This window comes from Dipteris shenzhenensis, chromosome 3 (assembly GCF_047967505.1).
Source record: "Dipteris shenzhenensis isolate YYH24624 ecotype China chromosome 3, Dip_SZ_1.0, whole genome shotgun sequence".
In the NCBI taxonomy this organism is placed as follows: Eukaryota; Viridiplantae; Streptophyta; class Polypodiopsida; order Gleicheniales; family Dipteridaceae; genus Dipteris; species Dipteris shenzhenensis.
In genome coordinates, this window is record NC_141598.1 from 3,529,397 (window position 1) to 3,798,778 (window position 269,382).

A 269,382-nucleotide genomic window follows, 5' to 3' on the forward strand; every position below is an offset into this window, starting at 1 on the left:
ACTGTGGTGTTGCCTACTGCCTACAAGCTCCTCGACTCTTGGGAACTTGGGGCTACGCACCTCTATGGCTACCGCCTTTGCTAAGGATTGACCTTGTGGGGGTTAAAGGTCACTGTGCCTTTACCTCGGTTATGTACAATACTCAAACATATATATAAATGAATGAAAAAAAAGATAAGGGTGTTTTGCACCCACCAAAACTTGTGTGGCTCTCTATTTCTCTCTCTCCCTCTTCCGTTCTTGCTTTCGTTGAGAGCACTCTCAACTAGTATCAGAGCCTAGGTGATCTAGCTGAGCGTGCGTGAATGCTTGGAAGCTCAACAGCTCTATGGGAGGAAGGAGAAGCTCTGTGGGAAGCTTTGTGGGTGATTTTACTTGCATCCGAGTGCGCAAAGACCTTGAAGGAACCTTTGGAAAGTCACTTTGGTTTTGCAAAGTGGTTTTGAGAGCCTGTTAAGTGTTTTCAAAGAAAAGCCGTTTTTATAGCTTTTCTCGGTTCCGTTCGACAACAGAGACTCCGTAATGACTTGTAGAGGCAACTATTTCTTGCTTTTGGTGCCCATTTCACTTTAGGACTTGGAAACACCTTCATTCTTGAATTTGGGATCATTTTATTGGATTTCTGACTCAATGTGTCAGTTTTTACGTTTTTCTGCCCGGGTGTTGGAACTCAAGTTTGGAGCAACCATTTGCAGATCTGTCAGTTCTGATAAACTCAAAAGGTCCTAAAACTTTTACGTTGCTCATCATTTGCACTCTGGTAGAGTTTACAAACAGTACTGTTTCCAAAAACGTTTTTCAATCCGTGTGTTGGACCCAGTGATTGAGACCACGGTTTCTAAAACCATCTGTCCCATTGCATTTCGAATGCCTAAAAACCCCTACCTGTCAGTTCTTGCATGATTAAGTGGAGTATTTTCAGAGTTATAGATCTCTGTGTATTAGATTTCATCTCTCTGTCATGCATTTTTCATTCTAAGATTTTGAAACCTTAGATTTATGCCACATGGTAGTGGATAGGTGTTAACTCCCATTTCTCACTCATCGGTTGGGATTTTGGAGTTCCAGCAGAAGAGAGATATTTGCAGATTGTCTTGCTGAGTCCGATTATGCAATGGTGCACATATTTTGAGGCATCTCAGGTTCTATTTTCAATAGCAGTCATTGCTGTGAGACCATGATTTCTTGAGCATACCTTATGCAGATCACTCTGGTTGCAGTTTGAGCCATGTGCACTCATTCATGGTGTGCATTGGGTTGCAGTGGATGATTTATAGGCCATTTGGATGCATTGTGATCCTTATTGGATGCACTGATAGGCCTAGATTGCCTTGTGGGATGCTATTTTTTATGGACGCTTTGCACATGAATGCTATTTTATGCTAAGGGATAGCTTTGACACATTGCAGGTGATGCACTGATAGTGTTATGCTCTCTTGGATCATATATTGGTAATGCATATGCCCATGAACGGTGTTTATGCTTGAGCCATTTGGCACTTATTGGCATTTTGGATTGCCATTGCAGTTGGCATTTTCTTTTGGGCCAGATTTGCTCATATGGATGCATAGTACATGCACATGAGTCAATTGCATCTTTTGATGCTTTGAGCTTTGAGTTTTGGTGATATTTCACTCTATTGTGGCATACACATTTGTGTGCACCTAGTATTTAGTGTGATTTCTCTTTTGCAGGTACTAGCATTTGGGATTTTGTTTCATTTGCATCATGGCATCCTCTTCCATTTCTAAAAAGGAGTTTTTCAGCATTAAAAAGTTTGATGGGACAAACCTTTCTTTGTGGAAAGAAGAAATAAGGGATGCGCTTATTCAAAAGAAGCAGATTAGACCCTTGGCAGGGATTGAAGCTAAGCCTGCAGATATGTTTGAGGATGATTGGAATGAGTTGGATGCATTAGCAAAGTCTACTATTAGACTTCATCTTGCAGAGTCAGTTTATTTCACAGTAGTAAATGAGCAGAGTATGGAAGATTTATGGAAGAAATTGTGTGCCACTTATGAGAAGGAAACTACCTCTAATAAAGTTTACCTCATGAAGAGGATGTTTGAGGTGCAGATGAAAAAAGGATCTCCATTGCTTCTCACTTGAATGAATATTATTTTCAGCCAGCTTTAGGCTCAGAATATGAATTTTGATGCGAAGACTAAGGCAATATTTCTCTTATGTTCATTGCCATCCTCATGGGATACCTTCCGAACAGCTGTCAGTAACTCTGCACCTGGTGGAGTACTGAAATTTGAGCTAAATACTATGTGACGTTCATTGATGATGCAACTAGGAAAGTGTGGGCTTATGCTATAGCTCGAAAGAGTGATGTGTTCTAGGTATTTCAAAAATGGTTAGATTTGCTTGAGAATCATTCAAGTAGAACACTGAAATGCCTACGAACTGAAAATGGTGGAGAGTATCTCTCTCATGACTTTTAGCATTTTTGTGATACACGTGGGATTAAGAGGGAGCTCACATCCCCTCATACTCTAGAGCAAAATCCAATTGCAAAAAAGATAAACCGTACCATTCAAGAAAGGTTGCAATGCATGCTTTCCAATGCAAGTCTTTCTGGTGGTTTTTGGGCTGAGGCAATGAAGAATGCAGTGCATGTGATCAATAGATCACCTAGTAAGAGTTTGGATGGTGGTATTCGTGAAGAGGCATGGAGTGGCAAGAAGCCCTCTTACTCTCATCTATGTATATTTGCGTGTGAGGCATATGCACATGTGCCAAAAGAGCTTCGAAAGAAGCGAGATCCTAAGTCTAGGAAATGCATCTTTCTAGGTTGTGGTGAAAGCGGAGAGATGGGCTATCGTCTCTGGGATCCAGAAGTAAAGAAGATCATACACAGCCATGATGTAGTCTTCAATGAGAAGAAGATGCATAAGGCACCCATGAAGGATGTGGAAATGAGGAGAATCACTTTCCAAGATGTGAATCCACCAGCATAGGTTGATAGATAGCAAGCTCTCCATGCACCAAATGTGTAAGAAATGGTACCACCAAGTACAAGCTGAAATGCCCTTGAGAATATCATCTAGGGTGTCTAGACCGCCTGATAGGTTTGTTCCAGGGGTAGACTATGTGATGCTTATTGGTTGCAGGGAGCCTTCTTACTACAGAGAGGCTATGATGCATGAGGATCGAGACTTGGGACTTGGTTTCTTTGCCACATGGAAAGAAAGCATTGCCATGTAAATGGGTCTACAAGATGAAGGTCACAGGTGATGGTGTGCCTAGGTATAAGGCCGTTTGGTCACTAAAGGGTTCAAGCAAGAGAAGGGTATGGACTTTGATGAGATATTCTCTCTGTGGGAAGCCCTTGGTATGGTATATAGCATGCAAAATTTTAGAAATTATTTCCTAGGAAATTAGTTCATATTTTATGTGGATCATCAAGCTTGATTGTATCTCATCAACAAACCAGTTATTCAAGGTAGGTTGGTGAGATGGATGTTATTGCTTCAAGAATTCAATTTTTGCATAGTCCATGAACCTAGTAAGTCAAATGCAAGAGCTAACAATTTTGGTTGCCATCCAAACACGTGTAACCACCAAGTTACTAAATGCCAATCTCTTTGCACGTCGATCTTACTGAGATAGAGTATGATGATATCTCCACTATTTATCGTAGGGAACTTTTCTTGAACATATGTCCAAAGAAAATCATAGGCAACTAGCCATCAAGTCTTGGAAATATATCTTAATAGGTGGGCAATTGTATCACCAGGGTGCCAATTGTGTCCTACGTAGGTGGATATTGCCACATGAGCGAGTTTTAGTACAGATTAAAGCTCATAAAAGGCTTGGTAGAGGTCACTTTACAGAGGACCTCATCACCAAAAAATCATTACAAGCTAGATTGTGGTGCATTAATCTATTCATGAAGCACATGCCCAAGATGTAATGGACAAGTCGAGTCCACCAACAAGACTCTCAAATTCATTCTTACCAAAACTGTGAATTCTAATCATACATATTAGGACACAAAATTGTGTGTCACATTATGGGCTTGTAGAATTGCTTATAAGGTCACCACCAGCCTCACTTTGTTTTGTAAGGCATTTGATTGGACACTATGATGCCAATGAAATTTTTGTCCTAGTTTTACATATTGCTACATAGCATCACCTTAGCAAATCAAAAGCTATTCAGCACCATTTACGACATCTTAGTAAGTTGGATGAATTACAACTACAAGCTATGTGAACATAGTAGTAGGTAATCTAGAGGAGGCTTGGCATGATGGGTATATTGTGCGGGAAAATTTGAAGAAGTGTATACATGTATTGTTGTATAATGCAAAAGGAAGCAAGATGAAGACTCATTTAAATTTGGTTGGAATGGTCCATACAAGCTGATTGAGGTACATGATATCGACTTGGGAGAAAGGATGATTCCCCAATTAATTAATGGAAGCCGACTCAATCCATATAGAAGTACAACAACAAGTTTAATCATCGCAAGTTCATAGGGACTTGATGGGATGCCGTGTGGCAACGAGCCTCTTAAACTCACCATTATTAGGACTAATCATGAGAGCTACATTTGGTAGCCGAGTTGTCACATGGGATGCTGGATTTGGCATTGCATCATCTTCAATGGACTATTGCTTCATGCAACCAACTCACACTGCTTCTACTCTCTATTGCTCATCCCTTGTGTTTGCCTTTACATCCTTAGCCACCCTTGCATCTTTGTTCTTATAGTTCGTCCCATTCTCACTGCATCCATGGTTCTTTAACTTTGAAAAAAGGGCAGAGACCTACAAAGATGTAGAGGTTGTCCCTACAACTTCAAGGACCTTATCCTATTGATTGACCAGCTATAATTGTTTAGATGCTGAAGAGAAACAAGTTTTTGGACATCGCAAACCTACCATGGTTTGATATGTGGAGCTCGAAAGTTGCGAAGGATATGTTGAGCTCATACAATGGAGACACACACAACATTAGCATCCACCAAACAATGATGAGTTCATCTCAACTACTTGTTGTATGCTAAGGTTTTCATGCTAGCACCAATGCCACTAAGACACCCCAAATGAGATCAGTAGGCAACCATAGCTAATTGTGACCAATAGTTCAAAACTAATGTCTTCCACCAATCACATGGTTATCTAATCAGCAACAAGGTGTGAGATGAGGAGAAACATCATTTCTTTCAATTGCTTACCAAATATATTGGCTTAAAAAGGAGTCTCGTACATTCCATGGAAATTCATGGTCAAGGCCCTTATAGCATATGAGGGAAAATTTTAGATTGACTAGCTCTAGATATTTACAAAGACATTTGACAAATAGCTAAAGAGTGTGTGTGGGTTGGGGGGGGGGGGGGAGGGCACACCAAGCTCATTGCAAGCTTGGGCCACACCTCTACATCATTGAGCATAGGTTGGAATCAGATGATGTGGGTTGGCTGGAAGTGCCTGACCTTGAAGGACAAACTCCAATATTGCTACCAACTAAGTAGTTAAGAGGCCCATCAACAAGGCAGCTACATAAGAAGGGGTAGGTGGCTTGGGAATGGCAATTTGAATGAGCTCAACCATAAAAGAGCTAGAGGTAACAAAGTTAGAGTCCCATACATGACCACCACTTCCCCCTCTACCAAGCTTTTTGTGCAAAACTCGGTCTAACATAGCTCACCTTCATAGGCAAACACTGATCCGATCCTCCCTAAGAATCCAAGGTCTCCTCCCAACCACTCATGAAGTAGCCTCCTCATTGGAGTCTCATTTTGAACAAGCTCTTCGTACTCTCTACCATCCTCCTAAGATACCACTCCCATCATCCCTAAGCCTCATTCATCTCCATCATGTGTCAAACCTCACCAATACACTAGGAAGTGACTCAGATTGGTGAAGCAGAAGCCACATCCGACATCAACATGGTTGAAGGGACCACCACCAACACTATTGGTGTGGAGAAGAAAAAATTGGAGTTAAAAGACACAGAGACTCTAGATGAATCTACTAAGCGGGATGGAGAAGGGCAAGTCACCCCAAAACCAGATACAGTAAGAATGGAGGGACAAGACAAGTACAATACACAAGATAAAGGAGAGGCCACTCAAATGACTCAAATTTTGGCTCAGACAGTGGGAGCACATAGCAAGAGAGACTTATTGCAAATCCAAAGATAGAGAAGGATGTCCCTAAGGGCCCTACAAGTCCAACAAAGCTTGGAGGAGGCTGCAACAAAGGTTAGAAAATTGTAGTAGCAAAAGCACAAAAAGAGGCTCAAACCACAATTGCCACATCTGAAGCATTAAGCTTGGGCAATACCTTTGTGCCTCTATTAGGTATAGAAACCTTTGTAGCTAGTCTACACAAGGGATGACCATGCAAGAGACACCATTGGTCCCAATGGCCTTAGATGCCCAAACCAATATGAGGTGTTATGAGATGGGGGTGCTTCTGCAATTCTAGGATCCTCTTCCATCTCAGATGGGAAAGAAGGAAGCTCCAAGAAAGTTTAATTGCTCATCCTTAGAAGCTGCTAGGGAGGTACCTTACTTTCCCCCTCTATGATATGTAGTGCCAGGAGAGGGAATTAACCCTCTCTTCTACTGGGAAGATCTAGCCAATCAAGAGGTTGTTGCTACAAGAGTCATCCTTGAAAGAAGCTTACAGAACCCAATATCTTGCCAATACATTGATCCATCCGTAGGCTTTAGTTTACCAGCACCATAAGCATGCTAAATACACAAGGGATCTAAAGGACTAGTACAATTAAATAGTCAAGCTTATTGAAGACGTGGAGAAGGAGACTAGTAACAAGATTGCTCAGTTACAAATAGAACACAATGAGCTCTAGCTTAACCATGACAGCTCGCACAACCCAACATCTTGCCAATACATTGATCCCTCCACATGCTATAGTTTAGGAGCACCACAAGCATGCTAGATACACAATGGAGCTAAAGGACTAGTACAATTAGATAGTCGATCTTATTGAAGACATGCACAGAAGGAGACTAATAACAAGCTCGCTCGCTTACAAACAGAGCACAACGAGCTCTAACTTGACCATGACCTCTTGTTACATCAATACAATGAGGCCATGGGTTCCCTCAATTTGGCTCAAGAAACAATAGTTTCCCAATAGAAGTTAATGGTGGATCCAAAAGAACAACTAAAGACGTTGACTGGAGTGCACACTGAGTTGTAGCAAATTAAGATGGAGAACAAAGTGCTACACCAAAGTGTGGCCATGCTCAAACAAATTCAAGCCCTATTTTAGGACTTGGAGCACCCCATTCTTCCCCTTAGGGGATCATGATGATGAAGGAGACACTGCAAGACAAGGGAAATGCCACTTTGTTCATGTTACCTTTGTGACTAGCTTAGTCAAAGCCACCACATACTCAGGCAAGGTAGATGTAGGAATTGAAGATCAAGCCACTGCCCAAATAGTTTCGTTGTTCGATCTCGAGTCTTAGATACATGCAAGGGTTAGTCATTTTGATGTCAATTTATCGACTTCTCTGATAAGGAAACAGAAATTGGCATTCTACATTAGAAAGCTTACAAGTAAACTCTAGAAACCTACTAGGTGCAAATGGATTAATAACATAAAAATTAGCTTAATTAGAAGAATGAATTGAAAGAGATAAAGGTAGAGTATTTGCCAGCTGATGATTATGCAAAACAATATAGAATAGGCTTATAAAAAATGGAAAACCTTTGTGGACCATGTGCAAAACTCAACAATTGTCAATATAGTTATTGCATTGAAAATGTATCAAATGGATGTTCATCATTTTATAAAAATTTCTTAATAAATACACATACATAACACATGCAAAGGTTGCTAGGTTTAAGGACAAGAAAAGCTAGTCTAAAGATTGTAAAATTGACTTTATTGTTTGAATGAGCACCAATTTCATCGAACGTTAGAGAATACATATTCAATTTATCAATATGAATTTTCAACCACTATAATTGGATCCATTAATTTACATTAAAAATACACAAGAATACATTGTTCTTAAATATGTATGCATGAGGAAAATTCAATAATTATATGTTCAAATAGCCAATTTATCTTAGAAGTCATGATCAAGCTCACAATACAATTTAACATGAAAGATATGGGTTAAGTATATGATTTTCTTAGAAGAGAGAGAGAGAAATAGGTGCCAATTGTCAATGTATTGGGAGCTCAAAGTTTTATCATTGAAAAAACATCAAACATAGATTCTCATCAATATGTATAGATACTTCTGAAGTCTCAGTTATTGAAGATTACTAGGACATATATATCATGTGTAGTTCGTGTCTCCCAACAAATTCTTGCAAGACCCTAAGACATCTCTTATAAAAGTTCCCTCAAATACATTAATGGATTGAGATATGATAGATCATTAAATCACCATTCCTTCAAGTGCATCCATGTAAACTACGTAAGAGATGCACAAGTGAATATTCATTCACAATTGGATTAGTATTGAGGGGTTTTTTCTCAATGCACTCTTAAAATAAGATGGGAAAGATTGAGTGGCTTGAGAATGTAGAAATAATGCTTTATTTCATAGATTCATATGAGTAGAAACTGAAATGTACAACGTTGCTTGAGAAAAATAAACATAGGATTAAGAGGCCAAGATGCCCGCCCCTTCCCAAACCCACTCCCTTTATCTAGGATCATTCATTCCAAAGGGATGCAGACCAAGGTATTAAAATACATCTTATCAATACCTTCCAAACATGAGACCAAACTGTAAGCATAAAACTATGTACAAGGCATGAGATGAACCCTATGGATAAGTAATGTACATAAAAAATGTCTCAACAGATTGCCTAGCTATGGGTACTCAAGAGCACTCCAACCCTGAGGGAAGGTGCCTTCACAATTATCATTGTTTTCCAACATTGGCAACACTTAGCTAGTGCTTCAAACAATAAGAATGCTAGTTCAACAAAACTGTAAGAAACTCTTTCCCTACTGGTAAGTGTTGTAGAAGGAAAACTCAATGGTTACCAAAATCTTCAACAAATCACTTACTCTTAAAAAGTATTCATGGTTTTAAGGACATGGATTTTCTAGTATTCATTTCCAACTGACAACAATGTACGAGGGGTAGTAAAGGTTAAGTTGTACATCACTTACACAATTTGTTACTTCAAACTTTAGAGCCTTACTATGCTTTAATACTACAAAATTTTGTTTTCAAATGTAATATTTTTCAAAAGTGAAAAAAAAATTCTAATAAGCCTCTTGCTATCAAGTGTATTTTAAGAGGATGAATTGTAATTCTTATTGATATGTGGTCTAAAGACACAAAATGTCTCAAATAGACCTTATCCCTAATGAGAATTTATTTGAATCCTTTTAAGCCTAATGCAATCAATGTACCATCATTGTATAATTCATTGTGAGATAGAAAATCTACTTTCCTTTTTGAAAATTAAAGGGATAATAGTAATAATTATTTTTTAAAATGAAAGTGATAATAGTGATAGAAGAGTCAACATATGACATTGAAATAATCCTTTCACACCGCAAAGGATTCATTTAAATGAGCCTTAGGTCCAAGTATATTATTCTCAAGGGGAATTGATGGAGCCTTAACTCCAAATATACTAATTCTTAAATGGAACAAATGTGAAATGTTTGGATAACTTATAATGGAGACATTATCAGCTTCATTAATTATGTGACCCTAACAAGAATTAGAGTGGTGTGTAAAATTAAACCATGAATCATGAGCGGGAAGTGGCTAGTGGGGATTTCACTATTGGTTTTGCAAAGATACACACATTAAGTTTCATGAAGGATACACCTTTCAAGGAGATTTGTATGTCAAATTCATGTGATGTTTAAGTGTGCTTGGTGAAGCACATTGGGGTTTTTTCCTATTAGTCTACAAATTTTGAGATTCAACAATACATAGATATATTTGTGGTAATAAGCTTGTGCTTATGACTACAAGGAATCTTAAGTATTTGTTAAAGAAGTAGTTTGGTGTGTATGTGCTCAACATGGAACCTTGAAATGCAAGGAGGGATATGTAGAAGTTGTTGCAATAATTTGGAAACATAGGGAATTTGACAATGGAATTGAGTTTGATAAAGGTTGTGAAGGAACTTCCCCTATGCTTTCGTTAAAAGGGGATGTAGGATGTGTACTTATTATACGGATCCAAATGTTTTATAAAACATCTTTGGATAGAATTAAGGGTGCCAAAGACTTCGTAGACATAAACTTGAGATCAAGCATCATTATGAAGATTAAACAAGGACATGAGCAAAAACCATTTTTCAAGATAGGGAGGAGAAATTATAAGGTTGAAAGTCATGCCATGTGGGCTGACCAATGTGCCAATAATAGTAGAACATCTAATGGATGAGATCCTTACACCCTATTTTTATTCAAATTTGCAAGTCCTCTTTGATGATATCCTAATATATAGTTTGGAAAAAGGATCGGTTTTACTTTTTGTACAGAAAGAATGCAAGCTAGTATCTATTAAAGCAAGTACATGTGTTTTTGATAGCTCAAAGGATCAAATATTTAGGCCATACCATAATGCTAAAGATGTTATGATTCGATCCCAATAAATTGTAAAATTATTGGTGGGTACATAAAATCAATAATATTTCTTGAACTAACTTGTCCTCAAAAAGATTAATTGTGACAATTATGCAAGAATGGCTACTAAAGTTGTTGATGTACTAACAAAAGTTCCATTTATATTAAATAATAAGGAACAACCAACTAGTATTGAGTTAAAGATAGGCCTCCCATTGAGACAATTGTGCAAGTGGTTTGCCTAAAATTCTCACAACAATTTGTATTGATGCTTATGTAGCTAGAAGAGTATTGGGTATGAGCTTTAACTTATCAATGGAGTTGTAATAAATGGTAGCAAAAAATTTCATGAGAAAGAACAATTTCATTCCATGCCTCTATAAAAGATGATAGCCAAAACTTTCATGAGAAAATAAATAAATCAAGCTACTCATGGTAAGTAGATGTTAAAAATTGTCACCATCACAAATTAGAATAAGGAAAAATAATAAAACACTTAGATACTCCTATTCAAATCCTACTCTTCCCCTTAGCAAAAGTGAAGTTAAAAATTGTGCATGTGTATGACTTTGATATTGGCTGTACAAAAGAGGGAAGCGAATGGGCTTTTGTAGGATGTGGCCTCAATTAGGTTGTAGCAAGGACACACAAAAATTGGTGCATGAGATTCAAGGATTACAAACTCCTTACAGATTTTCCAAGCCTTATAGAATTTTGACGATTTGTGGTATTCATGATTCACTTGGGGGGGTTGTTCAACTTATAAAAATGTAACATTGTACCTTCATTAACAGAGGGGGTTTTTAACTAGGGGATCTACATAGCAAATATATACATGAGCACATTTTAAAAATTACTTATTAAATTGGTTATAGAAGGGAGATTTGAATTCCAACCGCAATACATATAAACATGGAAGGAGATAAACAGTTATGTAAGTTTTGTGAATTTCTAAATACATGCTTGCTTGAATATGCGACATTAATTTTAAAAGAGTGACCCCTTGGGATGGTTTTGTTTTATGTCTAGGAAGGATATATCACATCCTTTTCTGTCTCAAATTATAGCATTTCCAAGGACATGCACAAATAGTTGTGGTCACATCAATTTGAATAATACTTTGATAGAATCAAGAAAGTGCTTATTGGATAGGTTTTCTTGAAGGATGTGATAAGCTTTATGATGGAATGTGGGCTTTATGATGGAATGTGGACTTTGCTTACAAATGGGATTAGTAGTTTGTTACCTATGTGTTTGCTACAACCTCTACTCAAAGTACTGTCTTTCATTCTGTTTAGCAATATCTCATATATATGTAAGTCATGGGACAATGATTGCATTATATAGAATCTTGTTAGGGTTTGACCAAGCATATAGGTTCAAAGTTTCACTTTTTGAGTCTCTTTATTGATGGATGTATAAGCTACTAGCCACTGTAATTGATAGCCCAATTAAAAATCAAAGTGTTATGGATGGATTGGAAAACATCAGTTCTATGTTACAATTGGCACAATATAATCTACATCAGGCTCAAGCTATAGGATGGGCTATATAACACACACTTTTTCAACTTTTTCACCCTTTACACCTTCACGTTTTGTACTTGGAGAAGTACTTTATTGGAGCAACATAATGGACACATTCCTCAAGTAAATGTTTTTGCTTTAGCTAAGTTTGAGCAATAAGCTGGCTCTAGGTTGTGTTGCATGCAACCTACTGCTCAAACCAAAAATTGAAGTGAACACAACTAGAAACACCATATTATCAAGCTTCCATTTCTATTAGATTTTAATCTTATTTTAATATTTATATTATTATTGATTGATGGTTTAATTGATTATATGTGTTAAATATTACTAATGTAAATACTTGAATGTTTATACTTTGAATTCTAATTTATAAATATATACTTTTTTTGTTTATTAGTTTATTGACATACATATCCTTATGCATTCCTATTTACCAAAAAATTTGTAAAACATCGTCTTATATTTTTCTTTCATTTCTTAATTTAATTTCTTGAGGTGAGAAAGTTGTTGTAATGCACCCAACCTCTTGTACACTGAACATCTTACTCAAATCAATAAAAATTCTTAATTTGAGCAAACGGTTGGCTCTAGGATGTATTCCACGCACCTTGTTGCTCAAACAAGACATTGAAGTTTCAAGGGGGAGGGGAAACGAGACATTGAAGTGAATACAACTAAAAACATAATACTCTCAAATTTTCATTTCTATTGCGCATTATCCGATTTTATTATTTATATTATTATTAGTTGATAGTTTGAATGATAATATGTATCAAATATTACTAATCTAAATACTACAATGTTTTGTACTTTATAACTTTTGGGCTTATAAGTTTATTGTAATTCTTAACCTTAGGCATTCATGTTTAAACACACAAAAGTTGTAAAACATCAAATTATTATTTCTTATGTTTTCCTTTCATTCCTTACAAAATCACATGAGAAGATTTCGAATTCAATTTCAATTACCTTAAAATATTACATGGACAAGAGTTGATCCACGACATAATGATGCAATATCCAATTGCATTAATTCAAAACAAGAAGCCTCATTAAAATAAAAATTCTTGAACATTACACCACAAAAAACCCTTCAATATTGCCACCCTTTCATTTGTAATTTCGGCAAAAGGGCAAGCCATACTTGCTTTGGAAGAGGGACCTTTTCATAGTTCTTTAAGGCCTTGCTACCACTAAAATATTCACTCACTCTTATTACTTGCTACCATTGCACTCAAGCATTTGCTATTTCGAGGACCAAGGGTGGCCCCTCCTCTATCCTCCCTCTCCCTCTCCTCTCCCTCCGCTCTCCCCTCCGATGTCCTTCCTTTCCCTCTCTCCTCACCTATTCTCCCTCTACCTCTCCTCTCCCCTTCCTCCCTCTTCTCTCCCGCTCCCTCTCCACTCCCTCTCTCTCCCCTTCCTTCCTCTCATCTCTCCCTTCCTCCCCTTCCTCCTTACCTCCATCACTACAACAACCATTACTAATGTAGATCATGCCATTGGCGAGGAGGAAATTCTCTTGAAAATATCCAAACATGCAATGCACATGCCAAAATTCAGATCACCGCAACAAGAGCTCATTTGGTTGCGTGTTTGGCGATCTAGATTCTAGAACGTCACACTGGCAATGTGGGCTTGATGGCAGAGGTCGGCTTTATATTTATAGATCCGTCGGTTGGTAGACAGTTCTGCCTCCAATAGCTTCTGGAGACTACTCCAAGACCGTCGCCCCTACTCATCCCTTGAGCTTACCTACTTTGTACTAATAATTATCTCTACTTTATACTAATAATTATCTCTGTATGAATTTCCAAGATTATCCTAGGTATCCATCAAAGCTCTGAACATTATCCATCAAAATCTCAAAGGTAGTCCATACTATTCAAGGCACTTCGACGCATCGCTGAATGAACACTTGGTGCAAGTTTCAAGATTGTGAAGCTTAGTTGTGACAAGCATTTATATACCACTTAGTTGTAGCCATACCATCAAGGAATGGTGATAGCCTTGTCGCCATTTGTGCCAAATCAACATGTCCCATAAGAGTCTTATCCTAAAGGTATGTCAAGATGATAATTCACTAAATAATGCTCAAGCCAAGGACATGTTTCGGAAGTCATCTTGCAAACTAGGACAAAGCGTAGAGGGACCAAGGTATAGCAATTGATTACAAAGGAATGAGAGGAAATTGAAAGTTCCAAAGGTTGTCAAGGTGCATGGATTCATAATAGCAAGATTTATAACTTGCTAGAATGCAGGGATTTCTAAACTGGTTGAAAAATTATTTTTGTTGTTTGTTAGTTTGTAACACTTTGTGATCTCGGAAAATGATTCTAAGATGCATACAACCCGAGAGACTACAATGCTTTGAGAATGTGTATCCATTCCAATGATTGGAAACTAAAATTAAGCATCCATTCATTGCTACAATGACCATGTGCTTGCATTGTAGTGTTTTAAACTAAGACTGCAACATTGTATGTGTATCCTTTGAAAGGATGGGATATGTACGTTCTTTTGCGATGATAGGAACTCAAGTACATAGTTATAGGTAGAGCCCACACCATTGAATTGATAGGTATACTACTTCCATATGCAAAATGAGCTTACAGACATGTACATCCAATGCAATAAAAATGGTTGCAATAGTTTAAGGGATAGCATATTGATGCAGAACAACAGGTGAGCAATGGTAGATATAGTCCATCATAAATTCAATATTGAACGCCTCTACTGCAAGGATGAGAAACGGATTGCTTAAAGAAATAGGAATGCATAAGCATTTCACAAATTAAAAACTAAAGTCCTCCATTACATACATCAAAATATCCTCACGAGGTACAGCATTTCACATGACCATTTTTGCATATCTTGGCTTAAAAATTTCAGAGGGGAGGGGGGTGCAAGGGGGCACAATTTAACGTAGGTTGTGAGGAAAAAAGGCATTCGATGGTTCAACATCTGTGATTAGTAACACCTGGGGGGGAAGAGGGAGGGGGGGAGGGGGGACGGGAGGGGGGGGGGGGTTCTCCATGCCATAGGCAGAAATGCAAAATCATACGAGGCAGGCCAGAGACAAATGAAACGTCACCAACTTGGCTGCCTGTTGAGTAAACAGAGAGATGTATCCTCTCTATGACAAATACAAGTTTTGTATAGAACAAAAAATGCAATTTTCAGCACAAAAACTGAACAGCTTTAAAGAGCACCTGTAACCAACCTTGCTATCACACAATGCTGGGCGCCTCACCATACCAATTGCAAGTGGCCCGTTGCCATCGCGTTCGTATGCAGTCCACCAATGGAGCGTGTTGTGCAGGTTCGTCCTTGGACACACCCTCCGACTTATTTAAATCCATAGTAGTTTCCCTCCCACTTCCCCTGTCGGCGGGTGTTGCCTTGTAATCCATCATAAATTCCTGGGGGGTCCACTTAGGAGGCACCGTCACCCTTAACTTGGTCAAACGGGGACATTGTTGAGCAGACTCCCAAGCCGATAAGAAGCTGTTACCTACAGTTTTTGCAATGCCATTAAAATGATATATCTCAAACTGTTTCTTCCCCAACACTGCATCTGGATCTTTCAATCCTCCACTGCTTTTTTCAATCTGGTGCAATGCTTGCCAAAGCTCATTCCACACCACAATCTCACTGCTGCAAAGAGTTTCAAGCATGTCTTGGGCCATGTTGATATTCATGTCATGAAGCACTTGCTGCAGTGCTTCAGCACTAATGAAGCCACCTCCACCACTCTGGTCATGAGAATCAAAAGCTTGGCGTATGTGAGTCTCTCTATCTTCCAACTCATTCTCTTCTTGGACATTACGCTGTAAAGCAAACAAGACGGTGTAATGTGTTTCACTGCCTATAACCCAAATAGGCCACTTGGGGCATTTCAAAAACTGCCCAACTTTGCAAAGATTCGATGCCTCCAAAAGTGTGAGGAATCCAACTTCCACATTTGCAGGGATCCCTTTCAAACACATTCCCCCACCTAAATCCATGTTCCCATCAAAAACATTGGAAACAGCTTTTCCAGATATCAAAAGATTCACTATCTCCTGCAAAATATGGATATTAAAGTCACAGGGAGGAGCGAAAAATGAGCTCATCTTAAAAAATGCTTGCACTTAAATCAGTCATCCAACCACAGGACAAGATTGTGTATCTCGTACAACTACATCAAAAAGCTACAGATCCACAAAACCAAACTCTCAAGCGTGCTTGAAAAACGATTGCTCCAATCCTAGCCAAACTAACAAGGCCTTCTATAAAGCTTTCCACATCTTGGACTATCAACACTACTATTCCAACTCACCAAGCAAAAGAGCCCACGATGTTTGTAGCTCCTAGACTATCATGGTAAGACACTTGATGGCAAAAGGTGTATGGATCTACAATAGAGATGCACAACAATAAGCACATAAGGTGGGTAGTTAGTTATGAAAGCAGCTGGCCAAGTAGGCATCAAACAAGATCACTTGTAGATGGTGTCATGACTCATTTGGGCGGTCACGGCCCTATATGAAAGAGTCATAGGTAGAGTACACACTACGAAAGACATGTATGATGAGGTGAATAGCACCGTTGGTGTGAAGCATAGAAGTCCTCTATCCCTACCCCTTCAAACACTACATTATGAGCTGGCTTCTTTTGTTAACAATCTGGGAGGCCAAGGATCATAGTACCTCAAACACAGCAGAGGGTTTGTTGAAACATCATGCAGATTTACATGCATTTTGTGACATCAAAATCATGAAGGTCAACCTTCTAAAGTCAAATTCATGATCTTCAACACTAGCAAGCCCACCTATGACCTCACCCATTCACCTTGGCAAAAGAGATTGACCAGAGGATATGTGAGGTTCAAAGAGAGTGTAGCTTCCTTTTTCCTAGATTGCACACCCTACATTACCTAATCACAAAGCTAGGGACATGATGGAAGCAATCAGCTACCGGACGACCATGTTTGGCACATGATAGTCGAGCATATGGGATACTGATTGAGATGCATATAAATGGCATCACAGTCAAAGGGCCAAAAATTGGGCACGGTTCCGAGGATCAGCTTCACAATAGATCACGTTTTCAAAACAAACCAAACGTAAAGAAGGGAAGAGTAGGATCTCAGTGAGTCTACTATTACTTTATGGATTTTAGTAAGGCATTTCACAAAGTACCATGTACTTGATTGATCACGAGACAGGTCCTCGCCAGCAAATGTTAATAACGATTTTCTTCTTCCTTTCTTTTTCCTTTTTTCTCAGGTCAAATTCACAAAAACATTTAGACGCCTAAACCAATTCTGCAAACATTCCAGCATGGAAGTAAATAAGCATAATACACCAATCAGAATTGGCACAAGAAAGAAGTGATATAAATGTTTATTGAAGCGATACTGAGCCCCAGATTCCGAGTTCAAATTGGTGTATAAGATAGGATACTAGGGGATTCAAAAACAATATTGAGACGATTCAAAGCCCATTATGGCAGCCAGGGCTTTACATAAAAGAATATCCATATCCGGAACTGGAAGATAGAATCCTTGCTACAGCCCCTGGTTCACCAACAAAGAAAACACTTAAGATGCCCTAAACAATTCTGCAAACATACCAGCATGGAAGTAAATATGCACAATACCAACGGAAACTGGCACAGGAAAGAAGTGAAGTAAATGTGTATTGAACAACACCAAGCCCTAGATTGCGACTTTGAATTTGGGTACAAAAAGGATACAAACACACAAAAACTAGGATACTAGGGGTCTTTGTATTTAAAAAAAGAGGCATTACCAAAGCCCATTATGCCTCGGGTGACCAAAAAACATGTCTTGCCAGGTCGAAATGCAATGAAATGTTTCTTGCAAAAAAGTTTTGCCGAAACACATCACTTCCAAACAAAATGTCTAGAGATCCCGCCACTGAGAAAATGCCGCCTACAACTCTTTTCCTTTGCCATTTCAGCTCCATCTTGCCTCTCTTTCCTCTTTCAACTCACCTCTCCTTCCTTGCCTCTCAGCCACTATTGGGCCTGACCTTCGTGTGGACACTGCGGGTCCTTCTGACCTGTTGAAGAGTTTGAGGCTTTTGGAAGCCCAAGCTGCCTGTTTTGGACAGCCACCTAGTTCACCCCTCATATCTTCCCTATTTTGGGCAAAGTTTACATATAAGAAGGTCCACGTGAAATTGGAAAATAAAGACCAACAAGAATGAAGGAAGAAAGTCACACCAGCCCAACATTTTCATAATCGACACTTGAAATTTTAAAAAATAGCCCCATGCAATTCTTTTGGCTGGATGGTCCAAAACTTATATACACAAGATCAAAAGGATGAATATGAATCAAAAGTTTATTTATGCCAGCAATGAGAGAAAAGGCAATGACACACTGGATTATGACCAAGAAACCAACTGCCATCCCCAACTAGTGAAGATGCATTCCCCACTCTTGCAAACCTTTGGCATTCACCAAGGAAGGGGACAATTTCCTCCCTATTTTGTCTGTCCATCCCTTTACAGCCCCGTATTTACAGTTGCGCTCTGTCATTGTAAATTACCAGCACGCCAGTGGCGTTGGAATGCAGATAAAGAACCTTGTAGAAACTGTTAATGTAGGTGAATCAAGCTAAGTAGCTTTACCTAGATTTTCCTTTTGTCAGACATCGAGTCTCCCATGGAATTCGATAAATCCTTCACAAATAATCTGATTTAATGTTGACAACTGGATGCTGTGAACAGGATTTGGAGACAGAGATGATAGTGGCATATAGCACTAGAGAAGACGCGTAGAAATAAAACTGTTACCCTTCATTTGACAGCTTTCGCTAGAGCTACTATGATCTCAAATCAGTAACAGCAAATCACGGACATTCACCAGATGCTAAAACGGACCACACCTCCAAGCAGCCTACTTCTATGATCCTTGACATACAAAGCGATGCAGAATCAGTTAGAATCATCAATCACAAACAAATGGAATCCGGCCAGAAGGCATTATCGCTCTCAATAGAAGGAATAACAAGATAAGTAGCTGAGTGACAGAACAAAACTCAGCCTTAGTTGAAGATGGAGTACAACAAAGCTTAGACATATAGAGATGAAAACCCACAAATGCTTCACAAAGGCAAAGGAAGAAGTAAGGGAATGCCGTGCAACAGCTGGTTCAATCTAAATTGCAAAGAAGCCAGAGAGGCCTATGAATTAGCAACAAAAGAGGAAAATCCACAAAGCGAAAAGGACTACATAATCTATACTATATTAACGAGGCTATTCAGTTATGACCATGGAATGAATGTGAGCCGTTAGATCTAAGTTGATGAATGGAAACCCTTAGATTAAAATCAGTTATGAAAGCTGCATCTCGAATTTTGAGCCACTGCCAAGGTGCACCCTTGATCAAAGGGATCCATCTGGTAAGAGGCGCATCGGTACTCAGGTTATCATATTGGGATTGCCCTTTGACAAATCTGCTTTGTAATAAGTCTGTATGCACTTAAATCCATGATATCCTCATTTCATTGAGGTTACAACCGACTTATATCGGGATGAACAGATGCAGAGAATGAAGAAATGCTGCTGCGAGCAAAAGTAATTGAGAAAGTCGTTGAAGATGAGAGTATTTCTGGTTGCTCATTATATTATTTGGCCTTTACAATGGGTTTTCACTTATCGTGACGGCCTGGAGAGAGATACTAACTGTGTAATTCAGTAGTCCTGTGCAGGTATACAGAATGGATAGTCCTAAACACACAATTGATTGTGATTTTTGCTGATGGAGGAGAAGAAAAGGTAGCATATCGGCCAGAAAACAAGAGTACTATAGGCAAAACAGAGAGTGGTGATTCATTCAAAAACTGGTTGCGGTCTGATGCAAGTCTTGCGACATGGGCCACACCCACTTCTCCATGCTTGATTCTACTTTTCCCTGCTACACCTTGCTTTTCTGTAATTTGCCCGGATGATGACATTGAACGACCCCTGTTGCCCATTTATTGTTGTGGCCGAATTGGATTCACAAAACCCACTTTGAAAAGGTCCGTATTGTTTGAACATAGTCCAAATACCAATTTGTTCTTACCGCAACCTGTAAATCAAATTCCATAAAATTTGCACCTCCTCACAAGAAACGATATTCTTCTCTATAATACAAGGTTTCGGCTCAATTTCTCAGGACCGTGCATAGTTGTCGCGAAGGTCTTGCCATGGAACGCAGAGAGAAGACCTGACAGGAAGTTTTGTTCGTTCAGTTGGGATGAGAATTCACTCCTATTACAATTGAAGGACGCCCTGCCTGATTTCTATGGAGGTGATATACTTTGTCAACACAATCATCAACCCTTCGGAGTAGGAAGTTGTTGCTACGAATTTGCAGGAGATGTTCAATTGCGTTGTTGTTGCACAAAATGTTATTGAATTGTTGTGCTTGGAAAGCATATAATTTTGCATGTTTTGATTCCGCGGTGAGGAAATGATCTAGGAGGGATAGGAACGGGTAGGTTGTAGCAAAAGCAAATAGCCAATAAAGGTTGTTCCTTGGAATCAGATATCACAAAGTAGAACGAATTAAGGGTAGCTAAGCACGCTAGGGGGTCAGAATTTCGTGCCCTGGCTAACACCTCAGTTTTCGCAATTGCAGAGGGTCAATTGGCCTGTTTGTCTGCTCATGAAGTTGCTTTCAGCTCTCCAATCCAGTAAGAATAGTATAGTTGTGGAAAAAATCCATAGGAAAAAATCCAAGTCTTCAACCAAACAAGAGTGAAACAATTCAGGCTTAACATAATGTTTTGGGGAAAGGGGCTTGTCAGGGATGAAGAACCACTTTGATAATTGACTCCCTTCCTCTAGAAAACTATGTATTGGAATAGAACAATTGTAGATCGAGTAACAATTCAGAGAGGAGAAGATAAGCTGTGCCAAATTTTATTAGGATGAAAGGCGTTGCTATTTGTAGTGAAGGAAAGTCTCATGCTCCCTAGTGGCCGAGAAGGCAATGATAGATTTACAAGTCAATCACGTCTAATTGGATCTAGAAGGCTTACAATCTAGGCAGATTGCAAACCACTCCAACAGCTGATATGGTGAGGCATCTAGAAAATCAAGGTGGAGCAAGTGGCACGTATAAAGAAGTCGAAAAGACTCTCAAACAAATGACTAGCCAACAAAAGATACCAACAGCCTGAGATGTCATTGCTTATGAATGCAACTCACAATCAAGTAGGCAATTGATCCACGTCCCAAATGAAGAACACCTGTCACCAATAATAACCCATCTCATGATCTTCAACAGATGATTTGGATATGTGAGAGATAGGGAGAGTTCGGATCTCATAAGCTCTGGTTATGATATTCTACGTATAAGAAATTACAATCTGTTTTGTAATGATGTAGGCTCTCATAATTCATTATGAGAGCCTACAATTAGTTTTGTAATCATGTAGTCTCTCATAATTCGTTATGTGCATCTCATAAGCAAATAGGAATAAGGGACAATGCATATTGGATTATTTGAAAAGTCAATATGTTAATGAATCTCTGGTCTTAAGTTAGCCGGAGGATCAAATGTACAATTGCACGATCCCAATATGCAAAACAATCCATAACTTTACAGGTTTAAATATCACTTACAAACTGTTGCAAAAACATAAGACATGTCGTACAACTACAATATAAGATTCAAATAGTAGAGCATGAAGAAATTTGGAATTGGATGTCTTCAATGAGACCAATGCACTGCGTTGGTCAGTGAAATCTTGCCAGAAAACATTTCAAAACGTTTGTTTGCCACTCCATCCATCTTCTCCTATCAGCGCTGGCACTCAAGGATGTAGCTATTATAGATTTTTTAGGTAAGAAAATGAAAAGGCTAGGTGGATAGAGTGCCATCAAGCATTAGGAGAAGCTTGCAGGCAAGCTAGAACCAAAATCAATTTTCCCCACTTGCCAAAATGGTCGCTCCAATTCTAAGGCTGTCATGCTCTTGATTACTGGCTTGGAACCAAGTGGAGGATTGACTCACTAGCCCAGAAGGAATTTGCAGAGGCTCTAATATTCATAGCATCGGATAATGTAAGGAAGGGAAACAACAGGAAATAAAAACAGCTTCCACAGATGGGCTTCTATTGAAAGGAAGAAAAGGACATTAGACAGAACTGAAAGTCTGGTACAAAAAAGGGGACAAATGGATGGATAATTAAGGAATAGATGCCTCAAATTTTTCAAACAAAAACAATACCATTAGAGAGCTAGTGACCAAAATTCCAGACAAGATATGGTCAAAGGAGAAGATGGATTTCCATAAAAGACACCGCAACCCATTCTGATCCATGGGAGAGACTAAAATGCCTTGAAGATGAAGTTTTCCTCGGATAATGGATTGATCATCAAGCCCCGGTATCTAGAGGACACGCTAGTTACCCATGCACTAAGGATTGCCATAGGACAGATGCGAGTTTGGTCGCACCAATTGAGGATAAAGGCAGGGAGGCTGCAAGCACACCTAGAGAGCAGCAGATTTGCAGATTATGCACGCTGGCAGTAGTGGAGACAGAGAGCACTTTCTATGCATGTGCCCAACATATTATGAGATCCTAGGACTCTACCACTGCTTCTACCAGGAAGAAAGTGGATTCAAACCACCCTCCCGATTGATCCACTTCCATGATCAGGTATGCGTTGGCCTCTTTGGCCTCTTTCTAATGGAGATGTGGTGGTTCAGTGAGACTCCGTTACACCAGATCAGACAACATGAGGAGACAGCATCACGGGACACTGATCGTCGAGCCTTTGATAGCTCCAGGACACATCAGAGTAGATGATGAGGAGATAGCCGACATGAGGGCACAGCAGAGGACAGGGAGCCACAAAAGAGGACCAACGCACGCACGATAGAGGTTCAGCAAATCGCCGCTTTACTCAGAGGAGACTGATCGACCCGAGGTGTCACCATTGATACTGCCCATCGGATACAGACATCCTCAAGACCACGACCCCCACCACGACAGGAGACAGCTCGATCACTAAACATACGTGAGATCTTTGCTTACTATCAAGGAAATACCACGACTCCTAGATATGTCCTCGGAGCTTCCACACTACCTATTGTATTCTCCTAAGAGCTCTAAGAGTGTGCTTCTGAGGTTTTGAGATTATTAGCTTAGCTTAACACTCAGCAAAGGCCTTAGTCAGCCCTATCATGACAACAGAAATGATTGTTTAGTTAATTAATAATCATTAGAACCTTATTATTGTTAGGCACTAATTTGATGGTGCATTTATATGTTTGTATTTATGATCGATTAAGCGTTGTAAATAGTACTGCTAAACTATGTAACATTGGCCAATAACTAGTAATAAAGAAGTGCACACAAGTGTCTAGGTCCTCGGGGCAATAGGAAAGCGAAGGGTGCATTAGAGTGCATTGAAAGGTAGGTGCAAGAGTCATAGGCTAAGGGTAGATCTAAATGGGAAGCTGGAACATGAGTGATCTGAAGGGACATTAATGAAGGGTACACCCCTTCATTGTGATCATTCGTAGCGTTCTCTCTATCACATTGCATTCATCCACCTTCTCTCTCCTACCTTGCATGTAGGTCAAAAGAGAAACAAGTACTCTCACGAGGGCGCTCTTCCCCATTGGAGGGTGAATCGACATTCAAATTTTGTGTGCATTGCACACATAAGCATTCTTAAAAAGCTTAGAACTTCACAACCCTTTGCTTCATCCCATGGCAACTAGTATGAGCTATTATGTGGATTTACTGTCTCATAGGCCCGTGAGGCCTCCCAAAGATATTACTATAACCCTCTCTCTCTCTCTCTCTCTCTCTCTCTCTCTCTCAACTTCAAAAGAACTACAAAAGTACAAAGCTTCAAAAGAACTACAAAAGTAAGATCATCTGCACAGGATGGGCAACCAACATAAGAAAATGTCTCAGCAGATGAAAAGTGGAAGCATATTTGACCATGCAAAGGTCAACATGCAAGATTTTCAACTGTCTTTACTGAGCACTTTGCAAAATCACTGGCTGACAAGTGAAAAGAGGGTAAAGCTGGAATATTATCAAGACAACATAAATCCCACATGTTGGTCTATATACATGTCCATAGAGACACATGCTCAGCCTTATATTAGCACGCCTATCCCCCTTCTATATAGCAAGAACATAGCCAGGTTCCGTACCAGATCTCATACATTTGCTAGAGTCTGTACCCTTTGTGACATGCAGACAATTGAGACGGAGGCACATGTAGCTCTACAGTGCCCCCGTTATGCACATATTAGGAAGGACTACCAGAGATACTGGAGGACTCCGCTCAGTTGACATCAGTTCTCTCCACTGCCTCTCCGGCAGCTTTGGGATCTTTTGTCACTCATCTTTTTACTTGTCAAGAAGTCATAGACTCCTCACCCCTCTCCTTGAGGAGACTCTTTTTACATTGTATTGAGACGGGTCCCATGGGTCATTTTTGACCCCCCGAGGACACTAATAAATTCTACTTCTAGTTCTCTCTCTCTCTCTCTCTCTCTCTCTCTCTCTCTCTCTCTCTCTCAACTTTAATAGAAACTCTTAAATTCTCAGAGAGCACCAAAAACCAGTCAAATATGAGCCAAACTAGGAGTCACTGCTATATAATTAACGCAGCGCGACAGGAGTGCAACTTACTCAGTTTGCTGCTTTATAACACAGTGATGTGACTAACACATGGACTACCAATTGGACACCCACCCGCCCCCACCCACCTCAGCTAACTCCATGCGGTAGTTAATAAACTCACAAAAATTGTCACTTCAAAGGTCAAGCCCACTTTAAGGCTAACGCAATTACTTGTGACCCATTACTTTATCAGCTAAGAGGCATATCCACACATGGTGCATGAGACACAGGCATCTTTTGAATATCTGATTTTTTGAACCTGTGTCTGTTTACCTAGTAATATGAAATCATGTGAATTCCTTCCTAGATTCTCTGCTCTTGTTGGTTATCTCTCTATGGGATATTAATGCTACAATAATAAATGAGAGAGAGAGAGAGAGAGAGAGAGAGAGAGAGATTGATTTTCTGCCAATTCACATTCGGAGTGGAGTGAGAAGATCATCACGCAATGACAATCTCTCTCTCTCTATGAGTGTGTGTGTGTGGAGGGGCATAGCTTTGGTCCACTTACACTGCTGATCCATTTTCATGATCAGGTTTCTGTTGGGCTCTACCTAATTGAGATGCATCGACGGAGAGACACATTGATGCGACATATCAAAGCAGCAGAGACTGATGCCACAGGTCACCGATATCGACATGGCACATACTTTTGTTACAGACTTTTTTGCATCTGAGTCAGCTCTACCGGTGAGGCTAAGGGAGAGGAGCTTAAGGAGATGAGAGCATCATGGATTAGCAGAGGCAGTGTCCACCACGATGCTGCCAGACGAGGGACACACACTCCACGTGTGACACGGATAGAGACCAGAGCACGCACGATCAAGGTTCGGTCTATCTCATCCCTTCTTAGAGGCGACCACCAAAGGCGAGGCACCACCCTTGACGTAGCCCACCGGATCTAGAGATCGAGGAGACCATGACCTCCCCCATACCGCGAGACAACAAGACAGACAGATATACGTGACCTCCTCACATCTCATCAGAGAGCCACTAGGTTACTTGGATATACGAAACCTGAGCATGTACTAGGAGCGCTAGCTCTAGGCACCTGACACTACTCTGTTATTTGGCTTTCACTCCTTGATTCATTACTTTAGCTTTTAAGCCTCAGCAATGATCTTAGTGAACACTTTGCTTCAGTCCTGAATGGCTTGTATGAGTTACCATTTGGACGTGTACTTGGTCTCAAAGGCCGGCTCGCGAGGCCTCTCGCAGATGTTAATACATCTCTCTCTCTCTCTCTCTCTCTCTCTCTCTCTCTCTCTCTCTCTCTCTCTCTCTCTCTGTGGCTCTCAGAGGAGGTATGCAGCACGATTGGGGTGAAGCAGGGTTGCCCGCTCTCTCCTACTCTCTTTGGATTATATATTGATGAGCTAGAGATGTTTGTACAGATGACAGGCGGTGTGGGCTCTACTCTCTCAGGATCCTCCATTCCTATCCTCCTGTATGCGGACGATGTGGTTCTCATTTCCTCTACTGCTCAGGGCCTCCAGGCACATATTGAGGCACTCCACAGGTTTTGCCAGGACAAAGGGTTGACCGTAAACCTTGGCAAGACCAAGGTTATGGTTTTCAACACCTCTGATCATATTTACAGCACAGATGAGTTTTGCTTCACTTATGACGGACAACCCATTGAGATTGTTAGAGAGTACACTTATTTGGGGGCAGTTTTCAGGGGACCGGTCTTCACCATGACATATGCAGCACGAGATAGGATTAGTAAAGGGTATGCTTTGTTGGCTCATCTTGAGCGTCAATGTTTTCAGTCCCACTTTCAGCATCCCGATACGAAATCCTTGCTTTTTGATACATTGGTGAGACCAGCTGCGATGTATGCAGCTCCTTTCTGGGCAGGAGACCTCGGCGCTGCAGATTGGAGACGAGTAGAGAGGTTACAGATCATCATGTTCTCTCGGCTCATTAGGGCCAAGGCTACAGTTCCGCACGAGATCATGCTAGCAGAGTTTGGAGCTACTCCCCTTGCATTGGATGCAGCGTTTCAGTCGGTCATGTATTTGCACAGGGTTAGGGAGTTTGGAGACTCAGCAGCAGGCAGAGCTCGGTTGCCATGGTTAGCACTTGCATCATCTATGGAGTTGGCACGATCTGGGGCCCGATACTGCTGGTACTTTAAACTCACTAGGTGGCTCACATCTCTTGGACTAGACATGGATAGACTGCCTCCCTTCCGATACAGCATAGATGCCCCTCATCTCGAGTTGACTCGCCACGAGCTTAGCCAGGTCACGAGAGCAGACTTGCTGCAGCTTCATACGTATCGCACTTGGATTTATCACACGCAGCTTCCGACGAAGATGGCCACATATCGTGACCACTTCCTTCGGATCTCAGAGGATGGATTTGTCATTCCACCAGGCTATACAGGTATCCACATGTCCCACTCACTGAGGATTGCCCTTGGCCAGCTTAGAGTCTCTTCGCATCAGCTCGAGATAGAGGCTGGTAGGATGCGACGCATGGAGGATGGACGGCGACCAAGCCGAGAGACCAGGATCTGCCCTTGTTGCACCATGGGAGAGGTGGAGTCAGAGGAGCACTTCATTTGCAGATGTCCGCTATATTATGAGCTCAAAGGTAGATTCCACTGTCTCTTCACGGATGGCTTTGGACCTCTCTCACGAGTGATGGACTACGAGGATCAGCATTGCCTAGCTCTTTATGTCAGGGAGGCCACTATGCTTCGACGAGACTACCTCAGAGACCATCAGCACAGACCGGAGCGTGATAGAGCCTAGCCTGATAGAGCTCAGGCACACGCTATACCAGAGGACAGAGACCAGGAGGAGCACGAGGAGGTCAGAGCTCACACAGGACACATGCCTCCACCCTGTGGATGTACATATGAGATGGTTTGTAGACGCCGCAGGATCTTGTTACATAGGGGACGTACTCGCCGCTTCATCTCCAGACGATCCAGGATGATGGCAGCTTTTCGGAGGAGACTTACTCATGGAGATCTCGCCCCACCAGCCGCTCACCTCACCTTTGCTCACATTTGTACTCTCATAGCACGAGGTAGAGTCGATGGACAGGATTTCCAATATTATTTTGGTTCTCAGACTCCGCGACACCTGGACTCGTATCTTTGCATTGGCATATTGTACTCACCCCCCCATTTTGCACCCAGGGGCGGTTTCCTTGCATCTAGTTTACTTTGTATTTAGGCTCAGATTTGACATTATGTACTTTCACTTGCATTGTATTGCGTAGCACTTAGATGATATTCGACGATGCCTCTTCTTTGTGGCACATTGATTTTGTGCTATCTTGTATGCAGAGTTCTTGATGTCCCATGGGCCCATTTTGGCCTTTAGTGGACAATAATACACTTTCTTTCTTTCTTTCTTTCTCTCTCTCTCTCTCTCTACCCTTTGCTTCAGCACACTGTGGCTTGTATCAGTTACATATATCTTGTATCTTGTCTCATAGACCCGCGAGGTCTCCTGAAGACGTTAATACAACTTTCTTTCTTTTCACCTCCTTGAGGGACATAACAAACTGGCTGATTTGCTGCATAAAGGGTCACCTTCAGCTTTAGGAACATTTGTGTATAAGCTCTTCAAGCATAGGAATCCACCTGAATCCTAGAAGGTGGTTTCTCTTTCCACCCTCCCATCTTCGGGAGGAGCTTTCATGTACTTGTGATATTGTATTGCTCAGGTCCCATAGGCCGGTTTTGGTCTTCAGAGGACGATAATATATTCTTCTTCTTCTTCTTCTTCTCTCTCTCTCTCTCTCCATGCATGTGCTTGTGTCGGGATTCACACGCGTGTGTTCTCTCTCTCTCTCTCTCTCTCTCTCTCTCTTCCCCCCCCCCAATGTGGCCCTGTGTGGGGATTCACGTGTGTGCATGTATTTGTGTGTGTGTGTGTGTGTGTGTGTGTGTGTCTGTGTGTGTGTGTGTGTGTCTGTGCGCGAGCGTTGGGGGGAGGGGGGTTTGCAAAAAAAAAAACGCAAGGTAGAACTGCAGAAAATGGCAATCACCTGTGAAGCATGTCCAAACGGAGCTGTCACTAATGGTTGACCAGGATCATCCCTGTCCGACTGGACTGCATCCTATTGTTCAAATAGCCAACATAATTAGAAGCCACATATCACATTGACCAAGTCACAAAAATTTCAGGATTTAACCCGTAAAAGTGACAACAATAGAGCGCGCGCGCGCACACACACACAGAGGAGTCCCTTCACACATTGGATTACTTTCGATCATAGCTTTCACCGCCTATCTATTAGTATTTACATAGCTTCATCTACACATAATAACATTATACAAGCATATATATACCCATGTAAAAAGCTCATGGCTTGAGCTATCATCCCAAAGTCCATTCTCATTACCACATGGGAAAACACACTTGCTCATATGATCTAGACCATGCAATCATTATATATCTCCCATCATGAAACCCATCTCCTCTTTGAAGGTACCCAAACTTGTCTTCACACCCACACCCATCTCAGCTCAGAAGTACTCGAACTTATCTTTACATGCAAATTTTGTACAAATATCTGCAATTGATTGATCATTTGTATAACAATGGACGTACACTACCATGGCTAGCATTATCCTCTTCTATGCCCTTCACTCTACTTCTCTCTTAGAGCTTGGCCACTTCACTTCTCTCTCTCAAAGCGCTCTGTTTTTGTGCAGTACCAACATCGAAACTCTCCTCTCCACTCCCCTACTCATAGCTATTCTCCTTCCCTCTCTTCTAACCTCAAGATATACTTGGATCCAATACTTCTTTCTACCTTCACTTCACTTCTATGGCCACATACGTGGATCCAACTACCTTGTGTGGATTTTTTATAAACAGCTTGGCGAAGGAGCATTAACTCACAGCTAATCTCTTCTATGGCCACATACATGGATCCAACTGATCTCTTCTACGGCCACATACGTGGATCCAAGTACCTTGTGTGGATTTTTTATTAACAGCTTGGCGAACGAGCATAAACTCCACTTGAGAATAATCATCGAGGATGCTATTAGATACGCAAAAATCTATAAGACACTATGGCTATTAACTTCTTCACAGAAATCTCAGCCTACCACAAGTACTAAACAAACGAACTTTAGGCAGAAGAGAGAATTCCCTCCTACTAGAACTACGCAAACTCAAGCCCTGAGTCCTTCATAGACTCTGGGTGAGGTGACTACAACGTGAATCAAGTTGGAGCAAAACTTTCACTTTGTACAGAAGGGTCACTACATCATTTTGTGGACACAAGGCAGATTTTGTGGATGCATTGTTCAAAGTTAAAGCCCAAGTCAAAGGATGCAACTTTCACTTAGGCCAAAGGCAAACTATTTCTTCCATACACAAGTCTTTGCAGCAAGGATTGTAACTTTAACATAAAAGTGTTCATGCCCAATGCAGGCCAGTGTCAACAGAAAACGTGTTTCAAGCAGGCAAAACGCTTAGAAACATTTCTACGCAAAACGTTTCGCCAAAACGGCCGAAACGCCAGTGCATTGGGCAAAACACCCTAGTACAGGTTGTCACCTGCGTCGTGACTCTTTTGAGAGTGCTCAGTGTGTATATGTGAATTTGAGAGCTCTTTTCAAATATATATATATATATATATATATATATATATATATATATATATATATATATATAGAGAGAGAGAGAGAGAGAGAGAGAGAGAATCTAGAGATCGACCTTTGTACTAGTTATCACCAAATATGCATAGGTGAGGAGGCCGTCTACAAGAAGCGATTTCAAACTAGATATGGCCATTATTGGTTCCTAGTACTCTCTTTTAGAGTCACAAATGCTCCTACAACATTTCAACATATGATGAACAATACCTTTCATGCTAGGAAAGAATGTGTTTGTATTCTCAGACAATATTATGGAATGTAGTCGTTCTCTCGATGAGCATGTCAAAGATCTCCACATTCTATTAGAAATTGAAAGGCATGAGAAACTGTATGCGAAGGAGTCTAAGAGAGTTCTTTCGTGAAGAAGCTCTGTATCTTGGACATGTGATTTCCTAAGAGGGCATGATCATTGACCATGAGAAACCCAGAAGGTTTTGAATTGGCTTGTTTCTCAAACAAAAAAGCAACTTCAGATCTTTATAGGATCCAATGTCTTTCTTAAAAAGTCGATAAGGGATCATTCGAAGCTAACCGTTCCCTTGATAAAACCTCCTCAAAAGTCGAAGACTTTGGTACAACGATCCTATTTCCTTGAACGAAAAGCCTGATGAGACTTTCCAGACTCTCAAGCTTAAGGTGAAAGAATCACATGTATTGGCTGGGACCATTTGTGCTCAAGGATGATCCTAGTAATTTCCTGGTAGTATGAATAGCTTTATCCAAGAGGAGCAACATGTAGCTTTTGAAAGTAAAAGGTTGGATGATACTGAGGTTTAGTGGCACTCTCAAGCAAAGACGTTATATGTGATTATTCACATATTTAAAACTTAGGGAGATTATCTTTATGGATCCAAGTGTATTATATAGACAAACCACCAGTCTATCCACTACATCTGTGATCGGCTTCAGTTGAGGGGGAGGAAGCAAGGTGGGCTGAAATGATGCAAGATTTTGACATGGAGATTAGGTGTCATAGGGGTAGCTTGAACACGATTACCAATGCTTTGAGTTGCAACTCTTTTGAGTTTATCGACATTGGAGCTAACCTTTATGATTCCTTGAGAGGGCTATGTAGGACCGACAATCATTTGGTCAATATTGGCAACAAGTCCAAACACGGAACTCCCCACGATAGACCAAGGCTCATGGATTGTACCACATATTCAAGTGGCGGTCTGCTAGTTCCACATTCAGACTAGTTTGCTGTTCCGAAATCAAAAGGTTTGCATTCCCGATGACGCAAAAGTTAGGAAAACAATCTTATATGAATATTAAGACATTCCAACTACCGGTCATCCGGGAATTCAGTGAACCTATAATTTAGTGAAATGAACGTTTTATTGCCCTAACATAAAGGCAGAGCTTTCTGACTATGTGGTAAAATGCCAACCGAGTCTAAAGGCTAGAGGGTTGTTACATCATTTTCAAATCATAAAACTTGAGCTATAGAAAGACTTTAGAGTTGGTTATTTCATTACCAAACAATGTCTCGAGCCGATCCCAAATCTTCTTAGCTATTGACTTCAAGTCCACATGATGAATAAGAGTGTTGTCCAAGCAAAGACCAATGAGGACAATGGCCTCAGCATTCTGCTGCTTCCAAATGCTTTCGTTGATCAAGTAACTCACTCTTGTCATACTCAACAACATCCCAAACACTTTCACCGCATAAAAAGCAGCTGCATCTTGGTTTGCCATGTCGGAAACCCTTGCCCTTTGAATTTCTCCCCGAGCAAAGAGCTGGAGGACAATGAAGTCATGATGGCAAGGAGCCTGATGAAAGAGGACAGCAAGCCTGAGATGCAAGGAGGAGGCTAAAGAGAGCCAAAGAAGTCCTCCAAAATGCAAAGCAGTGATCTAGAGCAACCCCAAGATGAATGAGAGGCAAAAAGCAGCCCCGAAAATGAGTGTGAAGGAGGCGGCTCTGCAACAGCAACCCTGAAACAGCTCACCAATGCAAGCAGCTGCTCCAAAATAGGTCAGGGAGGCCTCCAAATCACCCAAGAATTTGCAACCAACATGCATGTGAACAGCTCTGCTGCAGCGGCTTGGAAAACGGAACTGAAGATCTCTGAAATAGCTCAAAATTTCACATGTAAAAGCCTAGTATGCTCCGAAATGCACACCGCCCTTGGAAAATGTTCCAAAATGCAGAGGATGGCCTCCATGCAGCACTGGCAAGGCTGGAACTGCTCGGAAACACCTCTAAAAGTTGGAAAAGATGGCCAGAAGTGTGCTGCCACAGGATGGCTATGCAGCAGCAGCAAGGTGGCAGGAGGTGGTGCTCAAAACAGGTGCAGACAGTAGGGAAAGGAGGCGAATTGAGCACAAAAGGAGACGGCTATGGAGAAGCAGGCTATGGTGGAGCTGCATGGGGGCACATGGCTATGGGATAGAGGCAAATATGAGCAGGGCTGAGGCAGCTGCAGATATAAAAGCTAGAACAGAATTAGGCTTTCAGATTAGAGTTAGGGTTTTGGATTACGGTTAGGTCTAGGATGACCTGGCAGCTATGGCAGGGTGAACCTGCTCTAATACCATATTAGAAACGTGGTGGGGAGAGAGAGAGAGAGAGAGAGATTAACGTCCACAGGAGGCCTCGCGGGCCTATGGGAAATCAAGTAACTCATACATACCACTGTGGGCCAGGGCAAAGGGCTCACTAAGGCCCTTGCTGAGTACTAAAATGCTATGCTAGTACAAAATAGCAAAAAAGTAGCAAAATAGCATGAGGGTGGCATGAAAATATCAAGTGCTCAGAGCTGGAGTCCCAAGTGCATGAACCGGCTCCGCGTATCCAGGCTCCATGGTGGCTCTTTGATGAGATGCAAAGAGCTCACGTATCTGCATCCGTCGGGATGTCTCCCGTGGTGGTGGAGGGCGTGGTCTCCTCGATCTCTGGAGTGGATGGGCTATGTCAAGGGTGATGCCTCGCCTCGATCGATCTCCACTAAGGAGAGCTGAAACAAGTCGAGCCTCGATCATGTGTGCTCTGGTTGCCTGTCGCGCCGCGTACCGTCTCTGTGTCCCTCGCCTAGTAGTGCTGTGTCGGCTCTTTCTACTGATCCATATATCTCTAGCTCCTCCTCCTCTATCCTAGAGTGCCCTGGGGCTGAGTCAAATGCATAGAAATCCGTGACCTGTCTCTGCGCTCCGTCTACCTCGGTACCTTGTGGTGCGATGGCCCCATCCCCCTGCTCTCTGATATGTCATAGTAGTGTCTTCTTGTCGTCCCATCTCCATCAGGTAGAGCCCAATACAAACATGGTCCTGGAAGTGGATTAGTAGTCATGAGGGTGGACCAAAGCCGTATCCCTCCTGAAAAAGACAGTGGTAGCACCCTTGGATCTCATAGTAGGCTGGGCAGACACATGGAAAGTGCTCCTCTGTCTCGACCACCCCGCACAACCTATAAGTCTGCTGCTCTCTGGGTATGCGTGCAGCTCTCCCTGTCTTGATCCTCACCTGATGGGACGAGACCCGCATCTATCCGATGGCAATCCTCAATGCATGTGAGACTCCTCTGTGCTCGAGATACTGAGGTCTGATGATGAGCCCATCTTCCGATACTCTCAAAAAGTGGTCATAGTAGAGTTGGGTCTTGGTGGGGAACTCCAACTCCCCCCCCCCCAAAGTGTGAGATGTGTGAAGCTGGAGGAGATCTAACCGTATGATGCGGTTAATCTCATCCGTGGGATCGGACTCCGGCGGTGCATCCATGCTATACTGAAACGGGGGGAGCCGATCCATCTAAATGCCATGACTAGCAAACCATGCGGTGACGCGTGCAAACCATGCTGTACCACTCTCTGCTAGTCGTATGGAGGACTCTAGTGCCAGCCTCGGAAGTCTCTCACGAGGTAGGTCCCAAACTCTGTGGAGGAAAGTCATTGTCTGAAAAATGGCATCTACCTGGGCAGGAGACATGGCAAACTCTGCCTATACTATCTGATGGGGGACCGAGGGCTTACTCCAAATCATTTTACATTTTGAACAGATGTCCCACCAAGGCATTGAAGTCCATCACACCATATGAGGCTTGGACAAGTCATAAGACTAGGATTTCCCACATTGAGGAAAGATACAGACATTGCGCACAGATAGAGGTGGGGAATACTTGTCTGCAGATTTTGATGTTTTTCTGAAAGGCAAGGGTATTGTGCATCAGCTCACAGTGAGGCTGACCCCTCAGCAAAATGGCAAAGCTGAGAGGAAAAATAGAACTCTTATGGAGATGGACAGATGTATGCTGAAAAGCAAACACATGCCTCACAAATTCTGGCTTGAAGGTCTAATGTGTGCCAACTACATCTTAAATCGGTCTCCCACTAAGGCTTTGAAAACAAAAACTCCATATGAAGTCTGGAATGGGAGAAAGCCTTCAGTGGATCATTTCCATCTCTTTGAATGCCTTGCATATGCTCATGTGCCAGTTGAATTTCGGCATAAGTTGTCAGATAAGGCAATTAAGTGCATATTTGTTGGGTACAGTGCAGAAAGCAAGGGGTACCGTCTCTACAATCTTGCTACACTCAAGATCATTGTCAGTAGAGATGTGATATTTGCAGAAAATTAAGCTCACAGTCAGGCTGAATTTCATATGCCTTCTTCTTCAGAGGATGTTTTTGAGGGGTTACTACCCATTGCCTTGGGTTCCCTTGCTGACATTTCTGATGCAAATCAGAATTTACAGCCACCTCCCAATGCTCCAGTTCAGCCACAGGATGTCTTGCCACCTCCACAGGCAGTGGAACAAGTGGTTCAGCAAGAAATTGCAGACATACATGCAGCAAAAACAATCCCAAATTGGCTGTTACAGACTCTCAGGGACAGTAAGATTGATACTCCATTACCTGGCAAAACTCGCAGTGCAGTAAGGCGCATGGAAGGTGCTGATTCAGCGATGAATTGCAGTCCATTCAGAAAAATCAGACTTGGGATGTCGTAGACTTGCCACCAAGTAAACATGCCATTGGTACACGATGGGTTTTCAAGGTGAAACGGAAGCCAGATGGCTCCATTGACAGATACAAGGCAAGGCTGGTTGCCAAAGGCTATGCTCAGAAAAAGGGCATAGATTATGAGGAGACTTTTGCTCCTACATCCCGGATGACCACCATCCGATCTGTTATTGCAATGGCTGCACATTTTGAGTGGAATGTTCATCAGTTGGACATTAAAACAGCCTTCCTAAATGGAGACTTGTTGGAAGAGGTTTATGTCAAACAACCTCCACGCTTTGAAATTTCAGAAAATGCACTTCAGGTATGCAAGCTAAATAAAGCTTTGTATGGGCTGAAACAGGCCCCTCGTGCATGGTATGCCAAGATTCATGCCTTTTTGACCAACAAGGGGCTGCACAATAGTCCTACTGAGAGCACCCTCTACATCAAGAAGGAATGGGGGGAAATTTTAGTCATCATTCTTTATGTCGATGACTTACTGCTCACAGGGTCCAATGAAGACAATATTGCAAATTTCAAAGCTGATTTGCAGACCAACTTTGACATGTCAGATTTAGGGCTGCTTCACTTTTATTTGGGGATCCAGTTCTTTCAAGAGAGACGTGGCACTGTTATGTCTCAGTCCAAGTATGTGCAGAAACTCTTTGACAGATTTAACATGCATGATTGTAAGCCCATAGCCACTCCCATGGAGCCGGGGCTGAAACTCACAATGCATGATGCAGGAGAATCAGTTGATGCCACATTTTACAGTCAGGCTGTTGGATGCCTCATTTATCTTTGGAACACTAGACCTGATATTCAGTTTGCAGTATCTCAGGTGAGCAGGTATATGCACAGCCCAAAAACTATGCATTGGCAGGCTGTTAAGCGCATCTTCCGTTATTTGCAGGGCACGAAGTCTTTTGGCTTGTTATTTCCCAGGGGGGGTGACTTGCAGAGGCATGCCTACAGTGATTCAGATTGGGCTGGTGATTATGACACTAGGCAGTCCACTAGTGGCAATTGTTTCTTTTTGGGTAAAGCTTGCATTTCCTGGCTGAGCAAGAAACATCTACAGTGGCTACCTCATCATGTGAAGCTGAGTACAGGGCAGCTTTCACAGCAACAGTTGAATGTGTCTGGCTGCGTCGTCTATTTACTGATCTTCATCTGTCATTGGAGGTTCCTTCTCCAATTCTCACTGATAGTCAGAGTGCCATTGCAATGGCAAAGAATCCAGTGTTTCATGCTCGCACAAAGCACATTGAGGTTCACTATCACTATGTCAGAGAGAAGTTGCATGCAGGAGAGCTCAGTGTGATCTTTGTGTCCACATATGATAATATTGCATATATTTCCACCAAAGCACTTCCACGTGAAAAGTTTGAGGCATTTTGCAGTGCCCTGAACTTATATCCGTTTGGTGATTAATCATCCTTGTACATGACATTGGCACTGCAGGGGGGTGTTAGAATTATAGATATAATTCAGCAGTGACCAATGTAATTTAATAAGCTAGTTAGGGGCACTTTTCCCTCTTTAAGAGGTTTTTCCCCTAACCGCAGTTAGTCCACTAACTATGGTTAGTGACTACTAAGGTTTTGTCACTAGGACAAAACCTTATCTCACTCCTTCAGTTGTATCACTCTCACTCTCATCTATTTGCAACTAAGCCTTCAGCTCCCTCTCTCTCCCGTTTCTTGCTCTCACTGTTGCTCTCTCACTTTCTCACACCATGGCAGATACCCATTTGTGGCATGAGAGGTTTGGGCACCTTAATTTTGGAGCTTTTGTGAAGTTAAAAAAGAATGGTATGGTTGTTGATCTTCTCAAAATGCAAATGCCTTCAAAGCATGTTTGTCAAACACGCTTGCTTGGTAAGATGCACCGTGCTGCGTTTCCCAAGGATGGGGGAGTTGGTGCTTCATGCAAGCTTTATTTGGATCATAGTGATGTTTGTGGACCCATGAGGGTTGCAGCTCTTGGGGGCTTCTTTATTTTGTCACTTTTATTGATGACTTCACCATGTATATTTGGATTTTTCAAGGGCATTTGGATTTTCGCCTTGAAAAGTTTCTTCATGCTTTAAGCACTTTATTGCCTTGGCTGAGAATGAGAGTGGGCTGCACATTGCTCACCTTAATGCAAAAAGGGAGGGTGAATACAGCAAAGGAATTTGCTGTTTTTTTGGCTTCCTTGGCATACATCATCGATGCACGGTGCCTTATACTCCTCAACAGAATCCCGTGGCTGAGCAAAAAAACAGGTCAGTGATGGAGATGGCCAAGTGTAGGTTGGAAGGCAAACATTTGCCTAACAAGTTGTGGTTGCATGCGCTCATGTGTGCAAATTACATCTTGAAAATATGTCCCAGAAAGGCATTGATGAATCTACCACTATGCCTTTCTTGGACTGTCAAAAACAACCCGTTGTTGATGCCCCAGATGCTTGATGCCTTTGTTTGCATCCGATGCTTAGGATGATGTTCCATCTTGTTAGAATTATTATTATATTCTAGCAGTGACCAATGTAATGTAATAAGTAGGTTAGGGACACTTTTACCTCTTTAGAGGTTTTTTTCCCTAACCACAGTTAGTTCACTAACTACGGTTAGTGAAGGATAAAGTTTTCTCACTTAGACAAAACCTTTCCCTCTTGTTGTATTTCCTCACTTCATCTATTGCAAACTTACGTTCAGCTCTCTTGCTCTCTCACTCTCCTCTTTCCTACATTTGGTATCAAAGCAGCAAGACCTTGCTCCTTGCTCAACAGCTCCCTTCTCCTTGCTCAACACTCGGACCATCTCATTCAGGGTCACGCAACCCGAAGCCCAAGCCCACGTACTTGCTTGTCCCTACAGTCCATACGACCTACACGTACCATCGCTGCTCGTCCATATAGTCCGTACCTTCTACTTGCAGTTCCTCCGTATTGTCGTACGGACCTACCACCGCTGCTCGTCCGTACATTTTGCTTGCAGTTCGTCCGTACTGCCATACGCCCATCCCCTGAAGCACGTTGGGTAGCAGTTGTTCCGTACAATCCTTGTGCTGCAGGCACCCGTACAAGTCTATTGCACGTTCGTATCCTGCTCGCTACCTGCCCCGTACAATGGGTGTCTATATATGCATTTCTTATTCCTTTTTTAGTGCATCTTCTTGTGCTTGTGTGTCTGGATGTCAAAATTATAGGAACCGTTGCAAGTCTTGTAAACAATGTAGCAATACCAATGCTTTTTAGCAGTGGAGAAGGTAATAAAAAAGGTGGGTGAGCCCAATTATCCCACCATGGCAAATAGATAATGTATTAGTTTTTGCAGAAATAGAGCCACTGGCCGCACAAGTTGGAAGCACCCAAACATGAGCTATAGGGGGAGAAGCTCAATGTGGAGATCAAGGTATAGAGGAGCTTCGTGTGGCATAATTCATAGACGTAGCAAGGTATGCGTTTAACAAATTACCAACACAAAGTAGTCAAGTGGGACTGCTATTAGTTGGTCCTCAATGCATCAGTGCAAGTGGGGGCACAACTCCGCTGTTAGATTGCCTTTATGCTTCTTGTGTAAGCCAGTTTAAAGAAGGGAGCTCTCAAGAATTTAACAAGCCATCTGTTTCTCCATACCGCACCCATCTCACCCAGTCATCACCCAACCTCCAGTCTCATCCTCACACTTCCAGGCCACAGTCCTTTCAGTTTCCGTTGGAGCACGGACGAGCTAACCCATCAGAGGCTTGGGAGTACTTATTGATGGAGGACCGGAGCATCCAAGAGTGCGAGAGGGAGCTGTCACGCTTCACATAGGAGCAAACACGCTTCACCCAGGAGCAGGCACGTCTCATACAGGAGCAGTCTCAGGCTATCCGAGACCAAGCTGACCTTATTCAAGGGCTCAGATAGGAGATCTCACAGCTCCGACAAGAGGTCACTGCTATACATACAGTCCCAAGGAGCACCCCAGTTGTGGAGGCACTGATTGCGAGCATGCAATCTGCCATCGAGGAGACATCCAGATGGGTCGACGTAGCCAAACGGGAACCTACAATGGTAACCATTTCGGCTACCCTCCTAGAGCAACAGCAGAGAGCCAGCAAGGCTCTCAACATCAGAGTACGTGGGATTTCCCGCACTGAGGCTACACCAATGGCAGATGCGCAGGCCTTCGTGACCACTACCCTAGGCGCGACTGAGCACAGGATTGAGAGAACATGGCGGGTTGGGAGGCGTCCTACAGTACTCCTGCGCCAATCCGTACCTGCTTTGCCGTGTGTTTCGTATCGGCTCCGCCAAGTGTTTGTACCAGGTTGTACTGCTGTATGTGAGCTCCATACTAGGCCGTACCGTACAGCTGTACGACTAGATCAGCAACTCGGTGCAGCAATTCTGTTCAACCTTCATGTGCATTGAGGCTCTTTTGCAAGTGATTCTTTGAAGGTACATCTTGCAGGGAGCCATTGTTTGGCTAGGCAGTTTTTTGGACAGATTTAAGCACATTCTGTGAATTTAGGCATTTGGTGAAATTTGGGGGCTTCTGTTGAATTTGCCTTCTTCTGGTCGCAATTTCTAGCAAGAAATTCAGGCTTTTGCAATTCGATTGCCATTTTGCAAAAGAAGAGCAATTTTGGAGCTTTGCAGGCTTTTTCGACTCAATTTGAGTCACATTTGAGCACTTGGGAATTTTCATTGGCAGTAGAATTTACTCCTTTTGCATATAAAATGCGAATTGGGGCTTTCAGTCAATTTGCCCTTTTTTGAGTTGCAATTTCTTGCAAAAATTTGGGGCTTTTTGCTTTACACAGCAATTTCTTAAATTTTTGGGGCTTTCAAGCAATTTCCCCTCCTTTGGATGCAATTTCCCTGAAGAAATTCGGGCTTTTGGCATTCTAATGCAATCTCGCAGTCTACAAGCATTTTGGGACTGTTGCAGGCAATTTTTGACTCATTTTTAGCGACATTGCAAACATTGGCAAATTTTGCAGTGTTTTTTGGCAGTTTTTGTCACTGTGGGCAGATTTTTCTTTGCAGATTTTACTTGTGCATTTTATATCCCAAGAAGAGATTTCAATTGGTCAATCTGCTGTATTTTTTTATATTTTCTGGTATAAATGGCTCAGAACAACTCCAATGAGGTGTTCGGGGCTCTCACACCAGAGGAGAAGTTGAATGGCACCAACTACTCCTTGTGGAGTTTCATGGTTCATGATATGGTTGATGCATTGCCTCCTTTGGAGTCGCCTCCTCCTCATGCATGTGAAGGCTGCATTCTTGGCAAAATGCATAGACTTCCCTTCAAAAGGGATGGTGCAGTGAAAGCTACACGAAAATTACAGCTTTGTCTGCGGTCCCATGAGGACACCTGCTTTTGGGGGTTATCTCTATTTTGTTACATTCATAGATCACTTTACCAACTACACTTGGGTCTAAGGTCTCAAGGCAAAATCAGAAGTGTTTATGCATTTCAAACACTTTGTGGCTATCGTTGAAAAATGAGACAGGACTCAAGGTGCAGACACTTCGAACAGATCGAGGGGGGGAGTATATGTCTCATGAATTTGAGACATTTTTGAAAGAAAAAGGCTTCATGCATCAGCTTACAGAGAGGCTTACACCTCAACAGAATGGCAAAGCTGAGCGGAAGAATCGCACCGCCATGGAAATGAATAGATGCATGCTCACAAGTAAGAAGTTGCCTCATAGGTTTTGGCTAGAAGGCCTCATGTGTGCCAACTATATTTTAAATCGGGCTTCTACAAAGGCTTTGAAGACAATCACTCGCTATAAGGCATGGTATGGGAGAAAGCCTTCAACGGACCATTTCAGAGTTTTTGGTTGTGTTGCATAGGCCCATGTGCCTATGGAGTTCAGACACAAGTTGTCAGATAAGGCACTCAAATGCATTTCTAAATATAAGCTCGAGTTCCATTGCATGGCCACGTATAACACATTTGAGAATAGGACACTCCAAAATAGTATACTTCAAGGAGTTATCTTCGCTGAGCCCAACATGCTGAGCTTGTCTTCAGTCACGATCTTTCCTTTTGAGTCCCAATTTATGGCGAGCAACACACTAAGAAACCCTCCCCATTAGCTAGATTGGTGATGGACTGCATCTTGTATGTTTATGCCTTGACCTTATCCTTTGAACTCTGCAATGCTTTATCTTTCACCTTCTCATAGTCCTCTAGCGGAAGGGATTGGGTGTCCACTTTGTCCATCTCCTCTTTGAACTTATGTTGGCACTCCTCCTGCACATGAGCCACCTGCAAGGTGTAGGATATAGTTCACAAAGCAAAGGCTATCGTCTCTACAATCCTGCTGCACGCAAGATTTTTGTTAGTAGAGATGTTATATTCTCTGAAAATTCTGCACATACACATGCTGAATTTCAGATTCCAGCCTCTTCAGATAATCTATATGAGGGGATCCTTCCTTTAGCATTTGGTTCCCCCGCTGAAAGTTAGAATTTACAGCAGCCTCCGCCAGATCCACATGTACACATTCAGCCCCTAGCTGATTTAGTACAACCTCGGGGTGTGGATGAAGTTGTCAGCCAAGAAATTCAAGAGATACACGCAGCCGAAACAGTCCCGAATCGGTTGCTTCAGACTCTCAAGGAGAGTAAGCTTGAGGCTCCATTGCCTGGTAGGACTCGTAGTGCAATAAGGCACACAGGGGGGCCTCTTTCAATTGAATCAACTTATGCAGGTACTCTTCTTGATGAGGAGGAGCCTGAGAGATTTGAAGAAGCAAAGGATCATGTGCATTGGATGAATGCCATGCACAATGAATTGCAGTCCATTCATAAAAATCAAACTTGGGATGTCGTGGATTTCCCACCAAGAAAGAATGCCATAGGTACACGTTGGGTTTTCAAAGTCAAAAGAAAGCCAAATGGGTCCGTTGATTGGTACAAGGCAAGGCTGGTTGCAAAAGGATATGCTCAGTAAAAGGGCGTAGATTATGAGGAGACATTTGCTCCTACATCCAAGATGACTACCATCAGGTCAGTTATAGCAATGGCTGTAAATTTTGGCTGGAATGTTCATCAATTTTCATCAATTGGACATTAAAACAGCTTTCCTTAATGGAGACTTGTTGGAAGAGGTTTATGTCAAACAACCTCCACGCTTTGAAATTCCAGGAAATGCACATCAGGTATGCAAGCTGAATAAAGCTTTGTATGGGATGAAACAAGCCCCACGTGCATGGTATGTAAAAATTGATGCCTTTCTAACCAGCAAGGGGCTGCACAATAGTCCAACTGAAAGCACCCTCTACATCAAGAAGGATGCGAAAGATATTTTGGTCATCATTCTTTATGTAGATGACATGCTGCTCACCAGATCAAATGAGGAAGTAATTGCAGATTTCAAAATCCAATTGAAAGCTATATTTGATATGTCAGACTTGGGCTTGCTACATTTCTTTTTGAATTTATTCAAGAAAAACGTGGCATTGTTATGTGTCACGGAGGAGTGAAATTCTAAGTACTTTAATGTACTACAAGACCGTGACAACTTTGGTTTTAAACGTCCAAGCGCGGGCTTATTAATGTGTAATTAAACGCGACATGGTGCCTTGCACATAAGCGTAATTACTCCCTAGGGCCAAAGGCATTTCAAGGAATTAAAAGAGTGGCTGTTGGGAAATGATGATGTGGCATTTTTAATGGGCTCCCTAGAGAGCCATGTTCAAGGTGGCTCTTGTGCTGGTTGTTGGGAAATGATGATATGGCCCCTAGAGGACCATGTACCTTCAGTGACCCCCCTAGAGTTCAAGGTGCCTCTAGTGACTTCTATATGCTCCTTTGTCATTCCTAGACCTTCCTGAGCCTTCTAAACTTCACATGTGTGGTTTTCTCTCTCATCTTCTCCCTTTGTTGAGATTTTGGATTGGTTTTTCAACCTCCTTCAGCTGAATTCCGTTTTTCTTTATAACTCCTCACCCGTTTGGATTCCTCAACTTCCATTTGGCCCGATGGCTTCCTCTCTGCCTCCCCTTCGCAGTGATATGCTTTTCCCTCCGTGCGTTTGGTAGAACGGGCAGAGTTGAGCACTTCTTTTGCTGGTCGAATTTGCAAAAGTTGCTTTTTCTGGACCTCTTTGCTTCTACAGCCTCCTGGGCCTCTCCTCTTACAAAGCTACAGCTTTTTGTTAAATTTCGAGTGGTCCCACATGCTGGTTGACTGGTTTTTCTCAATTTTGGAGGATTTTCCGGTGATGAAACTTCTCCAAAACCTTCTCAATGCATTCCTCTTTGAAGCACGCTTCTTTTGAGCCCAAGAACTCCCACTTCTTCGCGACAGAAGTGCTTCTTTTCACATTTTTCAGTGGAATTCTTGCTGGTCGGCTCTTGTAAATGCTCTTTCTTCATGCCTTTGCACTCCTCTTTGGCTGAGAATGCAATTGGGCATTCGCTACTATGTCCTCTTGGCGATTGAGGACTTGGTTCAAGTTTTTAGGGCTTGATGAGTTGTGATTTTGCTGCTGCAATTTATTTTTGCCATAAGCTATTGGTTGGCCTCGTGTGCCGCCTCTTTCTTGGTTCACAGGTGCCTAAGCAGTGCTACATGAGTCATTCTTTGGTTTAATACTTTGCTGATTTTATTTTGAAGCTTTGAAAAGCCTTATGAATGCCATCTGGAAACCACTCAAAGAGAGTGCAGCTGGGGTGCAGTGTGATTGCATCTGGACAGCCAATGGAATTGCACTCGAAAAAGAGAATGCCTTTGGGTTGAGCCTATGGGTTAAGTGCACTTATGTGATGGTGTTCTATGCTTGAAAGCCTTGCGAAGGCTCACTGAATTGGGACTGTGTGCTCAGTTGTAGGGAAGGTCTCCCAAATGCAACTTGTAATCATTTCACTGTGATAAAGAAATACCGAAAGGGACGCCACGGTGTTTGGGGCCAATCGGGTGCACTTGTCTATGTCTGTCGAGCAGGGGCATTCTAGCCTCCATCCCTTTTTCAGTGGTTTTGTTTGTGAACAAATGGGTAAATGCCAAATGGTGATCATGCAATGGTTAATGGTTGTGATATATGCTTTTTGAGCTGTAAGTAAGTGCTGAAGGTTTAGTTCCACTACCCTCTGAGTGATTAGACGCCGGTTTCATTGGTTCCATTGCTGGGATTTGAACCCGGGTCGCCTAGGTGAAAGAATATCTATGTTGCACCTTTTGACAGCTGAATATTACAACCATAAACATGGTGAGTACCCATGAGCAAAAGAGCTCCACAACTCCTCAAAGGAGAAGGCAGGAAAGCCTTAATGATCCAACTAGTGTACAGCTGCAGGGAGCACAACAAATGCCTTTTCAACAAACTACACATGAAGCTACAATTGAGCTCAACAGTGATACTAGTTCTAGCAATGAGTCACATGATGCTACTATGTTGAATGCACAGCTTGCAAGTGCAATGACTCCTTTGACTCAGTTGATTCAAAATTTGGCTCAGATTGTGCAAACAAATGCCAAGAAGAAGAAGAAATCAAGAAAGCACCAGCACATGAGATGGGCTAACTTCCTCTCAATGTTTCATTTTCAAATTGTACATGTGCCGGGTAACAAAAATGTTGTGGCCGCAACATGAATGTGTATTAGCTCCTGCGAACGCCCTCCCCTCCCTCGCTCCTATCTACCCCCCCCTCGCGCTGCGCAGCCCTCCCCTCCCCCTCCTCCCTCACCGTCGCCTCCCGCCGCGGCCCTCCGTCCCCCTCTCCTCCCCCTCCGCCCGTCGTCCCCCCCCACTCCGCTGCTCCCCTCTCCACTCTCCGCTCCCTCCCTGCTTCTCCGCCCCCCCCCTCCCGCTCCGCTCCTCCCCTCTCCGCTCTCAGTCCCCCCCCGCCTCCCCCCCCTCGCGTTGCGCTACCACCCCCCCGCCTCCTCCTGCCCCCCGCTGCGGCGCAACGCTGCCCCCCCCATTCTCCCCCTCCTTCCCCGTCTCTCCTCCCCACCTCCTCTCGTGCGGCGCTGCCACACCTCCCCCTTTCCCCCTTCCTCTCCCCCTCCCTGCGCTGCGCTGCCCCCCCTATTCTCCTCCTCCTCCCCTCCACCACCCGCCCCCTCGTCATCACCTCTCCCCCCCCCCGCTTCCCCGTACCTCTCCATCCCCCGCCTTTCCATCTACAGTAAGAGCCCCCCCATGTGGTCACTAATCATCAGCAGCCTGGTAAGGGGAAGGAGAAAGGGAAGGAAAAGATCAGCCAGCCTCCCCCTCATCCTTCACCCCGCCCTCCTTCCCCTCCCCCCTCCTCCTCGGTCCCCCGACCCCCACCCCCTCCAAGATCCCCCCCAGCACCGGCGGTTTCCACTCCACTCTCTTCCTCAAGCATGATCCAGAGGGAACCCCCCTCTCCGCCTGAGCCACCTGCAGCCCCGAAGCCAGCACAGACCTCCCCCGCGCCTATCCCTCCTGGCTCGGCGGAGGGAAGAGGCCCTTCCCCGTAGAAGGCCAGCACCCCTCTCTCTGGTTCAGACTCCTCATCCTCGTCCCCACACCCAAGGGCTGCTCCTAGAGCTCTATCTTTGGAGTTTTACCGAGTAGGACCTTGGGATTATCTGGATGCAACGGATATTGGCTCCTTCCCTGCATGCCTAGACATCAGCATCTTCTTCCTCCGCAAGGGGGCGGAGGGTAAGGTGTCAGTCCTTGCCCCACACGATGGTCCTAGCTATTCCTTCACTATCACCAGTGACGGGAATGAGCAATGGACAAATGAAAATGTTTGGGAGACGATACGAGATGAGTCCCAGGAGCAGGTGCAGGACTGGATCGGTAGCAGAGCAGCGGAGCTTCTTCAACAGCAATGGAAGAAGGGTGACGTTCGTCTGAGATGGCGCAACAGCGCCAAACGATTCCGCCTCTTGGTCATTATTCGGCCGCCTCTGGAGTTGGTCTACGCGGAAGGGCTCTGCCCGTGGAGGACTCAGAGGTAGCGAGCTTCTACAGTATTTCCCTGGCAACGGCGTCGAGCTGGTTAGAGAGAGCCTACCACCATGGGACGAAGGGCCTCTCCCCTCTGTTGAAGGTTTTAGAGGATGGGTCCGATGATCCGGCCTCTCCTTCGAAACCCTCACAGAAGCGCCTTCGTCTGCACACTGGACATCCTCCGACCATCTCGACATCGACAGTTGTTTGTGGCCCACCTTCCCTCCTCATGAGTATACGCGTTATCTCTTGGAATGTCAATGGGTTCCACTCATCAGGAACCCGCGGCCCCAGGAAGATGGTGCTCAGACAGGAGCTCAAGCCTGCCTTGGTGGGAAGGGTAGATGTGCTCCTATTGCAGGAACACAAGCTTTCGGCTTCTCAGACCAGTATGTGGGAAGGTCCTCACAGGACGCTCCCACACCTACTGAGCGGGGGTGTCTGTACCTCCATCGACGCTTCTCTAGTTCAGCATGTGTGTGGTTTTGGCACTCTGATCCCAGGACGTGCGCTTTGGGTGGGCTTGAATATTGAGGGATCCCGTATCGGCATCCTCAATATCTATGCCCCGACCGATCTCAGACGGAGAGCCGCTTTTTGGAGATCTTTGACAGACTTGTTGCCAGAGATGGATTCTTGGATTGTAGGAGGGGACTTCAACAACCTTGAGACCCTAGAGGATCACCAGGGACGGGACCCAGAGTTCCTCGGTATAGCTTAGGCAAAGCAAGCAGATTGGGACTCCTTCCTATTCGCAGCTGCAAGGAGCCTTCCTTTCGCAGATGGACAGGGAGTCTAGACTTCTCTTGGGGTTACAGGAGGGAGGGAAGCAGACTTCTGGAGCAGCTGGACCGTTTCTATGTCGGCGATTCGGCACTTGGCAGAGGTGGAGAGTCAAGAGTGGTTCCAGGGACGACACTCTCAGACCATACCCCAGTCATCCTAGTCCTGGACTCAGCCTCTCACTCCTCACCTTCACGCTCATGCCGGATCCCAGACTCCATCTACTCCAGAGCAGCGGTTCGCAGCAGGATAGTGGACCTGTGGGAGCAGGATTGGGACCCCATGGGGATATGGCAGCACAGGTAGCTCAGGCGCTTGCTGAGTCTAGCCTCATCTGTCAGCAGGAGGCAATTCAGGTCAGGCAGCAGTGTTGGGCGAAGGAGAGGGGTGTCAGACGAGATCTCGCCTCGATTCAACGGATGCAGCAGTCTTCGCCAGGCTCTGAGGAGCTCAGACAGCAGGAGGTTCGGGCCCGAGCCATGCTAGAGGAGATCACCCAGCGATGCTCAGAGTTCTCGTTTCATGCTTCCAAGTCCTTCTGGGCTAGGAAAGGCGACAGGATGTGCAGAGAGTTCTTTAGGACTCATGGTCAAAGGTCAGCAGGGGAACAGCTCCGATCTCTTAGAGCGCAGGATGGTCGTGTCAGGACAGATCCAAACGAGGTCCGAGACTTGGCGACACATTTCTACAGATCACTGTTCCAGCAGGAGCCCCCAGACCCTCGTGGCCGCCTATGCAGAGAGGAGGTGTGGAGGTCTACACCGCTGCTCGTGCAGCCTAGCATGAGTGATTCCCTTCTCGCTCCTTTCACCGTGGCAAAGATGCAGGATGCGGTGAGCGCTATTGATGGGCAGAAATGTAGACCCCCTGATTATGCAGGACCAGGACTGGAGACTCTAGATATGGGAGGGCCGTTCCTTGACAGAGGTGGAGTGGGACCCAGGGGAGTGGCGCTGGCCACCATTGGACACCTCAGAGAACCCTACCCCCTTCTTCTCTTACAGTGCGCATACTAGTAGGCGTGCTCTTGGGGCTCTCCAGTGCGGGCTACCCACACAGGCACATAGTTGGTATGCCAAAGGGATATCTCTCATCTTTCTTCGCACTTTCTGGAAGACTCTTTGGGTAAGCTGGCGGCCGAGGAAGATCTCTTACTTTCTTTAAATGGTGGCACACAAGGGGCTACCAGTTGGCAGCTGGCTGAGGCAGATGGGCCGGGAACTGCCAGATGTGTTTTCAAGAGGAGTCGTCCCTGAAGCACTGCCTTTGGAGCTGCTCGCATGCACAGACAGTTTGGAAGGGAGTCATGGGGATCTTAGCGAGGGCTGCACCCGAGCTAGGACCGATCACTTGGGGAGCTGTTTGCTGGTGCAGCACCAAGATGGGACATCACTTGGCTTATGAGTTCTCTAGGCAGGATCCAGTCTTCTTCATCACGCAGGCCACCTGGGCATACATGGACAGCTTCCCTTGGCATCTGACAGAGACAGATGCAGGAGCGATGACTCGGCACCCAGTTTGGGAGATCATAGCGAGCATAACAGGCTGGCATATCTGGACTTCCAGATGCGCGCAGACCGTAGGAGATTTGGCTTCTTCAACTACCCATACCCTAGTAGACATTTGGAGCACAATCATTCACACGCTCAAGGGTCCGTGGGATCAGATTCAGGGGGAGTCCCGGGCAGGGAAGGAAAAGAGACCGCGCTTCCTTCGCGACTGGGACCACCGGTCTTCCAGCACTCTGCTCAGAGTCTTCACTGGCATTACGCCCCCCCTACCGTGGTTGTTTGTCCACTCTCCGATGATTATGCCCTGAGAGGCTTGTAATTAGCATTTTGGCTCCTCCGGCTGTATCCATTTTGTGATTACAGCCCGCTGGCCTTTAGGCCCTCTTGTACTCTCGCTTTCAAGTAATATAACTAGCACTACTTTTTGCACCAAAAAAAACAAAAACAAAACAAAACAAAACAAAAATGTTGTGGCCGATGCACTTTCCAAGAAGCCACAGCCTGAAGCAGTCTCCAAGAAACCCAGTGTTTCAGCAGTGAGCATTGCTTACAACAATGTGATAGATGTGATGAGGATCAGCAGGTTAATGATGCTGATTTTTCAACTATTTATGATCAGCTTTCTGATGGTCGAAGGCATGATCACTATATGTTGAAAGAGAGTTTCATTTTGATGCATGGACGACTCTGTGTCACTGATCAGATGCAACAGAAAGTCATAATGGAAAGTCATGCTCCTCCATATGCAAGACATAGGGGAATTACAGCAACAATTACAACAGTGGAGCGATACTTTTATTGGCCATCTTTGGGGAAAGATGTGGAAGAATATGTGAGAACATGCATGGTTTGTCAGAAAGTAAAGTTTGACAGGCAGAAGGCACCTCCCTTTGCCAATTCCGGATAGACCATGGCAAAGCATAGCTATGGATTTTGTGTTTGATCTTCCACATACTCCTACTGGACATGATGGATTGTGGACAATAATTTGCACATTTAGCAAACAAGCCCACTTTGTGCCAGTAAGAAAGAAAATTACAGTAGATCAAATGGCCGAATTGTTTCTGCAGCATGTCTTCAAGTATCATGGGATGCCTGAATCCATAATCAATGATAGAGATCCGAGGATGACCAGCCTCTTTTGCAGAGGGCTGTTTGAAAATATGGGCACTACGCTGAATTTTTTGTCATCTTTTCACCCCCAGTCGGATGGACAATCGGAGCAAGAAAACACTACCATCTTGGATATGTTTAAATGCTATGTCTCAGACCACAAAAGCAAATGCAAGCATTATTTGCCTTTGCTGGAATATGCTTACAATAATACGGTGCACACATCCACAGGTAAAGCACCTTTTGAAATAGTGGAAGGTGCCAAGAAGATACCTCCCATTTTGCATACAAAAGAGAAAATCTTCGAAGCTGATCGTTTTGTGGACAGCCTTGAAGAGCCTTACAAGAAGATCAAATATGCCTTGCAAAGAAGTCAGGACAAACAGAAAAGAGCAACAGATAAGCACCGCAAAGAAATTGGTATTCACAGAAGGTGATTGGGTTTTGCTGCATTTTCAGAAGGCGAGACTGAAAAATACGAAAGGCAAGAAAAGGTTGTGCACAAACATGAACATGCGTTACTATCTTTCCAGGTTTCTAAAAAGATAAACGAGGTAGCTTACACGCTAAAGTTGCCTCCGCATTGGAAGATACATAATGCCTTTCATGTGAGCTTATTAAAGCAATATCATGGAGATGTTCTCGAGAATTTACCTGATGAGGTACAGCCTGAAGTGGAAGAACAGGATGAACTTCTGATTTTGGCACACAGAGATAGAAATGTCAAGGGTAAAGTTATCCATCGCTACTTGGTAAAATTTTAAAATTACCCATCACTTTATGCGAAATGGATGGAGGAAGGTGAACTGGCAAATTCACATGGGATATTGCAGCTTTACCTTGATGCTTTCCAGTTAGAGCCGACTGCGGTCCGGGCTCCTACAGGTAGTTCAACAGAGCGAGTGTCTAGAGCATTACCTGGTGTTCGAGAGGGGGGTAGCAGTACAAACGGACTCACTGTGATTTCATGAGGTCGCTTGATGTAAGTTTCATCCGAGATACTGAGCTGACAGTATTTCTAATGTGAGACTTCATGATATTGATGCATCTTGACTATTCATCGCCGAGGATCACATAGATTTTGAGCAGTGTATATGGATGGATGCATGCCTTTCCTAGCCATATTTTCACAGTCTCTATATACTATAGCTGCGACCTTCTTGTATACTCTTTCATGCTATATTTCATGCTCGCTCCTGTGTTTTGCGGCAACTAACTGCGGTTTGCTGTTTCAAGAGAGGGGTATGTCACGGAGGCGTGAAATTCTAAGTGCTTTAATGTACTACAAGACCGTGACAACTTTGGTTTTAAAAGTCCAAGCACGGGCTTAATGATATGTAATTAAACGCGGCATGGTGCCTTCCACATAAGCGTAATTAATCCCTAGGCCCAAAGGCATTCCAAGGAATTAAAAGAGTGCTTCTTGGAAAATGATGATGTGGCATTTTTAATGGGCCCCCTAGAGGGCCATGTACCTTCAGCGGCCCCGCTAGAGTTCCAGGTGGCTCTAGTGCCTTCTACCTGCTCCTTTGCCATTCCTGGACCTTCGTGGGCCTTCTAAATTTCACAAGTGTGGTTTTGTCTCTCATCTTCTCCCTTTGTTGAGATTTTGGACTGGTTTTTCAGCCTCCTTCAGCTGAATTCCGTTTTTCTTCATAACTCCTCACCCGTTTGGATACTTGGACTTCCGTTTGGCCCAATGGCTTCCCCTCTGCCTCCCCTTCGCAGTGATATGCTTTTCCCTCCGTGCATTTGGTAGAACGGGCAGAGTTGAGCACTTCTTTTGCTGGTCGAATTTGCAAAAGTTGCTTTTTATGGACCTTTTTGCTTCTACAGCCTGCTGGGCCTCTCCTCTTGCAAAGCTACAGCTTTCTATTAAATTTCGAGTGGTCCCACGCTGTGGTTGACTGGTTTTTCTCAATTTTGGAGGACTTTCCGACAATGAAACTTCTCCCAAACCTTCTCAATGCATTCCTCTTTGAAGCACGCCTCTTTTGAGCCCAAGAACTCCCACTTCTTCGCGACAGAAGTGCTTCTTTTCGCATTTTTCAGTGGAATTCTTGCTGGTCGGCTCTTGTAAATGCTCTTTCTTCATGCCTTTGCACTCCTCTTTGGCTGAGAATGCAATTTGGAATTGGCTACTATGTCCTCTTGACGATTGAGGACTTGGTTCGAGTTTTCAGGGCTTGGTGAGTTGTGATTTTGCTGCAACAATTTCTTTTTGCCATAAGCTATTGGTTGGCCTCGTGTGCCATCTCTTTCTTCGTTTACAGGTGCCCAGGCAGTGCTACATGAGTCATTGTTTGGTTGGGTACTTTGCTGATTTTATTTTTGAGCTTTGAAAAGCTTTGTGAATGCCATCTGGAAACCACTCAAAGAGAGTGCAGCTGGGGTGCAGTGTGATTGCATTTGGACAGCCAATGGAATCGCACTCGAAAAAGAGAATGCCTTTGGGTTGAGCCTATGGGTTAAGTTCACTTATGTGATGGTGTTCTATGCTCGAAAGCCTTGCGAAGGCTCAAGGAATCGGGGCTGCGTGCTCAGTTGCAGGGAAGGTCTCCCCGATGCAACTTGTACGATGCAACTTGTAATCATTTCACTGTGAAGTACAAAGAAATACCGAAAGGGGCACCACGATGTTTGGGGCCAATCGGGTGCACTTGTCTATGTTTGTTGAGCAGGGGCATTCTAGCCTCCATCCCTTTTTCAGTGGTTTTGTTTGTGAACAAATGGGTACATGCCAAATGGTGATCATGCAATGGTTAATGGTTGTGATATATGCTCTGTAAATAAGTGCTGAAGTGATTAAAGGTTTAGTTCCACTGCCCTCTGAGAGATTAGAGGCCGGTTTCATTATGTCTCAGTCCAAGTACGTTCACAAGCTCTTGGACAGATTCAACATGCATGATTGCAAGCCTATGTCCACTCCTATGGAGCCGGGGCTGAAGCTTACAATGCATGATGCAGGTGAATCAATTGATGTCACACTCTATAGCCAAGCTGTTGGATGCCTCATTTATCTCTGCAATACACGACCTGATATTCAATTTTCAGTTTCTCAGGTGAGCAGGTATATGCACAGCCCAAAGATTAGATGTTGGCAGGCTGTAAGCCGCATCTTCCATTACTTGCAAGGTACTAAGTCTTTTCGCTTGATGTTTCCTAGGGGAGTAACTTGCAGATGCATGCTTACAGTGACTCAGATTGGGTTGGAGACTATGATACTAGGCAGTCCACCAGTGGGAATTGTTTCTTTCTAGGACATGCTTGCATTTCTTGATTGGGCAAGAAACAATCTACAGTGGCTACCTCATGTGAAGTTGAGTACAGGGCAGCTGTCACAGCGACAGTTGAATGTGTTTGGCTGCGTCGTTTGTTTGCTCATCTTCATCTTTCATTGGAGGGTCCTTCTCCAATTCTCACTGATAGTCAGAGTGCTATAGCAGTGGCAAAGAATCCTATGTTTCATGCTCACACAAAGCACATTGAGGTTCACTATCACTATGTCGGAGAGAAGTTGCATGCAGGAGAGATCAGTATGATCTATGTGTCAACACATGACAATGTTGCAGACATCTTCACCAAAGCACTTCCACGGGAAAAGTTTGAGGCATTTCGCAGTGCCCTGAACTTATCTTCTTCTAGTGATTGATCATTTCCTTGTACATGACATTGGCACTGCAGGGGGGTGTTAAAATTATTATTATATTCTAGCAGTTACCAATGTAATGTAATAAGTAGGTTAGAGACACTTTTCCCTCTTTAAAAGTTTTTCCCCCTAACCACAATTAGTTCACTAACTACGGTTAGTGAAGGATAAGGTTTTGTCACTGAGACAAAGCCTTTCCCTCTTGTTATATTTCCTCACTTCATCTATTGCAAACTTAAGTTCAGCTCTCTTGCTCTCTCACTCTCCTCTTTCCTACACATCTAAGGTTGTCCCTCTTCCATCTGTTGGTCATTTGCAGCCACATGTGCAGCCAAATATTCAGCCTGATATGCATCAGGACCATTTGCACAGGGCTCTTGAGCAAGAAAGAGCTGAAAACCAAAGCCCAAAAAGGTACCCGTTGGCTCCTTGACACAATTAAAGACAGCAAACAAGAAACTCGTCTTTCAGCCCGTACTAGAGCAGCTGTCCTAAAAGAGCATGCTAGTTTTGATGCCTTTCAGAATGATTGTGGTTGAAGGTTACGCAAGCTGAATTGGATTCTATCCATCAGAAGAACACTTGGGAGTTGTGTGATTTGCGTCTCGGCAAGAATGCCATTGGAACTAAGAGGGTTTATAGAATCAAACGGAAATCTAATGGTTTAGTGGACCGTTACAAATCCTATGTTGTTGCTAAGGGCTATGCTCTGCAGCATGGCATTGACTTCAAGAGACTTTTGCTCCCTCTTCCAGAATCACTACTATTCACATTGTTATTGCCTTTGCTGCCAACTTTCATTGGGAGATACATCAACTTGATATCAAGACAACTTTCCTTCATGTGCATTTGCAGGAAGAGGTCTATGTTTCTAACCTCCTGGCTTTGAGGTTGACGTTTCTGAAAGCAAGGTATGCTGCTTTAAAAAAACCCTCTATGGCTTTAAGCATGCACCTCAAGCTTTGTATTCCAAGATTCATACTCATTTTCTCACACTTGGCTTTCAGAACAGCTCTACCAAGGCTACCCTTTACATCTGCAAGCGTGGGACAGATTTGCTGATTTTAGTCCTTTATGTGGATGACATGCTTGTGACTAACACACATGCTCAGCAAATTGCAGATTTTAAGCTTGATTTGCATAAGAGATTTGCTATGTCTTGTCTTGGTCTTTTGCACTACTATCTAGGCATCCAATTTGCGAGGAGTAAGGGGGGTATTTTGATGTCACAATCCAAGTACATTGAACAGCTTTTGCAGCGTTTGCAGTTTGAGGATTGCAAGTAGGTATCCACACCATTAGAGCCTGGTTTTCACTTCTCTTCTAAGGATGGCAGCGGTACATGTGATGTCACTCTCTATCAATAGGCAGTTGGTTGTTTGATTTACCTATGCCATACGAGACCTGATCTACAATATGATGTCTCACAGTTAAGCAGATAATGCACAGCCCATCTATGCACCATTGGCATGCCGTGAAGCGTGTTTTCAAATATCTCAAAGGCACTCAGCATTTGGGGCTTCTTTATGGGGCTGATACTTCACTTGTCATGCATGGATTCACTAATAGTGATTGGGCTGGTTGTTCGAACACTTGCGCGTCACACAGTGGCAATTTTTTATGCTTGGTACTTCATGTGTTTTATGCTTGGTACTTCAGGTTTTATGCTTGGTACTTCTTGGTTCAACAAGAAGCAGAGTACAGTTGCTACTTCTAGCTGTGAACCTGAGTACAGAGGAGGTTTTATAGCTACAGTGGAGTGTGTGTGGCTTCAGAAGCTACATGCAGATCTTTATGCATGTCAGATTGCTCCTACGTCATCTTCACTGATAGTTTGAGTGCTTTGGCACTTCGACGAAATCCTAATTTCCATGCTCGGACAAAGCATATTGAGGTTCACTATCACTAAGTCAGAGAGCGATTATCAGCAGGTGATATTCAATTGTCTTACGTTCCCACTCAAGACAACATTGGCAAATCGTTTTACGAAGGTTCTACCTCGAGCTAAGTTTGAGGCTTTTTGGCAAGCTTTAAACTTAGTTCCTTTTGTAACTTGATCTGTTGTACTCTGTACAATAATAGGTTGCTATATCCATACAGGACGAACATGTGCAACCATGACATTAGATATTTAGGTATCCTGAGCTAGGTCCAAGATACTTCAGCCCTTACCATGGAGGGGGGATTGTAGGCCATTCTATGGGCTATGCAAAGGTGCCACTTATTCCTTGGTATGTACCTTTTAGATCTAGTTATAGCCAGTAAAGGAGTATTGGTACTGTTAGTAGATGTACCACCTAGGTCAATTAGGACACTTAGTCCAGTTAGGACAATTAGCCCTAGGATTTTGTTATGTTGGCTTTCCCTTGAGCCTCCACTTTTCAGTTTTGAAGCAATCTATAACAGCATCTCGTTTTTCTCCTTCTCTACTCCATTTTTGAGCTTCCATTACTTGCCATAGCCAACATGCTCACGATGATGTCGCATCTGAGGTTGCTCCTCTTACATCTATTGGTCATTTGCAGCCACATGTGCAGCATGATATTCAGCCCCATTTACAGCCTCATATGCCCATGGTTGTTAAGACACTCGTGTCTTATGATAAGACACTTAAGACACGTGTCTTAACTTAAGACACCTTTAGACACTCTCGATTTTTTTTTTGTGGGTGTGTGTGCGCGCGCGCGTGCGTGGTGGGTAGGATGTAACAACACACATTGAGTTTGACTTAACCATCATTGATGGGGCCTTTGGATCCAACCCTGGGAGCGACCTCATTAGGATGAACCTTGTGAGCTTTGACTCTTAAGAGTCGAAAGTTTCCTTTCAATTATATTTATTGAGATGCAGATTTCATTCATGTTACATGTGACTGACGTCAGTGGGGATGTCATAGTAGCTAGTCCCGAACATAATGATAGTGAACTTCAATATGCTTGGTACGCGCATGAAAGATTGGGTTACGCGCAATTATACCTAGATGAATCCAAGAAGATTCCCAAACTCATCCTCTAAAAACACAACATAGTGCAGTTTCAATCTCATGATAGTCACTCACAAGGTTGAAAACCATAAACTCCATCATGCATAGCAGGGACTAGCTACTATGACATCCCCACTGACGTCATCAGCGCCCAACAGTGGGTGTAGACCATAGTATAAAAATATGCTCTCACACATACAAATCCACACACCCACACATACTTGAGCATCCATTTATACAAAGTCTTCGTACTGAGTTTCTGTCGGCACTCCAGAGGTGAAGGGCAGACTCAGCCATGATGAAGGCTAGCACTAAAGGAGAAGGCTAATCAAAAGGTAGTCCAAAATCTCTTCATTCAAGCTACAACTGCTTGTGAAGTCTAAACATTTTCATTTTAGTCTCTCCCCAATGAGCATCTAAATCTAAATCTAGCTGATAGGGCACCATTTAAGATAGAAAGAATTATCACAATACCAGCAGGCCGCAACTTGGACGAAAACTTCACAAGGTGAAATTTGCATGTCCGCTAATACAGCAGAAGCATATACCTAGATGAATCCAGGAACATTCCCAAACTCATCCTCTAAAAACACAACATAGTGCAGTTTCAATCTCATGATAGTCACTCACAAGGTTGAAAACCATGAACATGCATAGCAGGGACTAGCTACTATGACATCCCCACTGACATCATCAGCGCCCAACAGTGGGTGTAGACCATAGTATAAAAATATGCTCTCACACATACAAATCCACACACCCACACATACTTGAGCATCCATTTATACAAAGTCTTCGTACTGAGTTTCTATCGGCACTTCGAAGGTGAAGGGCAGACTCAGCCATGATGAAGGTTAGCACTAAAGGAGAAGGCTAATCAAAAGGTCGTCCAAAATCTCTTCATTCAAGCTACAACTGCTGTGAAGTCTAAACATTTTCATTTTAGTTTCTCCCCAACGAGCATCTAAATCTAAATCTAGCTGATAGAGCAACGCACCATTTAAGATAGAAAGAATTATCACAATACCAGCAGGCCGCAACTTGGACGAAAGAATTATCACAATACCAGCCATTATGCCAAAAGAATGCCTTTCAAAATGAATGTTGGTTGAAGGCTATGCAAGCTGAATTGGATTCTATCTATCAGAATAACACTTGGGAGCTATGTGACTTGCCTCCAGGCAAGAATGCCATCAAAACTAATTAGGTTTCTAAGATTAAACGGAAAGCTGATGGTTCAATGGACCGTTACAAAGCCCGTCTTATTGCTAAGGACTATACTCCGCAATAAGGCATTGACTTTGAGCAGAGCTTTGCCCCCACTTCCAGGATCACTACTATTTGCATTGTTATTGCCTTTGATGCCCATTTTCATTGGGAGGTACATCAGTTTGATATTAATATATACCTTTGTAAGACTAGAATAAGTCCAATCATACAAATTTAGATTTATTTTTTTATTTTTTTATTTTGGGGTTCTAAAGACCAAAAATCTACACAGAAAATAAAAGAGAAAATGAAAGAGAAGAAAAAAGAGGTAAATAAAAACTTTTAAGAAAAACAAAAGAAAGACATACTTGGCAAGCAAAGCAAGAAATAAAGAAGAAAGGAAGAAGGTGACTAAGCAAAAATAAACAAGCAAGTCAAGAAACTAAATCTTCCAAAGAACTAGAATACTCTCTCTGGCCGATATGAGAGAGGAAGAGGAGCTAGCCGATATGAGAGCAGTCTGGATGAGCAGCCAGCACAATACCACCGAGAGAGGGACACAGAGGCCACATGTGCGACAAAGAGCCCCCAGAGTACACTCTATTGAGGTCCGACCTATCACAGCTTTCCTCAAAGGAGACCGATAGAGACGAGGGATCATTCTAGTCATCTATAAAACAGCTAACTTGGCTAAGCTTATGAGAAATGATAGGGCAGCTATTGATAGATATTAAGACAGCTTTTCTCCACTCACAGTTGAGCGCATTGTTATTGCCTTGGTTGCCCATTTTCATGGGGAGGTACATCAGCCTGATATCAAGACAGCTTTTATTCATTTCACAGTTGAGCAGATATATGCACAACCCCTCTACGCATGCTTGGGCAGCACGCACACTCATTGGTTGGGCACAGCGGGACAGTAGCCCTGCGAGGTCCTTCAAGGCCTGGAGACAGCTCGAGAGCAACAGAGGACATGACGCATGCATTGGCTCCCTTGATAGGGATAGCCACTAGGACAATAGAGATTCATACAACAATCTCGAACTCATGGTAGGAGGGGCTATGTAGTCCTTGGACCCCCCACTATTGGTACGGCCAATTCTCGAGGACAGGGATTCCCCTCACAATGCGCATCTTTCGGAAGTCCCTTGGGTCCCACCGCCGCAGGTTCTATCGAATAGGCCAGGCGGCCATCTGTAGGTCGAGACAGATACTCAGATCCTTACATCTTCCTTTCAAGTGAAGAGCTTGACAGGCCCACTCCACGAATAAAAAAGACGAGCTGCTTCCAAGTTGTATCTGACTGCCCAACAACAGCAAGATTGCTGCAGTAACCTTTCCCTTCTTCGCAGTGGAAGACTGCACTCAGTTTTACCCCTTTTTCATCTTCTATAGAGGTTGCCCCGAAATTCAGCAACCTATAGGACGATTTGCACTGCAATGCAGTAGCTACAAACATCTACTCCCCGAGGAATATTGTTACTGTTATCAGATTTGCTTCTATAGGTTGTTCTACAGGTTTCCAATTCGTCTCTAACTTATCAGATTTGCTGCCCTGATTGCTAGAGTAGCAGTCCAATGTTGCGGATATTTCAAAGTGTACGGGAGAAATTGGACCAGGGAGCTTTCTTATTCCCTTTTGAATTCCCTTTTGAATTCAGTTTGTTAGAACTTTGGGATTCCTCAGGTTCTCAAGTTGCAGTCTTACTCTTTTACAGTATTTGGTTTGCAGTTATGTCCCTAGTATAGGGAACTGGAAATATTTCTTAGACTCTTGTAAATTGTGGCAGTTTACGATACTGAGAGTTTGCAATGATTTTCCTATTACAGGGAAAATGAGATCAGTTTTGGTATTAGCAGATTCCACGAGAGCTTGAACAACAAAGTCCCATTCCAATCTATCATATGCCTTATCAAAATCAACCTTGAGGAAACTCAGATTGGATATGGAAAAAAACAACCGCATAGAAATGGAGGTAGAAGTGTTGAGCCAATAATTCTAACAAGAAGATGATACCTCTCTTGTGAACCCTATGTCAGGCCGCTTGATTTTATCCCTCTGGATTATATCGATGCTAGACCCTTTCCCTTGTCCTTTTCTAGAGAGTCGACCAATCAGGGAGTGAATTCCTTTACCTCAAAGCTCATACTCCTTGCCCCTCATTAGCGTGCAATTGTTGTGCCATTAATTGCTGTAAGACATCTTCTAAATTTCCAATTCTTGCATTTAATGAACTGAGTTCACGTGGCATGGGGCATGATACTTGTTGTTAGGCGAACACCCCCCACCCGATGTTATTGGCCTGAAAAACACATGGGTAGAATGGTTGACAGAAACTTGGACAGCGTTAAAGCATGGCTTCACAAATGGGACAAGGTATTCGCCATTTGTGAAGTTCATAACGATATAATGATGATCCGAAAGGTCATGCATATGTTTAACGAAGCTGTAGATAGGTGGTGGATGAAGCATAGAAAGACAATGTGGCTCCAATCACTTGAGAAAGTTTTAACTAGAGTTCAGAAAACAGTTTCTACCGCCTCAAGAAGCTTCTAGAGCATGGGATAATAACCTACTTCAAGCAGAGAAATGTATCAATAGCAAAACACCGGTTTGTTCAAGTCAAGGATTATATATATAGCTTGAGCGACACAATAAAATGGAAATCAGATGAAAATATTCTAAGATGTTGGATGGCACAATAGCAATTGCATTAAACTATGAGGATGCTAGGAACGAACGACAAGTTTTGCATGCCCTAGAACTCGGTATGAGCTCCCGAAGAAACTGACTTCCATAGGAAATTTGTGAGAAAAGGGACAATACAGCAAGCCAATGATCAAGTCAAGCAAGCTAGAGTATTGGTAGTATATCACAACCAAGTACCACCATAGGAGTGAAAAGGAAAGTATCCCCTATGGCAGCCTCGGCTTGATCAGAGTCCTCCTTAACCCCTAAGCAGAAGGAAGAAGCAAGGAAAGAAGAACTGTGTTTCAGATGCCTTCAGTCGCATATTTGGAAGGATTGTCCGAAAAATAAGAGCCGTCGCATGGCTGAGATGATGCTCTCAAAAAATGCAATAAGGAGATGGAGGAGAATACTGAGGCTGCCGACTAGCAAATTCAGCTAGCAGGACCTTCACTCAGTTCAGATGGTAGATGGGAGTCCAACTAAGGTGTGGGACCAAAAGGTCACATAGTTGGGGCTACGCATCCAAGACTACGCGCAGAAGCTGGGTTTTAAAATTACCATACTTGCTCATGCAAAGATGTAACACTTGGAAGAAGAAAATCCTAAAGGGATTGGGGTGGCCTTTTATATTCTTCAAGGTGAGAAGGATCTTCCTTAGGGTTCGTGATTTCAATTATGGAGGTTTGCAAAACTCAACGTGAGCTTCTATTTCTTTGTTGTGCCTCTGTTGAGCCGAGTGTGGATACCCCAACACATTCCTCACCTACCCAAGATGGGACTCGGGAGATGATCTTATTAGCTGATAGACTGATCACACACTCAGTGAGTTTTATCATTGTTTTATCGATGAGTTACCCTACAGGTCACGTCGAAAAGGAATGTTCAATAGAAGATTCAACTCATTCCAAGGGCAGAACCTTGTGAATAGACCACCTTATAGGCTGAGCTTTGCAGAACAAGCTGAGTTGCAAAAGCAACTTGAAGAATAGCTCAAGCTCGGACATATTCAGCCCAGTTTCTCACCTTCTGCTCCACAAGTAATATTCTAGAAAAATGAAGATGACACCTTTTGGTTGTGTATCGACTACCGAGGGTTGAACAATATTGCTATTGAGCATAGATATCTAATGGCAAGATAGATGATATGTTGGATGCTGCATGGTGCTGTAATTTTTAGTACAATTAGATGTGAAATGCGACTACCACATCAGACCAAAATTCGAGCTTAGGACATGCGCAAGGCTACTTTTAAGAGCAGGTTTGGTCATTACGCGTTCCTAGTAATGCCATTTGGGCTTAACAATGCTCTAGCTACATTCATCATGTTGATAAATGACTTACTACACCCGTATATTGAAAATCTTGTAGTGCGCTTTATTGATTTTATGATGGTTTACAGCAGAAGTCTGGATGAAGATAAAGAACATTTGAGAAAAGTGCTCAGTACCTTGAGACAAGCTAGTCTCTATGTCAATAAAAGGAAAACTATGTTGTGTTGTGCAAGTTAAACTACAATATTTGGGCTTCATCATAGCTCATGATGGGCTTGAAATGGATCCAAAGAAGGTAGCTGCAATTTTAGTGTGGCCAATACCTGAGAATGTGACAGCTTTCCGATCCTTCTTAGGATTTGTACAATTCTATAGAAAACATATAAGAGTGTATTCCGATATTGTCTCTCCATGGACTAAGTTGACCTCAAACAAAGAACGTTATATTTGGGAAAGAACAACAAGAGAGCTTTGAAGCAATAAAATTAGTAGCTTAAGGACCTATGTTAAACATTGTTGACCCCCACAATCCGTTTTTCATAGAAACCAATGCGAGCACCATTAAGGTAGGAGCGGTTTTATTACAAGAAGGGAGGCCAATTGCTTTCTAAAGCAAGAAGTTGTCACCTTCTCAGAAAAGTTAGCCAAATCATGAGCAAGAGTTGTATGCTGTGATCCATTCTTTTAAAGCATGTAGACATTGTTTATAAAGTCCATTGTTTTATGTCGATGTCGACCATAATTCTTTGAAATATTTTTGTAAGCAACCCTCATTTGAGTGGCGGCCAAGCAAGGTGGGTGGAACTCATGCAGGCACTGCACATGGAGAAACGGTGGCAAAGAGGGAAGGATATTAAAGTTGATGATGCCTTGTCATATGAGTTTTGCAGTATTAGAGAGCAATCTAATGAGACTAAAGTCAAGGAAACTCAAAAATATCCAAAGCCTTTGGCCTAAGGCGATTCATTGATTCAAACTGGGTACGTGAGACAACATCACCTTCTTAGAAAAGTTGGCCAAATCATCAGCAAGAGTTGTATGCCGTGATCCATGCTTTTAAAGCATGGAGACATTGTTTGTACAGTGCAGAGTTTTATGTCGATGTTGACCATAATTCTTCTCATATGAGTTTTCGAGTATAAGAAAGCATTCTAATGAGACTCAAGTCAACGAAACTCAAAAAGTGAGAGTATGTCAATGAAACTCAAAAAGTGAGAGTATGTCAAAAGCCTTTGGCCTAAGATGATTCAATAATTCAAACTGGGTAGATGATTAAAATACCCAATAGTCCACCCTTTCTTGGCAAGTCATTCATATTTTAGTTAAGAGACAAGCCACTATTATGTCAGAGAGAGGGGAGATCACATTGACCTACTGCTCTACACAAGACAAATACACAAGACAATGTTGTTGATTTATTCACCAAGGCACTACCTTGAGAAAAGTTTGAAGCTTTACACAAAGTTGCAAGATGTGAACACTACCACTAAAGGGGAAATTTGTTGGATTATGAGGAGTGTGGTATGAACACACCCTTGGGACACATGAGGTTTTTCCCCCTCGGATTAGTATTAGGGTTACTTCCTTTGTAGAGGATATACTCATCAATTTGACTATTTGTAACGAAGGGGGCAAAAGGGCTAGCCCTTTAGCTAGAGTTAGTGGGAATGTGGAGGGACTATATAAGTCCCCATCCACCACTCATTGTACACTTTTTGATATGACATCTAATCATATCTACTCTCCCTCCTTCCTCCTACTTGCACCCTTAAACTCGCAACCAAACAACAACTTTGAAAGCAAAAAGGAAGAAACGAGCAGAAAAGTAGAAGGAGAAAAGCGGAGAGAGAGAGAGAGAGAGAGGTAAACCCAGTGCTTACAAAGCTTTGAAATCGCAACCAAACAACAAAAACTTTGAAAGCAAAAAATTAGAAGAAGAAAAGAAAAGGGGGGGGAGAGAGAGAGAGAGAGAGAGAGAGAGAGAGAGAGAGATTTGGTTAAATCTCCAACACAACCCAACCTAACCTTGAAAATTTTAAATTACAAGAAGCACAAAGAAACAACACCTAATGTGCTAACACAAGGAAACAATGTACATTAAGACAACAGATTAAACACCAAGGAAACAATTATCGAAGGGACTTCCTTGAAGTATTTCTCAATGATCTATGCATAAACTCAAAGTGGGACGAGCACCTTAAGTACATTAGATTAGTATTGAAAGAATGTTGTTGTATCGAATATCTCTCAATCCCCTCAAATGCCAATTCTGAGTAACTGCCTCTTCAATCAAGAGACCCTTTAATTGTTGTCACTGCTTCAACCTTTGGAGTGGGTAGAGATGAATTGCATCGGCCATGCCAATCCTCAGTCCATAGAGTCCATATATATATGGTATGTCTGAGGCTTCATTACCTATGAGTTCATCCGTTTCTAATGCTAGAAGCACATCACTTATTGAAAGCATCTCATCAAAAGCCAATATTTTGTTCATGAAGTAACCTTCACATTCCAGATTATGATCCTAACGGTCTCAAATTCCTATGCGTTAATTACTATTATTATGCTATTTTCCCTCCTCCTTTGCATCTCTAAAATTTCAAGTTCAGCCAACCTCTAGACTCTTCTTGCCTCTTCGAGTTTTAGAAAAGAAGGCAAAAAGTCCGGGAGGGAGACAAAGTGAGAGAGGGTCTTTAAAAGCGAATATGAAACAAAACTAAAAATTAGGAAAGAAAACTCCTAGTAAATAAACAATGCTTACATTCTCATCCTTCTAACTTCTAAGTACCAAACAACAAAGTCTCATCGTGTAGATGTGTGCAGCTACAAGAGAGAATTGGTAAAGCTCACATAAGTGTGAAAGGCAAGCGCCCTAGGCCAAATGCATGTAGAGTAATCAAGTCGCGGCCAATGTTTTACAAGGTAAAAACTTAATGGTACATACATATCATGTAGTAGAAAAATGAACACTGAACCTGAACAAATATAAGCAACGAAAAAAGATATAAAAATTTCCTCAAAGACACATACCAATTCTCTTGAAAGCAGCGCTGACAAAAGGAACAACAAGGCACCCATGCGACTCCTAAACCCTGGCAGCAAGTTCTGAAGTTGATGTAGAAGAGTTGGCATTGATGTAAATGTACATGTTCTTACAAATCTTTGCACTTCATCAACTGAATCCAAAGATACGCCCTCTAGTTCTTTGGCAATCGCCTGGATGCAATAACAAAATATCTGAATTAAACTCAGAAAAAGAATCTACAGAATCATCAATCCATACCTCACTTTTAGCTTCCTAAAACTACATACCATTAAATGATTGACTTCAAGGCGTACATTATGAGTTTTAGTCTAGAATTATGTTTTTAATACTATTTTTTCCCGAAGACTGTATGTTATACCTTTAGTTGTATTACTGAAAATTGATCAGTCTTTTACGCTTAATCCACACATTTTGACATTGATATCAAAGTTGATCTGATGAGAAAGGAAGTGAATTTCATATGGTCTAATAAATAAAAATCACATTCAATAAGTTGAAGCAAGCTCTTTTAGGGAAACCGGTGCTTATTATGCTTGACCTCTTGAAGCCGTTTTAGGTTATGGCCAATGCAAGTGGTGGTTGTATAGGTCACAATTTGATGCACAGCACGCAGCTGGTTATGAAAGTAGGAGGTTGAAAGAAGCTAAATGAATTATGATGTTTATCAAAAGGATTTATTGTCATTCACCTTCTTGGTGTTGAATTTGCTACTAGTACAAATTAAGAGGTCCGGTATTTGCCACAAATACGTGAAGATGTCTATGACTATGTTACTAAGTGATTTATATGTCAGAAACATACGACCCTACAAAAAGGCAAGGTTTACATCAGTCATTGCCAATACCTCAAGCTATGAGAAAGCATAGCAATTGCATAGATCTATACTGAGTTCTAGAACTTTCGCGTAAGAACATTCTGAAGAATATACCTTTGTAAAACTAGAATATATCCAATCGTACAAATTTAGAATTTTTATGTGCTGAAGTCCAAATTTCTACAAAGAATAAAGAGAAAACGAAAAAGAAGAAAAAAGACGTAACGATTTTTTTTATACAACAAAAGGTAGACATACTTAGCAAGCAAAGCAACGCTTATGTCATCATCAGTGCCCAAGCATAAGCAGCTATACTGGGTTTCTAAAGCCCCACGGAGTGTCTTGGGCAAACCCAGTGCTTACTAAAATACATCAAATAAACAAAAGAGAAAGATAACAAGAACTAAAGAAGAAAGGAAGAAGGTGACTAAGCAATTATAAACAAGCAAATCAAGAAACAAAATCGACCAAAAAACAGGAATAAAAGAAGTGTAAGAACATTTCTAACTCCAGATTTCGCAAAAATTACAATAGTTGATGCTATCACCCTCTTGTACAATCGCCCTTCCCATTGCCACTTGCAAGCAACAATCCAACAAAATTAACACTTTGAATCCCTCACTACAAGATTTGTCTTTCTCGAGCTGGGTTCTACCTTAGGAAACTTTTGGAGGGTTGTGGGTTCGCGAAATGTGGCAGCTATTGGAAGTTTATTCTTCACTATAGGACGTTTTGGTGTAGACTAATACTTTTATACAATTTGTTTGGCTCAAAAGCCACAGTATGCTTTACTCGCTTTTCAAAAATAAAATAGGGAAAAGCTTACTTTTCTTGATTTTCACTTAAAATGGTGTGAATCCCTAAGCTTTGCAATTGTCTCACACCCCCTTGGATGCACTAAAATATTGCAAAATTTGGCCAAATTATGCACACTTTTCTTGTAAGCTGCTCATTGACAACTCATAGCATTAGATTTTGTTACTATATTTTCACGGAGGCATCATGACATGATTTAGACTACAACTCAAATTCGACAAGAAGGCCCATTTTATTTCACACAAGAAGAATATTAAGACTAACAAATGCAACCAGGCATACATTAAGCAAGTTTTTGTACACCACAATATATCCCTTAATCCAACATATTTAACCAAGACAAGAAATTCACAAGCAACTTTTGGAGAGCCCTATTTGATAAATTGGGTACGAACTAGAATTTTCTTCTTCATATATTAAAGCTATCGTCAAGACCTTGTTCGAACTCTTCATACAACAATGTTCATGACCAACAAGATCCATGCGAGAAGTATCTTACTATGCTGGAATTCGCTTATAATCATGCTATGATTTTTCCCAATGCATCATAGAAGGATCCAACAAGGGCTCATCCAAACCACGGCTAGCCCTAGGTAGGACATGAAGGATGCAACCCGTTAGCCCTTCACCCTTGCGCATGGTATAGCAAGGTCTAACAAGGGCTTAGTCATGTTTAGCCAAGCCATTGTTGCAGCATGTTTAGGGTAGGTGATCCCAAGGTGGCTCCATAATTAGAGTTACTTGACCTAGGCCTATCCAAGATTTTAAAACACAATCAACAACAAGTACATGGTTTGCAACAAGCGAAACCAAGAAAGGCCCACAATCTACAAAAGCCATTTTGCATGCAATCTACAACAAACCATTTTGAACATGCCACATTAACACATGCCTGCAACCATTTCTAACACCACCAAGCTTATGAATTACATGAGTGCCTCCTACTCCAACCATTAAGCACCCACTTCACAATTTCAGGTCCCCTTGTCAGTAGGTAAATTGAGAAACTAGTAAGCTGATGTAGATGTCAAGGTGTGCATCTATTTCCATTTCATCAACTTGAGAATACTTTAAGGGCACTCGTGCTGCGCATTGAAGACTTTGTCTTGAACGTTTAATTATTTCAATCACCAGTAGTCTTTCCCTCATGGGGGCAGCATGACACCTCAACTCATATCAAAATATTGTAGAATCATATGCATGCCACCAATGATGAAATAGGCCTGCAAAGAAAGAGCTAATGGCTAGCACTATAGGAGCTCCTGCTAGTTTAGCAAAGCACACTCTTAAGGGCACAAGTGCACCTAGTGAAATGTGGGTGGGTAGGATTCTAGCCTTTTTTTGAAATTACAGCAAGTCATTTTCTCTCTTGTATCACTAAAAGGAAAGAATGGAAGGGGAAGGGATATTTAATAATGACTTGTCCTTAAGTAATATTGTTTTCAAGAGCCCAACAGATGGATACTTTATTGGCAATTCTTTGCAACATGAATGAGGATCAAACTGAGGAATTGAAGTGAATGGACAACAAGTATTCAAGCCAACATCAAAGGGTTGCTACTCAATACGCACATTCTGTTGATAATGTTGATATTGACTATGGTGACCAAGATAAAAACCGTCGTAAGGACACATCTCACTAGAAACATCCAAGTAATGTGTCCTAGAGGAATCTAGGACAACTTGACCCAAATAGATGATCATGTATGTAATATGAGTAGACTCTATATCCTCAATGCATGCTTAGAGGCATAAGTGCAACCTTCCAATCGTTTAGAGTTCCAAACGTTTGGAGTTTCAAATGCTTGAGACCTTTAAAAAATCTACTGGTTTCTATTTTGCCAACAATTTAAACATGTGACCTCTGTACAAATGTCAAATGTTTCCAAATGTTTGGCATACCATTCAAATATGTTTGATAATAACTATGCTCACAGCCATTGTGTGTTCATCTAAGAGGATGCTTATGCATTTGAATGCCATCATCGTTTTGCGAGAACTACGGATGGCGAGCGACAAGGCCAAACCTGTGCATTCAACTAGCATAAATATGACAGCACAGCCTTATTACTACCAACTAGAGATAGACCCATGTTTATATAGCCAATACGTAATGACATGCCTACACAATGCAAAACTAGAAGCAACCCAATCGTATGTAGAGCAGCCAGCAAGTGTGCAATTCAGTAAATCTGATGAAGGTATGCCATATAGGTGCAACAATATGTTATGTATCTAATGTGGATGTGAGCGTTGAAGGCACTATATAATAACTAGGATACACTCAAAGGTTAATTGGTTTCAGAGATCACATCCACCTCCTAGTCATCGAACACTAAGTGACTATACTCATTAGGCTAAGCATTATTGCCTTACACACCAAGGCTTATTCGAAGATCACACCCACCTCATAGTCGAACATTAAGTGATCTCAATCTGTCCACTTTCAGCTAATCTCAACTTTCCACTTTAAGCTGATCTCAATTTGTCCTCATTAGGCTATTACTTTACAAACCCAAGGCTCATTCCCAAGGCCAATGGAAGTTGTAAGGAAGGACATAAGTTGGGAGGGTATGTGCAACGTGTCTCAATCACATACAAAATCATGATGTCTGTGATTAGGTGAAGGGTAATTTGGTAGTTGCCAATAGTCAAATGACTTGTAACTTCATTTAATACCTCATCATTGAGCTACGATTGGTCGAACACTATCTTGGGTATCAAATAGATGACAAAAAGGTCTATAAGGCTAGGGAAAGGCCATCACAATGAAGATGGTGGAATCATACCATAAGCTAAGGCCACAAAAAGACCCTCACCTTACGAACAATGGTGCAATCATACTATAAATTGCTGAAAAATGGCATGACAAGTGTCAAATTCAACTCATGATGACATACGTAGTGGATTTTTTGAAGAAGAGAACTTGCCAATGTTTGAAGTCCTCTAAGAGAAATTTACATTGAGGGCCACATGTGGTCAATAAATATGTATGTAAAAATAATAAATGAGATACTTAGTGTTCCATGGAAGATGCTAGAGGCCTTCTAGACTAAAGCACAAACATAGTAAGGATGGCTAAGCGTGCACACACGCACACATATGATGAATTAATGCAATGAAAATATCAGCACTAGCTAGACTAAAGCATACAATTCAAAGTGCAGCAGTTGATACAAAATGCCCATTGAATCCACTACAGGGCAAACCCTAGCATGAGGAGTTGAGGACTCAAGAGGCGTGAGGATGAAGCCTCCTGATGGGTTCTCATAGAAGCTAGAGCTTCAACCCCCTCTTAAGTGGCACACTCACACAGTGTGCCTGATCAAAATGCATCAACACATGCAGAAATGTGATACAACATCTGATGCCATGCCCTACAGTGATCGACATGGTGAGTGCTTTCCATGTGACTTGTAGCAAAGCCACATGAATTAAACCAATAGAATGGTGCCAAGTGACACCCATCCCTTCCGTGCATGATGAATCTATGTGAGGGTCCCCACATCATGTGGATGAATCTCTAATGCGCTCAATTAGAATAGTGACGGAGGATTCTGAAAATCAAGGTGATTTAAAGTTCTATGCTACACATCAACATCGGCGATATTTACCTAGTATTTGCGTTTGCGCAATATAATAGTAACAAGTGAATCGACATGGTTAAATTACTAATTGAAGGGGGTTTAAAAAAAGGTTTTTGCATTGAGCTTAACAAGCAGGTTACAATTAAGTATAGTAGGTTGTCGTTAGCAGATGATCGTTGATGATACTATTGGTTATGAGAGCATAATTATCAAGCACTCTTTTAAATTCATAGATCATGAAGAGCTCCAATTATCCTGTCACATGTCTATGAATTGGGGATTTACAATAAGCGTATATTGGCAATATTAGAAAAGAAAACAACATGCGGACTGAATCATAAAGTGAATGGGTCAACTAAGTGATTCTTGTTGAAGAACTGAAAGGAAAGCATAAAGCTTATGAAATGAAGAAAGGTAAGGTCCATATGTAGGCACCTCTTACATGAGCCACCAAGCTCTACAATCATCTCCTCAATCAGCTCCTAGATTCTCTCAATCATCCTATGTGGCATCTACCACCACCTAACAGTGCTTATGGGCACCTAACTGTGCCTCTAGCACACACACATAGAAACCAAGGTGTGCCTAGGGCATACACCTTGAGATATCCCATCATACCCCCCCTCAAGGGAATGCCTCAAGCTATGTCAACGATACATCTAGTCTCATAGTTTCTCATGCCATCTCATGGTGGTCAAGGATAAATCTATGGCTAGGATCTCATGCTAGCAAGGGATTCCCAAGGGTGTGAAGTAAACAAAAGGGATACATAAGACCTTCCAATGGTTATCTCCCCTGCAGGTACATGCACATAATGTCTACAGGAGGTACCATGGAAAACACATACACATGGCCTACATCATATGGTGACCAGAGGTGTTTACAAAGCACACAATAGTTTATTCCATTCATTTTGGAGGACTATCCAGGCAGAGTACCTCAACATAAAAAAAGAGAGATCTGGAGCATATATGGAGATGGTTCAAAAAGCATAATCTTCATAGGATGCCTCATCTTGTGGAGGCACATCAACTGAAAGTAGATTCGCAGTCTCTGGTTTTGTAGTTGCTTCCTTTTTGGCCTTACAATACTTTTCATGGTGATTGTTTTTGCCACAATGTTTGAAAGGATTGATCTTGAAGCAATCTTTTGAGAGGTGATTAGTATTCCCACAATGTTTGCAAGGTGAAAACTTGCCCTTTTAAGTTTTTATGGCATAAGCTGTGTCATTGCCTCTTCGGAGTTGCATGTGCCTCTCTTCTTCTTGAAGAGCAGTGATAAGACCTTCAAGAGTAGGATTAGGAAGATTTTTCAAAGTGGTAACAACATGATCATAATCTTCATGCATACTTTTGAGCAACACTGCCATTGCATCATCTATAGTGCTTGGAGAGTTCATAGAAGCAAGTTGAGTCATGAGACTCCACATATGATTGACATGGGCAGCCAAAGAAGTGCCACTAGCCCTATGTGACACCTAGGACACTTAGTCCTAGGTCTAGGTACTTGTACCTTATACTCCTTTGTTTTTTATTATCCAACTTTGACGTGACGGCTAAGGCATTTATCATCGACTCTTTTGCTACCTGCACTCTCTCTCTCCTAAGCGATCCTACATTGCTTGCCCAGAGGCGAACAGATGCAGATTTAGCTAGCGAGATCTTCTCACAGATCAGTACATGTTTTGTTGTGTGTGTTTGTTGTTAAGTAGTACACAGTGCACCTGATAATATCCTATCTAAGCCCGCAACAACATGGTATACAACTTATAGTGATACGGAGTTAATTAAGATGAAAGGGCAAGTGGCCAATCATGACGTCATTGTGTTGTTTAACTTAGTATCAACACACAATGTAATTAACTCCAAGCTCGTAAAGAGGCTGACAATAAAGATTAGTCCAAAAGAAAGCAATCTTAAGTGACAATTTTGAGATGTGAGAGCTAGCACCAAAAATAATATCAAGCTTCTGCCAAGCTTCAGAAGGAGACTCAAAATCAGAAATGTGATGAATATAGTCATCTCCTAAGCCAAGAGCAATAATGCCATAGGCTTTCTCCTCTCTAGCAGGATCTCGTGCCGGTCGTGTAGGAGCTGAGGATTCTCCAGCATTAGAGGCTGTTGAAAAGGAAGTTAAAGCAGGTTTGACAAGCCCCCAGAGGTTTTCCCTCATCAATGCAAACTTAACTTTCATCTACCATGTGTGAAAGCCTTTACCATTAAACTTATCCATATTCAAGAAGGTAGCCATGAGAGAGTCTAACCCAAAATGGGCAGTGTCTACTCTCTTACAAGGCTAGAAAGAGTTGAAGAGCTTCAAAGTACAAGCATTTAGAGTAGCAAAGGCTTGTAACCAAATTCCATACTACAAATCATAATGGAAATGATGCATAAACTTGCATGCTTCATAGAGGTGACTAAATGAAAGTATTCCAAGCAAATCCAGGTATAGCAACTTAAAGGAAAGTTGTAGCCCTGATGCTATTCAATACTTTAAAACATCAGAAATGCTAAAGTAGCATCTAATGTAGCATCAAACTCACAACATTGTCAAAACTGTCCAAAACAGAGGCCTGAACTTGGAGGGCTTGTATCTCACTCTTCAAAGCAAAGAAAAGAGGGCTTTCTAGGTAGAAACAAAGCTGGTATACCAGAGAAGAGCCACCGAGGAGGAGAGGCGAAATGCCGCGTCACGTCGCCATAGCCAGCAGCTTGAAAGTCGACTGGTTTTTTTGCTGTTTCTCCCTCCTTGGTGAACCATTTTCCTTCAAATCTGGATAGGAGGTAGCTCATACTGTTGTGCAAGCTTGGCTCAAAGGAATTTTCGAATGGCTACTCCACAAGTCGCATTGCAAGAAAAGGCGTCAGGAGAAAGATGACTGTTGCACGGTTTCGTAGGCAGCATTCTCTAATTCCTTTGACGTGGAAGTTCGCCCATACACGAGGAGTCTACAGCTCAAAGGATTTGGAGAATGGCAAAAAGACGAGGGAGAACAAGCTCTCACAAGTTTGGGGAAGAAATGGTGAAGATGAAGAAGAAGATGATGATGATGACATGGCACAAATGGGCTCAAGGAGGATCATAGTGCTCTGATACCATGTTCAAGAACTGAAAGGAAAGCATGAAGCTGAACACGAAATGAGAATGCTTGCTTGCTTATGGAATGAAGAAAGGTGAGGTCCATATGTAGGCACCTCTTACATGAGCCACCAAGCTCCACAATCATCTCCTCAATCAACTCCTAGATTCTCTCAATCATCCTATGTGGCATCTACCACCACCTAACAGTGCTTATGGGCACCTAGCTGTGCCTCTAGCACACACACATAGAAACCAAGGTGTGCCCGGGGCATACACCTTGAGATATCCCATTAATTCCAACATTGTTCTTTTAAAGGAATTGGTCAGTAAACAAAAGGGGTTGAAGAAGACCATATGTCAAACTAACACAGTCTTTAAGTAGAGCGTGGACAGTCTGTCCCTATGAGGTTTGTTGGAAGAGGTTGACGCATGACGGGTGTTTTTTTCCACTATGCTCCCGAATTTTTGGAGATACTTAGGTTTGGGAAGTGCTTGAGGATGCAGTTTCAGATCAAGACGGGGAGAATATTAGAAACGAGAGAGTGTGAGAGCAGGAAGCAAGAGAGCTGAACGTAGTGCTTGCAATAGAAGAAGTGACTAATACAAGAAGTGGCATGGTTCTGTCTAAGTGACAAAACCTTATCCTTCACTAACCGTACTTAGTGAACTAACTGTGGTTAGAGGGAAAAACCTCTAAATGAGGGAAAAGTGCCCCTAACCTACTTATTACATTACATTGGTCACTGCTGAATTATAATAATAATTCTAACACCACCCTGCCGTGCCAATCTCATGTACAAGGAAATGATCAATCACCAAAAGGAGATAAGTTCAGGGCCTGCGAAATGCCTCAAACTTTTCACGTCGAAGTGCTTTGGTGAAGATGTCTGCAACATTGTCATGTGTTTACACATAGATCATACTGATCTCACCTGCATGCAACTTCTCTCTGACATAGCGTTAGTGAACCTCAATGTGCTTCGTACGAGCATGAAACATAGGATTCTTTGCCACTGCTATAGCACTTTAACTATCAGCGAGAATCGGAGAAGGACCCTCCAATGAAAGATGAAGATCAGCAAATAAACGACGCAGCCAAACACATTCAACTATCGCTGTGAAAGCTGCCCTCTACTCAGCTTCACATGAGGAGCTACCCACAATAGACTATTTCTTGCTCAACCAAGAAATGCAAGCATGTCCTAGAAAGAAACAATTCCCACTGGTGGACTGCCTAGTATCATAGTCTCCAGCCCAATCTGAGTCACTGTAAGCATGCATCTGCAAGTCACCCCCCGAGAAACATCAAGCCAAAAGACTTTGTACCTTGCAAGTAATGGAAGATGCGTTTTACAGCCTGCCAATGCATAATCTTTGGGCTGTGCATATACCTGCTCACCTGAGAAACTGAAAACTGAATATTAGGTCGTGTATTATAGAGATAAATGAGGCATCCAACAGCCTGGCTATAGAGTGTGACATCAATTGATTCACCTGCATCATACATTGTAAGCTTCAGCCCCGGCTCCATGGGAGTGGACATAGGCTTGCAATCATGCATGTTGAATCTGTCCAAGACCTTTTGAACATACTTGGACTAAGACATAACAATGCCACGTTTCTCTTGAATAAACTGGATCCCCAAAAAGAAATGTAACAAGCCCAAGTCTGACATATCAAATGTAGCTTTCAATTGGGCCTTGAAATCTGCAATTACTTCCTCATTTGATCCGATGAGCAGCATGTCATCTACATAAAGAATGATGACCAGAATATCCTCCCCATCCTTCTTGATGTAGAGGGTGCTCTCAGTTGGACTATTGTGCAACCCTCTTTCTGGTCAAAAAGGCATCAATTTTGGCATACCATGCACGTGGGGCTTATTTCAGCCCATACAATTTATGAATGGATTGCAACTCATCGTGCATGGCATTCATCCAATGCACATTATCTTTTGCTTCTTCAAATGTCTCAGGCTCCTCCTCATCAAGAAGAGTACTTGCATAGGCTGATTCAACTGAATGAGCTCCCTCCATGTGCCTTACTACACTACGAGTTCTGCCAGGCAATGAAGCTTCAAGCCTACTCTCCCTGAGACTCTGAAGCAACCAATGCGGGACTGTTTCGACTGCGTGTATCTCTTGAATTTCTTGCCTGACAACTTCATCCACATGCTGAGGTTGTACCAATTCAGCTGGGGGCTGAATCTGTACTTGTGGAGCTGGCAGAGGTTGCTGTAAATTCTGATTTTCAGCGGGGGAACCAAATGCTTTAGGAAGCATCCCCACGTCATTTGAAGAGGCCGGAATCTGAAATTCAGCATTTGTATGTGCAGAATTTTCAGAGAATATGACATCTCTACAGACAAAAATCTTGCGTGTAGCAGGATTGTAGAGACGATAGCCTTTCCTTTGTGAACTATATCCCACAAAAATGCATTTTAGTGCCTTATCTGACAACTTGTGTATGAACTCCACGGGCACATGGGCATATGCAACACAACCAAAAACTCTGAAGTGGTCCATTAAAGGCTTTCTCCCATGCCATGCCTCATAGGGAGTGATTGTCTTCAAAATCTTTGTAGGAGCCAGATTTAAAATATAGTTGGCACAAAAGGCCTTCCAGCCAAAACTTGTGAGGCAACTTCTTACTTGTGAGCATGCATCTATCCATTTCCATGGTGGTGCGATTCTTCCGCTCAGCTCTGCCATTATGTTGAGGTGTAAGCCTCTGTGAGACATGTACTCCCCTCCTCTATCTGTGCGAAGTGTCTGCACCTTGAGTCCTGTCTCATTTTCAACCATAGCCACAAAGTGTTTGAAATGCATAAACACTTCTGATTTTTCCTTGAGACCATAAACCCAAGTGTACTTGGTAAAGTCATCTATGAATGTAACAAAATAGAGATAACCCCCAAAAGCAGGTGTCCTCATGGGACCGCAAACATCACTGTGAATAAGCTGCAATTTTCTAGTAGCTTTCACTGCACCATCCTTCTTGAAGGGAAGCCTATGCATTTTACCAAGAATGCAACCTTCACATGCATGAGGAGGAGGCGACTCCAAAGGAGGTAATGCATCAACCAAAGCTGCCATAGCTCATGTGCCCATACCTGGCATGCCATAACTCCGCATTGTGCATTGCAGCAGTGGGAGGGCTAACTGATAATGCAAGATGGGATCTTTTTTCATATAACTCAAGCTGAAAAAGCCCCCGATACAAAGTGCCAGACAACCTCAAAGCATATTCATTTTCTTTGTCTCTGACTGCACACTTGTCATCATCAAAAACAACCTGAAATCCTCCTCTATTAAGTGAGGACAATGAAAGCAAATTCTTCTTTATACCTGGCACATAGAGTACATCTGATATTCTGAAATCTGTGCCATCAGTGGATGTGAGAATAATGTCTCCCACTCCACACACTGAATGAGATGAATTATTTGCACAAGTTACCTTCTTCTTGATGGATGAAGAATGCAAAGTTACAAACAGATTTTTCTTGAAAGTGATGTGCTTTGAAGCACCAATATCAAAACACCAAGTATGTAGTGTCTCATCAACATTGAAAGAGCATTCATCCTTTGAAGGATCGTAACTGCAAGACAAAAAAGCATATGGGTCATCATCATTAGTGGCTGTAGTATTTGAACTACCCACTAAGAAATCTGAAGTGCAAGTTAAAAAGGCATAGTGCTCTTCAACCAAGTTGACTGCGACATCTCCTCCATCATGGCGATGTGGACCTGATGCATCTGATACAGCCATACCGGAATCCCTTTTCTTTTCTTTGGCTATGCGCTTCTTGCACTCTCCAATATAATGACCTGGCTTCTTGCAGTAATGACAGATGCCCTTCTTTTTCTGCTTGTTTGTATCACCCTGTGCCTTATAAGAAGGCTGTCCAGAATCAGCTTTATGCTGATGTGTGGGCTGATGGGCATGTGGCTTATGCTGCCTTTACCCTTGGGCTTGAACTTAGAGAGCATAGCATGCTCGCCAGCCCGAGTTGCCATATTTTTGCGTGTTTGTTTCTCTTGCAACAGAAGTCCTACCAACTCGTGAAAGGAGAGAGGATTGCTGCCCCCCCTCAATGACAAATTCAGCGAGGTGTGGAAACCGAGATAGGACTCAGGAAGAGAGTTCATAGTGGTGGAGATCATCTCTGAATCCGGAATGACTTCATGAATGTTAAGCAATTGTTCCTTGAGATCCTGAAGCTTCGTGAGGTGAGAATTCATGGAATCTCCCTCCTCCATATGTGTATGGGAAAGTTCTCGCTTCAGAAAGGAAACTCTGGCATCGTTTCTTGCTACAAACATACTCTCTAGTATTACCCAAGCTGCCATAGATGTCTTGCATGACCGAATATGAGGTATAATGAACCTCTTGACAGAAAGAGAAATTACTGAAAGAGCTTGTGCATCTCTAGAGTCCCATCTTTTCTGCTCTGATGTGGGAGCTCCTGGAACAGCTGCTCCTGGAGTGACAGGTATAGGCATTGTATCTGGTCTTTCTTCATCTCCATTGACATAATCCCAAAGATTTCTGCCAACTAAGATATTTCGAACCATGAAACTCCACAAGGAGTAGTTGGTGCCATCCATCTTATCCTCCTGTGTGAGAACCCGGAACACCTCATTTGAATTGTTCTGTGCAATTTTTGCTAGATAAACTCAGAAATACAGCAAACTGAACAAGTAAAATCCCTTCCTGCGATGCAAAAATGCAGAAGTAATATCTGCAAAGAAAAATATGCCCACAGTGACAAATACTGTCAGAGCCTGTCAAAGGCTCAAAATGCACCACAATGCTCTGCTCAATGCCCAAAAATCTGCAAATAGAATCTGCAAAAGGTGGCAAAAGTCTGCAATTTGACTCGTACTGAGTCCAAAACTGTCTGCAAACTTCCAAAATGCTCTTTTACCTGCAAAATTGCAACCCAGATGCAAAAGCCCCAAATTTGCTCGCAAAATGCAGGCCAAACAATGGCTCTCTGCGCCAATACCTGATAAAAAACTCCTTCCAATGTTCACCTGCAATGAAAGCTCTGCAAACAACCACCTTTCTAAAGTACCCTATAAAGGCACCCTGACCTGAAGAACAGCAACAATCCGTACAGTACAGACTGTACAGCTGTACGGACAACTGACGTCATTTGTACGGCAGATGTACGGACTGAGCACGAAAAGGCGCTGTGCAACATGGTGTGCTGAACCCGATACGGGCTGTACGGTGCTGATACAACAGGAATAGAGTTCGCACGTGTGGCGCAACTGTACGATCGAGAGCTACGGAACACGAGCAGGTACGTACGGTTTGTACGGTGCTGACAGCGTACAGATGTACTGACAAAATAATACCTGCAGTACGGAAGCCCGTACATCGTACAGCGAATGTATGGCTATTGTATGACGGGACTTCAGTACGGCTGTACGACGCGGGACATTACAGATGTGCGACGGTACAGACTCGTACAGACGAGTGTACGGACGACAGGTACTTGTACAAAATGTCAACGTAGGCTGTACGGGAGCAGTACGGACGAAGTGACACAGGAGCTGTACGGACGTATTTACCTGACGCGCAGGTACGAAATCCGTAATGATGTACGAACAGGCAGGAGCGGGACTTGAAGATGGAGCTTGTGGGCTAGAGGCAGGAGGTCAGGCAGGAAGGCTCTGCTCTGATACCAAATGTTAGAAACAAGAGAGAGTGTGAGAGCAGGAAGCAAGAGAGCTGAACGTACTGCTTGCAATAGAAGAAGTAACTAATGCAAGAAGTGGCATGGGTTTTGTCTAAGTGACAAAACCTTATCCTTCACTAACCGTAGTTAGTCAACTAACTGTGGTTAGGGGAAAAAACCTCTAAATGAGGAAAAAGTGCCCCTAACCTACTTATTACATTACATTGGTCACTACTGAATAATAATAATAATTCTACCAACGAAGGCTCTTGAAGCTACGCATGAGTCCTGACCACGAGCTTTCTATCGCCTTTTTAAAATTAGCTTTGTTTGATTTTGGGATTTCTTTGTTATTCGTGTTGAGTGGGATGCAATGGAGGAAAAAAAGTGTACTTGCAAGAATGATGGTGAATGAAAGTACTACTCTACCCATATAGACCCAACTTAAGACTGTCTTAAGTATACTAACCCTAGATAGGACTAGTACTAATTGTGCCAACTATCCTAATCTAGCCTACAAGGCTCATACCAAGGAAAGTGTGTAAACAATATAGGCCATTCTATGGGCTATCCATAGGTGCCACTTATTTCTTGGTATGTGCCTTGTAGGCCTAGTTATGGTCAATCAAGACTATTGGTACAGTTAGTACATGTACCACCTAGGTCCGTTAGGACACTTAGTCCACTTAGGGCATTTGGCGTTAGTGTTTTGTTATTTTTATGCTCTAGCCGAGATAGCATGACCTCGAAAAGATCAGTGGGAATTTTCTCTTAGATGACCAACTTTTGTAATATTTTATGTGCATAAATAAAATGGTCAAGGGAAGTAACTGCCAAGGTCCTAAGTGAGGGTGTATTGGCATCGACTAGGTGGTTCTGAGTGCTCAGGCCTAGGTGCACCTAAATGTGTAAGAATGCCAAGGGGCAAATGTTTTAATTGTGCCCCAAGAGAGGGGTAAATGGTGTACCAAGCTAAAGGTCTAAAATGATGACATGTGGCAGAGGGAACCATCTAGGGAGTTGTGGGCTTGTGGATATGCATAAGGAATGAAAAATTACGTATCTATGGAAGCATGCAATCCACAAGATAGGCTGGGAGGAAAAAATACGATGCCAGCGCCTGTTATTGCCCGTGAGTCGACGAAGAGAACAAGAGATTAGAAATTGATCGTATCATTTGGTATCAGAGCCTCAAGCTGGACGAAGGGATCGCGTCGGAATGTGAGCGCAGAGAGCTGCTTCCGTTGATGGAGCAGTTGAGCAGTTGATGGATTCGCTACATGAGCGGGTATAGCTGTCATAGGGCAAGGTTCCCGTGGGCAGGTGATAGAAGAGCAGGTTGATTCCGTTGCGAGGGATTACGTCTTAGAGACCTGGGAAATCAGCGGGGTAGGCTGACGATGGGCGGCGATGAGCATTGACGGGCTCTTGGCGACGACAGCCTCTCACGCTTGTTTACTTATTCCATCTCAGCAAATCATCCATCTACCATTCCCACCCACTGCGAAGCTTTCACCACCTCATCTGTCTTCTATCCAAGTTTTCTCCCAAGGATTCCTTGGTAGCAGGAACGTGGGTAAAGCTTATCTACGGAGCAAGTTTTGAGGAGGTGGCCGACGTTTGCAACCTATCCTTGGTTTACACACTCGTGGGCGTTGATTGCATCGACTGTGCTGCGGATCCGTCGGTAGTGCGCGCAGTAAGGGAAGGTATAAATGCAGCTATCCACGTAATTGAAGCACTCGATAACAATACAGGAGTAAAACGACCTTGGGTCATGGTCAGCATCAATAATGATGAAGATCTTCACTTTCGTAAAGCTGAATTTGATAGCGAATAGCTTGGATTTTTGAGACTTGCAAAGACTTTGGCAGCAGAAGGAAGTTCGGACACCTGCGATTCGTGGAACTTCCACGGAGCATCATTTTTTTCTTTTGTATAAAATTTTATTTTCCAGTTTGCAGTCGATTTATTCATGTACAACAGAGGGAAATTAGCAGTTTTTTTAAAAAAAGAGAGAAAATAAAACTATTTTCCTTTTGAAACAATGGAGGCAGAGGGACAAGATTCCATGGTGAATCCTGGTCAATCTAGAGCGCAGTCTACACAACAAGTGTCCCATCACATAACACCTACCCTGTTGGGTAGGATTTTTGTATTAGAAGACGCCTTACAACAGATCATGAACCAGCAGCTTCAAGTGAACGCTAGTCAAAATGAAATTAGAGAGATGGTGCAAGCCTTATCGGCTAAACCATCTAGAAATAAAAAGGGCAAAGCTCCAACAGAGCCAGAGCCCAGTATACACTCATCAGAGCGTGCAAAGGTCAAGGTACCTAATATTGCCAACTATAGACCAGAGAAGTACATTGGTCGGATGACCGAGCGCAGTTTTGATGTGATCGAGGTTTGGTTACACAAGTGGGAAGAAGCCTTCGCCATTTGTGAAATCAGATCTGATCTGAAGAAAATCCACGAGACCACTCACCTGTTTTTTAAGGCAACGGATAGGTGGTGGATAAAGCAACAAAAAGATCAGGTTGCCCCTACCACCTGGGAAGGGTTTAAGGCTGAATTTAAGAAACACTTTCTTCCACCTGACGAAGAGTCCCGAGCTTGGGATGCTTATAGAAACCTTCGCCAGAGGAATTTCTCGGTGGCAGAGTACACTGACAAGTTTAGGGAATGTGTTATGAAAATAACAGACCCTCTCCCTATGTCGGTTCAGTTCAAAGACTATATCTATGGACTGAACGACAAGATTAAAATGGAAGTTCGGGCTAAATATGTGACTACATTAGATGAATCTATTGCAATAGCCCTAAACTATGAGGATGCCAGAGGCAGATCTAGTGGATTTGTGCAGGCAGGGACTCAGCATGAGTACCCGAGAAAAGGGGAATTTCAGAGAAAATGGACTTCAAAGACAAGTGTCTCGCAGCCAAGTTGCCAAACCAAGTAGGTGAAGCCGGTTGAGGAACAAGCAAAGACAAGTACCACCATTGGGGTGAAAAGAAAAGTAACTCCAATGGCAGCCCCGGCTTGGTCAAAGTCCTCATTGACCCCTGAGCAAAAAGAGAAAGCTAGAAAAGAAGGATTGTGCTTCGGCTACCTTCAGCAACATCAATGGAAAGATTGTCTACTAAACAAAGACCGTCGCACGGCCAATATGATAATACATGAATGCGACGCAGAAATGCAGGAGAGTCCCAATGCAGAACATATGCCGATGAAATTGGCGGGACCTTCTCAGAGGTTAGTACATGTGTTGTTAAGTGTGTCTGTTACTAAGTTAGTAAGCGGTGCACCTGATAACATCCTTTCAAAGCCCGCAGCAACGGGATATACGGTTTTCGATGAGCCCGAGTTAATTAAAATAAAAGGACAAGTAGCCAATCATGATGTAATTGAGTTGTTTGACTCAGCATCAACGCACAATGTAATTAACTCGAAGCTTATTAAGAGGCTCAAGTTAAAAACTAGTCCGTCTGACTATGCTTATACAGTCAAGATGGCGGACGAAGTTCAACTAAAGTATGGGACCAGAGGGTTACCCAGTTGGAACTTCGAATACAGGACTATGTTGAGAAGCTGGACTTTGAGTTGACTAGGCTTGCTCGCGCAGATATAGCCCTAGGCATGTATTAGCATTTTTGAAAAATCCAGCCATTGATTGGAAAAAGCATATTTACCAGTTCAAGATGAACGGGGTAGAATATGTTTTGCGAGGTGAAAAGGATTTCCCTCGAGGACCATTGATTTCAGCCATGGAAATTCGGAAGACTCCGAAAGAGTTTCTGTGTTTGTGTATAGCATTGGTAGAGTCGATTGATGATGCATCGGCTAGCACCGAGGTTACCCAAGATGGAAAAATGGCCGAGTTCGCTAAAGAGATATCGGAGAAGTTCTCTGATTGTTTTAGGGATGAGTTACCTTATGGGTTACCTACAGAGCGGAATGTCCAACATAAAATTGAGCTTATCCCAGAGGCAGAACCTGTAAATAGACCTCCCTATAGATTAAGCTTTATAGAGGAAGCTAAGGTGCGAAGACAACTGAAAGAATACCTCAAGCTGGGACAGATTCAACCCAGTTTTTCACCTTTTGCTTCGCCAGTGATATTAAAGAGGAAGAAAGATGATACTTTTCGCCTCTGTATAGATTACAGAGCATTGAATAATATCACTATTAAGCACAGGTATCCGATGGCTCGGATCGATGATTTGCTACATGCATTACATGGGGCCGTAATTTTCAGTAAGATAGATCTTAAGTGTGGCTACCATTAGATCCGTATTAGAGCCGAGGATGTGCATAAAACCGCTTTCAGAAGCAAGTTTAAACATTATGAGTTTTTGGTAATTCCCTTTGGACTTACCAATGCTCTAGCTACATTTGTCATGCTTATGAACGATTTACTACGTCAGTATAACGGAAAGTTTGTAGTACATTTTATTGACGATATTCTAGTATTCAGTAAAAGTATTACTGAGCATCATGAACACTTAAGAATAGTGTTTACTACTTTGAGGAAAGCCACTCTTTATGCAAATAAGAAGAAAACTATACTGTGTATGGTTAGACTTGAATATTTAGGATTCATAATCACTCCGGAGGGGGTAGAAATAGATCCAAAGAAAGTAGCTGCGATACTGACTTCGCCAATCCCTCAGAGTTTAACCGCTTTGCGATCTTTCTTTAGACTTGTCCAATTTTGTCGAAGACATATCAAAGTATATTCCGAAATAGTATCGCCATTCACTGATCTGACCTCAAATAAAGTACCTTTTATATGGAGACAGAATCAACAAGAAAGTTTTAACACCATAAAACAAGCTGTGGTCACAGGACCGGTGTTAAAAATAGTTGATCCCCAGAACCATTGTTCCTGGAAACCGATGCAAGTGGCATTGCGGTAGGAGCAGTTCTCCTTCAAGAGGGAAGGCCAGTAGCCTTTGAAAGCAAGAAGCTTTCTCCCTCTCAAAGAAATTGGCCAACTCATGAATTAGAGTTGTATGCTGTTGTCCATGCTTTGAAAACATGGCGACATTATTTGTATCGATCAGAGCTTTATGTGGATGTTGATCACGATACTCTGAAACATTTTTGTAAACAACCTGGCTTGAGAGGCCGCCAAGCTACGTGGGCAGAACTCATGCAGGAGTTTAATTTGACGATTCGGTACCGAAGAGGGAAGGATAATAAAAGTTGCTGATGCGATGTTACGCATTATGCATAACATGAGTTTCACGGTGTTAGAGAGTGCTCTAATGGCCGAGATTAGAGAAACTCAAAGGGTGGACGAGTTCGTCCAGAGCCTTTGCCTAAGGCTCATGTATTGAAGCTCGGGAAAAAGGATGACCTGGCATCCAGAAAAGACCAAACTTATGCAAGATATGCCATAAGGGATGGTATGTTGAAAAGAAATGGCAAGGTAGTAGTACCTAATCAGAATGATATCAGACAGAGAGTCATTTAATAGTGCCATGATAGTCCATGTGCGGGACATCCGGGAGTCAAGAAGACATATGATCTCGTAAAGCGAGATTTCTTTTGGCCAAACATGAAAAAGCATATTCATGAGTATGTGACACATTTTTTATGTCATGTAAGTAAGACAGAGCGGGTGAAGCCACCCGGACTTTTATAGCCCTTGGAGATACCACTAGGTAAGCGGGAGAGCATTTCCATGGACTTTATTGTAGGACTACCTACGACACAAGGTTGATATGATTCTATCCTTGTGGTGGTTGATCGTCTTACCAAGATGGCTCGCTTCATTCCAACTAGAGAGTCTGTTAGTATCCCGCAAGTGGCGGATTTGTTTATTAGACATATATTTCATCTGCATGGATTACCCAAATCCATAGTATCAGACAGAAATGTCAAATTTACCGGTCATTTTTGGACTGCCGTATTTGAGACATTAAGGACTGAGTTGGGAATGAAAGTGGGGATCATCCAGAAACGGATGGTCAGACAGAAAGAATCAACCAAATTTTAGAGAATATGCTTAGAGCATATGTGTCATTGAGGCAACATACATGGGACAAGTGGTTGCCATTGTTAGAGTTTGCCTACAATGATAGAAAGTTCCTCTACAGGGTTTAGTCCGTTTGAGCTGAACTATGGTTATAGACCACTATAGTTGGAATACCTCAGAAAGTGCCTAGTGCCGCAAACTTTGTGGTTCAGATGCCGGAGATGCTAGCACTTGCGAGAGCTAACATCCGCCAAGCTATGGATAGAGCTAAGGCATATGCGGATGAAAACCGACCCAATAGAGAATTTAAGGAAGGAGAAAGAGTTTTTCTCAGAGTTCCTTCGCACTCTAAGTCTTTGACTGCTCTAAGTTATCACCTCGATATTGTAGGCCATGGTTAATTCTAAAAAGAATAGGCAAGGTAGCCTATAAATTAGAATTACCACCGGGGTGTAAGGTGCACCCAGTGTTTCATGTTTCTCGTTTAAAGAAATTTTTGCATACAGGTGACTCACTAATCAAAGGTGTTGTTTTGTTTCAGGAGGTAGAGGATAATGCAAGACGCAAACCAACAAGAATCCTGGACCGAGAAGCAATGCAAGTGCGCAATCGAAAGATACCCACGGTGTTGGTTGCATGGCATGGTCTACCTCTATCGGAAGCTACCTAGGAATCCGTATACCAGTTACAGAGAGTATTTCCAGATTTCATCATCGAGGACGATGATGCTTGAAGAGAGAAGGAATGTTATGCTCTAGCCGAGATAACACGACCTCGGAAAGATCGGTGGGCATTTTGTAATATTTTATGTGCGTAAATAAAATGGTCAAGGGAAGTAACTACCAAGGTCCTAGGTGAGGATGTATTGGCATCGACTAGGTGGTTCTGAGTGCTCAGGCCTAGGTGCACCTAAATGTGTAAGAAGCCAAGGGGCAAATGTTTTAATTGTGCCCCAAGAGAGGGGTAAATGGTGTACCAAGCTAAAGGTCTAAAATGATGACATGTGGTAGAAGGAGCCATCTAGGGAGTTGTGAGCTTGTGGATATGCATAAGGAATGAAAAATTACGTATCTATGAAAGCATGCAATCCACAAAATAGGCTGGGAGGAAAAAATACAATGCCAGCGCCTCTGATTGCACGTGAATTGACGGAGAGAACAAGAGATTAGGAATTGATTGTATCAGTTATGTGGCAGCATTTTCAATACAACATCTTGTTTTTGCTCTTCCATCACTCATTCTAAGCTCCCCTTGAAACCGGCCTTCGATAAACAAAAGAGCAGTGATCTTCTTCTACTCAATCATAAACTTCATAAATAGCCACAATGCAAGCTTCAATCACTTAAATCACTTAGCACAACTTAGAAACAAGCTTCAACAACAACAAAGGTGAGGCTGGAATGCTCCTGCTCAATAAAAATAGTACACAGTGCACCCACTGGCCCCAAATGCCTTGTCACCCCTTGCGGTAATTATTTAATGCTTCTGAATGGAAATGCTTTACAATAAGGGTTCAACCCTGCACTGTTCGTCTCTGCAAATCCTCTACTTGTCTTCAAGGCATCTAATCCCAGTGCACCACTAGAATTCCCACTGGCAAGGCATACTTAGGCATTCACTTCTGACCTGACACAACTTAGAGGCATTCAAGCATCCAAACCACTGGCACGCTGAGCTCAAGGCTATCACATGCATCCTAGGAGAGTGAGGGGAGAGAGGTGGAAGGTGGGGGAAGGGTATGCATACACCTGCACGACAAACACGTGTGCTCATCTAGAGTCTCTCCAAGCTTTTTGTCGCAAGAAGATTGTGCCTCGGAGCATCTGCTGCTGTTTTTGGTGATTCCTCAGCATTTTCGAGCTGCTCCAGCCTGCTACAACACTGTATCGCGCATTTAACAGTCTTCTCCACACGTGTGAGCTGTACAAACAGCTGTACGACTCATTTACTGCATACCTGAGCTTGTATGGAACTGTTCAGGGATTTCGGAGCTGTTCCAGACCTGCAGCACCCGCCATTTCACACGAGTGAAATGGGGTGGCCTCTGGAGCTCTTGTAGCATCCGACCTTGGATTTTGGAGCCTGCAGCTGCATTTCAGGCACGTGTGAGCCATACTAGACTGCACTTGCTGCACGGACTGCTGTCAGCAGCATTAATTGCAGTACGGATTGTTGTCAGGCTGTACGGACGTTTGTCAGGCTCATTGATTGCAATACGGACTGGGGACATGTGCATTGAATGCTGTAAGGACCTGTACGGCACCTGAAGTGGGTCTATGAGACAGTACGGTTTGCCTCAAACTGCGTGTCACTCATTACAAGCTGTTTTTCTGCATTCTTCCTTAAGTTCGGAACAGTTTGCTGCTCCCTCGTGAAGCATGCCAACTTCTGGAGCATCTTGGCGGCTGCTATAGCATTTTGGGACAACTCTCTCCACCTACCTTCGTAGTTTTTGCAGAGAGTTGAATCTCTCCTTTGCCTTTCTCCATTGTGGTATTGCTTCTCTATTTGCATTGATGGCTAGCAACAAAGATGACCTTTTTGGCATGCTTGGAGCTGATGACAAGCTTCATGACACCAATTATCCCATGTGGTCATACATGATGGGACATGTTTTGGTTGGCAAGAATTTATGGCATATTGTTTCAGGTTCTGAGGCCATGCCTAACGTAATGCCGCTTCTAGTCTTCATATGATGGGTCTTCAGGGCATTTGCAGGAAGAGGTCTATGTTTCCCAACCACCTGTGGTTGAAGGTTCTAAAAGCAAGGTATGCCGCTTTAAAAATCCCCTCTATGAATGGAAGCGGCACCTCCAGCTTGGTATCCCAGGATTCATACTCATTTGCTCTCACTTGGATTTCAGAACAGCCTTACAGAGGCTACTCTTCACATCCGAAAGCGTGGGGCAGATTTGCTGATTATAGTCCTTTATGTGGATGGCATGCTTGTGATTGGGACACGCGCTAAGAAAATTGCAGATTTTAAGCTTGATTTGCAAAAGACATTTGCTATGTCTGATCTTGGTCTTTTGCACTACAGTCTGAGCATCCAATTTGCTAGCAATGAGGCGGGCATTTTGATAGTACATTGGACAGCTTTTGCAGCGTTTTCAGTTTAAGGATTGCAAGCCAATATCCACACCATTAGAGCCTAGTTTTCACTTCTCTTCTGAGGATGGCAGCAGTACATGTGATGTCACTCTCTATCAACAAGCAATTGGTTGTTTGACTTACCTATGCCATACGAGACCTGATCTATAGTACGATGTCTCACAGTTGAGCAGATATATGCACAGCCCATCTATGCACCATTGGCATGCCGTAGAACGTGTCTTCAGATATCTCAAAGGCACTCAGCATTTAGGCCTTCTTTATGGGGGTGATACTTCACTTGTCATGCACGGATTCACTGATAGTGATTGGGCTGGTTATTCGGACACTCATGTGTCATAGTGGCAATTGTTTTATGCTTGGTACTTCACGTGTTTTATGCTTGGTACTTCATGCATTATGCTTGGTACTTCATGTTTTATAGCTACAGTGGAGTGTGTTTGGCTTCCGAAGCTACTTGCAGATCTTTGTACATGTGAGACTGCTCCTGCCGTCGTCTTCACTGATAGTCAGAGTACTTTGGCTATTGCATGGAATCATGTTTTCCATGCTCGCACAAAGCATATTGAGGTTTACTGTCACTATGTCAGAGAGCGATCATCACAGCAGGTGATATTCAGTTGTCTTATGTTCCCACTGAAGACAACTTGGCAGATCTTTTTACAAAGGCTCTACCTCGACCTAAGTTTGAGGCTTTTCGACAAGCTTTAAACTTAGTTCCTTTTGTGACTTGATCTGTTGTACTCTGTACACTCATAGGTAGCTATATCCCTAGAGGATGACCATGTGCAACCATGACATTAGATATCCAAGTATCCTGAGCCATGTCCAGGGTACGTGAGCCCATACCATGGAGGGGGGTTTGTAGGCCATTCTATGGGCTATCCATAGGTGCCACTTATTCCTTGGTATGTGCCTTGTAGGCCTAGTTATAGTCAGTTAGGACTATTGGAGCCTTATACCACCAAGGTTAGTTAGGACACTTAGTTCAGATAGGGCGTTTAGCCCTAGGGTTTTGTTATGTTGGTTCTCTATTGAGCCTCCACTCTCAGTGTTGCAGCATTTTCAATACAGCATCTCGTTTTTGCTCTTCCATCACTCATTCTAGGCTCCCTTTGTCCAACAAACCCACCCAAATCCATGGTATGGCTCATGTATCTTGGAAACATCACGAGAATATCCAGGCATTCATCCAAACGGATATTGCATATAAAACTAGAATATATTCATTCAGATTTTTGTTGTTCTATGATAGAATAGGGATAGCAGAATCAAGTAACAAAAGGTACCAATCATAAAGCATGCTGAAAAGCTTCAACCTTAGCTTGCTGTAGAGCCTTCATGAAGAGATCAACCAAGTTGTCCTCCATCGAAACATGGAACAACTATATTTCTCTAACTAACAGCCGCTCTCTGACATAATGATAGTGAATCTCTCTATGCTTGATACGCACATGAAACAAGAGATTGCACACAATGGCCACGGCACTCTGGCTGTCAGTGTAGATGGTAGTACAAGATGTCTGGCTGACATCAAGATATGCAAGCAACGTACGAAGCCAGACACACTCCACAATAGCTGTAAAGGTTGCCCTGTACTCAGCCTCACAGCTATAAGGAGCAACTGTGGGACGTTTCTCGCTGAACCAATAAATGCATGAAGCATAAAATAGTCACCAATGTGCGACACCCTGATGTCGTAACAAGCATCCTGTAAAAGCATGCATGATCAGTGAAGACTTATCATCATAGAGAAGCGCCAGTGTTGTGTGCCTTTCAATAACAGAAGACTGTCCGATCCATATAGCTGCTCCCCATGTCATAATGAAAGACTCAAAAGTGATATAAGACAATTTGAAAACACTGATCCCAACCACCACGGCAATGTGACAGCTCCACAAGCAATGCTTGCAAGATCCCTCTGCAAGCTGACACCTTAAAGCAAAAAGAAGGTCTCCCATCTACTGTAACCATAAGCCCACTGAAATGCCACTGTGAATGGTAAGCCAAAGAAATTATGAAACTTTTTTAGCTTTATTGATCCCCCCAAAAGTGGGTCCAAAACCTCGCCAAGAGCTGTAATCCCATGTGCCTGCCAATGCTGACTGTTTATGCGTGTATTGTGAATATCTTTCTGCTGAATCATGTATTCGATCCTCGTCGAATACTAGCAAAAGGGCAAAGGATCTACAATAGTGGGCGCTGGCCAAGACCAATCCACCTCTGCTAAAGGTCTCCCAGGAAACATCCAAAGTCTCCATCTAGGCTGGCTCCCTTACAATCATCGGGAGGGATCTAGCCAGACTATAACTGTAATCCCCTGCCAATAAAGATCTTGCTAATCCATCAATTGTGTACATGTAAGTTCAGAGGAAGTATTTGCAAGATGATATAAGGTAGGTGTGATGGTCCACTCTCACACCTACACATATGCCAAGCTCAATGAAGCATCCAAACCAACTGACAATAGGCTGAGGATCCTCCTGAGACTCAGTGAGAAGATTTCTCCACGGCTGAGGAATGACTCATAATCCAGAGTCTAGTGGTAGAGACCTGTGGGAGAGGTCCACAAGTATTGAGACTCAGTGAGAAGATTTCTCCACGGCTGAGGAATGACTCTCATAATCCAGAGTCTAGTGGTAGAGACCTGTGGGAGAGGTCCACAAGTATGCATAATAGTCTCCCCTGTGATCTCCTGACCTGCCTACTCCAAGGCTGATCCCCTAGAGGCAAGCCTCTCACTAGAAGCTTGACTGGGCACACTCTCCTCTGAAGCTCAAGACCTAGAATCCCCAGACCTCCCTGTCATGTGGGAAGGGTGGTAGTGTCCCAAAATAATCTGCCTCTAGTGTCCACCGAACCAAGCCCTACACTTCACAAGAAATTCTTGAACAATCTCCTCACTTGTCTGATACTAGTAGCATGAAAACCCCAACAGGAAGCTAAATACCACATGGTCAGCAGCAACACCTGATTGAGCACCAGTGCTTTACCAACCAAAGAAAGTCTAGCTGTACTCCAACAGGTCGTATACTCTCTAACACAAAATCTAACTGCTGAGCAAGAGACATATCAATACCAACTTGAAGCCCAAATATCTAGTGGAGGTGCCTTTGGGCACCCAAATGAAGCCATTGTCAATTTCCCAAATTGGAGCATCCTACTCAATACCAATCCAAATACCTTATGATTTGTTCCAATTGACAAGTCCTCCTAGTCCTAGGCAGAACTCATCAATGGAAGAAGCAGTGATAGTCTTACTGTGCAGATCTCCCTTAACTGTCACTGATGGGTGCAAACATTGTATCCAATAATTAATGCTCCTGCCTAATACACTTAGACTGGCTCATCATAATGCCCCCCTCAAAATGAGCAAATTGGAGGCCAAGATGACAGTGCAATTGACCCATATCTATCATGGCAAAAGATTTCTGCAAAACAGCCTTAAGGGCTGCAATTTGCTGAAGTAGATGGCCCACTGATAAGCATGTCATCCACATAAAGAATCAGAATGAGCACATCTCATCCACACTTCAAGACATAAAGTGTTGTTTCTGTTGGGCTGTTCTGAAAACCAAGGCGTATCAAATGCACATGAATCTTTGCATATCATGCCCGGGGTTCTTGCTTCAATCCATGTAAGGCCTCGCGCAGCCTGCATACCTTTTTTTTTTGTGAATGGAATTTAACTCTGCTTTCATAGCATCCATCCACTCTTTGCTGTCAAAAGCATCCTGATGGCATACCTTAAGTGTATCCAACAGCCATCTCGAGACAGTTTTTGTGCTGTCTAATGACAGCCCTTTCCTCTGTACCTGCTTGCTCAATAGCATTGTCATCTTGCAGAGGCAAATCAGGCTAAGCATGTGCATCAGGCTGAGGCTGAGAACTGCTAGCAGCAGGGGAATGTAGACTCTCCAATGGCTGATCTGAGTCTGTACCGGACTTAAAGAAGGGTAGAAGTGAGTCGAAGACATCTGAGGCATTATCAGAACGCTTTTTGGACAGTCCAGCCAAGGCAAGGCTACTTGCTCAGAAAAGACTGACGTCTCTGCTGGCAATGAATTTTCCAGTGCTAGGCTGATACAATCTGTAGCCTTTACTTTGTGAGCTGTAGCCAATAAAAATTAACATTCACTACCATATCCTCTAACTTATGCCTTGAGTGAGAGGGTACATGTGCATATGCCAAACAACCAAAGACACTCGTGCAAATGGTTGCATCCAATCAACATTTGTGGGAAAAGATTTTACCCCTTTAGCATACACCTGGCCATTTCCATTAAAGTCTGGGTCTTCCGCTTTGCAACCCCATTTTGGGGCGGTGTATATGGCACTGTGCACTGGTGTATGATGCCCCAGGCTGCTAAAATATCCGAAAAAATCACAGAACATGTACTTCACCCGCTGTCAATGCGGAGTGTCAAGAGTTTGTGGCCACTCTCCTTTTCAGCCATGGCAAGAAAATGTTTAAATCAAGCAGAAACATCTGACTTGGATTTCAAAGGGTAAATCCAAGTGTGCCTGGTCAAGTCATCCAAAAAGGTTGAACAAAGTAAGAGTAGCCTCCAAGAGATGCTATGTACATCAGTCCACACACATGCCTATGAGCCAAGTAAAACTTACAGGATGCAGCAACAGTCCGGTCCTTGGGAAAGAAGAACCTGTGCATCTTCCCCAACAAGCATCCCTGACAAATGTACTTTGAAAGTACATGCATTTTTGGAAGATCTACTACCATGTCCTGTGAATGCATCTTCACCAAACTACCATAGTTCAGATGCCCAAGTCTCTCATGCCATAGGTGAGTATCAGCAATTTCTGAATCAGATGCTGCATTTGCCTAAATAAGAGCCCCTCTCTCATAAGAGTCAAGATTATACAGCCCTCTGGTAAGTGTTCCAATGATTACAACGTCGTTATCATGCCGGAAGTCGTACACAGCACAACGATAACAATCAAAGATCACTACATAGCCATTTGTAGCAATGGCTGAACTAGAAATCAGATTTATTTTAAAGGCTGAAACATATAAAACACTCCAAAAGAGTGACTTCATCACTTGAGACCGATGTGACTTCCACTTGACCAATGCCTATCATCAAATAAGATAAATTAAACTATGCCCCCCTTAGGTCCATCATCCAGAGATGTAAATAATTTTTTGCGGAAGGTAATGTGCTTGGAAGCATCACGATCAAAGTACGACATCTTGGAAGGATCGTAATGGCATGTGACAATGAATGCCCAATCATCAAGAGCAATATTTGCTGCTGTCTTCAACTGCAGTAGGAGCATCTGAAACTGCAAGTCCTTGCTTCTTCTTCTTCTCTTAAGCAATGCCCTCTGCATTCCATCAGGCTTCTTGCAATAATTGCACTCTTTTTCTTATTGCCATCGTCATGGCTAGAAGGACATGAGGTACCAGCATTTTTCTTAGGCTTCCCGAAATCGTTGCCCCTCTTGCCTTTGCCTTTATGGCCAGTGGCAAAGGCTTGATCTGCATTCATGGATGCAACCCGGTTTGCACAACTCTGCTCCCCCTACAAAAGCAATGTGACAAGCTGATCAAAGGTATGTTAATGAAGTTACCCATGGCCACCAACCTCAATGTAGTAGCAAAACCCTGATAAGAGTCAGGAAGTGTCATAAAGACAACTTGAGGATCTGGCACAATCTCATCAATATTGATAAGCTGCTCTCTATAGTCCTTTATCTAGGTCAAGTAGGCATCCATGCTGGCCCCTTCTTCCATCTTAACATCCTAACTTCTTGCACAAAAAAACAACTATCGCCTCATTCTTGATTTTATTAAGAGCAGCCAATTGATCCCATGCAACCTTTGCTGTCCTACAAGACCGAATATGGGGGACAACAAACCTCTTCATGGACAAGGCAATCAAAGCATATGCATGTGCATCTCTCCCATCCCATTGGATCTAGGAGGCACTGCAGCAGCAATGGTAGATGATCCTAAAGTAGTGCTGGTTACCACAACCTGTGATGGCAAGCGAAGTGGCAGTAGGTGCCTCAGACACACATCTCACATTTGTTCTGCAACAATGCCCCAAAGAGTTTTGGCAACAACCAAGTGGCGCACCATGTGGCATGTACAACCACATAGGATAGTTGGTGCCATCGAGCTTAACCTCTCCTGAAATCATCCCAAGCAAATCAGTGCTTTTCATTGCCAAATCCCCAAATAAATAAATGTGACAAAAACATGTTTCTCATCAATCCAATCAGCAAATTCAGCACTGAGCTCACATTCCGTACACAGCTGATACATCCAGCTCAAAAGACTCCATGAGCTTTGATGGAGAAATCTGTGAAAACCCGAACCTTGGAGCATCCATGGCTCCTAACTCCGTTCGACCTCGGGCCCCAACTCTGTCCACCACAGCATCTCAGATACGAGAGACTTTTTCTAATATGATGGGAAGGTTTCGGCTGTCAGACCCAACAAATATGGCAAACCCATTTGCCAGGCAGAATAGAGTTCCAGTGGAACTATAGGGCCACCACAGCCACTATGACAGAAGACATGAGGAGTGACACTGCTCGATCTGTTTAGCTTGTCATTCTTCGACCATGCTGCCATTTTCAACACTCAGAAGTGTCTTTCTGCTTGATGACACCAGTCGCAACCTCCAGTTGTGATCAACTGCAGCTCCTTCTGAGCAGCTTTCCACATTTGGCCGCCACATTTTGTGGCTATTCAGCCTTTGACCTGTTTCATGACCAGCTCATGCTCAGCGGATGTCCTACCTGGAGACCTACATTCTATTTTTGAAGCGGCTGGTAATTTTGTCTCTTCTTGGAGATCTACCTTGCAGTCAAATCGCTGCCAAAAACAGTCGGACCCTATTCTGAGGAACCCGTTTTTAATTTGTGGTCATGTCGCGGACAAACGTTGTGGCTTGTATATTTGTATTGGACAGATGGACCAATAGTCTGTACTACCATACGCCTCTTTCTACTAGCCTCCATACAATATCCGTACAGTACATACAACAGTACAGAATTTCAACAAACTACCAGTTCTCGAATTCTCGTTAGCTCTACTAGCAAGCTTTCTTTTGGTTCCCAATTGCAGTTTGCAGCTTGCACATGCAAGCTAGTCAGCTCAGTTGCCTTCTACCGTGCTATAATGATGGCTCTATACCTCACTCAATCATGCATGTAAAATAAAACAATTGTATATTCAAAGCTAAAGTTCATGAAGAGACAAAGAATTTTGACATATTAGTGCACACCAAACACTTCTATTACTTTATCAATCAGAGCACATCCCGACCGGTCTTGTTGCTCATTACAAAACCTATGAATAAGCCACAAAGTCTCTTGCACAATCATCTACACAACCACAAACTAAAAGACGATGCTCCAAAGCTTATAGCATCGCGCACACCGCCAAGAGAGACCGCCTCTTCTGGTGCTTGCCAGCAACTCCCAAACCGTCAACCTCTTGCTGTGTGGAGAGGCCAAGAGTCACATGCCCTCCTTGAAATTGTGGAAGTCGACCCTCATGGAAACCCTTGGAGAGCATGAATGAAGGCAACTTGTTGTCTCCTCCACCTACGTAGTCAGTTGCATGCAAGGAAGCCACTAACCATGCAAGGATGAACTTATAAGGATGAGTACTAACTAACTCCAACAGTTACCCCCTCAAACAAAATGAGGGACAAGGATAGACTGTGTAATCGAATCAACTACTCAAAAACGTTCTCCAACTAGTGCTGACAAAGAGCGACCCAACGATATGGTTACAAAGAGCTTCAATATCCAATGATCACAAAGATCTCAACACAAACTGCTCACAAAGATCTAAACAAGATTGCTCACAAAGAGCATGATTTAAAAGGAAAAATATTGATCACGGAGGTGGTCGACCTCGGCCAACATGGTGATTTCATTCTTGTTCTAGTCTTTTGCTGCCAAAGCTTTGTCTTTAGTCTGTTTCATCAACTCATCACGCTGCTTAGTATAGCAATACTTCTCTATATGTCCCTCCTTCCCGCAGTAGTTGCGCTTCCAACTATCACGTGGTGTCTTCTTCTTTTTTTCAATGGCAGCAGCATCCCTATACAATCGAGAAAATCCATGTAGGCACGAGGCGCAAAATACGAACTATATCTCCATACTGCTCCGGGGATAAGCTTCTCAACAAGATGGCCTTCTTGTCTTCATCCTCGACCCGTGCTCCTAGACCACTAAGCTGCCTTGCATGCGGTTCAAGAACACTCCCAATGTCTCTGACTCGTTCATCTAAAGGTCAAAAAGATCTTGCTTTAGGTTGGACTTCGAGTGCTTCATACGAGCTCCGAAGAGAGTCTCCAGTGTTTGCCAATTCTCAGTTGTCGTTGATTTCACGTCGAGGTGATGGAAGTACTCAGGTCCTAGAGCTCTCCCCATGTAGCCTATTGCCTTCTCATCATTCTGCTCCCAGATAGGAATCTTGTTAACGTAATGAAACCGTTCCTTCGGTTTCTTCTCAGTGCCAGCAGCTATATGCCATAAACCTTTCTGCATGAAGAGAAAACATGTGGGCAACTACCATGACGCAAAGTTATTGCCATTGAAAGTCATCAGTATGACACATGTTTGTCCTCCTTTGGCATGTCCATCATCACAACCTTGCGCGATTGAGAACTCGAAAGCACGCCTTAACTAGGACGTTGAAGAGTCGATTGCTTCTCCACCTTGTCACAACCGGGATGATCGACCACCTTTGAATAGCCTTCCTAGGCATGCATGAACCACAGTGATTACTACAAAGAATCTATGGCAAAACATCCGATCGTGTGGCTCTAGGACCACTGATGGCTCTATGCCTCACTCATCATGCATGCAAATTAAACAATTGTATATTCAAAGCTAAAGTTCATAAAGAGACAAAGAACCGAGAAAGAATTTTGCAAACCAAAACACTTCTATTACTTTATCAATCAGAGCACATCCCGACCAAGCTTGTTGCTCATTACAAAACATATGAATAAGCCACAAAGGCTCTCACACAATCATCTACACACCCACACACTAAAAGACCACCTACTCCAAAGCTTATAGCATCACGCAAACCGCCAAGAGAGACTGCCTCTTCTCGTGCTTGCCAGCAGCTCCCAAACCGTCAACCTCTAGCTAGCTAAGTAGATGAACTCATGAGGATGAGCACATTTAACTCCAACATATAAGAGTCAACACTTGGGACTTTTGGGTCTATTGACAGCACATTGCAAGATTGGAGTAGTACAATGACATTTGGCATTTTCTTGCATTTGCTCTCTTTTTGGCATAGTTGCCCTCGTGAGATTTTGAGCTTTTACCAGATCTGCTATCTAATATTTTGAGATTGCCTGGTAAGGCCTTGTCCTCTATTTTTTACACATTTGGCTTATCATAACTTGAGGCTTTTTCTCCCATCGCTTTGCATCTGACTTTATGCACTCGGGATTTTCCTTTTCAAGTATCTACCAGCAATTAGTTGGCAGATTTGTGCACAGTTTTTGTGGGCAGCAAGCTCATTTGCAATGATAGCCTTGAGGCTTGGGGAGTTGCATTCCTGCAGAAAGAAGCTCATGCAAGCCACAAGGGGCTGAAGCAAAGGGCATGCTAGGGCCCTTGCTAAGTACTATGCTTAAACTATATAGCTCAAAATCTCAAAGTAAAAACTGGAGCTGAGGAAACTGAGACCCAATAGCCGAAGCCCAGAACTGTGGTGGCTCTCCGGTGGGCTGCGAAGATATCCTGGATCTGCGTATGTTTGTTGTGGAGGAGGGCGTGGTCTACTCGACCTCTATATCCGAAGAGCTATATCAAGAGTGATGCCTTGTCTCAGGCGGTGCGGAGATGGGTCAGACGTCCATCAAGAGAGGGAGAGAGATATCCTGGATCTGCGTATGTTTGTTGTGGAGGAGGGCGTGGTCTACTCGACCTCTATATCCGAAGAGCTATATCAAGAGTGATGCCTTGTCTCAGGCGGTCTCCTCTAAGGAGGGCGGAGATGGGTCAGACGTCCATCAAGAGAGGGAGAGAGATACAGACACAGAAAGAACCAAAAAACTGCCTAACTTACCCTCTCAAAACTAAACAAAGAGTTTCGATTTAAAGATAGTCGCCCACAAGGTTGGCAACCGTAAATTCCGTCACGCACCACACCCACATGAGCATCCATTTATGCAATGAAGTCTCTGTCAGAACTCTAGAGGTGAAGGCAGACTCAATTGTGAGAAAGGACAAGGCTCATGACATGGTCAATAACCTCTTCATCCAAGCTACAAGGGATGAAATGAACCCTATAGGCTATGCTGAAGAGGATACTGACAACAAGCGTGCACGAGACAAAGCTGAACCCTATAGGCTATGCTGAAGAGGATACTGACAACAAGCGTGCATGAGACAAAGCAGCAGCAGGCAAACAATGTTGAAAAACATGCCTGTACATCACCTTTTTTGGACCTGTCCATTATAAAAAGGGCCCCAAAGACCATTATTTGAAAATGCGAATGTTTGAAATGCTAGACCTAACACGTTTTTCGGCAATTATCACTACAACCCTATTTTCTAGCTCAATGATTTTATCTATGTGAGAAGCATCAACAATGGAAAACCATATACCTTTGTAAGACTAGAATAAGTCCAATCATACAAATTTAGATTTTTTGTTGTTCTAAAGACCAAAAATCTACACAGAAAATAAAAGAGAAAATGAAAGAGAAGAAAAAAAAAGGAAAAAAGAGGTAAACAATGCAAAACCAGCTTCTCTTTCAGTGTGTGACAAGTTTAATCCAACTCATGAGAGACATATCATCGGTTCTGTGAGTACAAGAATTTTATGTAGAATTAAAAGAAAGTTTCATGTACATAGCCAGGTTGTTATACCTAGATCCTACAACTTTGTCATTTATAAGTCTTGCTTTAACAAAGCTTTTCAAAGTTCCCAGCCCCGCTGCCACATCTAGTTCAAATTTCAAAGCTATATGAACCCCTAGACTGTGATACACAAAAAATTCGTGCCCAGAATGATACGTATTCTGTATGCCCAATGTCTTACAGATTGAATAGATCAGGGTGATTAATAAATATCCGTAAGCAGAAAAGCGTCAAAAAATCGAAATGCAATGCCCCGAAATTCGCACATGTCTGAATGACCATCTCCTTTCATCTAAGTTTATCCTGTCTTAATTCAAATCAAAATAATGGTTACTCGGAATAACCAAATGATGCGAAGACAAGCATACTTCATCTTGCTCCTCCTCTTTCCCACCATCTTCTGAAAAAAAACTTGAGATGTCCAGAACTGCCACGACAGCTTTCTGTTTGCCTCCAGCTAGCCACAAAGTCTCTGCCATTGCCGAGACAAGAGCTCTGCAAAAGCAAAACTTTCAATTTAAATTATCTTGCTGTTATCTGTCAACGGATTGATAAGCCCAGGTTTTAGCGCAAACTCACCATCGAAAATAATTTCAACTCACAAATCATCAACGATAAATTTGATCATGAACTACATCCTATGCGATTGCTGTGTACACCCTCAGCAGCATGCGTAAGGGCAAGTCCCATTGCATTAATACGTTTTATTTATACAAAAGGAAGTATGGTGAGGTTTGATTAATTCTCCATAGGCAAAGAACAGACTCAGCCTTGATACACGAACCAATAAAAGCCACTACTCAAATGCAGGCGAATATTCAACCAAAACCGTTCTAAAAAGACACAGCTTCACTCACAAAAAAAGCTTCAAGAAAGCTAATTGACGGAATGTACCACAGAGAACAAAGGGGATTGGCATAATCAGCAAAATCAACTTGGACAAGAATCTCCACAGACACTTGCATATCCATTATAACAGATGCAACCGTGGAAGCCCAGGGTTTTCACAAACTTATCCACTTGTAAAAATTCAAGGGCCCCTATTTGTATGCCCTTGCCCTCTTACTGCCCATGACAAATACGGATTAGACGAGAGAAGGGAGATGAGAATAGGGGCTTCGGATAGCCCCTATTTTCATCCCCTTGTCTCCTATTGTCCAAGACAAATGCGAGTCCGGTGAGAGAAGGAAGATGAAAATAGGAGCTCTCAAGAGCCCTTTTTTCATCTATGCTATGGATGATATATTCGTGGGTAAACACATTGACATCTATATGAAGATAATTGGATGACATGATTTGGTAAGCACTTCTTCAGTATCATGGCCGCCAAAAGCGTCTAGTGGGTGACTTTTATTGCTTTGTTGGTTGCTTGTTGTCAGGATAAAGAAGTAAATTCCCAAGACTTTTCACTTGAAAATCGTGCTACCAAGGAGGTCAAACAACTGGTATGGACAGAATTTCCAAAATAGCTACCAATTGAGCTTATCCGGAACAAGCATTCCGAGAGATTTGTCAACTGCAATTACAAACCCTGCCTTGAGCTTCAGTACGGACCAGGGATGACACATCACTCTCGAGGACCACCTCCCCACTGTCCATCTTCATGTACAGAAGGCGAGTTTTGTGCTTCACAGGTCATGATAGCCCACTCACAATAGTATGCCATATAATGATTACATTCTCCTCTCTAGCTGCTTGCACAATGACTAGTTTACTTCTAACAAAAAAACAATTTGTTTTATGCATGATTCATCCTTTCCAACCTCTTGAGCTTATACGTTGATCTATTTGAATTAAAGTATTTATCCAATCCAAAGAAATCTCCCAATTCACATCAAGCATCTCTAGAGGATGCAACATGCCGAGAGATCTCAAAGCATGTTAACCTGGTCTTTCTCACACACCCACATGTTCGAAGACATATCCTTTCTTTATCAAGTACAATTCTCCATCAAATTGCTATGGCCTAGGCCTTCTATATACCCCAAAAAATAATGCTCGTTTTCATCTTCAGAGTGTGCACATGCCACGTTAATAGAACAACCATTTAACTTGCCCTCCTTCACCAAGTTCTACACCAAACATATGGAGTATCACAATTGTTTTAATAACTTCTCATTTAATTCATTGAATGCAATGAAAATACATACATGCCTAGCCCCATCAAATTAGAGTAGACTGCCATTACAGACTTATTTATTTTAGTATCTATGAGATCCTACTTGCATCGATCACTTTATTTCCCTCTCCAATATTCTCTGTTCCCTTTATCCAAGGGTACATATATTTTTACCTCAAGAAAAGTTAGCTATTTACGTGCCCAAGATAGCACTGTACTTGTGTTTTTCCCAAAAACAAAAATTAAATGTGGGAACTCTATGCTCTATGCTTTACGCTAGATGTTATACGCTCTATGCTAGATGTTGTATGCTCTATGCCCTATCCTCCATGTTCTACTCCATGCAAATCATCAAAACATTGTCTAGAGATGTCCCTTCTTTGCTTTTGGAAAGGATTCTCCTAACATAATGCTATTAGAAAAAGGCTGGACAATGTGGACCATATACCTAGATGAGTCCAAGAACATCCCCAAACTCATCCTCTAGAAATACAACTTATAAGGTTGGAAACCATAAACTCCATCACGCATAGCAAGGACTGGCTACTATGACATCCCCATTGATGTCATTAGCGCCCGGGCAATAGTGGGTATAGACCATAGTATAAGCATATGCTCTCACACATACAAATCCACACACCCACACATACTTAAGCATCCATTTATACAAAGTCTTCGTACTGAGTTTCTGTCAGCACTCCAGAGGTGAAGGTCAAACTCAGCCATGACGAAGTGACTTCTCTTATGTCAATTGAAATAAGAGTGATATATTCCATTCAAAACAAATCATACAACAGGTGGAAGAGAAAGTACTCTATCCCTAGCCTCAACAATGTGGCAAAAAAGCCATGGAGGTGGTCTAAAATGCCACGACATCCCAAAAGGGGTCAAGTGAAAAAATAAAGAGCAGTCCCATGTCCTCATGAAGGATATAAGTCTCCCACAAGCTGCCAAAGAGGTGCCTGTACACCGCTCCCACTGACTCCTAAGAGTGAAAATAATCTATGCCCAAATGGAAGCGAGAGTGTCAGCCTCCGTGCATAAATGGTCCCCAAGTACAAAAGAACATCGCGAACACCATATCCGCCATAGGATAATGCTGGAAATCACCTCCCAGGCCGATCCTACAGCTGAAACAAGCATGGAATCCTCTGCTGGTATTGATACCAAAAGTAAATCCTGCGGCTCCATGATGCTGGCCTCCGTGGGACCCCGTCTCTGGCGTCGCTGCATGAAGAAACCAAGGTCTCCAGGCTCTGCCTCAAAGAGAGTAAAGGCTCCAGATTCTCTCCCCCAAAAAGCAGCGCCCCACGTCATCAGAAAGGACTCAGAAGTAACATATGAGAATAACCTGAAGATACCTGTCCATACCACTCTAGAGCTGGTGCAACTCCATAAACAATGCTTGCTAGATTCCTCTGCAATCTGACAATGAATGCACAAGGAGGGTCTACCCATCTGCTGGAGCCAAGTACCCACAGGTATACCCCTATGTATAGTGAGCCAAAGAAAGTAGGAGACTTTCCTGACTCTACTGATGCCCCAAAAGTGAGTCCACTAGCTCCGCAAGAGCTCTACAGTAAGTCCCTATGCGTGCCAATGCTGGGAGGCAGATGGAATGTGATGAGAGTCTCTCCGCTAATGCCTGTAACCTGCCCTCGTCGAGTACTAGAAGAAAGAAAGAGGACAATCGCCTGTCACTGGAGCAATCCATGCCCACTCACCTGGGTCCCAGTCAAGCTCCGCAAGAGGACGACCCTGAAAGATCCAAAGTCTCCATCTAATATCCTCTGCAAGGGTCAACCTGGAAGGATCTGTGACCCATTCCTTACCCAGGCAACCAATGACCCTGACTCTCTGCCAAAGAAGCTCCTGACAATCCATGGGCTGAGTGGGATACAATTTGTGAGAGGACTCTGTCTCAAAATAAATAAACGGTGCCGGTCCTAAGCGAACTCCAATACATAGCCCAGCCTCACTAAAACAACCTGACCAAGTAGAAATAGGATCAACATAGGCTGGATCTGTAAGTACATCCCTCCACTCCTAAGGAATAGCTCTCATGATCAATAATCTGGTGGCAACAATCTGTCCAAGTGGCCCATGTCTATCTCTGATCACCTCCTCTGACATCTCCACACCTTCCCTGAACCAATCTCCAACTGTCACAACCCCCTGAGCATGCCATCTGGCCAAGGGAGTCCTGAGTTCTGTACCAAGGGAAGATCCCTGGTACCGAACTAGGAGGTTATGGTAAAGAGGCTGCCGGGCAATTTCCTCTCTGGAGGAGGGAGCTGCTATGATGAGGTGCTGTCAAAAATGATCCCATATCAGAACAAGCCTTTTCACAAGTGGTGAGGAAGGCTGAGAATGCTGGTCCGTTAGGAAGATCCAACTGACTCTACCTGCCCACTGACCTGCTGCTCTGGGGGTGCACTGGTGAATCCCATGCAATAGGAACTGCTTTCACGGCTGATCTCCTGGAGTCAAACCTCTAACAAGAAGTTTGACTAAAAGGACTCTGCTCTGCATCTCCGGATCAAGAATCCCAAGTCCTCCTGCGAGAAAAGTAAAGTCATAGTATCCCATGAAACTCTGGCCCTAGTGTCCTTAGAACCATCACCACCACTCCATAGAAAGTTCCAAAGCAATCTCCTCACCTGACGAATCGAGTCAACATGAAAGCACCAACATGATGCAACATACCACATAGTCGCTAGTAGAACCTGGTTGAGTACCAGCGCTCTTCTGGCCAAAGAGAGTCTAGCCGTACTCCAGTAGGCTAGCTTTCTTCGGATACTCTCAAAAACTGGGGCAAATTGTTGCATCGGGGACACCTCAATGCCAACCTGGAAGCCAAGATATCTCGTGGAGGTGCCTCTGGGTATCCATACAAAGCCTTTGTCTCCTCCCCATGCGCTACTGCTGCGGATGCAATTGACAAATTCTGCAAAGCCTCAGGGGGACTTGTCAATTGGAACAAATCAAAAGGCATATGGACTGGAGCTCAGCAGGATACCCCAAAGACTATATGCATCTCCTCTGACTGTCAGTGCCGTATCATCAGCAAACTCAGTGTCTAGAAGCTCCTACTCCTGTCGGATAGGCAGATGAAGGCCCAAAGTGCCATGACTGTAGCCTGCATAAAGTATCCCATAGCCTCCGCTCCTGCTAGAAGAGTGAGAGTAAAGTGAGGAGACCCATAAAATCCATCTGTCACTAAAGTCTAGCCTCCTCATAGTGCTCTCCAAGAAACCCCAGTCCACCCTGTCATAGGCCTTCTCAAAATCGAGAAGGAGAACTACAATCTCCTGCTGACTCTCCTTCGCCCAGTGAGTGGCCTCCCAAAAAGTGAAGATATTATCATATCTGGCAGCATAGGCTTTAAACGAAGGGCCAAGGTCTTCACTAGGATCTTGTAGGCTGTCCCTAAAAGTGTAATGGGTCTCCAATTACGTAGGATTGTCTTGTCTCCCCCTTGGGGGATGAGACAAATCATACCTGTGCATAATGCCTCACCCAAAGATCCTGTATAAAGAGCCTCTAAAAAGGCCGAAAGTAGATGAGGTCCAATCGTATCCCAAAGAGCTGTAAAAAGAAGTGGTGACTGACCATCCTCCCCCAGGCATCTGTCTCTGGGCAGCTCATGTAACGCATCTGTGATCTTCAGGAGTGAGAGCGGGCTATCCAAAACCTGACTCATCCTGTCTAGGACCATCTAGGAGACATGACTCCAAATCTCATCTCTGGCTCTAATCATCTCCTCAGTGATTGGATCGGCGGTGTAAAGAGTGGAATAGAAATCAAAAGTGATCTCAACAAGACGATGAGGATCCGTTTGAAGAGACCCGGCCTCATTCACAAGTCTACGAAGTCTATCCGAAGAGTATCTCTGACCCACTATCCTGAAGAACTCTCTAGAGCATCTATCCCCCTTCTGGATCCAGAAGGTCTGCTGGGAGTAAAACCTGAACTGGGCCTTCCTGCGCTAAATCTCCTCTAGTCTCTCCTGAGCCTCTGAAAGCTGCCCTCTGATGAAAAGAGAATGAGGAAAGCTCTGAATCAATCTCTGAAGTCTGGATACCTCCGCTCTCTGATTCTGAGCTTTTCCTTCTCCTCTTTTGCCCTTAACTGGCAAGCCATGCTGACTCTGGCCAAAGCCTCCTCTACCCACATCAACCAGCCCTGATCCTCAGAAGTGTCCTCTGTCAACCAAACCTCTCTCAACTGTTCCACAAACTCTGTGTCCTAAAAAACAAAGTTCGGAACTCTCACAAAGCCTGTGCTCTCCAATCGAGAGGTAGGAAGAATCTGTAATAGGACCGGAGCATGGTCAGATCAAACATAACCTGGGCGGATCCCAATCTGTCCTCCTCTAGCCTCGCCCCAATGGCCAATATAAAACCTGTCCAGCCTAGCCAAAGAGAGAGAGCCATGGAAAACCCCAGACCAAGAGAACTACACACTATCAACCAAGTGACCAAGGTCGTCCAATCGAGCTGCATCATGAAGTCCAGCATGCAAAACAAAACTATCCCACTCCACTCTCTCCCTATCAGAAAGTCCACCCTCTGTCTGGCCCAACTTGTCTTCACAGAATTCAACCATGTTGAAATCTCCTCCGACAATCGAGGTGTCTGCCTGAGGAAGGGACTCTCTGAGCTGTCTCCAAAAAGCACGTCTGCGGGCTGGATCCGTGGGAGCGTACACATTAAGAACACCAACTGCTGTGCTCTCAATCTGAAGAATAACATAGCATGCCATGCTCTCCACTAGTGTCCCCTCTTGGGTGATCTCTCAGACCCACCTGGCTGAAACTGAAATGCAGACTCCTGGATAAGCACAATGTCTCGAGGGGACCCTGAGGAAATAAAACCAAGGGAGTCCCTAAGCAACTGCAATCTAGGAACTCCCAATCTAAGACCATCTACATTTGAAATAAATCTGCGGCCCATCAATCCTCTCACATTCCAAGAAATGATGGACAGCCTAGACATCGGATGGAAGTGAGGGGGTGCCAGTGGCAGCGGCACAAATGACTCTCTCTGATGGCGCAATCCAAAGTCGGTCTCTGATCGAGCTCCAAATCTGCCCCAACTCATGTAAAATGGCTCCATCCAAGGGAATAATACTCTAGCGTGAACTGAGGAGCTGAAAGTCAAACCAACCAGCACTCCTGGGCAAATCGAGGTCTCCCTGAACTTCAAAGAACAGAAACAGAAAGGCCCTACCACCGATGTCAAACACTACATCTATCTCCTACTACAGATCATGGGAGTAGCACCAATTCTTTCCTCTCAGCCAACCTTGCTGAAGAACACGAGCTGACAGAGAATTACAGTCCAATGAACATACGTGAATGCTTCATTCTCTTCTCTCTCTAGCTTCAACAAGCCCCATCTCCCTAGATGGATCTAGATGCCACATGTCATCATCATAGAGCCTTTCTAATGCAACATTTCACCCCTCTCTTGGGATGCTTTAAAATTCTTTGCCCCTAGGCACATTCCTTGCATTAGGCCCTTAGCCTTAGATCCACCTAGTCCGGTGCTATCAACCCTCACCTAGGACCTTGACATTAATTCCCTCCCGATCATTTACATAAAGCGCAAACAAATAATTACAAACATAGATCCTTTAAGGAAAATGTCGACTAATTCTTCCGAGGTCATGCTACCTCGGCTAGAGCGTAACATTCCTTCCCTCTTCAGACATCAGCGTCCTCGATGATAAAATCTGGGAACACTCCGCAACTGGTATACGGATTCTCAGGTAGCTTCGGATAGAGGCTGACCATGCCATGCAACCAACACCGTGGATATCTTTCGATTTCGTATTTGCATTGTTCCTCGGTCCAGGATTCTTGTTGGTTTGCGCCTCGCATTATCCTCTATCTCCTGAAACAAAACCACACCTTCGATTAGTGAGTCACCTGTATGTAAAAATTTCTTTAAGCGCGAAACATGAAAAACCGGATGCACCTTACACCCCTGTGGCAATTCTAATTATAGGCTACCTTGCCTATTCTCTTTAGAATTTATCACGGCCCACAGTATCGAGGTGATAACTTAGCACACTCTCCTGAAGTCAACGACTTCGAGTGCGAAGGAACTCTGAGAAAAACTTTTTCTCCTTCCCGGTACAAAGGTATGGGTATCAAGGAGTTCACTCCAACCCAGCTGAAACAAAGGAATATTGAACTCATTAACGTGACGAATGCACGTAAAGCAGGGAAATGGGTGGTCTACTGAGAAGGACTAGCATTAATTAGAGATTTCAAATCTAAACCCAAAGACTCCAGTCTTCAGCTGATGTAATGAAGGCCACTCTATCATAATGCTAGAATATAGGTGTGTGCTATAATAACCTCGAGCTGAGATGCCATGTGCATTCCTCGACTCTCTGATACTCAGAGATGTGGTAGATACTCTTTTTGGGGTGTACTTTGTCTCATGGGCCTGTGAGGCCTTTCAAAGACATTAATAGCTCTCTCTCTCTCTCTCTCTCTCTCTCTCTCTCTCTCTCACACGTTGCTAGAGACCCATGCAATGTGGCTGAGACTTCATCATATGCAGCCCTATACCTGTACATCATAAATTTCTCGAGGAAAAGTTATGGCCATTTGAAATCTGTGACAAAATTGGTCCAACGAGCGCTAAAAAGTGATGATGTGGCACTCTATGATGATGTGGTAGTGTGTGTTCACACGCTACTAACAAAATATTCTTATGTGTCACTTGGTGGTGCTGATGATGTCTTATTGATGATTGCACATGATGACATGGCAATTGTTTATGTGGCTTACTAATGTGTCTTGATGATGTGTCAAAGTTGATATGCCATGCTGATTATGTATGCTGATGTGGCCTTGTTGACTAGGATGATGATGTGGTAGCTGAGGTGGTAGTGTGATTTGGACTATTGATGTGACATCGGTGCCATGTGTCAGGTATCACTTTTAGATTATCGTGATGACTCATCTTATTGGCAAATGTTGATCCAGATGAGGCAAGGATGTCCCGAGTTTTTGCAAACAAGCGAGCTCTGGTCACATCTTAGGGGCATGCATTCTTGGGCATGGGCACGATACATGCATGATCTTGTCATTTATAATGGTATGGATTGATGGCGCTCCTCCAGTGGGTTCACTTGTTTTCCACACGTCGGGAGCTCCAATGTAGTTGACTACCTCATAGGATCCCTTGCCCTCACCTCACATATCACTGACTTCTCTATCTCGCCACCACCTCCAAGAGCCAATCACACCTATCTCTTCTTTAGTATATCCATCCCTACCTCACGACGCACAACATGACACCGCTTCACACACTACATATAATGACATATACTTTGATCATAGCCTTCACCTGCGTACTCCACGCACCTTTCCATTCTACTCGCAAATCCCAAGGACATCCCGCTACTAGGAGATCGAGCCACTCTAATCACCCTCTCTCCATGAGGCCACCCTACACATTTTCACACACACCACCACTCACCCGCCACGTCTTGGCTCGGTACCTTGCAATAGCTTGTACAATGATGAGTGTAAGGCTCTACTCCAGAAGTACATTTGCACACCTATGGCAATACATAAGCGAAGAGCTTTGGCCTCACTTCGCACCCGATCACACCAGCTGCAGATTGAAATAGGAGGATGGAAAGATATCATCTTCAACGGACTGTGAGAAGGAGAGAGTGAGAGAGCTCTACAAACTGGCTAACCTGTGTGTCGAGTGCTTGTGCATCTTGTTGTACTACTTCACTTAATCTATTGGTACTTAATCTATTGCAATAGATTAAGTGAAGTAGTACAACAAGAGGGAAAGGTTTTGTCTAAGTGACAAAACCTTATCATTTAACCGTAGTTAGTGAACTAACTATGGTTAGGGGAAAAAACCTCAAATGAGGAAAAAGTGCCCCTAACGTACTTATTACATTACATTGGTCACTACTAGGATATAATAATAATTCTAACACCTCCCTGCACTGCCAATGTCATGTACAAGGATATGATCAATCACCAAAGGAGATAAGTTCAGGGCACTACGAAATGCCTCAAACTTTTCACGTGAAAGTACTTTGGTGAAGATGTCTGCAACATTGTCATGTGTTGACACATAGATCATACTGAGTTTGTTTGGGGATGTGTTCTTCCTCTTCTTTCGAGCAAACTATTCCACTATCTCATTATTGTCACATACATGAATTAGAAACAATGTCAAATTAGGCTCTTAAAGGAAGGCACTTTGCATGTTCCTCCAACTATAGAGGCAACTCCAACTCACCATGTTCAAGGGGGGCCCATTGATCCAAGCACCCTCTCTTCAATTTCCTTTGCCACCAATTGCATGGAACGTGTTAAGGGGCTTCTCCCTATGTTTCTCTAGGCTAGTATTTTTAGTCAATGCATGAATGAGATGTCAAATGCAATCGTGAAAGAAGATGTTAAATTTGGGTTAGAAATGAGGAGCCAAGATCTAAGGTGCACATAAATAACTCCTAATTTCTCCAAGAAGATAAATCTCAAGAATAATTAGTCAATGCAATCATCACCTCTTCTTCCTTTAATGAGGTCTATAGGTTGTCATATGATTCCACACCAGAAGGGTTCATGTACTGTAATGTTGCTCATAAGCCTACCACTTCATCTTCGAGCTGCATCTCTCCTGCATGCAACTTCTCTTTGACATAGTGATAGTAAACCTCAATGTGCTTCGTGTGAGCATGAAACACAGGATTCTTTGCCACTGCTATAGCACTCTGACTATTAGTGAGAATCAGAGGAGGACCCTCCAATGAAAGATGAAGATCAGCAAACAAACACCGCAGCCAAACACATTCAACTGTCGCTGTGAAAGCTGCCCTGTACTCAGCTTCACATGAGGAGGTAGCCACTGTAGATTGTTTCTTGCTCAACTAAGAAATGCAAGCATGTCCTAGAAAGAAACAATTCCCACTGGTGAACTGCCTAATATCATAGTCTCCAACCCAATATGAGTCACTGTAAGCATGCATCTACAAGTCACCCCCCTGGGAAACATCAAGCCAAAAGACTTTGTACCTTGCACGTAACAAAAGATGTGTTTTACAGCCTGCCAATGCATAATCTTTGGGCTGTGCATATACCTACTCACCTGAGAAACTGAAAACTGAATATCAAGTCGTGTATTGCAGAGATAAATGAGGCATCCAACAGCCTGGCTATAGAGTGTGACATCAATTGATTCACCCGCATCATACATTGTAAGCTTCAGCCCCGGCTCCATGGGAGTGGACATAGGCTTGCAATCATGCATATTGAATCTATCCAAGAGCTTTTGAACATACTTGGACTGAGACATAACAATGCCATGTTTCTCTTGAATAAACTCGATCCCCAAAAAGAAATGTAACAAGCCCAAGTCTAACATATCAAATGTAGCTTTCAATTGGACTTTGAAATCTACAATTACTTCCTCATTTGATCCGGTGAGCAGCATGTCATCTACATAAAGAATGATGACCAAAATATCCCCCCCATCCTTCTTGATGTAGAGGGTGCTCTCACCTGAACTATTGTGCAACCCCTTGCTGGTTAGAAAGGCATCAATTTTTGCATACCATGCACGTAGGGCTTGTTTCAGCCCATACAAAGCTTTATTCAGCTTGCATACTTGATGTGCATTTCCTGAAGTTTCAAAGCTCGGAGGTTGTTTGACATAAACCTCTTCCAACAAGTCTCCATTAAGGAAAGCTGTTTTAATGTCCAACTCGTGAACATTCCATTCAAAATTTGCAGCCATTGCTATAGCTCACCTGATGGTGGTCATTCTGGATGTAGGAGCAAAAGTCTCCTCATAATCTATGTCCTTTTTCTCAGCATATCCTTTTGCAACCAGCCTTGCCTTGTACCCATCAATGGAACCATCTAGCTTTCTTTTGACTTTGAAAACCCAACGTGTACCTACAGCATTCTTACTTGGTGGCAAATCCACGACATCCCAAGTCTGATTTTTATGAATGGACTGCAATTCATCGTGCGTGACATTCATCCAATGCACATTATCATTTGCTTGTTCAAATGTCTCACGCTCCTCCTCATGAAGAAGAGTAGCTGCATAAGTTGATTCAACTGAAAGAGCCCCCCCCCTATGTGCCTTACTGCACTACGAGTTCTGCCAAGCAATGGACCCTCAAGCTTACTCTCCCTGAGAGTCTGAAACAACCAATGCGGGACTGTTTTGGCCGCATGTATCTCTTGAACTTCTTGCTTGACAACTTCATCCACACCCTAAGGTTGTACTAACTCAGCTGGGGGCTGAATCCGTACATGTGGATCTGGCGGAGGTTGCTGTAAATTCTGAGTTTCAATGGGGGAGCCAAATGCTATAGGAAGCATCCCCTCAAACACATCATCTGTGTAGGATCGATAGGCAGAGAGAGAGTGCAGGTTGCAATGAGTCGATAGAGTCTGTCACGTCAAATCTAGGATACTGAAAAATAGGAGTATAAGGTACTTGTGCCTAGACCTAGGACTAAGTGCCTAGGGTATCACATAGGACTAAGTGTCCTATGTGGCCTAAAAGGCACTAACACTACAAGTGCCTACATTTATGCCTACAAGGCACATACCATGGCCTATAAGGCATCACTAGAACCACCAGAAGATGGCGTACAAACCCCCCTCCATGGGATGGGCTGAAGTACTCTGGAAACGTCTCAGAATACCTGGTATTTTCTGGTCATGGTGGCACATGTTCATCCAAAAGGATATAGCCACCTATGAATGTACAAGGGATGTCAGATCATGTAACAAAGGGAACCAAGTGTAAAGCCTGTCGGAAGACTTCTAACTTGGGACGAAAAGTGCCTTTGTAAACATATCTGCTATGTTGTCCTCTGTGGGAAGATAGGACAACTCTGTGTCTCCTGCAGACAATTGCTCCCGAACATAATGATAGTGAACTTCAATATGCTTGGTACGCGCATGAAACACTGGGTTACGCGCAATTATACCTAGATGAATCCAGGAACATTCCCAAACTCATCCTCTAAAAACACAACATAGTGCAGTTTCAATCTCATGATAGTCACTCACAAGGTTGAAAACCATAAACTCCATCATGCATAGCAGGGACTAGCTACTATGACATCCCCACTGACGTCATCAGCGCCCAACAGTGGGTGTAGACCATAGTATAAAAATATGCTCTCACACATACAAATCCACACACCCACACATACTTGAGCATACATTTATACACAGTCTTCGTACTGAGTTTCTGTCGGCACTCCGAAGGTGAAGGGCAGACTCTTGGTGCGCGCATGAAACACTGGGTTACGCGCAATGGCCAAAGCACTCCGGCTGTCAGTGTAGACAATAGTGGAGGATGTCTGACAAATACCAAGATCTGTAAGTAATTGTTGAAGCCAAACACACTCTACTGTAGCAGCGAAACCCTGTACTCAGCCTCACAGCTAGACGTGGCAACTGTTGGTTGCTTCTTGCTGTCAGTGTAGACAATAGTGGAGGATGTCTGACAAATACCAAGATCTGTAAGTAATTGTTGAAGCCAAACACACTCTACTGTAGTGACGAAACCCTGTACTCAGCCTCACAGCTAGACGTGGCAACTGTTGGTTGCTTCTTGCTGAGCCAAGAGATACATGAATTGCCAAGCAAAAAACAATTGCCAATACGTGACACTGTGGTGTCAGAACATCTTGCCCATTCACTATCCGTGTAAGCATGCATGATAAGTGAACCCTGATCACCATCGAAGAGGGCTAAATCCTAAGTGCCTCTGAGATATCTGAAGACTCTCTTCACTGCCTGCCAATGCTGTGAACTGGGCATGTGCATGAATCTGCTAAGCTCAGATACTGCATACTGCAAGTCAGGTCTGGTGTGACAAAAATAAATAAGGCATCCAACAGCCTGTTGATAAAGAGTGATATCACATGGGGGGCTCCCATCATGAGCTAAGAATTTGAAGCCAAGGTCCACTGGAGTAGAGATTGGCTTGCGATCCTCAAACTGAAAACGATCAAGGAGCTGTCCAATATACTTGGACTGAGACATCATGATACCCCCCTCAACATGAGCAAACTGAATGCCTAAATAATAATGGAGCCATCCCATGTCTGACATGTCAAAAATCTGCTGCAAATCAGCCTTGAAAGTTGCAATTTGCTGAGTATCTGGGCCTGTGATGAGCATATCATCCACATATAAAACCAACACTAAAAAATCAGATCCACTCCCACGAACATAAAGAGTGGGTTCTGTGAGACTATTCTGAAAACCAAGGGATAGTAAGTGTGCATGAATTTTGGCATACCATGCCATGGGTGCCTGCTTCAAACCATAAAGGGCTTTTCTAAGCCGGCATACCTTATTTTCAGAATTAACAACCTCAAAGCCAAGAGGTTGTGTGACACAGACTTCTTCCTGCAGATCTCCATGAAGAAAAGCGGTCTTGATGTCAAGTTGGTGCACTTGCCAATGATGATGGGCTGCAATGGCAATGACACATCTAATGGTAGTAATCCTGGATGTGGGAGCAAATGTCTCCTCAAAGTCAATGCCTTGTTGTTAGGCATACCCTTTTGCAACAAGACGGGCTTTGTATCTATGCTGCCATCGGATTTCCTTTTCAATTTGTAGACCCACCGCGTTCCAATGGCATGCTTTCCGCGAGGGAGATCTACGAATTCCCATGTGTCATTTTTGGCAATTGATTGTAACTCAGCTCTTATTGCATCCATCCACTCTTTGCTGTCAAAAGCATCTTTATGGCACAGAGGCTCTTCATTGCAAGCTGTAGCAAGGAGTGCAAACTCAAGAAAGTGACCATGCTGTCTATTCCCTAATCTTGTCCGGGCAGCAAAAGGCTGATCTTGTTTGCTGTCCCTCAATGTATCAAGAAGCCATCTGGGAACTTGCCTGTGCTGTCTATTGACAACTCTTTCTTCAATGACTACATCATGAGTAGTGGGATCATTTTGTGCCGGAAGAGAAACTTGCAAATCAGCATGAGAATTGACTCACCTTCATTCATACTGACTTCCTGTAATTGCCTTCTCAAATATGCAACACGAGCTTCATTGCGAATCTAATAGAGAGAAGCCAATTTATCCCAAGCATCCTTTGCTGTCCTGCAAGACCGGATGTGTGGAATAATGATTCTCTTGCATGATAAAGCAATGCATGAATGTGCATTTGCATCTCTTGCATCCCATCTTGACTATTCTTGAGTTGGAAGAGCAGCAGCAGAGTGCTAGAGGAAGAGGCATCAGGAGGAGTACCCCCTGCAGAAAGACCAGCAGTAGAGGCAACCGCTGTAGCATTGGCTGAGCCCCAGAAACAATATTCCACAAATGCTTTGCAACAAGAATATGTTTCATGAGATAAGACCACATCGGATAGTTAGTGCCATCCAACTTATCATCTTCACGAAGAACTCCAAATAAATCTTGATTGTTCCCAGCCATAGCAAATATGATACCCTGAAAAAGACCTGAAAACCCAAAAGCCTCAAGGCTATCACTGCAAAAAGCTGGCTGTCCAAAAATGACAGCAAATATTTGCAAGTTTCTGACCCAAATCAAAGGGCAAATGCAGATCTGATCCAAATGTGACAGTGGCAAGCAATGTTCACTGCAAAAACAGCAAATCTGGCAAAAGCCCCAAATTTATTGAGGGCAAATAGGCCAAAAAGAGGGCAAATGCAGAAAAGCCCCAAATTTAGCTGAAATTTTTTGCAAATGTGACCCAATGTATGCAAATCTGACTCAATGTCCTGCAAAAAAGACTCAATGTCTGAAAATCTCACTCAATGTCCTGCAAATGTGACTCAATGTACTTCAATCAAAAAGAAATTACAAACTAAATCCCGAATCTCTAGTATTCTTGCAAGAAGTTGCAACTAGAGGAGATGAAAGGTATTGAAAGCCCCATTTGCCAATGTCTTGCAAAAGACTTCGCACGTGCCAAACATGTATGGAACTCTTGGGACAAGAACAAGCTGTACTAACAACTGTTTTATACAGAACATGTACGGATGTACCGAGCAAGTTCAGTGTACGTACAAGCGTACGGATCTAGTACAATGTACGAATGCATGTACAGTGTATGGATGTACGGATGCAGAGTAGTGTGCAGTTGTACGGCGACGCATGTGCGGAGTTGTACGGTGGCTGTACGTAACTGTACGTTGGTTTGGGTACAGAGCTAAGTGTGCGTCTGTACGTCAACGTAGGTACGGAATGCAGTACGGCAAAGTATGAAATGCAGATACGAAAGGCAATACGACGAAGTACGGACCGCATGTACGGAAGGCAATACGGCAAAGGTACATTGTACAACAACGCATGAACAATAGGTACAACGCTGATTAAGTATGATGCATGTACAACGTAGGATCTCAAGTACAATGCTGAGCAGGTACGAAACCGTACAGTTGTATGGTGCAAGTACAACGAACAGTACGGATGAGAGGAGCGGGTGCAAGAGACGAATCTAAACGTGGCTCTCACACCACTATAGGATCGATACGCAAAGAGAGAGAGCAGGTTGCAAAGAGTCGATAGAGTCTATCACATCAAATCTAGGATAATGAAAAATAGGAGTACAAGGTACTTATACCTAGACCTAGGACTAAGTGTCCTAGGTGTCACATAGGACTAAGTGTCCTATGTGGCCTAAAAGGCACTAACACTACAAGTGCCTACGTTTATGCCTACAAGGCACATACCATGGCCTATAGGGCATCACTAGAACCACTAGAAGATGGCCTACAATCTGAAGAGGCTGGAATCTGAAATTCAGCATGTGTATGTGTAGAATTTTCAAAGAATATAACATCTTTACTAACAAAAATCTTGCGTGTAGCAGGATTGTAGAGACGATAGCCTTTGCTTTGTGAACTATATTCCACAAAAATGCATTTGAGTGCCTTATCTAACAACTTGTGTCTGAACTCCACAGACATGTGGGCATGCACAACACAAACAAAGACTCTGAAATGGTCCACTGAAGGCTTTCTCCCATGCCATGCCTCATAGGGAGTGATTGTCTTCAAAGCCTTTGTAGGAGCCTGATTTAAAATATAGTTGGCACATGTGAGGCCTTCCAACCAAAACCTGTGAGACAACTTCTTACTTGTGAGCATGCATCTGTCCATTTCCATGGCGGTGCGATTCTTCCGCTCAGCTTTGCCATTTTGTTGAGGTGTAAGCCTCATTGTAAGCTGATGCATGATGCTTTTGTTTTCAAAAATGTCTCAAATTCATGAGACAGATACTCCCCCCCTCGATCTGTTCGAAGTGTCTGCATTTTGAGTCTTGTCTCATTCTCAACCATTCTGTTAAGGTGTAAGCCTCACTGTAAGCTGATGCATGATGCCTTTGTCTTTCAAAAATGTCTCAAATTCATGAGACATATACTCCCCCCCTCGATCTATTCGAAGTGTCTGCACTTTGAATCCTATCTCATAATCAACCATCGCCACAAGGTGTTTGAAATGCATTAACACTTCTGATTTTGCCTTGAGACCATAGACCCAAGTGTAGTTGGTAAAGTCATCTATGAATGTAACAAAATAGAGATAACCCCCAAAAGCAAGTGTCCTAATGGGACCCATCTCCTCCATCATGAGAATGTGGAACTGATGCATTTGACACAACCATACCGGAATCCCTTTTCTTCTCTTTGGCTATGCGCTTCTTGCAATCCAATATAATGACCTGGCTTCTTGCAATAATGACAGATGCCCCTCTTTTTATGCTTATTTGTATCACCCTTTGCCTTATAAGAAGGCTGTCCAAAATCAGCTTTATGCTTATGTGTGGGCTGATTGGCATGTGGCTTTTGCTGCCCTTTACCCTTGGGCTTGAACTTGGAGAGCATAGCATGCTCGCCAGCCCAGGTTGCCATATTTCTGCGAGTTTGTTCCTCCTACAACAGAAGTCCTACCAACTCGTGAAGGAGAGAGGATTGCTGCCCCCCCTCAATGACAAATTCAGCGAGGTGTGGAAACCGAGATAGGACTTAGGAAGAGATATACCTTTGTAAGACTAGAATAAGTCCAATCATACAAATTTTTTTGTTGTTCTAAAGATCAAAAATCTATACAGAGAATAAAAGAGAATATTAAAGAGAAGAAAAAAGAGGTAAACAAAAACTTTTAAGAAAAACAAAAGGAAGACATACTTAGCAAGCAAAGCAACACTTATGTCGTCATCAGTGCCCAAGCATAAGCAGCTATACTGGGTTTCTAAAGACCCGCGGAGTCTATTGGGCAAACCCAGTGCTTACTAAAATACGTCAAATAAACAAAAGAGAAAGAAAACAAGAAATAAAGAAGAAAGGAAGCAAGTGACTAAGCAAAAATAAACAAGCAAGTCAAGAAACAAAATCTTCCAAAAAATAAATATCGCTCTCTCTCTCTCTCACTCTCACTCTCACTCTCACTCTCACTCTCACTCTCACTCTCACTCTTATTTAAAAGCTAAATGGTCCTTTACACTTATGTATTGTTTCCTACAAAGAGTCAAAAATACATTTCTAACTTAGAAAGCACAAGCAAACTCTTTTTTGAAACTAAAAAGAAAATGGGCTATTCAGCTCCCCGCTTTTTGTTTTCAGCTTATGTTCAATCACTCTAAACATACCTAAGGCCGATACACCATAGATAAAAGACTTCATATCTAAGATTGTGCGTACTTTTTTCATTATTTTCCTTGGATTATACCTCTTGTGTAATAGTAAAGTGATCAAATTACTACATTGAGTGATAAAAGACTCCTTGGTTGTACAAAGGTGGGAAAATCTATGGAACTAGGAAGAAATGACTCCATATTTTGCCAAATCAGAAATGTTTGAGTCAATGTGAGGCATTTTTATAATGTGTTAACCACTATATTCAGGTTGTTCACGTTTATCGTATATATCAACCTCTAATCCTATGGTAGATTGAGAAATTCTAAGATCTAAGAAAACACAAGAATCCCCTCTTGAAGTGCAGTTCAGTTCACAAGAGTCACGAGGATAGATTCCTTCCCCAAAAGCACTAGTGTCTTTGTACATAAAGTCTTAAAAGTTAGGAACATCGAGTACAAATAAATCATCTATAAAACGCCTAACTTCGCTAAGTTTATGTAAAATGATAGGGCAGGTATTGATAGAAATAAGACGTTGCATAAACTCAAATTCATAAGTGAAAAGATAAAAGTTTGCTAAAAAGACGGCACAATTAGTGCCCATGGGGATTCCTATAATTTGTTGAAACAAAGAATCACCTATTGTGATGTAAAGATTATCTAAAAGAAAATCTATCCAAGAGCAAACATCTTCCACACTTACTACCATTGTGTATCTTTTCTTTTTAGAGCCTATATCATGATCTTTATTTTTTGGCCACAAGAAGTCAAAGCATAAGGCTGTTTTCTCAACTTTTAGCACTTTGCATCTATCTTTGTCAAATCTCAGATTGAAAACTTCAGCCACTAGCTTTTCTATTCTAAACTTCAGGTCTTCCAGCTCAATCACTGTGTAAAGCGTCATAAAATCATAGGTTTGAAGGAGAATAGGAGACTCTTTTTCCTGAATGCTTCGAGAGAAATTAAAAAAATTTACAGTAGGACATCTACCTCTTTTAACAAGTCCCTCCAAAGTTCATGGACACTAGGCAACATGGCTTTGAAGCAGTAGCTTAGCCATTTAGAGACATCCGTCAAAGTAGTCTCACAAACAACTGCAATAAAGTAGACTCAAGAAGAGAGTTCAAAGTGGTGGTGATCATCTCTGAATCCGGAATGACTTCATTAATATTCAGCAATTGTTCCCTGAGGTCCTGAAGCTTTGTGAGGTGAGAATTCATGGAATCTCCCTCCTCCATATGTGTATAGGAAAGTTCTCGCTTCAGAAAGGAAACCCTAGCATTATGTCTTGCTGCAAACATACTCTCTAGTATTTCCCAAGCTGCCATAGATGTCTTGCATGACCGGCGGACTTTAAAGTGTACAAACGAATGTTGCACCACAGGCTGGTACGGGGCAGTACGGACGAAGTGACACCCGCAATATGGAAGTATGTACATTGTACGGATGGATAACTGTACAGTGCACGTACAATTGGTTGTACGGACGACGAGCAGGAGGAGCTTGCGGGCAAGGAGCTAGGAGCTGGGCAAGAATCTAGGAGCAGGGCTGGAAGAAGTAGTGGCTCTGATACCAAATGTGAGAAGCAGAGAGTGAGAGAGCTAAACGTCAGATTGCAATAGATTAAGTGAAGTAGTACAACAAGAGGGAAACGTTTTGTCTAAGTGACAAAACCTTATCCTTCACTAACCGTAGTTAGTGAACTAACTATGGTTAGGGGAAAAAACCTCAAATGAGGGAAAAGTGCCCCTAACCTACTTATTACATTACATTGGTCACTGCTAGAATATAATAATAATTCTAACACGGAGAGCCTCTAGCAACACTTGGATGCACTACATACCGTTTGCAAGGCACGTGATTTGAAGGTCAACCTTAGAGAAACCAAGGTCATGATCTTCAACACATCCCAAGCAACCATGCACAGTGAACAATTCATGCTAGACATACTACCGGTGAAGGCAGTCGCATCCCACACATACTTGGCATTCTTTGCTTTGGCCCGATTTTCAAGATGTGGGATACTCCATGTTACTAGAAAGACCATGGTTTAGAGCAGCCAAGATTAAGCAAGATTGGGGAGACGATAGGGTCACAATAAGGAAGGGTACTAAAGAAGTTCAAGATTTTTATGGTGCCAAAGAAAAGTGCACCTTAAAGTGTTCAACCTTTGGTGGCTTAAGGAATTAATATGATGGCTGAAGTTGATGATGATGAAGAGGATTATTTTCTCTGAAGAAATCTTGCATTGATCCCGAATTTTGTGATTGATGTACAGGGTATTTTGAGTCAATACAAGAGAAAGGAGACAGCCCCTTGGTCCGCCCTATGGGCTTGTATGGCAGTCCTTGTTGGGGGCCTCACCTATTAGAGGCAAATTGGGCCCTAGTAGAGAGGCTCTAGGTTCTCTTATTGTCAAGGATGATCCACAGTAAGTCATCGGTCCCACATCAAATAGTTCTAGCTGAGTTTGGGGCATCTCTACTGCAGCTTGAAGCAACATTTCAAGAGATTACATACCTCTACCGAGTAAGAGATTATAGTTCCTCGATCTTCGTCCATGAATTTACCAACTGAGGGCAATCAGAGGTGTTAGTACACACATCCACATAGATGGTTTACATGCGTAGGACCTATCCTATGTGGTCTCTTGGTCGGGTACTACTCGTCATATGAGAAAGGAGCCTCCCCCCAACTTCGTATGGACAAATTGTCCCCTTTTACTCTAGCATTGAGGCCCCTTCTGGTCTGCTCACCTACCACAAGGTTAACCATAATATCCAAGAGGATCTCTTACAGCTACACAAATTCAGGACCTCGTTAGCCCCTAGTGAGCTTCACAAGCTTCTACACAAACCTTGCTTACAAATATCCAAGAACGGCTTCATCGACCCGCCAAGCTATACACAGATCTTCCCCCATTCTTTGAGGATATCGATCATGCAGTTTGTGGCTCGTCCCAATGACTAAGCATTGAGAGTGCGCGGGCTGAGAGCATACCTAAAAAGGGTCGCATCTTCAATCTATGTAATCGGCAAGAGATTGAATTGGTGAAGCCCTTTACTTCCAGATGCCATGTGTACTTATTGTCACAATAGTTGGCCGTGTCCCTATTCTAGTGAGCATGGAGGGAAGATCCCCAAGCCTGATCTGTGTATCGACCGCGCTGGCGGGTCTGTCGTGTCTCTTGCTCTAGGTCTCGGCTCTATTGTCTCCGTGGGGCTTGTCGGTTCGAGCTACCTGCCTGGAAGAACGCAGTGATCACACTCTGAGTTGAATCTCGTTGTGCACCCTAATTTCGTTTAAGTGCCTTGATCAAATGGTCTCTATGTCCGACGCACTGCACTTGTCCAATGCAGGGCCAAAACTATGAGACCACAGCACATTTATCGTCACCAACACTCCATCACAGGTTTTATGCCACCACTGCCTCACACAGCACAAGGATCTCCCGCGGGCTTGACTCCTCTGCTAGCATCTAGAGGACCATCACAATGATGCCAATCACAATGATGACAATCCACAACTTCCATTTTCCGCATGGCCTCATACATTTTTATGTACTAATGTTTCTATGCTCATGTTACACTTGTCTTCGATGTAGATGCCCGTATCTGGTTTTAATCTCATAGACCCTTTCGTGTTTCGAAAGTTTAATAATCTCTCTCTCTCTCTCTCTCTCTCTCTCTACGAAGGGCTGGCTTTTCGACACTTAAGTGCGCCCGACTGGTTTTTTAATCTTATAGACCCTTTGGTGTTTCAAACTTTTAACTCTCTCTCTCTCTCTCTCTCTCTCTCTCTCTCACCCCCCTCCCCTCCCCCCCAAGGGCTGGCTTTTCAACACACTAGTGCAGCGGACCGCTATGTAGCACCATCCTTCAAGGGATGTGATCTCCTGAGGACAGAGTTACACGTGATTATGGGGTCCAGGATGATTCAGAGTAAGCCCTTAGTCCCACATGAGATAGTACAAGCAAAGTTCGCCATGACACCTCTCCAGGTTTATGCCACCTTTCAAACAGTGACATTCATCCACAAAGTTTGGGACTTACCTCACTGGAGACGTCCGAGGCTGACCATGGAGTCATCCAGACGACTAGCAAAGAGCGGGGCAAACACATGATATGCGCGTATATCCACATGGCTTGCCAGGCACGGTATCTAGAGGAGAGACTTCCCCCCTTTCAGTACAGCATGGACGCATCTCCTGAGTCGGAGATGAGATCAACCGTGTCATATGGTTAGATCTCCTCCAGCTCCATACACCTCGGACCGGGGGGGACCAGGAGCTCCCCACCAAGATCTAGTTCTACCACATCCACTTCCTGAGAATATTGGAGGAGAGATTCATCATCAGACCCCAGTATCTCAAGGACAAGAGTCTACATGCATTGAGGATTGCATTGAACAGATGCGAGTTTCGTCCCATTAGCTGAGGATTGAGGCGGGGAGAGCTGCATGTATACCCAGAGAGCAGCGGATGTGCATGCTATGCACATTAGGGGCGATTGAGACATAGGAGCATTTTCTTTGTGCTTGACCAGCCTACTATGAGATCCGGGGATGCTACCATTGTCTCGACCTGGAGGGAAGTGACTTCGGTCCACTCTCATGACTGATCCATTTCCATGACCATGTCTGCATTGGGCTCTATCTCATAGAAATGCACCAGCACAGGGAAACAGTACTACGATAGATCCGAGAGCAATAGGAGGCGGCTAGACCAACCTAAGGATATAGAGGCTGACCAAGCACGACGACACGTCACAAACTTCTATATACTTCAATCAGCTCCAAGACACGACGGAGTAGAGGAGGATGATATGAGGGCAGCCTAATCAGTAAACAATGACACAGAGACCACGCGTGAGACAGAGAGTGCCGAGAGCACATTCTATTAAGGTCCGACCTATCACAGCTTTCCTCAAGAGGGGACCAACAGAGATGAGGGATCACTCTGAACATAGCCCCAAGGGTTCAAAGATCAAGGAGACCACGTCCCCCGCCACAGTGTGAGGCAGCTCAACTAAAGCAAATAAAAGATATCTTCACAGCTCACGAGAGAGCCACCACTATGCTGGGCTTCAGCTTCTGAGTCCCAACTCCGAGATTGATTTGATTCAATTTGTATTTGATTGATTGTGTTTTTGCTAGAGCTCGTAAACTCAATAGAGCAACATAGATTAGTAATCAGGAAGGGCCCTAACGCGCCATTTGCCCCAACTCATTGAGACTGCTATGAGTCTTCTTTTTGTGCACTTTGTTCCATAGGCCCGCGAGGTCTCCTGCGGATGTTAACACATCTCTCTCTCTCTCTCTCTCTCTCTCTCTCTCTCTCTCTCTCTCTCAAGCTTCTTCGACAATCTTACAAGTTGAAGGGCACCAAACTATGGATAGCAGAGGAGCTTACACAGCTCAACTTAAGATTAAGGCAACTGAATTAGCTAAAGTCAGGGCTGCAAAAAAGGATGGAAAATGGGCAGTTTACTGTGAAGGCGTAGCACTAATCAGAGAGTTCAAATCAAAACCAAAAGACACTCAATCTTAAACTAATGTATGGCTATTTACTCTTACAAACTATCATGTAGGTATCCTAAATAATGGGGGTGGTTTTTTGCACTCCTTGGGAGCTGCCATGTGCCCTCCCTAAAGCAAATGTACTAGAGGGTTTCTTGCTGTCCCATAGACCCTTTGGTCTCTAGTGGACGTTAATAGACTTTCTCTCTCTCTCTCTCTCTAGCTTGTATTGTCTTTGTATTCTCTCTCTCTCTCTCTCTCTCTCTCTCTCTCTCTCTCTCTCTCTCTCTCTCTCTCTCTCAGCCTCTCCACCTCAGCCACCCCTCACCTGCTCCGCCTCCTCTCCGCTCAACCTCTTCGCCTCAGCCCTCCTTCACCCGCTCAGCCTTTCCGCCTCTCTCTCTCTCTCTCTCTCTCTCTCTCTCTCTCTCTCTCTCTCTCTCGTACAGCCCGTCCATACCTCCTCCGTACAGCCGCGCTTAGCCTCTACGTACCATACAACCCGTCCGTACCTTTGTCGTTAGTACCACAACGCTCCATCTGTACCTTCGTCCTTCGTCGTCTGTACCACAGCTCGGAGTCGAACCTCCGTACCTCCCCCCGTCAACACCTCTCCATACCTCCCGTCCATACCTAGTCCTCATCCTCCCTAACCCCGAGTTGGGCTAAACCCCCATCCCAACCTGGGGGGTTAGGTTTAGCTAGGGGTTCAACATATAACCAATTATGAACCGGCCTACCCTCTCCTCCAAGTTCCCCTCAACTCCCTCAACTCCTTCAACATCCATCAGGACTCGGTACTCTACAGTTGCAGCCATGACACCCTCTCCATATGCACAGAATTACCAACAAGAAGGCTCAAAACGACCCATCCTCGGGCAACAGGATCAGATTTTTTATCTGCAGCAGGCAGTGAGAGAGCTACAATTGGAGCTGGCAGAAGTAAAGGCCCGACTTCACATTCTTGAAGGGCTTGGTAAGCAGGCAGTAATTGATGAGGCTGTAAAATCTTGTAAGGATCCCCCCCCCTACCCCGCAGCTAGTCTCTACAGTCAAAGATCTTGTTCACACTGAAGTGCAAACTGCTAAGAAGGAAGTGATTGTGGAAGTGGACAACAAAGCAAGTAAGTCTGATAGCATAGATTAAAGAACACAAAGCTAGATGGGATAATGCGCTGAAGATTAGAATAGGGGGACTCCCAGAAGATTGGTACAAAGAGGAGGCACATATAGTGAAATATTGACAAAGATAAAAGCAAGCTTGCCCAACATTGAATGGGTGAATGATGATGAGCAAGGATGATGACGACTCCAGGACAGCTTCTATTTTGCACTATAGAGGTCATGCAATCCTTACACTAAAGTCAAAAGATATGCGGATCAAGCTTCTTCGACAATCTTACAACTTGAGGGGCACCAAAGTATGGATAGCAGAAAAGCTTACACAAGCTCAACTCAAGATTAAGGCAACTGAATTAGCTAAAGTCAGGGCTGCCAGAAAGGATGGAAAATGGGCAGTTTACCATAAAGGCGTAGCACTAATCAGAGAGTTTAAATCAAAACCAAAAGACTCTCAGTCTTAAACTGATGTATGACTGTTTACTCTTCCAGAATATCATGTAGGTACTCTAAATAATATGGGTTGCTTTTTGCACTCCTTGGGAGCTGCCATGTGCCCTCCCTAAAGTAGATGTACTAGAGGGTTTCTTGCTGTCCCATAGACATTTTGGTCTCCAGTGGACATTAATAGACTTTCTTTCTTTCTTTCTTGAGGGGGAGACCAAGATTTCCCCACTAAGATCCAATTCTACCACGACCACTTCTTAAGGTCTCGGAGTACTGTCTCGTCATCAAACCTCAATATCTCAAGGATACGAGAGACTCACATGCACTGAGGATTGCCATCAGAGTTGCGAGTTTCATCACATTAGCTAGGGAATGAGGCTAGGAATGCTACAGGCAACCCAGAGAACATGGGATCTACAAACTATGCACGATGGGCGAGGTCGAGACAAGAGCCCTTTCTATGTGTCTACCCAATCTATTATGAGATTAGGGGACAGTATCACTGCCCCTTTCAGGAGCGGCATGGCTTTGGTCCGCTTACACAGCTGGTCCATTTTCTCGATCGGGAATTAACCCTTAATCCCCCCACATCCTATAAAAGCAACACCAACCCCTCTCATTTCTTTACCCACACTTTTGCTAGCCACTTCCTTCTCCAAATTCCGTTAAGCCTTCATATTTTTCGTCTATCTATATTTTCCGTCCTCCAATTTCCGTCCACCATTTCCACCACCACCACCACCAATTTTTCCGTCAACCCCCCCTCCACCACCACTTTGTCCATCACCCCCCCCTTCCATCTCCATCTCCACCTCCCATCATCTTCCTCCCCACCACCTCCACTTTTTTTGTCCATCCCCCATCTCCCCCACTCAAGGTAACCATCTTTTTTCCCCTCCACCATCTCTCTACCTCTCTCTACACCCCGTCTCCCCTTCTCCCCCCCCCTCCACGTCCCATCTCCTCCACCAACCCCCATCTCCTCCACCCCCCATCTCCATCACCCTCCACTCCACCATCTCTCTACCTCTCTCTATCCCCCACCTCCTCCACCGCCCATCTCCATCACCCTCCACTCCACCATCTCTCTACCTCTCTCTACACCCCATCTCCCCTTTTTCTCCTCGACCCCCCAGAATAAGGAGAACATAATCGTCTTCGATTTCTGGGACATAATCACCTGCAGTAGGAACTGCTTCACGCCTGGAATGTACGTCTTTAGCTAAGAAATATGAAATGTCGGATGGATTTGACCCCATGATGGTGGTAATTCCAATTTGTAACTTAAAGGTGAATTTTTCTTGACGATCCGGAAAGGTCCATAGTATCTTGGTCGCAACTTAGGAAACACAGACTTAACCATCTTATAGCGATGTGGGGCTACAAATAATAGCACCATGTCACCAGTGTCAAATTCCACGTGTCGTCTATATTTGTTGGCAGACCGTTGATATCGCTCTTACGCTTTTTGCATATGATCCCTGACTTGGAGTAGAATGTCTTGCATTTCTTCAACCAGTTGATCAGCTAGGGCCACTCGATGTTGAAGTACAAAATTCGCTGGTACAATCGGAGTGTCTCCATAAGCTACTTGGAATAGAGTCACGATAATGGCACTATGGAAAGAGTTATTATAAGCAAACTCAAGGAGTAGTAGATACTCTTCCCAAGCTGCTAGGCGTGACTGAATATAATGTCGAAGCATTTCTTCCAGAATTTGGTTGACTCTTTCAGTCTGACCATCTGATTCTGGGTGGTAGGCTGAACTAAACAGTAAAGTTGTACCCAAAGATTCGAACAGTGAAATCCAAAAGTGACTGGTAAACTTAGGATCTCTGTCGGATACGATATTATTCGGCAATCCATGTTATCGAAAGATGTGTTGTATGAAGAGTTTGGCGATGTCCGGAGCATGTGCACTTCTTTTGACAAGATAAGCAAGACGTAACCATTTTGATGACGCCGCTTTTCATCTAAGGCCAGTAGTATGTTGCACTGGGTAACCTATAAGTCTTGTTGATGCCTAGATGGGCAGCATAAGGAACTACATGATGCTCTTTTAACAAAAGACGTCGAACATCCTTGTCATGTGGTACACAAATGCGATCTTGATAATACAAAAGGTCGTCCGTATAAGAATAGGATGAGAAAATCTTCTGTTCGGAAGTCGAAGGTTGATCTTTTGAAAGAACTTATACTGCTGTGCCGAAGTCTTTATCATTGAAATACTTCCCTTTGAATGAATTCAGAACATCCGCAGATAATGTAGAGATTACCATAGCTGATGCTAGAGTTACCCTGCTGAGAGTATCTGCAACTACATTGCGTAGTCCTCGAATGTACTCAATGGTCATGTGAAAGTTAGCCAAAAACTCAACCCAGCGTGCTTGTCGAGCGTTCATGACTAGCTGAGTAAAGATATACTTTTGAGAGTGATGGTCTATCTTGACCACCGAGTCGGCTCCCATGAGATAATGTTTCCAAGAGCGATAAGCATGTACAACGGCAAGAAACTCCTTATCATAAACAAGGTATCGGGTTTGGATATCGGAATGTTTATGGCTGTCAAAAGTAATAACTCTGCCTTCTTGCATCGAGACTGCTCCTGTAGCGATGTCGGAAGCGTCGGTCATGACCTGAAATGGAAGGTTTGGGTCAGCAATAGCCATAACTGGTGTGGTAGTGAGTGCTTGCTTGAGTTGTTGGAAACTATACTCTGTTTCAGGAAGCCATTGAAAAACTGTTGTACTTTTCAATAATTTTGACATAGGAGCTACGATTTCGGAAAACTGATAGACCTTTGTATGGTAGAAGTTTGCCAATCCGAGAAAAGAGCGGACATCATGAACATTCTTAGGAGTAGGCCAGTTTCGGATTACCTCAACCTAATGATTGCAAGCACATCGACACCAAGAACTAGAAAATTCAAAATGTATTGTTTAATGCATATGTAGTGCAGACAGTATTATATGGAGTGAAAGTATGGGGAGGCAACATTTCAGCCTCTACATGGAATGATATTGAGAAAATGCAAAAAGCTTTCTTAAGGCAACCCACTACTCCATACTCAGTACTTCTGTTGGAAACGGGAAGGAGACCGATTGAATTTCATGCATTGATCAGAGTTATGCAATACCTAATGGAGGTACAGCAAATGCAACCTGATAGGCTGCCTCATAAAGCATGGAAGGCCAGCACAAAGCTTCAAAAGAACTACAAAAGTAAGATCGCCTGCACAGGATGGGCAACCAACATAAGAAAATGGTTCAGCAGATGGAAAGTGGAAGCATATTTGACCATGCCGCCTGCAAAGGTCAACATGCAAAATTTTCAACTATCTTTACTGAGCACTTTGCAGAATCACTAGCTAACGAGTGAAAAGAGGGTAAAGCTGGAATATTATCAAGACAACATAAATCCCACATGTTGGTCTACATACATGTCCATAGAGACACATGCTCAGCCTTATATTAGCACACCTATCCCCCTTCTATATCGCAGGAACATAGCCAGGTTCCGTACCAGATCTCATACATGCCGTTGAGCAAGGAGCTTGGATACACCAGCCCAGACATGCTAGAGTCTGTACCCTTTGTGACATGCAAACAGTTGAGACGGAGGCACATGTAGCTCTACACTGCCCCCGTTATGCACATATTAGGGAGGACTACCAGCAGATACTAGAGCACTCCGCTCACTTGACATCAATTCTCTCCACTGCCTCTCCGGCAGCTTTGGGATCTTTTGTCACTCGTCTTTTTACTTCTCATCAGGAACTCATAGACTCTTGGCCCCTCTCCTTGGGGAGACTCTTTTTACATTGTATTGAGACGGGTCCCATGGGTCATTTTTGGCCCCCCGAGGATGCTAACAAATTCTACTTCTACTTCTCCCCCCTTCCATGACTCTTCTCTTCTCTTTGCCTCTTCCCGTACCCTCCTTGCATCTCCTGGAAAATAATTAACCGAGAGTGCTTCACAAGAGGCAATAGAAGCTCAACACTCTCCCCCAGAAACCAAACATGGCTTATCCAAAAAGTTGAGGTTTCTCACCTAACGATCTTGTACAATCACATCTCATAACCACACCAATCAATCCATATCAGTCGCTAAATCTCACTCACAAATCCAAAACATCTTAATAAAGACATCATTTCCTTTAATAAATCAAAAGATGATCCATACCTTGTTCTTTGTGCCTCCGAAAAGACAAGCATGGGATTAAGGACCTCACTGCGAGATAGGGCTGGAGGCCTCTCAAAGAGACGTATCAATCCAGTACTACTTGCACTCCCCTTGTCTTTATAAGAGGAACCATCAGTAGCTCCTTGGTGCACAAAGAGGAGATATTTGAGGACCAAGGCCTGCAAAGTGCACTAAGATTAGTATGTTATACCGACACAAGAGGTTGAAAAATATTCAGCATATGCATAAAATTGTTGTGTACTTCATAAAGAATTGTACGATAACCCTCCCAAACTGTGCTTTCTACACCTATGTTCGACAAAAAAAACTCCGGATATTCGCAGCATTGACATTCACAAAACCTGTGATCTTGCTGAAAATCAATCACCAATACTTCAAACCATAAACTTCACCTTGCAAACCTCGGAAACATGCCCCGAACCCCAAAGAAGGTGAAGGTACATAAACACTGATATGCCCACTCGAGCATCCACAACCATAGGCACATTGCCAGATTGGCCCTAATTAAACGCTAACCTCATGATCCTAATGGACTCATGAATATGCCCACTCAAGCATTAACAACCATAGGCACATGTACTTCTCTATTGTTAAGCCAGATTGGCCCTACTTAGACGCTAACCTCTTGATCCCAATGCCCATGTGCGTCAGCTAAAAGCACAAGGATGAGACAAACTCCCAATAAGAATCCAGAACAACAGCTGATTGAAAGAATGAAACTCGGTACAGTAGCTTTGCCTAAAATCTTAAAGTTCACGACTAAAGCCATAAGAAGTATGTTTCTCAAACTCAGTATTATAAACATCAACAAACCATGGTTTCTCAAACTCAGCATTATAAACATCAACAAAGCATGTGCAATGTCAACTCCAAAAATGTCCATATTTTACACCCTGAACCAGAAATGTATAGCATGAATTGCATCCCTAATCACCTGATCTGTGCCCAATGTGCGCACAAGACCACCATTAATGCTATATCCGAATGACCGTCATTATTTATGCCATGTCCAGAAACACGCTGGCGAATATGGGTAAGCTCCTCTCATTACAAGCTCCAAGCTGCTAAATCCATCAGCTTATTTACTGTAGGGATGTCAAAAGAAACGAGAGGAAGCACCTGCAAAGGTGCAAGAACGCCGCAAGGCCCACCTTCTCGTTGCACAAGCCCGAGAGATGTCTCTTCGTCTGGACTAAACCTGTAGATTGGCGATCGATTGTTAGAAGAACTGAGTATCAAAACTTAACATCGTGGCCATTAACCATAAAAGGCGTTGCATTGTGGCAGTACCTGAACCCCTGGTTACACCACTGTGCAAGGACCTCTCTAGATACAGTAGCGCCGAAGACCATGGTGAATAGCTGCTGTGCGACATGGATGGGTAACTGTTGACTAGCATCCCCTAATCTCTTTCTGGCTCTGCCAATTCTGTCGCCATGGACCTGTTGTGAAGCCCCGGCAGCCTTCCCCGTAGAATCACATAAGCCTGACGGTAGAGCTTGCAGCGATGTAGAAAAAAGCGGGGTTCTCGACATTTTGTCAGGTGAGGAGGTTTGCTGCCGAATGGGGCTCAAGAAGGACGGATCCTTGTGAGCTGCTAACATCCTTTGCTCTGCAGCAGCCGCTCGAAGTTCACGCTGCATCCTCCTAGCTTGGGCTTCTGCACCCTCGACAGAGGGGGAACTGGACTCGACAGAGGAGGGGGTGGCTGGGCTATCCCCAGGCTTGCTTCTCTTCGCTTCAGGCGCAGGCTGCAAGCTCATGCGAAAAGCTTTCTGGAGCTCTTCGTCATCCGGCTCCCCCATTGAGAGTAAGCTAGGGCTGAGGGTGCGATTCTGACGGGTCTATCAACCAGAGCATCACATTTTAAATTTTCCGACCTACGAAGGCATCGAGGTGTTCATCGGCGGATCATCATCGGGAGAGACTACGATCGGCAAGCTGAGGACGACGATGATGACAAAAAGAAAGCCTGCGATTGGAAAGATCGGCGATCAAATTGAAGCTACATGGAGCGGGGTGAGAATGCAGAAAGTCCGTTCGAGCAAGTTCTTGGCACGTGCATCCCCATCGTCAGCAGCAGCAACTTTGGAGAACAGGGAGATGCAAGCAACAGACAGACGCGAAGAAGAAAAGGGTGTGGGAAGGACCTTTTTGCAACCCTTTTAGCGCCTCGCATTAAGGTTGGCAAATCGCAAGATTCCCTTTTGTAGTCCATACTTTTAACCTCAAGCTCTCGAAGCTGTCGTTTGGGGGATTTATTGGATCTCATGGGCATTTGGGTTTTATTGGAAGGACATGTTGAGGTGCGAAGGCTAGGCTTTGTGAGGACACTTGAGTTTTTTGCCTCATAGAGAGTTATTGCTCCTCTATTACAACTCTTTCGCTTGCGGGGTACTCTTGTATTCTTGGTAGGCATCGTGCAATAGGGGTGGTGCATGGTTAAGCTTTTGATCAACCAATGGACTCTTTGTTTGTTTCCTTTCAAGAGACTCTCTCGATATATTGTCATAGTGCTCTGCTACGACTCTTCCGACTGTGGGGTGTTATATTATTCGAAGTGCTCTACTGCAACTTGTCTGCTTGTGACATGCTCTCCTTTGCTGGTAGCACAACGCATGGCTGAGCTTGGGATTGGGTGCATTGCTTATGTGTTTTCCACAAACTCTCTGATTATTATATTGTTGGTAGTCACAATGCATGGCCGAGCTTTCGATGAGAAGTATGTGTTCTCTGTTCTCGACAACTCTCTAGTTTATTATTGCTTGAAAAAGCGGAGCTTCTCTGTTGTGGAATAGGATCCCATGTTCATTGATAGCCTTGCGTCATGCGAGCACTTTGATATCCATGCTCCGACCGCTCTCTTCTAAAGGTCTTCTGATGGGCTTTTGAACTTCAATTCTTCATTCAAATCAGGAAACTTCGTAGGGGGAGTTAAGAATGGCTAAGCTGTTGACTAGACACTTTCCTTTTATGACTTTAATAAACTATTTGCCTTTTTAAAAATGCAGAAAAGCTTTACTCAATCCTTACAGGCTCCATTGGTTGTGTTTCTGAGGTATTCAATCTTTGAGCGGATTTAAAGTGCTTTTGTGGTCTACAATCTGGTGTAATAGCTTTGTCATCCCCATGAACCTATGTCGTTTGCTTCTCTTGGATGAAAGAATGGGCAGTTTCTACACTGATTGCACACCTTCGACTCTGTTGCCAGTGGTTTAGTTGAAGATTTCTACACCGATTGCACATGTTTAACTCTGTTCCCGATGGTTTAGTGTTGTAGATTTTTGCCTATCCATTCCAAGTCTTTCCTTTGTGTAACTTCGCTTTTTAGTAGAGGTCTAGTGATCCGGTAGCAATGGTGTAGTTTGTGAGAGCGTGGATCGGACTTGTTTCAAGAGGAAATAGTGTGCATGTGTAGCGTCTCGATTACATTTGTCGTTCTTGTTCTTTGGAAAGATCACTAACTCTTGGAGATTGAGAGCTCGGATCAGATTTGCTTTGACTCATAACAGTCCACATGTGTTGCGTCCAGATTACATTCATCATTCTTGTTCTTTGAAAAGGTCGCATGCTTAATTATGGTACACAAACTTAGTCTACGTGAGCTTCATTTCGGTGCTCCTTGAAGTGCAAATTGTTCTATATAGAAAAAACTCATGATCTGAGAGCTTCGATTTGATAGCTTCTATTCCAAGAAACTCTAAGCTATGGGTGCTATTTTGTAAGGTTTCCCTTTAATGTTGGGCTTTGTCTCCTGATTTGAAAGTGGAGATCTTGTGTAGGCATGACAAAGCTTTGGACTACTAACCTTCGTGCATCATGAGCCTCGAGCTGGTTTAGCTAAGCACAATAAGCTACGCGAAACAAGCTTTGGTGCATCTGTGTTGTGTAGGTTCTAATATTCTATCTCATATTCCATTCGTGATGCTTACTGGATAAACGACTGGCATGCATGTGGATTCGGACATTCGATCTAGACTAAGTGTGATAATATATCTGACAGTCCATGGTAGCATTACTTTTGTTGTGGAAATCTTTAGTTTGTTCTCTTCACGTGCCAATCAAGTGATTGGAATTTCATTCGATGTGTTGATTAAATAATCAGAACTTCATCTCATTTGGTTATAAAGTAATTTGTTTTTCTAGTTTTGAAGAAGTGGAGCAATACAACAAACAATGTCATCACATAAGATGGTCAAATGTACCACTTATAGGATCTACCTCTGAACGGTCACAACCATACTGACTTTTTGAATGGGATATTGATGATAGATAGGTGAAACAAAATAGCAAGCTTGTTTCATTCTTAAATTCTAGTAAGGAATTGCATTGCTTCACATTTGACACCTTAGGAAATCGCTTCGAATGAATGTCATTTTTATGTTAATATGCATTTTGCGATAAACATATAAAAACTTGTGATAGTATTCTGCCATTATCTGACTAAAATCTTGACTTGAACAATCTAAAAGAGGGGGGGAAAGATAAGAATCTCTACATATGCCTGCTCTTCAAAAGAAAACTGTTGCAATTGCATGCTTATGGATCCCCAAAAGCATGAGAACTTCCTCGCAATAGAAAATCTTAGCTTTGTTAATGAGGATGTGAGGCGCATGGATCTTATCTATGGTAATCCATACATTAAATTCAAATCTTTTTGCTTCGAGTATCTAAACGAATTTTAATTTCAATGACTTATATCGAACCTTATTTCAAAATACTACATCAAAGAGCTTACAGCGAACTGTTGATGCTCTACAGTCGGACAAACCAAACTCCAGCAAAGCATTTGGTGTTGATGCTCCAACATTTACTAGTTTTGAGTGTGGAAAATTGGTTTCCAAGTTAGCTTCCAACTCTTCGATTACATATGAGAAACATTTCTTTAGATCCAGTAGAGTGAAAAAGCTTCTATCCATTCTGGCCTTAGGAATGCGCTCAATCTTGCTCCATAAGCAAGGGAAGGATTGTGAAGATGAGAAGGTTAGGCTATATTTTGTTCCATGCTTCATGTCTATTCTTTTCATTGACTTAAAAGTCCATCAATCCTTTAGTTGAATTGCTCAAGCTATTTAGGCATTTCCAGCACTGATAAAGACAGTGCAATCTAAAAAAGTGGGCCAAAAGCTCAAAATGGTTGAGGCTTTCATTGAGACATCAATTCGCCCCTTGGAATGGGCTGGTAGAATAGATTGATGTGCTTCCACTGATTACAAACCTATCAAAAAATTGTACTAGATTTGCATTTGAGGGCAAAGTTATAGTGAAATATGGGACATATCATACCTTGCAAGGGCTTTGGCCAAAGCTTATGAAAGCCAAATTGATGGATTGCTAGATAGATCAAACTATCACTGTAGTACATTCATAAGTATTTATAGCGGTTTTGCGGGTGCTGTTAAGGTTAATAGCTACATATGTATAAAAGGAGCTATCATGAAGACCAAAAATCATAATGATGGTGCTACTTGCAATTTCTCACTGCATGTTGATAGCATAGGTAATGCTTCCATTGAGCTTAGCACAATTGGTTTTTATGTGCTGCACATTAATGTTGTTTTAAAAGCTAGTGGGGGCTAGCTCAAATAGTTAACAATTATCATTAGGCCCCTTTCAATCGATAGAGCGATTGTAACCACTCTTGCACTCTTTTTTTAAAGGGGGGGTGAGTCCTTTAGTCCTTTGCTATGTTTGAGCACTTGCTTCTTTCAAATGATTGTAGATTTCATTCCTTCATGAGCAGCGTGCAAAATATCATCAATGATTTCCAAGAGAAAGGCTCAGCCACATATGTTGCACACAATAAGGTGTGTGGACACAAAGAGCAATACGCTATCAATTTTGGATGGCATGATTTTGACTCATGTTCCTACTATTGGGATAGCGGCTGAATTAATGGATGCATTTGCTAAGCAAGTCTTTGAGTGCAGTTATGGGAAAAAGATAATGCCATTCAAAACATAACTTTGCGTACGTTTCTTTGTTCTTTCTACTTCACTGAAATGCTATATGGTCTTTCAGCTTCAATAGAATCCTATGGAGTAGAAAAATCTTCGATTAGTGTTCAAAATATATATAGCAATCAATCATATTTTAGCTTTACAAACAAGAACCATGTAGTGTGATCAATGTAGATACATGTGTTATTGCATGGTGTTCGTGTCGATAGAGCTTTCTGCTTTGAATAACCTTTCCTTTCAATCTACTCTAAGAATTTAATGAATGTAAAGGCTATGCTTGCAAGTGTTAGAAAAGTTGGTACTTTTTTGCTTAACCATCAGAGTCACATTGTCGACTTCCAACCTAAGTAGATGAAGTGAGCTTGTAAGCCTTGGTAGCTAATATGAAGAGTACTTGTAGTTTTGAACTCTTGTCCATGGAGTCTTTTGTGGACAATCCTTACTTGCTCTATTATTTTGCAGCCAATCCTTTGCTTTATGTTATGCATATTCCATTGTGTCTTTTCACATGTTGAGCTTAATAAAGAGGAGACATTGTTTTATTGATCAACTTTGCACCTATGCAGCTTTGGCTTATGTAGCCTCTATGATCCCCGTGGAAGTTTTGATGTAAACTACAATTTATCCAGCAACCATGAAGCCTAGAAAGACAATCTATACATACTCCCAAATGCTTTCTTTGTACATTGCACTTATGGAATGATTGTGATGTCTATAAACACAAGTTGTACATGTTTTGTGCTAAACTATTTTTTATCATAATATAAGAAATGGTTTTTGGAAAGTATTTTGCAATTTGCTTCTTTTCTTGGAAATATAAAATGCATAATATTTTTAAACTATTTGGAATCTGCTTCTTTTCCTATAAAAATAGAAGCTTTATAAATTGTTTAAGCTAATTCTCTATTGCCTTAAGCATCGGCACATTTGCTTCTTAAATATTATAAATTATTGCATACATAAAACATGGAGCATCCTTCGTTGACTATTTTAGATATGTGCATATCTTCTCTTCTTATATATATTATTTATAATCATGGAGCAAAGTCTCATTAGTATCTTTGAGCAGATTTGCTTTACAAATCATTTCTCTCAAAGAAACATTGGATATCTTTCATTCCGTGTATCAAATAACTACATATTTGTTTTCCACATAGCTTTTGATCATCAAATCACTATCTCCACTATGCATTTTCAAATGGTTTCAAAATTGCCTTTCAACTACTCTTTGTTTATTACTAAAATATCGAGTACTTGGAGAAATTACATTCCCCCAAATCTCGAGTACTTGTTGCTGAAACTACATTCTGAATCCCTATCTAAAGCACCGTACCAATACTTGGAGAGATCTAATTAGAGTTTGAAGGCGTTATTCCTAGATGTCTTGCACTTCTTTTGCCAAATAAATAAACCTAATTATTAGGTCTTTTGCTCCAAAATATAATAACAGTTTCTAAAACTTGGGATACTTTCATTATTACATTGGACTAACTCATGGGTACTGAAGTCATCATGTTCATTGTTGGAAATTTAGTTTGGCATGACAATAATAGTTTCTATATTCATGATAATTTCTCTAAACCTGTCTATGGTACAATTTAGATACGTGAAAAGCCCCTTAAAAGATAGAGAGCAAAGAGAAATTTCACTGATTCGTTGTCAATTGAATGCTAGGTTCCAAAAAACCTTCGCATTATTTAAGTTAATTATGTAGATGTTTAAAAAAATAGACATTATCATAAGTCATGAGTGTGTGAAGGCAAAGCACATAGAGGCTTCAAGGAAATTGTAGCACACTATTGCCATTACTTGAGCTAGTTTGTCTATTCGGAATGAGCTGTTATGAGTGCAGCTATTAAATTGTAAATGGTAAGTCAATTGGCAATAGCAATGAATAAGAAACAAGTCTAGCAAAAACTTTCAACATGCAGGCAAAAACAAGCAAAGTGAAAAGAATCAAGTCAAGCAAAGGGAACTGTTTAGAAGCTATCCATGACACACCCTGCATTCTATGATATTATTGCAAAAATATAGTCTTTAAAGATACTTACAAAGGCTAAACCATTTTGGTCTCATTACTTTCAATTCCATAATTGATTTACAAAGTGGAAACTCCAACCTAGAAGAGGTAGACATATGCAAAAAATGCATGCAATCCCTAGAACTCCATAGAATCCCAAGGCTCTTTGCAAACGAATAGCTCTATTGAATGTATTCAAAAGCTAAATTCAATCAAATCACAATTAATCTCTATAAGAAAACCATTTGCACAAATTTGAGAATGAAATTACAAACATTGTGAAGAAGTGTCATAAATGTGTGGCAAATTTAAGAAAGCATATTAAGTGTTGCCTCGCTTCTTGGATGATGAGGCATCCATGCTAGTAGGTATTGAATGAAGACTTCAATACACACATTGCTACATGAGTGGCACTATTTGGCTATCTTGATGCCACTTTAAGCGAGAATAATGTAGGTATAAATACTACATGGATCAACCATATTGCTTCACTACAACAAGAAATTACTTCACCTAGCAACATTCCTCATTAGGATTTTGACGACAAAAACTTGGAAGCGACACCTTGATCCATGGGCTATATGTAGTGCAACAAGTTTTTGAACAAAACGATTTTGTCGTATGCATTGCACCATCAGAAGATTATTCATCACTTAGCTTGTTCAAAGACATTTTGCAAAGAAAATTCATCCTCGACTTTATTCTTTGGACAACGAAGGAAGTACCACGAGCTATGCCACATAGACCACCAAATAATCACAAAGTGGAAAGTATTGAAAAAGGATAGAAGATTTGCGAGAAACATAGAAAACATATTCTTCAAAATAATGAAAATAACGACGTCAAAGTTCTTAGCATCCACCTAAGTATGACTACAAAGGGGCAACTGCAAGGAAAGAAACTCAATGCAAAAGATGGTATGGATGAGACAAACATTGAACAAATTACTAAGTTTGAGAATAAGATAGAAGGACTTTGAGGCCTTGTACACATTAAAAGATTACAAAGACAAGCTAAAGAAAAACGTATTCGCAACAATGGTCCGACAACTATGAACCCTTACATTCTTTGCTACATTCTCATGTGTTGAAAAGGGATGGTTGAAGCTACAAGAATGTTTGGAAAATTTAAATCAAACGTCAAGCATTTATCTCATGAAAATCAATACACATTTTGCACTCCTTTTCTCAAATCCCATCACAAGAGCAAGATACTATGTGCATTGATTCAAAGCAATCAAACAATAACTATGAAGAGATAGTAGAACCTTAGGTGAGTTGACTAACTTCTTATTTGTAACAAAATTCTAGCATAGATGTGGCCAACATGACCATGGCTTGCTACAGGTCAAGCATGCAACAATAGTTGCACAATCCTTAGCTCTACTAAAATATCTCAATTCATTAATATCTAGATACATATGTGTACACAATGATGACTTGCTTGTAAGCCTAGACGATGCACAAACATATTATCATCGTCATGGCTATTAAAAACCTAGGAAAGATTACAAGTATACGTCTCCTTGAAGCTTCCCTCATGCAAAAATTTCACCCTATAATCAATTCACAACGAGATGTATATTTGGCAACCAAAACTCAAAGTGCTAGCTTAAAAAATTAAAGGTTCCCTACATGGGCTTCAATTTGATACAATGATTTCCTTTAACAAATGGCTATAGCCACTATACACAACAAATTAAACAAACATTAAGGCACTCAAATATTTGACCATCAAGCCACTAATGTTGTGAAAAAGGCATCCAAAGGACATTTACATTAGCAACTTCAACCCTAGGTTGTCTTCCTTATGGCATGCAAATACAAACATTCAGTTCATCTTAGACCTGCATGCTGCAGGCATATTGCACATTGTACATCACAAAAATGCACACAATAACTACTAGAGGAATGAAATAATCATTTGACCACTTCATCAACAATAGAGTCAACACGCTTGAGTGATTGCCAAATCTTGGCAACACAATCATAAATACTCAAGAACTAAGCTCGTATTGAGCTACACACATCTCATTATTGATGCTGCTCATTCACAAGCTCATCTAGGCAATTCACCTTTGTCAACACCAACTTCCAAAATGTTAGAACATTATTACTAAAATTAGACTTTGAAGACATCATTCTTATATGTCTTGTACTTCAGTTAGCTAGATGAATTGCCATGATTAGCAAGTCTTTTGCTCCAAACTATGATATTTTATATTGGGATCTTTTATTATCATATTGGACTAATGGATCTTGGGATCTTTTATTATTATATTGGACTAATGGATATGCACTTAAGATGACACTAATCAAATATGTTAAAAGCCACTTAAATGATAGAGAACAAATATATTTTTCATTGATCCATCGTTGAATGCTAGGTTCTAATAAAACTTCATGCTATATAAGCCAATTATGCAGATGCTTAAGATAATAGTCAATTCATGCAATAGACATTAGCACAAAGCATGAGTAAGTGAAGGCAAAGCACAAAGAGGTATCAATGAATCAGTAGCATACTATTGCTATTACTTGATCTAGTTTTTCTATCTCGAACAAGTTGTTCTAAGTGTAGCTATTCAATTCTAAATGGTAAGTCAATTGGCAAACGTTTGCCTTGTCATGTTAACCACAAAATATATTAGTGCCTTGCAAATTGATCCTAACTTTATCCTATCATTCCCCTTGAAGCAAAGTATATTCCGCACATTGGTACATTTCACAAACAATGAACATATTGTAGATGCACTGGAATCAAGGCAGTCTCAAGAATGATTATTGAAGTGCAACTTGGCCAACATGAGGGCATCCTTTTATGTAATTCATTGGAACTGACCCAAGCCTTAAAGAATTCAGCAATAAGAGAAAGACTTGCTTTCATAGTCCTTAAAAATGCTAATATGGCATATTTCCAACAGTACTACAAAGCTCATGATTTGGACTCTAACAGCACTGCTTCAAAATGCAATATCATATTTTCAACATTACTATAAGACTTGTGAATTAGACTTTAACAATCATAACTTGCAAAAACTTTCAAAAAGAGCATGTTAAAACATAAGCTTTAAATGCTAGTGGAAATAATGCTAAGATCGTTTTATTACTTGACATACTTCAAGATAGCTTCTTGCAAAGAAACAAGTCTAGTAGAAAGTCTATAGATTATGAAAGAATTAGAGACAATTATAATTTCTTCTGTCAACATGCAAGCATTAACAAGCAAAGCTGAAAAGAATCAAGTCAAGCCAAGGGAAGTACTTGCAAGCTATCGATGACACACCCTACAATCCATGCTATTCTTACAAAAGTTGAGTCTTTAAAAAGCAAAGACTAAACCATAATGGTCTTATTACTTTCAATACCATATCCAAATTCCGAAATCCAAATTCCGAAGTGGAACTCCAACTTAGAAGAGGTAGACATATGCAAGAAATGTGTGCAATCCCTAGACCTCGATTTGAGAACTAAATTAGATTGGGAATACGTAGTGCAAGGAAAATGTCATAATTGTGATGGCAAATGTTGAGAAAGCATAGCAAATGCTGACTCACTTCTTAAATGATGAGGCATCCATGCTAGTAGGGATCAAACAAAGACTTCAGTACAAACATTGCTACATGAGTGGCAATGTTCGGCTATCTTGATGCCACTTTATAGTGATAAAATGTAGGTCTAAATACTACATGGATCGACCATATTACAACAAAGGAGTAAGAAACTGCTTCGCCTAGCAACACTCCTGATGAAGACTTTGACAACCAAATCTTGGAAGCGACACCTTGATCCATGGGCTATACATAGTGCAATAACTTGACCATAATGACTCCATCAGATGATTGTTCACCACTCAGCTTACAAAGACAAGTGAAAATAATCATATTCATAATGATCCAACAATTAGGAATCCCTACATTCTTTGTTACATTCTCATATAGTGAGAAACTTGATCATACTTTGAATAATGACGTTGATGAGTCATTAATGGGACTTGGAAAATTGTTTATGGGGACATCTTATATCAAGATTAGGTCTACGTTTATTTAATTAAGAGTGACTATGCAAAAATGTTGACATCTTACATAACTTTTTATCTTATTAGTGAGTACCCTGTAATGCTTTATATATTGGCCCTTCACCATGGTCTTTCAAATGCCATTGGCCCAATAGAAGAAGCTCATTGGAAGACTTATGTAACCACGAATTGGATGACACAAGAACTTGACCTAATCTAGGAAATTTGAGTTGTAGGGTTTGGGCTCCTTAAGGAATTCTTTGCAGTTTCTTGATTTCCCTAAAAATTGCATGACTACTAATGTTGCAAGAAATCCCTTGGAAAAATTTGATTTCTTTACTTGGGTCATAATGGAAAGATTGGCTTGTCTGTTATCACCATACTTGAATCACCTTTATCTAATTATGACAAAGTTGATTCCATGAAATCTCATTTGTAGTTTTATATGTATTGATGACAGGGATAGCAACGATAAGCTGGTGCTAAAGCCTGGCTTCCAATACATGCTTGAGATGTACTAATATTCATCGCACTTCTCGTGTGCTTAATAAGCTTAGTTACAATATGTTCAGCGGTTTCTAGACTTTTTTGCATGGTCTTTTGGAACCTTTTCTAGATTTAGGTCTTAAAGTAAAGGTTTGCTAGGTTACACACCCTTGAATGAGCAGTGTATACAAGTCCATGCATTTTTATTCCATAAGGATCAAATGTGAGTGACTCCATGGTAAACCCTTGCGAGCGATGTATTGTTCTCCCAGCTATGGCTTAGATCAGGAATTGTGTTCGTGTGATTGAGTTCAAGGGGTTGTTACCCACTTGGAGTTCACATGTTATTTGTAGGATTGGTGTACATGATTTCAATGTGTTGTCGCTATATAATTTGTTGTTTTTTTATCGTGTTTTTTCCCCTATGTTTCTGGTAGTAGTGAATTCTACCCATGCAATAAAGAGTTTCTTTTTCATTTTGGACCCTTTGAATATCCTATCCACACCATTCACAATGCCATCATTGATGTCGAGGTTTCCTATGCATATTTCGATAATCATATCTACTTTCAGTTGTAGTTGCTCTTGTAGTCCACTTGTTTACCTTGGGTCACTTGGGATTGTTATTATTTTGCTGCATGTTTTTTGTCTAGTATCCTTAGTTGTAAGAATGTGTGCCTCTCTGGGCATGTTCTTGAATACAGTGCCGTTGTGATTGTTTTTTATAGCGTTTGTGAAAAATAGATGCAGTGTCTTTGGTACATCCTTAAGGTGTGTTGTGTTTAGATTAGTGATGTCCGCATCAGTGTGTGTTCCTATTCGTATTCGGTTGAGGATCTCCAAGAAGTCCTTATTCGTTTGGTGCATTAGCTCCGACAACTCGTAGTATTGTACATGCAATGTCCAAAGAGAGCCAAGCATTGATGTCATTGACTGTGAATTGAAGATCCAAGAGTCTTTGATGGGGCTTAATTGTGGCAAAGGTCCCCACAGAAAATAACATCGACAACGTCGAATGATTGTTGGTGATTTTGTTTTATTTCTCACATTTGCATGTCTATTGCAAGGAAAGTGTTGATTCCCACCAACGAAATCTCATCGATCAAAACTAGTTGCACATCTTGGTATTGTGCTACGAGGATTTGTTGTTTCTCTAGTGAAAGCCCTATATATGTGCTTGTCAACAAAGGCAAATGCAGGGCTGCATGTATCGTGCTTCCGCTAATGGTTCTCACCACTTTCCCAGTGTATGCTAGTAGTAATGCCTTTGGAAGGTCGATGTCTGTGTTTTGGTTTTGTGCGAGTAGTAACACCACAGTCCCTCTGTTGCTACTATTGCGACAAATGTTTTCCTCACTCCTGCGTTGCTCGATATGAACAAGCATAGTTATTTGCTTGGTTTTGTTCTCTTTTTTAGGATAATATATTAAAAAATGATGCGCTGTTGTGGATTCATCCCCTCAAAGTGGAGTAATATTTTTGATTGGATAGTCTTATTTGTTTATATTGTAGGAGGAGGTTTTGACATTATGGCTTATTTTGTAGATTCATTTCATTCGCAAGATCGTATTTTTCTGTAGACATTGCCAGGTGCCTGACATTTGAGCTTGTTTAGATGGAATTGCTACTAGTGGTAGATGTTGTGGGAAACGAACTGGCTTTGTTAATGAACGCATGTTGCTCGTCAATAATTTGTTGATGGTGTATGTACATGTCTTTCCAAGTTTGAAATTCTTCATTGAGCCTGTGCTCTTCAAAATGGAATGGCAGCAAGTATAACAAACACATTTCTCTATAATGACTTTTTGGTTCTTTTTGCTTGCTGTAGTTGTTAAATCGTATTACTCTCCCTTGTTTTCTTTTCTTTGTTCTCCCTGCTTTGGCCGTGAAGTTTGCCGTGAAGGTTGCAATGCAATGGCTTTGCAATTCTTGGTCTCTGCCGGTGTACTTTGCGATTATGTCATCAAAGAAGATGTCAATGCTTTTTTGATGGAGTTTCTCAAGTTGAGCTCTCTATTTTAAAAGCAATGTTATTTGTTCACGCGGGCTTGTGTTTATGTAAATGAATTCCCTTATTGCACTAGTGAGGGGTAGTGAAAGGCATAGGTATACAACTTGTTGCGCACTAATGTGTTGCATATTGAGTATTGCGTTGCCTACCTTTCTGATGCGCTCATCTATCGGTGCATTTTGTTGGAAGCTTTGAATAATTGTATCCTTCACAGCGGCATTGTTTATCTCTTTGTCTATTTTTGTTACGTATGATGTGCAGTAAGAGGCCACACTTGTAGGTTCAGGATGAATTGGATGTCGATGTTTGCTTCCCAAAGTTTTGTCAAGGTTGCATTGAAGTTGTTGGTGTAAATGTCCTTTGGGTCTCTTCTCATGAAGATTTTAGGTTGCGATATGCTATTTCTCAATGCGAGCTTGTACTCATCATTAGTCATAGATATCAAATCAAGGAATGCCTGGAACAAGAAAGTTGCAATGTCTTTGTCTCGCATAGTTTCTATTACTTTGTTATAGTTCTCTCGATGTTTTTTTGTACTGACTTCATCCGTAAGTGGTGGAAAAATGCATGTGGCTTGGGGAATCCAGAATGGCATTGTTTTTTCCATTTCCTACATGTTCGTCTATGCTTGTGGGTTTGCAAATCTTGTTTGCTATGGCATAGCTTTGTGTTATCAGTAGTGTCGTACTTATCAATGAATTGTTCAATGGAACAGTCGAAGGAGGTATTGTAAATAGGTGCTTCATTTATCCAAATCAGGCCGTGGTCATGTTGGCTTCCTTTGTTTTGGAATTCGATGTGGCAAAGAAAAAGTCCTCCACTGTGCCGAGAATAGTTTCTTCTTGTCATAGCAAAGTTTTCAAAGCTTTGAACTTGTGAATATAGTATTGAGCCATTGTTACAAGGTCTGATTTGATGAGTTCTTGGATAGCAGGTTGAGCTTGTCCGTCAGTCTCATTTACACCATTTGTACTGAGGTTGCGAAGGTATGTGACCAATGGCTCCCAACCATCGTATATAACGTGATGAGGAACGTTGGGGGGCCAAGTTGCCTCACCATTATGTATACATTTCTTTTCAAGCGTTGCTTGTAATATGCCGATGTCCGTAAGCAGACGAAGTCATGGAATCCAATTTTTGATTGAAGAAGCTTTTCAATGTTGGTGTCTAAAGTCATTGTCTTTGCTATGAGGGTTTTTCCTTGTAGTTGGCCTTTCCTCGTGCACACCCAAGTTGATGTATTGTAACCATGACAGCTGCACTGTCATTGATAAATCTAGGAAGCAATTGTTGTGCTCTGTTAAGATCCACAGAAACATTAATCATGCTACCATGGAGTTCCAAGTTGTCCTTCATATGTTAATTGTCTGATTTGTGTGAAGGGAGTTCTTATTACAACCAGACATTCCTCGATTCTATTGAGGGTGGATGTGTTTTCCAAGGTTTTGGACATCTTTATGTGTGTCTTGGAGAACCTCAGTATTTTGTTGGCTCGAATTTGGGGGTGGCACAGTGTGCAAATGTAGCTCTTTTGTTCTACTCTAGTTGCAATCATACTTGGATCTGCCTGAAGGGCCTGCGAACTAGCATCTAATTTCTTTAGCTTTGATTTGAAAGTGAGGCACCCACAGAAAGAGCAAGCACAGCTTGGTGCCTCTTTGATTTTTGCTAGGTACGTTCTTCGTTGCCTTGAAATCCCTCGTATTCACTTCAAGCAGTTCTCATTACCAAAGTACTCATGGTGTTGTGTTTGCTCTGTGGTGGTGTTGTCATGTGAACACAATGTTCCCTTATTGAAATGATTTCAGGGCAGGTTGCACTTGAATTGTTCGGTCGACAGGTTGCTGATCACATTTTGTAAATCTTATTGCTTATTGTTGTGATAGTGTGGTTACTAGCTTTGTGTCTATTCTGATAGGCCTCAGCTATAGCTCTCACTGGGAATTCTAAGTTATGTTATAAGAGTTCCTCAAATGTGCTTCTTCTTAACATGTCCAAATATTGTATGTCCTTTTCTTATTTTTGGGGAGGAGTGGGAAATTTGTTGTGGGATAGGTTGTTTGATTTATTAGAAGCATTTTTTGGGTTTTTTTGGCGGGTTCTTGAGTTGCAGTACTGAACGGCCATCATACAGTAGGACGGAGGGGTCATGCAGGGCATTGTGGATGGCTCTGATGCAATCAAACACAAATGGTGAGTGGAATGTTGGATTGCTAGCAGGAAGTCAACATCAGTCGTTGCCTCCTTCTCGATGCTTTCTCACCTTTTTGTGGTTGGGGTGGGCAATCCCCTGCAATTGAGATCATAGGTTACTGTTGCCCTTTGGAGCAAATCTAAGATCATGCTGTAATTGTATGTTGGATAGAGAGTAAGCAAGCAAGGGGTCAAGTCAAATAAAATATGTGTGTTGGTTCGTAATGTATTTGAAAAGTTTCATATAGTGGTGGCTTGATGTTGATATAGACAATCCAGTGGATGCGAATGTTGTTTGTTTTGTTCGGAAAAGTATTGAACTAGATATGTTGATGTTTGAAGCCATCCCTTTATGGTTTACAGGTGAAGCTACTATGTGCAAGAGCAAATAATGATGTGCAAAAGATGTCTCAGTTACATGAGAACTTGCAAAAGTAAAGTTGTTATTTGGACTTGCTAAATACAGTGCCACTACATTCGAAGGTAAAGTATGGGAATGAAAATGCATGCAATAACCAGTGCATCACACAATGTATCAACAAAATGCTTTCAAAGATGGATTTTTTAAACAATGGATGGAAGTATGCAGGACTATCTTTGTTTGTACAATGTGTTCGTGAGGGCGAGGCCATACATATGGAAATGAGGGGACATAGCATAAACTGAAGGTAAGAGAAGCACATTGAAACTAGAGGTAAATTCAAAGATCAGAGTGAGTATTTAGAACCACCGAGGATGAGCTGAAAGCATCATCTCTACAAAGTCTCAGTGAAGTTTGTCACATGAAGCTTGAGTTGTTCATAGTAAACTCCCTTGTGGGCGTTTTCTCTAGCAACATTGAACGTGTTGCAACAACACTCTAGTTGTGGAACTCCAAAAAAGGACAACAAAGGCCAATAACCTCATCAACATGGGGACCATGAAAATGCACTGCAACTTGACTAGCATTGCACATAATGACAAAGCCTTTTAGAGAAGGGATCTAACAAATGATCTGGACACCATCACAAGTGTAACAATATGGACGCACAGTGGTACGAGACAAACTCTAATAGTGTGCAAAGTGTTTGTATTTGATGTGTCTATGTTTGCACCCACGTTCACTCCACTAGGTCCATTCCCATCATTCATTCCAGTTGGAATGTGTTCTTCATGTGGGTAGCTCAAATTTTCATCAGGAATACTTTTCGGAAGATGTACTCCAATGTTTGAGCTTGCTCGGGAAAAAAGCGTGTGAACGTTATGAGTGACATTGGTTTTTAATAAGTAATGAAAGTATTTGCAATATTTGTTCAGCAAGTCGATGCAAGTATTCAAATTGATCGAGTTTGTATTTGATCATTACATATCGTCTCATGAAAAACAATAGAAGAATCTTACTATGTTTGAATTTGAATGCAATGGAGTTAGTCTTCATTCATATGTTTTTTTAATTAACTAAAATGCACATATAAAATATGTACATAATAATGACTTCTCCAAAACATGAAAGTAATGAAGACAATCTTTTGTAAATAGAAAAGTACATCATCCCATTTGCTTGTTTCTAAATGACTAAACTAAATGCATTACCATTCACTAAATACAAACTTAGTTTGAAGGAGAAGACCAAAAAGTGACTATGCTTGATTTGTAATGTAATGGAGTGAAAAGAAACAACCATGTACTTTGCTTAGAGAACTTATTTTATATAAAATAAAGAGCATCTAGATATGTTTGCAAACATAGAAGTTGTCATTTGAAAGACATTTTCAAAGACACAAGCAAAGGCAAAAAATAACAAGACAAATTCTAAGCGTCTAGTACTTCCGAAGCACTTTGGTCCTCGGGGATCGGTGGCCTAATATCAATAATTATTAGGCACTTTAATTTAATGTCACATCGTTTGTTGCATAGGATTTGTTGAATTGAACAAAAAACGCCAATTGTAAAGATCTTTGTAATAGAAAAGCCAAAGATCCAAAAGAAAAAACCTTAAATTTTACCTTCAGCACACGTTTGCTCTACAGTAGCATGGAAAGCAGTCTTCAATGTCTGCTTTGTGTTTTTCTAGATACCAGCTTCCTTCCTTGGAGCTAAAACCAAAAGAAAACTTGCAATCGACGAGGCTTCAGAGGAGAAGTCTTTATCAAGCATGTGTCCAAAGCAGGACCATACTATGTTGTGTAAGAGCTCATATCACATCTCTCATTAGAGGAGGTAGTCCTACATAGAATATGAAAATGAAAGCAAACCCTTGCAAGGAAGGAGATTTCATATTGCAAGAAACTTTGCAAGAGGTACAAATATTTCCTTGTACCTTCCATTGCATTAAAAGGCTCGTTTAAGTACGTTGAATTTCCACTAGAAGTTTTGATCACTTTGGTGTGTATTAAACCATCTAGCACCATATTGTTCCATCACATTATAATCAAAATAAAATGAAATGGGAGGAGTTAAGGAAAGCATTTAAATTAGTTAATGATGGATATAGATATTGCACGTGATGCTATAATAATCATTGTAAGTAAACACGAAGAAAGCCATTACTGTAGGACTATAGTATTGGGAAGGGGGCGGAAAGTAATAATGCAAAGATGCAAATCATAGGAGTGAGCTTGGATGAGAAGGTGGAGGGGGAAACCATGGAAGAGATGATGGAGGAGAGCCAATAGAAAGAATGGATCCTTGACAGGAAATTACGTGATTAGGTTGGTGGAATTATTACAAAGTGCAAGTAGGCAGAGATAAAGTGCTTTCTTTGACACTATGAAAGCATCAACTTGTAAATTGTGACCGGCTCATGAAGATGCATTCTAAATTCCATACAAGACTCTCTGATCAATATCAAATAGGAAGAGCTACATGACGGAGCTTCTTTGCAAAATCTTTTCTACCATCAAGAAATTATACTTGAAAAGTTCTATTTAATGGAAGAGTTGCAGATCCATCAAACTCAAATGGATATTTAATCACACGTCTTAGCTGCTGTCAAAGAATACACTGGAGAAAACACAAAGGTCATATCTTCATTTGATTTTATGTCTTTGGGATATTGTTCTGTCACCTTGTAGACAGGGACAGGCACTTCCTTTGATCCAGACATACATAAGAACAATCTTGGTCCTCTGGTGCACATAGGCACTATTGTTTTTTATTGTTCAATCCTTGACGGTGGAACAACAATAGGATACAAATTTACCTCATGCCCAGGATGCTCCTTTGGAAAGACATAATTCGAGCAAATAGAAATGATAGAGCCTTGGGATTGGTTCGAATGCTTACTTCCACAGAGCAAATGTAAATCCTCATTGCAATGTTTCTTTGATTCTACGATGGTCATAAGGCCTAGAAAGGTAATCAAAGTTTTAGAATGGAATTAGAAGTTTGTTGAAAAATTAGAAAGGAATCCTGAAAACAAAATGAATTGACACCTCTTTCAAACTCGCCACCACTGCTAGTATCCATTGAGTCTCATGATTCCTGCGATTCATTTTCACAAGCAGACTTTTGTGTGGTTGACATGATGAACAACTACTACTTGGAGGCCCAAAAAGAAAGGCATGGACAGAGAGAGCAAGCAAGAAGGAACACAAAGACACAAAGAAGCAGGGGAAAACAGCAAAGCACGTACAATGATAGTCCATCAAATGATTTTTTATAACACAATCTCACGTACAATGAGGGTCTTCCCATCCCTTTCCACATGCTTCTACCAATGTGATCCAGTGCCTTCCTCATGGAATGTAGCTCTTGCTGAATCCATGGAAGATGTGCTCAAATAGCGACTGAGGGAGTGAGATAGTTTTGAGGGTGGGAGTTTCTATGGCTCTCTAAAAGTGAAAATGAGAATTTAATGTAAAAAAGGCTTTTACCTCTATATATATCAACAACCTAAAAATTAAAATGCTAAATCATAAAGTCCCCAAAATTTTTGGAAAAATTTTAACATAAAAGCATAAGAAAAAAACATCAAAAGAAATTACACCTCATTTTGAATGTCCTTCATTTCTTGAAACAAGAACTAGGACATGGCAAAAAATTCAATCTTAGACTAGTCAAGCACATTGTTAACTATCTTCAAAGTTGCAAGAAGAATGAAATTGGAAATATGCATGCACTTCTCTACACATCAGTTGATCTTTTCACCATTTAAGGTAAAGTTAAAGGACTCTGACATGCCATCCTCCATGACCAAAAGGTTTTCTTGCACATCCCTTAGAGCCCATTGTGACCTAAAAATCACATTCTTCACATCTCCCTGATCAACATCAATAGACAAACTTACCCTAGTATTGTCTTCATTATTAGGGTCAAGGGGAAGCCACCGGACATTTGTTTTCTTCCATCGCCTGTACAAAAATTATAAATACGACATTTGGCATGATTTATGGTATGTAATAACCACATTGTACTTGCATGCATAACATTGAAACATATCACCCTTTTGTTCACATGAGTTGGTTCCCCAATTCATCCCAAGTAAATCTTCAAGAGCATTTTCATCTACATGCTTGCAGGACCACAAAGTTTTTGTTCTATGCATATGTATATTCTGAAATAAGAAGAAAAAATGTGCAAAGGCATAAACCAAGATAACCTTGCCCATTTGGATCCAAATGTGAACTTCAAGGCCATGCCCACATCCTTGCAATCTTCTCCTTGTACAATTGCAATGTCCTCGAGTCCACCATGCTACAATCCATGTCTTGAAGTTGTGTGTTGTGTCCGGTGGAGACACACATGTCATGGGGATCTTGAAGGAATGTCGATGGAGCCTCCACTCCAAGCTACTCCTTGTGAGAGCAGTGCAAAGCATGAGCCATTCGCCAGTGTCACTCAAGTGGCTCCCATATTATTGCACGGTAAAGAACAACAACAAGGAGACAATGGAATGAAGAAAATGGAGATTGTTTATTCAAGAGTGGAGAGCCCAATATAAAGGCACCAAGATACATCCAGTGAACATCATAGATGATGTCATACTAGAATCCACCAAGATCCTATAATCATGCCACCATCTCCATGAATCTCTCAATCACACCTAGAACCTTCTACAACTAAATCTGGTCACACTAACCAACACACAACCCTTGGTACACCCCATTACATCAATTTGTCCTTCATTTGCCCCCACAAATTGATGACCTCATCCTCAGCAGTAGTACATGGGATGCTCCATGGCTTACCCACCATCATGTAGTAACACACATGGCCCCAACCAGTGACTCACTCCTAGGACTCTTCATTTACAATTGGAGGATTGGACAATGACTATGTATGGAAATACCCATGGGTCCAACAAAATAAAACCTGAAACAAAGGACTAAAAATCATTTAAGGATGGACTATCCATGGCAAAGGACCATTATTGATCACACACACAAATAACTTAGAAGATATATGGGTCATCACCCTCATCAAGATTGACTTGGGTGGTGAAAGTAGTCAAAGCTTTAACATCCTCTGGTTCTTCTTCTTCTTCTTTCTCTGCTTCTTCCACAAGGTTTGTTGAACATTTCTTCTTTGCATAGCACTCTTTCTCAAAATGTCCAGGTTTTCCACAAAAGTTGCACTTCATCTTGCTCTGGTGGATCCCTTAAAGTTGCTTTTGGCCAAATATGCCCCATGTTCTTTTTAGTCATTCCTCTGTTTGATTTTCCTTTCCTCTTCCAAGAGGGATGCCTCAATTTCCACCAAACTAATCTCTAGTATATTGGTGAGAGTAGTGACAATAGTGCCATATTCCTCAGTTAGGCTTTTGAGTAAGATAGCAATTACAATGCCATCATCAAGATCAAACTTGATGCTAGTTAACTGAGTCACTATGCTCTTCATGGAGTTTAAATGTGAAGAGATGGATTCTACTCTATCCAATTTCAGATCAAAGAATTTGATGAGCAAGCTAAACTTGGAACAATTCCCCTATGCTCCAAAGACAGACTCCATGCAGCATGAGCAGTCTCACAGCCATCAATGTGGTGGATAAAACCATCACTCAATCTAAGAGCAATTATGGCTAGTGCCTTTTCATCCTTAGGTAACCATGATGCCTCTCCTTCCCTGGTATTGGGTTTCTTTTCCTTTCCATTAGCAATATTCCAAATTCCCATTTTCATGAGAATAAATTTCAGTTTGGTCTGCCAAGTATGAAAACCCTCTCCCTCAAACTTATTGATCTTGGTTTTGGAGGCCATAGGGAAGGTCTTACCACTGATGTGGCAGTGTTTAGTCCCTTACAAAGAAGCATTCAATTCCAAATATATCATAAATGCATCATGAGCATTTACCAAAACTGTCAAACTGTAGGATAGTGCTCCAAAGATCAGATTGAAAAATGCCTCATACTTTCAATGGTCAAACATCCAAAAGCCCAAAGATAACTGAGATAATAATGAAACTTTCTAGCACTTAACCATATTCAATGGTTCACATGAGAAGAAAATATCACTGTTACCCCCAAATTTAATAGTCTGAAGTTGGAGGGTGCAATTGAAGCTATAGAAGCAAGCAATGAAGGGGCTTTGCTATGCAATGAAATATACACGACTATAGAAGAACCGGTACCAAGCTTGGGCGAAATGTTGTGCCAGGTCGCCATAGCCAAAAGCTCAGAAGTCGACTGTTTTTTTGTCATTGCGCATCAAATACTAGAGCATTTGCCTTCATATTTGAATTGTAGATAGCTCTTGGTGTCACCCAGCTTCCTTTGAGAGGAATTAGAGAAATTCAACACCAGCAAGTCGCGTTGTACGAAATGGCATGGACTATGTATTGTGTCGGCATGGGCTATAGAAGAACTAGCTTCAAAAATCCTCCAGGGTGGACGTGCACCCTAGTGAGGGGAAGCTACGGTAGAAAGGGCTTGGGCAATGGTCACCTAGATTAGGAGAACAAGCATAAGGAAAATCAAGAAGGAAGGTGGAAGAGAAAACTTCATTTGGGGAAGATGAAGAATCTAGGAGAATCTAGGGGAATCAAAGAGGACTCAAGGAGGGTGGATGTGGCTTTGATACCACATGATGGAACAATAGCAAGGAGACAATGGAATGAAGTAAATGGAGATTGTTTATTCAAGAGTGGAGAGACCAATATATAGGCACCAAGATACATCCAGTGAACATCATAGATTATGTCATATTAGAAGCCACCAAGATCCTATAATCATGCCACCATCTCCATGAATCTCTCAATCACACCTAGAACCTTCTACAACCAAACTTGGTCGCACTTGCTTCCATGATTTTGTAGAGATGGAGGTGAGAATCTTCGAGCTAAGCCTTCTAGGGATGCATAAGGGCACTGCTAGGTAGGTCTTGGAAGGATTGCCGATCAGGTCACCATTGGATATCTTTGAGCAATGATGAAGGGGGTGTTGGAGGGACATCATCGTCATCATTGGACATAGTTTCCTCCTCAGTAGTCCCTGTAGGAGACGGATCGATGGGTGTAGGTACAAATTTTTTTGGCTTCAGGAGTGTGTTGAACGCCTCATCCACAAGGTCAACAAGAGCATTAGAGGAAATGGTCTTGGAGGTCCCATGTTGTGCAGAGATATTGTTGGAAGCGTTAGTGGAGTATTCCAAGAGGTTTGCGTGGGGGACACGGGAAAGCATGGGATTGGTGGGTTGTGGAGGGGGGGTTGGGTAGGATATCTAAGGGGTGGCTACATAAGTTCGAGGGGGGGGGGTGGAGTTGAAGATGGATATGGATTTGTGCCCTTCCTCCTCAATGACATCTCAGGGTAGGCTACATGAATCAATTCAAAATTGCTGACCAGGGACTCGAGGGAGTCCTGGAGAGCTTGTAGCACCCGATTATAAAAATGATGATTATGAGGGGATTGTAGGTAGTGGAGCGGTATGCAACTAGGTGCCCTTGCATCTGGATGGTAGAGGACTGCTGGCCATAGGTCTGCATCCAATTTATGTTGGCTTGGAGGCTGTCTGGAGTGCAGAACCACGGGCTAAGTTCATCAGGCTTTGCTAGTTGCATCATTTCATCGTCCTGCAGATAATTTGTGAACTCCTTGATAACCTGACACCACACCTGGAAGTTTAGTAGGATGGGGTGGATAGCGAGGGTTTGAAAATCGAAAGGACAATGGAGTGAGAGACTGGTGGGATGAAGGTCAAGGGAGAAATAAGACATGGCAAGGACGGGGTGATAGTGGTCAGGATTGTGGTGAAAGGTTCTCTAGAGTGTGTTGGGCAGAAGAGGGGCGGTGAGATCTATGTGGAAGATAAGGTTCCATGCGTGGAGAGCATCGAAGTGAATTTGGAGTGTTTGGGGGATGGTGTGTGGGACGAGAGTGTAAGTGGGGAGTTGTGCGGAGACCTCTCCGTACATTGAGAACCCCTACTGCTCTCTATTTTCGACTGTCAATTCCTCTGGGCGGCCAGAGGTGCACAGGCTCTCGTTCTCTACTTGCATGTTGACTATAATGGCGCACTCCTATGCTAGGAGGTCCTGGAGGGTTTGGATTTGTATGTTAGAACGCTCCCTGAGCCTAGCGTGCTATTCCTTGACATGCGCCCTTTGTTGTTCCGCGGCGCGAAGGTTGGATTTTGCCTTATCCAACTGGTCCATGAGGGTTTGCACCAGGGATTCATTGGCAAAAAGCTCATCCTTGAGCTTGGTGAGTGAAACTCCCAGCTCTTTAGCCTTGGCCGAATATTCCTCTGCTCCGTCGAGGGAAGTTTACTTGGTAGCTTGTGTGGCAACCATAAGAGTGTGGTTATCACATGTGCTAAGTTGTGCTTGCATGAGAGAGGAGGATAGTTGGGAGGCGTGCTCTTGCCTCATCAAAATTGTTTGTGCTACCTACGGGGGCTGGGCCATCGCATTTAGCATAATTAGAGCTCCATATGATCGACTTGTGAGAGTTGCTCTACTAACATGGCACTGTAGCCGCTTGATGTTTGGTAATGCAGTGCGCTACAAAATTAGAGGGCTTTTGTGAGCCCGGCCCATGGGGATGAAGAAGATCTGGTGATGAAGGAGGCGGTATCCTGGGGTTGGATGGAAGATGTGGCTGTGACTTGGGGAGTAGAGGGGTTGGCCTAATTGCCTTGGGCTCCAGGGTGGAGGCCGGCCTGTACAGTATCGTCTACAAGGAAGTCTTGGATGTCAATGGCATCCTTAGAATGTGGAGCAGAGTGCGCGAGACGGTGCCACCTTCGTTGGACTTGCCACCCTTGGTGGTCTTCATATTGTACACATAGTGGTTGTGGAGTAGGACAGCGGGAGGGGGTGGGGCTTGTCCTTAGTCGTTTGGGTTCAGCCACCATCTCCTCTTCTTCTACTAGTACGGTTTCGATAGCTACTTTGTCGGCTAGCCCATATCCAATAGACGGATGTTGCCCTAGCATGTGATAGAGCACGGGCATATACAACATTGGATTGCCCAAGACCTCACCATGCATCTTAAGTTCTTCCTACATCTACATGTAGAATTAGTTCACCGAGTGACCTGTAGCATTTCCAACCTTGCAAGGATGTTGGGCACGATTGATTGGTGGTGGTTCGTGTGTTTGACTTGGGTCAGCAACCATTGGAGCATGCATGCCGATTTCTTCAACTCGGGCTTTGTGATTTCATAGAAGTGAATGCATCCCTTGCTCTTCTTCTTGTCATAATTGCAGATCTTCCTAAGGGCCTCGTGTAGGGCTTTTTTGTGGGAGTACTTGTCTACAATGATGGGGAGGCCGAAGGCAGCACGAACCACGTCCACATTAAGGTGGTAGAAGTGGGGGGTTCCTATTGCATCGTGGAGGATGCCGACGGAGTTTGAGTTGTATAGCTTCATGTCGAGGTGGCATGGCAACTGGTCCGCAACGGCGACCTGAGGGGGGCTCCTACATGGCACTTATGGAGGTGACTGGAGAGGTAGCTTTACTCAACCAAGATCCCATTTGGAGAACGCATGATGAGAAGTAGTGGCACCCACATATATTTTCAGTTCCTTTTCCTCCACCCTCTCTGGCACCCTAAGTGCCTTTGTCCCTCCATGAGTGGTCAAGTGGTCCGAGTGGATGGTATCTGACCCCTTGTTAACCTTGAGCCTATGCTCTAATTTCTCCTAGCATTCCCGTATCAAGTTTTGAGCGTCTGTTAAATGTTGTCTCTCTAAGGGTGGGTCTAGATATGCTCCCTTATAAGAAGGTGGAGATGTGAGGCCTTGGGCTTGCACTAGCTTGTTTACATCTGGTTACGGGGGCATACTTGGGTCATCCTAGAAGAGGGCTCATCCGGAGGTGTAGGAGGTGGCAAGGGTGACTGTCTCCTCACGTGAACCATCTTGGATGAGCACTTGGTTCATTCCTTCACTCATGCTGGTGACCTTCTAGGACCTAGTCTGTGGGGGTTGGGCACCTCAGGGCTTTGTGGCATAGACATTTTGTCCCTCCTTGCATGTTTCTTCATTTCCTTTCCTATGGCCCTTGCCTGCATCCTCGTGATGACCTTGAAGGGTACTGCCGCTACTGGACCCTGTTCAATACTCAACAAATTGATGCTAGTACTCTTGAGTGGGGTGGCTGCAGTTGCTGGTCTTTTCAATGGGCAATCCTTGAATAAATGTTTCACTCCGCACCCAACACACAAGGGTGTGGGACCTATTGTGGGTGGAGCCACCAAGGTAAGATCCATATATGGGCACTCCTATGTGGGCATGGAACCACCAAGGTAAGATTCCTATATGGGTAGTTGTTTAGAAAATGTAGCCCTTGGCATTTAAAGCACGACACGAGGGGGTTTGCTGAGCCCTTATATGGGCATTACTTGCCCTATGTGGACCTTGGCAAGTATAGCACTGGATCAGGGGCCTTTGCACCATAGAGTTCATGTCTCTTGCCCTTACAACCATGGGTTTTGTCTAGAACACTGGGACATGTTGATCCTCATGTAGGAGGTAGTGACTTATGATGCCACTTCCCTCCTTGTAAGGGTAATGATCAGGGTGTCCATGCTTATGATCCGTCTGCTCCCAATCATTAGGTAGTTCCTCCACCAACACTTGGTTGACTAGAGTTATACAAGGTAGGAGCGGTTGTGAGCCCAGTATAGGTGGCAGTAAGGGAGCCTATTGTGCTCTGGATTGGCTAAAGGGGCACTTTGTGCATTCATCGGGTTGGGTGGGGCCGTCAAGGCTAATGGGTGTCTTGTTTGATAGATGGATTGGGAAACGACATTTGATAATCAGCATTGGGAGGTGTCGTGGTTTCCCCATCTATAGCAGTGGGCACAGTAGAGTGCTTACCTTGCCCTAAGGTGGGGTCACTTGGCTAGACTTGACACATCAAGTGCAAATGCACTACAAGAATATGATGACTCTGAATGAGATTCAAATGCATTAGATAATGTATTGTATGCCTTGTTCTTCTAAATAAATGGTGCATCTATGCACCACCTATATGTTGAATTCAACAAAGTCTGTCCATATGTTGTCACATTTTCACTATCATATCATATCATATTGGGTCATATTTTTGTGAAGATGACCCATTTTGTTGCAAATTTACCCATCATGATGTACGGAGTGGAGGTCCCTATGTACAACGTTGAGGCATTTTTAGCTTTATTAGGCCATATTTGTGTAGAAGTGACCTGTTTAGCACTTCAAAAAGCCCAAATTTAGAGTTCACCAAGTGACGTTGAGTGGACGGGATATGCTTTTTAAAAAAGTCCAAACCAAGAGAAAAAGTCCAAATTTTTTGAATCGTGTGTTCAACATTGAACTCCTTAATGTTCACAATAGATAAAACCCTCCAAAATATAATCATTGTAATAAACATGAAAAGATAGTAGTTGATTAGACTTGATTTTGCAAGTTGATCCTTTTTTAATGCTTAAGTATATAAATCTAGAACTTTCAAAAGATATATTTAGTCTACGAGCAAAACATATTAAGTCTACAAAATTTTGGTGAATTGTTATGGAAATTATATATAATTTTATAATGTTGAAGGGTAAATTTTACTTCTTTTAAGAACCTAGTTTCGAGCTAATATACCAGGCTTTTATGTTTGTAGGAGCATACAAACTTTCTCTTATTAATGAAACAAAGCCAAAAAATCATCTTTGCCTAGAACCAATGACCCTTTTCTGTGATTAGTCCTACTAAAGAGCTTCAATCTTCACTCATTCACACTCTTCACAATTCACACCTCCTCTCAATGGAACATGACCTGAGGCCCCATGCTGCATTGTAAACACATAAGATAAGATGAGAAACCACTTGTAGGTGACTAAAACCTCAGAAACACCGAATGAGGATAATTGACAATAGCCATGATGTAATAAATGAGATGCATTTGAAAGAAAATTTGACAAAAAAGATAGGCTCAAGATAGATCAATTGGATGATGTAGTTGAACAAATAGAGGAAGAAGGAAGGGAAGTATGGACAATAATCTGCGACATCATAATCTCATCAAGCTCTCCTCAACTATGAAAATTATTAGCTTGCATCAATAGTAAAACCTCAACCATGATATGTGAGAAAACTACTAGAAGAAGTACAAGATGTTTAAATCAAGGACATGAAACCTAGACATCAAGGTCCATGTTGCAAATGTCAAGGACTCAACATCTTTTGAAGAAGCAACCCAATGAAAGCATCGGATTCAAGCATGGAGGATGAATATGAAGGCATTATAAAGGGAACCTCCAAACAATAACATGGTTGATTGTGGATTGGATTCTAAATTCAAACTTAATATAGATAGCCAAGTGGAAAGATGCAAAGAAAGGTTGCTTGGAAAAGGGTAGTACTCTCAGCTTGAGGGAGTAGATTTTAAAGAGGCTTTTGCACCCTTGATCAAAGTGATGATAGTCAAAATTCCATTGTTAGTTTTATGCACCGTGGACTTCTAGGTTCATTAAATGCATGTCAAGCCAACAACTTTCTCAATGGAGATTTGTAGGAAGAAGCCACCATATTTTGAGGTAAAAGGAAAAGGAAATATGGTATGCAAACTAAAGAAATTCATTGATGGTTTAAATGGTACAACAAGATTGACGCATACTTTCAGTCAAAGAAACTTGTTGAAAGTGAATATGGTAATGGGCTATACATTTTGAATCAAAATAGAAATCTTACAATTATTGTGTGACTGATTCAATCATTGGAAGCAATAGCAAATTGAGTGAAGGTAGCCTTGAGTAAGCCATTTGACATGAGACATTTGTTAGGTTTTATGCTTTGGCTTGTGGTTTGCCACAGGGACTTTGCTCTAGCGTGAGTATCTCATTAATAGAATCCCTTTTGCATGTTAGCAAAAACAAAGTTTCTTTATTTTCTTTTCATTTAATGAGATGAGCAAAGAGAAGATATATTAGGCCCAAAGAATTTTTGAAGGCTTCAGAAGTAGAGTGTCACCTCCTAAAGGCATGAGAGTGCTTGATCCAACTTAAAATGGAGACATAAGAGTTTGATACATTTTACTCATTGAGATTGCTCTCACCCTTGGTTTGTGAGAGGAGCACTATCTCATTAACTCCTCATTACGGCAGGTAGCCTAGAGGCAACTTTTCTCTTTGTGAGCTCTCATTAAACCACATGTTAGATCCTTAGACGTTGATCTTAGAAAGATCCATGGCCTAAATTTTGCCTTATTTTTGGGTGTGGATGGTGGCTTCTTTTTTTTTGGCTTTGTGTTGGCCTCAACCCACATAGCTTTATATTCTATCCCTATTGCTTGTACATCCCTAGAGTAAACACCCCACATATTTCATACTTGTGAGCCAAGAGCAAGAACTTGCAGGTTAAAGAACCCATTGAAAGTTGATGGGAGAAGTTCGGTGAAAGAATTTTTTATAGAAATGTACAGATACACAAAGTCGAGAAGAGAGACAGATGAATTGTGTTTGTATTATGGTTGAATAGTTAAGTTTACATTGTTTGATACGATTTGGCATGTCTGTTAATATAATGCCTCTTCGTATTTGTTTTGATTTTTATATTTTACTTGTTTTAATTTTGATTGCATAATTTATTTTAATACTCCCCCTTAATGCTATCATTATAATTATCTATATGTAATCTTTGAAGTCCTAGATTAGAACAACATCTTTCATGTATTGATGTAGGCAATGGCTTTGTGAGGAAATCTGCCCACATCAGGTCCGTTGGTGTGTAGTCTAGCTTCAGCTTCTTGTCTTCAATCATTTCTCGGATGAAATTTTATATTTTAGGTCAACGTGCTTTGTCTTCTTCGAGTGCTTGGGATTGCTTGCGAGATATATACAAGATATGTTGTCGCAATATAACTATAGTGGTAACTTTAGAAGGAGTTTTAGTTCTTCGAGTAACATCTATATCCATAATCCTTCTTTAGTTGCTAGTGCTATTGCTACAAACTCAGCTTCAACAGAAGATAACGTTACTGAAGTTTGTTTCTTTGATTGCTACATGATTGCTCCACCTGCAATCACAAATGTAAATCCGACAGTAGATTGTCGTGTATCTATTTCCCCCCCCAATCTAAGTCAGACCATCCAATGAGTGAGGTGAGTTGACGAGTGTGACAATTATACCGGATGCCAGAATTACAAGTGAAGCTGAGATAGCAAAGAACGCGTATGAGTGCTTTCTAATGTTTATATCCAGGATTGTGCATGAAGCGAGAAAGGATGTTGACACTATGACATATGTCAAGTCTAGTGCCAGTTACTAAATATCTTAATTTCCCTATCAACTGTCTATACAAAAATTGTTTCATAAATTGTTTTTCTTGTTCAGATGAAGGACAATGTCAGAGAGAAAGTTTGCAAGTGACTGGTAAGGGAGTGTGTGACGGTTTAATATTACTAAGACCGAATTGATGAAGGATTTCATCAATGAACTTAGTTTGATATGTAAGTTAATGTGCCTTTGGACCTATTACGATTCACGTGAAGACCTAAAAAATATGTTAGGGGACCAAGATCAGTAATTGCAAATGCAGATGATATTTTCTTTTTAGCTTGCTCAATGACAGTGTGACTTGAGCCTATGAGTGGAATATCATCAACATATAAGGCAACAATAAGAAAAGTATTATTTGTATGACAAATATAAATATTAGGTTTAGTAAGGAGACGAGAATACCCGATTTGCAGCATGAATTTGTTGAATCACTAGAACCACAGTCGGGGTGATTGCTTCAAACCATAGAGTGATGTTTGAAGTCAACAAATGTAATTCGGATGTACTGAATCCACAAAGTAAGGTGGTTGTTCCATATAGAGTTCTTTAGGAAGAGTGCCATGTAGGAAAGCTGTCTGTACATCAAGATGATGTATTTCGAGATCGAGGGTAGTGGCAAGTGCAAGGAGTATCCGGAATACTACCATACAGAAGACCGGAGAGAATGTCTCCTAATAGTCAATGCCGGAAATTGGACTAATAGGGTGGCGATCAATTGGAAGTGGAACTAATGACTAGGTTTGATTGGCTTCAAAAGAAGCAATCTCACCTTGCATTGCTTCCCACCAAAAATCTAACTCGGGACCACCAATTAGTACTTGCGGAACTGTTATGGGTTCATCTGAAACGTGCATAGTTGGGGATTCGGATATGGTTGAATGAACATATTTGAATGCATAGTGATGGTGTCAGAACAAAGCGTCAATATGCTCAGTCATAGCATATAGGTCAGATAAGGTGTGAGTCCTAAGTGTTTGATCGAAGGGGTCTTCGAGTAGTGTTAGAGGTGTATTTATTACGGTCACGATGGGGGCCATATTTTCGTTGTGAGTGGTCATTGGTAAGGTTGGTGTTTTGAAAGGAAAAGCTCGACTTAGAGCAGACGAGTCAGGTGGTGACGCGAGTGCATTGTTCATTTGAGTGGGGGTAGCATGTGCTGATTGGTGATGTGAAGACACAGCATGCATATGACATGTGGAGCCATCGGGCCGCCATGGAGGGCACAGGGGTTCGGACACGTGTCAAGCATGCATAGTGCACTCAGCTATTGGGCTCTAACTGTGGCTACACGCATGCAGCCAATCATTTGTTGGTTCACAGTTTTGGGTAGATGAGCGTGAGCCCTCATGTAGCGACTTTGTTCATTGATGTGGAGCTAATGCGATAGCTGGTTGTGACGCAGGGGTCTGTGAAGCACCAGGTGCACCTGGACGTACCAATTGGCATACTAGTACTGTGGGTGGTAGGGGTTGAGGCGTAGGGAGTGGTGCATATGGCGCAGGATCCGAATGAGCCCGCTAAGTGACTGAGTTGCGAGAACTTCTAGAAGTGGAGGGTACCGAGTTTTCTTGTGAGTGGTCTAATGTGTGTTGTGGTGTTGCGTTTTCTAATAGCAGTGTTTTGGAGGGTGGAATTGATGAAGGGTCATTGTTGTCTGTAGGGACGGACAGCAAGGAGTCCTCATCAAATATACTGTTCAGGAGAAGAGGAAACGGCATTGGACAGGGTCGTAGAGGCAGTAACCTTTCAGGTTCACCATAGTCGACAAATATCATCTTGTTAGCCCTGTCTTGGAGTTTGTTTCGATTATCAATGGGTATGAAGGCGTAAGCCATGGAGCCAAAAATGCAAAAGGGAGCATAGCTTGGGGCACGACCAAACCATTGTGTGTATGAGATTTGAGTCAGTGCTTTTGACTATAAATCCTATTTTGCAGGTAGCAGGCGGTGGATACTGCCTCTTCCCAATAGGAGGGAGGAAGTCCAATGATGTGTAACATGGTACGAGCTGCATTCATAAATGAATGATTTTTTTGTTCCACTCTATAATTTTTTTAGGGTGTTTCACAGAGTTTAAAGCGCTGATGAATGCCATTATCAAGACAATATTGTTTGAATTGGCTTGAAATGTACTCGCCCCCGTTATCTGATTGTAGGGCTTTAATGGTGTAGGGTAGTTGATTTTCAAGGAGACTGCGATATGCGATGAACAGATTTAGAACTATTTCTGAGTGTTTGTGTTTTAGGAATGAGACAACAGTGAAACAGGTGGAGTCATCAACAAAGGTGATAAAATAGCGATTATGTCACAGTGAGTGAGAGGGTAATTGGCATAGGTCAGAATGAATAATTTGTAAGGGTTGTGTTGTGCATGGTTGTCCTTTCGGGAACTTTGTGCGTGACATTTTGCCATAAATGAATCCTTCGCACAGAGATAGTCAACTTGAGGATGGGAGATAATAATTCGCCTGCTAATTTGTTTCTTGATATGTATAGCATGGTTTGGTGATTTAGGTGGCCTAGGCGGTAATGTCACAAGAGGGTTTTATAAGGGTGTGTATTTTTGTGTGATGTAGCATTGACTTCATGGGCAGGGTGGGGTGTGCATCCGAGGAAGTGTAGTCTATCATATTTAGGACGATTGACTGTATATTTGCGATCGGTAGGGAGTAGATGATGTATTAAGCAATGTATGTGATAGAATTCGATTAATGTGGACGCATCTGTGAGTTTGCTCACAGATATGAGGTTTTTTGCAACCTTGGGTACGTAATAGATTTGGGAAATGTCGATGAGGTTGCCATCCAATAGCTCAATGTGAGCATTTCCCACACCAATAGCCTCCATTACGCCATTGTCTCCAAAGCATATTTCAATGGGGAAGTTGAGTGTGTGATAGTTATGTAGCCAATCGGTTTGAGACGTAAGGTGGCATGTCGCACCAGTGTCAAGAATCCAAGTGGATTTTTGGGGTTCATTGTGGTGATTGGCGAAGTAAACTAGATGGATGTCTTCATGGGAGGACGTATTTGAATCGACAGATTGAGTGTCATCTACATTAGGCGAATTAGGAAGACTCCCATAATCAGACACACAATTAGTGTGTCTCTAGGGTCTTTTTGATTTGCCTTTGTTTCAGGCATTGAACTAGCAATCACAGGTATCGTGATTCTTTTTGCAAATTTGACACTGCGGTTTCACAAGGCAAAAATTGTTGTTATTTGATGGTTGATTCTTTGGGTATTGCTTTTGTGATTTGCCACGGTTCTGCTTCGTATATTTCTGAGTCCTCGATGAGGTTCATTGATTGGAATACATGACTAATGTGGAATCAGAATTTGTGGAAGTTGTTGCGTTCGTACCTCACACAGTAGACTCTAAGAGGATTGCTAGTATAAGGAGCAAGATAGTTAGGTTGGCTTTAGAGCACTGTGTCGAAATGAAAGTTCGCCAAGAAGGCGGTAGGGCTGCCAATAGGCAAATCGCCCTAACATTTGGGTCTAGAACGAGATTGGAGATAGTTAAATCATCCATGGCTATGCACTATTTGTTGCAAATGAATTTTTGAACATCGTCATTCTCCAACATTTTCATATCCATTAGTTTTTAAAGATACGTTATCTGAGTTGAAACATCTTTTTGTTCAAAAGTCTGTTTCAGTTGTTCCCAGATTTCATTAATAGAAATGAGACTTCTCATCGATTGTTTTTTATTGTCTTCCATATACACAAAGATCTCCAATCATGCGTTGAGGTCTTTAGATTTCCAATTTGCAACGGCTTGGGCATTTGTAGGGTCAGACGCATCAAGAAAAACATCGTACCATTTACGACTTTGAGCAAGTCAAGTCTCTGCAAGAGGAGCTCCATTGTCATCCTCCAAGGTTGATAGTTTTTGTCATTGAGCTTGTCAACCTTATAAGTTTGAGAGGTTTGCTGAGCCATTGAGTCAACCTGTCCGAATCAGTTTGCACAATTTGGCTCCTCCTCTATAAGGTTTGGTGGAGGGTTTGCTCCTAGCAGGTTATTGATACCATATAGAAATGTAGAGATACATAGAGTTGAGAAGAGAGTCAGATGAATTGCGTTTGTATTACAGTTGAATAGTTGTTTTACATTGTTTGATACAATTCAGCATGTCTGTTAATAAAACAGCTCTTCGTATTTGTTTTTATTTTTATATTTTACTTGTTTTGATTTTGATCGCATTATTTATTTTAATATTTTTGGTGAGGATGTGGCTCACCAAATTTTCACTATTTTGAATAAAAAAGAGGATTCCATTAAGCCGATTTGTTGAGAGGGACAAGGTTGTGAGATTCTTCAAGAAGTGCAGTCCAGTGGGAACCTTCCCAGTCAAATCATTTACATCAAGGTTAAGAACACACAATGAGTACAAGATTCTAGTGAGGATGGAATGGAACCAGTGAACAAATTGGCGTTCAGATGTAATTCCTCCAGGAATGTCATGTTCTTGAAATCCACATCAATAGAGCCTATGAATTAGTTCCTACCAAGACTAAGAGCAACTAGCTTGGAGTTTTGGTTTTTGGTTAAATCCCAGACATGTTATTATCATAGAGCAACAATTGTTGGAGATTCAATCGAGTAGTTGTTGTCATCTTTCAGTGAACTGGTAAAGTTGTTGAAACTTAAACGGATAATTGTCCAAGAATTGGCATTTTAAAGATCATCTGGACGAGATCCCACTAAGTTGTTGAAGCCCAGATCCAACTCCTGCAAGTTTGCACATAACCCAAAACCATATTCGAGCTATCCAGTAAAATACCAAATACTTGGTCCCTGACTTGCGAGAAGGACAAAGTTACTTTATGTGCCTGCCAAAGAGCAAGTGATTAGCGGATGGCAAGGTGCATTGTGGGAGAGGTAGATTGATGGAGGAAAGGCCTTCGGCTTGTTGAGTCATTTGGCACTTCACAGATAGAGTATCCATTATATCTGGTTACTGTTGTTGTTCTTGTGCATCATTGATGTCAAGGGAAAGCTGAGTTGTGAAGGGATGATGCCACTGAAATAAATTTTGACAATTCCAAGTATTTTAAGTATTGACATCTCCCCAACTAATTCTGGAATTTTCCTTCGAGTTGGTTCCACGACAAGTCCAGGATCTACAGCTTTGTGCAGTTCTACAACCAAGCTAACCTTTTAGATGCCACAATCTAGTATATATTCGCTCCTTGCAAAAATCCACTGCAAAAAATTTTAAGATGATTAAGGCAATCAAATCTTCAAGCAAACATGAGGAAACATTGCCACCATGATGATCAACACTTTTTCTAATAGAGTCGGATTCTATAGTTGGCCTTCTCGACAGCATAAAAACTATTAGGGGATGACAATGCAACTAGAAAGATGTTGACTTCAAATTACTTGTATAAATTTCCCTGACTCGTGTGAGAGCAATTTTCCATCCCTGAGACGAACAAGTCTGTTGAATGGAGAAATCGCTTTACCGAAATGTTTGGATAGGAAGCCATTGGGAAGGCACTACCGAATTGAGCCATATAGATATAAATTTGAAGCATCCAATTGGTGATCACTACACTGTGCAATGCAAAGAGGAAAGACTAGACTTAGCTAGTTCCATGTGATGTGTTGGAAACCTAGATGACAATGGGATGTATTAGCATCTTTCATTCGATGAGAAACGATCATTGTCTTCTTCTAGATGATTCATGTGGTAATCAGATGACCATGGAGTGGCTATGGGCACTTAACTAAATTGGACTTCTAGAGTGATCACTATCATTCCATTTAAAGATCTTAAGCTATGAGTCGACTATCCGGAGAATTTGTGTGCTGAATATTAAAAGACAAACTTGAAAATTAGATTAACAGTTGTTGACAGGGATTGACAACTTAGAAAAGATAGGATGCTTAAAATTTGCCTAGAGACATGTCGACAAATTAGAACAACATTGAAGAGGAAAACCAAGAACCCATATTCAAAGGAGGTTTGAAAGTGGAATGTAAAGATGGATCAGGGATGATAAAGTAGAAGAAAGGGAGGCATGAAGAGCAAAACAAGAACCCAAATTTAGAGGAGTTTTGAAACTGGGATGTGAAGATGGATCAAACTTCGATGATCCTACTTTAATGTTCGAGATCACGTTCCAACGAATCAAAGAGGTAGTGTTTGTCTTAAGAAAGCTACCATTATTTTATCTTCTTCTTCAGTATTTGTATAGAAGCGATTTATAAAAAATGTTAAAGCTATTTATCCAGGGCAAAGACAAGCGCACAAAGAAAAAGTTCTGCTAACAGTAACAAACTCACTTGGAATGGTACAATAATGATTGCAAATGAAAATCATTGTTCAAAGTTAGGCATCATTGCAAAGTAGAGGGGGTAGATTAAAGAAGCAATGTAGGCATGCACAAGTCGCTTCTCAAGCTGCTACAATTTATCGAGGCTCCTTATTACATTCTTCAATTGCTAACTGAATTGTGGACAGTGAATTTCCAATCTTGAGCTTCCAAAGGAGCATGCAAGCTGAACCTACATTGATTGTCCATAATGGAAGATCAACGAGCATCCATAATACATAGTTTGCAATGTAAATAGTAGGTATTGGCAAGTGAGTGTCAACTATGTTGAGTATGAGACTGTCGATGACAATGGTGATGTAATAGATAGATATGTGTAAGGAATCAAATACAAAGCAATTGCCCTTGTGAGAATGTGAGGCAGAAGGAGAGAGACATATCGGAAAAGGGATACATGAGCACAGATTGAAATATAGGAGGATTTCCAAGAACCCAATGGTAGGTTGGTGAAGGGTGAGCAAATCGAAGACATGGAGATGCTAGTGAAAGGCACGAAGGGTAACGCTACCAAATGTCCTATTGCTTGCAGCACAATTAAGAAGCTTTTGAGGACACAGTATGAGAGTTTGTTGTTTGTGATCTACTGCACTTTTACATGGTGGATAGCTTCGTTCTTCCTGAATAGCATCTTGGTGACCACTAATGAAACACTATGTTTGGCCTTTAGGACTCCTTACAATAGTCCATGGGCCTTCGGCGTCTACGACGTTGTGAACTTTGACCTTCAATACAAAAGATGACCTTAGTAACCGGTGTCTCATGTCCATATTTTTATTCATTCATTTTTTTCCTTAAAATTTTAATAAGATGCTTCAATTTTGAGTTGACAATGTTGGATGACTTCCTCAATGCGTTATAGAGTTTCTTGAATAGCTTCACGCAAGAGGGAACCGATCCTTTGCAGACCTTGGCACTATCCATTTTACGAGACAATAGCAAGATTGTAAGCGAGGAGTCAGGACCTTTCCACATAGACAAAATCAATTGTGTGCACTCTAAAATCCACGCCAGGAGATTGGGACAAAATCAATTGTGTGCACTCTAAAATCCACGCCAGGAGATTGGGCGTCTACAACAATAGCTCCAAAAGTCAATAATAAATTGGCCCCAAAAAGAGTTCCTTCTAGCAATGTTCTTTTTTTTTTCAATTTTTCAATAGCAAACGTATCCTCCCAGTTTTGCTTTGAATCCAATGATCCACCTACTAGTTTATATCTAAAGTATTGATAAAAGCTATGTTTTGCAAGTCCACTGCCAAATTTGAATTTTAGCACCCTCATGTGCTTTGCTCGTTTTGGATTTGTGGGCACAGTTCAACATAAGAGTCATAAGCAACATGTGTGCTTTACGGCCAATATGCAGAAATATGATTACAGCTATTGACATCCAGGTAATATGCCATTATCTTATCCACTCACGAGACTTATTCTCAGTGCTTATATTCTCGGCGTTTATATTCTCGATGCCTAGGGAAGGGTCCGTTCCCTCGGATTATAACTCTTTCGGGAAGGAAGCAGGCTGCCTCTCCGCCTACACCATGTGTGGTTATAATAATTATATATGATATATTATCATACAAATATTTTCAATTGCTCGTCCATTCAAAATTGCTTATTCTCAATCTGAATTCTTAAACATTCCTCTCTTTTGCGAGGGAGCAAGGAAAGCTAAGCTAGATGCAAGATTTAAAAAAATCGACAACTTTATTCATATGATTGTAGTCCATGTGACAGACAATATTGTGTAGACTACAATGAGGATCACTTATAAGCTCTTGTGAGCGTTGTCTTATTCATGTATTTGTTAAGCTTCAACTCCCAAAACACACAAAGAGTATGGACATCATCGAGTCAATAATAAATCACCACCCCTGACATTTGCAGGGCAAATCGGGTGCTAATGGACCATGTGTTGTGTCTCATCTCCACATTTTTACACACTCTCTTTTTTCCTTTACAAGGATTGCGTGCAGCAAATCTAGTTAAGAGACTTTTGTAAGTTAGGGAAAAACAAAGTTTCCTTATGGTTGTTTATTGGGCGACATGATCAAACCTCAAGTTGCTTAAAAAAAAGGTTTCCGATATTATCTTTCCATTTGGCGACATTCCCCTTGAGCGAAGCAATGAACACGACAAGCAAAAGATATTAGGCCCGGAGAATTTTCGAAATTCCGTGTAATATCCATAAATAGAAATATCGGCTCTGGCAAATCGACAGAGTGAATGATCGACACAAGAGGATGTTGAGAATATACGATTGAACCATTCCCATCGGATTTTCCAAGCAACTCCAGGCCAAAAGCCGTGCTATTGCGCTTGCGATTTATAGGACCTTTTGCGTCGATAGCCACCACCCGGGCGGGTGAACCTGCGCTTGGAGGTGTTGGTGATCCGGGCAGGAAGTCTCCTACTGCAGCACGCCGTAGAGAGCGTACTGCATTGCAGGTATCTCGTCGTTTGCGTTGCTCTGATTTAGTTTGATGATTGTCGAGGTGAGCTCCCATAGTTTGATTGATTCGTTGGGCTTGCGACGCTCAGCTCTTCTGACTGGGTTTGCAACGGCTAGCTTTCTTATTATGCTTTCTTTGTGCAGAGAGTGTGCGCCCCGCGCGAGAAAGAGAGCGATGGCGAAATCTTTAGAACGTTCAGAGGGAGCTCAGCTGGAGGTGCTCTCCGCCCTTGACAAGGCCAGAACACAATATTATCACGTGACAGCGGTGATCATCGCGGGAATGGGGTTCTTTACCGACGCCTATGATCTCTTCTGCATTACCACCGTGTCCAAGCTCCTGGGACGAATATATTATAGCCACGACTACATGGCCAAGCCCGGCGTCTTGCCTGCGAACGTGCAAGCCGCGCTCACCAGTGTGGCGTTTTGCGGCACGGTGGCGGGGCAGATACTATTCGGATGGACGGGAGACAAGCTTGGTCGCAAGAAGGTTTACGGGATCACTTTGGTTATAATGATTATCGCCTCGCTAGGAAGCGGTTTCTCCTTGGGACGAACACCGCAAGGGGTAATATCTACGCTGTTATTCTTCCGATTTTGGTTGGGAGTTGGCATCGGAGGTGATTACCCTCTCTCAGCGACAATCATGTCGGAGTACGCCAACAGGAGAACGCGGGGGGCTTTCATAGCAGCCGTGTTTGCGATGCAGGGCTTCGGGATTCTCACGGCTGCCATCGTATCCATGGTGCTGGCCAAGATCGTCATGAAAATCGCGGGCGAAAACATTAGCTATCAAGACAATAGAGCAGTGTCTCTCCCTTGGCAAGCAGACTACGTGTGGAGGCTGGTGTTCATGTGCGGCGCGATTCCAGCAGGCTTCACGTTGTACTGGCGGATCAAGATGCCGGAGACGGCGCGGTACACGGCGTTGGTGGAGGGAAACGCAAAGAAGGCAGCGGAAGACATGACGAAGTTGCTGGAGTTGCAGATAGTGGAGGAGCAAGGGGCGGAGGAGAAGGTAGCGAAGGCAGAGGCGTATACGTTATGGTCGATGGAGTTCGTGAGGAGGCACGGGAAGCATCTAGTGGGGACGACGACGACGTGGTTTCTGCTGGACGTAGCGTTCTACAGTCTGAATCTGTTTCAGAAGGATCTGTTCGTGGACGTGGGGTGGATCAAGGGGCCGGAGACGATGAGCGCGTTGGACGAGGTGTTAGCCATAGCCACCGCGCAGGCGAGGATCGCAGCGGCAGCCACGGTCCCCGGGTACTGGTTTACCGTCTTCTTCATCGATAAGCTCGGGAGGTTCAAAGTGCAAGTGCAGGGCTTCTTCTTCATGACCATCTTCATGTTCGTGCTGGGCGTCAAATTCGAGTTTCTGCGAGGAAGCAAATGCCCCGCGCATGGCGTCTGCCCGTTTTGCAGCCACCCCGTCAATGGCTTCTGCGACGGTCACGTCGCCCTCTTCGTCGTCCTCTTCGCCCTCACCCTCTTCTTCGCCAACTTCGGCCCCAACAGCACCACCTTCATCGTCCCCGCTGAGCTCTTCCCCGCTCGCCTCCGCGCCACCTGCCATGGCATCTCCGCCGCCTCTGGCAAGCTCGGCGCCATCGTTGGTTCCTACGCCTTCGTCTACGCCGCCCAGGGCGTCCCCGGTCACCCTCTGGATCGCGACCCCGGGTACCGCCCAGGCATCGGCCCCGCCAACGCCATCATCTTCCTTGCTTGCTGCAACGCGCTCGGCTTAGTATGCAGCTTCCTTGTCCCCGAGACCAAGGGCAGGGCCCTCGAGGACATCACCGGCGAAAACGACGATCTCGCCTCGAGTGCCCAGACCCTCTCCCGCACTCGCCAGGTCAGCGCCTCGAGCTCGGCGCCCAATACCGGCGCTGCAGTCTGATCACTACGACTAATGAGTACTATATCGCCATAGCCAATATATTGATGCAGAATTCCAATTACCTACACTTTATAATAGACACCGTCCACTCCACGACCTCCTACGGCACCACACTCCCTTTCCAGATCCAGCCACAAGACTCACGCCATTCCGTGCATGAAGTCTCGGATACAAAACATCTGGAGTTTAAATCGCCCTCTTTAATAAACGCCTACACTCTTGTAGCACTCCCGAACGCGTTCCATAACTCGGTTTCTCCAAACACACCTGATGTGGTTTCCACTGTTTCTTTTCTCTTATTAACAGAACCTCTCCGCGTTCTCCCCATTGAATTAGGGATCTCAGTAAGCTCCCCCTTGCGCTTGCATTTGAGTGATGTGAAGACAACTTAGGACGTATGGTGTAAATGCCATCCGTTGAGAGTGGCACTCGAGGGCCGAGGTCTAAATTGTGGCAACCATGCATTCGTGAAGGGCGAGATTTAGAAAAACCTATGATTTGTGTGATTCTGAGCTATCACATTTCTCTGCGATTTCGAGCATATGGCACGACTCTGAACGAGTGCACTTGAGCACTGCCTCTATATACATTAGGGGAGAATTGGGGTCTTCAAAGGGCTCCCAATTAGTGTTTCCTAATTTCAAGGGGTTAGTGTGGGATTTGAGGTGTGCCAATGGGAGTGCTCCTTTTTGTGGGGCAATGCTATGTTGAGGTTGACAAAAACATTTAAGGGTGGGGAGACCTCTAACCTAGAGTTTGGATCCATGGTCTTTACTCCTAGCCCTTGATCTAATCTCTAATTCAAGGGATACATTCAAATTTTACATAGAGCACTCCCAGCCATTAGATTAAGGGGTAGATCTAAGCCTGGATACCATCAAAGGATTAGAGGGATCAAATATAAGCCTTTGATTAAGCAATAGATTCAATGGAGGAGATTCAATAAGGAAGAGCCACAATATTACCCATTGATTTGTAGGAGATCTAAGGAAGGACATTAAAGCAAAAGGCACCTTAACTGTAGCCATTGATTTGAAAGAGATCCAAGGGAGGAGATACACCAAAAAGGCGCCTAAATCCGAGCCATCCATTTGATTTGGAGGAGATCCAAGGACAGAGATGCATAAAAAAGGCGCTTCAATCCGGGCCATTGATTATGCGCTTCAATCCTAGCCATCCATTCAAGCAAATGCATCTCCACCCTCCAAAATGTGCCTCCATCTCCACCCGTCATTAGAATCCATCTCCACCATAGATCTAGCCAAGATCCAATGGTCCACAACTAAAGGTGCCTTCTCCCTCTTAAATGCCCCCCCTAAAGTCAAATTTTTCCAGTTTGGATCCCACCGAAGGTACCTCCCTTCAGCCGCCTACCATTTTGAGCCTTTGATCCCCATCCACCATCCACCTCCATCCAAAGGCTAAGGTTTCCTAAATTCAAAATAAAGGCTCCCATGTCAGTTTAGGTAATGCTAGGGGGTAGTTAGTCCATGGGTTACCATAGTGGGCTCAATTCTAATTAACTTAATCTATTTCTTAATCCATTCTTTATGAGGCCCTTTTGAGACCCCATTTCTCCCCTAATGCGTGGTTTTAAATTAATTAATAGAAACATCACTATAGGTACAAAAAACAAGGTGAATGTGAATAAATCATTCATAAGGTCTGCTTAGCGAAAAAGAATATGAATTGGAGGTGCAACACTAAAAAGAGGGCAGAGACCATGGTAGATAATGAATTGAAGCAGAGAGAGAGAGAGAGAGGGAAGAGACAAAGACAGAGGGAAAGTGGGCATTGAATAAGTCAGAAGACCCTCCGAAAAAGAATTGTGAAGAAGCGGTTGCCAAACGATTGAACAAGTTTGCTACCAAGGAATTCAAATTACTCAACTCTATGGCAACCCAAGCCCGTAGCATTGTCACTTTTGTAAATTGAAGAAAAGACAAAAGAAGCCTCCCAAAAAACAAGCTTTGTTAGTAAATTAGGTTAGGAATTTATAAAATACTTAAGTCAGTGAATAGCTATCAAGGGATGGATAATCCTGATTACTGGAGTGCCCAAGAGGAAGAAATAAAGAACTTGCATTTAAATCTTGACAGGGGAACTAGATTTGTGAAGGTAAAAACATTGCTCTTATTTTTTTAATGGCTATTTATGGCAAGAGGGGAAACGAAGGGAAGAGGACAAATAAAGCAAGTGAGGTACAAGAAGGGAGGCAGGACGAATAATTTTTGTCCTCCATAGGCTCTCTACTGGGCTTGTAGGAGTCGAAATTTGCTTCAAGAGATTGTTGGTGGGTATAGGGCCGACATCTTGTGTCTTGAAGAAGTGTGTATTTCAATTTAGTTGTACTATCATGAATGTGGGTCGCTCATGGTTGGAGATATGATGGTATTCAAATTAACATTCTCAATTTTGCAGGTGCAAAGTGATCACTTTGATGACATTTTCGTACCTAGATATTTACAAGAAGAAGACTACAGAGGTAACACATCATTTGCTTACCTATATGATAAGTATGGAGATTGCGGATGAGCTTGATATGGCAAGGGAGTGGCTTTGGATGAGTACAAATACTTTTGCTTGTTTGTTAATAAAATTTATTTGTAAAACATGTGCTTCTCGGTTGGTCAAGATGATGTCACAATTGTATCAGGTTCTTTAAATCTTTAGAATAATCTAACTACACGTTTTGTTGTTCTACCCTCTTCAAGGTCAATGTTTGTGTCTATCCCTATGTACACTTATGCGCACCACAAAAGGGATCGAGATGTGATTTAACAAGGGTAATTCTTGGGCTATTTACCTATATTCATCTACTTCAGGAGTGTTGGCTACAGCAAAGCAACCTCCATCTCTCTTTCTAACACACTCATTTGGGGTATGTGCTTGTATAGCCTAGAGATGAGCTAGAGATGCCATTCATACAACTATGCAATGCATAGATTCTTGGATTACCACCACCCTAATGTGATTGAACAATAGCACACTCAATTGCCCTCCTATTCCAACAATGATCTAAACTTGTGACTGTCTCTCCAAAGTGAGTGATGAGTAGACTTCCTCCTTGTTGGGACTTAGTGGTCTCTTTCTAACCTGTGAGACCCAAAATGAGGACATGAGGGATGAAGAGGGATATCATAGGGGCATATTTATAGGATGTCATGTGGGCAATCAAAGAGACTTGCAAACGTTTATGCATTTCTCATGTGACTTATGCAACAAACGTTGAAAAGGGGTGGCAATGATGTGGATAGAAGTAAGGATCTCCATAAGGCACCGTATGTGATCATGATGTTATGCACTCAAAGCTCCCTATATTATGGCTCTTTGATTTCCTTTTAGATCTCAATTGCTTTGTCTTGTGCTTTCACCTCTTCCAAAATTTGTTTTTTCTAACCTGAGCTATGCAATGGAACTTTGCGGATCATTCTATCATCTCCTCAACCTTAAACACCAAGCAATCCAAATGTTCTCCACCTAGCTAGGCCTAATGAATCTCATTTATCTTGTTGTAAGGGCTATTTTAAGGAAGCTTATTGCATTAAGTCATTGTATCTTGAATTCAAACACATGTTTGGTCACCTTTAATTTTATATCTTTGTTTTTTTGTCTTTTTGTTGTAGGCCACTCTTTGTGTATCGATTGAAGTTCATAAGCAATTCTCTTTTCTACAGGTCCCTCTTCTCATCTCTTATGATGACTCCTCTCCCTCATCCTTTCACCATGTCCACTCTTTTTGATCTGCCATTCTCAAAAGCCTCAACAACTATGCTTCCTCTTGGGTGATTGCTACCAAACATGATTTATGATGTGTTCCATTCATTCTTCATGCCTAACTTAAGCTCTATTGAGGATCTTGTTGTTTAGAGATTACTTTTCTTTTTAGAGTCATAAGGACATACACACTTGTGCTTTTCCAAAGTACAGATATTATATGACAATTGACTTGCACCAACACAGCATCATATTTGGTCTTTCAGCATAATATGCCAATCACTTGCTTTGTCATATAATATTTGAGTCATATTTTGGGACATGCATTTGTATGGTGCTCATATCTTTACACTAGGTCGTATAACTTGGTTGCAAATGTAGTTAGATAATAAGTCTGCATTTTGACACTAGGTCATAATACTCGACTTTTGATGTTGTTAATAAGGGCTCCTTTATATTATTTTTGAATTAGCTCGATACCTAGTCATATCATTTGACCGTATGTATCATTTGTCAATCTTAGAAGGATCTAATACTTTACGGACTGACAATGGTGGAGAGTATCTCTCTCATGACTTTCAGCATTTTTGTGATACACATGGGATTAAGAGGGAGCTCACATCCCCTCGTACTCCAGAGCAAAATCCAGTTGCAGAAAAGATGAACCGTACCATTCAAGAAAGGTTGGAATGCATGCTTTCCAATGCAAGTCTTTCTGGTGGTTTTTGGGCTGAGGCAATGAAGACTGTAGTGCATGTGATCAATAGATCACCTAGTAAGAGTTTGGATGGTGGTATTCCTAAAGAGGCATGAAGTGGCAAGAAGCCCTCTTACTCTCATTTGCGTATATTTGGGTGTGAGGCATATGCACATGTGCCAAAAGAGCTTCGAAAGAAGCTAGATCCTAAGTCTAGGAAATGCATCTTTCTGGGTTATGGTGAAAGTGGAGAGATGGGCTATCATCTCTGGGATCCAGAAGCAAAGAAGATCATACGCAGCCATGATGTGGTCTTCAATGAGAAGAAGATGCATAAGGCACCCATGAGGGATGTGGAAATGAGGAGAATCACTTTCCAGGATGTGAATCCACCTGCATATGTTGGTAGACAGCAAGCTGTCCATGCACCAAATGTACAAGAAATGGTACCACCAAGAGGTATACAATCAAGGGTAGATGATGGATCATCTGTTGATGGAAATGATGAGCCAAATGTGGCTGATATGCAGGTGGGACAGCAAGCTGAAATGCCATTGAGAAGATCATCTAGAGTGTCTAGACTGCCTAATAGGTTTGTTCCAGGGGTAGACTATGTGATGCTTACTGATTGTGGGGAGCCTTCTTGCTACAGAGAAGCTATGATGCGTGAGGATCAACGCAAGTGGGAGTATGCTATGCAATCAGAGATGAGTTCACTTATGAAGAATAAGATTTGGGACTTGGTTTCTTTGCCACATGGAAAGAAAGCATTGCCATGTAAATGGGTCTACAAAATGAAGGTCACAGGTGATGATGTGCCTAGGTACAAGGCCCGTTTGGTTGCTAAAGGGTTCAAGCAAGAGAAGGGTGTGGACTTTGATGAGATATTCTCTCCAGTTGTGAAGATGACCACACTTAGATGCATGCTTGGACTAGTGGCAGTAGAGGATATGGAGCTTATGCAAATGGATGTCAAGACAGCTTTCTTGCATGGGGATTTGCATGAGGAAATTTACATGGTGCAGCGAGAAGGCTTTGAAGAAAAGGGCAAAGAGCATTTAGTTTGCAAGCTAAAGAAGAGTCTCTATGGTCTTAAGCAAGCGCCTAGAGAATGGTATCAGAAGTTTGATGCTTTCATTCGGTCCCACGATTTTAGGAGGAGTGAAATTGATCACTGCCTCTACACTAAAAGGGCTAAGGATAATAGCCTGATAATCTTGGCACTATATGTGGATGATATGCTATTGGCTAGCAAGAATACTTATGAGCTAGATGCATTAAAGGCCAAGTTGCATGAGGCCTTTGATATGAAGGATTTGGGACTTGCAGGTCATATTCTTGGTATGCGCATCACGCGTGATCCGAGTAGGAAACTCCTTTGGCTTTCACAAAAAGAGTATGTTACAAAAGTATTGCAGCGTTTCAATACGGAGGGGGGGAAGGCAGTGAGTACTCCATTGCCTCCATATGTGAAACTGAGTCATACAGATAGTCCCAAATCAGATGAGGAGAGGGCCATGATGGCCAAGGTTCCTTATGCATCAGCAGTTGGGAGTCTTATGTATGCTATGATAGCTACTAGACCAGACATTGCATTTGTAGTGGGAGTTGTTAGCTGGTATATGGCTAATCTAGGAAAGAGGCATTGGGAGGCAGTTAAGTGCATCATGAGGTACATGAAGGGTACCAAGGAGATGTGCATTTGCTTTGGTAAAGGAGACATGCGTGTACTTGGGTACACAGATTCAGACTATGCAGGGCATGTGGATAGTAGGAGATCCACCTCTGGTTATGTGTTCACCTTTGTAGGTGGTGCAGTGTCGTGGATGTCTCGTGCATAGAAGTGCATTGCTTTGTCTACCACAGAGGCTGAGTATGTTGCAGCCACAGAGGGTTGCAAGGAGGCTATATGGCTTGATCGGCTAGTGGGAGATTTGGGGATTCATACAGGTGTACCGACATTGCATAGTGATTCCATGAGTGCTATTCAGCTAGCACGGAATCCGGTCTTTCATGCAAAGACCAAACACATTGAGGTCAGGTACCATTTCATCAGGGAGGTACTTGAGGACAAGCGCATAGAGCTTGTCAAGGTTCATACAGATGATAACCCTGCAGATATGCTGACGAAGAGTCTACCTAGTCAGCGGTTTGAGTATTGTCATGTATTGATGGGCATTGGATAGTATGCTCACTGGTTGTTCTCTCTTAAAGGCACATTGTCCTTTAAGTGGGAGGTTGTGGGGGTTAAAGGTCATTGTGCCTTTACCCCGATTATGTACAATACTCAAACACATATATAAATGAATGAAAAAGAAGATTAGGGTGGTTCTGCACCCACCAAAACTTGTGTGGCTCTCTGTCTCTCTCTCTCTCTCTCTCCTTCTTCCGTTCTTGCTTCCGTTGAGAGCACTCTCATTCTATACATTCACATAGTGGCACAACATTTGTTGAAGATTTATTTAAACTCCATCATATACATTAACTCTTTATATGGAATTTGCATAAGGCATTCTTCCACATAGATTTGTACAGGTTGCTCTTGAATGGTCTACAATCTATGTAGTCCCTTATGTGAGATCAAGAACAACCCCCCTCATAGGCATTGTATTGAAATAGAATGAAACATAAGTGCTTGTCTCTAGAGGGAAAGGCTTTTTTTCGTTCTTGGATTAAAAATGTGCATGCTACATTGCTTTGAACTCGATAGGCAATTTTTATCTCTTCTCCTAAGACCCACCCAATGCTCCCAAGGGATTGGTTCCTAGCCCCTATGCCCACAAGGTGATGGGACTAGATGGGACCACTCATGAGGTCAAGTCTTTGGACTCTCTTGAAGAGGGAGGTGCCTAGCTGTCTCAATCAAATGCCAGTTATTTGTTTCTATCACTCTATTTTCCCAGGGAGTATATGCATTAGTGAAGCCTTGCTTGACTCCTCTCTTTCTATAAAATTCAACCAACTCTTCTCTTCCTCAGGTTCTTATTTGATTGCCATTTAAATATTTAATAACCAAGCATTCACGAGACTTGAAAGTATTCTGTGTGATGAATGGCATTGATAGATATGAATTGTGATAGTTATCTTGTGATGTAAAGAAACAATGATGTGCGTCTCCTAGCAATACATTGGATGGGACCAACTATCCCATCTCAACTTGAAAAAATGAAAGGATGCGAAATGAAACGCATGAAGGTACAATCCTTCATCATTGGCAATAAAAAAAATTTGATTCCATCACGTCATGAGCGCTAAGACAACACTGAAGTGCCCAACACGGTAAGAATTATACAACTAAAGGGCATGCTCTTCACATGAGGGATGAAAAATCCATCTAGTCTCTCTTTACAATATTTAAAGTGATAATGGTGCAATTTTATCTTCAACTCTTGTTAAAAAATAAGACCAACGTTGGTCTATTTGCTATTCACTCTATCTTCACTTTGCAAGAGTCACGAGGCTTACTCTAATAGGAAGAACATAAACAATTACATGCATGAGGACATAATTAGCATGATTAGGCTTTCACCTTGGATGGTAGAGGATGAGCAAGAGGTAAGCATGCAAGAGGAGGATCACACAATAGAGGATAATCACATGTTAATGTATGCAAAGCCATTTTTTGGTAACAAAAATGCCTCTAATGCCTTTGCCTCAAATGAATTGATATAATTTGAGGTTTTTGAGGTGCGTATTAAAGCCCCTCAAAGGAGAAATTCCTTGTCTAGCCATGATGTGGTCTTAAACCTTGTCTACAAGACTCCATAGCTTGATTCCATTGAACTTGGTTTTCTTATGAAGTAGGAACTCAGGCCAAACTATACCTTGCTTATGAACAATTGGGGTAGCAACCCAATATGTATTTTGAAGTTATTGGAGAAAAAAATGAATCCATGTACATACACCAAACTAGGAGATGGATGTGCTAAGCTCTCATGCTTAGCATTTGAACACCTAAGCAAGATATTATAGGCTTTACAAGTACCACTTATATTACATTTCTAGTGATACGTAAACTTTTGTGGGAGTATATTTGAGGGTCAAGGATCCAAATTTGATGAGACTTTGTAATTATTTACAGATAACCCATCCAAAATTTCTAGCTCTCCATATCTTAATTTGGATTTCAAAGCTATGAGATACACAAACATTAGACTTTTTATGCCATCGTGATCCAAGAGATGTAGTGGTTTGATGGTCCTCGACCAAACCACGTCCAAATGGGAGGAGTCTTTGGATCCTTTTTTTTTTTACTACAATAGGAGTGTATACCAATTTTTATGCAATTCGGATGACTCAAAGTCCATTTGGTATCCCTGTTGTGGCGAATGAGTCCATAGTGGGAATCCACGGTGCTAGTAGTGATAATATTAATTTTTGGCTTGTGCAGAGTCATCAAGACTGTAATGTGGGTGAGACATGGGTTGATATTAGAGTTTCTCAAACCTTATGTACAGATATACTAAAGGTCTCATCCTAACAAACCTTAGTGAGTGGATGAAGTTCGTACCTCAACCATAGCAACGCTCCAGGGTTGCAAGCAGCAATTTTAGGCCTGATTGCAACCTAAGCTACAAATTTCTTTCGAGGGCGAGACCTAGATTGAGAGTAGGCTTTAATGTGGTCTTCAACCTTTTTTGGAAGGACTTTCCACAACTTTTCTCAGTGATCTCAGTTTTCTTGTGAAGTAGGCACTCAGGCAAGAGTGTAGCCTACTTACCAACCACTAGGGCAATAGCCCATTTGTAGTAGTATGATGATATTGGATACTTCAAACGTATAAAAAGTCATCTAGAAGGATCGCTTGAAGATTATTGCTAAAGATATGGAAACTTTTGTGGGAGTATTGGGAGGGTTGGGGCTTCAAACTTGATGGGAACTTGTAAGAACCTACTAGATATCCTGTCTATTATTTTAATCTCTTCATAGCTTAGTTTGGACAACGGTGGATGTAAGCTACAAAAAAAATAGGCTTGTGCTATACCATCTTGATCTAAGAGATGTTGCAACAGTCCAATGGCCCTTCAAATCGAATCCAATGTGAGAGTGCCTTGGATACTCTATGTTTATACTACAATGGTAGTGTCAATACACCTTTTGGATGAGTCTAAGGAAATTTGGTATCCCTGTTGGAGAATTGTCAACGATGGCAATCCATGGGCGCTAGCATAATGAGAGTAGTAATTTTTTGCCTATCTTAAATCTAGGCCAAAAACCTCATATATTTCCTTCAATCTTATTTGTTGATAGATTATAAATTTCTCATCCTTATGGATTTTGGATATGCATGAGTTGGCACTTTAGCCAGGATGGCTTTCCATGGTTGCTAGTAGCAATTTTAGGCATGGCTACAATCTAGGCCACTTTCTTAAGGATGAGACCTAGATTGGGAGTAGGGTTTTGAAGACTTCAAACCTTGTGAAGAAAGCTCCTTCATAGCTTTTCTCAATTTAGCTCAGTTTCCATGCGAAGGTAGCACTCAAGCATCATAGACTACCTAGATGCTTGAAGTGTGTTTTTCACTTGCCTTTAACATAAGGATATCTTCAAAGTCCTCCTCAAAAGAATACATTTACAGAAAGGGAATTTTTAATTTCATGAAAATTTACAAAGGGGCTGATAAAAATTACCATAAAGTGGTTACATAGGGCTTTATAAAAGAGGCCTTGAACGCACATGATATAGACATCTTAAACTAAGTGACCCCCCTGAGAAGGTGACCTTCATGTGCAAGATGGTCAAGAGGAAGTTATCGAGCATGATCTTCATAAACCATCTTCATCATATTTCTGGAGTGTCGTGCAAGCTCATTCAAACCACCACCATAAATAGGACAAGCATGGTACCCTGTCATAGCAAGTCATATATGCATGCATAAAAATATCATTATAAAGCATGCATAGATCACATCACAAAGCATTAAAATATCAGTAGGCATGCCCAGATGTACAATCACATACATGAGCACTCTCCATATCCTGGAAAGTCATGCATGGTCCACATCAAAATTCCCTTGATGGAAATGTCTGCGGTATGCCTCGGACCTATAGAAACATCCAAGACATTGTATGCCTCTCCATAGGGTCTAGAGCTCCTCTATCAAAGGTGCCATGTACATGTCCATATTCTTTGCCTTGTACTTCCCTTGCACAAGTAGGGCAAGCATGAGGTGTTCCTTCTTTATTGTTATCCATGGTGGGATATCGTAATTCACTAAGCATGAGGTGTTCTTTCTGTATTGTTAGCCATGGTGGGATATCGTAATTCACAAAGACTATGGGCTATGTTGACCAAGACATCAATCGTAATCTGAAAGGGTTCATGCCTTCCCACTGCGAGCCCGAGATGTACGTTGTGTACCAAAACTCAAGGTATATGGGTTGATGTCTTATAGTCCATAAGGCATGCTGTAGGGCCTCCCAAGCCATATCTTCTATTTTAAACGGAAAGGAAAAGAAGCCTTTCCTTTAAAATCTGAAACTAGTAACTACAAGCCCTTTTCTAATCCAATTATTTCTAAACCAACCTTCTAGGAAAGCAGTAGGGGTTCTAGGGCCAAGCAAGTATCCAATCAAGGCATGAGATTCTAACCAATCAACTGATTGCTCAAGTTTGTCTTCATCTAGGAAAGCTACCACCTTAACTTTAAAAGGTGAGCTCTCCTCAACTTTAGGATGTTGATTCTGATGTTGAGGTTATCGTGTGTCCTTTGATGGATGGCCTTCAGTTTCTCTTCTGCTGTCCTTTTGGTTGGTTCCTCCCTCTATTCTTGTGGACTTGGAGGCCGGGTCTTGGGCCATCTGTTGATTGAGCGTTGGGGCGTCCACCCTCTAATTTTCCAGTTGTGTTTGACTCAACCTAGTGGTGGGGAGTGGGGATCTAACTAGGCGATGATAGCCTCTCTTCTTTCTGACTCTGAAAGAGCCCATTAGTCACACTATCGAAATCAAGAGCACCTAATCTCATTCAAGTTCTCCTCGTGTTGATGCTGTTGCATTCCAACCTGTTCTGTTGTCAGTGAGACGTGGCCTAAGGGGGCTGTAAGCTCCTCCTATTCCTTCATGGTTACCTTTGTTCGCAAGGCTAGTAGTACTACGCGTGAACAGAGGGTAAACAGCCCTCCTTCTAAATTCTTGCACCACCCCCATGTAAGAGGGCCTTGGAGTCTGCTGGGAGTCTCTACTGCTAGAGGTTGGAGTGATAGAGCTTGTAGCAAGAGGCCTTGTGAGTCCATTAATAGTAGGTGGCAAGGGAGTGAGGTCCTTCAACAATGGAAAGTGAGATTCATTTTGAAACATCATTGTCGTAGTTGTCTTTGTCCAATCCATGCAAATGAGAGGTCACATCAGGAGAGGAGTCTAGATTTGGAGGTACTCTACCTCTGATATCTGTCCCCATCTCTCTCCTTGTCTCTTATTGATCATATTCTTATCCCATTTGAACTTTGATTTTTCTACAACAATGTTCTAAATGGTACAGTTACGTGAGAAAATTATTGGTATGAACTTTGCGGAGAACTAGATCATTTTAAGAAATGTCATGGGTTATTTAACATTCTATGGCTATGGATAATTTTTAATTTCTTCTGCTTTGGCTTGGATTGAGATATACCTCTTCTAAAGAAATAATGTATCCTTCAAAATTCAATCTAAGCATGAACCACTTGATTTTTTTGAGCTATAGTTTGAAATCATATTTTTACATCTTTTTTAAAACTTATTTGAGGACTTGAAGGTGTTCATCCCATGTTTTTTATGTGAATTAAAATATTCTTAATGTAGACTACATGAATACATTCTTCTCGATTAAAGCTTGAGATACGAAATTGAACATGTGTAGAAAAGTGCTTCTTGCATTTGATAATCCAGATTGCATGACCCTGAATTCATAATGACCTCCTGGTGTGCTTTGTTTATTAAGAAATTTTGTCATGCCCACCAACTCTTTGAAGATCTAATCACCTATTTCTGTAACATGTTTTTGACAATAATGTTAATTGAATCAATCTCTTCTAGGAGATCATTGTCTAAGAGACATTCTGATGGGATAGTAATCTCTAGTGCAAATGGAATGTGAAATGGGTATTGTTGTTCATGATGATGATTGTGGGTCAGCTATGACATTTGGAAATTTTCTAATAGTGCTTTGCTAAGTGTGTGGTGGAACAGTGTACACTGGGTGTGATACTAAATGTGATTGTTGAATATGCAAGGGAAATTTGGACCATGAGATGTCAAAATGGTTTTGGATATCTATCACTTGACATTTGAAATTGATGTGATCCTTGTGCATATCGAGCCAGTCACAACCTACATTAAGCACAAATAGTTATCTAGGGAGTATAAATATAATGGGTGAAAGTTGTATCACTTATCTGGAATTGCACAACTGCGACTGTGTTCCGTGTGGCAACTTTTGAGCTAATGGATGAAAAAGAGCTACCTAAATAAGCGTTATCTAAAGTGGGAGTGTTTGCAATATGTGTGACTAAAGTGGCTAGAAGCTTTTTGCCATTATAGGTGGCAGATTGTATCAATGGATTACTGATCTCTGATGGTGGAGATTTTCACATTTTGATGGGATGCTTGTGGTTTCCCAAAATTCTTTGGAACGTGGTCATACAAATTGCAGTTGAAACATCATGGTATTATTTGGCTATTTCAAGAACCAAGTCTCTAATTAAATTGTTAATTCTACATGTCTATGTCCAAGATCTGCCAATTTGATAGGCAGTTTGGCTTTTGGAGGGGTTTTGTTTGTCGATCGTTATATTGGCTTTGATTCGTTTATGATATTTGGATTGCATTGTATGGTCCTTAATCTAGGGTACATTAGGAGGTGTCAGATCGAAGATGAGGCCAGAGGAAGAAGAGTTTCATCTCTTTCATCAAGTTGGGTTTTGCATAGAAAAGTACTTGGTTCATCTTGATGGCAAATTGTGCTATTAGTTCATCATCAATATTTGACCCAATGTTTGGAGTTGTTAGAGAGTGGTTTGAATCAAAATTGTCTAAGAAAAGTTCTGTATCAATTGATCGTGGAGTATATTCCAATTGGAGTTGTTGGAGAGTGGTTTGCATCAAATTTGTCTAAGAAAAATTGATTATGGAGTATATTCCAATTGTATCGAACGTGGCCTAGTTGCTATGAATTCCATGTTGCTATGATATGCCTTAAAAATTCATGCAAATTTCATGTTCCTTTCATTGATCATCCCATTGTCGATACTCGTTGACGCTCTTGAAATGATCCAGTTAGGAAATCCTAGCTTTGATAGGGAGACCTTGGGATAGTTTGGGATGAACACTATGATCTGAAGTGTGTTCTGTGCATGGCTGCTGTCAACTAGAGATGGGGCTTGATTAGTCTGGGTTGGTTCTATTAAGGCATTGTTCATGGTGCTAAACATAAATTTGGGTCTGTGTGCATGTGCTGAGGGGAGAAGTAGCATCTTCACAAATTTTCACTATTGGCACTACCTCAAAGAGGGCAAGGATTTAGTGAACGGTTTTCAATCCATTGTGTGAATTTCCATCTCATTTGTGGTTTTCCTTAAATTTTGATTTTTCTTGTTTAGTTTTTTCAAAGTTGATTTCATAAATACATTCTTCACCACCTTGTTGTAAAATGGAGTACCACCGTGTTCATCCAACTTTTTCTCAAGATGGACATGATAGAGACCTTACAACCATCTCTTTGTCTATTGTGGCTGCAATAGTTGCCTTCTGGGCTTCATCGTAAAGTTTTTTACTTAATCCTTCTGTCCTTCTCATATCAATCTTCAAGCCCATCCATCCCAAAGTCTCACCTTCCTTTTCCATCCCCCCCCCTAAAAAAATAAATTCCCACCTTTCAACCCACAAAATTCATCCCCTAAATCCCTATCTCCATCTCACATTAAATTTTTACTTCCATACTTATTGGGTTGCCACATGGTCACCTCTCTTTGGACATTGCACCACTTTAATCGCTTTGGAATTCCTAGCCATTGTTGGGGGTCAATGCATGATTAAGTGTAGCTAATTGTGGAACCATTTTAGGGGCAGTTTTAGGGCCATGATGCAATTCATTAGTGGACAATATTTTGAATTTTGGGCGGACTCCCACTCTCGTTGTTGGAATTTTTTTGGGCATAATGATTGCCTTACTGGCATAATAATGAGATGCAATCTATCAAAAAGTTGCTATTTTGAACACTCAAAGAGCTCAACACATGAGCTACATGAGCAATCCTTCCCTCCTTTGTGTAGTTTATGTGCTGTATCTTTGTGCATTAGACTGCACCTTGTCATCTACCAGTAGCTCACCACCGTTCATCTATGCATACATTTTCCAACCTGATCTAGATTTGCAACCACTGTGCTGACATTGGCTTGGTGTGACCTCCATGCTGGTTCTTGTAGTTATTTTAGTGGTCGTTGTATTTCCTAATGAAACCACTACGCTAGATCTATTTAGTGTGGTTTGCAATTAATCCTAAACTACAAACCTTTTCTCAGCATTAGACATGCAATATGTTTGAGTAATCCTCTCAATGTCCTTCCATCCATTGCTTCCTAGATCCCAGATCCATCAAAATGTCCACAATCTTTCATGTCATCTACCCATACCTTACCACCTGTCATCTATGTGTAGATTTAGTGCACTGATCTAGATTTGCAACCACCGTGCTGGTTCTTGTAGTTATTTTAGTGGTGGCTATATTTTCTTGTGCAACCGCCACCCATGCTAGTTCTATTTTAGTATGGATTGTAGTTAATCCTATACCACTCATCACTGGTTATCTCCAACAGTGCATTCACAAAACTTTTCTAAGCATTAAACAAGTAGTTTGTTTAAGCAATCCTCTTAATGGCTTGCCATCCATTACTTCCTAGATCGTAGATCTTTTAGAATATTCTGAGTCCCTTTCTGAAGAGCCTTGCTGGCCAGTCTAGGGTGGGAATGAACATATTCCTATCCTCCCTTGAAAGCCTAGTTGGAAAGCCATAGAGATATTTCTAGGGATAATAAGTCACCATATAACGACCTTAATGTCCTGTGGCATGCCACATATGTATATCCTTGTAAAATCAACATGCTGGTTCTTGAACACTTCACCAATGCATACGGAATGCCTAAAAATGCCCAAAATGACTTTTGAATCACCAAAATTGAACTCCAAATGAGAGAGAAATGGCATGCTTAAAGATGCCTAAACATCCACAAATGGAGTGCATGTTAACATGAGGTCCTTTTCTAAACCTTTAAGAATTTCTTAAGCATGATTTGGCATGCTCATCCTCCACTTCAAGTGGGCTTAAACATGCCACAAAAAGACTGTGTGTTAACAAAAGGACCACATGTTAACACGCAATCCTTTTGTGGACCTTTAGGTATCTTTTATAAGCATGTCATCTCTCTCTCATTTGGAGTCCAGGTTTGCTAATTCAAAAGTCGTTTCGGGGCTTTTGGGGCACTCCAAACGCATTGGTGCTATAAAAATATATAAAATATACACCAATGTTTTGTTAAATATTTTAGGGGGTTTTGGGGCAATCCAAATGCATTTGTGGCCGCCTGATTTAAAAAAAAACATTGCCCAAACTACATCATCATTGACATGGCAAGTCAAATGGAGAAGTATAACGGAATGACTGATAAGGTAATTTGAAAGTGTGAGAGGATATCTTCTCAACAAGTTGATAGTCAAAATCATTCCATCCTAGAAATGTGGAAATAATGCAAAAACATGGAAAAGAATGCCAAAATAGGGAAGAGAGTGTGGAAATGAGGAAAAAAAGCGAGAATACAGAAAACACATGCAAAAATGCAAAAAAGAATGTGGAAATGCTAAAACAGTGCGAAAATGTGGGAAAGAGTGTGGAAATGTGAGAAAGAGTGCAATGCAAAAATGCAAAAAAGAATGCACAAATGTGAAAAACAATGCAAAAATGTGGAAAAGACGGCAGAAATGAGAAAAGAGAGGAAGAGAGGAAGAGAGAGGAAGAGTGAAAGAGAGGTTAGGAGAGAAAAGAGAGGAAAAGAGTAAAAGATAAAGAGTGACACGTAGAAGAAAGAGAGAAAGGGAGTTGGGTAAAGAGAGAAAAGAGAGGAAAGGAGAGAAAGAGAGGAAAAGACACGAAAAGAGAGAAAAAGAGTAGGAGAGGGAGAGAAAAGAGTAGGAGAGGGAGAGAAAAGAGTAGGAGAAAGAGAGAAAAGAGTAGGAAAGAGAGGAAGAGAGAAAGAGAGGAAAAGAGAGAAAGAGAGAGGAAAAGAGTACTAGAAGAAAGAAGAAGAGATGAAAAGACAGAAAAGAGTTCTAAAGAGAGGAAAAGAGAGGATAAAAGAGAAAAGAGAGAAAGAGAGAAAAAGAGGGGAAAAAGAGAGAAAAGAGTAGGAAAGAGAGGAAGAGAGATAGGAAGGGCAAGAGGAAGAGAGAAAAAGAGAGGAAGAGAGAGAAAAGAGAGAAAGAGAGGAAAAGAGTAGGAGAAAGAGAGAAAAAGAGAGATGAGTAGAAAGAGAGAAAGGGAGTAGGGTAAAGGGAGATAAGAGAGGAAAAGAGAGAAAAGAGAGGAAAAGAGAGGGAAAGAATAGGAGAAGGAGAGAAAAGTGTACGAGCAAGAGACAAAAGAGTAGGAAAAGAGTAGGAAAGAGAGGAAGAGAGAAAAGAGAGGAAGAGAATAGGAGAAAGAGAGAAAAGAGAGGAAGAGAAGAAAAAATAGGAAAAGAATACGAGAAAGAGAGAAAATAGCAAGAAAAAGAGAAAAGAGAGAGAGAAAAGAGAGGAAGAGAAAAAGAGTACCTCCAAAAAAAAAAAAACAATGGGTGAAGCCAAAACTAGTGAGAACAACAAAGTGGGGGAGTGGAGCACCTTTAGAAGGGAAAGCCCTACTACAAGCAAGCAACTAGAGCAAAAAAGAAAGCACGCAACCAAAAGAAGAGGTATGATTCTTCACTACATCTTACTATTTCTTATTGTTCTTCTTAGAGGAAAAAGAAAGGGCATTGTGAGGGAAAGTGGAGAATAAATTGAGGAAAAGTAGAGGAAAACATAGCAAATGAATAACTTAGAAAGTATGAACTTTGAAAAGAAAGAAAGAGCAAAGAAATACATACCTTGAAAGAAAGGGAGCAAGAGGTGGGCTACAACACTTGGAAGTGGAGAGGGAGATTTGTGGAGAGGATGGGAAGTGGGAGATGGGGAGGGAGCTTTGTTTGCAAGGATCCGAAATGGGTGAAACAATGAAACAAGTAGTAAAACAAAATTGCGAGAGTGAAAAGCACAGGTGTGTGACCTCGTTTATTTTGACAAGTCAACCATCTATATATACCAATAGTTTTAACAAATAGTGTCAATATTACTGACACTGTTTTAACACTATTTCTTTTGGTATATACCATCAGTATATACCAAAAGAAATAGGATTTAGCCTCGGTATATATCAATAAAAAGGGGGTTTCTACCCGTACTGATGGAAATAGGGTTTGATGTTCGTATATATTAATAGAACAAGGCACTTGGCGATGAGGGTATGGTGGACACGATGGGTTCTAGTTTTAGAGGCACGATGTTGCATGTGCACATGATGTCCAAGTTTGGGACCATGGTGTGGAAGTTGCAATTGCCACTCTTGTATGATGGTGCTCGGATTTCAAAACTATGAGTTTGCCTCTTGATCTTGAATTTATAAGCAAAGTATGATTGGTCAGACACAAGTATCTCGGCCTTAATGAGGTAGCACACATCGATTGATGTTTAGACCTTAATTATTTTAACAGTTACTACTAGTATCTTGTTCTTAAATTTTTTTGCATTTGTTTATTGTAATAGATTGCCTCAGAAGATGTTGCCTACCCCAAATACCATGCCTGTATCAAGAGACGAAGCAAAAAATATGTTGTCAATGGTTGGGATGGATTACGACACCATCCATGCTTGTCCTAATGATTGTATTCTCTTGAGTTATGAGCATGGGGATTTGGTTAGTTGTCCAAAGTGTGGGGCACAACGTTGTAGACAGGACTTGCAGGGTGAGAAGATCCTAGTAAAGGTCTTGAGGCACTTTCCTATCATTGCAAGAATACAACACATGTTGAGATGCAAGTCCATAATGGAGTTGATGACATGGCATGCTACACAACAGTCCACTGACAACACTTTGAGTATTCCTGGAGATTGTGCTACTTGGAAGCACATAGACAACATGTGGCCGAACTTTGTAAGGGAGCCACTTTGGTCTCAAGATTTTAACCCTGGCAAACCAAGGTCCACTTTTGTTCCTATTTGGGTAGAACTCCCTAACCTGCCTTTTTCCCTAGTCAATCAAGCTCCTAACCTTTGCAAAAGCTTAGGCCAAGTTATAGATGTTGAAAAGGAGCAATTTATTAACCCTATAGGACACCCTCAGGTTTGTGTAAGACTGGATGTAGTTGAGAACTCCCTGAAACTCTGGTTATAGTTAACACGAATGGAAGTGTATTCATGGAGAAACCCCTTGTTTACAAAAACCTCCCCGATTCCCACTTTCTGTGTGGGCTCTCAACACACACAATCAAAAGCTACCCATTAAAGAGAAATGGACCTAAGCCAGTACAGGAGCCAATTCAACAACAACCCAGTCCTCCTCCCAAACCAAAGTGGGATGTAAAAAAAAAGACTTAAAAACAAGACTTGGAGAAAACTGTAGAAATAGGGACAGAAAACAGATCAGTCAAACAGGCAGAGGTTCAAAAGAAACCTATTATACCTCTAGAAAAGGAGAGAGTAACCTTTCTTTTGGCTACTAGCAATACCTTTGAAGCTCTTAATGACAAAGAAACTGAACAGTGGATTCAAGATGCCCAAATGGAGGAATCCAAAGAGTTTAAAGATGATGTAAATCAAATGGATGCCAGCATGAGTGAGTTAGAGCCAGGAGACTCTGAGGAAGAACTTCCCTTGGCCCAAAAGCAGAATAACTCTCTTGGACCTCCACCTAAACCTCAAGCCACAACTCTGAACAAGAGAAGGATCTCCCAAGTAAAGGGTCAGAGTGCCCCACCCAAAAGCCCAACCCCCAAGGCTAAAAAGGGGAAGAGCAAGAATGGTAAGTAAACCATTCACTTTTCTTACCTTTAATGTCTGTGGATTAACTGGCCCTTGGAGGAGTCAGGAATTAGCCAAATGGCTGAGAGACAGCTCTCTATCTCCTTTTCTTGCATTACAAGAGGTTAAAGTGACAAATGACACTTTGGAAAAGAGACTAAAAAGAGAAGACAACAGGATAATTTGGTACTTTACAAGTCATGATGAAGGAAGGGATGGCAATGCAATTGGGGTTTTGTCTCACTACCAAGACTGTGTCATTAGATGTAGCAAGACCCTAATCACAGATGGCTTGCTTTGGACTGCGGAATAAAAAACTTTTTCTTCACAGTGGTCTTAGTGTATGCCCCCACAGGCTCTTCGGAAAGAAGAATCACATGGGACTCATTGCTGAACCTAGGGAGTGATTGTATCATTATGGGGGACTTCAATATGGTTGAGACTATTAAAGATAGATGGATGCAGAAGGTATCAATTCTCAGGGGATCTAAACATCAACTTTGGGAAGATGTCAAAGAAACTCTTCAAGTGGTTGACATTGGGACTCCCAGCATTTTCACTTGGAGCAACAGAAAGGTAGGGGACTTGAGAAGAGAGGCTAGACTAGATAGAGTCTACTTGGCTCAATCACTGATTGACCAAGCTCTAGGTGTCAAGCAAGTCACCTTTTCCTCTCTCTCTTTCAGATCATAAACTAGTGTTAGCTTCTATAGACGTAGGATTTGGAAAGAAAGGTAACTCTTGGTTTAAGGTTGACCCTTCCCTATTTAAGCTGCAGACAGTACAAAACAGATCATAGAGAGTTGGTACTTTTCTTTTGTAGCAGCTGAATCTATGGCATAGGGATGGAAGGTTGCTATTGAAAAGGTACAGCCAATTCTTAAGGAAGCCAAAAAGAACAGGGAAGCCATAAGAGCAAAAAGGATGGACAAGCTTAAGACATACATTGAGGACTTGGAACAAAGAGCTAGAAACAATGAAATCAATGCCCAACAACAGTTATTAAGCAAAAGAAAGGAAGTCAGAATACAAGAACAGATTAAGCTTCATAATGCCAATATCGACTTTAGAGAGTGGTGGGTAGGCAAAATAGACAGGCCAACCAAAGAGAATTTTAAGAGGATAAAAAAAAGAGGAAGCAGGAGGAAATCCCTTTGCTATAGAAGGATGATGGAGACTTGGCCCATTTAGAAACAGAAAATATAGAGATATTAGTCAGCCATTTCAGAAACCTACTAGGCATAGTGGATTTCATAGACCATAATGTTCTAGAGGCAAGATTGAAGTACCATGCAGCCAAACAACCATAATCTAGATAGAAATCAACTGGAAATAGAACTATCCCTCCAAGAGCTTAAAGAGGTTGTTTTTGCAATGGCTGATGGCAAAACCCCTAGTGAGGATGGGCTTCCTGTTGAATTTTACAAAGTCTTTTGAGACACTATTGGCCCTTCCTTACTGGCTGTCTGGAATGAGAGTATCCAACAGGGGCTACTCCCAGAGCATTTAAATGGAGGTGTCATTAAACTTATTCCAAAGGAAGGGGACAGAACAGTGCTAAAAATTTGGAGGCCCCTTACCATGCCAATCTGTTCATATAAGATATATGCTAAAGCAATTGCATTGAGACTGAGACACAAGAAAGACGGACAAGTGGATCCTGGAAGAGCAAAAAGGTTTCATCAAGAACAAACATTTATTGGAGCCAATCATGAATCTCTAGGAAGGGTGCACACATGCTAAGGAAAGCAAGCAAGAGATATGTCTTATTGAGATAGATTTTGATGAGGCCCATGATAGACTCATCTGGTACTTTCTTCTTCAGTCACTCAAAAGCTTGGGTTTGGGGAAGAACTTTATCTCCTATGTAGCCTTGCTACTATCAAATGCTTCTGCAAAGGTTTGTGTGAATGGCGAGATGTCTCAGAGTTGTATGTTAAAACTAGTTACTACCAATTAGTCTACTAGTGATCACTAGACATTAACTTACTTTGCTAAATTGGTTTATCTTTAACTGATAGAATTGGTTACATAACATAACATAACAGGGGTAGGTGGGAATGGACTAGTTAATTAGCTTGATGGAGTGGAGAGCACAGACTAGGTGAAGTGATAATGCTGGGGGGATGACTTAATTTTTAGCCACTAGGCTCGTATGCAATTATAGCCACCGAGATTGCGTACACTTATAGATGAAACCTCATATTATTTCTACTGCACCCCCAATATTATTGCAACTAAATTTGACCCTCCAAAGGAGATTTGGCCCTCCCCCCCCCCGCCCATTTGATAGAAGTGCCACATTGGAAAAAATTCCTTGTAGTTCCTTGAAGAGATGCCTTCAAAATCCCAATTATCCTTCAAAAGGAACCTTGGTATACCATGTTGACTTCCAATGTAGTGACTCGGTGGGTGCTGGTGGATATTTAAAGTGCCATGTAGCTAGCAAAGTGCTATTCAATTGCTTGTTGACTTCACACTACTCCATCTTTGTTTTCAACCACTCTCGCCTCTTGCTCCACCACCCTTGTCTCCGTATCCACCATCCTCTTCTCCTACTCCACCTTTGTGTCCTGCTACACCTTCGTCTCTTGCTCCACTCCATGTCTCAACTCCTTATTCCATTCTTTATCCTAGCTACCACCAAAGTCGTGACACTTCTCTCCTACAATTAGAGATTGGGATAAATGTTGCTAGACCTTCAATGGTTTTGCAATTTTCCCAATTTAGTATTTGCAAATAGCACACATAAGTCATCCATCATGGGAGTTTATTTGTATGTTCTATATGGCCACATGCCCAGGTGGTCAAGGCCACAAAAGTTATCTTGATGGAGTTTTTGTGACGTCAAGCACTTGATCGACTAGAGGATCAGAATTCTAATTAGAGACAACTCAACATTTGGCTTCTTTGTCAAGTGTAAGAAAGGTTAAGTAGCTCAAGCGTTTGTTGAGATTTCTTGGATAAAACAAACATTTTTTGTAGCAAGTTCTTTCTTATGTCAAAAGCACTCTTTTTGTGTAATACAAACATGTTTTAGTGATACAAACTCGTTATTGTTTAAGACTAATACAAATGTGTATAAAACTTTTTATTGATTTGGTCTTAAAAATGGACACCAGGAAACCTATCAAAGTGCAGAGATTTTAGTGTCTTTTTGCTAAGATCTCAATATTTAAGTGTCTGTGTCATTGTGGCCAAGCACAATAAAAGGTCGACTAAGTCTTAACCTAATATAGTATAGAGTTGGAATATGTTAAGAGGAAAAGAACTTATTTGAAAAGACCAATGTTTATATGATTTTTGGTAAATATTAAGATATAATCCATGTTACGCTTAGGATTGCCAGGAGGGCTACAAAAAAGTGTGGGTTGATGTGAGCCATCACGGTGGTGGGCATGGCTAGTTTTGACCATCTTGGTTAAGCTTTAGGATTTTCCTTAGTCTAAAAAAATTTCATGCGGGTTGATGTGTCTAGTTTTAGTGGGAGGGGTATATCCATCATGGTGGTTTCAACCATCATGATGGTGGACATGGGCAATACACCTAGCCATCATGATTATCGATGTCACATGGTTGGAATAGATGCAGAGATTGACATGGCTATGGCATTTGTCTAGCAAGCACGGTGGTTGGCATGGTTGTATGTCCTTCATGAAGAATCCTATCCATGGCTTAAAAGATGCCAAGCAGTTTTACATGCAGGGAATGTGGAATGTCATCGTTGCACAAAGCTTTGATCATGTCAGTAGTGTTGGTGCAATAAAGATGGCGACTAGCAAAAACTTTTGTTGGGGCCCTTCACATGGAGAAAAAACTTAACGAGCATGTGCACTAGTTTAGGTCATCACAACCCGTCTGCCAATTTTATAATCCCCCTTGTCCATGTGCATAGTGGCATGCCCCAAAAGTGTTTTGTGCTTGGCTACACCCAAATCGTGCATTGACCCTACACCCAATCATTCATTGGCTAGCCAAATCTTTACATCAAGTACAACAACCCATCAGATTTATGCTATGGAAAAAAGTAGGCAATAAGTGAGGCTAGACATAAATTTCTTGGGAACATGGTGCCAGTCAAAAGAGGAGTGATAGGGAAAACCTATTGGATGTTCACTTATATATGGTCACTAGAAGATATCCTTCACTCCAAGATATGTATAGATCTCATGAGCCATGGATGGCAATGGCTAAAGCACTCATAGAGGTTCTGACTTGTGCATGGTAAGACTTAGGATTAATGATGGTAGATGGGGGGATATAGTGAATAGTTCCCAACAAGTTTGGGTGGTAGCTGCACCTCTCCTTTCTCATTTGACAATTTCATGGAAGCGGGTGTTGGCACATACCAAATGCAAGCCCTCTAATCAAAGGTGACAATTGAGTTCTATGGCAGGTGAAGTTGTGGCTACTTCTTAACTTTTAGAGCAGCCTATCAAATTGACAGAGTAGCTAAAACTTGGTCCCAATGGCTTGGTTGGGGTTGGTGAGGATCTGGGATGCTTTGTTGCCCCATAGAGGCCACGTACTATCATTTCAAAAAGTTTGATTATACTCTTGGGTCTCTTGAGGCCATGCATTGTTGTGGGGAAATGTGAGGGCCTTTGTGCAGCATTTGGTGACATTCCTCAGGTGGAGAACCAACAATCTTGGTTAGATTTGCTATTTAAAAAACTTCAAGATGTCTAATGTACGACCAATTAAGTCTATTGTGTGATGGTGAAGAAGAAGCATTGGCTCACTCAGAAGAATGATCGAGTATGGCACACCCAAAAGAGTAGGATAAAGTGGAAGAAAGTACTTTTGTAGAGTTAATGCTCTAAGATTCCATATCAAGGGAAAGTGTTCGTCTGGTGCATGCTAGTGGGAGATCTACCAATGGGAAAGTGTTCATCTAGTGCATGCTAGTGGGAGGTCTAGGGAGGGAAATCTTGGATTTCACATGGTGGCCATGTGGCCATGTGTAAAATTATTTTGAAAAATATATCTCTATTACGAGAGAGAGAGAGAGAGAGAGAGAGAGAGAGAGAGAGAGAGAGAGAGAGAGAGAGAGAGAGAGAACTTAATTGGAAAAATCCTCGCATAAAGAAATGATCTAAACTTGGGTTGCATTACACATTAATATTCTAATATGTGAACACTCACTATTTAAATATTTTGGCTTTTCATAAGCAGTAATTATGATACTATATTTGTATGTGTTCATTTTTTGGGTAGCTAATTCAATCAAAATTGGGTACTAGATGGATATTGTGGTGGTCAAACCCTATCTATCCCTCCATGTGGTAATGTAATGTGGAATCCAAAGTAATGGTTCCCTCTACTATCCCTTTTTAAAGGGAAATTTTTGTCCTCTCACATCTTGCTTAGAGATACCTAATGTGTATCGATTGTAGTTTGATACCATACCCACATCTTTTATATGGCTATGCAGTGTAAAGGGCCATGGTTGTTATGGTGCCAACCACCCTTATCACAAACGGGTGAGAAATGGATTTGTAAAAGAGAGAGTGTGTGTGTGTGCGTGCATGCATGTGCACGTGCGTGTGTGTGTGCATGAGTCAAGTGACTTGCTAGGTATCAATCTAACATGATGCTTTCATGGATTAAAGGGACTCATAACCTTGATTTATGAAGGGAAGTTGTGTTAGTAGATCATCAAATGTAGCTACTCTATGGACATTTCTATATATGTATTTTCTCATATTGAAAAGAAGATTTCAAAAATAGCTTTTACATGTATACTTTGGCCTTCTTGTGTGCTCAGAATTTCTTCCCTAATTTACTTCCTTCAATCATCATGATTGTGCATGTCAAATTGCCATCTAGTTTACAACATTGGTATCAGAGCCAACAATCTTGGCCGGATGGCTAGCCCACTTTATCACACACATTCATGATGATGGTAAACAAGGGAAACAAACTATGAACCACATGAGAAGTCCAAAGAATGCATGTAAAATATTCTTTCAATCTTCTATTTGGTATAAGAAAGATACATACATAGAAATCTCCATAGAATAATTGAACTTGGTGATCTATACACACACATTCACTCCATAAATCAACGTTATAGATCCCTTTAATAAAGGTCATGAAAGCCTCATGTTAGGTTAATATCTAACAAATCACTCGAGTTTTTTCCCCAAAAATCATGCCAACTTATAGTAAGGGGTGGCTAAACCCAAAAAGCTAGATGCAAAATTTGGTTGACTGTTAGGGCAAACTGCCCACAGCCTACACTAGAATCCAATAAAATTTTATATCATGGAATGACCACCAAGAGCTCCCTCTTTTGGACAATCGAGGATAGATAAAAAATGACCACCTTAGCCCGTGCAAGGATCGTCAGCACCCTCACTCTAGTGCCCAAATTAATGTGAAACACTTGCTAATTTCTAGCAAAATAAATTGGTAGCAAAAGGGACACCCTCAAATACAACCAACAACTCATCAGAGTAGAAGTCAGCCGCTCTGAATCCCCTAGCAACACAGATTTCCACGATGTTCCTTACCGCCATTTGCAATCTTGACCACACCTCCCTAACAACTTGGCATTTCCAAAAGTGGTGTCTCACTTGCTCTACCACATGATCACACAAAGCACAAACTTAAGAAATGTTCATCCAACAAGTCAGTCTACACACATCAAGAGCACGTTTAGAATCCTTTTTTTTCCCAAAAATGAGGATTTATATTAAAAATGAGGGTTTATATGTAGAATCTTCCAAAGAAGAAAATTGATTTTAATTTCCTTAGCATCCTAGCCCTCCAGGTTTCCCTACACCTCCTCTCCCACCGCTTTGGGATCCTTCTTAAATCCCTTTGCCATTCAAAGTCACGAAAAGCTCATGATTAGGCACCAATTGACTGTAAACATCTTTAGCTGAGATATTACAAAGATTAACCCCTCATAACCCATTGATTATGTATCCAATCCGGGGAAGGGGTTGGATGGCCATTACTGAGGAACATCCCCCACCAACCTGGCAAGGATGTTAGCTTGAAATATTCTTTAACCTCAGCAAGAGGCTTCCAACCTAACATTCCAAAGATCAAGCCAATAGTGCAACCCGTTCTTATGCAAGGCTATTGCCCTATTCATGTTGTGTGTAGCCACCAGATTATCCCCAACCAACCAACCCCATCCCCACCATATATTTTGCAATAGACTCGGATCCCCTTAAACCCATTCTATCATTCCAAACCGTTGTATCACCCAATTGCTTCCATGCATCAACCAAACCTAAAACCAAGTTCAAACCTTTGATCTTAAGCGATAACCAAGAGATCACGATCCTACCAAGAGAGGACCACCCATCTACCCACACCACCTCAACCTATGGAGCTTGGCATTCCAAAACCCATGGAGGTATCCATTTACATAGGGGAGAACAATTTCTAAGGCCAACACCTCCCTGCAGCTTAGATGCCTTTAGTTGATCCCAAGGGATATAATGTAGTGTTTGAGAGCTTCCTTCTTCTACCCACAAAAATAATTTTTAAAGCTTCTCTATCTCTTGCCAGTGAGATTTTTTTAAATGCCAACTGTAGCCACATAGGTGCCTGTTAGCTAAAAACACATGCTTGACGACCAATAGCCTAGCATTCCACCCAAGACTCAGACCAATACCAAGCCCTCACCTTCTCAACTATTTTATCCTTGAACCATTAACATCGTTGTCTTAAGGTGAGCCTCGACCCTAATGGGCCCCCCAACTACCAGATTATTGCACCCCCTTGTTGCAGCCATTTAACTAGCAAACCATCAGTCCAATCAAGCTTGGCATCCAAATAGGTACGTAATCCAAATGACTTATTTCAACTACACATAGATCCCAAGTTCACATAGAAGGTGTCCACGACCTCACACAAGAAGGTCACATTCTAGCAATCTTCCTGAACCATTGTCACTATGTCATCTGCAAACAACTAATATAACACTTGGTTCCCAGAGGGGAGTATTACCCGTCTAAGCAAATCCTTTTGCATACCATGCTTCAGGAGGCCCATCAAGGTAACCATGCACAGAGAAAAGAATAAGGCGGGAAATGGGCAGCCTTGTCTAATAGATCTTTGAAGATCAAAAGAACAAACTACTCCCCCCATTAAGGCATAAAATAGCTGAGGAATTACCCTATAAAGCCCTGACCATCTTAGCAAAGACCCAACTAGATCCCACGTGAGTCAAGATAGCATTAATAAAGTCCCACCAAATGCTTTTTTACATCTTATCTAGGTCCACCAAACCAACTCTGGGTAGACAAACAGGCATAGTCCAAAACCAAAGACACATTCAAAATAGTTTTAAAGATAGTTCTCCCTTTGACAAATCAATTCTTCTCCATATCAACCAAATGCATGCATCTAGATTCCTTGTATCCAAAGGAAAGTGCCTTATCTATAATTTTATATGACGTATTCAACATATGAATGGGTGATAGTCTCCCACTCTTATCCTATTCTTTCTTTTGGGAAACAATTTCATGACACCATCATTAACATCAGCATGTAAGCATCCATGAGCTAAAATTGCATTTGCCATATTGACCAAATCAAACTTAACCACATCTCAAAAGAAAAGTAAAATTCCACCGTAAACATGTTAAGGCCTGGGGATCTATCATTCTCCATCACAGAAAGGGTATCCCATAATTCCTGAGCAGTAAGGCTCTGAGGCAACTTCATCATATCCTCCTCTATATCCCGCACCTTGATTAGCTCCAATACTTTTCGAACAGTAGAGTGCCACTCCTCATTTTGATAGGTAGGCATACCCACAATGACATTCAACTCATTCTTGAAAACCTTGACTATATGCCAAAGTCAATCACTACCTTCCCCTAAGCATCCTGAACACAGTCCACTACTTTTTGAATATGCTTTCTCCTTACGAATTGAAAGAACGCCTTTGAGGGTGTCTCCACCCTCCAACTATAACTGACAACTCAAAATTCTAGCATGTTCAGCCCTAGACAGGTCAGCCTCTTTCAAGGCCCCTTCTATCTCTACCAGGAGAGCAAAAATTACCAAATCAAACGGAGTCAAGGGCCAAAGCCATGATAAGAGATTCTTTATCCTTAACCAGTAGCTCATCTTACTTAGCTCTAGTAAGTCTTACTTGCTTATCCCAATCCCGTGCTGCCAAATGAATCACTCTGATCCTTGCATCCCAGCAGAGACACAGGTCTTCCACCAGCAAGGTACCCTTCTTCCACTTAGCTTCCACAAGAGCACAAAGACTCTGATTAGTCAAACGAACCTTGTTAAATTTAAAAGGAATGTCATAAGAACGACCCACCATTCTTGGAGTTGAAAAGCTCCGTTCGATGGGGAGATGATTTGAGACACTCGTCTGATGCCACAGACCACTTTTCCAAGAAGCATGCATCCACCAACCTTCATCCGAGGTATCAAACCTATCCAATCTGCAAGTGCGAAAAGTCATCCCCTTTCCTTGAGTTATTCCAAGTGAATCCCTCTAGCCCCTGAGCATTGAGTTCAAGACAATCCACCAGACCCCAATCAAGCACAAATTCCTCCCAGAGATCCTTCTAGCCTCCCATAATACCCCTCCTCAGGGATGACCTATCTACCCCACTAACTGTCATATTCCAATCCCCCCCAAGCAACCACAGACATACTAGCACTCAAGTCTCTCCAACAGGCTCTCCTACCACCCGTACCATTGGGAGTATACACACTCACAACATGAAAAGCAAAACCCTTAATTGAGACCTCAACAGCCACAAAATTCCCATTGCTATCTCTAAACAACTCCCTCACTCCATGCTGATCCCTAACCAGAATGGCAGTGCTTACCCTCCCATAGATAGCAAAATTTGCTATAGCCTAATACCCAATCTACTTGAAGGAGAACCAAGAATCAACATCCCCACGCTTCAATTCTTGAAGGACTACATTAGGATGCCTACAATTCACTAGACTCACACACTTTCTTTGTTTTACCGGACAACAGCAAGCATGCAAATTCCAAGAGACCACCGATACTATAGTAAGCTCCCTACTCTTGTCACAAATAGAGCTAATGTAAGAAGGCTTTAAGTACATCACGGAGGAAATGGAACCTGTTTTCCTTACCACCCTTCCTAGTTCTCGTTGTCCTTGGTTCATTTGGCATCGACCGAGACAAGAGGGCATTCCAACAAGCCTCTTCCGTCAGAGGCCTCTTACCTCAAGTCTTTTCTTCAAGCATTCTCTTTTTTTTATTTGCATCCGGCATCTCTGCTTCCTCAAGCCGTAATACCCATTGCATTATCTTCTACTTCCGCTAGAATGTCACTACACAGTTCTATGCCCCTCCCTGAGGCAAAGCTTTAGAAGTATCCATACCCACCAGACCCACCTATTACACTTCATCATGAGAAGACACTCTTCACCCCAACAATAGTATATCCAAAGATTCACTAGCCTTTTTTCTTCATGTAGGAGATTCGTCTTCAAAACATCACTCTATTGAGGCAGGATAGGACCAGCGTTCGGACTGACTTGAATAAACCTTCCTTTTTTAGAGACCAACCTCCAAGGTCCCTCCTTTGCAGGACTAGCCATTTCATCAACAAAAAATTCCCAACTCCCGTTTTTCATGTGCCTGAGAGTTTTTCCAAGGAAGATCATTCTGAATGTTACATGCATCCTCATGTACCAGTTGCCCTTGCTCGGAAGGGACATTATTTGGCTCGGACAACCCTCGAGCCAGCTTCTTATTTTGCGATTGTTTCGGACATTCATGAACAAAGTGACTTGGCTCTTTTGCATAGAAAACAAGCATCTGAAAAAGGCCCAAAATGAATCCGTTGCTCCAAGAAGACACCATCTCTAAAGGCAACTTGCACCACCTCAGGAACGTCTAAACTACGATCCCACAAAATCTAGGCTTTCCTAATACTAGAGTTTCTTCTAGAAGCAGGGGGGATGAACAAGACTTCCCTAGTGGCGACACCAGTCTCTCAACACCGCCTCCTAGCCACGAAGGCGGTTCCCAAGAACTCCACCCAAACTTGATACTCATGATAGATGAATTCATCCATAGTAAAAGAAGGACACCAAGGAATAACCCAAACCACAGCACGAGAGGAGAAGAAAGATCAACCCACAAGCTCATTTTGCACAGCTTGTGGCACACATTTAAGAAGACATAAATCTTTACCGGCATACCTTGTAGAATACCAAGACGATGGAATATCACACTCGTAGATAAGAAACTGCTCCAACTCACCAACAAACAACACCCTCCTCATAAAAAACAAGTACACCTCTCAAACTCCAATTTGACAACATGCAATGGCATTTCACAGACCATCAGAAGTTTCTTATTGCCCAACAACCCTTTCTCTCAGCTTCCCTAGTTCTCCAAGCAAGCTCCTATTTGAGCATGGCACAAGCTTCTTTCTCCGACAAGGCCGAAAAACCACTCACAATCTTGCGAGAAGTCACATTTGCACATAAGAGAGGGCCATCAAGCTCCTTTCCACTCTTTTCACCACTTATAACATCCCCAACCTCGACATCATCACCAGACTCCCCCGATCCTTTTGACTTCGACCCCTAGTACACCTTTCCCTCACCATTCACCTCAGTCATTAGATCCTTGAAACGATGTTTCACACCCTCCTCAATCTCACACTCCATCACCTCTCTACATGGCTAGCATGCACAGAGCCCAATGGCACTAAACTCAAACTCAAAGGGTTGGCATTGCCCAAATCACTTGACTTGCTCACCCTCACCCACTCTTTTACAAATCCATCTCTCACCCCTTTGTCATAAGGGTGGCTTGCACTATAACAACAACGGCATGTTAAAGGTTGGTTTTACTCCTTAAATTAATGAAAGGCTCATGTTAGGTTAATACCTAACCAATCACCTGACTTACTTACACTCACCCACTCTTTTAAAAATCCATCTCTCATGCCTTTGTGATAAGGGTGGCTTGCACCATAACAACAATGGCATGTAAAAGGTCGATTTTACATGGGTATGCTATTGAACCATGATTGATTTTACTCCATGTGGTATCAAGCCACAATTGATTTTACATGGGTTTAGTATCGAACCACAGTTGATGCACATCAATTCCTTAAATTAATGGCAGGCTCATGTTAGGTTAATACCTAGCAAATCACTCGACTTAGTGGCACTCACCCACTCTTTTACAAATCCATCTCTCACACCTTTATAAGGGTGGCTTGCACCATAACAAGCCATAACAAGAATGGTACGCAAAGGTCAATATTACATGGGTATGGTATCGAACCACAATCGATTTTACTTCATGTGGTATCAAACCACAATTGATTTTATGTGGATACGGTATCTAGCCACGAATGATCCACATCAATTTCCTCATCTCCACCTAGGGTTAAGAGCCTTGATTTTGTATATCCAAGAATGGTTTGGATCTTCAAATTATTGGAACTCAATGCTTGCGCATTAGGACAAAAAGTGACATGCCTTATTGCATAGGAAAATCCCAAACAAAGCTCAAACGAAAAGGAAGTTGAGATTGATTTGATGTGGCTTGTGAATTGATGCAAACAAAACTTTTCTTTTGAAAAGCCCCTAGAAGTTACCCTAAATAATTGGACTCTTGTCTCATCACATCACATGACTATGAATTTGCAATCTTTTGTTCATAACTTTTGTGGATCTCCTTTTATTCAAGGATTGGATCAAGACAAGTAATCTACCATCCAGAGCGTATGAATGAAGTGATGATTTAGCAACCTAGAGTGACTAAGGATACTGAGTCATAAAGAAAGGACTAAGGAAAAATTGTTGGCGTTGGTGTTGTAGGTGTGTTGCCCACACTATTCCCTTGAAGGCTTCCAAAGAGACGCATTGAGAAGCCCTAGTAAAATGGCTTGGCAAGAAAATAGGTACCATATCTTTGGAGGTAAGAGCTTTGGTGATTGGTGCTTCATTTTTAGGCTTTGTAGGAGGTTGGCATTCCCAAGGCTCTGGCACAGGTGGTGTGGCCCAGTATAGCACAAGGGTGGAATGGTTTTTTTGCTCCTCAAATATAAGGAATAAGAGGAAAGTGGGTCACATGGGAAGAAGCATTTGTTGTGAGCTTCCTCAGTCCTACCTCTCCTTCTACCTAAAAGAAAGCTGCTGCTCTGCTTCTTCTTCTTCTTCTTCATGTTTTCTTATTCCATGGACGCAGCCGGCCTCACTTCTCCTGCTTTACTGCTGCTGCTTCATCTGCATCTTTATCATCGCCACAGCTCCCCCGTCCTCTCATCCCTCCATGGCCCCTGCGCTCTTCTGCGTCAAAGCTTCCCCTCGCTTCCTCGTCCCGTTGCTCTGCTATGGTGTGCTCCTTTCCTTCATCTTATTCCTCTACCATTCTTCCCCGGTCAATCTGGCTTTCTTCCCCTCCTATGCCACCAGGCTTCACAACAATTGCTTGTTCAGCAAAGTTCTCGCTGACCGTGGTGCGAAGCTGTCTCACAGTTGGACTGACGAGGAGCTGTTCGCTAGGGCGATCGTAGCGGAGGCCCAAGACGAACAAGGAGATCGATCGTCCTATGTCAGTCAGCTGCAGACCTACCCTTTCAATTCTTCCGCATCGGACCTGTTCAATTCCTCCGCAACGGAATCGGCTCCCAAGGAAATGGAGAGATTGAGTTGTCGCGGGAAGACCTTCAAGAGCGGTCAACCGCAGAAGATAGCTTTCTTATTCCTCACTACAGGTGCGTTGCCGTTTGCACCCCTCTGGAATCGATTCTTCCGAGGCAACGAGCATCTCTATAACATCTACGTTCACCTCGACCCATTCAGAGTAAGCGTCTTTGATAGAAGCTCCGGGGTGTTCTGGAGCAGGCTCATACCACCAGACAAAACAGAGCGGGGAACGCCTGGTTTGATCGCTGCCCAACGCCGTCTCCTAGCGAATGCTCTTCTGGACGATCCTCTTAATAGATATTTTGCCGTTTTGTCGGATCACTGCATACCTCTACGCGGATTTAGGAGTTTGTATCAACGGGTGACGAGTTCAGATAAAAGCTTCATCGAAATTCTGGACAAAGCCCCGACTCTCCGCTCTAGATACAACGCAAGGGGCGACAATGTCATGCTTCCAGAAGTTCCCTTCGAGAAATTCAGAGTTGGGTCCCAATTTTTTATTTTGAACAGGAAGCATGCGGTTATGATTGTAGCAGATCAGAAATACTGGCAGAAATTTGGGCTTCCCTGTTTGACTTCAGATGCGTGTTATGCTGAAGAGCACTACTTCCCGACGCTGATTGAGATGGAAGATCCGGAATGCTCAACGAGGTACACGGTTACCCTTGTAGACTGGTCTCACAACGCAGGAGGCCATCCTAGGACGTTTGGAAAGGATGAAGTGAGCCTGGAATTGATCGAATCCATGCGGAGGAAGATGGACGGGCGGTATTTATTTGCGAGGAAGTTCCAAGATGATTGTCTCGATGTCTTGATGCAGTTGTCGAATCTCATTTTAGAGCAGTAAGCAGTGCAAAGACTATTACAACGTGAAATTTACAATCAGCAATGTAAATGGGAATGGAATCGTTATATAATCTGGGGGCCTTAGTGATGGGCAAACTGATTTTGATAACCTGGCAGGGTATCCTTGGGATCGCGAGCCGGATCGTTCGTAACGACAGCTGGATCTCATTCAAATATATATGCACATTGCATTTCCTGTGAGCAAACACAGTTCTTTGGTGATTTGAGTGACAACCGAAAGCTGCTTCCAGGCTCTCGAATCCTAAAGTACAATTTACACTCAAGGAAATGCAGATAAAGCCTTCCTGGCGAATTCTCTTCCCTAGTCTCCGTCCCCCTTGGATGACGCCTTCCGTGGAGCCTCGACCACGACTCCTAGCTAGCTGCTAGCGAGCGACCGTGTAGCTACATGTTTGCAAGTTTGGAAGGTGCGCCCGCCGTCTTTGCCACCGATTACGCGCGTCTAACAATTCTGCCCTTCCGCCCGATTCTTCACAGCTAACCTTAATTCACGACGCGTGTTGACCATCGGCTAGATTGTGCCTTCCTACTTTTAAGGCTCTAAAAAGGCCCATCACCATGGCCGCCGAGGAGGCTAAAGTTGCATTCATTTCTCGCGAATTGAAATTACCTTTTTTATGCGGGCCGGGGGAGCGACTCTCAAATTTAAACAACTACACTTGTGCAAATATACGTCTTCTATGTCATGATTCAAGTAAGAGAATAAGGTCTCTTACTTATCTTTCACTTTTCACTATACTCTTAAGTTAAAATGTCCTTAATTTCAATATGAGATCAATCTAAAACCCAATCAGTGACAAGCACATTGAATCTAACCACAACCTTGGAAGAATATAAATCTAGCAAAACAAACATCCATGAAGACAATTAACAAATTTGAATTAACAGAAGCTACATTCATGGAGTAACACCAATACAACCTCGCAAGGACTTGCTCCTATATGCAATGCAACTCAAACTCGATGCAATGTAGGCAACATGGTAGAGTGGTCACTACAGCATACAATGCAATGTAGGCAACATGGAAGGGTGGTCACCATAGGATAGATACACAAAAGGGTGTGTTAGTATACATGAGAGAGAGAGAGAGAGAGAGAGAGAGAGAGAGAGAGTGTGTGTGTGTGTGTGTGTGTGTGTATTATTCCTAGAATATTACTCCCAAGGTAAGAATAAGAGGGGAACATGGTTATGGAAGGGTAGGTCTTTGGGGAAACCTTCACACAAAAATGTGTGTGTGTGTGTGTGTGTGTGTTTTCAAGTTCTAGAATATTACTTCCGGGGTAAAAATAAGAGGGGGACATGGTTATGGAAGCATAGATCATTGGGCGAACCTTTCACGAACACACTTTATGTGAGTGTATGTCATTGGGCAAAAATTTTTTACAATATAGAGTTAGAAATACTAGCCCATGCTACCATTTTCAAGGCTTTAATGGTTTTCAGTATACTTAAAGTTCACATAACAAGGTTTTTGTAAGCTAGAACTTGAAAAATCTAACCTTATAGTTGGGTCAAGATGACTTATGCCGATCAATTTGAGTACTTCGGGGGCTGAATTCAGACACAAACACCCCTCTTCACCTTTTTTTTCTTTTTTTTTGGATAAAATGCTGGATATATCAAGGAGCTAGTCAGGTGTCAAAAAGAAAAGACCAGTTACAAAATTGTGCCGACTACAAGGGGGGACACCCGCAGCCTACATAGATAGAGCTTGGAGTCGCATCTGCTTAGACGAAGGAGCCAATGCTGAGGAGACAGTGACTAATCACTGGGAATTTCTCCCCTGACATCAGACTGAGATCCCTAAGATTCACCTTGACCATAGCTATGATGGTAGATTCCCTATGGCCAAGCACGATCTGGACCTTGAAGGCCAAGCGGTTTCTCATATCCCAGGTGGAGAGGCATACAGTCACACGAACATATTACCAGGAAGCCAAGAGGGTAGAAGGGAGCCTAAACGTTTCCCCAATCAGCACTATCCTCCATCTTCCTTTGATTTAAAACTGAGACATGACCCCTGCCTTTCTAATTGTAGCTTCCACTCTACCCCAGACCTCCCTGGTAACCGAACAAGACCAAAACAAATGCTTCAAGGCTTCCATAGCCTTACCGCATAGAGGGCAAATCGGGGAAATGGGGATTTGTTTCATAAGCGGCCCTTTGACGAGCAGCCAGAAATTGGTAATCTTCCACAACAAAAAGCTGGCCTTCCCTACCCCGCACTGCTTCCAAATATCTATGAACCTATTCTGCCACCACACATGGCCTCTTCTCACCTACCATTTCTTGTTAAGTGTCGTGAATCGAGACCCCATTGTCTCAGGGTATCTGTACACAATCCTCACTGAGAGGTGATTAAGGCCTGTCCTCCCATGAGCCACTGGGTCTGTCGACCCTCAGAGGAGGAAATGTAGTTAGTCATCCGAGATTCGCTCCATCATAGCAGCCAGCAGGTTGGATTCACCTTGATTTATCCGAAACCGAATCCGTAGCTGATCAAGAGGGACCCAATCCGTGGATCTTGGGTTCCAAATGTCACCCCACTTCTTTAGACCTTTTCTGTCAATACTATGGGCATGTGGGAGGTCGTGAAGAGCAAACGACTCTCGTCTAAAAGCTCGGCTCCACCAAATAAACTCTGCCATAGGCTGGCGTCGCCTCTCAGGCCCTGCCTCCCCTTCCACCTTAGTTGATCATTGCATTCCTTCCAAGCCACCACTAGACCTGCGATGAGATCCAAACCCATTATCTTGAGGGGAAAGCCAAAAATAACCCTATGGTACCATAGGAGATCTCTCCAAGTGCCCGCCGACTTAGACTAGCCTATTTCAATAAAGTGAATTAAAATTTCCACCCAAGGGGATGGGCTTGAAAACAGGCGTGGGAGCCACTTACCCAAGACATAAATATTGCGCCTTCTGATGTCAAGAAGGCCCATCCCTCCCTGGTTCTTCGGAAGCTTCAATAGTTCCCAAGGGATGTAGTGCATCCATCTCCTTTCGCCTTCCTCCATCCACAGGAAGGCACGGAAAAGCCTCTCCACTTCTTGCCACTGACACTTAGAGAATTGCCAAATAGAGGCAATGTAGGTGGTCGCCGCTGCCAGAATGTGTTGGATAACCAGCATGCAGGCATTCCACCCCAAGCTTAGACCATGCCAAGGCCTCAACTTGGCTTTGATTTTTTCTAGGAACCAGTCGAATCTTTAGCAAAGGGTCACCCCCAAGCCGATGGGCGTGCCAAGATATCTTACTATTTCACCTTTCTTAACAAATTGGAGAGGTTTATCGAAGAGCCACATGGAGGGGGGGGTCATCTGGCATTCTAATAGTAAACGTTTTCTACCAGCAGCACCGCGAGCCCGAGGTTTCGCAAAAGAGGTCGATGATGCTGAATACGTCAACACTGCGGGGCTCTTCTGTTATACCTATCATTGTATCATTCGCAAATAGCTGCATGCTGAATTGGTTTCCCGACGAGAGACGAATCCCTTGAATTTTACCCTTGGCCACCGTAGCTCTAATCCTATGGATGAGAGGAACCGTTCCTATTGCAAAGAGGAGAGGGGCAAGTGGATAGCCTTGGCGGATGGATCTCTTGAGATCAAAGCATCCAACCACGCCACTGTTGAGGCAGAGAACTGCTCATGCATTGCCAAAAAGAGCTACGACCATGCTACCAAAACCATCTCCAAACCCGAGTTTGCTCAGCACTGCCAGAAGGTAGTGCCACCTAACTCTATCATAGGCCTTGTCCAGGTCCATGCCCATCAGTAGGACCTTCTGATTATATTGTCAAGCATAGTCCATAGCAGCAGAGACATTTATGATATTTTTAAATATCCTTGCCTTTGATGAAGCCACGGTATTCCGAGTTGACTGCTCACATGCAAACCTCCCTGATTCTGATGGCAAGCGCCTTTGCAAGGATCTTGTATGATGTGTTAAGCATTGTGATCGGCTAGTAGTCATCGTCGACCTTCAGTCTATTGACCTTCTTAGGGCAGAGCTTGCATTAACATCAGGCGAGAGGGTAACTCTACTCAATGTGTAGTTGACCATCTCAGTGTACTCTGGAGCTAGCATGTCCCAAAATTCTCTGTAGAATTCAGCTGTGAAGCCGTCTAGGCCAGGGACTTGTCAAACGCCATAGCCTAGAGGGCCTCTTCAAGCTCTTCCGTCTCGTGAAGGGTCTACCTAGAAGGCCTCTGTGGTAATCTGACACACAGGGTTGAATGCCCATTAAGAGCGCTTCCATCTTGGCAAGCCAGTCAGCAGATTGCATGGCGGGATCACCCACAATCTGACAGAGCTCCTTTAGAAAAGTGTATGCTATATGCCAGTGCTCAGAGACCAGGCAGGCCTGAGCATCCATCACCGTTTCAATATTTTCTTTTTCACGTCTCCTCTTTATTGATTGGAAAAAAAACTTACTTGGGCAATCTCCCAGGGCTAGCCAAAGCTAACAGCTTCGTAGTCTGGCATCTTTTGCCTCTTCCAGCTCCATGTCATGAATGGTTGTCTTGATCTCAACTAGTAGGGTAGCCACCATCTCATCTGCAGGGGTCTCTATCAGGGCCACTCTGATGGATCTTCGAATAGATTCAAGATCTTTAGCCGCCTCTCATCTGTTGTGTCTGTACTCCCTATCACAGTCTTTGGCCTTGATGTGTATCCTCCTTATTGTATTGTCTCACCTTGCACACAGGGATCCAAATTTCCCTCTTGTTCCTTCATCCATTCTTCGTTGATGAGTTTACAGAATTTTCTCGACCGTAAAAACTTTTTGTTAAAAACAAACGGGACATCAATCGGCTTGGACTTGGAAGACGGAATAGAAAATCTCTAGATCACCGGCACATGGTCTGAGAGCCCGTTTGCAGCACGTATTCTCCCTCCATGGGTGCATGCATCCACCACTCCTCATCTGCCGCATAAAAGCGATCTAGTCTTCCTGATCTGAAATCAGCACCAAGTCTACAATTTGACCAAGTGAAACCCTGTAGCCCTTCTTGATCGAACTCAATGCAATCAACTAGCCCTTTGTTGAGCACCAGCTCACCCCAAGACTCGCGCTCCTACGGGGTGGAGTAGGTTGTGGCATGCGATCTATTGCGTTTTGATGTAGATGTTGATGTCGATGCCTTCAACTCTCTTTCTTTTTCAAGAAGAGAGGATACACATTCCTCAAACTTTGGATTTGGGAAATTCTTCAAAGTGGTTGTCAGTGCACTATACTCTGCAGACATGCTTTTAAGGAGAATTGCAAGTGCATCTTTTTCTCCTACTTTTGCATTTATGCTCTCTAGTTGGGTCATAATGCTTTTCATTTTGTTGACAAATTGTGCCATGGATTCATTGAAGGCCATGTGCATACCATAGAATTCAATCTTAAGATGGATTTCTTGGTTTTTGGCTTTTGCACCAAACACTGTGTTCAACTCATCCCATGCATCCTTGGCACGATCCTTGGAGTCTATATGATGAATTATGTTTGGACCCAAGTGCAAACCAATGAGTGATAGTGCGGCTTCATCTTTTTCCTTCCAGGCATCATTTTGTGTAGTGGGTATGTCTTCTTTTACAGTCTTCCAAAGCTTTTGATGCATCAGGAGATACCTCATTTGTGTAGACCAGGCGTGAAATCGTTCCCCAATGAACTTCTCAACAGTTGGGGTGCGTATTGCCATTGCAAAAGTCTTACCAGTTGAAGATACTTTCAAATCTGGTAGTGTCTAATTGCATACAAAAAATATGAGTCGACAGGCACCTAGAGCTCAAAAAACTGGTTATTTTTTCTTTTTAGAGCGCATGCAAATTCTTTCTGGATTGAGAGTTACGCCTTGTCGAAAATTTTGTGGAGAAGAGGGATCATGATGAGGTGGCACAGAGAGTCACATGCTGCTTACAAACCAGTGCTTAGCAAGAGGTTACTATGCTGAGGTGGCCCTATGCCATGTGGCAGTCTTTTAACCAGACTGAGTTAACTCAAGGGTAGATGAACTTTACCATAGTTTATTGTGAAAAACTTTACTAGTGAGTTAACTAACTCAACCAAGGTTAAAAACACTCAACCATATCTGCCACGTGGATGATGATGTGGAAATTCCAGGTGTCCTAAGGTCTATACCTTTGTGACCTTTTCCTGGTTGTGTTGGTGTCGCCAGTCGGGGCTGTTTGCAAAGATCGTCGCCTGATCTATTGGAGCCGTTTCTTCCTTATCCTCAGCTTGTGGATGGCGCAAGAAGTCGTGGATGGTAGCGGTGTTGGAGCTACAACCGATGGGCGCTGGAGTTGGGGCTGTGAGGCTTGGAGTTGCTGGGGCTTTGGGAGCTTTGCTTATTGCAGGTCGATGCCTTGGCTTTGAGTCGTGACAGAGTTGGAAGCGAGGCGACGTAGGCCAGGAGGAGCTTTGGAGCGTTGGCGGCTGAGAGACTAGAGCTTAGGAGATGAGGCTGGAGCTTTAAGGTCTAGGTCGTTGGTGGTGAGGCGCTGGGAAAGCGGAAGTGAAGGAGCTTTGGCTACATAGGGCTGCGCTCAGCTATAGAGATACATAGGAGGCGGCTGCTCTGTTGTAGATGTCTTCTAAGCGGCTGCACTATTGTAGATAGTAGGATGCGTGGCTATCGCTTTTGCTTGCTGTGTGTGCTGGCCGTAGGTTGCAAGGTCGGTTGGCTATAACGCTGCTAAGCTAGTGAGTTGCGCTCACGGCTGCTGCAGCTGCTTGTAGATAGAGTCGCTATAGGTGTTGCTTGCATTGTAGATAGGCTAGGCTAGTCGTGCGCATAGAGGCTAGTTGCACGGTAGAGGAGCTGTATAGAATAGAAAACCTCTCTCTCTCTCAGAATAGAAAACCTCTCTACATCTCTCGAAAACAGGAAGGAGAATAGGATGGATTTCTCTCTCTCTCACACAAAGAGCTCTCCCAAACACTCAAAAGAGGTGAACTTTAATGAATGGAAATTCCTCTTTACGGAAGTGAAGATCACTCGAGAATAAAATCTCAATCTCTCACACTCTCGATCTGTCTTACGAAGGATGGCGCCTTAACTAAAGGTACAACCATGCTCTGATACCATGTGAAAGTGAAGGATCAAGGGGGATCACAGCACCATGAGAGAGACATAGGGTAGCAAACACTCAATGTATTGCAATCTATAAAATCAACAATACATGATAGGCTTTTGAAATAGAGAGAGCCTTTAGAATAGTCAAACCATGTGGAATCCTCTGATCCACATCTCTCCTTGTGGATATCCTCAATCCACATCTCCACATCATGTAGTCCACATCCTAGGGTGGCTACTTTGATTCTTTCCTATACCATACCTTAGCCTTTTAATCTATGTGCTCATGGCACCATATCTCAACATCCTCTTGCACCAATCTCTTAAGGTGAAGGATGAGTTCATGGATGAGGATGGCTGTCTAGTTGTGGTCTCAGCCTTGATTGATGATTTCCAAGTAGGATTTGCATATGTATTTCTCTCTTTCTAGAGGTAGATGACAAATTAAAGGAGAGGTGTTTAAAGAGAGGTAGATAAAAAATTAAAGGGGAAAAGGCAGGAGAGGGGGGAAGGGGGTTAGTAAATTTAATTGAAAAGCAATGACCTGTGAGTACATTGCAAGTGTAGTTTCATTGCAATAGTCGGAGAGGGGCTCGAGACTCAAAAAATGCTCTTCAACATATGCGGGTAGCGGGTCATAGGATGGATTGCATTGAGAGGAGGCACGGTGCTCTAGTAGTGATATGATTGATACTTGGTTTTCTACTTAGAGCATCAACACCAACATTCTCTTTACTTGGCCAGTATTGAAGTATGGGATGAAAGTTTTGTATCAATGATCCCTATTCAATATGTCTATTTGATATCAATGGTTGATCAATGAATGTTTAATACTTTGTTGATCCATTTCTATAGGAAATTTAACTTCCATCAAGTAATGTTTCCACATTCTCAAAGCATGAATAATAGTGGTTAACTCTTTGACATACATGATATAATTGCAATGTCCAGCTTGCATAAGGATGTTTCAATCCCATAGCCACTAGCAATAGTTACATTTACAAAGAATAGTCTAGAAAAGCCAAGTAATTGTGACACTTGAGCCTTTGGTAAAAGCTTCTTTAAAGCCTTAAAATATTTGTCTTGTCATTCAACCAATGAAAATGTTTGGCTTTTCTAAGAAGTTATATCAGTGGATTTGCAATAAATTCAAAGCTCTTAACAAACTTCCTATAAGAGTTACCTAATCTAGGAATGATTCTCAACTCATGTATACCTTGGGGTCTCAACTATGTTACTATAAACTCTCTCTTATTTGTATCCAATTGGATTCCATCAACTGATATAATATGACCCAAGGATTCTATCTAATAGCCAAAACTACTATTTTTAGGATTAAGATAGAACTATTTTGCTTCAACAGTGTAAAGGCTAACTGCAAACGTTTCTTATTATCTTCCAGGTCTTTACTAAAGACTAGAATATCATCCAAAAAATACCAACTCAGAGTCTTGGTGTTTAAGAAATATCCAATTCATCATCCTACTAAGAGTAGTTAGAGCATTAATTAGTCCAAAAGGCATAACTAAAAATTCATAATTCCTCATTTGAGTTCTAAAGCCAATGTTGTATGTGTGTGTGTGTGTGTGTGTGTGTGTGTGTGTGTGTGTGTGTGTATTTTTATATTTATATTTATGTATGTATGTATGTATGTATACATTCATGCATGCATGGATGCATGCATATATGTATGTATGCATTCATGCATGCATGGATGCATGCATGTATGTATGTATGTATATGTATATGTATATGTATATGTGTAGTGAGGTATGTCAATTTCCATACCTTACCCATAGTGACATTTCTATTAATATGGATTTGCCCCATGGACTTATGATTAAGTGTTGGAAGGACTACAATGTCCATTGTTCACACTAGTTATGGTAATGGATAAAAATTATGTTTTAAAAATCCATTTAAGGGTTAGAGAAGTAGTGGCACATCACGTGAGTTATGGAGTCTTTATTATTATGGACCCACTTTGGCGACTTCAACAGCCACTACTGAAAGTGCATAGGAATTGATTTTAGCAACATTTCCCTTTATTGGAAAATTTTTAAATTGCCCTTGGCTTGATTCTTAGAGTATCCAAGGAGCAACTCAAAAGGGAACACAATTTAAGTATTTGAATTTTAAGAGTGGAACCTATGGATATTGGTGCCATGAGCATAAGGATCTTTTTCTCAACACATGAAAAGATGGTGGATTATCTAATTTTTATATAGTATGGACATTCATCCCCTTGGGTATCCTTGTGATCCTTGATGTGTACATACCTTAACTACCCCAGGAAAGGTGAAAATACGGGCCTTTACCCTGTACTGTGGACAAAATTGCTATGACTTTTTGATGTAATATGCCACCCCATAATCTGTAATGAAAAGTATAAGGGATGGACTAGAACACTGTGTCATTGATGCATTTGATTCAAATGTTATGAAAGAGTTACTTAAATCACTACGTTCTCTTTCCATGTAGGATCCATCTGGTCCAATGAGAAAAAGGAAGATACTTGAAGCACTAGTACATTGAAATAATTTTGGATATATAAGTATGTCCCTACTACCAAGATGAGTCTCATGTGCAACACGATGCATGACTATGCCTTGGCTACATGCAGCTCATTTGAAAATACATGGTCCTAGTGCCGCATAGCTCTTGGCAGATTTAGAGGTTTGTGGATCTGTGTCTTGTTCTTACAGCCCTACTATAGCATTTCTTACAGCGACGAATAGAGCTATGGGGGACTGTTTCTTGGTCTCACTTGAGGACAAATAGTCCCAACAAGAGCCATAGCCTTGGAGAAAGGGGTGACAATAGTGGGGCTTGTTGGAAGAGTGCCCTCGGGGCTTAGACACTTCTGTTTGTTGGTGCGATGGGATCATTAGCTACATGGGTGGGATTTCAGTTATGTCATGCCTTGCAAATAATAGTGATGGCCTTTGTAGCAATGGCAACAAACCAGGAATAACCCTAAGGGGAGGACTACCCATGAGGCATACATATGCAATGAAAGCATTCATCCTGAGTGCTATAAACCCAGCATGTGTAGACATATGCTGAAGTTATTTTTCTCATCTTCGAACAAGTCTTGGCACATTATGTGTAGAGTTTTGATCCCTATAGAATGTTCCCATTTAATTGTTGGATGGGCGGATATGATCCTGATTTGTTGGAGTTGCTTCCATTGGATAAGCACTCGTGCATTGAGGTGATCTTCCACTTGTAGAGTAGCCACAAGCTCTTGGTACACCACCGTTGTACATTGTAGTGGGGCTTCATTGGTGTTGTCTTCCATTGCCTCATTGTTTTGCACTAGTAATTGGAGTTCAAGCTTGGAGACGATTATCTTTTGCGATTGCATCTCATCCATTTTTTCTTTGTATTTATGGTAGATGGATGTATATGCCTCCTTAAGCTTTCTCATTTTCAAGGTAACCTTCGCCTATTGAGGAATGTCTTCAATGGTATTGGACCATTGAAGACTTGTGCTTGTGGATTGCTGCCCTCTTTAGCACTAGCGACTTGGTCCTTTAAGATTCTGCATTCCCTTGTAAGCTCGTCAATGCTGAAGGCACATACTATTAAAGATTGTTTCATGTCTTCAAGTTTGTCTTTGCAATCCTGGAGCTCTTTTTCTTTGGAGTGAGTCAAGCTTGTGCCATTGTCTCCATCTGCTGCTGAGCATGTGTAGAGATCAAGGAGTTATAGTAGGTATGTAGGATTGCCGTTGCTTGTACTGTTGTTGTCAGTTGTGTTTGGCTTTGGTGGAGGTTGGAGGTCACATCCTTCATTGCCTTCTCTTGAGCTTGGAGAGCTTGGTTCTTGCGCACTTTTTCTACCTCCTTCTCATCTATTTGTGCTTGAAGTGCCTTGACTTCTATGGTGATTGCTTGGAATTGGTCTTTCAATTTCTGTTGTTGTCTGTCTATCCAATTCTCTTGCATATTCTTCCTTGGCCAAGCTAGTGAATAGTTTGGACATTTGGATCATTTGGCTAGCTTGATGTTGGAGAATGACAGACAGAGATGAGGAGTGGCAATATTACTGATACAAGTGGTGCCCATGTAGCCATCCTGATGATTCTGTAGTACTTGTGGGGGGTTGTTCCAATGGCATTTCAATCACTTGGGTACAATAGTCATATTGTTGATCTGGCACTAGCTCCCCTTGTGGCTCATGGACTGGCATGGCGTCGATGGGTGGTGTTGGTGCTGATGTAGCCTCAGGCTCTGGTGCTGACCTTGCCTCAGGCTCTAGTGCCAATCTTGCCTCAAGCTCTAATTGCTGCCATTGTTGGAGATATTCATTACAGTTGTGCATCGAGCTGTAGCATATCGTGGGGCGATTCCTCAATTCCGACCTCCAGGATATGCATTCCTTTTAAGGTATCTGCATTTGCCAATGTGATAGTAGGAGAAGTTGGTGACAGCTCCCATACTGGTGAGAAGGGAATGCCCAACTCCTCAATTGGTTTTGGTGACTAGGGCAGATTCATTTCTCAATCTTGTAGTTCTTTTTTGATGATTATAGCCAATAAGTGTGGAATTTTACATTTTTGGCCTAATGAACCATCTAGTTTCTTTGTGAAGAAGATGACTAAGTGCTGGATCCAATCTTGCTTTAGTTTCCTCCTCAGCAAAACAAATGTGCGGAGTGGAAGGGATTGATTATTGCCGCACTTAACCCCTAGGATTGTGGATAGGAACTGTGCTACTTCCTTGAGGTGAGGGTTAAGGATGGTGCGAAGTAATATGCCGTCCCTATAAAACAATGTGCCCTTGGTAAGGAGAGACTGTACTTCGCATCGGTAGGCCATGTAGGGTATTTGGCACCTTGTGTTGGGAGTGAGAAGGCCCTTTGAATGACTTTACTATCAAGGATAATGTTGAGTGGGGGCTCTGATGTACAGTGATGGTACTGTACTTGCCAACCTGTGCATTGCTAGATTGGTAAGAACGGAGAAAGTCCCTGATGTATGTGGTCATTGTAAGATTGTCCTCCATGAACTTTAGGCTCTCATACAAACTGCCTAGACCCCTTTGCTCTAAGTAAGATGTTGTTGCCTTGGAAAGAGCATAAGTCGATGTAGGTGGCACACAAGTTCCAATGACTGGGCCCCGTCAATGGTTGTGTAGGTCGGTGGTGACTAGGGTGGCATTTGTTCTTCTTGGTCATGCACTGAATCCTCCTTAGAGCTATCACTCTGGACCACACATGCCTATGGTCGCCGTGGTTTGAGAGGATGTAGATGGCTGCTGCGAACTCTGGAGGGGTCTTGTGGTTGAGGCGGTGGGCTCTTTCTATGCATCCTCTTTAGTGGTGGCATTTTTTCTGAACCTGCATCCATGTGCATGTGGTGTACCGTTGATTATTAGATTAGTTGGCATGCAGATATGACCTTTTTGTGTGTTTGTGAGAGATCTTATTTTTATATACACTTTGATAGTGTGAAATGAAAGTGTGTGGCACAATTATTCATGCAATCATCTATGTGTCTAAGCAAAAGCGTGTGAGTGCACGTGACCTAGTAGCTAGGTAGGGACTAACTATATGCTTTTTGTTATTGCTGGGATTTCATAGGGCAGCTAGAACTTAGGCATCACTTCTGAGCCCTAGGTTGCCCTAGGTTGAAATCAGTTGATGCTACCTATATGTGGGAAAACGTGTGCAACAGCCATATGGTCTAGATGGAGTAGTGTGATGGCCGGTAATCTAGGTGGTAGGTCTTCTAGAAATCAATTAAAGGACTAAGATATAATTTTATAGTGAATAGGTTTTTTGGATTAATAATTGTGATCGTATCCGAAGGTTCTTCCTCTCATAATTCATTGCAAGTGATATGGTAGAGCTAATTGAGTGTGGGTGGAATGTATTAATCTTCGCCCTATGATTTGACTTCAATCTAGTAGTGCATTTTCTCTTTCGATCTTTTTTATTTGGCAATTTCTAAGGAATGTGGTTTTGGTAAAGTTTGTCTGAATTGGTCAATGTATGCTGAGACTGTCTCATTCTTGAATTGTCTAAAGGCATCCCATTATTTATATCCTGATCCTTGAATTGTGCAACCAATAAATCTTTCTTTATCAACTTTTCAAAAGACTTCCAGGTGTCTATTTGTCTTCAACTATGCTTTGTTACATTCCAACAAAGAGTGGCACTCTCTACCAAATGATTAGCAACACAATTGATTTTTGAATTTTTTAAAAGAATATTTTCCCTAAAAATTAATCATCTAGCTAACTAATCCATGAGAGAATAGTGTATGCATCCCATTAAAGTTATGGAGTGTAAAGGCTTTTCTATAGATTTTGTTCCCAATGAGGATTTCGAGCTTTGAGTGTAGCTTTCATAGTCCCAGAGAGACACTCTTCTTTCGTATCAATACCAAATGACTCTTCATCTTATGAATGCCTGTTTCTCTTCTTGATCTTAAATTTTCGCACCAAATCCTCCCTATACTTTCACTCATGTACCAATTGTGCGTGTAGTGCATCAAATTGTCCTTTAAATGTGGGTGCAAGTGGTAGATCGCCCATAGTGATGCAATAAATTGAAATAGAGTGAAACAAAGGCAATAAAAATATTTAAGTGTCTAAGAATATTCGTGGATTGAAGTTATTTATGCATTTTTGGGCCTTTGAGGCAAGCAATCTACTCTAGAGTGAGATTTCCTAGGTTTATTCATTATCTTAGAGCTAAAAATCTATAAGAGCAGTATCCACATGACCAGTCTTTCCTAAATGGTTGTCTTATAATCAAATACAAAATAGCCTAATACTTGCATAGAAGCCAAAAAGATTCCTCAGTCTTAATTTTTAAAGATTATATACAATATTGAGTGGCTCTCACTAGCATAGAATACACACTTGACAAAAAAAGGAAAGAGAGAGGCCTTTATAAGACCTTTGCAGGGGCCCTAAAGGAGATCCTTCCAACCTAATTTTAGTTAAGCAAAAGTGAAGAGACATTGTGAAATATTTTCACGAGAAGAAGGGTGAAAAGTATACCCTACGTAAGCTATGATTGAAATAGAGGATGGAACTTGCAGTTGCAAATCAGCAAGCGGCAATAATGAGAAGCACTTAGGCATGAAGGCAATTGGATGCGATGCAATTTGAAGACAAAAACCTCCTCCTTTAGTGCAACTACTTCCCTTTCATGAGGAGATAAGTGATTTTCTTTCATTTATTCTACTTCATACACGTACTATCTATCCATAAGAGAGTCCCTGATACAATTTTCCAAAAAAGGAGAAGGCAAGCAATTGTTTTGCCAATGTGTGTATAGCTTCTTAGATGGTACATAGGACTACATAAATGACTCTTGGTGCTAGGAGATGTGCATCAAGGTATTGTAGATGGCCATTTCAAAGACAAGCTTGAGGATGATGATAACAATACTGGAGGATAGAAAGTGATGGATCTCTTGAAGAAGTTTCAAAACCATACGTTTGTGTAAAAATGCATAAAAGTTGCCATTGGGGGGTGAGATGCTCCTTGCCAAGTTTTGGGGACTCTTCTAGGGGCGTGTTTCCCTGTAGCCCGAATGAGTGCATTCGGTATGCGGATGCAGACAACCAATACAGTTCATGCGAAGGATTGTATCCATTTGGCTACTGGGTGCTACTTTGCCTGATTGGATGATGTGTACCAATTATTCAATGTCAAATCGCTCACCGGATAGCTCTAGAATTTGCTGGCAAACAAACGCTGTTTCTGCCAGCCAGCGCACCGGCCTCTGCCTAGTTGAACGAAATGACTCTTGTCATCAATGTAGCCATTCATAAAAGCAAGGGTGAATGTAGTTTCACGGGTGAGACAAAATTGAACGTGGTAAGAGGCACACAAGCAATGTAACCCAAATTGGATTGCTCTTCCCAGGATTTAGATAATGGAGGGGCCTTGCTCGTTATCAAGGTTAGCGCTTTGCGAGCTTCGCAATGGCTGGTGTTGTGGTTGGCTTGGGACACAGCATCCCTCTGGGCTGCGTCTCTTCCTCTTCCTCAGTTCCTCGTCGCCTGGATAACCGCTCACCGGACCGCAGATCCTTCTCCCTGCACAGCTGTTTCGTCTCACGAACGACCCATTCTTGTTTTTTTAATGGGGGAGGTACAGCCAAGACTGCCTTCTGTTCACTTTCCTTCCGTGTTTTTAGTTGGATGTTCGCGTGCCTCCACTTTTAGAAACATGAAAGGTTGGGGTGAAGCCCAACGTATGTTCTGAATGAAATCATGTATGCAAATTACTCCGTAAACGGGACGACGTAATCATAGCGTGCGGTTACGATGGGGTTGGATGCTCCTACTAATTCTTCTAATAAAATTATGCGAGTTTATTAAATCTGATAGCATTTTCTGGTGCTTTAAGAATGCTTCTCCGTCTGTCTGCTAACAAGTAGCGAATTGTATACATCTTCTGTGGTACGCCCAGTAGACCCTTTAGACAACGTGCGCTGGAATTTATGAAAATCTAGGCAGATTACTCGTGTGCACGTCTCAAATGATCTGTCTCGCTCAGTTCGTTAGTTACAGTTCTACCTCTACCAGGTACGCTTGCATCAAGCTATAAAAATTTATGATTTTAATCACTGGTTACCGTGTCATTGCTTGCTCCTACCAAGTGCAGCCGCAATAAACTTAAAAAAAAAACCCTGAAAAGGAATAGAACGAGAAAATTGGGAATAGAACGAGAAGCTCGAGAATTCGGGATTGGGAGATCAGAATCAAGAGACTCGTGAAATGCCTCTGGAACAAATGGTGTGGAACAGGATGGCATTCAAAAGGACTTAATGCGATTGCATATCCATGGCTTCGGTTTGGGACGCCTACGCTTGTTCGAACCCAGAAACCGCGGATTTACTTCATCTCTGATTTGTTCATCTCGACCGAGTCATTTGAAATCACTCGAAGAAAGTTATAATTACTTAACCTTGCTTTACATTAGCGTTAGTCTCCTGGGATGTGTTTGAAAGGCAGGGTGGAGGGAATGTAGTGGGCTAGCCACAAGGATCCCCCTACTCTCGTGGATTGGGTGGATTCAGGGGTAGTTTTGAATTATTGATGGGTCGAAACATACCCCTAGTGCATGGCGCCTGATAGGATCTGGGCTGTTTCTAGCATAGCTACCAAGAACGAGAACACTAATCAGAATGAGCAACATACCACATCATCATACAAATATACGCTGTTACAAAGAAAAACACACAATTACAGATGTTTGCTTTTAGAAAAGGAACAAGGTACAACTGACCTTCACGCTAGAGATTTAGACACTTCATATTATAAATAATTCACAGGACACATTTATGAATTTGCAAATCAATTATCAAGCCTCAAAACGTTGAAGACAACATTATAAATGCTCAAAATATTTAGAGTAAATGGGTACAAAGAATATATATATATAACCTTATCTTGTGGAACAGCCCAGGCAATGTTCCCTAGCCATTCCTTATGTTTGGAGTTCCCTAGAAGCTCCCTATTTGTCTTAGTGAGTGGAACGTATCTCCAAGTTCTATTCGTATTGAAGGGCGTTCCCTGTAACACTGGTCCCTGGTTCAGGAGGGGGACAGTTAGATGGTCATCTGTCAGTTGGAGGATGGCTTGATCGTCTGTAGAGTTCACAAGGTGGTGACTCTGCGGATGGACCTAATGGTGGTACCTATGCATCTGTAAGATTTTGCCAGGTTTGTGACGTTGTTCTGCAGTGCCACATCCGGTGGGGACTGATCTGGTTGGCTTGGAGGGTTCATGTACATTGTGGAGTGGTACCTGGAGGAGCAGGAGATGTGGGTGCGAGGATGCCTTCGACTTGTTCCTAAGAGCTCTCCTGTGGGAGCTAATGGAGGGTCTCTTTGATTTTGTGCCTCTCAACAACTCAAAGTGGACCTGCACCAGAGAATGAGGGTCATTTCCCCACACATGGGTCCCCAAATGAAGGGTAGTCCCCTATTATATATACAGTTTCCATTGCCTCTATCTGTGCAGATTCTCTCCCTCATGCAGTGCTTGCTAGGGACCAAGGGAGGGCAGAGTTTCCACGCACTGTCTGAGGGCTTGTGCATCGTAGATCTAGAGGAGTCTGAGGCACTGATTTGCGATTGCAGGCCTGCTTATTAGGCGATCTGCTGCGGCCCATATAGGCAGCTGTTTTGCTAAAGGTTTGCCTCTCCTAGTGCTCATTACAGAGGTTGCCCTTCTATTCCCCAAGCAGTCTGGTCCGATCGCGGCTGTTTGGACAGGAACCATGGGCTTCGGAGGTACAGTTGGAGCAGCTTTTGCAAGCTATTTGCAGCATCCACCCAGGGCGATCTGGAGCAGATCTTCCAGGCAGCTCTTTGGGACTGTTTTTCCCAGGTTCTTGGCAGCAACTTTGGGCTGTCTGCCCACGGCACCTTGCAGGTGTAGTTCGGGGCAGTCTCCCAAGGCCAGGACAGCCAGCAGCTCCACGGTAGAGGGTCACGGCATGGTCAAGAAAAGGGGGCAGTGCGGGGTAATGTTACCGCCCATCATATTACCAGGGAACGGCGTTCTGACATCCGGAACGTCTGGAATGCCGTTCCAAGAAGCAAGTTGCGGAACCGGAGCGGCACCGGAGTGTCCTTTTTTTTTTGGCTCTTAGAAAGTTTCAAATGGGTGTTTTAGAGATTATATAGAAAGTTTAAAGCTCTAAAATGTTAGTTTCTTTCATTTTCTAGCATAGTTTTATGTCATATGATGACGTGTTGTGTATGACGTGGCACTCCCGTTCCCCTGTTCCCCTTCCCGGAACGTTCCCGTTCCGACACCCGAATTTAGGGAATGTTCCTGTTTCCTAGAAATCCTCGCTTGTGTGTCGACTAAGATCGCATGGATCAGGTGAGCTGTTGTTTTGTTGCCAATAGGAGTACGAGGTCTGGAATAGCTCCATGGCTCCCCCATGTATGAGCAATGAGGATAAACTCGACGGCACCAACTATGCTCACTGGAGACTCAACATCCCATAAAGGATTGTGGCAGCTTGTCCAGGGTTATGAATGGAGGCGAGAGCATCCCAAGAGCTCAATCAACTGGTATGTTGACCAGGAGGAGCTAAAGGATATGGGAGGATCGGGATCCGAAGGCCCATTCAGCTTTGGTCAGGACCATCTCCAAGGAGGTTTCTCCGGCAATTCAGAACTGGAGAGTGCATTTGAGGTTTGGTCTAGACTTGAGGACCTCTATGCTCGAGACTTGGTGATGTGGGTTGTCACCTTGCAGGGACTAGTTTACAATCTCGAGCTCCCTAAAGAGAGTTTTATGCAACTTTTTCTGACGTGGGCCAAGATTCTCCATGATCAGCTATTGGCTATGGGTGCTGTTTTGACTTCAAGTCAGTTGGCAGCGCTCATGCTTACCAATCTCCCTCCAGATTATGACGTAGTTGCACGAGCATTAAGGATCCAGGTCACAACACGTCTGATGACCTGAGCTCCCTTCTCCTAGAGGAGGAGTCTGTTCTTATCTCCCAAGGGAAGCTCATGATTACTTCAGATGCCACTCCAGGTGCTACTTCAGCTGGAGGTGAAGCCCTTGCAACAGTGCACAAGAAGAATTGGAGCACATGCGGTAAATTTGACCAGAGATTGCAGGTCCAGGAAGAAATCTAAGGATCTGGACTCAGAGTTGGATTCCTCTTCTCAGTCTAGAGGTTCCAAGGCAATTATGGCTCTAGACGTTCCAAGGCAATTATGGCCATCACTGCCTCAGCGTTCTAGTGCTAGTTCTGGGTCCCTTCACGGGTCACAACCAGGGAGGGCTTGTGGGAGGCTGTGTGGGCTGCTTCTGGCCCTAATCAATTGAAGTCCTTGCAGGCAAGGTAACAGTGTGGAGCTATGGACCAGATGAGTTCAAGGTTCACTGCTTGGTGGTGCAGAGACTACAGAGCTGGTGAGTACCAGCATTTGAAGTCCGGAGTTCCGTTCGTGATGATCTCATTGGAGGATACAGGTCATGGTGGATACCATAGATCATTATACCCCACTGGGACTTCAGTGTGACTGGCTTGGGAAATCATGATTGGGGAAGTTTCCTTCTTTGTTCGAGGTGACATTTTGGTTCGAGTATCCAAGTTAGGGCGGTTACACACCGCCCACTCCCTGCTCAAGCGAGAAAAGGTTTGGGCAGGGAATGCTTTACACACCAACTTCCAAGTGGACATGATATGAAGAAACTATACTACATTTATTGCAAGCAAAGAGAAATTCTTACGTGGTATAGCTTGCAGGCTCTGGGATTGAAAGGCCCTTATTTGGTGCTCTCTCCGAGGTGAATCCAGTATACCAGTGCTGGAGGGTCCATGGTTGCATTTTCATCAACTTGTGTCTTCAGATTATATGTTCACCACCATGAGGTGCAAGGGAGGGTGTTGGAGTTATGTGCATCTCACAATGAGTGAGGGCTCTTTTGTGGTGTGCCCGCCTTTATTCAGGTGAGGATAGGCTATGTTTGGAGGCCTTTTCAAGGCTGTTGGGGGGGCTGTTTTGCCCAGCCTCCAGGGCTGGTTTGCTAGGCCTTTAGGGCCCTCACCATGGTCGGGTTTAGTTGACTAGGGGGTTGGCTGGTCGGTTGACTGACCCTGGGTCGTTCAGTTGGCTGCCCTCGGTTCAGCCCACTAGGCAGGACACTATATATAGCCCTGCCCACTCCATGTCATGGCATCACTTCTAGAGCATTTATCTCCTCTTCTCTGGGTGTATTCCCCTGCTATATATACAGTTTCCATTGCCTCTATCTGTGCAGCTTCTCTCTCTCTCTCTCTCTCTCTCTCTCTCTTATGCATGCTTCTGCACTGCACTCAACTCTCACTTTAGGGGGCTATTTAGAGGCCTCCTCAGCCAGTCTACGGACTTACAGACTCAGCTAGTCTGCGGATTTACAAACTCAGTTTGTCAATCTACAGACTGAGTCTATGGAAGGACTTTGAGCTAGATGCATATATAAGGAGCCTCCATCACCCTTTGCAGTTCTATTGCAACCTCAGCAGCCTGTAGCCTCGAGCAGTTCTAGGGAGGACTAGCAGGCCAAGCAGCAGATAGAACAGAGAGAAGAGCAGTCACCATCTCTCCATCTTTACCTACAGAAAGGGACTCCCTTCATGGGAAATCAACTGGATGGAAAGCTATGGAATGCAGAAATACCTTGGCATCTTCTCAACTTTGTTGAGGTAAGCCATGAACTGACATAATGCTTCCCCTTCAGAGGTATCATAACTGTTTCAGCCAGTAGGATAGGGTAGGGTGTTTGTGCCTTTACCCCTAACTCCCCTATCAGGAAACGTTTGTGTAAAGTTTCTATCTTTTCCCAATTCATCCTAGAGAGTCCAGGTGCTCAAGCTGGGCATCCATAGAGGATTATTGGTCTGCACTAGCATAACGTATAGAAACTTTCTCATTTCCCAATTCCACATATGAGCCTTTCTGCATTTATTTTGGAAGCTATACAAAGCTTTCAAACCCCCTAGAATCCTCCTTTCCACACATGCATTCCATTTGTAGTTGTTTGTAAAATCCAGCCTTAGGTATTTATAGGTGTTGATTGTTTCCAGGGTCTCGCCTTCAAATGTGACATCCACTTGTTTATTACGTGTTCCGATCACCATAACTTTTGTCTTATCTATGTCGATCTGCATACCGGAGTCTTTGCAGAATTCTCTCAGTGTATCCAAATGTGCTTGCAGATTCTCCTTGTTTTTTGCAAAGAATACCACATCGTCTGCGTAGATAAGTGTTGGCAAAGCATACCCTGCAATCTGAACACCTTTCTTGCTGTGTCTTCTCATCCACCCCTCTACTGCTCAATTGAAATCCTTAGAGAGTGGAAAAGAGTGGATCTGTGTGTAGCATGGCAGTCATATCAACTCAACTTTCACACAACTTGGTTCTGTAACTGTACCTTCCTATGCTCAAAATCTCTGCAAGTTGACTGCTCATGGAGGTAGTTCAAAAGGCTACAGGATGCTTTACTTTGTTCTTATATGTTCATTGTCGCTGTAGTGGTGCAAAACATGAGCTCTAGTCTTCACTATTGTCTTATTGCATAACTTGTAGGTCCTTTATATCCAGCTCGAGGCATTTTCTCTACCCCCTATCACCCCTGATGGGTTAACCTTGCGATCTTTCTCCAGCTGTAGGTGCATAGCTGGTAGGTCCTCTATATCCAGCTGATCTTTCTACAACCATCCAGTTCCACTGCTAGAGCATAAGAACTCTCTTATTCTGCATCTCACTGTCTTTTGTGCTTGAGGTTACATCGTGATTCTTGAAGAAAATATATTAGCCTTGGATTGTACAACTCGTAAAAAGGCTAATTTATCTTCAAATCGCCCAAATCTTATCAAATGTTCTTTGGTGTACCAACTCCTTTTGTGCTGGATGATATTCTCTATGTTTAGTGGTTGCCCATTTGCAAATGTTGTTAACTTTGGCATCATGCATGCTTCTTGTGTTGGAAAGTAGAGGATAGAATCACTCACTCCCTCACACTCCCGGATCGCAGCTCAAACAACACTCAAAATAGAAGGGGAGAGAAAGATAGCAAAACTCAGATATATATTCATCCACAGATGTGGGCAGACAAAAGCTCAAAGGTGAGCATACAACCAGCCAAGAGATGCTGGACCAAAGCCTGAGTCTACTCCTCTCCTTGTGCAATTGACTGTGCAAGGCTGGTCTGTGCAATTGATGAGGAGAACTGTGGGGGGAAGGGGGTTTATATAGGTGGGCAGCCAGCCCCTAGAACTGACCGACTTTTCAGTCGGTTCCAGTCTGTAAGAATGACCCCGAGAAGGGCCAAGATGGCTGCCTTCTGGTCGGAACCCTTTGGCCTATATAAGGCCCCATATGCAGGGCCTTTTGGGCTGCTGCTGGCTGATGCTCATGTGCTGTAGATGCCCCCGCATGGGCCTGTGATGCTGGCGCAGTGTTTCACATAGGGTGCTGCCCTCTTACAGCAAGGTACTCTCAGCCCCCGCATCCCCCTAGAGTCTCTTGCCCCCTTGTCCCCTCCAATCAGGGGCTCACAGGTGGGGCAGTGACATTTCTAACACCCCCTCTCAATGACACAACTGTGGGCCTATCCCCATGCGTCGAATGAGGTGTTCCATCTGTTCCCTGGGAAGCGCCTTCGTGAAGACATCCGAGATGTTGTCGTCAGTCGGGCAGTGCATCAACTCTGACTTCTTTGTCGATGAGTTCATGAACAAAGTGGTAGTGGACCTCAATGTGCTTCGCCCATGCGTGAAACATGGGGTTGTTGGCGATCGCTATGCAACTCTGGTTTTGTCGCACATAACCACCGTCACATCTTCTTGGGCCATGTTCATGTCCTCCAAGATCCACCTGAGCCACAATGCTTCGCATGCCGCTGTACAAGCAGCCCATGCTTCTACAGATGTCTCGGCCATCTGGATGTGCGGAAGAACAGACAGACAAAAGCTCAAAGGTGAGCATACAACCAGCCAAGAGATGCTGGACCATATCCTGAGTCTACTCCTCTCCTGGGTGCTTGCCTATGCAAGGCTGGTTTGTGCAAGTGATGAGGAGAAGTGTGGGGGAGAGGGGGTTTATATAGGTGGGCAGCCAGCCCCTAGAACTAGCCGACCTTTCAGTCGGTTCCAGTCTGTAAGAACCGACCCTAGAAGGGCCAAGATGGCTGCCTTTTGGTCAGTTTCTAGGCCGACCCTTTGGCCTATATAAGGCCCCATATGCAGAGCCTTTTGGGCTGCTGCTGGCTGATGCTCGTGTGCTGTAGATGCCGCCGCATGGGCCTGTGATGCTGGTGCAGTGTTTCACGCAGGGTGCTGCCCTCTTACAGCAAGGTACTCTCAGCCCCCCCATCCCACTATAGTCTCCTGCCCCCTTGTCCCCTCCAATCGGGGGCTCGCAGGGGGGCAGTGACATTTCTAACATCTTGTGCTAGCATTAGGTATGGGGTTTGTGCTTTTGATCTGCCACTCTTTCCTATGCAGCCTTGACTCAATGCTTCATTTATGAAAACTTGGTTCTTTTGAAAAGGTGCCTTTTGCCCTTGCATCATGCTTCATTATAGTCATTTGGAATTCATAACGTGGGATCTCCAAGTCTAAGTATTCTATACGAAGACCAACTTTCAATTTGTTGTCCCCATCAACCCTCATTTTGTTTTGTGATCCCTACCATGATGACTTTTGGCTTGTTCAAGATCTCTTCCATTTTTGAGAAATTGCAAAATCCATTGGTTGCACTCAAGTGATCTTTGAAGCTAGACCTATCCCATATTGATCATTGGCTTGTAGTAGCAGATGCCTGGAGGCTATGTGTGAGACAGAGAGAGAGAGAGAGAGAGAGAGAGAGAGAGAGATTTTAAATTTGTCACTTGTGTCTTTGAATGGATGGCTTGCTTATCAGAAAGTGCAGCGGCATTGACTGCTTTCCTCAATTGTAGAATTGGATCGATTGGGGGTGCTATTGGATCTCAAATGAACATTTTTGAGCGAGTTGTACGCATTGTTAAGGTGTGCAACCTGATTTGAGATTATGCATGCTCTCAAAAAATCAAACTATATAATGTTTGCTTACTTTCTGTTTTCTTGCCTTTGCTGTTGGCATGTGCTAGTCTTATGCCAATGCCGTTGTAAGTTCAGCTGAAGACCCAGAGAAGCTTTTGGATCAAACAGTTTTAGAAATGAACGAAGATCTTACAAAGTTGAGGCAAGCTTCTGCGCAGGTTTTCTTTTCTTCCCCATTTAAGCATGCATGCAATTAGCTCATAATAATAGTAGCTCATTTTCAGTTCATCGGACATACTACCTTTCACCATTCTCTAGACACTGTGAGTCCTGTTGTTATTTGAAGGTCCTGGCCTCTCAAAGGCAGTTAGAGAATAAGTACAAGGCTGCCCAACAAACTGCTGATGACTGGTAGGCTCATTTATCCCATACACAAGTCTGTTCACAAATGTTTCAAAAATAAGAGCTCATTCTTGTTTCTCTTGTGTTTCCAAAATTTGAAAAAAGGTACAAAAGAGCAAAGCTAGCTTTGGAGAAAGGAGAAGAAAGTCTTGCGCGTGAAGCCCTTAAAAGGAGGAAAGACTATGAGGTATAAATTCTTTCTATATTAAGTGGTGTGTCGCCCTATCAGCTAGATTGTCTAAGCATTAATTTTTTTCTTCGATGCTCGTTTGAAGTGAAATCGTATAGTCTCCACAAGCAGTTGTAGCTTGAATGAAAAGAATGTGGACTACATTTTGATAAGCCTTCTCTTTTAGTGCCAGCCTTTGTCACGGCTGAGTCTGCCCTTCACCTCTAGAGTACCGACAGAAACTCAATACGAAGACCTTTGTATAAATGACGCTCAAATATGTGTGGGTGTGTGGATTTGATGTGTGAGAGCATATGTTTATTCTATGGTCTACACCCACTATTGGGCGCTCATGATGTGAGAGGGGGTGTCATAGTAGCTAGTCCCTGCTATGCGTGATGGAGTTAATGCATTGTATTTAATCTTATGAGTGACTATCATGAGATTGAAACTACACTATGTGTTGCATTTTTAGAGGATGAGTTTGGGCATATTCCTGGATTCATCTAGATATATAAGACTATGAGGTATGTGATGTTTTAAAAAAAACATAGAAATAGCAAAGCTCTCACAAGAAAGGGAGGAAGCTTGTATAAGATGTGTAATGAACTTGACATGTTTCAACAAGTCTAGAAAGGGGAATTACCTATTGTGTAGAGAATGTGTCATACCTTAGCTTAATTAACAACGTTCTTTACACATGATGAAAGTTGGTCCAGAAACTGCATCTGAAAGCCCGTGTGTACAAATTTCTGTGCAATATAGTAAGCATCAACTTTTATTAGTCTCTCTTAATACTTATTTCCCTGCAGATTAAGCATGTCTCTATGCCGCTCAAACTTTTTTCTGCTGACAAGGGTAAAGATATAAACAACATGCTGATTTGTAGTGTAAGATGTAAATTCATCGTTCTGTAATGCCACCTTTTCCCTGAAGCTGTAATATTGCACTTCTGTCTTGGCATGAAAAAAGGCTTCTGTATCACAATAGAATCTGTAACATCATTCTATGGCATTGCTTGACTTTTTGCCATGCTAGCTGCTCTTACGATATTTCAGTAGATGACGACATGGGTTTTTGCTTTTTACCAGGTGATATCACTTGAATCCACTTGAATCAAGGAAAAAAAAAAAGTTGTAGTTGATTTCTTGCTATGTGTTGAAGTGGTCCAGTCAGCATTAGTATATCCATCCAACATATGACTGCATGAATAAGCAATTACCGACTGCATAATACCTTTTGCTCCTCAATGTTTTCTTTGTCAGTGCACCATTTTGGTCATGCAGAAACTGACTCAATTTATGTACATCATATGAGACATCTGGCCTTGTAGTGTTCAAACATATAAGGCTTCCAACAAGCGGTCTATACAAAGTCACATTTACTGAAGCTGACTCTTTTTGTGCCAACCTTTCTTTGGCATCTGTTGGACAGTCCAAAGGTTTGAATTCTTGAATATTATACCTTTTAGATATTTTAAAATATACGTTGCATCTCTGACATGGCTAAATGTGGAGTGATTACTTCCCAAAGTAAGAGTGTCTTTATCTCTCAATTTAGGAATTCAATCCTATTACTCTGTAAAAGGGCTATAAAACAAGAAAAGTAATGAAGAAACTCTGTTCTATCCAACGATGTAGTGTTTATATCTTTGGAATTTTGACTTTTGGTACGTTTAGGATCCTTCAATGTAGAATCAAAACCCCATGTGGGGAGCTCAAAGCCCACTTTTGTTTTAGTTCTTAGGTTTGTTCTATTTTTGAAGTTCATTTGCTCTTAGGTAACTATTAGTTTTGGTTTCCCCCACTCCCTTATTTTATTATTTATTTTTTAAAATGTAAAATAAATAAATAATTAAGAAGATCACCTTCACCACTCCATTCCTTGCTATCCAACTAATCATCTGTACTCAAGCAGCCAATTGTGGTAGTTGTTAAAAATGGATTGATGAATCATCAGATCATCTAATCCCAATACGATTAGGCTTGATATACAAACATTAAAATACACACATTATGTCCAATTGCAATAACATCAGCCACATTAGCGACCTTAGTATTAACATGGAATCCCCCACAATACTAAACCATCTAGCCTGGCAAAACTTAGTCTAGTTAGATGTTTTCAACTAAATCCATTGGGATCCCTATCACGTCTAGTGCACTCCTAAGGCATACTTTGTGATAGTCAACATGACTATAAAATAAAATAATATTCCTAGCAACAAATGCAAACCCTAATGGAAAAGCAGCAAGAGTACTCCTCAAAATAGAGAACTGAGTGAACCCAAGTTAAATAACAGCAAGTAGATATCCTGAAGTGCAAGAATGAACCAATAGAAGAGCACTTGTGAACAAGATGAGTGCTCAAGGTACTGGAGCAGCTCCAAATCCTGAAGAGGGTAGCTAGAGGGGCGCCAAATGGGTAGATATAGCTTGAAATGTATGAAGCAACTCTCTAGGTATACTGAAATGAAGTAGCAGGCTTCCACAATAAAAACGGTCTATTGTAGTTGTGCTAGAGGCTTCAGAACAGCTCAAAAAATGCTCAGTGGGCTGTTCAAAGTGCACTGAGATGCTGCAGCAAGCCTTGACACTAAAAGGCGATGGACTTTGATGCTGAAAATCCCTCTGCTGTAGGCAGTTCTGCAACAACAATCCTAGAGCAACTCGAAATGCAAGTAACTGCTCCAAAACAGGTCAAAAGGTTCTCCAAATGGCTTAAAAATCTGCAACCAATGCTCATGGGTGGACTGCTCTGCTGCAGCGGACTGGCAACCCTAAAAAGGGGAATGAAAATGCATCAAAATGGCTTGAATTTCCACACGTGTAGACCCGAATAGAGGCGGCTAGGAAGGGCAATTTATTGCAGTCTGTACAGCCGTACGGATTGTACGGAATAGTGGCGTGGCGCAGCCCCTGAGGCTGCTATAGGCCTTGTATGGATAGGGGCGCGGTTCCCAAGGAGGCTGTTGAGGCTGGTTGAAGCAAGGATTCAAGGCCCAGATCCCGGAGTCAAGGCTCTGGGGCAGATCTGTTGGTCCTCTCCAGCCCTTTCTTGCCCCTCTTGCGGTCTCTTTCTTCACTCTGGTAGTTGGAAACCTCCTGCACCCTGTTGGGAGCTTGGACAGAGGATAAGCGCCAGGAAAGAGCTCGCCCCTCTGCCACAGACAACGGGATTTGGTTCCAAGTTCAGTTTTTCATTGTTCTTTCTTGCTTTGGAGCTTTTTGCAGTGCATGTGTGTTGTTTGCAGTCCTTTCTGGTCTCTCTCAGGTTCTAGCAAGCGCCCAGAGGCAAGGGTGTTCCTGGAACAGGCCTAAGGACAGTTGGATCCATGTGATAGCCTTGAGGCTGCTTTGAGCACAGTTTGCTAGAGGATTGGATGCCTGAATGCCTCTCAGTTGGGTCAGGTCAGAAGCGGATGCCTAAGATTGCCTTGCCAGTTGGTATTCTAATGGTGCACTTGGATTCATAAGACAGATAGAGTCCTGCAAAAGTATCTCTCCCAGTCCATTTAAGGTGGCAAAGTATATGCTTCCAATCAAAAAGTAAGCGCGTAACAAATGGACATCCCATTAGTTTGCCTTCAATGTGGCCAAATAGAAAGTCCCATTGAGTAGGCTGCCAGTGACCAAAAGCAGAGGAAGATAAGTGCAAAATCAAATGCCTTATCATACAGATCCATGGCTGCATAAATTGCAGCATCAGTTTCCCTTTGTGAGCTAGAATATGCATGTGTATATTGATGATATGCAGTCTCCCATGCATTTTAGGAGAGCAAAGGTGGCCTACTGAATAAATTGCAGCATCAGTTTCCCTTTGTGAGCTAGAATATGCATGTGTATATTGAGGATATGCAGTCTCCCATGCATTTTAGGAGAGCAAAGGTGGTCTACTGAAAGAAGCCTCGGGGCTTTGCGGTGATAGCGGGACTTCTAGAAAATTTCTGTAATATTGGACATAAAGAAAGCAATGTCCTGCTTGGTAATCTTCATCAAGGGCAAATAAAACGGGATGTATGCCACCAGTATGGAGTGAACAATGCAATAGCGGCGGACATGTAAAGGCTAGGTGGCCAACTTCCAGTATTCTAGCTTCTTTTTAAGCCTATCAAGGACCCAGTCCATTTGCTGACGACGAGTGACTGTCCACCACAATGGATAGCCAAGATGGCGTACACGCTGGGTGGGTGAAAGTATGTCCCGTAGCCATAACATATGATGCCAAGCTTTGTCATGGAGAGGGAGAAGTTTTGATTTCCGAAAGTTTACATGCAGACCAGCAGCCAGGCCATATAAAGATAGAGCATGCATGAGGCACGAAAGATCCCCCTCTGTTTTTCGGGGCAAGAAAAAAGAATCATCAGCATATGCCTGTGCAATCAGTGGCTTGCTACCATGTATCTCCAACTAATGCACAGCTCTTGTAGCTAGCAAGTGATCCATATATCGAAGCATAGGATGAGTAGCAATGGCATAAAATAAAGCACTGAGAGGACAGCCTTTCCATACCGAACAAAAAAGAGTCCACTGATCAGTAATATCTCTTGCCAATATGCCAACAGCTGTACTATCTTGATATAGCGAGTAAATAAGATGTTGCATTTTCTCTCCAAACCATGCAAAGCTCTTGTAGCTAGCAAGTGATCCATATATCGAAGCATAGGATGAGTAGCAATGGCATAAAATAAAGCATCGAGAGGACAGCCTTTCATACCGAACAAAAAAGAGTCCACTGATCAGTAATATCTCCTGCCAATATGCCAACAGCTGTACTATCTTGATGTAGCGAGTAAATAAGATGTTGCATTTTCTCTCCAAATCCCAAGGATTTCATAGTTTGCGAGATGAAATCCAATTGTAGAGTATCAAAGGCTTTAGCGAAATTCATATGTAATAAGAGAACATCCTGATGAGTGTATTTTGCATATTCAATCCTCACATATGCATTGGCAATATGTCTGTGATATGTCTATGGGGAATGAAGCCATACTGAGTAGGATGCAATCCATCATGGAGATGGCATTTGATATGAGCCACTATCACCTTCGCAACCAATTTATAGACCACATGCATAAGAGTCATGGGTCGCCAATCAGCAAATGACTCACATAACTGTTTTTTGGGTAAAAGCTTAACCAACTCTTTTTTCCAACTTGCTGGCATCAGTTGAGCATATTTAATAATATATAGCAATGTAGGTGAAATGGTATCCCAATATTGCAAATAAAACTCTACTATCAAACCATCCCAACCCGGACTCTTCCATTTCCTACATTCTCTAATGGCATCTTTCAATTCTCTCTCTTCGAAAGGAACCTCCAACTGCAATGCCTAGCTCTTGACGAGGAGACATCACTGCATGCCAACTTAAATCAGCCTGACCAAAAAGTGTAGCAAAATAATTTACACAAAGCCGCAGCAAGCAATGCTCTGGAGATGGTCAAGAGCCATCCATATTTTTTACTCGACAAAATATTAGTAGTTTGCCGCTTATAATGAAGGCTCTTAAAAAAATTCTTTGGAGGAGCAGCCTTTATCAGTAAAAGCTCTCAATCTAGCCCTGGTTTCCCATTTTTATAGCTTTCTACGATCATTGCAATGAAAAAAATGAGTAGCCTGACATAGACATGCAGCCTCTGCTAGAGACAATTTCGGAAATGACTGATTCCTGTTAATTCTTGTTAGGTGCTTTTAGCTTTAGCATCTTCCCTCAGATTATGCATATAATTCTTCCCATAGTCTTGAGTGACATGCTGCATGCAAGTCACAAAAGCTGTCCAGGGATAATCAGCATCAAAGTGACATTGTGCGCAAAGAGGAGCAATGGCCTCCTTGACCAGACTTTGAAATGCCTCATGTTGTAAGTACCTGTTGTCAATCAAAAGCAATCTTTCGTGTGACAATCTGTCTGTTGTAATTCATAAAATGAGAGATGCAACTAGAGAGGAGCATGATCTGAGTGCGGAAAGGCATAATCAGCCCACATGTTGCATGTAAAAGCTCTGTATTGATGCACAAGAAACAAATACCATCGATCAAGGTAAGCGCGATAGGAGGACTGCACATTGTGCTGAAAAGTATAACCAGGAACGAAAGACCTTGTTTCTTTCCAGAGATCACGCATACCAAACTGAGAGAGCAATTGTGTCCATTGCAATATCTCAAAGGCCAACAAACTCATTGACCAGATTTTGAAATGCCTCATGCTGTAAGTAGCTGTTGTTAATCAAAAGCAATCTTTTGTGTGGCAATCTGTCCTGTTGTAATTCATAAAATGAGAGCTGCAACCAGAGAGGCCAATGTCATGTACAAGGAAATGATCAATCACCAAAAGGATATAAGTTCAGGGCACTACGAAATGCCTCAAACTTTTCACGTGGAAGTGCTTTGGTGAAGATGTCTGCAACATTGTCATGTGTTGACACATAGATCATACTGATCTCTCCTGCATGTAACTTCTCTCTGACATAGTGATAGTGAACCTCAATGTGCTTCGTGCGAGCATGAAACACATGATTCTTTGCCACTGCTATAGCACTCTAACTATCAGTGAGAATCGGAGAAGGACCCTCTAATGAAAGATGAAGATCAGCAAATAAACGACGCAGCCAAACACATTCAATTGTCGCTGTGAAAGCTGTCCTGTACTCACCTTCACATGAGGAGGTAGCCACTGTAGAGTGTTTCTTGCTCAACCAAGAAATGCAAGCATGTCCTAGAAAGAAACAATTCCCACTGGTGGACTGCCTAGTATCATAGTCTCCAGCCCAATCTGAGTCACTGTAAGCATGCATCTGCAAATCACCCCCCCTGGGAAACATCAAGCCAAAAGACTTTGTACCTTGCAAGTAACGGGAGATGTGTTTTACAGCCTGCCAATGCATAATCTTTGGGTTGTGCATATACCTGCTCACTTGAGAAACTGAAAACTGAATATCAGGTCGTGTATTGCAGAGATAAATGAGGCATCCAACAGCCTGACTATAGAGTGTGACATCAATTGATTCACCTGCATCATGCATTGTAAGCTTCAGCCCCGGCTCCATGGGAGTGGACATAGGCTTGCAATCATGCATGTTGAATCTGTCCAAGAGCTTTTGAACATACTTGGACTGAGACATAACAATGCCACGTTTCTCTTGAATAAACTGGATCCCCAAAGAGAAATGTAACAAGCCCAAGTCTGACATATCAAATGTAGCTTTCAATCGAGCCTTGAAATATGCAATTACTTCCTCATTTGATCCGGTGAGCAGCATGTCATCTACATAAAGAATGATGACCAGAATATCCCCCCCATCCTTCGTGATGTAGAGGGTGCTTTCAGTTGGACTATTGTGCAGCCCCTTGCTAGTCAGAAAGGCATCAATTTTGGCATACCATGCACGTGGGGCTTGTTTCAGCCCATACAAAGCTGTATTCAGCTTGCATACCTGAAGTGCATTTCCTGAAATTTGAAAGCCCGAAGGTTGTTTGACATAAACCTCTTCCAACAAGTCTCCATTAAGGAAAGCTGTTTTAATGTCCAACTGATGAACATTCCATTCAAAATTTGCACTGATGAACATTCCATTCAAAATTTGCAGCCATGGCTGTAACTGACCTGATGGTTGTCATCTTGGATGTAGGAGCAAAAGTCTCCTCATAATCTATGCCCTTTTTTTGAGCATATCCTTTTGCAACCAGCCTTGCCTTGCACCGATCAATGGACCCATTTGGTTTTCTTTTGACTTTAAAAACCCACCGTGTACCTATGGCATTCTGCCTGGTGGCAAATCCACAACATCCCAAGTCTGATTTTTATGAATGGATTGCAACTCATCGTGCATGGCATTCATCCAATGCACATTATCTTTTGCTTCTTCAAATGTCTCAGGCTCCTCCTCTGCATAAGCTGATTCAACTGAATGAGCTCCCTCCATGTGCCTTACTGCACTACGAGTTCTGCCAGGCAATGGAGCTTCAAGCCTACTCTCCCTGAGACTCTGGAGTCTGAAGCAACCAATGCGGGACTGTTTTGGCTGCGTGTATCTCTTGAATTTCTTGCCTGACAACTTCATCCACATGCTGAGGTTGTACCAATTCAGCTGGGGGCTGAATCTATACTTGTGGAGCTGGCAGAGGTTGCTGTAAATTCTGATTTTCAGCGGGGGAACCAAATGCTATAGGAAGCATCCCCTCAAACACATCATCTGAAGAGGCCGGAATCTGAAATTCAGCATTTGTATGTGCAGAATTTTCAGAGAATATGACATCTCTACTGACAAAAATCTTGCGTGTAGCAGGATTGTAGAGACGATAGCCTTTGCTTTGTGAACTATATCCCACAAAAATGCATTTCAGTGCCTTATCTGACAACTTGTGTCTGAACTCCACAGGCACGTGGGCATATGCAACACAACCAAAAACTCTGAAGTGGTCCACTGAAGGCTTTCTCCCATGCCATGCCTCATAGGGAGTGATTGTCTCTAAAGCCTTTGTAGGAGCCCGATTTAAAAATATAGTTGGCACACATGAGGCCTTTCAGCCAAAACCTGTGAGGCAACTTTTTACTTGTGAGCATGCATCTATCCATTTCCATGGTGGTGCGATTCTTCCGCTCAGCTTTGTCATTCTGTTGAGGTGTAAGCCTCACTGTAAGTTGATGCATAATGCCTTTTTCTTTCAGAAATGTCACAAATTCATGAGACATGTACTCCCCCCCTCGATCTGTGCGAAGTGTCTGCAACTTGAGTCCTGTCTCATTTTCAACCATAGCCACAAAGTGTTTGAAATGCATAAACACTTCTGATTTTGCCTTGAGATCATAGACCCAAGTATAGTTGGTAAAGTCATCTATGAATGTAACAAAATAGAGATAACCCCCAAAAGCAGGTGTCCTCATGGGACCGCAAACATCACTGTGAATAAGCTGCAATTTTCTTGTAGCTTTCACTGCACCATCCTTCTTGAAGGCCAGCCTATGCATTTTGCCAAGAATGCAACCTTCACATGCATGAGGAGGAGGCAACTCCAAAGGAGGTAATGCATCAACCATATCATGCCTCTGAAGTGTCATTAAGCTGCCATAGCTCATGTGCCCATACCTGGCATGCCATAACTCCGCATTGTGCATCGCAGCAATGGGAGTGCGAACTGATAATGCAAGATGTGATCTTTTTTCATATAAATCAAGCTGAAAAAGACCCCGATACAAAGTGCCAGACAACCTCAAAGCATATTCATTTTCTTTGTCTGTGACTGCACACTTGTCATCATCAAAAACAACCTGAAATCCTCCTCTATTGAGTGAGGACACTGAAAGCAAATTCTTCTTTATACCTGGCACATAGAGTACATCTGAAATTCTGAAATCTGTGCCATTAGTGGATGTGAGAATAATGTCTCCCACTCCACACACTGAATGAGAAGAATTATTTGCACAAGTTACCTTCTTCTTGGTAGGTGAAGAATGCAAAGTTACAAACATATTTTTCTTTGAAGTGATGTGCTTTGAAGCACCACTATCAAAATACCAAGTATGTAGTGTTTCATCAACACTGAAAGAGAATTCATCCTTTGAAGGATCGTAACTGCATGTCAAAAAAGCATGTGGGTCATCATCATTAGTGGCTGTAGTATCTGAACTACCCACTAAAAAATATGAAGGGCAAGTCAAAAAGGCATAGTGCTCTTCAACCAAGTTGGCTGCAACATCTCCTCCATCATGGCAATGTGGACCTGATGCATCTGATACAGCCATACCGGAATCCCTTTTCTTTTCTTTGGCTATGCGCTTCTTGCACTTTCCAATATAATGACCTGGCTTCTTGCAATAATGACAGATGCCCTTCTTTTTTTGCTTGTTTATATCACCCTGTGCCGTATAAGAAGGCTGTCCAGAATCAGCTTTATGCTGATGTGCGGGCTGATGGGCATGTGGCTTATGCTGCCCTTTACCCTTGGGCTTGAACTTAGAGAGCATAGCATGCTTGCCAGCCTGGGTTGCCATATTTTTGCGTGTTTGTTCCTCCTGCAATAGAAGTCCTACCAACTCGTGAAAGGAGAGAGGATTGCTGCCCCCCCTCAATGACAAATTCAGCGAGGTGTGGAAACCAAGATAGGACTCAGGAAGAGAGTTCAGAGTGGTGGAGATCATCTCTGAATCCGGAATGACTTCATCAATGTTTAGCAATTGTTCCCTGAGATCCTGAAGCTTCGTGAGGTGAGAATTCAGGAATCTCCCTCCTCCATATGTGTATGGGAAAGTTCTCGCTTCAGAAAGGAAACTCTGGCATCGTCTCTTGCTGCAAACATACTCTTCAATATTACCCAAGCTGCCATAGATGTCTTGCATGACCGAATATGAGGTATAATGAGCCTCTGGACAGAAATAGAGATTACTGAAAGAGCTTGTGCATCTCTAGAGTCCCATCTTTTCTGCTGTGCTATGGGAGCTCCTGGAGCGGCTGCTCCAATCACCTGTGCTGTACCTCTACCCCTACTTCCAACTGTAGGAGTGACAGGTATAGGTGTTGTATCTGGTCTTTCTTCATCTCCATTGACATAATCCCAAAGATTTCTGCCAACTAAGATATTTCGAACCATGAAACTCCACAAGGAGTAGTTGGTGCCATCCAACTTATCCTCCTGTGTGAGAACCCCGAACACCTCATTTGAGTTGTTCTGTGCCATTTTTGCCAGATAAACTCAGAAATATAGCAAACTGAACAAGTAAAGTCCCTTCCTGGGATGTAAGATGCACAAATAAAATCTGCAAAGAAAAATATGCACACAATGACAAATATTGTCACAGCCTATCAAAGGCTCAAAACGCACCACAATGCTCTGCTCAATGCCCAAAAATCTGCAAATAGAATCCGCAAAAGGTGGCAAAAGTCTGCAATTTGACTCGTACTGAGTCCAAAACTGTTTGCAAACTTCCAAAATGCTCTTTTACCTGCAAAATTGCAACCCAAATGCAAAAGCCCCAATTTCTTGTGGGAAATTGCATACAAAAGAGGGCAAATGGTCTGAAAGCCCCAAATGTTGCACAAATTGAACTCTGCCTGCAAAAGCCCCAAATTTCATTGCAAAATTGCGATGTACTTGCGAAAGCCCCAATTTCTTTTTAGAAATTGCATCCAAAACAATGGCGCACTGCACAAATGCACTTGTGTGCATATGCAAACAAAAGAGCCCCAAAATGTACTTATAGTATGGAGCTACAACCTCAAAGAAGCACCTTGAAGTCGGGAACAAAAGTATACAGACAACTGCACGAAAAGCTGTACGGTCGACAGTGTACGGATGCCAGTGTATGGATTTCTGTGTACGGACGTAATGTACAGATTTCTGTGTACGGACGTATGGTCCTCCTTCCTGTACGGACAATCGGCGCAGATCTGTACGGAACAAGTAGTACGGCGTAGGTACGGACTAGCTGCGAATGTACGGCTGTACGGAACAGTTCGTACGACTTGTACGGACAACATCGCAAGAGTAGTGTACGGGATGACGAGTTGTAGTACGGCAGTTCGTACGTTGTACGGCGACTGTACGACGCATGATAGTACGGATGTACGGACGGGATCTGCGAGCAAGAGCTTGGAGCAGGGAGAGCTTGCAGACAAGGAGCAGGGAGTAGGGCAGGGAACTAGGAGCAGGGTCTTGCTGCTCTGATACCAAATGTTAGAAACAAGAGAGTGAGAGAGGAGGAAGCAAGAGAGCTGAACGTAGTACTTGCAATAGAAGAAGTGACTAATACAAGAAGTAGGATGGGTTTTGTCTAAGTGACAAAACCTTATCCTTCACTAACCGTAGTTAGTGAACTAACTGTGGTTAGGGGGGAAAACCTCTAAATGAAGGAAAAGTGCCCCTAACCTACTAATTACATTACATTGGTCATTGCTGAATTGTAATAATAATTCTAACACTCCGTGCCAAAACAAATTTTCTTGTTGTTTGCCAACCATCATTTGGAGTCTTTTCCTTCGCTTTTGCTTGAGCTACCGGGAGAGTGTGAGTAGTCCCATTGTTGGTGAGAGTAGCCTTAGCCTTTCCCTTATCTTGAACAATAGAAACTAGCTTATTAATTTTGTTTTTAATACCAGACGTCCCAGGGGCATCCTTATTTGTTACCAGAGGAGGCATAGCCTTTGGAGGAATCTTATGTAAGGCTAGAGGACATTGCAAAGCCACATGTCCAAATTTCTTGCATTCAAAACAAGCTCCTGCAAAAAAGACCCCATTTGAGCTTGTAGAATGCACTTCCCCTTGCCACATTATTCACCGTGACTGAATATGATTTTGGTGTTGGGAAATCCGTGTCTCACAAAATGCAAAACCTATTGGAGTTTCCATTCTGCCTGGGTGGACACACCAGCTTTCCTAAAGAGGCTGCAATTTTCAGCAACAGTTTTTCCAAGCATTGACGGGAATCCACCACCTCAACCCAAATTGGGTAGCGAGGCCTAATCAAAGAGGGATAGTCTTGTGTGGGAGACCAAGGCAAAACATGCACCATTTGTTGCTCGTAATAAAGGGGGGAATGCTCTAGAAGCATTTGCTTATGCTGTTCATCTGTCATGATTACTTCAAAAAAACGGTTGGGCTGCATAATGAACTTTCTAAACAAAACATCCATCTAAAGTGCGTGTCAGCCAATTTCCCACATCTGCAGCAACTAGCATACGACCCGGAAAAAAGATAATCACTGCATGCTTGGCATAAACCTTGATCAGATCCACTATATCATCCACCTCTTCAGTCATAATGACTGAAAGGACTTGCTCTTTCCAATCTTTTCGGGTGTCTTCAAACCCCTCATGCATAACCTCATAGACTAGTTGCGCCTTATAGAAGGGTCATCCTGACCCATAGCTTGCTTCTTATTTTGAACCAATCTCTCTTTGTTGTATGTCGTGTCATACTGATATGCTGCCATCTCTATACAGCAAGAAAATTGAGAATTTGAAATGTGTGTTGCTTTAAGTATATATGATCAGCAAGGTGGAACAAAACCCCCCAAAAGGAAGGGTTAGAAAAAGGAACACAAAAGGCATATGGACAGCCTGGCTCCCGAAACAAGAAGACTACTTAGACAAAACATACCAAATAGTAGAGAATATGGACAGAAAAGCTATCTCTAGCAAGTAGAGAAAGGTATAAACAGGAAAAATGCAATGAACAAAAAAGGGCGAACTGTGAGGTGACGAACAGCATAAGACAACGAAAGGAAACAGGTCCAAAAACGTCCACAGGTATCGCACATGCAGATTGCAATGTAAGCGTAGGGAAAGAGGCGAGCAAGAAGAGCACACAACCCAAGACACACTCACTTGCAATGGGCAGCAACACGAGCATAGGCAAAAAGCGACCAAGAAGCGTAGAGGGTCCTACGAAGTGTCTCACGATCAAGAATATCCTCTTGAATGAAGAAACCAACCAGAAAAGAGGCACCGGGAGTAGGCAAACGGTAGCAGCAAGGAGAGGCGGAAGGAGCAGAAGCATCCCGTTGGCCTGGCAGACAGGACTAAGGTTTGATGAAGCGCTAGAACACCATCACTGCCACTATTCACGCTCACCTCTCATTGTCACTTACACACGTGTGTGCGTGCGTGTGTCTGTGTGTGTGAATCTTGCAAACGTGGCTCGTTTGGTGAAGGTAAAGGCTTGACTTTGTTATAGAGGACCCCTTTTTTTTGAGCCGTCGCTGAGTGGGCAGTGGGTTGCTGATAAGTACTGGGTAAGTCGCCTTGATTTCAGAGATCTGTTAACGTGATTGCAGCTCGCTAAGGACAGCTCTTGGGAGTTCTGTATCTTGCATAAGCCTCTCTGCCATGGAGATAAATGAAGGCCTGGGCTCTAGAGATGCAGACCATTACTATACGACCTGACGGACTATATAGACCTGCTTACTGCACATCTGGCATGAATTGAATGCACGGATCTCTGCCTAGCACGCTCGTGAACTGTTGATAGGAGGCTTGGACCAATTAACAATCATGGTCATATTAGAGACGTGTTTTGATACTGACAGTGTTGAATGAGATCCCTACTGCGGGCTATTCACACATAGTTGAGCTGCTGTGTAATGAAAACATTCTCTCTGAAGCATGACACGATTGCCAGCCACTCGTGGATGTTGGCGGCGGGCAGACTGTGTGGCTAACCGTTGTTGTAAAGCGCACTATGTGAGGCAGTGAGTTTACTTCAAGACTGGCCTATCTTACCCATCCCCAAAAGATCTTTGCCGTGTAATTTAATATTGCAGCACTTTGGAATGTTGAGCGTTCTGACCCCTCTGCTATTGCAGACAGACTGTGGGAGGCATGCCCGTAGTCTGAGGCATCCCTGACTTCTTGGAGTACTGTACTAGGCTGGCGTGGCACAATCCTGAGCCCCTTTTGAATATTGTCACTCCAATACTCCTTTGCGAAGCCTTTGGACGAGCCTTCTTCTTCAAATTTTGACTTATACTTTTCTTCTTCCTTTGAGAGTGCACCACAAGTACTTTCAAGCTCTCTCTTTATCTTCAAAACCTCACACGAGAAAGCTTGATTTTCTTCTTTTTGCTAATAAACTTGGAGCGTAGCCTTGCTCTGATACCACTGTTACGTAAGCAAAGACTCATTAGGTCCACAAATTTATGACCTACTAAAAGGGATAGAGAAGAAAGTGACGTAGCATGGGGTCCAATCAGCCCCCTCTAGATTGTGGCTTTTGATTCCCATCTAGAGTGTTTATAATTAGATATTACAAAAATTAAAGAGCCAATAATAGTGCGTCCAAAAGCATCCCTTGTCCACAATTGGAGGGATTGCTCAACATAGCTTCAAGGCTTAATATGCCCTCATCAAAATTAATGAAATAAATTAGCCCACGGCTTAATGTTCATTTTTCTTACAATCTCCATGGACTTGATCAACCATTTGATACTTCGTTCATTCCAAATTGTTTTCACCATCTCCATTCCTCATTATCAAACTCAGTACTTAACAATCAATTGATGAATAATCACACCAACTTAATCATCACACCAACTAATCCCAACACAATTACACTTGATATACAAACATGTCCAATTGCAATAACACCATTCACAGTAGTGACATTATTATTAACATGGAATCATCCACAATAGTGCAGTTAGACGTCCCCAATGAAACCACGCAAAGCATCCATTAGGACCCTCCCTTTGTTCGGTGTGCTCCTGTAGAATACTTCACTATAGTTAACATGACTATAAAATAAAATAATATCCCTAGCAAGTAATGTAGGAAACTTATAATTTTAGTAACACATTACTCTTAATTTTGTTTAAAGTTTCTTGCAAAGTCCCTTCTTTCCTTGTTGCTCTTTCACTTGCTTAATAAAAACATTAATTTGTAAGATTGGATATATTCTAGGCTTATGAAGGTATATACTTTGTTAAGGGAAGCATAATGTTCCCTTGACGGCGCCTCACTTCAATGCCCAAGCAATAATGCATTAAGGGCAACTTTTGGATTCTAAGCCAAGGCTATGGTACTCTTCTCATTATAGAAGATTCACCGTGGGCTGAATGAACATCTTCCCCTAAGAGCTATCTGAGCTATATGGCTTCATATGCAGAGGTAGGAAGAGAAATGTACTCAGCTCTATTGTAAATAATCCTATGATGGCTAGCAGTCTCAATACATAATTGGTGTGAGGAAACATGGGACTGCCCAATCAAAATCCTTAAAGAGTGGGGGAGGTGGATCTGTGAGTAGCTTGGTGTGTCGATGAAGCCCTCCTCTGATTTCCAAACCTCAATAGAAGGCTATAGATACATTGTTCATCATTGAGGGGCAAGAATTGGAGTGGTGGACCCATTCCATTATCTTGGGATTAGGGTACCTTCCAATTACAAGTGGCATGGTGCTTTGAAAAGAGAATAGCAGAAAGAGTGGGCAAAACTTCTAGACTCCCCTTACTAGTTTGAAGAACGCTACCCGCCAACCAGTTGGACAGAGATGAACCGAAATCAAATTCGGCAGAGAGAGAGAGAGAGAGAGAGAGAGAGAGAGAGAGAGTTATTAATGTCTACGGGAAGGCCAAAAAAGCCTATGAAACCATGAACTGAAATCAACATGAGAGTCCACCCCCGATAAGGGGAACAAAGGTATCTATCACACCTCCAAGGAAAGAAACTATTGATGAAACTATGAAATGCAGGAAAGACACTACTATGTGATGGTTTCTTTATAAGAAATATCTGGAGTTTCTCTTTATGATTCAGAACTGAGACAGAGAGAGAGAGAGAGAGAGAGAGAGAGGTAAAATGGGTTGTTTTGTGAGTTTTCTTGAAATTTATTAGGACTTACAGAAGAATTGAATGGCAGCTCCTTAGTCGGTTTACCTAGATCTGCTAGATTCTAAAAGTCAGGGCATCTCATTAGGGAGGGCTCCTATGTGGTGCATGCGCCCAGACAGGCGTAGGATTTCCGCTGTACCAGCCAACACAGGGTCAGTGAACCAACCCAGGCCAGGTTGGTTGACCCGATCTAGGTCAGTCAACCAGGTGACCCGACCAGGGTGACCCGGCCAGGTATACTTGACCCGGGTTTACCAACCCTGGTTCGTACTTGGGAAACCCGACTCAGATCCAGCCGGAATCAGACCCTAAACAAATCCACTGCTTGTTCACAGTTCCCATGCAATATTCTGTGTACCTTGCCTCAAGTCCGATAGCATTTTTTTCTCTCTCTTGCCATCTACCGTTTCACGCTTCTGCATGTGCAACATTTGACAAAATCGAGCCACTATTTATTCAACTAGTCTCGACCAAGTCCAAATCAAAGGATCATGATGCTATTCTTCCTATTTTCAGATCTGCGAGTAGGTCTTTCGTACTTCGGTGAATATTATTTCCAAATCTCCCGGAAGTTCTGTTCCTTTTCCAAGAATTTATAAATGGAGGATCAGGATGCGATGGTGTTTTTATCAAATATATCTGGAGTTTTTCTCTATGAATAAGATAACGGGGGAGGGAGAGAGAGAGAGAGAGAATCTATTGCTTATTATTATTTAGATTGCAGGAGAATGCCAAATCCTTAAGAACACAACTTGACCAACAGACGACTGTTGTTGAAAAGCTCATTTCAAACACCAAGGTATGTTCAATTGTCGCACCTTTTTGTGTGTCAAAGTTGGGTTTCACAAATTGCAGGGTTTTATATACTTGATGGGTTGTCTTAGCCATAGATAATTCCGTTCAAATCATGGACTAATGTTTTGAGGTTTTAACTCCATATAGCTGCTGGAAAGCAAGATCCAGGAAGCAAAATCAAAGAAAGATACTCTCAAAGCTCGAGCACAGTCTGCCAAGTATGCTTTACATCATTTCTACACTTTGTTTCCTTGTTCATACATAGTAATGATCAACACCTCCCTTCTCCTCGCTCCTCCTTTCTATCCTTCCACACCCTCTGTGTTTTTACAGCTATTGGAATTCGTGAATTATTGAGGGGGACAACATGAAACCATGCGTTGGGGCAAGGAGTACGTAAACATACTACAATTGTGGGCATTTCCAGGACTTCTCAAAAGGTGAATGAAATGCTAGGGAATATCAATACCAGCAGTGCTTTAGCAGCTTTTGACAAAATGGAAGAGAAAGGTATGAGCTTACTTATCTAGTTTGATATTTTGATGGGGAAAACTGTGATGTAGGCAATGAATTAATGTCTGGATGTATCTTAGGCATGTGATACGACTTGTGGTGAAAAAGAAAAGTGAAGATGCCTTCCTTACAGTTTGTGCTTTGCATGATAGAGCCGATTCATTGATGCTGTCTGAGTAATCTCTTCATACTGACATTCCAAGTTGAAGTCAGCTTAGAATTAGAACTTATGAATATAGAGTGTTTTCAAGTTGGCCTTTGAAACTATGTATTGTACCTCATCTGTAGTATAGTGCAATTTTACATGCACCTAGATCATCTATCTGGAGCAGCCCTCTGAGAGTAGACAGGAGCAGCAAGAAGGGGATCCTTGGGTCTATCCACAGGAGGTGAAGGTGAACCTGAAGGAGCTGCAGATGAGCTTGAGTGTCAGCCCACCTAGGCTGAGGTTCCGGACAGCAAAGTGGAGAGATTCTTTGGACGAAGAGTTTCCATACGCTCAGTCGAGCATGCGGGCTCAAAGATATAGAGATGCTAGGAATTGAGTAGGAGAACCTTTTGGTATTGTATACTGTCCAGTTTGTGGACGGACGAAAATATAAAGTGTTGCTTCTATATTTCTTTGAGCACAGTCTATTTGCTAGTCTGCACATACACATGAATGTTGTGAAGTACACACACTTGATGAAGCTTGATTCTATAGTGAAACACTTCCCCATGTAATTCTTGGGCTAAACTATCAGTCTTCCGTTGCTGCGGGATACCCTCTGGTGGGATTTTGGTTTTCTAGCATGGTATCAGAGCCCTGACGGAAGTTCTCGGGAAGTGGAGCTCGAAGGCAAGGACCTTGCTGAAGGACGACCTTGATTCATTTGCTCAGAGGAATTAGCTTTGGTGTTTGAAGGATTGTACCAAGACGGGAGGCTCAGGTTCAGGTAAATGCCTGAAGGATAGTACCTAGGGGGAGGCTCAGGTTCAGCCAGATGTACGACACTCTAAACCCTTTTCCTATTTTAGTTCATTATCATGGCCAAATCCCAAACTTTGGTGAGACATGCAAGCTCGACGGGACCAGACCAACTACCCCTTGTAGAAAATGAAGGTCTGGCGCCACTTCGTGTTGAGAGAGTCGTGGGGGATTGCGATCGGGCCAGAGCTGATACCTCAGGCCACCATGACTACTCCAGCCACAACAACCTCGGTGGCAGTGACAATGCTAGTAGACCCTATCTTAGTGAGAGCATGGCATATTCGGGATGCGGAAAGCCTTGGCTATCATTGTGGCTACGATGGCAGATATGGTGCTGCCGCATATTCAGATGGTGGACACTTCTTTCGAGGCTTGGACGATTTTGATGGCGGACACTTCTTTTGAGGCCTGGACGACTTTGAGGGATATGTATGAGCTCGACTATGAGGCGAGAAGCTTGCACCTTGAGACAGAGTTGTTTGACATGAGTATGCATGAAGAGGAATCGGTACAGAAATATATCACGAAGATGAAGGTGGTGCGGGATCAACTGGCGGCAATTGGTCAAAGCACAAGCTCGAACATGATGAGAAGACTATTGCTAGGAATGCTCTCCTGTGGAGCTGTAGTAGCTGTGTGACTACGATTACTGTAGGGCATAGGGCGATGCCAGTAAGTTTTGAGGAACTAGTTCCATTACTGATGCAGTAAGAAGCTTGGAAAAAGAAGTACAACGTTATTGACAAGGATGACGAGGCCCTGATAGCTCGGGACAAGAGCAGAGGCAAGGTCAAGGGTAAGCCTAGCACAAGCAAGCCCAAAATTGACGATGGAGCGGACTCTTCGGATGGAGACAATAAGAAAAAGAGAGAGAAAGAGAGGAAGTGCTTCTACTATGATGAGCCATGACATTTTGTGAAAGATTCAAACAAGAAGGCTAATAAGAAGAAGAAGGGTGCCAGAGTCAGAGGAGTCGGCTCAGGTGGTGATGTGGGAACTTTTCTTGGTGGCCAATCCGTGTGCTGCTGAGATTAGGTACATGGACCCCAGTGTTACAGTCAGGACGTTTGACATTGAGGATTGGTCAGAAGAGGAGTCAGAATCCTTTGTAAAGGTGATGGACAGCGACGGGTGCCTAGGGTCATCTGGGTGCTTGATTGGTGTTACTGAAGCGGAGGGGGATTCTTTGACAGGACTTGAAGACTCCGAGTCAGACGGAGCCTGTGACTTAGAGAGGGACAGCAATACAGAACCACAGTTGAGCTTGACGGTCTAGGTAAACTGGATTTGTGCTTGGGATATGATGTCTCGGGTATGTTGTTTGGTTGTAGACCTAGCCAGATGATGGACGGGTTGAAACAGTGCTTAGATGACTTCAAGCTGTTCACCCATCATGAGGGGGACAATTGGAGGATGCTGGCGGAAGAGCTCGAGTTCATAGGCGGGTTCGTGATTGAATGTGGTGGTGTCATCAGGGGCTCTCAAATATGGACCTGTTGTAACAGACTCGTGTCAAAAGCGGAACGGGACCGAGCGGAACAAGAGTCACTGGTTGAAAAGCTAGCGAAAGACTATGACGACACCGGACTGTTCGAGAGGGCTATGACACAAGAGCTACTAGAGCATCTTCATTGACGGATTGGTATTGGGCCAAGATGGGTTGGTGAGAGGGGGTGTTGGAATATGAAAGGTCACCTCCCCGTCTGTAAGCCCCCATATGAGGAGCGCATTGGGGGGGTGGACCTAGGGTTTGAGGAAATGCCACATGGGCAGCACCCTGGTTGCCATGTGGACACCATTCAGACATCAAGAGAGAGAAGTGTGGGGCTGCCACATGGGCAGCGGACAGGCTGCCATGTGGGCAGACCACCTCACACCATACCTGGCTGGGAAGGGAGGCCTGAGGTGTACAGAATAACCACGCAAGGACTACGGAAGCTGCAGCACAGATCCGGTGGCTGCAGGACAGTGCTGAGGTGTGCAATTGTACGGCTACATGGCGGAACCCTTGCAGCAGTTGTTGGAGCAGTATTTGGAGTTGATATATTACCTGGATAGAGGATGGACCAGCAGGGTACAGGAGGCCAGAAACAAAGGGCTGAAGGGGACAGAACCTTGCCCTTATATAGGGCCTATTTGGTCTGGTTGGGACCAGCCAACCAGGTCGGCTGATAGACCTGCAGAAGTTGGCCGGGGGGGCTGCATGAGTCAGCTATTAACCCCCCTCCTGGTCGGTCCATTTGGAGGGCCTTGTGCCCTAAGGTAGGCCACAAGACCTCATTATTCATCATTTGGAGCTGCCCTTTGAGAGCAGACAGGAGTAGCAAGAAGGGGAGCCTTAGGCCTATCCATAGGAGGTGAAGGTGAACCTGAAGGAGCTGCAGATTGAGCTTGAGTGGCAGCCTACCTAGGCTGAGGTTCCGGACAGCAAGGTGGAGAGATCCTTTGGACGGAGATTCTACATATGCTCAGTGGAGCATGCCGGCTCAGAGATCTAGAGGCGTTAGGCTTTTACTAGGAGAACCTTTTGGTATTGTATCCTGTCCAGTTTGTGGACAGACGGAAATATGAAGTGTTGCTTCTATATTTGTCTCTGAGCAGTCTATTTGCTAGTCTGCACATACACATGAATGTTGTGAACTACACACTTGATGATGCTTGATTCCATAGTGAAACACTTCGGCATGTAATTCCTGGGCTAAACTATCAGTCTTCCGCTGTGGGATACCCTCTGGTGGGACTTTGGTTTCTAACAAAATGGTGGGGAGCATTATGCTTTGCATATCACCAAATTTTTTGAGATACATTGACTACAATTTGGTTGAACGTCCTTGTTTGCTTGATGCCATGATGGAAATTTTCCTCTTTTCTCCACCAGCAGCACATGTTTTGAGTGGCAATATTATTTCCTGCTTGAAGTTACTAGCTGCCAGATTCTCATCCTTTGGTTGCTTTGACCTATGTGTTTGAGAGTCATGCAAGGAAGTAGCTGGCCTTGGTCAATTTGGGCCAGAGGGCGGAGATCTGTGCAGTCAAGGCAGGAAACTAATACTATACGTGGTCAAATATATGAAAGGGGTTGTTTAAGTTAAATTTCCTTTTGAAGAAGTGAGCAGACAAGGGCTTATCGTTGCCGTTGAATATTTGCCAGGATGTGTTTAGATGATACATTTCTCTTTGCAATGTTTGCAACTTATTATGAAACTAAATTCACATACATCCACCTGTTCACTCTATGTAATGCAAGCCATGCATAAGTGACACTGTTTATATCCTCTCCTCTGTTTCTAAACCTTTGAAGGGGAGACTCAGAGAAAATTTTTACATCCTTCCATTCGAGGTGGCAGTTCATATATATCTCTCTCGGCTTGCTCATTGGAAGTATCAAGGCCTTCAACCATTGAAGAGTTGAGAACAGCATTAGATTTAATAATTTGTTATAGCATGTCACTGAGATTAATTGAAAGAGCATTTGCATCTTCATCAGTATGTATGTCTGTTGTGCTCTTTTCATTCGATTTGCAATTTGTCCTTTTGTCAAGGCCCTCCATGTCTGTTAAACAACCTACTTGGACATGGCCTTGTAGTTGCTGCTCTTGAGGCTGAAGCGGAGGCTCTGAATCAGCTCGGAACAGATGATCTTGCCGGGAAGGTATCAGTTTTGTACTGTCATATAATTCCAGGATCGTTCTAGACCACAAAGGTCAGCATCGTTTCATACCCATCTTCAATCTTATGTGGTCTCTGACTATTTCATGTTTGCCATGGCATTTTTTCAATTGGTCAGTTTGCTTTGTTGGAGAGTGTTTCAGTGGACGATGACCTTGCTGCTTTGAAGAGAGACATGCTAGGGACGTCCAAAGTAAGTGTTTTCTAGTTCATGACGACTTCTATAGTGTTGTACGATGGGCCTTTAGAAATTTTCCTGTGCTGTGAAGAGCGTTGAAAGTCAAAAGGCTTCCATGTGAGTGTCTGCTGCACGTAATGTCTCATTTGGTTTCATTAAGCATCCAGAAAGCTGGCGTCCTTTGCTGGTTCAGATGATGAGCCAATTCAGTTAAAAATTTTATTGCAATGTCTTGAAGCTTTAGATGATAAGCAGATCCAGTTACACACAGATTCTGCTGGTTCATCTTATGGTTTCAAGCACAGGACATAGTGAAAGTCTTCTTAGCACAATAAACCTTGAAGAAAACAGCAGCATGGTCACAGTTTACGTGTCCTTTTATTTTGAATATTGTGGAGTGTTTAAGCTTTCATTCAGAAGATCAAGATGCATCATTGGGAAAATGTTAGTAGCTCAGAGCAGATAGGTCTTACATATAGGCAATCAGGTTGCAAGTTCATATTAAGGTCAATTTCCTTTCATGACTTTCATATGCAGAAATCTGGTGAGCTTCCTCCAGGTCGCACACCAATTACCAGGTTTCAAGATTTGGAGATAGAGAAGGAGCTCAATGAGTTGAGGAGGAGGACCACTGATTATTGAGCAATCCTCAGTCATTTTAACGATCAGTAATTGCATTTTTTATATTTATCAATGCAACACAAGCAATTTTGTTTTCAGCCTCCGGTGTCTTTATTTTTGAAGGACATCACACAGACATCACTTTTGCTGTCTGCCATGTGGAGTAAGTTAAAATTGTGTCAAGAAGGGCAACTTCTGCGAGCTGGGTACCATATTTCAGAAGGTTTTTCAGAGGCCATGAAGAAGAAAATAGCCTTCCAGTTTATTATGCTTATGGCAAGATTTCATGGAACCTGCATTTCCACCCAGTCTGCTATTTCGGGAAATATTATTTGAATAAGGACTCTGCAGGGATGCAATTGATTTATTTCTACTCCAGGATGCAATCAAGGTACTTCTACTCCAGGATTGTAATATTTACTTATACTCCAGGATTGTAATAATGAGAAGCACAAACACAGCTCTTGTACCATCGTTGCAAGTGAGGCTTATAGGATTACTCCAAGTATATAAAATGAGCTGTTCAAGAACTTTGCTTTCAAGGAAACATGCCATCTCCATTAGAGGAGGGTCTCTGCAAGACTTCAGTGCAGGTTGGAGGATTGGTCTAGCTGATCTGAGGACCAGGTTATCATGTTTGTGTACTATTTAGCTGTGAGGACTCCTATATACATCATGATGTGGCTGTTTTTTATTGTGATGGGATTAATAGAGGTAAGAATACTTGCTTCTTGTTATCCAAAGCATAACATGGTAGGTGATGACTTTCTTCATGGTGCATTTGCAACAATGTAGTTTCTATAGGGCTATTAGTTTTGGAAGGATATAAGCCTCATGGTTGTAATGATGTGCAGGACCGTGTGTACTTCATCGTCTCGTATCTCACTAGGTATTAGTAATATTTTTAATTTGTATTCAGTTGAAGCACCTCAACCACATATGCTCTACGCATAGGTGAGGTCTTCTAGATTTTAGGTGTCATCACCTGGCCATGTCTTTAGGTTTCGGTCTAGGGTTTTATACTGATGTTGTACTTTCACTCTTTTGTGTGGGTTGTTAAATCTACTGCTTTGAGCTTCCTCCACTCCTTGCTGTCATATTTGTGCCCTTCAAACTGCGTTCCAAAAAGATTTTTCTAAGTGGTGGAATGGGAGGTGTTGGTGGGATGTCGTTAGGTGAATTTGGACTCAAAAAGAGCCTCTTGGAGTAGATCCTTGAGATTTGTGTTTAACAAACCAGCTAATGGGAAGGCCTGGGCATTAAAAGAATATTGGCCTTTCATTGCTGGGGAGACCTTCCTTGGTCACCACTAGGCTGCCACTTGCTTTCCTCTTGCCTCTACCACCACTAGGGGCATTTACTCACCCCCTGGACTTTTGGGTGGTTCCTCCTATCCTCCATCTCTTGATGGGCCTCAAATCTCACGGATTTTGTAAAATTTTTGGAGTGTTCTCACCTCTCCAAACATCTCCCAAGAGTCCTCCCAAACATCCTTATCCACTCTTTTTGCTCTCAATCTCTTCCTCTTGTCAACCTCCTCTCACTTCTTCTCTCAGCCTTCTCCTTTCAAATTTTCCTACTCTTAACCTCCTCTCATCGTCCCATTCTTTCTATGGTGGTTAAGAACTCCCCTTCCCCTGAACCAAAGCTGTCAATTCAATCTTGTGTGGGTCATACTTTGAAGTATGACAGTGATGTTTGGATTGCTCAAGAGTTTCTTGTGTGGGTCATACTTTGAAGTGCGACAATGATGTTTGGATTGCTCAAGAGTCTTGGGTTATAGTGTAACCTTCTACAATAGGTCCATTAAATGCTTCAAGAAAGGTAAAAGCAAAGAAAGAGAAGCATTGGAAGGGTCATATTGTTGGGTTTCTAATATAAAAAAAGAACTCAAAGTGAAGGTTCAACATGTGTTCATGGCTCGAGATATGAATTTGGATCTTGCAAATTGAGCTTGCTTTCCTTCAAATTGTATGTATCATTTAGATTGTCATTTTTATATTATGGCACTTGATTTGTTCACTCTCATGTGTATGTGAATGTGTGTTGAGAGAGAGCGTTCATATTCAGATTGGGATACGAGGAGGGAGAAAGAAAGAAAGAAAGATATATTAACATCCATGGGAGGCCTCACAGGTCGATGGGACAAAGTACATCAAAAGAAGAAACTAATACTAGCCTTGGTGAGTTGAATTAGAGGAATTGCTAGGATCCTCGTTGAGTGCTACGTTAAGGTAAAGAGCTCAAACAAAAGTGAAAGTTGAAACTCTAAAGCTGAAGCAAAACCGGTCTTTTTAGGTATGCCTAGCGTGCATAACGTGTATATCCCCTGCTCTTTGGGTATGCTTGCAGTTCTTTTTGCTTCAATTCTCAGCTGATGGGATGTGATCCGCATTTGTCCAATGGCAATTCTCGGTGCATGTGAAGACTCCTCTGTCCTCGAGATACTAGGATTTGATGATGAGTCCATCCTTTGATACTATCAAGAAGTGGTCGTAATAGGACTAGATCTTGGTGGGAAACTCCTAGTCCCCCTCCCCTCCCTTCCCAGTCCGAGACATATGGAGCTGAAGTAGATCTAATTGTATGATATGCTTTATTTCATCTCGTGGGATTAACATAGGTGGTGCATGCATGCTGTATTGAAAGGGGAGAAGGCGATCCATCTGAATACTATGGTAGGTTCACATTTTATGGATGAAATGTTACTTATCCTTTATGTAAAAGGAGTGCTGTGTATAAAATCGTGTGGGAGTCACATTGTAGAGTGGTTGATAATCAAAGGCTTATCTTTGATTCTATTGTGTGGTCTTCTCTCCTTATCCTCTTCTCTCTTCTTCCTCTTCTCTCTTCTCAAGGGCATTTCAGCTTGCTATCCCACCTACATATCAGCCACATTTGGCTCATCATTTCCACCAATAGATGATCCATCATCTACCCTTGATTGCATACTTGTGGGAGTACTTGCTGGTACCATTTCTTGCACACTTGGTGCATGGACAACTTGCTATCTATCAACATATGCAGGTGGATTCACGTCCTGGAAAGTGATTCTCCTCATTTCCACATCCCTCATGGGTGCCTTATGCATCTTCTTCTCATTGAAGGCTACATCATGGCTGCGTATGATCTTCTTTGCTTCTGGATCCCAGAGACAATAGCCCATCTCTCCACTTCCACCATAACCCAGAAAGATGCATTTCCTAGACTTAGGATCTAGCTTCTTTCAAAGCTCTTTTGGCACATGTGCATATGCCTCACACCCAAATATATGCAAATGAGAGTAAGAGGGCTTCTTGCCACTCCATGCCTCTTTAGGAATATCACCATCCAAACTCTTACTAGGTGATCTAATGATCAAGTGCACTATAGTCTCCATTGCCTCAGCCCAAAAACCACAAGAAAGACTTGCATTGGAAAGCATGCATTGCAACCTTTCTTGAATGGTACGGTTCATCTTTTCTGCAACTGGATTTTGCTCTGGAGTATGAGGGGATGTGAGCTCCCTCCCTCTTAATCCCACATGTATCACATAAATGCTGAAAGTCATGAGAGAGATACTCTCCACCATTGTCAGTCCGTAGGCAGTTAAGCGTTCTACCTGACTAATTCTCAACCAAGGCTAGCCATTTTTGAAATACCTGGAACACATCACTCTTCCAAGCTATAGCATAAGCCCACACTTTCCTAGTTGCATCATCAATCAATGTCACATAGTATTCAGCCCCGCCTAATGACCGTGTAGGCATGGGACCACATTCGTCTGAATGCACTAAATCAAGCTTTTCAAACTCTTTCTTTCCCCTTCTTTTATGGGCTATTTTAGTCTTCTTCCCATAGAGACAATGCTCACAAAATTCAAAATCAGAGAAACTTAAATGCGGTACATAACCCAAATGGCATAAGAGTTTCATCCCATTTTGGCTCATATGGCCGAGCCGGCAATGCCATAAAGAAGTGCTTGGCTGCTCGGTTATTTCAACAACATGATCAAACACCCCTGATACATATAAGGGATACAAAGTCCCACACTTGGCACCCTTGGCCAAAAGCATAGAGCCCTTCTAAATTTTCCAACTCCCAGAACCAAAGATGGTCTGAAAACCAGCATCATCTAGCTAACCCGTTGAAATGAGACTCTTGGTTAGCTTAGGCACATGTCTCACATTTTTCAAAATAAATGGAGACCCATTTGCAAAAGAAAACTTTATGTCACCTACTCCCACTATGTCACATGCATAGTCATTTCCAAGATGCACACAACCTGTCTTTCCATTGTCATAAGTGGAGAATCATTCCCTATGGGGAGTAACATGGAATGTAGCACCAGAATCCAAAATCCAATCCTGGGAATATGCATCATCTAAAGTGGTAAGCAACTTTGCAGATAAACTAGACATGAAGAGAATGTCATTGTCACAATCATGTGTGATTGCATTGATCGCCTCGATCTTCACTTTTCCTTTGTCCTCCCTTGGACTCTCTTCCTGATCATGTGGCCCTTCTTGCCACAATAGTGACACTCAATGTTCCATGCCTTGGACTTGCTACGGGACTTTCCTCTTTCTTAAAACTTCCCCCTGGGCTGTGATCTACCCCTTTGCACATTTAAGGCTATATCCTACTTGTTGCCTTACATTGACTTCCGTCTAATCTCCTTAGCCAACAAGCTACCAACCACATCATCAAAGTTAAATACTCCACCAGGTGCAGAGTTATTGATAGCAGTACAGAAAGTATCCCATGAGGATGGTAATGAGCATAAGAGAAATATTGCCCTCATTTTCGCATCGAAATTCAGATTTTGAGCTTGAAGCTGATTGAAAATGATATTAAATTCATTCAAGTGCAAAGCTATGGATACTCCCTCCTTCATGTGCAACTCAAACAATCTCTTCATGAGATAGACTTTGTTTGAGGCAGTCCCTTTCTCATATGTAGCACACAGCTTTTTCCATAAAGCTTCCGTAGTCTTTTTAGTGACTACTGTGAAATGAAATGTCTCCCCAAGATGAAGTCTAATGGTAGACTTTGCCAATGCATCCAACTCATCTGTGGACATAGCTGCAGGCTTAGCTACAATCCCTTGCAAGGTTTTATCTGCTTCTTTTGAATAAGCACATCCTTATCTGTTCTTTCCACAAAGAAAAGTTTGTCTCATCAAACTTTTTAATGCTAAAAAACTCCTTTTCAGACATGGAAGAGGATGCCATGATGCAAATAAAGAAAAATCCCAAATGCTAGTGCCTACAAGAGAGAATCACACCAAATACTAGGTGCACCCAAATGCTATGCCACAATAGAGTGAAATATCACCAAAACTTAAAGCTTAAAGCATCAAAAGATTCAGCTGACTCATGTGCATGTACTATGCATCCATATGAGCAAATCTGGCCCAAAAGAAAATGCCAACTACAATGGCAATCCAAAATGCCAATAAGTGCCAAATGGCTCAAGCATAAACACCGTCCATGGGCATATGCATCAACAATATCTCATCCAAGAGAGCATAACACTATCAGTGCATCAAGTGCAATGTATCAAAGCTGTCCCTCAGCATAAAATAGTACCCATGTGCAGAGCATCCATAAAAAATAGCGTCCCACAAGGTAATCTGGGCCTATTAGCGCATCTAATAAGGATCACAATGCCTCCAAATGGCCTATAAATCATCCACTAAAACCCAATGCACACCACGAATGAGCGCACATGGCTCAAATTGCAACCAGAGTGATCTACATAACGTATGCTCAAGAAATCATGGTCCCATGGTAATGACCGCTACTGAAAATAAAACTTGAGATGCCTCAAAACATGGGCGCCGTTGCATAATCGGACTCAGCAAGAAAACAATTTGCAAATATCTCTCTTCTGCTGGAACTCCAAAATCCCAACTGGAGAAATGGGAGTCAACACTTGTCCACTGCCATGTGGCATAAATCTAACGTTTCAAAACCTTAGAATGAAAAGTGCATAATAGAGAGATAAAATCAAATACACAGAGATCTATAACTCTGAAAATACTCCACCGAATCATGCAAGAACTGACAAGTAGAGGTTTTAAGCGTCCGACATGCAATGGGACAGACGGTTTTGGAAACCGTGGTCCTAATCACTGGGTCCAACACACGGACTGAAAAATATTTTTGGAAACTGAACTGTTTGTAAACTCCACCCGAGTGCGAATGATGAGCAACATAGAAGTTTTAGGACCTACTGAGTCCATCGGAACTAATAGATCTGCAAATGGTTACTCCAAACTTGAGTTCCAACACCTGGGCAGAAAAACGTTGAAACAGACACAGTGAGTCAGAAATCCAACGAAATGATCCCAAATTCCAGTATGAAGGTGTTTCCAAGCTTCTGAAGTGAAATGGACACCAAAAGCAGGAAATGGTTGCCTCTACAAGTCAATATGAAGTCTTTGTCATTGAACGGAATAGGGAAAAGCTTAAAAAATGACTTTTTCTTTGAAAATACGTAACAGGCTCTCAAAACCACTTCGCAAAACCAAAGTGACTTTTCCAAAGGTTCCTTCAAGGTCTCTGCGCATTAGGATGCAAGTAAAATCACCCATAAAGCTTCCCACAGAGCTTCTCCTTCCTCCCATAGAGCTGCTGAGCTTCCAGGCATTCACGCATGCTCAACTAGATCACCCGGGCTCTGATACCAGTTGAGAGTGCTCTCAATGGAAGTAGAACAAAAGAGAGAGAGAGAGAGAGACAGAGAGCCACACAAGTTTTTGGTGGGTGCAGAACACCCTAATCTTCTTTTTCATTCATTTATATATGTGTTTGAGTATTGTACGTAACCGGGGTAAAGGCACAGTGACCTTTAACCCCCACAACTCGTTTGTTCAAAGGGCATGTGCCGATTCTTTTTAGTGGCTGGAACACTATATTTTGACTTGAAATAAGAAATTTATGTTGTTTCTTTTCACTGCCTACTGTGAATGAATTGGTAGAAGTAGTCTTTGGATAGGAAAATGAATAGCCATATCCAGAGATGACTTAATATTAGGGCATGAGGACAGAGAAGATTCAAGTTCTTGTAGTTTGAACTAATAGTAGCATCATGTGATTTCAAGAATAAAAGTTGTAGGAAAATTGCAACAGGGATGTTGCTATCCTAAGTGAAAGACCACCACTATTTCATTTGGAAGAAAGCAATAGGACTAAATCAAGAATCGAGAGCTGTAGATGAAACAAGGACAACTAAATGCACTATATGCATGTTATTACTTGGACAACAATCAGCCATTTCTCTTGTCAACTTAGTAGACACAATCAAGCATACAAGCGTTGTGATGACGAGACGAACAAGGCATCTCTAGATACATCTTTTATCCTTCTTCTTTCTTTTTACTTAATTGCTTCTCTTAAGTTACATATGATGAGGTCGCTATGAAAGAGATGCTCTATGAGGAATCTCTTTTGAATCACAAAGTTATCAAACTGAAGATTGAATGGGAAGCAAAAGAAAGTTGATTGGGACTCAACCAAGCAAGTAAAGATTTGGAAGGACAAAAAAGATATGGATCTATTCCCATATTTTTGTCTTCCCATATTTTCATTTTTCTTACTCTCGTACTCATATAGAGATAAGAAAGTATGGTATGGTGACGGAAGTGAATAATTGAATCTAAAGAAGAGTGATAGATTCATATTAAAATAATTTGAAAAGAAGAATAAAATATGATAGCCTATATAGGATCTAGGATAATCTAGGTAAGCTAAGAGTTTTTAATGATTAAATAAGCATGATTATGTGCAACTGATAAGGACAATAATACATATATCATGTGGTATGCATGAAATAAGAAATACAATTACTTAGAGGGCTTGTATCCTCATAGCTTGCTTGAGTATGCCTATCCTAGCTTACTTGTACATAAGAAAGTTATGATTGTGTGATACATATGGTATGCTTCGATAAAGTGTTCTGCTAAAGTGAACTAAATTGGAGAAAATTAAAGAGAAGAAAAATCATATGACATTTTTGCTAAGCAAGAGGAAAGGCATGCTTATTTGATGTGAAAAGCTTTTTGCTTTGGTAATTTCTTTATGAAATTGCTTTCATAGATAATGAAAAATAGTTGGTATGTTAGATAATATCTTCTATGTATTTTCTAGTAGCTAAAGAAAATACATATTGGAACATTATTAGCTACCAAGTTAAATTAAAAACTTTGACGTGTGATTAGACAATGAAGTACACATACCCTTTTGTTGATCACAAAATAGTATATGTCACTTATTGCTACTCACATCAAAAGAAAAACGGGTTATGGTTTGTATTTGTTATTACTTCTCAATATCATAATGTTATGGGATGGTATAGATATTGAGGAATATTGGGAAAGTCAAATATTCAACTGAGGTTAGTTGCAATCCAAGCAAGAGGGATGTTAGGGAATTGTATTCTAGATATTTCTTGCTATGGAAATTATTTATTTTAGTCCAGTGTGACTATCACAAAGTATTCCATAGGGGCGACCGGATGCAAGAAATTACAATGGGACTTTTGTCAAGTTTTCCCTCCAGATGGAGTCTATGTCAAAGAGGCAAAAAATGAACCATATTCCATGGATGTCTTTGATGAACTCATTTCATTTCAAGAGTTGTAATCCCATTAACTTTGAGGAGAATGAGGAAGCTGACCTTTTCTTGAGAATCTTGAGGTAGTGACATCACATTACAAAAATTTTGGACTTAAAAAGGGGCCCTTTGGAGAATTACTAAAATATTAGAGGCTTGGATAAGGGAATATGGTATCCATGAAGGAGATTATGCCATGTGTACTTCTCTGTAACAAAGGCTCCGCAAATCTAGGGAAAATTTTAGATTTTTTTCAAAATACCCCAAAAAACGTCATTGGAGGTTCACAATAAAAAATTATCTTTGACAAGCCTGCCCTGACCATGTCAGATCTCCTTGTTTTCCTCCTAGGGCAAACTATCCCCTAGCTAAAACTATGCTCATGTTTTTAATTTGGTTCAACCATTTGGCCCAAACTTTGACTTCCTAACCAGCTCTCCCCCTATTCTCTCTCTTCCAAAATGTTTCAAACATTCATTCCTGCCACTTTCTAGCAGCTGGTTTCAAAATGTCTTATTTTCACTCTTGCTTAGTCATTCTCTCTCCTCTTTTCTCACGTTTTCTTCCACATTCGAAAATCTCTCAAAGAAACTTCTATCAAAGCTCTGTTCATCACTCTTCTCTTCCATTCATTCTCTACTCATTTCACTCTCTCTTAGAAATCAATGTTGCGACCTAAATTTGCTTGGAAGGAGTAAGAAAAATAGGTGTTCTCTCATTTTCGGTTCTTTCCTCACCTTTTTGGAGTATAGACAGTCACCTCCTGAAGTTGCAACCTAAATCTACTTGGAAGGAGTGAGAAAAGCGGGTGTTCTATCATTTTCGGCTCTTTCTCTACCTTTTTGCAGTATATAGAGTCACTCCAGAAGAAGAAACACATACTGATTTTGTCTTGAAAGTTTTGTTTGTATTAAGTAGATACGTTTTGTATCACACTTTGTCTATATGTTTGTTACAAGAGATAGGGAAGAGGGAGAGATTGAGGTAGATGATAGATAAAACTACAAGACGATTTTCAACATTTTTTTCTTCATGGGATTTAAAGGGGAAAGCACCAGTAGTGGAGATGCCTAAAGAACAAATTTAGCCATCCATTACCAAGCAAGGGGAATCCTTAAAATCTAAGGCAAATGCATCAAAACCAAGTGATTCATTAGAATCTAGTGCAGAGATAGCCCAAACATGGGAAATAATCAAGAATGTGCAAGTCATTCTAACATTTACTAAGTTAATGCAAATAGCTCCATATTGTCGGGATTTCTTTGCCAAACAGATTAAAGAAATCATTTGAGAAACTGAAAGAGGTAGATTCTTTAGCCACTATACCTATCGTCAAACTCGAATAGTCGATGAGGAACTATCGATGATCACCATTAAATTTAAGAAACATACTATACAGGGGTCAACTTTATTTCTAAAGAATTTTCAAAGAGGTTGAGGTTCAAGTCTTTCAAACCATCACCTTTCCAAGTAGCCATTGCTCAACTTAAACCACAGACAACTCTGTAGTCCATTTAAACTTGGTATCTTTCTTTGTCAACTCATATAAAGGAGTTGCAATCATGACAAAATCTTTGATAAAGCATCTACTAAAGAGGGTGATAAACCCCACAAAAGAATTCGATTGAGTTAGAAATTTTTAGGCTTGGGCATTTGCTCTATGGCTCGAATCTTACCTGGCTTGGTTCGTATACCATCTTGAGAAATGACATGTCCAAGCAATATGCCCACTCGGACACACAATACACTTTTAGCTAGGTTGATTGAAATACCTCTCTATCTGCATCATAGAAATACCTTTTCTAGATAATCGAGATAATCTTTGTCTGAAGAATAAACACATAAATCATCTAAGTAAATGAACTCAGTGAGATAATCAGGGAACATTTCTTTCATAAACTTCTAAAAGGTTGATGCGGCATTTCTTAACATAGAGGGCATCACTCAGGTTGCATAAGCACCCCATTCAGTGATAAAGGCAATTTTAGACTTGTCCTTTGGAGTTATAGTAATTTGATTATGACCACTATAACCATCCATAAATGAGTACATCTCATGTCTTGCAACTTGATCCAAGATTCCATCAGTGAAAGATAATGGAAATAGATCAGGGACTATTTGAGCATTTAACTTCTGATAATCTATGAAAACTCAAGAGTTTACCATTCTTTTTAGGCACAGCCACAATATGAAATAACCAATCACTGTAATCAATAGCATAGATAAAACCAAGATGCAAAAGTTGATCCCCAACTTGGCTTTTACCTGTTTAGCATAGTTCGGATTCATTCTATACCTCTATCTAGCAATCAAGTTATCTTATGTTGATACAACTCAAGAGGAACTCCTCGTAGATCAGTGTAATACTTGGAAAAAGCATCCTTGTACCTAACAAATATATCTTGTGTAACCCTCAATTGCTTGAAAGAAAGATTAGCACTTACCGCTACCATTGCAAGGTTGCTTCTGGTCCAAGATTGAGTTTTTGTGTTGGCTCTAGTACTAACTGCTCCGTTACTAAGTCTCATGATAGTCACTGGTGTTTCGACTAACTCTCATTCCCCTTCAATGTCTTTAGTGAGGTTACACTCAAAAAGATATATTTTTGTTTAGCAATCTGCTCGGCCTTTAATTTTTGTTTGATATCTATAGCCACTTGGAAAATATCAATTTCACCCATAGGGACTCCCCATCCAATCCACTAGCTCACTCAAGTACACCACCCTAAAGATGGTGTCATCCTTCACAACACCCCCATGTCTTCAATCCTTGAGTCTTAGCATTCAAGCAATCGGCTAGTTCCCACAAGTCCATGAGGACATGGCTCACGGATAATTGAGGCAAAATGTTATACCTTGGGTTACGCCAAGATGGAAAAGGTTAAGGCTAAGTGTGGTTATCGATTGCAGACTCGCTCAGAAGTGGTGGAAGAACATTCTAGACTAAGCACCGTTTACAATTGGAGTTGCAAGTGATTTTGGCGATTCAACCAGTAGTAAGTAGCAGTGTGGTCCACCAAGCACGATGTCTTTTGGAAGGCAATTTTTTGTTGGTATAAAGCTTTTGTAATAGGGAGAAGGGCAAAGAACAAGAGAGCAGTGTGCCGAGTTTTGTCCCTCTCACCTAGGCTTGCTAGGTTAGGAAGCTTACACTAAGTGTTCATTGCAAGCCGAGGTTGCTTGCTTGTAAAGCATATAAATACAAGCTGATTTCCTTTGTACATAGTCTATTCATTTATAGTATTGTGCACTCGTGATTCTTTTCCTTGTGTCTGAACTCAAATTATCCCATCACCATATGGTTCTCCTTTCAATAACTAACCCCAAACTCTAAGTGTGTAATGTTGTAATCTATTCTATCACCTAAGCACAACATTGTACAAAGGATTACAAGAGCAAGCGCCTTTACCAAGCAGTACACAGGGTTGGATTAGCACCGAGCACCTTAAGTTAATCACGGGTGAATGAGCCAAAGCATCAACAAGATGCTCAAAGGATGTATCACACATCATTAGATATGGATGACATTTGCTGGGATATGGGAGCAGTGATATGGGAGCAGTTCATAATCTAATCATATACAATAGTCTTCTTAGATGGTCATTCTTAGGAGGGATCACTTTCTTTCCATGCAGAGGGAGATCGAGTACAATAGATTACCTTTTGGGATCTCTATCTTTTGTGTCACATGTACATGATCTCACTATCCCTCCCCTCCCTTCCCCCATTATTGATCACTCTTATCTGACTTTGAGTGTCTTAGCATCCTTGTCGGACATAGGATAGGGTCCACCAACCTTGACTCGAGTCCAAGTGCACTTTGATCTTGCCCTTAATACAGTACACATGATTCAACTATCGCACGAACTACCACACTCCCTTAGTAACTATGCATACCCTCATACACTTTAGTATCAGTGGTTCAGGATGCTGCAGCTAGATCCTTCCCCACCATGACTTGATCTACATCATGCTTCCCACCTAGAAAATGCCCCAAAACCCATGGTTTGATGATGAGTTTTGAGATATGAGATCCCACCTCATATAGGAGTAGGGCTTGGGGCACCTTATAAGGACTGAGGTGTAGTAAATAATATTTAAATATACATGTATAATCATGAGGCAATGAAGTCGGCCAAATTCAAAACTTATTCTCATTCATTAACATTACAACCTCATATGATAGATACAATCATTTAGAATCTCATTTTCTATATCGTTTTCCATTTAAAGATTTACTTGTGCATTCTCACAAATCGTTCGTGGTATTCCTTACACTTCTCAGTGAGAACTTTTACTTTGCTCCAACTCCAAACAATTGAATCCATATCTACCGAGGTCAAATTTCTTATTGCAATATAAATTATTTTTTATTTTTTTGTAGTCTTAATTTAATTACATATGAATAATAATTCTTTGTTGGGTTTGAAGATGAATTGAAGATCGAATATGAAACATATCAAGTGTTCATGATCTAATGCCAAAATATAGTGGTGAAAAAAGAAAACCAAACATCCTAAAAGAGTATTTCAAGCTTCATAAATCTTAATGGATCATAAGAAACTTGTAACAAGGGTTATTGTACATCCAAATGACCATGTTGACCTTTTGTAATTCTATGTTATCTTGCAGATCTATGAACATAAAAAGCAAGGAAAGTAGTTTTTGGCCTTTGCTACATGGCAAATTTTAACCATAACTTAATTAATTCCCTTCCTTTGGTGCTCTTACTACAAGAGAGTGAGGTCATCATCCAAGTATCTCCTAGTCCCTTTCAAAGTTGACCTCATGCTCATGGGGGTGACCTACCCATTGCAGTTCAGAGTTTCATCACTAATGGTTTTGTTGGTGTCTCCGCTTTGCCCACTCTACATGTTGCATCATATGTAAGATTGACACCCATTGTAGTGAATAAAACTTTGACATGATCCCCTCCAATGGGTCTCCTTCGTACTATCAATTAAAATATAAGTGAGTTCAACAATATGTCCCATGTTGATAGGAATTTGGATGTCATCCTTTCCCTTGAGGCACAATAGAAGTCATCCTTAGGTCTTCATCATCTGTCCATAGTCGTGGGAGAGAGAAGTAGAGAACTCTCACATTCTATTAAGAAGAATAATGGTCCTGATAAGACTCGATAAGTTTGCACTCATTACCAAATGATCACTTATATTGTTGTTGAAGATCTCTAAGTCAATACCACCAAATGTAATTTATTCGAGACATCATTTTGTTTCGGGAAAAGGCTTATTAGCAATCATTGGTGGTGATGCATCTCCCCTTTTGCTGATGTGTCCTTCCTAGGTCAAATTCTAAAACCGTCTCATGATGTGTCCGCTATCAAATCCCAGATACGAGATAGATGATGTGCCCTTTCTTGGCTGAACCTAGATCTACCTAATGTTGTGGCCTTTATTAGATCCCAGATTTGAGATGAATGACATGTTCATCCTTTTGAATGGATCTCAAATCCATGGCCACGTCAGGGATCTCAGATCCATGTCTAGGCCTTTTAAGGTGATTTCAAAACCCACAGATCGATTGTTCCCCGTTGTCATCCTAAGGTGGGGCTAATAGTTGGCACAATGACCTCTAACATTGTGAATGAGTCATAGACCACAAAACTTCAAATTTCTAATACCAAAATTTGATGGATAAGCAACATCAAATGAATATGCATATCATACCCTTAAAAAAATACACAAAACTTCTCATATAATATTTGAAATTTCTTAGACTGAATTTGTTACATATGCAACATATTTGAGTAGAATTTAGAATTAAAATGTAAATGCATTCTATAAGAATATCTAAAAAATAGATAAGTTATATAACTAATTGGACTACAAAATGATGCATTACAAAATGCTAAGTTATGATCAATTTAAATTGATAAATCTTCATCAGCATTGCTATCCAGGAACTTAGTTCCAATCGCTCACACATAGGGTTATTGTGTAAGGAACGTAGAAGATTGATGATACCTAATTAGCAAGATCACCATCATTGATGTAGGCTATCTGCCAATACTCTCCAATTTGCATATACATACACAAATTTCCCTGCCCTATCCAATTGCAAGTGAAATTTATTGTGAGGTTGTATGCACAAGCTTGTAGTACTCCAATTTTGTTTGTTGGAGTAATTGCTGCAAGGCTGTGGGAAAAAAATCATGGAAAGAGGTTTTCCAAGTAAGATCAATGCCACCTGTTCCTCCCACCATCTCCATGTAGGCATGGTTTTTCCTAGCTATGATATTTTGAGGTTGCAAACTTATGATTTTGAATTGTTGGATTCTCAGAAAGAGCATACTGTGAGATGATGATTTTATGTGAATAATAATACTGAGAGTGGTCCCCATCATAGGCATACTATGTCGAATATCATTAATTCCCTCGATGGGGGTTTCAAGCTTTGTTGGACGGGCTTTTCCTTATCCTAAATTATGGTTCCCAATGTCCTAGGAATGCCACATTAGTTGCAATTTCCTACTCTTCTAGGAGCACTTGACTAGTTTCCTCCTCTTCTAGGATTTCATGCCCCCCGAGAGAATTTTTTAAATCTTGATATCTTGATGAAGACTCAAAGTGTCTACCACCACAACTGTTTCCTCTTCCTTGATTGTTGGATCAACTAGAGTTCTTCCTTTGCCTCTATGGAACCCTCATCCTTCACTAGTTGAAAAGGCATGGTCATGACTCTTCGAATTAGTGTTGAGACCTCGTCTCATGTGCTCCTACATGAGCATATTGAACATAAGTTTGAATGTAGGAGGTGCATCTCTTGTGACCATTGCGATCACAAGTTGGTCATAGTCCTTTCCTAAGTCCATTGAGGGAAATCTGGACTTTATCTCATGGACTTGATCTCTTGACTAATCGAAGTTAATTGGTCTTTTATGTCGCTTGGACTTGATCTCTTGACTAATTGAAAATAATTGATCTTTGATGTCCTTCAATATAACCAGATAGTCTATTTCGATCTCATTTTATAGCTTGGAAGTTGTATTCAATTGGTTCTCTAGTAAGATGATCCTCTTATGGAAATTTCTAACTTCAGATGATGCGTCTGATGACATTGAAATTTATGATGGTCAATGCTAGCCCACCTTGCTCAACAGTAGCAACCTCTAGCATTTGAACTCTTACTTGGGCATCAACGTAGCAAGTAGCCCCTACCTTCTTCATGTGCCTCCTCACTACCCCCTCTCCAATCCTATGCATGAATTCCACTCCAAGAAGGCCAATAGCAGAAGAAGAGTAGCTGGAAGAAGAGCCACATTACCAAAGGCACCTACCTCAACAACCTTCTCCAACACCCACCAATGGCACAATTGAACTTTGGGAGTGTCAACTTCATTGGCCTCACTCACTCAATCAAATGCGCTAGCCTGCCCAACAAAGCCAATGTTGGTGGCACTATGGACCTTTAGATGATAGACTTGTCCCTTCATCCCAATCAAATTGTTGCTTTGTTAGTTCTTGAAGCTGATTAGGAATGAGGAGAGTTGTCGAACTCATATGTAAAGGCTAAAATCTCTTCTTTGTTTTGTTAATGACATCCCACAACCTCTTGAGCTAGAAGTTATTGAGCATCTTGGACATATGTAGAGGCTAAAATCTCTTCTTTGTTTTGTTAATGACATCCCACAACCTCTTGAGCTAGAAGTTATTGAGCATCTTGGACTTCCATTTTCCATAGTTATTATTATCTAGCTTGCTATTCTAGTCTACAATGATAACCACTGTGAGATCTACCCAATATGAACAAGCAGTGTACACACGATCAAAACCTGTATATATTGTATGACAACAAAGTACTGGTAATAGGAGGCCTTACAAACTTCAGTGTAAGAATATGCAAGAACCCATACAAAAATAGACAAGTAATGATTGGCATGTGAGTGCAATTGTCTTAAAGTCAATGATCCACTCACAAAATGTGAAATTGAAGGCATAACCTAAATGTCCAAATAATAGTGTAACAACCCTAAATTAGACATTTCAAACAAAGATTCAAGATCGTTCTTGATATGTGCAATCTCTTTTTACTAGTGCTTGTGAGTATAGCATGTCACCCACATAAAGGATGACAATAAGGAAATCCCTTTTGTCCTTCTTAACATATAGCATACTTTTAAGTGGACTATTTGGTAGAAGCTAATCTATCAAAATCTTCTTATATTATGAGGCTTGTTTTGCCAACAAAGTGTCATATATGTAGCTTGCATACCTTGTCTTCCTGATTAGGCTCGTAGAAATCAACAAACTAACTCATGTACAATTCTTCATGCAAGTCCACATTTAGGAAAATTATTTTGATGCCCAACTGATGTACTTTCTACCCAAGATGAGCAACCAATGAAACGACACATTTGATGAAGGTTTCATCATAGTTTATCTCCTTTTGTTGAGAATCTGGGAAACTTGTATCTCTATGTCTGATAATTTGGTATAAACCAAATAATTTGAGAAATTTATGTTTGGTTGATAATTTGTATTTTTCCATGGTTTCACTTCTATTTTACTGCATTAGGGGGATCACTTATCCTTTAAAAATGGAGAAAGCACATTATTGCATGATAATTTGAGAAATCTATATGTTTGGCTTATAATTTCGTGTAAGCAGTCACAAATTTCACTCACATTCTTTCTCAAGTAGTTGGTTTTTGCAAAGGGACAATTTTTCATTTGCCCAAATTTGTTTCTTAGGGATACATTTACTAAAGCATCCTCAGCATGGGCACCTCCCTGTAGCATAGGAGGTATGATGTGGAATGTTACTGAAGGTTTTGCAAGCAACTAGACTTTCAACCAAACCTCTCAGCTCTACACCACGATCAAGCCCTTGTGTGGAACACCAATACTACACATAAGTCATGAAAATAGTAGCGCAATGAGGGGTACAAAATAGGCATCGATAGGACAAAAATACATTTGCACTCACCGCATTTACAAATAAAACTCCTTTGACAACTTAAAGAGCTATAAGACCATTGCATGTTTGATTGAGAGAGAGAGAGAGA

At 42.2% G+C, this 269,382-nt stretch overlaps 4 protein-coding genes across 7 annotated transcripts; 3 read left to right on the forward strand and 1 right to left on the reverse strand.

Annotated features, from left to right (window-relative positions):
- Positions 1–15,074: 15,074 nt before the first annotated feature.
- LOC147903240 (ubiquitin interaction motif-containing protein) lies at positions 15,075–130,706 on the reverse strand. The gene is made up of 7 exons (XM_087373008.1): positions 129,789–130,706; positions 129,618–129,696; positions 128,478–128,656; positions 98,816–98,942; positions 64,482–64,667; positions 28,743–28,814; positions 15,075–16,140 (listed from the first exon to the last, which is right to left on the reverse strand). The coding sequence occupies exons 1-7, from the start codon at positions 130,301–130,303 to the stop codon at positions 15,307–15,309; spliced, it is 1,992 nt and encodes a 663-aa protein (XP_087229134.1). The 5' UTR covers positions 130,304–130,706; the 3' UTR covers positions 15,075–15,306.
- Positions 130,707–168,821: 38,115 nt separating this feature from the next.
- Positions 168,822–170,549, forward strand: LOC147903241 (putative inorganic phosphate transporter 1-3). Its single transcript, XM_087371174.1, has one exon. It carries the CDS (start codon positions 168,822–168,824, stop codon positions 170,547–170,549), a length of 1,728 nt encoding a protein of 575 aa, XP_087227300.1.
- Positions 170,550–203,239: 32,690 nt separating this feature from the next.
- On the forward strand, positions 203,240–204,524 carry LOC147903242 (glycosyltransferase BC10-like). The gene has a single exon (XM_087372953.1). The coding sequence runs from the start codon at positions 203,301–203,303 to the stop codon at positions 204,522–204,524; it is 1,224 nt and encodes a 407-aa protein (XP_087229079.1). The 5' UTR covers positions 203,240–203,300.
- A 14,979-nt stretch (positions 204,525–219,503) lies between these two features.
- LOC147903243 (membrane-associated protein VIPP1, chloroplastic-like) lies at positions 219,504–252,451 on the forward strand. Of its 4 annotated transcripts, none has more exons than XM_087372430.1 (11): positions 219,504–219,727; positions 228,021–228,127; positions 228,229–228,339; positions 228,468–228,532; positions 228,629–228,710; positions 245,737–245,811; positions 245,955–246,025; positions 246,235–246,317; positions 250,878–250,942; positions 251,103–251,152; positions 251,675–252,451. In XM_087372430.1, exons 1-10 carry the CDS (start codon positions 219,559–219,561, stop codon positions 251,124–251,126), a joined length of 852 nt encoding a protein of 283 aa, XP_087228556.1. In that variant the 5' UTR covers positions 219,504–219,558; the 3' UTR covers positions 251,127–251,152; positions 251,675–252,451. The 4 variants fall into 4 exon arrangements, with proteins under 4 accessions (XP_087228556.1, XP_087228547.1, XP_087228551.1 ...); XM_087372421.1 differs by having other exon boundaries at positions 251,078–251,152; positions 251,675–252,444; XM_087372438.1 differs by having other exon boundaries at positions 219,665–219,727; positions 228,058–228,127; positions 251,078–251,152; positions 251,675–252,444.
- The last annotated feature ends 16,931 nt before the right edge of the window (positions 252,452–269,382 follow it).

What these genes read in the sequence shown, in the direction of transcription:
- LOC147903240 (XM_087373008.1), bottom strand. Translation starts at nt 130,303, where the DNA reads ATGGGGGAGCCGGATGACGAAGAGCTCCAGAAAGCTTTTCGCATGAGC. An exon ending in TGGTGTAACCAGGGGTTCAG is followed by an intron (nt 129,697 to 129,788) that starts GTACTGCCACAA and finishes GCCAATCTACAG; the next exon opens with GTTTAGTCCAGACGAAGAGA. An exon ending in CGCTGCTTTCAAGAGAATTG is followed by an intron (nt 28,815 to 64,481) that starts GTATGTGTCTTT and finishes TTTGAACAATAG; the next exon opens with GATGCAGTCCAGTCGGACAG.
- LOC147903241 (XM_087371174.1), top strand. Translation starts at nt 168,822, where the DNA reads ATGGCGAAATCTTTAGAACGTTCAGAGGGAGCTCAGCTGGAGGTGCTC.
- LOC147903242 (XM_087372953.1), top strand. Translation starts at nt 203,301, where the DNA reads ATGGCCCCTGCGCTCTTCTGCGTCAAAGCTTCCCCTCGCTTCCTCGTC.
- LOC147903243 (XM_087372421.1), top strand. Translation starts at nt 219,559, where the DNA reads ATGGCTGGTGTTGTGGTTGGCTTGGGACACAGCATCCCTCTGGGCTGC. An exon ending in TTGTTTTTTTAATGGGGGAG is followed by an intron (nt 219,728 to 228,020) that starts GTACAGCCAAGA and finishes CTTGCTTATCAG; the next exon opens with AAAGTGCAGCGGCATTGACT. An exon ending in ACATGCTAGGGACGTCCAAA is followed by an intron (nt 251,153 to 251,674) that starts GTAAGTGTTTTC and finishes TTTCATATGCAG; the next exon opens with AAATCTGGTGAGCTTCCTCC.